General features: G+C 37.5%; 2 protein-coding genes and 1 long non-coding RNA gene across 4 annotated transcripts; all 3 read right to left on the reverse strand.

The window, feature by feature from the left end:
• Positions 1–23,976: 23,976 nt before the first annotated feature.
• On the reverse strand, positions 23,977–37,158 carry LOC113055698 (uncharacterized). Its single transcript, XR_003277561.1, has 4 exons — positions 36,604–37,158; positions 27,207–27,268; positions 25,275–25,536; positions 23,977–25,178 (listed from the first exon to the last, which is right to left on the reverse strand). It is a non-coding gene; the product is annotated as an uncharacterized LOC113055698 (long non-coding RNA).
• Positions 37,159–51,341: 14,183 nt separating this feature from the next.
• LOC113055231 (myoD family inhibitor-like) lies at positions 51,342–76,602 on the reverse strand. Its single transcript, XM_026221351.1, has 5 exons — positions 76,142–76,602; positions 75,354–75,488; positions 65,739–65,879; positions 52,996–53,274; positions 51,342–52,886 (listed from the first exon to the last, which is right to left on the reverse strand). The coding sequence occupies exons 2-5, from the start codon at positions 75,454–75,456 to the stop codon at positions 52,633–52,635; spliced, it is 777 nt and encodes a 258-aa protein (XP_026077136.1). The 5' UTR covers positions 75,457–75,488; positions 76,142–76,602; the 3' UTR covers positions 51,342–52,632.
• A 3,424-nt stretch (positions 76,603–80,026) lies between these two features.
• Positions 80,027–202,630, reverse strand: LOC113055232 (forkhead box protein P4-like). Of its 2 annotated transcripts, none has more exons than XM_026221352.1 (18): positions 202,009–202,626; positions 162,029–162,206; positions 140,582–140,671; positions 126,422–126,544; positions 121,149–121,235; positions 114,800–114,953; positions 110,489–110,693; positions 110,142–110,237; positions 107,558–107,662; positions 102,288–102,375; positions 99,856–99,939; positions 97,298–97,499; positions 97,116–97,192; positions 96,719–96,820; positions 90,947–91,068; positions 89,542–89,608; positions 86,342–86,514; positions 80,027–85,506 (listed from the first exon to the last, which is right to left on the reverse strand). In XM_026221352.1, exons 2-18 carry the CDS (start codon positions 162,194–162,196, stop codon positions 85,359–85,361), a joined length of 2,091 nt encoding a protein of 696 aa, XP_026077137.1. In that variant the 5' UTR covers positions 162,197–162,206; positions 202,009–202,626; the 3' UTR covers positions 80,027–85,358. The 2 variants fall into 2 exon arrangements, with proteins under 2 accessions (XP_026077137.1, XP_026077138.1); XM_026221353.1 differs by having other exon boundaries at positions 85,359–85,506; positions 114,800–114,950; positions 202,009–202,630.
• Between the last annotated feature and the right edge of the window lie 85,728 nt (positions 202,631–288,358).

Consider the following 288,358-nt stretch of genomic DNA (forward strand, 5'->3'; position numbering starts at 1 on the left):
TTCAGTAGCTTAAAATGTAATATTGTGAACATCGTCTTATAGTGTAATATACAGATAAAATGTAAAATTAATTAATTCCTTCCTTCCTTCCTTACATTTTTTCCCTTTATATATTAATTACTTGCCCACATAATAACTTTATTTAAATTGTATTATTTTTATGACCATTGGCCTATTAATTAATGAATTAGTTTTATTTATCTCTCCATTATCTCACTATCTATTTATCTCTTATTTATCTATTTATCTTATCTGTCTTTCTTTCTTTTTCCATCTTGACCTGTTCTTTCAATGGCTTCTCTTGAACCCTTTCTATTCTCAGTAGAGGAGTGTATCATCAGGGTTTAAACCCAGAGAGCAGAGGGCTAAAATCTGCTGATTGAGGTAATTTAGCCCCATGATGCATGGACACTGGAGGCCGCTCTGTCTTTTAATAGGCATGTGTCAAAATTAGTAAGGAGGAGGGGGCTGAAGGCTGTAAAACCTGACAGACTGGGATAAATTTATCACATTATGTTCAAAAGACAGTAAAAAAAACTTTTATGAACACAAAGTGACATTGTGAAGTTTGTAAAGGTTTATGCATACGGTCTTGTTTTAAAACTTCAGATATTGCTTATTGATCCTACACTTATCCATTACCACGCCATTCATCAGGGGCTTTTTTATGATCTTGTCTTGAGAAATTGACAGCTCATTTTCTCTGCTGTGACACAAAGTGCCAAACATGTGGATTCGGAGCCAAATTGAAGGTTATGTATTCTTTATGGTGTGATGATCAATTGTAACCTCTGCCTGTCTGCACTGGCCTATTTTAATGAGGGAGCTGAGACCAAACTCTGTGTCCTAAGAGAAGAACCTCAAAAAGAGAATAATAAAGTTGGACAATCGACACAAGGAGGACTGTGTCAGAGAAGTAAATGGGGGCTCTTTTTTCATCCTCGAAAGGTCAATTATGTTCGGTGACAGCTTCCTCTCAGGTAGTTACCCTGTCATCTTTCTCTCTTCCCTCACTGCAGACTCCACTACATATTTAATTCTTTTTCCTGACTTATTTCAATCCACCATCAGACAGAGGCCCACATTGGCAGGGGTGAGAAAAGAAGGTGAATAATTCTCTTCTGCATTAACATGGTTGGGAGACGGATTGCCCTTTCGCGTCTGGGGAACGTGAGTCGAGGCCAAAGGAGCAGAGGGGAGAGAAGGTAGGAAAGTGACATTGTTCAGCCTTGAGAATGCAATCGCTCTTTAATCCGGCATAGATCGCAATTCTCCCTCGCGACACCGCCTGCGACCTGCCGATGTCTCACAATGTTCTTTCTTCTTTTCATATAGGCTTAATTATATGGAAAATCAGGAAATAAGAGGTCAATTTACAATTTATATAATGGAGAGATCAAATCAACTCACTAGCAATTAACAAGGGAATGAGTGAGAATAAAAGATGGGATACTGCTGCCAAGGGCCTCTTTAAGTACTAGTGCTGTAAAGGATTAGTCAGAAGGTCATCTGAAACCACTGAACGACCTTGGAGATCAGACCTCCATGCAGACTCCACTCTGTCCCAGTTTAACCAATCTAGGCCGCCCCAAGGATGGATCTGAGCATCCTTTGAGGCTTGCAGCAGCTCCAGCTGGGGCTCTTCTACTCCGTGAGCTCCCGCACTGATCAACCTCTGTGTCATTATATCATTTACAGGAGGGGGGCTGAAAGTTTTTTAAAGTGCATACATAATGAAAGGACTTTTCCTGCTTCAGATCGAGTTTTTGAAAATCACTCACTTCAATAAAACAGACAAATCCCTGATCTCAACCCAACTGAGAGTCTGTGCCATCATTTGAAACCTGAAATGTGACTAACCTGTGCCAAATCCGTCTGGAAGAGCGGGCCAGATATCAAACCTGAACAGTGTCTGATGCTGGTACTTGTTCGTCCTTACAGATTTGTGGCTGTCAATGAGCAAATACTGGCTCTAATATGAATAAAGAATAAAATTAATATTGTGTTAATAAGGAATTAATAATGAAATGCAATTATACAATTGCAATAATGAAACAATTAATAATGAAATGTAAAACTTTCATTATTAATTGTTTCATTATTGCAATTGTATAATTGCATTTCATTATTAATATAGATTTAATTTCAAACAAAGCTAATTTTATTTATTTTTTTATATTTGATTATTTATTTTAAGAAGTAATTATTAGTTTTAATAGTAATTAAATTAGTTACAGTCTAGTGTGCGTGACTTTGTTTGTCTGTTGCATGCTCATTTGTTTGAATGTTACGTGATAGATGCTTGTGTATACTCCACAGCATCCAGCTGTGTTTTCCCAGGCCTCTCTCTGGTTGAATGAGTCTCCAAACTAAATAAACCAGAGCAGAGCCTGATTAAGACCCATATTCCTCCCTGTTGGCCTTGCTAACAAATCTCCTCACCTGCAGATGAGAAACTAATTCACCATCCAGCAAGCAGAATACACTGCAGGAACCGGCAGTCAGAGAGCCAACAGGGGGAAGCAGTAGTCCACACTTCACTATGTCTTCAGGGTCAGTAAATGATGTCTGAGGGCAGACTGCAGCCTGATAGCAAAGATTGTGTTCTGCATGTTGCAACTGTATTATTAGATGCTTTGTGGGGTGTTTGTAGAAACAAACACACATAACGGTCAGGTTCTGTTGAGGCTGACTTAATTTTCTGTATGTTTGATATGTCTTATTCTGTAATATAAATCAAGATGAATGTATTATTTTCACTTCAGAAGAAGTGAAGGCAGTAACAGGGTCTCGTAGACACAGAACAATATTTTTCATGAAGTATTGTCATTTGTAGCTTATCAAGTCAAAATATATATAGAAACAAATAAATATAAAACTCAATCAAGCACATGCAAAATGAGAAAAAATGAGTTGCTCTGTGGCTGCATTGATAGAAAAGCAGAAAGAAAAAGAGAAGTATGAGAGTGTTTATATTTATTTAATTGGTGCTTAACCCAAAGGACTGAATGAAGACTGCTTGAAAAATATCACGCAATAATGTCTCTGCCAACTACAACACCAACACACAAAATGTCTTTCACAGGAATACTGTTGCAAAAGTCTTGTGCAATAATCACTGTTTACACTACTTGATATGCCATAATAAAATGATACAGAGAAACAGCTGTCCAAACTGAACTAAACTCATGAATGTCAAACAGCAAGAGAGAGATATTATCATGAAACAAGTATACATATACACAAATATTTGGGCTGTCAATTAAATGCTAATTCAGCACGAATAATTAAAAAAATACTCAATGAGTCTGACCTCATATTGTAGACCAAAAATCACAAAGGACTGCAAACGAAACACAGCTCTATTGTTAGGCAAAGTTGATACAACTGACTGTTTACGATTTGAGTCATTGAATCGTTTAATCAACCGATTCAGTCAAACACACATTCATTTTCTTGAATGAGTCAGTGATTCTTAAACGACTCGTTCAAACACACATTCATTCAGGATATGGCTATATTCAAAACAGCATACTTTTCTTACCATTTCTGTCATATAAAAATATTTCAGGAGTTTATATTATGCTTTTTCAAAATGCAACTATTGTGTTTTTTATTGAGTGACTGAATCATTTTACTGATTTGTCCAAAAACATTGATTCGTTCAGGAACGAAGCACCAGTTTGTGAGCTGCATGAGACGGAGTGTTTGATTCTAATTGGGCTTTGTGCAGCAAAGGAATTGGGGATTTAGTGTCTGATGTGTAAGTTACTAAATATTAAATTATTGTTTATTGAACTGGTGTATAAAGACTGTATTATGGTGTTCACACCAATCGATTTTTGTCCTTTACACTGGAATACTTTCACCATACATGCAATACAATACAATCAACTGTCACAAAAAGTGAGTGACTTCTCTTATAAAACACTTTTTTTTCTTGGTTATGTTTAAGTGGGGTTTCCCTATTCCCCTGCCCTGTTCTGGCATTTATCAAAGCAAAAACTTTTTTATTTGTGAATGGCCCCTTGCTCGTGTGATGTTGCTCAAATATGTATTTTTAAAGCATCTTTTTATAATACATTTTCAATGCTTAGCTGGCCTTCCACGATAAAGTAGTATGCTTTTATAGTATCCTTTTTTATAATAAACACTCTTAGAGGTCAATACACCATTCAGCCTTGATACTAACACTGGAATCTGAAGTTGGCCCTATGGTTATAAATCTCACTCATTTGAGTAACAATCCTCGAAGAAAATTAAGAATAATACAGTCGCCTACATAATCCCTTTCTTATTTCAAACGATTTAAAGTCTCGGGCAATGCTGCCATTGCTGGGATCCCTCTTAAACCTCATCTCTCTTTGTTGAGGAGCCGAGAACCCAAACCCCCAGAACTTCAGTCAGAGGCTGTGTGTACCGAAAGTGTTGGTTCGGATCCAGTCTTCCTCTGAGATATGTGGCGACTTAAAGTTGGATTCCATTTTCACTTTCCAGGTAATAAGAAAAGTTTCTTCTTTCATCTGTGCCACTCGCAGGAGATAAAGCCCTGAAATGACTTTGTGGCGGAGAGATCTTAACACCACATAAGGCACCAAGAAGCCCTTCTCAACTATTATTACAGCTCTTGAAAAAAGAAAGGAGGAGATATGGAGAGAGAAAGCGAGGAAGGGAAACAAGTTAGTCGGTAAATGCAATGGAACCTGGTTACAATTAGAGGGCGATTTCCAAAAAGGTCAATGAATTCAGATAATATCCTTAGCGGGAGGAAATTTAATACCTTTTTTGCTGAATTAATTAATTGTTATATTAGGCTCACTCATGGGGGCTCTTTCTTGAGTGATTAAGCAAGCACATATCTTTAAAAGCGTCCTCGGCCCTCATGGGTGTTGTGTCTTTAAACCTAGCCTGTAGAATACTTTGATTTTCCCTCCATCAAAAAGATTCTAATTATGCAGATGAATTTCTATTGCTATTTTCATTTGGACAAACTTAAAGTTCCTTGATTCATTTTTCCCTATCACAATGATTTGGTTTCACATCAGTATTCTCAGGGATGTTTTTTGTTTCTAATATTTTTCTAGTTTAGGACTCTGAGATCCACATATTTTCTCAGGATCACATCCATGACTTTCATAAGTATAATAACTTTTATTAGGGGCGTCACACACACCAAGGTTTTTTTTTTTTTGTTTTTTTTTTTTGGGACACCATTATGTTTAGTAACATTTTATATTACATGTGACATGTAAACCAAAACGTGTATTTATCGTGGACACGAATCTTGATTGTTCCCATGAATTAGGAATTTGTTCCTTCATTTATTAATTCATTCCCTCATTTTAGTTAAATTATGGCCAGGTCTTTGCATTCATTCTCCCAACCACCTGTATCCAAAAACTCCACCTCTTAAGTGATATATTTTTGCTAAAAAAATATTGGTTCAGTTATTGGTTCTTTGTGAATATTAAAATTCTAGCCTTCACTTTTTAAGGTTTCAAACTCATCACCCGATTCTTTTTATCAAACTTAATATTCTAGACTGTTCTAGCCTATGCATTTACTCCTGTCTGGCACATTAAAAAGATACAGATACAGGAAATATTTTAATTGATGTTGCTTTCTTGCTTCCATCCATCCAACCTACAAACCCCTCATTACGTTCCCCTCTGTTTTCAGGAGTTTGTGTTGTCCCGGGTCCCCTTTCCTGTCAATTGCTTTGCCCCTGGGAGAGCTGCACAAAGACTCGCAACATGACAGCTTCCTTAACCAGCTGCCAACGGTTCCCAATCAATCCCTCATAATGCGTCATGTCCAGCAGGAAAATAACCTCTCAGACTGGCAAACACATCAGTCACTCCCTACCCACTGATATGTCAATCAACTGGTCTCCTTTGAAATGCTGCTTGGCTTTTTTACTGCTCTACACCTTTACAGAACCATTACAAAGTATCATTGTTCGGTTCGAATTCTGTTGACATCTCATCATGGCGGTTTTTGAGACCTTGATCTCTCTGTTGGTTGTCAGGCGGGATTTTATTTGTGCTGGGTACAAATAGACTATGAAGGCTAGAGACATGCCCGCCTTTATCATTTAAAGGTCTTGGATGGATCTCAGGTAGTTTATTTATTGGAAACATTCCCATATCCAAGGGCTGGAACCAGAAACTGTATTTTGTTCAGGGGTTAATGTTACCATCTCAGAAACTGCTGTCCTTTTAATGAGCATTTGGTGAAAGCAGTTGGAAATGTGCCCTTAAATTGGTTGCTTTTCCTCCTCCCCGTCCATCCTCTCATCCCTTTTCCAAATCTTACACATCAGGTTTCTTCCACCGGTACTGATCAAAGTCATATTAAAACTATACTCGTTTCACACAGGAGGGGGGCAGGGTGCAATCTGGGTGCCTCCAGCTTCAGTTCCTGAATTAATTTCCATATGAAAATGTTGGTTTAGCGCAATCAAGTGATGTTATAAACACCCCTCTATACCTCAGGCGTTGTGCTACCATTCTCTGACCTTGCTAGACATTCAGGTGCAATTAATTATTTCAGCGAGATCTAGCGACTACTTCAAACTGATTAGCCTCCCTGGGGGGGTTGGACATTATTTTAAAAACACTTTCTCATCATGAATTTTAATCATCCCAAAATGTATTGATTAATTATTAATTAAGTAACTTTAAGTGATGCCAGGTGGGTATAATTTCAAAAAGAATTGGAAAAATCCTTTTGGGGGTGAAGACTTTAAAGTACAGGCGCTGTGAATTCGTGAACCAAGTGTTGGCAGTTTGGTTTCTTTCATGTTGAAAAACATTTTTTTTTTCTAACTTAAGTCGGTCTTTGGTCTTGTTTGGACAGAAGAGACTAACTACAGAGTGTTTTTTTCCTTTTTTGGCTTGTTTGCACGGCGTGACAGTTCTTTGATTTTAGCCCCTGATATACGGTTAAAATTGAGTGGACTTGCTTTAAATTACAGAGTTGTAATATTTAACAGGTACCACTGAGAGCCAATATGTGAATATGGGACCCCCCCCCCCCCCCCCATTTATTAAATACACATGTGATAGCAGCTTTTGCCCCAATTAGTTGAAGGTGTTCTTAAAATCTAAACTTTAAAGTCAGCATGAAAACAAAATTGACTTTATTTACTTAACTAGCGTATATTGCTAGGGTTGATGTAAACAATTAATCCGTGCAAGTTTATCCACTGAAAAAAAAAAAAATTGTTTTCATAATTTTTTATCAAAATCTGAATATTTACTTCCGCTCTAGAATGGCATTCCTTTTCTGATGACGTCAGTTTGACGGCTCGGGCAGAATATCCTTAAACACGCCCCTCCAACTGTTAGATTGCTATGTACTTACTTGTTCATCACTGTGTCAGTGTTTTATTCGCAATAACAACAAAGTGACGAAACGTGCTCTGTAGAGCAGTTTGTCAGTTTAGGGCTACTGTAGAAACATGGTGTCCACTTCCATGTAAAGGGTCCCATAGTGTATGTAGATAGAAATTTCCCAATATAAGGTAATAAAAACATAACGGTTCTTTAAAAAAGGTCTTTATACACCTCTGAAAACATAGTTATGTATATTATATTGCGTTTCTGTAAATAGATCTTTGTAAATATCACACGTTGCACCTTTAAAGTCTTTTATATGCATTAAGGCTCCAGTTATATGATCAAAGCAATGAAATTGTGAAATATTATTACAATTTAAAATTGTTTTTGGTTTAGTATATTTTGAAATGTGATGACAAAGCTGAATTTTCAGCAGCCATTACTCCAGTCCTTATTGTCAGTGCTGATTTTGGTGCTGAAGGAACATTTCCTCATATTAACAATGTTGAAAACAGTTTGCGCAAATGAATATCTTTATGGAAACTATGATACGCTTAGATGAATATAAATATGAAATATATAAATATAAATATATAGATCAAATATAATATGATTTATTGAAATATGTTGTAACATTATGCTGGTAATGTCTTTACTGTCACTTTTGATCAATTTAATGTGTTCTTGCTAAACACAAGTATTAATTTCTATAATAATAATAAACATTTGTATGGTGAGAGAGAGAGAGAGAGAGAGAGAGAGAGAGAGAGAGAGAGCGAGAGAGAGAGATTTGAATACAGAATAAATACAAATCATATTATACTGCAACATTGCATTAGAATATTTTATGCATATTTTATGAAAAATAAAAAGGATCTTGCAATTTTACAATAAGCAGTTCTATGCTCCGGGTGTGTGTTCACAGTGTGTGTGTGTTCACTGCTCTGTGTGTGTGCACTTTGGATGGGTTTAATGCAGAGCACAAATTCTCAGTATGGGTCACCATACTTTTATATGAATGTCACATCATTTTCACTTTCACTTTTAACTCAGTGAAAGCGTCAGATGGCAAGTTATTGAAATTTTCCTAATTGGCAATTGCATTGTAAATAATAAAAAAAAAAACACACGCTCAAGTAAAGTGAGGTTGTAGTACTTCAAAAATCCCCCTAGTTCTGTTCAAATAGATGTATATTAACCTATGCTGCAGGTCCTGGGTAAAAACACAGCAAATTACAAATTACCTGCCTGATTATGGCAGACCCCAAATATCCTACAGGCATGAATATTCATTACGAAATATATCCCAGTCTCAAAAAATTATTAATTTCTTCCTTCTCTATCTCCTCTCACTCTCTCCGTCTCTTTTCTCGTCTGGGTGGACTGTGAATAAGAATGATTAATGAAAATCTCACACATACAAATTCATCATTCTCAGGGAGCCGGAATGGTAATAAGGATCCAATTAAAGACACAGTGGGAAAAGAGCAGTGGGGGCTTTAGATTCACACTGCACTCCGACTGCAGCGAGGGCAAGGGAGATAAAGAAGCAGAATCGCTTAGTTTGGCACAATATCCTCCAGTGTCTGTTGAAATGCGTTTTTATGATGCACAACTATTTATGTTTAAAATTCTTGTAAGTAAAAAAACGGAAGATGACATTAGTCAGTTCTTTTTTTACGAGTGGCTGAAAATATGACACCTTTGACATCTTCCGCTCTGCTCCTTTTCCACTCTCTCTGTTCTGTTTACCGAGGCCTAAATCATGTTTTTGGTTGCTTTGCACCCCTGCCTGTCCGCACACCGCTTAATTTCATGTTCGGTTGGATTCTAAGATGGCTCATCCGCCAGCCAAATATTTGTTGTGAGTCTGCGGGGTAATCTGTGGCTGAGTACATACACTTATCTTTGAAGCCGCCACCGGAAAAGAAGGACACTGGAGTCATGGAGGACAGGAGGTTGTGTGCATGCTGAACCTATAGTGATAACAGCATTTGGGTAAATCCTCTGCACTGCCAATACTGCTTCAGCCATAAGGCCTCAGGGCTGAATTCACTCTTTGAGACCACTTTAAAATGAAACTCAGTGTATGCAATGGGATGCTGGTACAGTGGTGCTGTGATAGACCATATATACAGCTTATATAAACAGCTTTCAGCCTTCTTTTCCAGCTAAGCAGAAACAGGATATTAGGAATTTGACTAATTGTGTTAATGATGCTCATGATAATAATTTTTATATCACTATTTAAATTGAATTTGTGAATGAACAGAGTAAAAACAAAAAAGTATGTTGAATGAGACAAATGAACATTTGTTCTTTTGCGTGTCTTTTTCTGCCACACACAATAACTTTGCCTTTGCTAATTAACAATTAGCAAAGACTCAGTGGCTAATTGTGTTATTCCTCATAATTAAGGGGCTAATTACTAGAATATCAGTTTAGATTTAATTACTAAGTGTTTTGGTAATTCCCAGTGAGAATAAGTTACCATTTTCCAACGCTTTCCCTGTCTGTTCTTTTGACGGGTTTTCCTTACCTTGTTTCCTTTGGATAAAAAAGGAGAGGGAGAGGAAATATGTCAATAAAAATGAATGAGAGAGGTGTTTGTTATCACAGTTATCATAGACTGCAAAGCTTAATGATTAATGAACGCCTCTAGCTCTGGGCCTCCAATTAGAGTTATTTTTTTTGTGCTAAAAAAAAAAGAGAGGAGAGCCACTAGCATTTAGTCATCTGTTGGAGAAGATTAATCTGTGACGTTTAGTTTCCACTAATACTGCAACATCCAGTGTAATTCTATGCATGTATATGTGTGAAACCTGTACTGCCAATCTCTCCAATTGACCACTAATGGGTGCCATTGGCTTAAACATGGTCCGGTCCACGTGAAATGAGCAAATTGGCAACAGCCTACAATTCCTCTAGCACTCCTGTTCCTTCCGCATAACGGCTTTGATTTTCATCCTAACTGTCTGACTCCTTCAAACCGCTGCCAAAATACAATAGGACAGGGTATAATATATATAATTACACCCACTTACATTAGCCATTATGCCAGTGAAGCATTCCTTGGAAAATGACACACGACCTGTCAAGACTTCATTCACGCCATTAATAAGCATCATTAGTGTCTAGTTTGAATACCTCTCTTGCACATTGCAGTCATTTCAACATGTCATATATTTTAATTTGAGGCCAAAAATAGCTGTGTGGATATTATGCACTCTCACTGCTAGTCTCTGTGATCTCTTAATGGCCAAGAAGTTCAGAGTCTGACCTTGGATTTGCTCTCATTGGAAAATGAAAAATTCTTGGCCCTTAAGAACTGTCCGCTGAAAATGGGCCAGTGTGTGTCCTTGTTGTTGTTTATGCATTCACTCGAACCGATCAAAAATGTTTTGCATCAAATCATTAACTCACTTTTGAGGAATGCCTGTGGGAATTGATACAGTTAGACTGAATAGAAAAAATGAGATTTCATAAATCCTCCCTTGAGCTGGAACTCAATTCTGGTTCTTTTTTTCTCTTGAAATCTCTCCATCCAGCATCCCTGTCCCCCAGAAGTGGCTCCGCTGCCCCTGATGACGAACTGATGAAAGGAAACATCTCCATGTTGCTGGAGCACAACTGAATCTCCCACAGGTACTGCTGAAAAATAAAGACAATAACTCATCCTTTGATCTGAGTAAGTCATTAACTTCTCTTCGCCTTGTTTACTGCCTTTGACAAAAGCAGCTTAAGGGGCTAATTAATTGTAAAAGTGCTGCACAATGGTTAATTAGCCGCCGTCTGTTGTCAGTGATGTACCTTGGCTGACTTCTGTTGAGGCCTCTCCATCGTCTTCCTTCCTGCGCTCCTCCCCCGGTTCATGATGTAATGAGGGGTGCCATTTTTCATTTGGGCCATGAGTGTTTTAGCAGCTAAGCCCATGGGAGGTCAGAGGATCAGCGAGGTCCCCTTTAGAGAACTCTGATGTGTCATGTACACGCAGAGCATTTGAGCTTCAGGGGTAAATGGATTCACTTGCAGTAACTGACTGGCAGTACTGCTGTTGTGCACTTAAAATCCAGACTACATAGTTGTCGTGATGTTCCAAGAGTGCATTTGTGATAATTTAAAGGGTCTTCAACAGGCCCATTACTGGCCACCAATAATAATTATTTAAAGGGGTCATATGATGCTTTTTTAAAGATCGTTATTTTGTGTTTTTGGTGTAAAAGAATATGTTGACATGCTTTAATGTTCAAAAGACACATTATTATTCAAATACTGTACATTATTGTAGGTCCTCTATGCCCCGCCTCTCTCAAACGTGTCCCTCCTTCCGTCAAGCACAGTCTGCTCTGATTGGCCAGCTGACCCAGTTCATTGTGATTGGCCGAACACTGCAAGCACTCATCTGAAATGTAACGGCCCTTTCCATAATTGTGAGCTTCATCTTTCAAAATAAGTGTAAAGACAGTAAATAATGTCCTTAGCCAAAGTCCGAAAGGGGAACAGTCGCGTGACATACACAGTGATAAAACTCGTATGTGTTTGCAGTACACAAGCCACAGACAGCTGACTCCAATGTGTGACTGTCTCTCTCTCTCTCTCTCTCTCTCTCACGCGCACGCATGCACACACACACACACACAACTTGAAAAACTCAAGTCAGTAGCAAATACTCATACTAATAACAAATCATACTTACTGTAGCTGATTCAGAAGTGCCAGATTGTCATAGAAAAGTCAGAATTACCACCTCCCAGAGGTTCACAAAATGGTCGTCCATAAGATCCGTTCATCTCCTTCTCCTTCATCTACTTTCAGAAGGCCAAATAAAGTGCTTTCTCCCTGACATGACTGCTTCAACACTTACTGCAGTTACTGAAAACACGTCTTCTTTCTATGCGTCAACATTTGCGTGTTTGAATGACGTGGCAGTTTTAACTTTGATAAAGAATATCTCTTTGGTTTTGAAACTTTAGTCTTTACAACTTTACAGATCTTCTTCATGCACCAAGAGCTTGTAACACTCCAAAGAGAAAGGAAAAATGTAAATAGCATCATTTGACCCCTTTCATTTCAAAATAATTAAAACATTAAATATCTAATAAAAATTGAAAAGTACATTTCAAAATAAAATAAATGGAGTGAATAAATGTTTTCCTTTTTAAAATTAAATTAGGATTATTTTAATTTAATTAAAATTTAAACATGACATACAAGTATTGAAAATTCAATTTAAGATTTCAATCATTTTATCATAATTTTAATAATTCAAATTTCAATTTACAAATATTTGACAAATTAGTGAATATTTGAAAATTATATTAATTGCTTTGCAGTGTGAGTATCAATGTATGTAAATACATGAATATGCATGGTATTATAATTTTTTTTGTTTTATTTTTTACACTGTGTAGCAGGTGGTCTTTGCTTCATCTGTCTGGAATGTGGCCTACAAAAGATTGAAGACCCCTGATTTAAACTTTGTTTTGCCTATGTACTAATGATTTTTGCAGCTAGCTTAAAAAAAAGGTCGGTGCTTACAAAGTGCATTCTGCCAGCCTCCTTCAACTCTGAATGAGGACCAATTAAGGTATAAATGAGACTTATCACCTCCCAGCATGCCCTTGTCCTGCCCTACAGCACATACTGTTTACCACTCATTGTGGAGATCTCATATCTTTCATTAACCCCCCCCCCAAAAAGTGCTTTTGTTTGTAGAGGAGCAATCTATAAACAGACATTAGTATGCGTATTTACCAGGTAAGATCCATTATGTGTAATGAAAGGTGTGTGTTTGCGACTGTGCGTACATGTTTTTCCCCTTTATATTTTTATGCTTCTTAACTTGTACATACAAAAATTGAAAATAAGATTTCTTGGAAATCAGTATTGAAACTGTCTGTGGCGAGTGGGGCGGGGCCGAGAGGCGTGGGAGCGAGGAGTGAGGCCAGGTGTAGTGATTGGAGATGAGCTACACCTGAGCCCCACCGCTAGTATCGAGTCCCACGTAGGAGATGGAAGGATATAAACTGGAGTGACGACCGTGAAGGACGAGAGAGGACCAGGCCTGGGACATTATTTTATGTTTTGGTTTTTATTTATGCGCACCAGTCGTCCGTGAGGGGCTGGTGCGCCGTTTTGTATTTACTTTTGAATATTAAAATGATTTTGATTGTGCGCCGGTTCCCGCCTCCTTCTTCCCGATGAATATGGAGATTTGTTTGTTACGGTGGTGCCGAAACCCGGGAGAAGGAGGGACGCGCTGCTGAAGATCCCTCGCCGCTGTGGTGAATCCGCGGTGCCCTCGAGCTGGCGAGGTGTGTGCCGCCATGGACGCTCGAGGCGGTGGGCTGGAGCGAGTTGCCGGGGACGGGCGAGCTCGCTGCCGACCGCCCACGACAAGGAGGGGCGGCTGCCGTCCGTGAGGGAGCGGAGGAGTCGGCGCCGTTCGCCAGGGGGCCGGAGCCTGCCGCCTCCGTGACGGAATCCGGAGGGGCAGGGAACGGGGGACTCCTGCCGCTGCCCAAAATCGGAGGAGCCGTCACCGTCCACCGGGCGGCGGAGGAGTGTCGTGTCGTCCGCCGAGGGCCGTCCAGTGCCACCGCCGGGCACCGCGGAGGAGATCACCCAGCCGGTGGAGGGCCGAGCAGCAGTGCGTCTGGGAACCGGATTTTTTTTTTTTTTTTTTTCCTCTCTCCCCTCTCTCGTCCCTGTCGCTCCTCCTTCCATCTCCTTTTCTCTCGCCTCGTCTGTCCTACCCCCAGGTTCCCGCAGGTCCCCGTGAGCGGTCTCCCCCGGAGGGAAGGGGGGGGGGGGAGTAGAGCGCAGTCTCGGGAGTACCCCCCGGCCTGCGAGGGGCGATGGGGGTATGTGGCGAGTGGGGCGGGGCCGAGAGGCGTGGGAGCGAGGAGTGAGGCCAGGTGTAGTGATTGGAGATGAGCTACACCTGAGCCCCACCCCTCGCTCCCACGCCTCTCGGCCCCGCCCCACTCGCCACACTGTCTTTAACTTGAGAACCTCAAATATGCCTCTTCCTCCTAATTAGAAGGAAATAAAATATCGTCTCCAAGACAAACACCTCATGACCTTTCAAAGCCACCCGAGAGAAGTGTATTTTCATCTGCTTTTGAGGGTGGTTGAGACCACAATGAAAGTACACTCATCCGTCTTCTGCTTCTGCAGTCTTGAATGCCATTTATTCAACAAAAAAATAATAATAATAGATAATGTGTATTCAGTTTGATGTAAACTCTGTTTGTTAGTTAAAGGTTGCAGAAGGTCACAACAACTTTAAATATTGCCCAGAGAGTTGCTCTGTTTCTCCAGCTGCCATTTTGTTGAGAGTTTTAGTGTTTTTCACAGGAATATCATGAATGAGACTGGACAGAGCAGGTTTTTATGAGGCAGTGGCAACATTTTTAGCTACTTGGTATGTAATTTAAAATATATATTATAATAATTCAGAACAAACAACAGAAAACCTGACTTAGGATAGCAGAAAAATAATAAATTCTTTGCTGTTATTCAACAGCTCCAAACTTTAGTTAAAATAATAAATAAATATATCCATTGGTAACCTTAACTGTCTTGTTTACAATGGAAAGCATGTGCATTTACATTTATATTCAAACTTTCCAACAGAGCTTGTCGTATTTTATTGTTTATTTGTCATTATTGTTTATAAAATGTATTTACCTTTACTATCACATTCGCAGTAAGGAAACATAATAATAATACTAATAGTAATAATAATAATAATACAATTAATTATTATATTGTATTTGTATTCAATTTAAATCTAATTTTATATTTAAAAAAAAATCTTCCTGTGAATTGTATTTACAACATACTCACATAAATCACATAAACAGTAATATGGCTTATTTTCAGTTTGTTCCACTAGATTTAAAGCTGTGTCTAATCCTAATAATTACAACTTTATAATTTAATGCACACTTTCTCAGATCTTTGCTTTGCCCAGATCTCTTTATGTAACTCAATAGCATGACTAACTATATATATGTGTGTGTGTGTGTGTGTATGGGATGGAGGAGGATGGGGTGGGGTGGGGATGGAAGTCTAAGAAAAAAATAAAAAATTACTTATGAATGAGAAAAAGCAGTCGACAGCCAATTTTTTTTCCCCCTTGTGACATATTTCTCCCATTACAGAAAATTAAATGTATTCAATTAGGCCACTAATCTCATGGCTTTCTACTCCACAGTCACATTAGCTGAGGTGTCATGAAATTTCAGTTTTATATTGTTTACAATGTTTATGTTTTTGTGCTATGTAACATCTCTTTACATGTCATTATAGATAGATAGATAGATAGATAGATAGATAGATAGATAGATAGATAGATAGATAGATCAGGATATGAGGAGCATTCATTTTGAACTCCAAGGTCAAGGAGCTGCTGCTGATTATCTGAAATTAATCAAAGCCCTGAGGGCAATTTTCATATTCAGTTTTGGATATTACGATCTGACAGGATCTTGATGATAAGGGTGCGAGCGAGTCACGCGTTTACCTCACGACTGAAAATAAAATTGATGTTATCATCTTATTTTAAAGCTTTAATCATTGATGTAATTGAAAGAAATGCTACAGTAGGCGCCACACACAATGTCTTTTGATTCACCACATATACGACCATTCAGACTGTGTATGTGTGTGTGCAGTGTTGCAGGAGTTAAACTGAGTGGATAAGAGGGGTCCTCCACGTCGTCTCCGCACCGGGGGGCCTGACGCACCCACCACACGCTTCCCATTTCCTTCAGCTCTCCTCTAGTGCTGCCGTGATTGGCAGAGATGTTAAGTGCCATTTGACACCTAAGAGGGTGAAAATTTGTGCGAGTGGGCAGTAATGAATTGGAGACGTCTACGCAATTAAAATCACTGTTAATTTCTCCAGGGAGATGGGGGGCCCCCTCTGAGCCCATGAATCATAGGACAGGAGGAGGGATGGAAAGACTGAAGGATGAGTAACTGGCTTTCCTGAAGGAGAGAAAAGAAGGGCCCCACTGCACCTCTCCCGTTGGCAGCCGTTAAGCATATTTGATTAAGAACTTGCTTGATTTTTTTTGTTCTGCTTCTCATTTGGTGGAAATGACTGTACTTTGGTTATCATCCGCATTTGGATATGATTGCAACACTTGTGATGTTCTAATCAGCGTTCACTGACACTGATTGAGACATGCATTGTTTCAGAGGGAAGGAAGGAACCCCTCTCGGTCTCACGCCAGAAACTTCACTTGGTTTCTTTCCTCACAAAAGTTGCAGGAAGATGCTTGTCGCTCTTGTTTCCTGGCAGATGATCCGAGAAGTGTCAAACAGGGTAACATAATAAACTGGGAAAGCCTTCAGTTCACACAGCGGATGGGTGTTTTCGTTTGCACGCAACACTTTCCACATTTTCTTTGGTGTGTTCTGCTTGATCCGTTCCCGATGACACAACAAACTTGTTTTACGACACATTTGGTTTTCTTTCAACCTCAATATTGTCACCCAACTGGTGAAATCATTTATGAGTATAAATGTAATTTCTGTCAGAGTTCAAGGCAATTAATAAAGCCTGGCAAAGTCTTTCCTTCTTTGACAAACAAAGTGTTCTCTGAGGAGTGAGGAGGTCCAAACAGCCTCTGACTGACCTTGGCGAGCCCTGAACAGCCTTGCTGCTGATCAGAGTGTCACCAGACTCGGGTGTTCTCTGACCGCCATGTGTTTAAATTGCCTCCCACTGGCATTCAAATTACAGCTCCTATCTCATCTGCTGAGATCTGGCATTACAGCAAGTCCACCATCTCCCTTAACACACACACATGCGCACGCACCATCCAAGCACATAATGAGGCAAAGTCATCTTCTGAATCCCCACTGGGTGTACCTGTGAAGTGTAAGGCCCAGATGCGCTATTTTCAGATCTCGCTCTTTTAATTTATTTCCATGATTTGGTGATAATAATAATAATTGTGCTGTAGGTGCTGCATTCAAATTAGCTGACACTTCCTCAGGTGTTATCGTTCAGCCATCGCATCCAAAAGTGCCTGTCGCGTGCCTTCACTTCTTCATCTCTCGCCGCGCGTTGACACAAAAGCAGCCGAAGCAGTTCTCCTTCATTTTCCTTTCCCTTTTTTTCAGCTTATTCAAATCAGGTGTTTGAAAACTAACCTTGTTTGAATTGTAATGCTGCAACGCAGGGTTTACAATTTACTGATACAGCGGGATAATATGAAGCGGAGCGGGTCTGAATTTGAAATGAATTAAATTTCTGCTTGTCTGTATTCTAATCACAATGTTACATGATAGCTTACAAGAGTGTCTTTGAGACCGTTTCTAACTAAATAAATTTGATTTTGAAAGGGTGTGTTTGGCAGATTGGCTTCTGAATATTTTTACCGCCAGCCAGGTGCAGTCGTGGATAAAGTACCTAGTTTATTGCACATAATAGGATGCAAAGATTGCAAAATATACATGAATTCTATTTAACAGAGTGAAGCAATATCACAAAGACTCCCGCCCGCCCGGAGATGGCATTTACCCAGCATTCAGATGGCCCATGACGCCCACACATGGCAAAGATGAATTAGTATGCTAAAGAGGGAGCTGACATGTACACGTGATACATTTTACCCCCAATCTTTGTGAATTACTTATATGTTTTGTGCAATTGGAACTGCAAAAAATTGTCATGTTTGACATTTCATGTTAGATCTTTATTTACTTTATTTACATTCCTTCTGAAATTATTTTATTTTTATTCATATTCCTACAGTTGCCATTTTAAGATTTCTTCCATTCATTTCCTCTAAGTGGTCCTTTTCCTTTATACTATCTCAAGCTGAATCTTAATTGGTAACAGCAGAAAAAAGTAAAAAAAGTAAAAAAAAAAAAAAAAAAAAAAAAAGTTAAGGGGCAAATGTCTCAGCAATCAGTGACAAGAGAACATTGTTCATCAATCCTCCGTTCTGAGAAAGCCAAAATGTGGATTCTGTAGATTGTCTGCTTAAAGCCTCCAGATGTGTCCTCAGCAGTGACATGTGGTTAAATATACTTCCTGATGACCACCTCTGTCCAGGTCTCAAGTTTTCCAGTCTAAGGACAAAACTCAGACTTTGCAAGTTCACACTGAAACGTCCTCTTTGGCTGCCATGGACTGCCATATGTATCAGCTTGTTTTTCAGGCCAGCTGTGCTCGTAATCATCTGATGGAGCTCATTATGAGCTGTAATCAGAGGTGCCTGTATCCTCTAAGAGAGAAATAGCAATAAAATAAGCAGAAAACTGTGGGATACTCCAAAGCCCCAGGCACTAGTTTCTCACACATAAACATTACGTCTTACATGAATGTGGGCAAACAACCTCTTTGCAATGCAAATAATGTTCACATATATTTTCTCGGGCTCTCTGGTCAATGACCAATTAATGACAGTCTCACTCTGTTAATATGCATGTGACAGGTCCACTGATGCACATGAGGTGCTTTATCACCTTCACATAATGCAGAATCATACAGTAGCAGGCTGCACAAATTTAAACACACACACATATATATATATACATACACACACACATATATATATATATATATATATATATATATAGAATATAAATTATTTTTATTATATATTTTTTATAATTAGTATTTATTTTATTATATATTACATTATTCATTTTAAAAAGGATCAACGTTTATGAGCTTGTTTATGTAGTACTATAATTCTATTTTACTTAATCCCCAAATGACAAATATTAATAAGCCTTGATACTTTCTATTGAAGTCCCAAGTGAGCTTTCGATACAAAGCCCCTATCAGAATGATCAAAGACGGCACAAAGAGGGAAAAAACTGGCCTAGCTAGCATTGTTTTTTCCTCATCCCAGTGCACACGTTGAAAACATCAACCAAAAAAATTAAAAATAAATAAAAATAAGAGATAGAGATTACATGATAGTATCAGGTTTGGGACCAGTGCTCTGTCTCTTTAAGATAAAATATTCTATCTTCCACATCATAATTATCTCCTTAAGGTAGAAATATTAGCATATCTTCAAATCTTATTATCTGAGAAACTGCCTCATTAAGTTGCCTGCCTCCCCTTGTGCCCACCTTGCTTGCCATTGTCCATATTTCATCAGTGATCCCATAGAGCTTGGGGCTGCTCTGATTGGCAAGAGCCATATGCCTTATAACATGTCTCTATAGGGACTCGGAGTGGGCCGAAATACGCCAGCAGAGCTCTGTTTCTGACAGCAAGATGATCGTCTTTAATTTCACGTGCCTTTGCTTCTGCAAGTGAGCAGCCTTACTGCCTCTTCTCTCCTGCCTCCTGCCCTCACTCCATCTCTCATCTGTCCTTCACGTCCGAGCATGAAGGGGATGCCAGTCAGAAAGAAATTTGCTCCGCTGCAAACGAGGGTCACGTCACAGAGTCGGGCAAAGTCCGAAGGTGGGACTGTCTGGGGAGGCAATCTGATATTTGCCTGCAGCCGTTTGTGTAGATGTGTGAATATTCAAATGTACCTTGTTTGGATGAGTGTCATTCAGTGATGTGTCTCTCCTTCATGTTGGTCTCTTCAGGGTGGTCGCAAAAAATTCACATGCACAACATGTTGAATGAGCATGCTATATCAGGGGATTTTTAACGCCAAGGAATTTTTGACTCTAAAAAGTACTATGTACTATGTAATATAACAGAAACAACAATTTTAAGTTAAAGTTTTAATGACTTAATGACATAATGGATTTATATTTGTGTTGCAATAAATCAAATTGTTAAAATATATAATCTTTTGGCAGACCACTATTTGAAAACCCCTGTCCCACAGAGTACCCCCAGCCCAGACCACCCCACCCCACCCCACCCCACCCCCCAGTCGATGGCAGTGATTCTCTTGTCTGTCAGAAATAACCATGGACAGAGCACAAATCCCTGTTTGGAATTAAGAGTTAATTGTCAAATAGAAGGGTCCCGCAGCGTCCTAAGCCTGAATTGTACCAATGCATACATTCACAGGAATTATTTAAATGATTACCACCACAAATTACACATTACCTCTTTCAGATATTAATGAGATGCATTGGAATATCTCTAACAGCTTAATCTGTTAAATTTAAGCCACGAAATGAAATCTGACACCCATGGATTCATAATAAAATAATTAGGGCTGCAACTAACGATTATTTTGATAATCGATTAATCTGTCGATTATTTTTACGATTAATCGATTAATCGGTTTATGTACTTATATTTTTGTTTTTTCCATTTTTCCCCCAAGGAAATTATTAATAAAGGGTCTTTATCATTCAGCATAGATTTTTAAGAGATTTTAACCATTTTGCATTGTCATATCCTCATCAAAAATATACCTGGAGTTGTTTTATTATGTTAGTAATCTTTGTCGAACTCTTCTGCAATCAAAACACTGACCCATACTCTAGCAAAATTCACAAGGAGATTTCAAATATTGTTTTCACCATGGCAGTCCTTAGAGCTCCTAAAGTAGTTTAACATCCCAAACAAAGCTTAAGGAATCTTTGAGAACATATTTTCACGAAGTATAAGGATAAAACAGAATAAAATTGCAGTGCATTGTATTGTATTATTTACTGGGAAAAAGCTTTATAGCTTATGCTGTGAAATTGTAAACAATCCTTCGAAAAAAAAGTGCCAATGGCATGAAACCTGAATGGAACTCACAATTTAAACTAAAATCCATCAGAAGGTTGTCCAGAAAAAAAAAATTGGTACACACACAAAAAACCTGCTGTGTGAAAAAGAGCAGTGAATACTTAGAAAAGAAGTGCATTTTAAATATACTCAAACATTTACCTCTCTCATTCAGTCATAATTAGGCTGCAAGTCTGAATTATGAACTGGTAAACGACAAACTGATCACATAACATGTTTGTAAAGCTTTAAATGTTAACTGTTAAAAAGCAATGTTATCAGCTTTTACGACTAAACATTTGCAAACAACCTTGTACTGGAGAATCTGCACAAATAAAATTCTTAGGGGCCGTTCACATATCGAACCTAAAAACGCGTGGAAAACGCTAGTCGCGCCGCTTTCTCCTTCTTTCCAAAGCGCTCGGGCAGAAGCGCCCTTGAGTCGTCTGCCTTTGCTAAGCAACCATGACGTGCTCTCTCCATGACGTGCCCACTCCATGAAGACCCGGAAATTTCAGCAAAGGATAAATGGATGCGGTGTGGACGCGCCTGGAAAAACGGGCGCATCGCACCGCGTGCGTGTCGCGACCGCGTCGCTTCCATTATGAGAGTGCATACTGCGCGCCTACATAGGAAATAACGAACTTGAGCACGCAAAAGACACGATATGTGAACGGCCCCTTAAACAGTTCAGTAGTGCAGAGTTTACAGGTTACTCTTCATTTTGAAGGCTCAAAGTAAAGTACTCCCACTTCCCGCTGAATGCTGCAGAGACGCTGTTCGGGAAACACGTGACATAAAACGAGGCCAGCTATTGGCTATTCGCTACTTCACCTGCTGTACTGGCTGAGTAAAACCTCCGGTGGCTCATTACTGCCACACTTTGGTCACTGCAGATTTGAAATATGCACGAAATGAGCCGCTTATGGCAAATAAAATTTATTTAGCGACGAATCGATTACTAAATTAGTTGACAACTATTTTAATAATCGATTTTAATCGATTAAATCGATTCGTTGTTTCAGCTCTAAAAATAATGTCTTTTTTTCCCAGGCGATGGCCGAGCTTGCAGCTTTAGGTGAGATCTGGGAAAGTCTGGAGGAAGTATGGATCACGTTCACGGAAAGTGTTGACAAGTCGCCACTTCGGTGAGTAGAAAGAGACCGGTGAAGAGGATAACTCTCACCATCCTTCACTCAGCCTTGAACAGAATGAGAATGACGATGAGATATAATTGTGGTCCGACACTGGCATCCTATCAAATGGATCGGTGGACTTGAGACTCAGATGTTAATTGAATCTATTGCTCAGTTAAATGATTTCACTACTGTGTTTTAAATAGGTAGCCTCCAGCTTTGGTAATGTTCTGCTCCACAGCGTGTTGGTAAAAGAGCGCTCATTTAAATCCAGATTGATTTGCATAATGATAATTTTGCATTCTTGCATAATGAAACCCTTTTCCTCGAATGACTTAACGCAACATCTACAGCATCAAATGATCTGCTTTAATCTAAATTTCACTTATACAGGTGAACATGTGAAGCGTTCCACTGACTCATAATGATTCATTTAAAATCAAATAGCATTAATCACGGAAATCTGAATCATTAAAGCAATAACAAAGAAAAGAAAAAAATTATAATTCAGCTATCTAGTAAAGCTCTGGATCTAAAGTGTCAATGATAGAATTAGATTTGTTTTTTTTTGTTTTTTTTTTACCATGGCTGTGAAGTCCTAAAAAAAAAAAAAAAAAAAAAGTTAATTAAATAATGAGCAAATAAATAATTGTAACAAAATTGAATATACTGTCCCTTTAATTGTGTATGCTAATTAAATGTAAAAAAAAAAAACTGCATTTAATGTAATGAACTGAAAATAGCATGATGCCGGATGTTTTGAAGAAACTGCTCTCTGTAACAGTGAGTTTAACTTTATGAGTGTGTGTGGGAAGGCGGCGAGGGCAGATGTTGTGTTCATTCTGGAGCATGTGTGGGGCAGGGTGGTTGAGTCCTGATATGCTTAACAGGCAATTTACAAAGGTCAGGTCCTATGGATCAAACCGTTCAGTAAATTGCACCTTCAAACTCATAAATGAAAAACAATCATCTTGCTAAAGGTCACAGCGCTAGCACTGTGGATTACAATAATAAAGTAAGCCGCCCTACTCTTCCACTAATTTACACTCAAGGACCTCAGGAACACTGGCTAAAGAACATCTCTTTTCTTTCTTTTCTCCCTCTCTGTCTCTTTCTTGTTCTGCTTCTTTTCGGTTTTTGTAATTCCAACCACAGATGAAAATTCTCCCTTAAGAATGTTCATTATTTTTCACCACCATAAATATTGATTATTTCACAGTTACGTTGCAGATAATTTTACATTCCAAAGGTCTGAAACCACATCCTGAGAAGAATTTTAATTTAAACCTGAAAATAAAGTATTAAGTATTGTATTATTATAAAAGGTGCAAATTAAATATTTATTAAATAACAATTTAAGAGATGTATTGTCAGGTTTAATTACAGTTTGAGAATTTTGAAAAATGCAAAACGAAACGTCTTCACAAAATTGAAGAAATATTGATTTTAGCTGTTTATAGGTTTATATTAATGTTTCAGGAAAAGTTGTGACAAAATATAGAAATATTCCTTTTAATTGTTTATTTTTCAGGTTTAAAGTTAAGATTTTGAAATATTCAAAAAGAAAAGTTATGACAAAATTAAGTAACATTTAAAGAATTTTTTCTTTAAAAAAATCATATTTAAAACATTGTTTTAGGATTTAGAAAGATCCAAAGTTATGACAAATATTTATTTTATTTAAAGTTTAGACATAAAAATGCTAAATATTTAAGATTTGATTCATTCTGTTCTATTTAAGATTTGATGAACTGTACAAACCAAAACCAACTAGCCAAAAAAAAAAGAAAAAAAAAAGGGTTACTTATTTTCAAGGACTGATAGTTGTAAAAAGTTGTAATTCTTTAATGTGAGTTTTAATGAATTATTCAATTAATTTCAGTTAGATTGCAGTAAGTCCATGTCCGGACTGTGCCAAGTGTCCGATTACATTTGACACCTCATTAGCAAGTACCTATAAAGACTGGCCATGACATCACCTCATCACCGCACCTGATCAACCTTCATCCACACTGGATATGAGTTTAAGTGTTGAACTAGATGAACTTACGCTTGCTCTGTTTAATAATAATACATGTCGCCATGCACTAAAGCTACAAAAGAGATCCTAAAACAGCTCTTACATTAAAAATGATCCTGAATGTGTCCTCATGGTGCCAAATCCAACATATAACATGCTACTCTTCTGAAACTGAAACTGTGGACGGTTGAGAATAGGGACAATCTGGGGACAGACTGGCAGCCTAATTAAGCCTGCGGAAAGATGCCCGGGGTCAGCCAATTACAGCCTCATCTATATGCGTCTGTTAGCAAGGGTTCTCCAGGGAGTCAGGAGGATGGGAACACTGAACTGATGTGAGGTCAGGTTTTTTTATTTATCTTACTACTGGTTTCATTTTTAAAATAGTATTTTTCCACTTTTCTATTTTCACTGTGTTGGTGTACTTTTTTGTTGTTGTTCCTTTAGACTGATGTTAGGCTTTATTAAATTTTTGTTTATTTTTCCTGTTTTAATTGTATTTTTTCCCACTTACTATATGGCTTCAGAAATCTTTTGGACCATATTTATAAGCCTCATTCATTGTAATGGCACTGAAAAGAGTGACCAGCACATTCTTCAAAAAATCTCCTTTTTTGTTGTTGTTTCACGGAAGAAAGCAAGTCGCATTGACTCCGAACAACATGAGAATGAGTAAATGACGAAATTAAAATGTTAAGGACATTCCTTAATGCATTGCTCTGGAGCTACATACGCTAGTTCTGAATCAGTGATGAAGGGTGACGTATTTGGCGTAAAGATCTCACCGAGCAACGTTTTACTCCTCTGTCAAGGCTAATGTCTCCGTCAGTGAGACACTAATGACAGATTGGACTAATCACAGCTTTCTTCCATGTGACTGAAGTCTTCTGAACCGCTGTTTTAGCAACACTAATTTCTCCACTGATACTTTTTCACTCTCTCTTTTTCCCGTTGTCCTTTTAAACGGACGCAAAATGATTCTGTTAGTGTATCCGCCAGCATTCTCTATTCACCTGTCAAATGACAGAAAATACCAAATTGCTTCATCTTTCAGTGCCTCTGGAAGCTATTTGTACAAATGCTGTGAGAGAAAAGAGACGATTGCTTACAGTGTGCGCTCATCAGGGGGTGACACACAGACAATAGGTTTTGCTGTGGGGTAATTGCAGCCCGTTGGGGTGTCAGTCTGCCCAACAGAGGCCTGCTTGAGCGCCACAGGCATCTCGCTGCCATCGATGAACCAATAAACCTCCACTCCCTGGTGGATGAAGCGCCTTATGGACAACAGGGGGCAGTATTGAGTCACAGTAGTTTCTTCTGTTTGTGTGGTCGTAAGACACAGACGATGTTGGCAGGGGTCCAGGAGCTGGACTGAAACAGATTAATTACACTTTTTCAATTAATGTTCTAATGACGAACTGTTGTGTATTCTGCCGATGAGCATGTATAATCTATGTGTCGAGGGATAGGATAGGGGAGATAAAAGCAAGAGAAGAAATAATATCATAATACACCTGACTGAGGTAAATAGAGCCAGATGGACAAGTCTGCCTTGACCACTGACCGCATGCATCTGTACATAAAAAACAGCACAGAAATGTCCTTCAGTCCGTAAATGTCCAGGGTGCCACCCTTTTGTACCTAATTAAACAATGAGGTATGTAATATAGCATGTGTCTTCTCACATTGACAGTCTGTTATGAGAAGCATCTGGCAGTTCGAACAGTGGTCAAGCATTGATTTGAATTTTTTTTAGGAAACTAACAATGGTCACTTCCTCCATCGAAACCTCCCATCATTGTGAGTAAAAAATAAAATAAAATAAAATAAAAACACAGTCGAGATTTCTCTTGAAAGCAAACAAAAACATTTAGCAGTGACTTTGAAAATTAAATAACAAAAACCACATTCTCATGTCTAATTTTGTCAGGAAAATTCAGTAATCATTTATCCAACATTATGGAGAGATAATTATTAGTTGTGATTTTGATTGGTTTATTAAATAAAATAAAAAATGAACCTAGTTTTAACCCTAAAATAATAAATATTTTTTAATCATAATTTATAAGTATTATTTTTATTATATAATTTAATGAAGAATTATGTTTCCTTGCACTTTCTTTAAAAACCCATCCTACACTTTGGTAAATTATAGCAAAGTTTTTAAAATGTGTGTTTTTGCCACATTAAATGTCCCTTTGTGGACATCTAGGTAGCCTTGACCACTGACCGCATGCATCTGTACATAAAAAACAGCACAGAAATGTCCTTCAGTCCGTAAATGTCAAATAATAACTCTGATGAATGGGGATACCATACTAAGGGATTTTATTAATATTTATGCATAATAATTAATGATATATGTACAATACCATTCAAAAGTTTGGGGTTGGTAAGATATTTTAATGTTTTTGGAAGAATTTTCTTATTTCTTATTTGATAAAAAAAAAAAAAATACATTAAATGATGGTGATATTGTGAAATGTTATCACAGTTTAAAACAACTGTTTTTTTTTTTTTTTTAATATACTTTAAAATGCGATTTATTCCCGTGAAGGCAAAGCTGAATTTTCAGCACCCATTACTTTAGTCCTCTGCATCACATGATCCTTCAGAAATCATTCTGATATGCTGATTTGGTGATCAATAATTTTTTTATTATTATTATCAATGTTGAAAACAGTTGTGCTGCCTAATATTTGTATGCAAACATTATATATTTAGTATTCTAAATAAAATAATAAAATATTTTTTCTTGTAACAATGTAATAGTATTAATAGTACTGTTAACTATGTCACATTTAATGCATTTTAAAAAATACCAACCCCATACTTTTGAACATTAGTGTGTGTGTGTGTGTGTGTGTGTGTGTGTGTACACTAAAGGCACATAACAGACTAAGAGTTTTTGATCACTCCTTACATCAAATAATTAATAGTATTAAATGTCTTAAAAAGGTCATTTTAAGCTCTGGTCACATAAATGTTGCAATATCACACCAATAGAGATTTTCATTTTAAGACAGTAGCATTATAGGTACCTCAGATTCTGGAAACTGCTTTTAAAACATTGTAGCTGTTGAGCTTGTTCTGTCCTCAGACACTAAGGGAAGAAAAAAAAAATCTGTTTTTAATTCCACAGACACTTAACATGAGTCTTATTCTCACTTTAGCTAATCAGGGCAAATGATTTCATTACACACAGATTTTAAGATAATAGGAATTCAAAGTGTGCTAAATTAAAACACGCTCTCCATCCATGTGCTACGCAACGGTACTGGAGGAGAATAAAATATTAGCACTGAGGACTAGGCTTCTGTCCATTATATCATCTCCAGCCTATTCATAAGGGAGAGAGAAGGAGCAAAAGAGTGAGAGAAGAAAGAAAGAAAGAAAGATAGAGAGGTAAGTCCCTTACTGCCTTGTGACTAAAGACCTGAATTCAACTTCCCATTACAGTGTTAAAAAATTTAAAGAGAGAGAGAAACGAACACACTTTTTAATTAAAAAGGATCCTAATAATCCACATCATATTATACACCATAGATTCATCGGTCAATTTAATAACATGGAGTCTTTTGGATCTTAATATCTTTGGAAACAGGTTTCCTTCATAACTGAGGGGCTTTGTTAATTACACACAGGGCCTAATGATTTTGAATATTCAGTGGCTCGCGATGTTTTGATAAATGGGCTTCCACTAAGATTTATTCCTAATTATCTCATTTGTCTTTCTCCATTACTTTTTATAGCTTAAATTTATGAAGTCATTAAGACGTTAGTGGCCCTGATAATGATTAGGAGAAAGAATTGTATGAAAGTGAATTATATGAAAATGATTATGGCTAAAGGAGTCTTTAAAATGAAGCCGGCGAGGAAGTTGTGTGGGCTTTGTTTAAAGGTGCAGGGTGCTGTTCAATCATGCAACCCCTGGCACGGCCATCGTTCGCCCGGACGCAGGCGGAAATAACGGTGATTAAAATGTCTTTTTGTCACCGTTCACCCCTCTCTCTCTCTCGCTCCTTCTGTTCGGATTCATCCCTTAAAGTGTGCTGGTGCTGACGGTAGCAATATTCTCAGTGGGACCCGAGATGAGATCGCTCTCTGAAAAAAGGGGCTATTTTTAAAAGGGCCCTTTATACTTTCACATTTGTTTAATTTCAGCCCGTCTTTGAAGATAAAATGAAACACATAAATACAGGCCATTACATCCACATTTGAGCTCCTTTATTATTATTACATTTTTACTGGTTTTCATCTTCCAAACCGACAACCAGGCAGAAACGTGGTCTTTATTACTTTTTCCCCTCTCTCCCTTTCATAACGGATTTCCACCCTTTTGTACCTAATTAAACAATGAGGTATGTAATATAGCATGTGTCTTCTCACATTGACAGTCTGTTATGAGAAGCATCTGGCAGTTCGAACATTGGTCATGCCTTGATTTAAATTTTTTTAGGAAACTAACAATGGTCACTTCCTCCTTCGAAACCTCCATCATTGAGAGTAAAAAATTAAATAAATAAAAAAACACAGTCGAGATTTCTCTTGAAAGCAAACAAAACCATTTAGCAGTGACTTTGAAAATTAAATAGCAAGAACCACAGGCTCATGTCTAATTTTGTCAGGAAAATTCAGTAATCATTTATCCAACATTATGGAGATATAATTATTAGTCGTGATTTTGATTGGTTTATTAAATAAAATAAAAAATGAACCTAGTTTTAACCCTAAAATAATAAATATTTTTTAATCATAATTTATAAGTATTATTTTTATTATATAATTTAATGAAGAATTATGTTTCCTTGCACTTTCTTTAAAAACCCATCCTACACTTTGGTAAATTATAGCAAAGTTGTTAAAATGTGTGTTTTTCCCACATGAAATGTCCCTTTGTGGACATCTGGGTAGATTTTTGAGTGAAATAAACAAATAAATAAACAGATAAAAACAAAAGACAAATGTTTTATATAAAACAAAAATGGTGGTGGTTGCTTTATGTAAAAATATGTATATCTAAAATATATATGTGCTCATCAAGATGAGCTAAGGTTTTTATAACAGTGAGGATGAGGTGCAAGAGAACGACATGATTTTCTGTCCATAGAGAGACTCTCCAGATGGGAGGTGAACTCAACGCTCGCTCATCTGTCCTTCTCTCATTCTCTCTCCCGCCTGCTTCTTTCTCTCTACAGAGAAAGACAGATCTGTAGAGGTTGTGTAAGCCCCTGGTTAATTAATTATTTAATTATCTAATCAAGCAGATGAAGAGCATCTCCCTACACTAGTGTTAATTATGAAACAGCTGGGGCAGTGCGCTGAAAGAATATTGAAACAGGGCTTGCCAACCTTTAGTTTTTCATCTCCCTCATGCAGTCTCTCTCCCATCTTTGCTTCTCTATTCTGCTTTCAATATTTCCCCCAGCAGGAGGAGCAGTATCTCTGCTTGTGGGCGATCAGAATGGCACTTTGGGTGGAAACTTCCAAAGGTTTAGAAATCTCATAGATTTAGTAGGTGAGAGTTTAGGGTTTAGATTCAGAAGAGGTTCCAATGAGAATGTCTGTTTATCAAGCCATATGGGTCATATCAACAACACACTTTTAAAGGGATAGTCCACTCAAAAAAATAAATAAATAAAAATAATAATCGGTCATCTTTTACACACCCTCATGCCATTCCAAAATACAAAATCCAGAATACCGGTATCTAAAAACTCTGGTTCTTAATCTACATTCTGTTTAGAATGACATGATGAGTAAATGACAAAGTTTTCAGATGGATTGTCCTTTTAAAAGTGTAGTTGAAAAATGAAGCTCATTCAGATGCTTTTAGTTTTTTATTTTATGAAGCTACTTTTTAATAATACTATGTATTAGTATTTTCATTAATCTCAGCAGAAGTAGCTCAGAAGTTGGAAGTATTCAATTCGAAATCTCACTTTTTGCTCAGAGGTGTTATATTTTTCATTAATATGAGAGCTGATCTTATCTTCTAGCTTAAATTTGAATTTCATCACTGTAACCAAATGTATAGGTTGATTAGCTTAATATATATTTTTACATTTTTTACTCATCCAGTAGATTACTTTGTTTTTGAATTAATTAATTTTCTGGGCACTCGAAGTGCTTTACATAGAAGGGGGTAATTTCCCCAACCATCACCAGTGGTTGTGAATGCTTACTTGCATAATCTTGCAAGCCAATTGAACTCATCCAGAGTCATGGCCTATTTAACCGATTCCTATCAAATGACAGCCAGTTGGAAAGGTAGCCAGTGAGGCTTGAAAAGGGTATTTGCACTTAAATTAAAAAAAAAACAAAAGTACTGTTGTGTGCGGGGTGTGTGTGTGGTTAAGCATTTTCACCACTTTAACTTTTTTAAGTAGACCTTTGTAATAACTGACTACATGCATGTGAATTGACACAAAATTGTAGACATGAGTAGATGGTCATGTGATGTAATAAGTTGTAATGATCTGATTATTCCTTACCTTACCCAAAAGGTGCCATAATATCAATATATATTAACTCTTTTGGTAAAAGTGATTCAACAATCATGCAATTCAAAGATATGACAAGGTGATATCCCCTGATGAGGATACATTTTCTATTATAACAAGCTACTGAGAGGTGTACTTTTCTGTTCTGTAGATCTTTTATGAGGCTGAAGGGGTCTTCACATTTTAAGGTGCCACAATATTGTTCATCCCACCCAGCAAGATTCCACATCCATGTCCAAAAAAATTATAGTTCGTAATTAGTAATTTGATTTAAAGTTAATTTATAAGAGCTTGATTTATGAATACAATTATTTTCACATCAGCTAGCACAAGCACTTCTTATAAAGGAAGGAATGGATTTTCCAGCTGATGTTTGAAGGATTGTGGAGATGCGGAAAAATAAACTTTTAAGAGAAACTGGTTTCCTTGCCTGTTGTGAACCTTTTGTGAACCACTTTTGAAGCATTATGTAAATAAATGTCACATTCTCATGACTATCCACATTGACAAACCATTCAGACCTTGAGTAGCTGCTCTTCTGAAACATGCCATTGCATAACTTTTTTTGTTGTTTTGTGCTTATCTCCTTAGATTGAAAGTACGGACCGTGGAAAATGGTACCACTGGGACTGTGAGCAGACTTTCCACATCTGGAAGATAATATTGCTTTGTATGCATGGAAAAAGAAATGTGTGTATTCATATTTTCTTTAGTTTATTTGGTGATTTAGTTTTTGCATACTTTTGATAATTTAATCTAACCTGTAACCAGGGGAAAACTTTTTTTTTCCTTTTTCTTTTTTCTACCAATCTCAGAAAATGTGCAGAGGTCCTGCACCTGCAGACTTCAATCAATTATCTCTCACCCAAACAAATATGTTGCCTTTTTTAAATGTAGCTTCAGAAACAATACAGATTATCTGATAAATTTGTAGATCACTGGGACATTGGGTTGTGCAACACAGAGGCATAGATATGTAGATGCCCTTTTAGCAGCAATTTCTATGGACCACTACACATAAGACGTCCGCCATATTGGTTGCCTGTATGCCAACAAGAACCAAAACTCCATCTGTGACAAAAATGGGAAAAAAAAAAACCTTTGAAGAAACCAGGCCCAGTCGGGCGGCCAGTACTCCTCTGGTCAAACGAAACCAGCGTGGTCTTGTGCCAGTGGTCATTGAGGTAATAAGGTATTCACAGGGGATCTGTCTCTAGGTCTCATCTAGTTGACATAGTCTCCACTAAAATTCTGGGCTGTAGAGGTCATCTCTAGGTGCTGATCCACCACCTGGGCTGTATAAGGACTGTATGTCTGTAACCCTAGTTGCACAATCTTACCTGTGAAAGTTTATGGTTTCTTAAAGATTTTAAAATATCCGAGGCTGCGCAATATTGTGGTATATTGAAATGTGATCTGTCCAATTGGTCTAATTTCCATTTAATCTTACCTGTAATTCCTGATAAAGTAGCGTTTGTGAGCAAAGTGCTGCTTTGTGTACAGCGTTACCTTTGAAAAAACAGCATGTAGAGCCAAAAAAAGGAATTTGCATTTTCATTCAGACCAACACCAGCGCCACTATGTTAGCGCTTAGCTTAGCACCATTCATTCCTTAGGATCCAAACAGGGATAAATTTAGAAGCTACCTAACACTTCCATCTTTTCCCCCACAAAAAATGATAACTATAATGCATGGCGGAAGAGCATTTTGCAGCACTTCAACCTCAGCGCAGTAATATCATCACTCCTGAAAACTCCTCATGTTGGTTGTATTGACAGAAGTTATAGGGAGAGGGTGAGGGGGAGTTTTCAGAAAAAACGAAAAGTCTAAAACCATTTAACTTGCACTGTTAACCTATGAAATAAAATAAAGACAAGAAATAAATCACAACAACGTGTAATCAAGCAAAATATTTTACAAAATTACAAAATTAACCTTTAATGCTGTTTGACTGTGAACAGATCTTCACTGCATATACTCGCCGGCATCAGTCGCAAATATTAAACATGCTTAAAAAAAAAGAAAACTTAGTTAAAACGACTGGTTTTGAATTCTAAGATTATAATCTTTAGACACCACACACTGTGTGATTTTCCTGACGACTGCAAACAGCGACTGAGCCCAATATAATTATGCATTTATTTTCTAATAAAAAAAAGAAAAAAAAAAAAGAATTCACAGCTACTTTTGAATAGCCATCAATTAGAGAGTGATATTATATATTATATTATTAGTAGGGCCGGGACTCGATTAAAAAAAATAATCTAATTAATTAGAGGCTTTGTAATTAATTAATCAAAATTAATCGCATTTTAATCGCATATAAATATTTGACCTGAGAACAGTGAGAAGTAATTTTTTTTCACATGGATTTATAGTATGCCATTGAATAATGACTGAATACATATTTTTTATATTTTTATAAAAAAAATATTTTTTATATTATTTTTGAATACATACATTTTGTTCAACCAAGTCTAGCAGACCAGTGCAATTTTTGCCATGAAGTGTAGCAATAGCATATTTAGAAACAATTTAGAAATAGTACATTTCAGAAATTCAGGAAGCTTATAGGTGCTGGAACCTTCTGTAAAGTGTTTTTTTTTTTTTTTTTTTTTTTTTTTTTAAGTAAAACACAATACTGTCAATTACATTCAGAACATTGGAAACACTGACTATTAGAAAACATCTCTCTGTAGCTTCAGAGGCCATATAACATACTAAGTATACAAACCTTGGCCAAAACAATAAAGAGTTCAACATAAACTGTTGCACCAACAAAATAATACATAGTTCAACATAAAATGTAAAGTCCACACTAGCTGCTATATGTTTTGCGTTTAGGTGATACTTGAGGCTCGATGTGCTGCTGCGGTGATATGTGAAGCGAACGCTAGTTGGTGCTCCAGTATAATCGGTCCCGCCGAAACTCATCAAGTGAGAAACGTTCCGCGGTGCAAAAATAAATTATTAAAAATGCGGGAATTTTTTTTCTGTAATTAATTAATCTTAGTTAACGCATTATTTTTTGTGTAATTAATTAATCTCAATTAACGCGTTAAAGGCCCGGCCCTAATTATTAGACATCATGGATATTACAGATGCTAACCAGCTTAACCAGTATATTATTAGACAACATAGATATAGATGTCAGCCAAACCCTGAAAATTTGGATGTAACTAAATATTTAATACTGAATTACTTTTCCGCTCCAATTTCAATTGCTAATTTAATGTATTAAGTAGGCTTACAACAGGTTGATTTTACTCATTACCTGTGTATATATACATAGAATAATGATTAAAATAAAATGTATATTAATCTCACCTCTTTGTATATCATTTCAGTTTTTTATTTTAATTATTTCTTTTTGTAATTAAATTATTTTCCAAAATACTTGAATAATTTTTTTTAAAGGGGGGGTGAAATGCTATTTCATGCATACCGAGTTTCTTACACTGTTAAAGAGTTGGATTCCCATGCTAAACATGGACAAAGTTTCAAAAATTAAGTTGTACGTTTGAATAGGGGTGGGCGATATCTCGATATTTAAAATATATCGAGATATTTTTTAAACACGATATGGATTTTGACATAACGTATATATCGATATGTTGTTTATATTTAATTCTGATTCCGCCACTTTGCTTCTTTGCCTTCTCTGTGCTGTGCTCGCCCCCGCCTCCTTGCTTTTGTCCCCACTCCCTTCGCGTGTATAGAACTAGTCTAAAAAACAAAGTCTAAAAACAAAAGGACAACTGGGTCCATTATATGGAGATACTTTGGTTTTAAGGCGTAGGACGAACAGAAGGCAGATGTCTAACGTAGGGCCCAATGATTTCCGCGATGCAGAAAACGCGGACGGAATCCAGTCATAAAAACGGTATTTACAGTTTAACGCGGAATGTCACGCAATTGGTTAAATTTTGAATTAATTATCAAAAGTAGGTCATGCACTTAAATCAAATCGCGATATAGACTAATATCTGCAAATATTAACCCGGAAAAGTCTATTTAAATATGAATCCTGCATGTTCTGCGTGTCTGTGTTAACGAATGGCGCAGAAGCGCGTCTTCATTTATTAAACACACGGAAGCGCGTGATGCTCGCGCTGATTTCAGCGTCTTTCCTCTCACTGATAAAGATGTGAACACATGAGGAACATCTCCAGAACTGCACCGAGAGTCACTTCATGAGCATCTGACCATTTGATTTGAGTAAAACTAGCTCATATCACATCATAGACTGTGGTATCACAAGCACAGAACTGTAAAGGTAAACCCGTCAAAATAAAAGTATTTGGCAGAAATATTTTACTATTGTTCAGCAGAATGTACATAGCCCACTACTACTATTATTAAAATGAAATGAACATTTTTTTAAGGAATAATCACACAACATTTCTTCCATGTTTTATTTTTAATAGTAAATCCCCTTTGTTTACCAAAAAATACAGTTTGCTTAATTTTAAATAATTAAAAGATAAATTAAATACATTTTTTATGCCTTCATTTGACAACCAGAAAAATGTAAATACACAGAATTTCTGAAGGGAAAATTTTTTACATAAGGCTATTTTAAGATTTTTTCAAACTAATTAAGTTGTTTTTATGCATTTAAATAATTACACATGCTAAAACACAGAATTAGGTAACAATAAAGCATATGGTGAAGAAAAAAATAAAACGTTTCATAGGGCCCTAAACATGTAATATTTGGCATATTTGTTTTTGCAGTAGTTTTAGGGGGGTTATTTTTCCTGTAAAGATAGAGATATATATCGCATATCGAGATATAGCAAAATATATCGAGATATATTTTTTGCTCCATATCGCCCAGCCCTACGTTTGAAGGAGTATTTTTGTTCCAAAAATACTCCTTCCGGTTTGTCACAAGTTTTGTTCCCTGCATTTCGAAGATGCTTTTTTTACAAACATGGCCCAGTTTGACGCCGGATTTGCACATAGTTTATTTCTTAAGGATAATGCAGTCCCAACGAAAAAGGGTCACGATCGTGTGCTGGAACCGCAAGCGGTGAGTAAAACTGCTTCAAATATCTCTGTGTTGTTAACTTAGCTAACGGTGCGTGAGCACATCAAGTAAACAACATGCGATGTTGTCATCAAAATGCACTTTTCACATGTACAGCTTAACAAAAAAAAAAAAAAAAAAAAAAAATTTCATAAAGTGGAACTTATTCATTTTCCAAAACCGCCAAGCAAATATATACAGTTTCAGTACATACCACATAGAGACGTCGTTGCTGATGCTGCTCTTGTTAAATTTCAGCCTCTGGATCATAAATATACGCTGAATCTGACTGTTAGCCATGGTTTGTTTTGGATGTTTTTTTCCTCACAGTAATGTCACAGCTTCCAAACGCTCTCAATGCAAAAGCTTACTCGAGCTCGTGATTCTTTAGCTCCGCCCACACGTCACGCCTCCAGCCACTAGTGTTTTTCCGGGAAAAATCGATACAGACGATCTTTCTCTTATGAATATAATAAAACTAAAGACTTTTTGGAGTTATGAAGGACGCAGTACTACTCTATAGGTACTCAGAATTAACAGGATATTGAGTGAAAACGAGCAATACTATCCCCCTTTAAATCACAATTTAAGCAGTAATATTCACACTTTCACAGGAAATTAAAAGTCTTGGAATTACTCTTCTCCTATAAACAATTTCACATTTAACCCAAATTTTACTTTTCACATCACAGATGCATTTAAATTCACATTAAACAAATAAGGGCCCAAGAAAATAAAATAGCCGGCAAAAACCTATCTTAAAATGAAATACCCTTCAAGTGTTCAAATGATGCAGGCCTCAATGTAGCTCGGGTACGTTGTAGCCTTAAACCCAATGGCTGTTTCACCATGCAGGACAAACAAACAAATTGTAACTTTCTTCAATGTGAATGTAAACTCACGTGCTTCTGATCAACGACGTCAGCAGCAAAAGACAGGAAGAGAGGATTCGTGATGATGAGAAGACGGATCAAGAGAAGGTTCACACGGTTGACGATCTCAGCAAAGTCCATCACTCGACAACGCTATCCGGCTGCGGGAAAGTCTTTGATCATCTCCGGTTTCATATTTTCACACAGACTTAAATAATTAAGGTCGCTGGCCGCTAGCTTATCAGCAAAGTCTATGCAAAACACTAACCACTAAATCAGCGACAGCGGCTAACTTAAACTTATGTCTGTCGAGTTTTTCACTCAAACAAACAGAACTATCACCACTAATTACTTGTATAAGTGTTCGAGTTCACTTTATTTTCAGGTGCATTACATTAACAGTAACCGTCTTTTTCCTCCGCACAAACTCGCTCACGTTCGTCTCACTGACGTCTGTCTCTCACTTCCTTCTTACCCTTGACCTCTCCAGTGATTGGCTCATACACAAAACTTTCAGAAATAAAATAAATTCACAAAACATTTGTGTAACTCTTTCTTATTATTTTGACAGGCATCTTTTAAACATTTTCACATATATTATTACCCAACAAATATTCAACATTTTAAATGCTGTATACCGTAAATTAACATTACACCATATGTATTTCTCTCATTGAGCAGAATCAACATTTATTTGCTGATCAATTAACTTTTTTAACCTTAAACTATTTATTAAACTATGAAATTAATTATTCAAACTAGTACATCTTATACTAAAGAACATTATTTCAACCGGGTTACAAAAAGAAAAAAAGAAAAGAAAGAAAGAATCTATCTAAAAAAAAAAATAACATTTGAAGAGACATGACCTGTTCAAATAATTCAAACACTCGAGGACAAACGTGCTATGCATTAACCACTACATACCTCTGTCTTCATCAGCACATCCAGCATTATTACCTACAATCCTCTCTTGATTTTGTATAGAATTATCTCACTGCTTCATAGTACCTAATTAAAACATGTGAAAAAGGATGTCAAAAATAGCCATCACACCGGTCAGTGATTAAGACCACCCCCATCTCCTTCCCCAACAGCGTACCCACCTTAAAGCAGCTAAGTCGTAGAATTTCCTTTAATTGCAATCATCTAGACAGGCCCTGGGTGTCCGTCTGGTAGGGAGACGCCGTTTCATGGGCTCCATACATTGCATAAAATTAAAGGCAGTGTGGGGAGTGGATAATTGGCTTGAGTTTCCTACTCTTCTCAGTCACGCAAAAGCGCCAGAGTGTGTTTCTTTGACACGTGTGTTTCACGGTCACTTCCGCTCGCAGGCCAGCACTCAGCAGGCCGAGATTAATGAGAGCTGGCTTTTCTCGCTCAGCTTTATGTGGTCTTTGGGTTATGAGAGCCTATGTGAGGTCTGAAGAACTAATTGAGCTCAATTTAGCAATGAGTGCTGATTTCCTAGCCAAACGTCTATACCTAATGGTTATTAAGTTAATGGTAGTTACAGCTACTACATATTGTATTTAATGCAGATTCTGAAGTATACGGGTTTGCTGTAATGGTTAGATCTCAAAAATGCAAACACACATAGGCTATTTCCTCTTTTCCCAATAGCATTCAAGGGATTGTACCACTTCAAGAGACTCAAACATGTATTGAGTGTTTATGTCACACACTTTTTTATATCACTTATGTGATATTGTTTAAATGTTCAACTCTTAAACTTCAAACAGTTTTCCTTGTCACAGGCTTATTACAGTGTCAAATTTCCTTGCAGCACAGGGGTAAGATTTACATGCTTACAGCAAAGCTGCCACTTCAATGCTTGGTACAAATAGATCCCAACCAACAGAATGCAGAACCTTAAAAGAGTGTATAAAATAGTTTATTATTCTGTCACGGAAAGCAGATTCCGCCTACTCAATTCTCATGCATTTCTTTCCCATGCATTTCATCTCTCCCCTTTGGGGTGATTGAAGTGAAGCGACTGAATCAGTGTTTGTCGATGCATACCTGATCTGTGTTGTCTGCATTCAGAGATTAGTAGCATCGCTTAGGGACTGTAGAATGAGAGTGTCTGTTTGTTTTGGGGAGTACAGGGGAACAGAGATTAAACAGCATTAGAGATGGAGAACATGACAGATTACATGGATTGTATTAATATAAATCAGAATTTGGTGTATCTGGCAATTGGAAAGGGACAGCTTTCCCATGACTGCATGACAGTATTATGAATTCACTGTTGGCACAACTGCTCCTTTTCCATTTGTCTCATTGGACTGCAGATTGCTAGTACTATGAAAAAAAAAAAAAAAAAAAACTAGTAGTGGTACTACACATACACTAAATTGTAAATACTTCACTAAATAGTTGACTTGAAATTTATTTTTCTTGTTCAAAATTAAAATAAATATTCACCCATATGCCATCAATTTGTACATAATAGCCTACAAAGCATATTTATTACTAAAATATATATAAACTGTATAGAAATTAACAACATTTAAATTTTGAGGTAATATTTCCTTATCATAATCTAAACTAAATTTTGTTATATTTCTGATTTAAACAATAGAAAACAAAAAGCTTGCCAGTTGTGAAACAAATATGCATTCTCTGAAAACAATTCAATTTTATGCAGTTTTGCTTAAGTATATTTATCTTGATTGAAAGATTTTCGGCTAGAAAACAAGAAAATGATTTTGTTTGCACTATTAAAAAAGGCACATCTTTACAACTACTTTAGCAAAGCATTCTGTATTGCTTCCCTCTTGCAACAGCGCCATCAGTGTACAAACTCTACACTCACAGAGATCTCACCAACTCATGTGAAGGTGAGCATTCGTCAACCCTTTTTCCTGTGTTTTTCCCTGTTCCCTCAAAAGGTTAACAGAGAGTACTTGGCGAGGCACTCACTGAGCGGCACAAGTGATTGCCGTATTAATTGCCTCTCTCATTCCTCCACAAGGTCACCCCTGCCCACTGGAAGATAAGACAAAGTAATTCTTCTGTACTACACTAGAGCACAGCACATCACAGAGCCATTCAGCTTGAACCAACGAGAGCAGGGTTGGGGAGGGGTGAGGTTTGGCACAAAGTGGCTTACCTTTCAAGAGGCTTGACATCCGCAACAATACAGACCTCATTAAAAGGTAGGGATATGGCCTCGCTGGCCAATTTAAAACCTCTGGTCAACTACACTGTGACTAATTTGCTATCAGCATCAGTGATGCATCACACAAAACAGCTAAATTAGGCCAGCAGTTTTTAAATGCAAAGAGTAAGTGATCATATTTAAGACATAAAAAGGAATAATACAAGCTGTTTTGGGCATATATTTTATTGAAGATGATTTTCTGATCCATTCGAACTCTCCGTATGAGAGACAGTCATGGGTCAGGGCTTCTGGTGGGGAGGTATGAATTATCTCTCTCCTCCAGCTCTCTATAGCTCTTCTCTATGAGGTGAGAAAAGCCTAATTCCCACCTGACAAAGGGACAGATTGGACATGTTCTTCGCCCTGCCCCAGATAGTGCCGAATACCATAGAGTCATTTCTAATGTGAAGTTGGACAATGGCAGTCATTACTCATTCCTCCTCTGGACAACCTTGAAGACTTTGCCAGGGTTTTGAGAATGGGGGATGGTGCCCATCTTCATGCGGGTTGAGTCCCGCTGTATATATATATATATATATATATATATATATATATATATATATATATATATACAGTATAAGCTATGAATTTATTTCTGCTGACCATTTGTGAAAGAATTATTGACCTAATTTTTTGATTTTAAATGGTTGATTATTCACCTCATGTTGTGTTCCGGTCTGTTTAATCCAGAGAGGATTTTCTTTTTCCTGAAAATGCAGATTTTACTCACACAGGGTATAACAACTTCCTAAAAAAGTTGGTAATTATTATTATTTTTTTATTCCCAACTTGTCACATTTGTGTTCCCAGTCAAAACTGACCAGCCTACAAAACATTGCTGGAACTGATCTTTTTTTTTTTTTTTTGGAACTGACTGATTGTAATCCTCACTGATCTGTTTTTGAGTGAATAATGACAAAGCTTTCCACAAATAATGTTTTGTTTTATTATTTATTTATTTTTCTTACTCAAAAGTTGACTCTGATGAGCCTCTCTAGATGCCCCTAAGTGACATCTTTTCTCGTTTAACAAGAGGCTGAATGTCAACAGTTTTCTGTAATATAATTTAGCCCCCAATTTCCGAAACATTAGCCAATTCTGCACTTTTGGTCTGGCAGTGTTATACCAACTACAAAAATCTGACACAGGTGAGAGTAAGATAAATAAAACCTGTGTTTATCTGTCTTTTGCAAACTTGAGGACTAACATTTTTTCCGTCTCTTTAGTCCTGTCTTCCACTTTCCAGCTGTCATTCATTTATATACACAGAGGGACGGATGCCAGCAATCAGCATTTTCCACACACATCTACATTACTTTAAAATTTTAGATGTCTAATAACATTAGGATCTGATTTTATTACATTTGTTCCCAGAAAGAGCAATATTTAGGCCACTGTTACCCCGAGTCTCATGCTCTACGCTATATTACCATTTGCTATTTGATGTCCCAACTAAATCTTCCATTGAGACATTGATCATGCTTTCAAATTGCTCTAAAGATTTGATATTTCCGTTCAACATCTCCTTTGACTGACACTGGGTGGAATTCTGTATGAGATTATGCTGCAAGTAGTTCCTTAAACTAGAACATAATCAAATTTTAGAATGTCAGTGTAGTTTAACATGGCAAATAGACAAAGGCTAAAAGTTTCGTTAAATTGTCTTAATATTTAATTTCCACTCTTGCTTTGTTTATTCACATGTATAGCCTGTAGCAAAACATTTGGGTGACAGCGGGTTAGTAAGGGCTTCAGATTCAAATGCTATATCTGACTGGAGAATTAATACATTTCAACCCAAGCACTTCAGGTTTCCCAGTGGTCCTCTAGATCTGTGTGGAGGGAGAAGTATTTTGTAGGTGAGGGATAAAGTGGAGATTTCTTTTAAGGGATACTCTGAGAATCACTTCAGCCCTCAAACCTCCCTTCTTCATAGCCTTCTTCAAAGGAAGGCCTTGCGGACCATCACACTTTGGTGAATTAATGCCTCATAGAATATTGAGAAGTTCACACTGGGCAGGCCACCGCTCATTTTATTTAATAAAATTGTATATATATATATATATTTTTTTTTTTTTTGCTGATGTGTTTGCAAAATTAAAATTATAAACAAAACACAAATATTAAATATATTGTCTTATATATATAAAATTGATTTCATTTAAAAACACAAATTAAATCTTAAAATAAATAAAAATCCTGTTTAGAAGATTATTTTACAAGCTTGTTTTCATGAGAAATGCAAATACTGTATTAAACATAATTTAAAGTTATATTCCTGTCATTTTTTTAAGTTATTTATGTAAACAGTCACTGTGAGGTGTATACAATTATTGTATACATATTTTCTATTGTATCTTAATTTAAATAAAATAAATTCCACTTCAGAACATGGTTTATTAATCTTTAGTTTATTTTTTGACCCTCAGCCATCCTATAAAATTCTATTTTTCTATTCTATTCTATTCTATTCTATTCTATTCTATTCCATTCTTCCTCTCATACAACCCCCCTCCTCTTCCTGAAGACTCCCAGGGACCTCCTTGATGCTTGGGTCCTGTTGGGCATTTCGTCCCGCTGCAGACTCACCTGCTCCAGGCCTGCTGAGCACTGGGTCCCCTGCCTCAGTTTGAGCTCACTGGGACAGCAGATGCCGCTGAACCGTGACATATCTTAACCAAGCTGAGCAAATACATGCTTCATTTGAAACCGTTTATGGACCTCAAGACTGAAAAAATGAACTCATTCTCAAGCTTCCAGAATCAATACCCATCACTCCGGTCAATGTGCCGGCCCGTGCGTCACAGCCAGACTGATGCTAATTTGACTCACCTGGTACATTTAGTTTGCCGTTTTGGAGTCCGATGATCGTTTCGCACAGTGTAATATTTCAAATAAAGCATATGTAAATATTAGAGAAGACAATAATCTCCAAGTGTTTAGGATGAGCTGAAGTTCAAGGTGAAATTGGAGAGCCAGTTAGCCCAGAAAAAAATGTTTACTTGTAGCGAAGGGCTGCAATGTCCTACAAGGCCACGGTCTGTGCTCCTTGTTTGTGCAAGCTGCACTGAGTCACAGTGGGTTGAACAGAGGGTTGTTTTCTCATGCTCTGCCAAGCAGTCCTTTGACATTTAGCTCTGATGCATAATTCTGTGTTCTTTACGGCTTAGACACTCACAAAACACACTACTGAGGTGACGATAGTGTACACACACACACACACACACACACACACACACACATATATATATATATATATATATATATATATATATATATATATATGTGTGTGTGTGTGTGTGTGTATATATATATATATATGTGTGTGTGTGTGTGCGATTGTGTGTTGTGCGATTGTGTGTGATTGTGGAACAGCGACAAAAATACTGGTTCAATTCCAGTAAAAAGCAGTCAGATCAGTAGTTTTGCATTACCTTGCTGATTCATTCTTTCATATACTGTATGCTAATATAATAATTTTAAATGCAGCTTGTTTAAAAGAAATGTGCTTTGCTGAAGACTTAAGTGAAAAAAAAAACCTTCACATTTGTCCAGCTTTATTTATATAATTTATACAAAAATTGTGTATATTATATCAGTGAGGCACATTTTTTTTAAAGTTACATTTAAATTCTGTTTTATGTTTTTATGTGTCTGTATCGTGTTTTGAATGAGCTTTTATTTTTATGTTTACATTTTTCTTAAAATGTAATTTCTTTTTATTTTACATTTTAATAATTGAGGTATGCAATTTTGTCATTTAGTTTTTTTAGTTTTTGTACTTTTATTTATTTTTATTTGAACAAACTTCAGTTAGTTGCCAAGGTAACATCTGTATTTTTTTTGGTTTTTATATATATATATATATATATATATATATATATATATATATATATATATATATATATATATATATATATATATATATATATATTCTCTGTGTGTGTGTGTGTTGAATAATATATAAACAAGCATGTAAATTAAGATATATACTTTAAGGGTTGTTTTTTTGTTGTTGTTTTTTTAAAGCCTGTCCAGCTGAGAGGGCACTGCACCTTGGACACTGAGCTTCTGCACCTTGATGCCCGTCTTGTTATATTTGCTGATGCTTTTGGCTGTAGACCAGTAGTTGCATAACAGTATAGCCATAAAACAGCAGGGGGTCATATTGTACTGCATTTTTTGTCGCACAGGTTTCCATGTCTGCTAACGACAGACAAACTGGAGCAGCATGCAGAGAGGAAGTTTGCGCAGCAGACCTGCAGACAACTTTACATCAGAACAGTCACCCACCAAGATCAAAGTCGCCGCCCTGCAGTTCTGTCTGTTTTTACACCACTGTCTGCTTTTTCATAACCTCACACTGAGCAATACATTATAGCAACATTAGGCTGTATTTAAGAGGCAGTAATTTAGTTTGTTGCATGTTGAATTATACTTTACACCTAGAGGTGTGGATGTAGTATCATGCAAAAGTTTTAAGTAACTGATGCCACTGCAGATGTTCTGCTCTCAGTGTGCCATAATTTATTTATTCTGTGAATGAATGTGTCTGGTAATAAAAGGGTTACTAATACAAAACAAGTATTCAGCCGGTTATGTGATCCCAAAATGACAGCCCAGCTGAAGCGACTTTCTCCATGTAAAATAAAATGGCTTTTGGTTTATTAAAGTTTGACTGAAATTGTCATCTTATGTGAATAGAGAGAGAGAAAAAAAAAGATTAAATACATTTTTTATTTTTACTTTTGTTAGTTTATCAATTAGACTAAAATCATCTTAAGAAGAATAAGAAAATGATTCAGTAAAAATAAGAAAACGAAGTTCAATTTGAATATTAAATTAAAATATAAAAAAATAAACAAATAATACACATTGGACTTTTTTCAGAGTTTTGTTTGTAAAATTACATTATTATAATATAAAATAAAATGCTGCACTTTTATTATACCTGTTATATACATATTGTATAAAATTATTTTATTATTTTTAATTCTGTTTTAATTTAAATAAGATTCCTCTTTAGAAGGTTATTATGGAGATGTCAACATGAAAGACACAAATATATATATATATATATATATATATATATATATATATATATATATATATATACACACACACACACACATACACACACACACACACACACACACTTTATTACACAGGTTTGAATTAATTAATTATTTTGAAGGTGTTTAAATGTAAAAAAAACAAAAAAAACAAAACATTTTTGCATCTATTTTAATTTAGGTAAAATATAATTCAGTACTCCTGTTCAGAGGGTTATTTTGAAGGTGTTTATGAGAAACGTCTCGTCAAAAAGAGCATTAGTGAACAGAACGTCACTGAACTATGAGCTCATGAGCAGTGTTTCTAACACACATTATCTCTAATATTCACTGTATGTATGGCAGGTTCATTATCAAAACCACTTACAGTAATCTCATCCATCTTTTAATTTTTTCTCTACTTCTTAATTTTTTCCCTTCTCGCTCTCTCTCTTTCTTTAGACTGTTTTTGATTAAATAAAAAGCCGAAGGGATGGATATGGCTGTTAATTGCACGGGGCTGATGTGAGAGCTGAATCAACACAGAAGAGAGGTCATTAAACCCAGCCGGTCCCCTCCGCTCTGTTTGTCTGACTGTGCTCCGAGCTGCTCCCCCCTCATCTGTTGTGCAAATTCTGCCTTTAATTTAACTTTGCAGTGTTGGGTTGCTCCAGTCCACCCGAAATAATCTTCCCCCATCATCTTCAAACCACTGTTATCCCCTGCTCTTATTGTGCAGTCACGTAGCCCCATTGTCCAACTACCAAACTTCAATTAAAAGAGGACGAATATATCTGGGAATTCATCAACTGATTCATTATTCTGCAATCCGTCTCCCATCATAGCTATTTGGATAGGATGATTAATCTCTCTGTCATGCATATGCAAAGATATATGATGATTACATATAAAAAAGACACACAAAAACTCAATTTTATTATCATCTTTGATTACACTTAAATGTTTATGAGATACCTGTTGGCATTATCAGAGAAAAATGTGTTGGATTGACCACACGAAGATGGTTGGAAGATCTCGTATTTCTGCTGACGGTAAAGCCTCGGCTGCAGAAGCACTCTTATTGTTTGCCAGGACTAAAGGGAAGCATTGTGCTCAACAAACATGTGTTTCTGATGAACGCATCAGTACAGCGCAGGACTGCTGTGCCATAACACAGAACTACAGAGACAAAGTGAGAGTGACAGAACTGTGAAGGGAGGAGAGAAAGAGCGAATGATTTATACTGCAAATTGATTTACCAAGGTCATTAGAAAGAAAAGTAAGTTCTGAATGAGAACAAAACATTTTCAGAAAAATTATTGTCCCACAAATAATGTACTGTGGAGGTGCCATGGGGAATTATTTTATTTTAGAATACCATGGTAAAAGTATACCATAAATAATTTAGAATACTATGGTAAAAAAACAAAACAAAAAAAAAACAGGCATAAGTACATTTTGGTAGAAATCACTCATTTTTAGAATAGACAACACTGGAACTTTGTTTTAATAGGAAGTTATGTCACTTTCCAAATGTCCAGACATCCACTTAATGGTTTCATCATAAGCCAATTTACCTGTTATTGGAAGTAAATTGAACACAAGTGCAGAAGTGATTCCATAAGGAACCATTTCAGTCATTCAACCATTTCAGTTCATGCTATGTTCAAGCTTCATTGTGCAAGTTAAACAAATCCAGACCCAATCAAATCCATAACCGTCTGCCAGGCTGCACTGGCCACAATAAAATACACATTTCAATCTTATTTTAAATCACTTATTGTAATAAGCTCCACTGTGTGCAAAGTAATTCTAAGCACACTTCTGTGATTTATCCTGCTGCACCTGCACAGAAGTGATTTCCTGACTGCTTCAGTTTTGTTGAAAGTACACATAGCACACTCGTGCTTATCTTTACATTGTTTGCTCTAATTATTGTCTGCATGGCCATTGAATATGCTTGTTTGACAGAATAAAAAAAGCTTTTTGTTTTTTTGGTGTTATATCTTTTACTTGGATGATATAAATTGCTCTGAGTAAATACAACTGGATTAAACAAAAACTCTTTCCATTTTAAAGGGGGTTGATTCTCTTCTAGCCACTTAATGTATGTATGTGGTATCTTTTTAAATGTATGAAAATGGAAAAATACATAATGGAAAAATACATAATATTGTATTGCATCATGGAAAAAGGTTTGCAATATTGTTGCAGATTTCTTATTTCTTAAATTATGAGACAAAATATTACAGGATCAGAAAAGTTTATGTTACAGATATAATTGAGATAAGATGTTAACGTCAAACACTGCATATTTTTAACACCAGCAAAAATGGCCTATTGAATTTAAAGTATTAGAGAGAAGGCATAAAATATTAGTACTTAATAAACTATTTAAAGGTCCCGTTTTTCGTGCTTTTTTGAAGCTTTGATTGTGTTTACAGTGTGCAATATAACGTGTTCATGTTTCGCGTGTAAAAAAAAACTGTATTTTTCACACAATTCACCTATCTGTATACCGCTGTTTTCACTGTCATAAAAACGGGCTGATGACTTCTTTGTTCTATAAAGTCCCTCCTTCAGAAATACGTAACGAGTTCTGATTGGGCCAGCGGTTTCTGTGTTGTGATTCGACAGCAGCTGAGCGCAGGCTGCCCTCCTGGTAACGCGATTGGACTAGTTTTGAAAAGCAAGTGTGCAGGAGCATGTGCTGGAGATGTACTTATAATCACAGTAGTGTTTTTACCAAGGCCAGGCATACACTGTGCGATTTTCATCCGATTTTTAGCCGAATTCTGACTCGTGTGACTCTTGTTCGGGTCGGGCTGATTTTCAGCATTTTCATGCGTTGTTTGTCGTGCAGTGTTTGTGTAGTGTACAAGGGGAAACGAGAGGCGATTAAACTCTCCCGACCGGCAATCAGTTGGTCAGATGGATTTTTGACATGTCAGAAATTTTGGTCGCCCTCTCGTGAGGTATCGCACTATTGAAGCAGGGCTACAAACCACTTTTCCGCATTTCCCTCCGTGAACGAAACCATAAACGAAACCATGGTGACATGGCGTGTAGTGTGGACTGAAGTGATGGAGGGAAAACTTGTGGAGTTATGGCAAAGAAAAATAAAAAAAGAGGGAAGAAAATGCCTGCTTACCTCCAGTTCACGTTGCAAAATGGATACACCATATTGGCCACGGCCTCCGAGCCACCTGCGTGTCTAGATATGCCTACGGCTTTTTTTTTTTTGACGTTTCAGCACACAGAATTGCGCATATCACCAAAGCAGTGCGTTTATCCCGGGAAAGCATGTTTATTCAGAAACCGCCACAAACATCCGGGTTCTGAGGGATCCTACATGTTGATTCTGTTGATTCCTCACGTATATTGTGAGCAGTCAAATCGCAACTCGACGATTGGACCGTACATTGAGCGCATAAAAATCGTGAGCTTTGGCTTTACATCGGATGCTATCTACTCGTACAGTGTGAGTTAGTTCCTTGCCGAAATTGCACAGAAATCGCACAGTGTATGCCCGCCTTAACGAGATGTACATGAAAATCGCATTCTTTTTTTTGGAACAGCCCTAACATCTAACTTTAGTTAACAAAGCTAAACAGTGTTGCCCTTTGTGTAATAAGTTACAGAAACTGTAAAACGCACCAACTTAAATAATAAAATACACTTACCGGTTGTGGTCCATAAAAAACGCCTTCTCCAGACAAAGAGGGAACTGCTCCATCTTTCAAGAATAATCTTTGTGCGAATCTGGCATTAAACTGATTTAGACTGAGAAAGTTGTCCTCAGCAAAATGTGCTGCACATAGTTTTACATGTGGATTATAATTTTCCGGAACTGAGTTAAACATAAATTGTAACCATTAATCTCCAAGTACAGCATCCCTGGAAACGCCAAACAAAGATGATTGGACTCCGAGATGAAAATAACAGTGTTTCGACGACATCGCAACAAACACATGGGATCACGAAGAACGGGACTTTAAAATATTAGACTACATGTTACAATTGATTAAATATATTGTTTACCAATAAAATGGATTAAATAACAAAAACATGATGTGAACTTTTAAGAAAATAAGCAATTAATGCTTAAAAATATACATTGCCTTCTGTATCATTCCACATTTTGGAATCATTGGCTGATTTGATTGATCTTTCCTGTTTACAGGAGTGCAGCGCATGCTGTTATGAATGTGCATTTGTGTGTGTGTTTGCTGTTGTGTGCAGAATCTAATATGTGCATTTGAGCTATTGTGTGTGCTTGAGAAGTTTCTTCAAGACAGAGTGAGTGGAGTGTGTGAGCCAGCTCTTTTACTGTGGGAGGACAAGATGTTGCACTGTAGAGAGAGCAACTGGCTCTGGTCCCAAATATCTTGTGACTCACCAGGCCTCTTCAGGAATGATTTCTCTGCTGTGTGTGTGTGTGTGGGTGGTATGTGTGACTGTGGTTGTGCATGTACAGTACATGTGCATGGATCCCCCAAAATGATCATAAAACCACGGACCGTGCTTAACCTTTGGTATTAGTGAAATCCAAACAGAGAGATGTGCTCCATTGAGAGCCATCCACATTAAGAAAAACCAAAAGAACCTGGCCAATATATTATATTACACTCTGAATATACCCACTCTCTCCGCAAAATGTTTATTCTAGTCTCTCAGACATACGTTTGCAGTTGGTTTGATTAGCGAGGCCGGATGCATTAACTAAAACCAATAATTGCTCTGTTTGATCCAGTTTGGTTTGGATGAACCATGCAAGTAATAAGGAGCCCATTGTTTGAAAGGCCTAAAGTGTTTCAGTGTCCTCTAAACACTTCTCAAACACTCTTAATTAGGACTGCATGATGAATCAAAACAAAACTGAAATCATGTTACGGCGTAGTGCTATTGCGAAGCTTTCACTTTATATATATGTGCTGTGTGTTTCAGAGTGAAGAGCAGCACGGTGTTCATTTACATATGAACAGCTCATGATAAATATTAAGATTGTAATTTGTACTGTAAAGTACTTTTTTTTTCTTTATTCACACACACACACACACACACACATATATAATTTCACAGAACAAAATTTTTCAATAGTAATACTTAATTTAATATTTTCATTCAGTAATATTACAAATAGCTTTTTAAAATCGCAATCACATTTTTTATTTTATTTTTTTATCCCGGTTCCAGATTTTGTGCTCTGAACTCTTGAGAAATGTGGAAAGCATGCCAGCTATCCCTTTATTATGACTTCTTTAAAGTCACCAAGGGGTTTTTACTCTCCAAAAACAGTCACACTAGCAGCATGAACTGGACTACTTGTAAAAGCAATCTAAATATGGCCGTGTTTGCCCTCTGTTGACCCCTGCATTAATAAAACAGACACTATGTCTTCTGTTTGGCATCTTCGTGACTTCTGGAAGGAAAGAGAAGCTGTATTTTCTTTGCGCTCGAGGCCAGAGGCATTTTTCACATCAGGGTAATTAATCTATTATTTTCATCACAACTGGCGACCTCTTCACCTCCATTATAATGCGCTCTTTGCAATTTCATACTTGATTTTCAATAGCCACTTGTCCTCTGTTGCTGAATTGTGAGAATATCCGGACGGGATTTGTGCAGAATATTAATATGTTTGTGAGAAAATGAAAAACTGTACAGACGCATAGTGTGTGTGAAGACACTGGAGTTCTCAAAACAGATGCAGATGTTTCTCTCCCCTTGCCTGGATTGATCCTGTTTCATGCAAACATTTAAGAGACCAAAACTGCTTTAAAACGTGAACTTCCTATCCATAGATGTGTTTGGTTAAGACTCATCCAGAGACTTATAAGAGAGAGAAAAACAGAAGGAGAGAGAGAGGTAAAAGTCAAAGTGAACAAGAGATGTAACAGAGAAGGCCTTATCACACATTGCACTGTTGCTTTGAACAGACATTCCTCTTCAACGACTTTGGCAGCCCTTTAAGAGCATATTAAACCACACTGTTTTCTGTTGCCTATGCCTCACAGAGCTTTCTTGGGCAACAGAAAAAAGGTCGGAGCCGATGTCTGTCCAAGCACCAGTCTTTAACACACAACTTCACACAGCTAATTGCTAAATAAGATGAAAATATGTGGATTACATGTAACAAATGCTAACAATATGCCAGTGTAGATGATTGGTTGTAAGCAAATAAATTAGATGTTTAGAAAACTGATGTATTTCCCAGCATCAAAGGACCTTAGACCAGTGGTTATCAACTTTTTTTTTACTTCAAGGCCTTTATTTCGTTAAAGACAATATTTAAAGGCGACCTATATAATTTTATGTAGTTCTGGTACTTGTGTTGTAATTAAAAGAAAGTAAAAAATATGGTGTCAGTTTAATGTTTTATAGTTTTATTTATTTATTTGCATTTTAATTAATATAAAAAATAAGTTTTAAATAATTTAAATAACTTAAACCATCGCATTGGATGGACCTCTGATGCCAGTCAACTGGATTCCTTGCTATTAAAGAAAAAAAAAAGAAAAAAAGAACACCACCACCACATATAACAGTGATAGATTTATTTTATCCTGTTATTTTATTTCTTTACTGTACAATCTTGTCCAGTTACAAAAGTATCCTGTCTGCCTCCAGTTTTATTGCAAGCATTAATAGAGATTTGACAATAAAATGTAAACAATTCAAATCAATGCACTGCTTTTCACCATCGTTCTGTGAGATGATTATGTACGGGTTATGATTTCGATTATGGGCTGTTGATATTCAAGACTACATACAGTATGCGCTGCTCTAAATTTAGACAGTAAGGAAACCTGTTTTTTGAAAGGATAAAATAATACTGCTAACACTAGGCATTTAAAAACAAACAAACAAACAAACAAAAACCTATAGCTAGATACATACATTTAGGTTCACACAAATTATTTACATGGAAAGTTTTGGAATTACAAGACAGATTTTTCACACTGGAAAAAATTACGGAAGCAAATCACAAACGCTTACAGTATAATATTCCAGTATGTAAGAAGATTGATTGCTGAAATGAAAATGATAGAAAGAGTTAGAATAAGAACATCACAGGACCAAATGTAGTGACTGACATGATTCTTTTCACGTTTATATACAATCTATGATACAACTGTAGTATGGCACCATATATTAAATACACGTCTTTCTCCCACTCACATACATCGATGAGTTTCACACTCACAGTTTATGGCTTTTGTAATCCTCAAAGGACTACACTAGTGTACTACAGTAAGTGTGTGTACAGAGAGGCGATATCTGGGAATAATGTTATAAAATAGCAGTAGTGTTGATTGTGTATATGATCTTTGGACACATCTTTCTTCAGAACTTAGCGTTGGAATGTTTTTAGGATTTTGTATTGTTTTCGACAACAGATCTGAGCTGCAGTTCAAGCTCTTTCACGGTGTGCACTATCGTAAAATTCTTAAACCACTGGATGGCTGTGGATTGTGTATTTATCAAAAGTTTGGCACCAAGGCAAACACTGACATTTCCGAACCTTTTTTTGGTTTTCCTCAGTGGCCTCATGAGTCTTTTGGATGTTTTTGTATTCAGCATCATGCCAATGTAGACTCGACAAAACATTTTAAGCAGAAACCAGTCCAGAAAGAGTTCATATGTATAAAGACTATTGCAGAATATCACCACTGGTGTATGATGTTCTAGCCCTTTTCCTAGCAAAACAGTTCAAAACAAAGCTACTAGACTGTAACTCACAACTAGGTTTGCACCCGCTCCAGTAATCGGATGTCATTCTTCGCTTGTTTCTTCTCAAGTCCCAAATCAGTGAAAGAGGCAGCACCCCCTATCGGAGTCTCAGGAGGAAAAGCACAGCCCACAGCACTCCATGCAGATCTCCAGACAGTCTGCAGACTCGCAGCACGCGTCGATGATGCCGCAGTCCATGTCACAGGGCAGGTCACAGTCGCCACATTCCTCTGAAGCGCAGCAGCAGCAGAAGCACGAGTCGTCTGATGCGCAGGAGCCGCATGTGGCGCAGTCCAGCACAATGTTACACAGTGTGAGGAACTCACAGAACAGGCAGGCCAGGATGCAGTGGACACAGCAATCTGGACGCAGCACAGAAAGTTAGTCACAACAGAAATCTCATTGGCTAGTGAGGGTTATCTGCGTCAATCAAACAAAATTACGGTGATTGTGCAGTGAGGTCTGACTCACCATCCTGGGCCTCTGTGGGGATCTGGGAGCTGTTGGATTTGGAGCTACCTTTGCTCCTCTTGCTGCTCTGACTGTTGATGGACGGGTTCGACTGCAGTTTCTTGGGGTTTTTACGGGCTGTGGATGAAGATGAGGAAGATGACGAGGCGGCTCGTGAAAAGGTTCCGTTTCTAACCCCATTGCTATGTGGCTTGCTGTCGCTCCTCTGCAGCTCCTCTGCTGTTTCAGTCGAGTTAGATAGCGAGGGGTGTATTGGCGTAGACCGTGCCTGAGGTTGATCTGAGAGAGAGAGAGAGAGAGAACAAAAAGGTGAGCAGGGTTATAGCTGGGTTTTATACCAGCTTTACTGCTGCTGTGTAATTATTCTCCTTTTGCAGCCTAAGGATGTGTAAAAGAAAAACAGCAGCTGCATATTTGTGGCTAGAAGACTTAGTTAGCATCTTGTTTCTTCAAATGGAATTAACTGTTTCCTCACATGGTCCAATCATCATTCAAAAAAGGGCCTTAGGCAGATTCTTGTGTAATAACCAAGAACTTTACTTAGAGATCCCACTGTAGAGAAAGGGAGAGGTAGTGTAATTAGCTCTTACTTGTAAGTGTGACCTATGCAGGCAAAAGAAGTCTGAATGAGCAAATTATCACAAATGAGGTTAATATTCTACATTAAATAACTTCAAAATTATATATAACTTGTTGGAATCGGACAAAAAAATTACTGAGCTACAGCAGTTTGAAGTGGATAGAGTCAGCAAAGTCAATTTTGAGAATAATGGAGTTCAAGTTTTCTGAAGGTCCCAAAGCAAAATCACAGAGCAACCTTGCCCACTTTCCTCCAATTCTTTTTTAACAATTACAATATGTGGCCACTTAGGACCACTAAACCAGTCTTAAGTGAAACTGAGATTTCTACATCATCTGAAAGCTGAATATTGATGTATGGTCTTTAGGATCGGACAATATTTGGCTGAACTATTTGAAATACTGGAATCTGAAGGTGCAAAAAAATAAAAAATAAAATAAAATACTGCGAAAAATCACATTTGAAGTTGTTTAGTTGTTAAGTTTTTATATATTTACAGTAGGAAATTTACAATATCTTAATGGAACATGATCTTAACTTAACGTCCTAATCATTTCTGGCATAAAAGAAAAATAGAAAATTTTGACCCATGTTTTTTTGGCTATTGCTACAAATATACCCCAGCGACTTCAGGCTGGTTTTGTGGTCCAGGGTCACGTATTATTAATCACAATATAGCTGTCTTTTATTTTATCTTTGTTATTAAGAATAAGATAAAGATTCAAATAAACTGTAGTTTACTCAAGGGTAGCGAATGATTCTGTCTTTTCTTTTAATGTTTTCTGTAATGCATGGATCTGTTACACATCAGATTTCCCCCCAACCATTAACTAAACATTGATGTAAGACATAAAAGATTGTTTGTGTGAATCTCGCCAAGACATATTTCGCAATGTAGGTAGGGAGACTGCTTGCTCTCGGAGAGACGCGTCTTCTGCAAATGCTTTGCAAATGTTAGTCAACGCCATCATTTTGTTTTCATCAGCATGGGTTTGAAAATCATATTTTACTGGTTCAGACTCATGTCATATACAATTTGCTATGAATAATTATAAAGCTGGAATGCTGTGCTTTGCCATGATATATCCTACAACTTGTGGGCAGTGAGCAGAGAAGAAGGTACTCCTCTCAGAAAACGTACAAATAAAGATCATTTTAGATGTTTAATTATGATTTGAAGCATTGTGATCACTAGTAGAGGGCTTAATAAACTCATTTTTATGAAAACCTCAAATTCGACCAAAACTGATATTTTTCACTTCTTTTGCCTGTAGCTCAATATTAAACTTTTCACATTCTGACTCATTTTGCCAGTACATGTCACAAATATAACTTGCAAAGTTATAGAAAGTTATTTTTGTTCAAACAAACAGCATGTGTCACTTTCGGTCATTTTAATACAGCTCTGCTGAATAAAAACTTAATGAGTATATACAAAGAACATTAAAATCACAATGTTGTTTCATTTTATAAATCACGAACAAAGCCAGCGATTCAATGTATCACCCAGTCCTACTTTTTTCAACAGGTCAACGGGGGAGGAAACAAGAGCAAGACTGATGGAGATTTAAAGTAGGGTTTGTTTCTGGGAAAGAGCCTTCAGTGTTCAGTCGGGACAGGGGTCCTGATGGGAAAAGCGCATGTGTTTACATTATCCGCTTGATGCTTGCTGGTCAGCAGCGAGCATGGGGTCTAGACTGTGGTAGGACTAGACACAATGACATGGCTCATGATTTCAAATTCACTGTCTTAGTTACTCTATCATTTTCATCTGTCTCTTCTTTATTTTTGGTTGTGTATCGTTTCAGTATGATGACTTCCCCCCCCAACCAGCTTCAAAGGACCAAAGAGAAACAGTCCAAAACTAACAGACAAGCAAACAAACGAAGAAACAGGAATTAATAAACCGAGATCAAGAGACCAGATTTGCAAATCATTGCTTCAGAGATGCAGGAAGAGTAAACAAAAGAACAAACAGCCAACATGAGATCATCGCTCTGCTTAATTTCCCACAGAGAGCAAATGACAAGACAACATACACAAATCAAGCAAAGGAGCAGAAGTGTGCCTCGAAAATGAAAATGAAATAAAACCACAGACAATCTAGTGGTCCAAACAGTAGAGATTTTATAGTAGAGGATGGTTTTAATATAACTTTAATAATTAAGCTCTACAGTAAAGAGTGTGTAATATGCAACCAACTCTCTCTAACGTAACTTCCGAAACATTTAGTTTTTCTCCATCTGAAACATGCTGTGACATATTCCAAAATGTCTTTCTGTTTTTGAAGTAATGAGAGATTAATGGGAGCGGAGCATGAACACAAGTTTATTTTTATAGTGCATTTCCCACATGCTGATAGTTCAAAGTTTGCTTTAAATGAATTGGTTTACACTTGGTATTTATAATAAAAGATGTGCATACTGAGTGCCACTATATTTTATGCTTGTTTTATACTGATTAAAATTCCTGTTCTGTTCTAAAGACTGTTAAATTTAAAGGATTTGTTGTGGAGTGAGAGGAACTAAATGGTTTATAGTGTTTATGTTTGTAATAATTTCTTTTCAATTATTGACATTATTTCTGAATATAATAATGAAATGTGACTTACTGTCAGGTGCAACTTATTTTCTGGAAAACATGGTATCTGCAGACTTCAGCCACTCTCTCTAAATCGAATGCCTCGTAAAAGTCAGAAAAAAAATGCAGGTCTAATTAAAAATAAATGCTTAGTTTCAGGCACAGGCACTGATTAAACAAATACTTAATCAAGCTCTCGAATCTGGGCACCGTATGGTGGACAACTGTTCGAAAAGCAGACCACAATCCATGCAGGCTGCCATCGAAAACAAAAGAGTGTGTACAATGATACGCTGTGGTGCAGCCAGATCAGGGTAATGAAAACAAAAGGAGAGGCATATCAGATAAGTTATAATTACAACATCATTCTTTTTGTGCACTGGGTGTAAGGATGAGGCCAAACGTTTGGCGTTCTGAAGTTCAGACACAGTCTCCCTGTGAGTTTACAGCCTACAAATGTTCTAGTGTTTCTCCACAAACTGCTCGTGGAGTTGACATTGGCAAGCAGTCCACAGCACTTCATATATTTTACTCTTGAGCACCGCAAAAGACTAATTATTCTGGAAAAAAGAAAAACTATGCGAAATGCAGACCTTCGGAGCCAAAGGAAATAAACCCCTTAAAACAGAGAAAGACTAAATGGACCTTTTATGTGAAATGTTTTGTTATATTTTTTTGTGAATGATGATAGTATTTATTCCCATCTTATTGCTGCACTAAACATTTTCTTGACCTTAACACACATTTTAGGTCAAATAAGAAACGACTGAAGGGAATATTAAGAGAGCCAAAGTTCATAGGAATACGTCTGGTGCCCATGCAGAGGCATGTGGACTCAACAGAGTCCAGGAAAAACATACACAAACACAACTCGTACTATTCACCGAGTCTGTTGGTTGATGGTTGAAGGTCTAAAAGACAGAACTGGCAATCAGCTACATTAGATAATGGCTGATTGGACACATGCCCACAGAGTGCTGCTGTTGGAGACTGGCCAAGGTCAGACTGCAAGCAAATCCACTCCGGCTGGACATTATGCTAAACTTTACTCCAGATGTTCAGTTTGTTATAAAAAGATAACTTTATATAAAGTGCATTAAATGTCTATGAAAAGACTAAAAGCTAGCATTTCTTCAGAAGTGACAAGAGACAAAGACAGTAAACCTGAAATACATAATCTACATCACCACCAGCTGCTGAGAGGTTCACAATATTAAGTCATTGCCCTGAGAGTTGGTCTCATAATCCAAAGGTTGGAGGTTTGACTCTCGTACCGGCAAGGATTGTAGGTGGAGGGAGTGAATGTACAGTGCTCTCACTCACTTTCAATACCATGACTGAGGTGCCCTTGAGAAATGCTCCAAACTCTCAAATGCTCCCCGGTCGCCACATCAAAAAATGGCTGCCCACAGTTCCAGGTGTGTGTGTTAACTGCTTTGCGTGCGCACTCTGGATAGGATAAATGCAGGGGACTAATTCGGAGTATGGGTCAGCATACTTTCCCACGTCACATTACTGTTTAACCTATACATCAAATTACCCTTCAAAAGTATGGGTTAACTAAAGTTGCCCTGGCTATTCCAAGCTTTATCATTGCAGTCAGAAGGTGTTGCAATTGAAAAGTCCACAAGTCGTCAAATAAAGCATGCACATCCATAATAAAACATGTCTCACATGGTTACAGGGGCTGAATCATAGCCTCCTGTATTGAATCCATGCATTGTTATAAGAAAAATATCCAAATTTCAAAGGGAATTAACACTTTTTCTCTTTTCTCCAACTGGATTCATCTAAAAGAAGAAAGTCATATATATTTAGGTGAGTAAAACTAAAGCTAATTTACATTTTTGGGTGAACTAACCCTTTAACACAGAATCCCGGATGTGCATCTCTTTTTAAAAAAAGCTTGCAAATCACATGAATGCTTGCAAAGGAAAATAATTCACACTAAAACTCAAGTGAACATATAACAATGCATAAATAAATGCACTCAAGTGTGAATGTGAAGCAGGTTACTTTATGAAATGAAAGCTCTACTCTTTTGAAAGTGTGGCCCGCTCACTCACACGCAAGGTGGCTCAGTGAAAGGATTTAAAAAAATAAAAAAATAAAAAATGTGCTAGCCAATAACACAATGGCTTTTCAGATCCAACCAGAGAAAAATAAAACATTTTCAAGAAAGATTACAATTTATGTTTAGGCATAACAGAAACTGTTTCACAGAAGCATATTGTTTTCACAGTGACTCATCCAAACTTGCATTCAGAGTGTCTATTTCAAGGTTAAATAGATAGATTAGTGGCTCTCGGAACAGAACTGTGTTGTACACTGCTTGAGCTACACCCACAGCATTTCAGACTTTTCTGACCTAAATAAAAGTGCAGCACATGCGGTTAAAGGGTGTAAACATGTTTAAAGACCAGTTTTTTTGGGGGAAAGTTGGTGGTCAGTAATTGAATCCACAATAAGATAGGACATATTTGTGTTATCCTGTGTTTCAGTTTTTGGATGAGGTATTTGACTCGGGGGTGTTACTTTGTTTGTGTGCATTTGTGTTTAGGGCAGTAAAGGCAGCGTCAGTTGGTCTCCTGGGCATCTGCCAGTAAGCCAGAAATTTCTACAGAAGCCAGAAATGTATCTGCTGAGAATCAGATTGCAGCACCATGACATGTCTTGTGCTCTCATATTCATGACAAAGTTCAAATACATGCATAAAAATGTGACACTTGCATACTGAACACACAAACCTAGTCATGATTATAGGGAAATAAGTTTAAGTACATCAATACTGAAAGAGACCGGATGTCCATCTTCTATCGATTCAATCAGTTTTCATTATTTATCAATCACCCACAGAACACCCGAACAAAGGGAGAGATGGACAGAGTGAGAGTGTCAAGAAATGGATGTGTGGATGTGAAGCCGATGACAAATGACAGGAAGTAAAGCAAAAGGGAAACAATTCTTCATCTTTAAGAGAGGCTTTATTGCAGTTCTCTCATCTATAAATTGTCTTCCGCTGCTAAAATAATAGTTCATCGGTGCATTACTCTGCAGTCTGTAATCATCTGTGGTTGGGGACACTCAGACAAGGGGTGAATCATCCTCAGGTTGCTTTTTTTTTTGTAAAAGTATATATCTTCCAAAATCATCCATAAAGCACATGAATCAGCAGCTCTTAGCATCACCCATTTTAACCTTATCTAAAATGCAGGCCAGAGATGTCAAGTTTCTCTAGGTGTGCAGAATCACTCAGGAACCACTATATCGTCTGAACATGCACATTTCTGGGCCCCTGAGACCCCCAGATGTCAACTGCATTGTCTCATCTTAAATTCCCTGCCCAGGGCCTCTTGGTTTCCCATAACACCTCATTTAAAGTCCCCCACTGGTCCAAAAAACAGCCCTGAGTAACACTACCTTCGGTCTAAAACCCGCAGGACCACAGAAGCCAGTGAGTCAGCACTTTTTCATTAATGCAAAATTAAAACACAAACACATGAAGCTGTCAAACATAAATGATTATCTGTTCTTACTGAGAAATGTAGAAGACAAAAAATAATAATAATAAAAATACTAAAAAAAATAATAAAAAATAATGTGTAGGACAGATGGTGCAAATAAAAGTACCATATCTTCACACCAATGAAATGGAAATCCCCTACTTCCTAAACAAGGACGCCTGGTTGTCGGTAAAACTGAAAAGAAAAAGAAAACATCCAAATGTGGCAAGGGATAAATGATACGGCTCTTTGAAAAGCAAAGCCAAATTTTACAGGGTGGCCTCAAACAAAAAATACAGCATACAGTATGTTCGCAAGAGACCAAGTAGTCTTTAATCCAGTTCTGCCTGAGCTCATTTCAATGACAATCTCCAGCGATGAAGACTCTAATCAGAGAATTTTAAAGCTGTAATTTAAGTCAGCATGTTTCAACTCTTTCTTTAAGTGATTTATTTCCCCTGATGCAGGCCTCTCTGAACACTGATAATAGATGATGTGATGAGTGAGACACAGGAACTGAGCTTTACGCCTTGCTTAAGCTGAATAATTCAATAAAAAAGCCAGAATGGGACTTAGAGGCAAGATATGCAACAAACCAAATCTCTGACCAAATTAAATTGTTATCAAGCCATCTCACGGAAGCCGTTTCCTATACAGTATATGGACCTCTCCAGACTTAATTTTCCTAGTTGGCATTCTGACAATCATTAGAATGGTACAGTCACTTGATCAGTTCAGAGGAAATGCAGTGACAAAATATCTTGAAATGCTCCTGCTAATGAGAGTCTATGAAGGGGATGAGAATGGAGCCCCGCTCATGGCATACAGGAAAAAAAAGTAGGCTTAATCGTTCGCACGATTTATTATTTCATTCCCACGATTTATAAATCGATGATTTAGCAAATCGAGGGAACGAAATAGTAATCGTGTGCACGTTTTAGTGCATAGAGGGAATGAATTAGTAAATCGTGCACATGATTTATAATTTTTTTTCTTGCATGACGTGCTGGTGTAGATGAGTGATTGTTCTGATGCACAAACAAACACAACAGTCTAGACTACCAGTACTGATTACTGTCATTATGTTATTGTATCACACAGGGTGAGTTTAAAACCAGATGTCCCAGGCAAACAAACTGGCTGTTCAGAAAAGCCATGTATTTAAATTGATCCTAGGGCTCAACATGAGGAGGACCGAGTAGCCCAGGGCTACTTGCTGAGTCACTATCAAGAAGCAAAAAATTTTCACACATGCAAAAAAAAAACTCTAATAAAGTACACTGCAAGCCTCAAAGAACATGTGGATCCATAAAGGATTGCACTCTCCTTATAAAGCAGACGATGCAATAGTGTAACATTTTATGAGTCCAAATAGGCACATCTCACATCTCTCCAAATAAAACCATGCACATCAAGGGAGACTCGTTGGCAGGGAAAAAGTTGAGGTGGAGTTGCATATTTTGTCCTGTTACGTTCTGTGTGTATTTGCATTTCTCTCCTACTCTTTTTCTCGCTCTATGGTTTTCCTATTTGTTTTCTTTCTCCCAGGTCCTCATGCTTTGGATGAATCACCTGCCAATCATCATTAAGGCGTCCTCTCACTGCAGCCAATCTAGCGCAGCCCTGTCTCTCTGCATGCCTTACTGAGCAGTTCAGTGTGTCTGCTTGGATGTTGTGTTGTGTACCCTGTGTTAAGTGATTGCTTGTGATTTTGTGAATTGAGCACTTTACTTTTTACTGTTAAGCTTTATAAGAGTTACTGTTTTTTGATCTGGGGAAAAGAGAACCAACCCTTGTATTTCTTGCGTTTTGTATGTAGAGTAGTTTATATATGGTATCTCGTGCGGCAAAGATTTTTTTTTTTACATATTTTTATTTTGGGAAATTAGCTTGAGGGAATGGTTTTGTTAATTTGGCGCCGTTCTGGTTCCTTTTACCCTCAGTTAACAGTAATTGTTTTTCATTTCTTTTTTTTTCTTTTTTTTTTTTTACATATTGTTGCATTGTAAATAGCTCATACACTGTCTAGTGGCTTTGACTTGTGGTCTCCAAGCACCTGATTTAGCATTATTTTCTATTTGCCTATTGTTCCTTCTACTTCCTCCACTCTTTCCAGCAACAATAACACAACTAAATGTTACGTTCTATCCCCTAGAACTCTAGAGTTTGTAAAATGTCTGTTCAGTTATGCAATCGCAATGCTGCCATTTTTATGGGCATTTTTAAAAATATGCAGGGTGCATAAACTCCTTTTTATGTTTTCTTGTTACTGACATGGAATGCTGGGTCTTTGTGGGGTCTTAAACACCCCGATGCTCTGGCCAAGCATTTACACAAATCAGACTTTAAGAGAGTCTCCACCGTACCTCAGTGAGATCATTACTGGGAACTTGTAGACCTATTAAAGTCGTACCATCACACCAAATCTACAGATTATGACACAGTAAGCTGTGACAGATTTGTGGAAGTAAGCAAACATGAGTTGTGCTTTCAGTTTCATTGCCATACGAGCAGTCAGCGTCCACCAGGTTAGTGTGATCACAATCCACATGCCTTCAAGACAATTTAACAAAAGTGAACAATTTTTCTAAATCAACTGTTGCTAGACTGTGAAGAGACATTGAGATCTTGTTACAAGCTTTTCCACTCTCCAAGTCTCTGCAAGAATTCCGGTCAGAGTACTTGCAATCACCACAACTAATTAAGTTTTTATTCGGTGCCTCGGTTTCCTGCAAGATAAAGTTTAGCTAGTTGCATGCTCAGATGTACTGTAACGGTCTCCAGCAGGGGGTGAAGGTGAGAGAGGAAATGGCCACAGAGCCCAGCTGTAGACTCCCCAGCACAATTATTCCTGTAAATAAGCAGCAGAAGGTGTCTGGAATGTGTCAGAACGGGCTCAAACTGGACAACCAGAGCACAACCTCACCTACCACACACACAGTGAGGGCCTGTCCTTAGCATACTTATTCTCAGTAAGTTTCACATAACTTGTGACTGAGTGCAAACATGCTCACGGCTGTGACGGCTGTCTCTTTTGGGTCCTTCACAGATCTATTTATTCATCATGGAATAACACTTACAGGAAAGGACAGTCAGCTTTTTTTCCCAGCAATAACAGCTTTGGTGACTTCTAAAGAAGCTTGTGTTGAATCATCGGTGGAAATGTTCAGATTGCGTCTAAAATCACGCCTTCTGAGTTTAAATGCAAATGTGAAATATTCCATAAGATAAAAAAAAAAAAAATAATAATAATAATACATTTTATTCAGCAAAGATCCAAAGAGGTCCAAAATTTTTTATATTTAATAGAAATGCTGTTCTGTAACATTATCAGCAGTAATAAGGAATGTTTCTTGAGCACCAAATCAGCATTTAATAATGAATTCTAAAGGATCATGTGACACTGAAGACTGGAGTAATGATGCTGAAAAATAAGAAACTTTGCTATCACAGAAATAAATAACATTTTAAAATGATTTAAATAAAAAAGCTCTTAAATGGTATTTAATATTAATATAATATTAATAATAGTTCACAATATTACTGCTTAATTTGATTATTTGATCAAATAAATCGTAATAATTAATCAAATAAAGTGGAATAAGAAACAAATGCAAGAAGATGGGACTTGAACTTCTTTTTAACCTGAGGGCTACAGTTTTAAAATGCCATTTCATGCATGAGACACTGCAAGACATGAGCGCAACAGTCAAACGTGTCCATGTTTACATAGAAAAAAATGGACAAGCAGCACAAACAAAATAAAAAGATGTAAAGAACTTCTACTGTATGTCTGAAATTTCATGTTTGCATCATATGGTGACAGGCTAAAAATCCGCTGTTCAATGTTTTTACAGAACATTTATAGTTATTAATAGTCTTCTGGTGTTATACTTTCAGTCATTTTGAATTACCTTGATTTTTGAGAATTTTTCTTTCCTTGTATTACTTTTGAACATATGTATAAACCAAGTTACATGAATCATTTTGTAGTTACAGGTGCATCTCAATAATTTAGAATGCCATGGAAAAGTTCATTTATTTCAGTAATTCATCTCAAATTGAGAAACTCCTGTATTAAATTCAGTGCACACAGACTGAAGTAGTTTAAGTCTTTGGTTCTTTTGATTGTGATGATTTTGGCTCACATTTAACAAAAACCCACCAATTCATTATCTCAACAAATTAGAATATTGTTACAATATTGTGACAGTATTTCATTTGAAATACTGAAATAAACTTTTCCATGGCATTCTAATTTACTGAGATGCACCTGTACATTTTCAAGTTGACTAGTTAAAAATCGAGAATCGGTCAAATGTTCTGAAAAAAAAAGAAGAAAAAAGAGCCCTACCCAACACTGTACCTTCATACCATACATAAGTAGTGATATGAAATTCAACATCCCTTAAGAACAAATTCTCATATTGACTCATATTGGTTTTGGGGCATGGTTACTCGGCACATTAGCACCATCCTTGTTTGGTCAGGCTCACATCCGAATATTAAACATGCATCTACCACTGTACATCAAAATCTCAACTGGTCACACTTTTCTACCGTTGCATGCTATATGGTATATACCACTAAGCTCTATTATACTTCCAATAAACTGACATCATATAAATCCAAAAACACGTTTAATGTGAAAAGTTGAAAGACCATGAAACACCATCACCAATATATGGCTTGGAGAGCTGAAAGAAAGCTGGCGTTGACTGCCAAAAGCACACTGCTATAACTCACCTGGCACTGTTGCCAAGGCGACATCACAACAATAGCGGTTACCTCCAAAAATATCAAATATCTGTTATTAAATAAGGTAAGTGTGGGTCATTTCACACACCTCTTAAACAATTTCAGCTGAAATTGAAATTCAGCTGAAAATTCAGCTGAGATCCTCTGTCATTGTCCTGCCAAAGTTAATCTATGTCTGGGTTCTTACAGCAATATTTGTTAAACCCTGCATTATACAATTTCTGCTCTACTGTTTTATGAATGTATTTAATACACTGAGTTGTAGATCAAAATGAACACAGCGGAGTGTGTGATTAGTCAATGTGTTCATTATGTGTAGGTAGTTATTTCAGGTTAAGGGTGGGTGTGCTGTCCCAACGGGACTGGTGATGGTGTGACTCAGTAACAGGACATATCTACCCCATAGTTAGAAGACTTAGTCACAGCCTACTGACTAGTACACACCCAGTCTACATCTACACACAATCAGAGACACACTACAGACTCCTTAGAACCTGTACACACGTCACTGCTTCATCTCCAGAACATTTGTTGCTCAAGATTTTAATATCATTCAGAGTCCTGGAGTTAGTGCACTTGCTCTGAGCTACTGAGATGATGCACTAATATACTGTATGGGTGATGTCAAACCCTGATCCCATTCTCCACAACTATTTCCTGTCCTCTCTAACGTCCTGTAAATATGGTAATACAGAAAGATTTCACTGACCAAACCCAAATTCACTTAGAATTTGGCCTCATTTAGACAGATGTGTGTATAATGACAATACGAAAATTTCCCAAATGTTCCTCTTAATGATTTCAAAAACCATCCATACACAAAAAATATTTTTTTCAAATGCATCCCACTAAATAAATTCATCTGAAAATAATCTTCAATTCAAGCAAAATTGATGCATGATGTGAAAATTATGCAAGTGAAGTTCTGCTAAAAGATGGCAGCGCGTAGCCGACTTCAACTTCCAGTCGACTTCCTTGCCGTCTGTTCAAAACCTTTATTGAAGAGTCTATGGGTGAAGTCACGGACACTACGTCCATATTTTTTTACAGTCTATGGTGTAGACATAATATTTTTTGCCTTTATAAATCCAAATTTTCCCCCTCTTTTAACATAGGATGAAATACATAGAATTAAGGATCAAATCCTAATCAAACTCTAAGTGTATTTTATAAACGAGGCCCCAGATTATTTTATAAAAGAGACCTTAATATCTCTGTCACTCTGGCCAGTGTCATAGGTCCTAATTTCCTCATAATTTCATCTGTTTCCATAAACAATCTGTGAAGGCTGCTGGGTAACAATCCAATTGTTTCATGCTTACATGTTATACTTTTGCCAAGAGTGCTAGTGAGGTCCAGTTGGGACAAGCTGTTGTTGTTGCTGCCATTCTCCACGTCTCCTGTCTTTTCCATGGGTGGGGTGTTTGAATTCTGTGCCTTCTGCTCACCGGTTTCATTCCGTTCTGAGGCCAAAAAAAAAAAAAAAAAAAAAACAGAGGAGAAAGAAAAAAAAAATTAAACAGAGGTTCACACAGGGCTTCACTGTCATATCCATTTCTAAAGTGACATGATCCAACAACAGTACAATGCGGTGGTCAGTTTGGAAATGTATTTATATTTGCTCCAGCGCTAGATCATCACTTTGAATGCACGCTGTACTCGAGTATCTGTGAAAGCGCATTCATGTTGTTAGCAGCATGTGTTTGTATGTGCATGTTTTCTAAGTTAGCGCTGGAGCCAAGTGGTCTTATTATGTGGCCTGGAAATTATACAGGGCTGTCTGAGGAGGCTGAAGCAGCATGACATCAAAGAGGGTCAGGACTGGGTCTTAGAGAGGAGAAGCGCTGTGTTTAGCTGAACTGAGTGCAACTGAGCTCAGCTCTGTCCCATCCCTACCCAAATGGAAGCCGGCTGGGCTTTACGGACTGTCTGATAAACACACAACATCTCTTGTGGAACATCAGTCCACTGCTCTCGGTTTATTTCCTTTAGTGACTCTCTGCCACATTTTGCTTTACTTGATTTTGGCAGACTCCAGTTTCTACCTTTTTTGTGTGATTGTGTGATGTGTCGAGGGATTTCTATCTTATAATTTTGTTGATAAAAGGATTTGCCTGATTGGCTGATTCCAACAAAAGATTTTTAGGAGTTTTGCATGGTAAAACACTCTCAGAAATGATTTTGTTCTGTATTTGGATCTGTAAAGCACTGCAGATACAGCATTCAAATGGATTACTTTTTGTCATTGCATAGCATCTTGCACAGTTTTTTTTTTTTTTTAGTTTAATCTAGTTAAAAGTTTATAAACTATTTTTCAAATATTAAAATCATGTCTAGTCAGTGTAAAAAAAAAAAAAAAAAATTATTGGAGTAGTAAAAACTAAATCCCTAGACCTTGGTGAAAAAAGAGAGCCAGGAAGAGAAAGAGAAATAAAAGGGAGAGGGGTGAGCTTGAGTGACAGGGATCTTGACGTATCAGTATCAGACAAACGTAGCTGCTGACAGAAATGTAACCATATGCTATTATTTATTTTCTCTACTAAACTCTTTCACCTTGGAGCAGGCAAACCAAGACGACTCACAAGGGGCTTCCATCCCCCATTTCCTCAAACAAAACTCCAACAACAGGCAAATTGTCAGCGCCTGACCTCATAGCTCACAGAAACATCAACATTCTCTGATCTTCAACTCCAATAACAAATAAAGTACAGCTTGTTTGCAACACGTCATGCCAGCAGCACAAATGTCCCCCTGACACTTTGCCTGCTGAGGTCACAAAGCATCCCGTGGTTCTGTTTAGACCCCTGGGCCTATCCTTTATGTGGCTCTGTAGTAACGAAGGAGCTGGAATTGGCAAGTCCACATCTGGAAGCAGCTGCTGACAGAGCAGAAAGTGTCACAATAACAGCAGCAAAAGTCCCAAAAATCTACCTCGAACCACGACACAGAACGTGTGAGCCTAAAAAGCAAAAAAGGCATCTATTATGGGAATTAAGAAAAAAAAAATACAAATGAACAACAAATATCTAGAAATAAATATAATTACATCAGAATTTCATTGACTGATATTTTTTATAACTGACTTCCTTATTACCTTATACATATATTTATAAGGTAATAAAGTCAGTTTAGCAGTAATTATACTAAATATTATACTAAAAATGAAATTTTGTGACTTGTGTATCTATATACACATATTTTCTCTATCTATAGAGAGAGAGAGAGAGAGAGAGAGAGAGATAATAAATGTAATAAAGTTATTTTAGCAGTAATTCAAAATATTTGACAATGAAATTCTATGATTGACCAATCAGAATCAATGTACTCCAGAAAGCTGTGTTACAATACACAATTACTTAGAGTGAAGCTGTACAGAGACAAAGAAAGGGAAAAGTGAGAGAGGTGAAACCTGCAGGGTTCAGAGTTATAAGCTGATGTGGGTGAGTGTGAGAGCAGTGCTGGGGCTGTGGACAGACAGGGGATCACATTTATGAACCATTTTAGCTTTAAAACATAGACCACTGAAGCCTGCCTCAGTAACGCTGCTGAATAGAAGTCTGCTTATATACAACTGTGGCACTGAAGCGTGCATCAGCTCCTTCTTTTCTCCAACTGCAGTGGATCACTGAGCATTAGCAACTGGATCCCAGCAGTTATCAAAGGCAAAGCTTTAATTCCTCATCATAATCAAGGCGTACAGCAGGCAGTGGAGATTTACTGCGCAGGCATCAGAGTTTCAGCTCAGCCTTCCACATTATGTGGTAAGGAATTTCATGAACCCACACTTAAAGATCTCAGCAATTACGCCACGCTTGCAAAAGCCTTTCGAAATCAGATTCCTGGGTTAACGATCTAGTGCTTTAGACACACTAGTTGTTTTAAAGCTGGCCAACTAAATTACAAAATAAATACAAATTTGCTAAATTTGATGGACTATGGTGTGTATATAGGACATTACTTGTACACAAAACATGTGTGGAGCCTAGAGGGAGAAAATGTGAGGAAACTTTACTTGACTTGTAAACAGAGAGCATGCATTTCCCAGTAAACAACATACCAATATAGGAATAAAAATATAGTATGTGGGTAATGGTCATAAAGACATTATGTCATTAAATGCATTGCACTTCATGTACAACAGAGGAATGAGGTGGCAAAGATTACTTGGAGAAATGTATATCAGCATCTGTCTGGCTGGTACAGTCCCACTGAAGTTTTAAAGAGGTCATATAAATCATGTCTTCTTTTGGAAGGAAAAAACAAAGTAGTTTCACTTTCAAAGGCCTAGAGTGAGCCATGGCCGGCTTGAATGAGCAGAGGTGGGCTTGAGAACGTGGCAGGTGCATTCCACGAACGAGAGTACCCTGGTCTTGCAGCAACCACATGGGACGACCCCTGGCTGGATGCTGCTTCATCCACTGACGTAGATATGTGGGGGCGTGTTAGAACGAGCCGTTGCAGGGGGACGTGGACGAGTCTCAACTTTTATAAAGAATATCTCTTTTGATTTGAGACTTCAGTCTTTGCAACTTTACAGATCTTTTTTATTCACCAAAAGCTTGTTTGAAATCTGAAATCACATCATATGATCCCTTTAAAGCAATATTCTGTAGTACATTGTCAAATATGTTTGGTCTGCCCAAAAATGAAAATTACATCAATCATGCTATTTCAATCCTGTGTGATTGTCTCTTTCAGTGGAAAACAAAAGCAGATGTTTCTGAGTGAATGAAAAATGAGTCTCGTTTCAACTTTTTTTTCCTATGGAATGAAAGAATCAGTGGGGAGTTATTTATTTTATAAAATATCTACTGTGTTCACAGATGGAACAAAAGTCATTCAATATGTTTTTTTGTTTTTGTTTTTTTGTTAACTGTCCTTTTAAAAGTGGAGAGTGTCATTTTCTGCACCACTAGCATCACTAAACAGAACCGCAAAAATAATGTCTATTTCAAACAGATAGTCAGACCCCAAACTGGTTGAACCAATGAGTCTGGATGTTCAAAACCACTACTTTTTAGGGACATCAACATATTAATAGTTTCCTCTGCATGTTAAACAATAACAGAAGTATAACATCCAAATAATAACACACGTCACCTTTAATAAGCGAGCAAAATGACAAATGATCTGCAAGTGTGTACAACATCCAGTTACCAGGCCAAGACACTCATCCATGGATGATTCTGAGTCACTCTCTTTGCTTTAAAGTTCTCCATCTCTCTCGTTGTCTCTCTTTTCCTCAATCTCTTTCTCTCCATTCTGTGGTTTTGCCTTTTTTACTCCTGAGGTCTGGAAGCACGCATTGAGACTTTCTATAATCTTCCAAGCAGTCAGGTATGAGGTCTGGTATTAGAGACTGAGACTGTGGCTTTACAGGGACACTTTGAAATAGTCTCAATCCTCAAACCCCAGCCTTTCTTTATTTTGTGGCAGAGTTGCTCTGTCCTCAGCAACCCCTACTAATGCTCTTTCAGAAGAAACAGACAAAAGAGAAAGAGAGAGAGACTGAAAAGAGACTTAGAGATATTTCACACCCCTATGCATCTCAGTGGAATAGCTGAACTGAAGACTAGGCGAGAGACATGCTTGAATTAGAACTTCCCCCAACTCTGGTATCCAGAACTTCTCCTTTGACTCAATGAGACCTCCCCTAACAGCGATGACTGTAAATTCAGTTTTTAATGGAATACAAGAGATTACACCATTTAAAAATTACTTTCTCTTGTGCAGAAGCAAAGATATCATCCCTTTCAATCCAGAGAACATTTGCAGAGTTGAAGTTAAAACTTGCATCTTCACTGTTCAGAGTGTGCCTGGAGAAAAATGTATTGGAATAACATGACAAAGAAAACTGTTAAATATCAGGCAATTTCAAAGGCGGGCCTAGAGGAGCAGTGCACCGGCCACTTGTGTTGGGAGTTAATTACTTGTCATTATCCTGACTAATTAAAACCATCACTCTTTAAAATCCACCGAGGGTGATATCGTGCTAGCACAATGCGAGGATGGGAAAAACAAGGGGGAGAGGTAAAAGAAAAAAGTACAGATTAAATGAAAGGCATAAAAATGAGGTTGATTTTATGGAGCTGTAGGTTAATATTGTAATCGGATTCAGGTTTGGCAGACAGGGTCCGCTGTAGCTCTGCAGGAATCTAGAACAATGTGCTGGCCACGGGGCACAGAGAACAGAGGGATACATTGGGGATGTCGATGGCTACAGAATCAAACTACACTGCAGGCCAAGTTCCTCAAATTCACAACTGGTGTACTTTGAGATCACTTTGAGAAAAAAAGGTGCTAAACAATTAATTTTGTGTTTAAAAATATAAATATAGAGAGTGAAAAGGGCAGAATCCAAATGTGTTGTACCATGTCTTCATAATGATTGAGATTTGTCTCTCTAAAATCATTACACAATGTGAAGTACATGCAGGGAACTACACCTATGTGGTTGATTTTTGCCAGGCCCTTAAATCAGTTAACCTCAGTCATATACTATAGTATGCCCAGAAACAAAAACCCACTGTTGCATATTTATTCACATTCATCTGTATCTTACTCAACGCACTCCAACTGACTTTGACAATCTTTTTTTTTTTTTTTAGCGATGACCCCTCAGGGATGTAATTAGGGTAGCAAAAAGAAAATAATTAAGCAAACGTCTGTGGCTGATCCTCTGAAGAGACATGCTGATAACTATGGTAACATCTTAACTAAGCTTGGCTCTGAAACAATAGAGTCTAATCTGAGCTTGTAAACTGGCCAAGAGTAAAAACACACGCTTAGGGGGGAAGCTTCAAAGAACTGTTTTGGAATTTATCCAAACTCACAGATTATTTAGCAAGTACAATAGAGGAGAGGGGAATGCACTGTAAGCTCATTAAAAAAGAAAATGTCTGGTATTTAACAGGTTTTAGCACTATATTTTGTGCTTGAAAGTTTAAGTCAATAGGTTTTTATTGACTTAAACTTTTGTGAGGAGATAGAATAGTGTGAAGAATGTGGGGGGTCTGTATCTCTGTTTCAAGGCTTGGCATCTTTGATGCGTGACATGCCACGTCTCCTGGTTCTCTCGAACCCTTTCATGAATAAGTTTAAAATATTGTAGCTGACCCACAATAGTAAATTTTTTAAGGCGACCATTATTTTAGAACCTTTACCCTTATTGTTTCCATTGCACCACATTATGCTTGTCATGTGACACACAGTTTTTCCTTTTTTATTCAAAATATTCACACACTTGCTTACCATGTCATAAATTATCTGATATTCCAATTCTCAAATACGCGAGTTGATTCTGTCTTTTAAAATCTTTAGAACTGATCTTGAGCTATAATGTGAGATGGGAGCCGCCATGTTTGTTTGCACCTGTCAGTCAGATTTACAGCACATCAATACATCAGTTTCTCCCGAAATACATGCAAGTAAATGCTGGCGAACTAGTATAATTATCAAGTGAATTTATAGTTGTTTACACTATGCGTATCTGATAAGAATAAAACATGTCAAATTGTTATTGCCGCTTCCATAGACATCTGTGTGTATTTTACAAACTCTAAATACATTGTTTTACTACTACTGCTTTTTAATGGTCTGAAACCTAAAATAAACATTATGTGGTTGAAAACAATGCATAGTTGTGATATATGTCAAGCACTGAGTGCGTCCATCTCTGGCTCAGCGCCAGCCGAAGCACGAGAGCACAGTTTGAATCTAGTGGTTATGTGATGTCACTGGACATTCTAAATCCCATGTGTGGGAACGTACTACCAGGGACACAGAAATAAAGATACCACATGTGATTTCTTACCGCTCAAAGGGTTAACATAAAAACATTCACTTTTGCACAGTCACGCACCTCTGCTGGCTCCAAAGCAGCAACAGAAAGTTTAAAATACACTGGTGTGTGACCAACAGCTGCCTCAAAGGTCAGCACTGGTTTGCACGCACTCTCTTTTTCTCTCTCATTTGAACCTCTCATGTGTACAGTAAAGAAGTATTTTTACTTTGCTCAAGTAAATTTAAAAAGTAGCTAGTTTATCAGAGTGTTTTTCTTTGGAAGACTTTACTTCACTACATTACAAAGAATAATGTCAAACTTTACTGCACTACATTTCATAAATTAAAGTTATTGTTGATGTTGTTTTATCTTCAATACTTAATAAGAGGACTGCACAATTAATACAATTTCTAATTGCAATAACAATTATGGATTCTACAATTACGTAATCGTGCAAAGCAGCAATTAATCGTTCATAGTAAACATTAATTTTTCGGTTAGTGTTTTCAGCTTGTTTATTTTCATATAAAATATTATATGCAGTTGCATCAAACACTGGTACAATACATCATTCAATGTAAATTGTGATAATCGTAATTAATAACCGCAATTACAATTTCAAGGGAATAATCGACAATTATGATTTTTGTCATAATCGTGCAGCCCTACTTATGAACATTAGAAAATTGTGTACATTCTGATACTCAAATCTTTGAATTACTTTTACTTTTTTCCTAATGTCATTAAGTGTTAAATTAAATTTAATATGAAACTTGCATATTAAGTACTTGCATGTTAAGTGCAGTAAAAAGTACAATATTATGCTTTGGATTCAAGATTTCTAAAGAAAAGATGATAAATTGATAAATTACTGACACTTCACTTCACTGAAGAGTAAAAATACTACACTACTGTCCGCCTCTGATATCTATGTAGTTCTATTATATTTGCTCATCATGTAAAATACTGTTACATGATCTGTGGACACATTCATAAAGCTTACAAACAAACAGAGCTCTGTAATCACTGTCAAATCATAACTCAAGTCAAGCAGAATCAGAAACGTTGGCAGTTTGTCAAGTTTAAAATTACACAAAAAACGCCTTCAGCCTTAATTCTTGCTGAGCCCAAGAAAAAAAAGTAAGATTATCAAATCCTTCAGTGTATCTAGCGAAGAAAAAAAAAAAAACACTTTAGTCATGCACTCTGGAGAGCAGGGAGTTAGTGTTGGTGTTGTATCTTCCACAGTGAGTCAGGCCTGAGCACTGAACTATGGCACTGAAGCTACAGAATTCAATCTACAGAAAGTCAATGAAGGCAGTGTTCAGCCTCGGACGGGCGCCATATCTGTAATCAGGCAGCCTCATGCAAGCTTGTGCTTTCCTAAAGTTCTTTTGACTACATCTAGATCATGTCGGCTTAACTGTAAAAATTAAAAAAGCAAAAATGTTTGCAACAGCATCATCCTTTAAAATGAGAAGATTTAAATTTAGACAATTACAATCACCTTAAGCTAATATTTAAATGCCCCGAGATGAGAATTCCTCACAGCCCAAATGAATGTGCTTCATGTTGAGGCACAAACCTCAAATATGTAGGAACAATTCAGAGCTAAATCTAATTAGCAGTTATTGGGCAGATTGCATATATCCCTGGTGGTCTAATTTTGACTGTGGCTGGCTTACCATGGTGGATTGTCTGTGACAGTCACACAGGAATCAACACGCTCACTGATTTTTGCAGCACTGTTATGCAAATGGAGGATTGAGCCAGGACTTGCCATCTTCCTCAGTAAATACGAGGCCTCCGCCTGCGGATCTGATTCCTGTAGAGAGGACGGTTGCAGTTTGCAGAGATGGTGCGCTCAAAGCCAATTGTTGTTCGCACACATGCATGTGAGAATACAAAAGTAAACAGGCCCCCAGACCAAAGACAAGTTTGGTGATACACACACACACACACACACACTCTTTGTAAAGAGCACCATGACTAATCAGGAACTTTGACCCCTTGCTACTAGGACAGTACGGCAGATCTGAAGAACATTTCCAAGTAGCTCATTCCTTCTCTGGAATTCAAAGGCCCTCAATGCCCTACTGACAAACCAGTGCACACTGAACCCTATTCACTGCAAAGCATGATGCCAAAGCTAAGCAAAGCGCATATTCTTCAAACCACTAAATGCCTCACTAGCACTGTGAGCCCTGTTTGCAGACTTCCACTAGTCAAGCACAAAAACAATAGTGTCTACTCTTATTAGCTCTGTTCTAAATCTAGTGAGCTGCCTTGCTGCCTACTGCCTACATACAGGAGGCTGCACCCAAAATGAAAGGGAATTCAAAATAGCAAAATAAATTTGTATATTTACAAAAAAGAAAAGAAAAGAAAAGTTAAGCAGCATTCAACACTGATGAACATAATAAGAATGTAATTATTTGTATTATTAGAATGATTAAAGAATTTATATAAGAACATATCTTTAAGAGTTTGGAAAAGTTTAGAAAGCATCATCAAGTTGCTTCCTACAGAGGTTGCTCACTAGGTTTCGGAACAGCTATTACGTCTTTTCAAAAAAAAAAAAAAAAGATGTTTTAGAAAATCATAATCATCTTGACCTTAGTATATTTGAATCTCATTACATTGTCGCCATCGCAGTGCATGGACCAGACCACAGCAAAGGATCAGATGAGAAGCAGACGTCTGCCTCCTAATTTTGAATGTCTGGCAGTCACCAAAGACAGATTGCATGGTCTGATACAGTTAAACACTGTGCGTCACATAAATACAGTATATCTTTGTAAGAAAATCCAATTTGTGTTTTCAATCATTGTACTGAATGGAATACATTTACAATCAACATTTCTGTTGCCATGTCATTTTCCACTGAGTTCAAAGCAACACATTCAGGGATTGTCTTCTCCATGTATGATACATAAGATGCTGCCTTGTAATTTGGTTTAAAATTGGATCTTAGCAGGGAGTATAAATTAGTTGCCTACCCCTTGGAACAGCCTTCGTGTCGGAAGTGTGTCTAAAATGCCTGAATCACATTTAGAGGGAGCTCACTAGCTTTTGCTTGTTAAGTGTTCTTGACTGACTGATTAGAAACATATTAAAGTCACATCCAGAGATCTGCTAACAGTGTCTGTTGTACCTGAACATGGCACGGTGAGAGTTTCCAGGGGCTGGCTGTCCAGTTGGGCTCCATCTGGAGGTTTGGTTGGGCTGGCACTGGGGCTGTGGTCCTCCTTGGACATCTGTTCTGGAGCCAGGTGACTAGAAAATTACCCTGCAAAAGAAACACACAGATGAAAACGTAGCCAAAGTTTGTGAACACACAGCTGTCCTTGATTCCACTATAGCTTTCCCCACCTATTGTTTGGCTCGTGTCAGTGGGCCAAATAACTTTAAAAAAACACCAGCGGCATGGGAAATAGTACTTGGCTGAAGAAGAAACAACTAAAACAGCACAATGAAGTCGTACATGGCCAGAAGCTATCAATATATGGTGCGCCAAGATACAATAGACTTGTGCAAACGTTTAAGTCCTTAACTAAATAAAGAAATAAACACAATTTTGATGCTCAGACCATGGCGTTCCTGTGGTGAACATGGCATTTCAAAAGTTTCTTTAATTAAAATGTCATGTGCAAAATGAATACTTATTTATATGAATACTTAAACATGTACTTCCAGACAAGATAAAGTTACTTCATAACTACTAAAAACTTCAGTAATACGAACAACATTATGATAATCTTGCACGAATCGTGCAGCGAACACAAACCATGGTTGTGTTGGTTTTCATGCTGTGGTTTGGCTGTGGCGAGTCTCTGCACGCTCCTGCTAAAACTCACTCAAACCTGTTGATTGTGTCCGCAGTTCACTTTTATAGACAATCCTGAGGCAGAAATGTCAAACTAAACATTCCAAAAGTCTTACCTGCAACAGTCACTCGATACCAGCGTTGTTTCAATGTTTCATCTTTTAGTGCTCGCGCAAAACAAACTTTCAAGCGTCCCGTTCAGCGGGGAAAAGTTTTTTCTTCTCTTCATGTATCTCTCATTTCAAGTATTGAGGTTGTTTTGTTATTTACATGAATTCTGACACTCGCTGATCCTCATTTGTTAATTTATCTCGCCAGTTAACTCCAGCGTTGATTTATTCTTCGTCTTCAAACTCTCTCAGAGCCAAAGACTTGACAGAAAACATCGTGAAGTAGAAAAAAGAGCCTGTTATTTCTCACCACACTAAAGGATGACAAGAAATAATCAGATGTAAGCGACTATGTAAAGTTTTTTCCTCTCAGATCCTCCTAATTTCCAGAAACGATGAAAGCTCGCGCGCTGTCGCTCAGAAGAACTCTCGCGCAGCAGCAGACGCGCGCTCACAGCTCCAGACTGTTCGACAGGAAATGACATTGACTCCCTGCAGGCAAGAGATGCCTGTACTCTACAATTACACTGATTACACTCTCCAGGACCACATTATACACAAAAACACACCAATAGAAGACAGAAAAGTAATATAATATAATATAATATAATATAATATAATATAATATAACATAATATAATATAATATAATATAATATAATATAATATAATATAATATTAAAACACAAATATAAATAATATGCAGCTTTTATTTTCCATCTATTTTTCCTTTGTTTAAATTATAGCTTGTATTTTTTATAACTATATATATAATGCAAAAACAGATATATATACAAATGTATTAAACAAACCAACACATAATTACACAGATTAGAATCATATGTACATACAACTGAGAACAAAGTTTTAAGTCAGTTTTAGGCCCCTGTGCCATTGTGTGTTTTATACCTTTCTTTCTTTCTTGAAGGAATGATTTTACGCATTCCAATTTATGTTAATTTATGCAGTGTCAGACATGAATTCCATGTTTATGGTTCCATCACCTTTAGCAGTTCCTTGCAAATGCTTTGCACATGCAAAGGGAATGCTATGCTTTGACGCCCTCCCATTGGATCAGACAGCTGTCAGTACACACCAGCATTGTGCAGACTTGAGCATTGAGTATGCATCATGCAAACTGATGTGATGTATGAATGTGATTTTAATCTGCCTCTTGGTTTCATGGAGACATGAGTTTTTGCATGCTTAAATGTGTTCCAGACTGGGTCTAACAGTGCTTGGGCAATCATCAAGGGATAATTACTCATCCTCATGTCGTTCCAAACTTTCAAAAGAAGATATTATGAAAAGGCAATGGGATTCTACAGTATGTGCTGCAAAAGAAAGAAAGTTATAGAGGTTTTAATAACATGAGGATGAAGAAAATTGTGACGTTTTTGGTGCTTGACTATGGATCGCTCCATGTTTATAGGTCATTGTGCTTACCCATATCTAGGTCAACACCAGTGAGTGCTGGATCTGGAGAAACTGAAGAGCTGAGTAAGTGAATGTCTTCCCTAAATATCTTGTAGAATGTAAAAAAAAAAAAAAAAAAAAAACAGTATGATATGCTTAATTGTTAGTTATAGTCTAAACATTGTTGTGATAAAAATGAATGAGGATGAACTAGAGAGGTGTGAGGTGAGAAAAAAACTAAACAAACATTTTGAGTGTAAAACCGGTAGATTGGAAAATGAATTACTCATGTCCAAATTCATTTTTTCTCTTGGATGTTATTTCAAACATTTGACACTGATTGTTTGTAGCAGAATTTAAATTTTGGCACGGCTGAGGTAGAAAAGAAGGATGAAAATGTGTTTCTAATCTCTCACAAAGATGCTTTTGTTCTCCCGTCCAGGCCTTCTGTATGCTAGTGGTCCGGGCTGAGGTATTCTCTCACTGCAGTCTTAATTAGACTCATTATGTAGGGTTCCATGGTGCTGGATACACTTAAAAGTGTTTGTGTGTAATTTATCATTCATCTAGGTGGATAAGTGGTGCAAATTGGCATATTTTGACACAACAAGAAGTAGAGTCACTGTGAAAACAGAATCAGTCAGACTTTTCATGAGTCATTCTGTCTTGCAATTCAGAAAGTACCTGAGTTTACAGAAAGTTTAATGCTGACCCCTCTCCCCCCACCAAAAAATAAATAACTTTAACCAAATTGTACAGTAAGTGTAAGTTTCCTGTCTTTCAAACTGTGAGAGAGAATCTCAAAATACTTTAATCAAATAAAAAGCGAACTTTTCCAAAAATAAACACATTAGAACAGAAGCCTGTGTGTTTTAAAGATACACCTCAGGGCAGATTTGAAACTAAGAGAATGGATAGCAAAAGTAAAAAAAACAAGAACCTGATCCCTGTCTAAATTGGTTGGAATGACACTCTCCACCCTGCTTGTATGTCAGTGAGAGATTTTCTTAAAAGACGGAAGGAGTTCTCTGACTGGGCCTGTCCTGTTAATTTCCCCTCCCTTTTTTATTTTCAATTTTACTCTGCCCCATTCAGTTTTTGGCTGGTTTATTTACCCCTCCTGGTGGACAGAGCCTGTAACACAACAACAAGACCATCACATGGCCACACTTCTCTAGGGTTTCAACCACATGCCTAAGTTGTCAGCCTGCTGGTCAGAATGAATCTTGTGTACTGCCACCACACTGTCAGTCTGAGGCTGCAGACCTACTAGACAATTCAACAATGGAAAGAATAAAATACAATTCCTAGTTATAACTATATGTTGTTTTTGTGTTGTTAATGTTGTTGTTGTTGTTTTTTAAGTGATAAATAAATACATACATAACTTATTAATATATACTGTTAATATATACATACATACATACATGCATACATACACACATATATATATATATATATATATATATATATATATATATATATATATATATATATATATATATAATATCTTAGTATTTATACATATAGTAATTTGACAAAGTGTTCTCAGATTGTTTTTTTATAATTTGGACTATTTAATTGATAAGATCAATATTTAATGTCACTATGAAAATACAAAGCGATGCACAGAAATGCATTGTTCTCATGTGATTGATGTCTCATGGATATTTTATAATATTCTAATATTTTTATCTATTATTGTATTCATACTCTGTAGAGTACAGCTTACGAAACAGAATTTAAAGTGAGAGAGGATTTGTGCTCAGATTAAATATGAGTAGTAAATTATGTAACTTAGCGATTAGCTGGATGATTACACGAAGATGTAATTGCAAACATTACCCTATTACTCAATGCACCATAGATGGAGCACACACAAACTGCTATTGATTTTATTTATTTATTTTTTATTCCTGTTCCCCATCCATCTTGCCATGATGTTATATATATATATATATATATATATATATATATATATATATATATATATATATATATATATATATATATATATATATATATTGGTTGGTTGCAATTTACTTTCCATAAATTAAAATATTTCAGTTTACTATACTGTACACAACGCATTAAAGAGTATATTTCTTCATTGGACATTTAGTAGGAAGACTATTTATAATAAAATATATGAATGCAACCTTCAGAAGGATTTTTGAAATTAAACAATGTTATACATAATAATAACAACAATAATACAAATAATAATATAAACTTCAATAATGACATCATATGTTGTATACAAATATTAATAGGGATATGCATTATGGACATACAATAAAACAGGGGCATGTGCATATTTATAAAAATATTGAGAATGATGACTTCAGATGGAAATATTCCCTTGTGTCCTAATTCATGAATCATAGGGTTATTTACAAAAAACAATAAATAATAATATGTTAATTCTAATTAAAGTGTTGTAGAAAATGTAGAAAGAAAGCTACACTACACAGCCTTAGACAGTGTAATAAGTATTTTTATTGCATTTTATAATGCCATTGTCAATAATTAGTACAGATTACATGCAACTAGACCTACTGTACAGTTTTTTTATTGTCTGCATGGACAGACACAAGAAGATTCAGGTTACAAATACACAGATATATGTGTGTGTGTGTGTGTGTGTGTTTTATACAGCATGAAGAAAAAACGGCAGTGACTGGCATAAACATGGTCACCGAGGTTAGAACGACAAAGGTAGATGGCTAGTTGCCTTTTTTTATACCATTTCAAAAGCCATCACCTATTCTTCCCCCAAGTCTCATCTGAAAAAAGCAAGACAAATGTAAAAAAAAAATTATAAAAGAGAAGTAAACAAGTTAAAATGAAACTAAAGTACACAGAAGTCACTGCTGAAAATGTACACACATTCATAAAAATACAATGAGAGGAGAGTCGAAGTGGTAGTTCCATTTGATTGGCCGAAGAAGTTAATATCATCAGGCAAAAGCTCCCCTTCTAGGGTCCTTTACTAAGAATACTGCAGCTCAAAGCTATTCATCACCAGGCAATGGAGCTCTGAGGCGACGTGAAGGTGTGGTTACAGCTGTGGCACACTTGATCAATTTGGAATCCAAACATCTAGCCACAATCCCTTTGGTGGTCACAGAAGATGAACTGTATTTCGAAAAGCCTTTTCACAATCTTATTTGGTATGTTACGAAAGCCACACCAAGTTCACAGCAAATGTCAAACAGTGGTCAAAAATAGCCTGTATGAATTTTGTGTACCTCTGATAGCCCCGGAAAAAAGTTAGCATGGCATCTTTAAAGCCATGAGGGTGCAGAGAAGCCAGAAAACAAGAAAGACTCACTCAGTCAGCATAACTCATCCATGCACTTTCTCAGAGAAATTCTCTATAAATCTGGAGCGCGGTTGCCCTATGAGAGACAGCTTTGAGTGCTCATGGTAAATAAAGGAATGATTTGACTTTAAAGGGAGTCTGTACACATATTGGCACCTAAAAGAACCAATAATTAAAAAAAACACCTTAAAGTTGCTCTTTCTTATAAGCAAGATAGGGCTACACATTTTTTCTTCTTTTTTTTCTCTTTCATTGTTTTTGTGAAGTTTTGGTCCTGTCTTTTGAGAAAAGTCCTTCTGAGGTATCATTACACAACGAGTTCAACTTTTTAGTTTGTTTTCTCTCTTTTTTCCTTAAAAATGCATAATGCACTACAGAGACGAAAAGTATCAAAATAGACCTAGCTAAGATAAATATACAAACAGGTGTGTTACCTTAACCACTTATCTAACTCTTAATCTGTTCTTTTTCGAGAGATAATACATACAAAAGAAAAACAAAAAAATCATCGTCCCAGACAGTTTACGACAGAAAATCTGGGAAAACAAAACCAAAAAAAAAAAATAAAGATTTTTTTTTTCTTTTTTAACCATGATACCTGCAGCACATATTATTATAAATACATAGACTTTAGCATAAGCAATACAGTATATGAAATTCTGAGCTCAAAACTTCACAATAGCTAAAAACAGGTGCGGAAAAATAAAAGCCAAAAGAAAACAAGTAAAGGAAACACGGAAAGCAGGGAATGCCCTTGAGAGCTAAGCTGAGCGGTAATATACAATAATACATCATTACAACGTGTGTAAAAGTAACGAAGGAGTCACGGCAATCACCACTGATGCCCTTTAGTCCACATCGTACAAAACAGCTTTGTTTACACGCGTGCCTTAAAGCACAATTGTAGTCCATTTAGTCAATGCAGCAATTAATATGTGAGCGTTTTTCAATTCCTTTGCAATCCTCAGTTCTTGTAGCACAAGCTTGTTGGTTCTCTTTGGATATTTTGGTAAAAATAAAGGCTCGTTTTAGCAGGAGCATGATGATCGCTCAGGGATAGACTGTCTGTGTGTGTGTGGTATTTTTTTTAACTGCTGTCACAAAACTACACTTTGCATTAATTGGGAAGCGGGGTCTATGTGAGAGTGGCCTGCATTAATGCATTTTGCCTATCATCATTTCTGACACCCAGCTGACTGGCCCATTGAGTACGCTCTAATGACCGGCCAGCTTGATGGCTCTCATTGGCCTGGCCTCTCATTATGCATGCGGAATTAGAACACACAATTAAGCCTTCGCACAGAGGACCTGTACATAGACACTATGCTAATAGATCACTTAAAGTGGGGAATATGTGATTTGGAGTAGACCCTTTTAAATATGTTGACCACCTAATGCTTCATACTTAACAGGACTCAGGGTTTTATTTATTTTTAGGAGGGTATAGAGAGGTAGGTCGTCTCCCCCCCCCCATTGTGTCTCGTTTATTTGTTTCCATTCATGAAGCCGAATTCATGAAAATGAATTTGGAATTGAGAGGAATCAACAAACTCCGTTTACAGCTATGCAACGACAAACATATTTTGGTTATTTCAACAATATGTTTTTTTTTATTTTTATAAAAAAATGAATTTTGTGGGTGAATGAAAAACTAGAAGGGATTTACATCTTTTGTTTGATTATAGGTGACTTTCATTGGCCTATCTATTTTGTGAACCGTTTTTTAAAAGGAGGTAGCATTATTTTTGGTTTTATTTTTTTATTTTTGAAGGTGTGTATGAAATGAACATAGAGATGGTACATCAAACCGCGAAAAATAAAGATCCTCCAACATAAAAAAGTGGAAAATAATTACTTGAACCGCCCTTAAAATGATTCCTGTCGCATTTGAAAAGATTCCCTATCAGACATCCCTTATTAGTGTGGTAAATAATACTGTTCAACAGGCAGGAAAAGCACAAGCAAGTTAGTGCTTGCCTGCTTGTTTTGGTATTTGTTGAACTGCGTTTAATTGTGAAATACTGGTAATTGAAGTTAACCATAATGCTGAGTAATTGATGCTGGCTTATTCAAGTGCCTTTTGCGTGTAAAGTCCTTTGCAATCTTAGACAGTGAAGACTGCGTTCTCAACACTGCCAATCGCCTGAGCACAAGATGGGGTAGAAATCTTCCTTTCGCAGATTGTAAGTGCTTGTACATTAACTAAGGAACCTCAAGAGGCTTATTAATACTGCTTTTTTTGCTTTTTGTTTCCATTTGTTTTTTGGCCTTTAAACATATGTAGTGTTAAGAACTTATTAGGTTAACGTATATTAAAACAGCTGTCTCTTTTTTTTTTTTTTTTGAACAGCAACAACAACAAAAAAGCATTTGCATTTTACACTTTGGTTTTTGGAATGCTCTGTAGTGTAGGTCAAAAAAAAAAAAAAAAGATTTGGCTGGGAAAAAATAAAGGAAAAATCAAATATTCATATGACGAGTTTGTGTTTTTTTGGCCAGTAACTTAGGAAGAAGAAATGATAAATAAAAAAAGAGTTTTTGGTTTACTAAATATATCTTTGGTTACCTGTAACAAAAGTAAAATGGGGAAAAACTGAAAAAGCAACATATCTTAAATTAAAACTCAGAATTTGGCATGGCACTACTGAGAAAAGATATTATATATGTACATATATATATATATATATATATATATATATATATATATATATATATATATATATGTACATATATATATATATATATAGTTCGGTGAAAGCAAAATGCTAATCAGACACTTTCTACTCACACAGTGGATTGCAAATCACTTTTATATATCTAGTAACTATAGAACTTTGAACTGATAATGAGAGTCACCATGTTGGTTAGCCACAGCACAAATCCCCTTTGTAATAACAGCGTGAGGGGCAAACACTGTGGTCTGAGGTATTCTGTGACCATGTTATGTTTTACGTTAAAGCAATATTTTGTATCGCAGCTGATAACAATTGTCTACCATAGAAAATTCTTAAACACTGTAAATGGAGCAAATCTGTAAAAAATTAAATCTACAATTTTTAACTAAATGAACAAATGAAGCAAATTTGTAAAAAAAAAAAAAAAATACGAGTGCCTGTAAAGTTTTCTCCTGGATCTTACAGGGAGCCCTGCAATGTGTATTTCACCTCTGTCTCTTTAGTTTCAGCTTCTCTCTGTTAAAGAAATGAGCGAGTGGTTTTTAATGCTAGATTTCATCTGTGGCTCTGTTTCGGAATTTTCACTTAATCATAAGTGCTATCCTCAAATACATGTGACGCAACACTAGAATACTAGGACTTTTTTTTTTTTTTTTGGTGTGGAGTTTGTAGAATAAGGGATTTTGGAACTTCTCTCCTAAATGTAACCCCTTTGGAATGATGAGAGAATAAAAAGAAACAAAACAATCATTAACAGAAAACAATAGTTGAATTACATCACAATCAAAAATGTCGATCCTTTAGAAAGAAATGACTATGAAAATAAAACAAAATCGAAAGCTACTGCACACATATTATGTATTATAATCAACAATACAGTCAATAAAGTCTCTAAGCTGGTCCTCCACAAGCCTCATATCAGTCTGGCTGTCATAACAGCACCACAGGAGAACAACAGCCAAAGAGCTCCTTTTCCTGAAAAACGCCTTTTTTGGGGGTAGCAACATATTCTATGTTTAGTTTGACAAAGAGCGAGGGGGGAAAACACGTTCTGGTAGTCTTGTGGATAGCATTAGATAAAGACAGGGACAGCGCAAGCATCCGCTAACACTGCCTCGAGACAAAACGCGCTCCCCGTTTCTCTAGTCCAGTCATGGAAGGGAGAAAAAAAAAAAAAAAAAGGGAGTTGGTCAAATGGCCAGGGACAACGTTGCCAGTCTTTCAGCTCATTTTGTTTCAGTCTTTGCCTTTGTCGAGAGTGGTGAATTTATCTGTGTGACCGCAAAGTTACTGAGTCTTGCAGCATCCTCTTGAACAAGTACAAAAATCTGGTTGAAAGCAGAAGTCGTTCTAAAGATGTGTGTTTGTCATCTTTTTCCTCTTTTTTTCATCTTTCTGAGGTAAATCACCGCTGTGTGTTTATCCCATGGAAAAGCAGTGCTCTTAGGGCCCAAAGAACATCAACATTAAAGCTAAAAAAGATTTAAAATAGAGAAACCTTGAGGGAAACAAATGACTAAGCTTGTAAACTGACGTCAGGTTTCCATCAGTAGCTTTAGACACGGTGGTCTGTGCTTCTATCAGACCGTGATTCAAAGTACAGGAGGACATGAACGCACAGCTGCTCGAGGGGACTGACTGAAGAAACAAAAAATGAAGGGTGGAGTGGGGGACGTGTTTTTGCATTAGGAGCTGATGAGGTCTAACCCTGTTTTGGTTTCTGAAGTTGTAGTTGGTTTTTTTATCTTTGTTTTCTCACTTGATCTTGAACATCTTGAATACGAGGGAGGGCCAGGGCCAGCGAGCTCCTACTCCAGCTCCTCTGTGGGAAGCTCCTCATCCATGTCGCGCTCATCGGCAGGCATGCTCAGGTTTTGAGTGACAGATGTCATGAGGGACACGGGTCTCCTGTCCTCCTCCATCTCGGCTGGCTCCTCCTTCACGTGGACTTGGTGTCTGAAACAGAAATGACATGCAATAAGGAAATCTTACCAAGTTTACAGAAGCATGGCAGATTCAAATGAGAGATAAATCTTTAAATATGCATTGCTTTTAATATGATTAAATATAGAAAAACAATTCTTTAAATTTAGATTTTTTTTGTAATTCATGAAGAAAGAAAGAAATATCTATATATTATATACTATTTATATGATATCATATTATATTTAAAAATTAATAAATTAAATTACACAGTTTAACAGTTTGGGGTTAGTATGTTTTTTTATTTATTTTTTATTTTTTTTAAGATATCAAGGATTTAATTGAGATATGCATTACACTGATCAAAAGTGACCAAAAAGATATCTATTTTCAAATTAATTCATTCAAATATTCCTTTGAACTTTCTATTGTATAAAAAAAGTTTTCAACATTGATATTAATAATAACAATAATAAATGTTTCTAATATGCAGCAAAACAGCATATTAGAATGATTTCCGAAGGAGTAGGAGGAAGAAGGAGTAATTGATGCTAATTATGCAGTTTTGCATCACAAAAGTAATTTAGTAATAAAACATTAAAATAGAAAACAATTATTTCATATTTCACAATAATAATGTCTTTGTTATATTTATTGATCAAATAAATCTCTGTGGTTAACAGAAGTAACAAAAGCATGGAAAAATATCAAAGATCTCAAACTTTAGAATGGTAGTGTATTGATAATTATTTTTATTTTTTTTCAGTCATTTCATTAAAGCTTCACACTGCTTTATTCAGTAAAGCATTAAGTAATGCACTACATATCAAGGCACCAGTAATAAGTCAGCTGTGTTGACTAGTCTTACCCATACTGCTGCGGAGAAAGGCCAGGGCTGCAGCTGCCATTACTGTTGACTTGTTCAACAGTGCTGCTGACATCATCGTGGCCGACATGCAGCATGTTGAGGCTCGCACCCGTGCTGTTGTTCATCAGGGTGGGGCTGTTCAGAAGACCAAGACTGCTCTCCGCAAGTGCAGCCTGCACAACACAATTTTAAATCTTCATTAGTCTTCATAAAAAGTTAAGGAGATGCGTGATGCCTGTGTTGCTGTTAAATCATAAAGCACTGTTGATGTTACAGTTGTGAGGTCTGAAAAAATATTAAAGTAATATATAAACTGAAGAGGATGACTGCAAGGTGTACTCAGGTACGAAGCTCTGACAGTGGTGACTATACCAAGAAACATCCTGCAGAGGAATGTGTATTTTTAATTAATAAAAGAAAAATGTGCTGACTGTATAGATGTAATCTGTGTGTTTTATGAGAAATCTGACAGTAGTGGTGCAGCAGGTTAGTTTGTGTCACCACTAGGGGTCTCCTCGCTCCCATACAACAGACCTGACTGATGCTGAGACCACCAGAAACACACAGACTCACACTCCTGTTACACATGTGCTCACCACGTCCCCAAAGGAAACTTCTCCAAAACTCATTAACACATGATATACATTCAAGTATATTACAGTGTTAGGTAATACTTTAATTATAGCACTGTTTGCTTAAAATCGTTATTCAAAGGGGGAAATAAATTAAGTCAAAACAGTGACAGAAAAAAAGACACTTACAGTAAGGCCCAAAAAACATTAGAATTTTTTTTTCTACTTCACTTTACAGTTCATATATATATACATATATATACAAACTGAGTACACTGATTCTAAAATGTATTTAAAGATGATTTATAGATTATTGTTTAATAATAACAATCCTTATTATATCTTTACTTTACATAACATCATTCATCTTTGTACTGGCATTTAGAGCTGTGTTTTACATTTTTTTTTTAAGTTATTTTCTGTTGACTACTCTGTACACTCAGATCTGGTTTTATAGATATATACATTATAAGAGTTTTTTAACTATAAGCTGTTAAAAAACAACAACAACAACAACAACAACAAAACCTTCAAACAAGATCCAATTCAGAAGTAATGGTAAATAAAGTGTGTTAAATTCATATTACTGCAAAAAAATCTACATGAACAACAACAAATATGGATAATTTAATGCGTAAGGAAAGGTGGAACGGAAAACAGTTCTGCTTGGTTTCCTTCATTTCTACAGTCACTTCTGAACTAAAAAATTTAATGTGGTACTCATGCCAATTCAAACTATAGCGACTGCCCAAAATATGCCACCGAGAGAAAAAGAAAAAAAAAACAGAGAGAGAGAGAGAGAGAGAGTTTGAGGGAAATTCATCCTGATTCCATGGAGACTGGGTGGTGGCGAGAAAGATGATCAGGGTCACACAGGGTTTAAAGGATGTGAACCAAATAAGGGCTAATTTTTACCCTTTAAACTATAATTAACTGAAAGCCACCTACAATTTTTGGTAAAAACAGACAGACCCAATAGGTAAACATGCTTAATGCCGGTTTAATGAGATGGCCAAGTTGAATCACTTTTAAAAGGTTAATTACAGGCGAGACTGTGCTACCATATGCAGACTAAAACACGTTAACAAATGGAACACAGCAGAGAGCCACAGTTCTCTCACACTCTGGTGGGGCGTTGTTGTGCTCCACTGTTTGTCTACTCTTTTGTTAAAGGCTAGTTTATGTACGACCTTTTCAGGATGAGCAGTTCTATTTCCATAGAGATGGCCTGCGGGGTCAGAGCGGGACAAACTGGGCCAGGCCGGTGGAAGTGTGTCTGTGTGTGTGTGTTGCCTGTGATTAGCTGGGCTGTTTGTTTGTCAGGCACTGACACTGCTTGTCCTGTGAGGAGACGGATGGGCACAGACCTGACAGAGCGCCACACACACTCACACACCCAGACCAGGACTCAAACACAAAGGCTAACCTCCCAGATCCATCTCTGTCTCGTCACAAAGTGTTCTTGGGAAAAACACACACACGAACACGGAAACACAGAGCTAGGCTCTGAAAGCTCAGAACGAGAGCAGTTGTGACACTGCGGGTTTCAGATGGATTTTCTAGGACAGACACTAATTTTATGCTTTGACCTTCATTGACAAATATTTGATGCTATAAATCACATATGGCTGGCTGGGAGCGCGTGTGCGATGGAGGGAGGAGAACGGAGGAGGTTTGGGAGAAGTAGCTAATTAGAAAAGGAAATTATTATCAGCGCCCTTGTGTGCTTGATCTGGCCTGATCTGTACACGATTCCCACACTTTTGAGGAATGCATTTTCCAGGATCTATCCAGTTAATAAACCATTTAGACCAATTCGTTGAAATAAACCGAAAAGTAGAGTTTGATTTGTTCACATATCAGATCTCACTATGGCGATTTTCACCCTACCCAAGGCAGACCAAATATTTCAGAGCTCTAGAAAAATGTATAGTCATATTTAGAAATATTCATAATTTTGAAGATTTTATTTTCCATGCAAATTCTAATTCAGACTGATTTGCCGAGGAATCATTTAGATCAAGCGCTAAACTGGTTTGAGAAGGCTTAAAAAAACTAATTTACAAATCAGACAATACATAATATTTACTTTATCTGAGAGTAATATTCAGCCAAAATAAATAAATAAAATAGGACATAGTGTAACTAGAAAAAGTATATCTCAATTCAGTATTTTTAAGATTTCATTATAATTCAAGACCACTTTGCTAACGTATAATTCAGAATGAATTAACAAGTTTGACCAAATCATTGAAAAAAAAAAACAACTCAAAAGAATTATTCACTATGGCTTGCTTGCACAACCCAGAAGCAATATTTAACGATTAAATATTTTACTGTGCATCGTAAAATAAAATAAAATAAAATAAAATAAAATAAAATAAAATAAAATAAAATAAAATAAAATAAAATAAAATAAAATTAAAATAAAAATTAAAAAATAAAATAAAATAAAATAAAAATTAAAAAATAAAATAAAATAAAATAAAATAAAATAAAATAAAAAACAATGTAACCTTTTAATATAGCTGGATTCATTTCCCTATAATTTCCAATGCTTATGAGCATGTGTTTGAATACATAAAGATGTTGATTTGATGTACTGAAGGCACACACACACACACTCACCTGATAGCTGGCATTCAGGGAGCCAAATCCCAGCCCAGAAATCATATTCTTCACGAGAGTGGGACTTCTGAGAAAGAAAAGCAAGAGAAAGAGGGTGATTAAGTACATGTGTGAATTACAACAAAACACATCCGACCAAATCATGTGTTAAAAAAACACTCCCAAACTCGTGAAGAATGCTGAGGCACTATTCTGTTTACAAGAGATAAATAGAAAAGTTAAACAATGGAGAGCAGAACATGTATTCTGACACAGCATATACTGCACACACACACTTCTGTTTGTTCGCTTTTGTGTCTGTGTGCTACAGGGCTGAAATCTGGCGCGCAGGCCGTCGGCTGGATAATTTGCCGCCGTCTCTCTGGCAGAGCTTTAGACGCTGTGTAACATCTGTTTGTACAAATGCAAGCAGGCGTGCTTTTCTGGAGTGCATCTGCTCACAATGTACCCTAAACAGTGTAGACACAGACGGAAAAAATACACAGGCGCATACACACACACACACAAACAAGTGTGGTACTGCCAAACACAAGGAGGCAAGGCACAAAAGAGACCTTTGTGCTTTTGACTAAAGAGTCAGTAATAAGGTAATGATGGGAAGCTCATTAAGGTAATCATACATGCCAATAACGATTATAGCTCCACTTACAGACTAGACCTACAAGCTTACACATTTGCTACAGGAATAAAGCCTGTTTTTGGGACTTCCACTCAATAAACAGTCTTCACTTAAAGAGTGCTGTTTTAATCCAGAGTTTCACAGGTTGTTGTGACTAGTATGATTTCAGACAGGCTCTTTTTGTTTCAGTCTGTAAAGCTACGGAAGGTTTCTGCAGGCATTCTTAAGGAAGCCAAGAGTGGTAGCACAACTATTTTGACATCAAACATCATTGGTCATGTCAAACTTGATGCAACTTGCCTAAAAAAAACAGTAAAAGGACAGTCCAGAAGTCTCTGTGTCACATTACACTGTATATAAATAATTTTATTTCTTCTTATTTTTACTGAAAACTGTTTAATATTAATGTTTGTGGCATTATTTTAGCGTCATGTGTGTTCCCAACTGTCTTTGTGTGTACAGTATGATCATGTGCACCATCTATATACAGCTGTTGGTCATTAGAGATTAAAGGTATATAATCACATAATGAAATATACGAATCTTGTTATTTTCATGATTTTTTTTTCACTACAGTACATTTCTGGCAACCACAGTTGCCAGTTTTTACCAAAAATGTAATGGGGTTAGATTCAGAAGGCTTTGAACATGGTGCACGACTCGTATAGACCATTTTTTATGTTACTTTTATGATCATTTTGGAGAAAACCGCATTCTCTGGAACAACAAGAATTTCATTTTTGGGTAAACAATCCCTTTAAAGATTACACATCTCAATCTACGTACCCGGTCATCTTTGGTGGTCTCCTCTTTTGGTATTCCGCTTCGTCCACGGTCCAAACAGCACCCTTGACGTTCTCGACCCGCACAAAGCACTTGTGCAGACTCAGGTTATGGCGCACGGCATTCTGGGTAACAGTGACAGGACATACAGAGAAGACACAGAGCAAAAAGAAGCCAGTCAGTCTCTCGTTCTAGCCACGACTCGACACCGTAGGTATCTTAAGCAGAATCACGACCGCATCGCTGTCATTGCTGGAAACGCAATTATAGCGAGGCCTGATATAAACAGCCTTTAATAATGGCATAAATCTTATACCTGCTTTCTAATTAAAAGAGTGCACGTGATGATGAGCATAAAAGATTGCACGGCTCAGAGAGAGACATGTCGTCTAAGCGTATCTCTCCATCTCGAACCCGTCCACTTCCCGCCGCACCATCTCACAGATACACACACAACCAATTAACTACACATTCTACCGAGGGGAAGTGACAATGTGGTGCCACACCATCATAACAGCGGGAGTTTAAGAAAAAAACAAAAAAAAACTCCATCTTTGAACGCAAAAAAATAAGAAACGAAGTGCACTATCCTCCCTCTACCATCAGCAAACCCACCCCCTGCTTTTTTTATTTTAAATTTCACTAATCAGCCGCTATCTAGAATAACACCCCCAAGGGAGGCCCCTTCCTTTTCATCTGCTATTTGTAGTTTGTTCATGCCCAATTTCATTACCAATTTTAATTCGTGTATAATTAAATCCTGTGTATTTTTTCCGACGCGCTCTTTTTTTTTTTTTTGAATCCATGAGGGAGGGACTGCTGATGCTGGAATCACTCCTAACCATAATTACAAGTGCCATAATCAGGCGAGGCCTCCTTCCTTTGAATAAATTTCCCCGTGCAGGAGCGATGATGCTTAGTTTTGCAAATGAGTATGACCCCAATTTCAGTCTGCCACCTCACCGATTTTATTTGCATTCCCATCCGTGATGAAAGACTAATTCTCCCAGTTAAAACATTAGCAGCAATTTAAAGGGGGTCAGCCTCTGCAGACATAAACAAAATGCCCTCCTGGCTGTGTGTGTGTGAATGAGTGACTGGAGGGGTGGCGGCTATATTAGAAAGACGGCACGCGTGATGCGGATGTCAAACTGGTCTCGGTAGTGGATGACACTACGCCCACCATTTTAGCCTGGAAATGAACAGCGATAGTGAATGTACTGCACTGTTTTACATCGGAAATTTCAATTTCAAAGTGAAACTGGATATTCAGGTTATTATATATATATATATATATATATATATATATATATATATATATATATATATATATATATATATATATATATATATATATATATATATATATATATATATATATATATATATATATATATATATATATATACACACACACACACACACAAAAGGCTATTTCACAGGTGAATCGATCATAGGACCAAGTCACTTGCATTAAGAAAGTAAAGATGTGTCAGCTTTAGGCACAGTGGGCTTAAAAAACCACACAGCTTACCAAGGACACCAAGACACTCAATCTAGATACAAAAGAAAGTACCATCATACAAAGAGAATGAAATGCTTCCTGCAGACACCAGGATAAATCCTCCATTGAGGAAGAGAGTGTGAGAACAAAAATCAGCTTTTAATATTCTTTACAAGAACAAGGCCTAGAGAAATCATCAGTGTGGGTTACTAATGTTCCCCACTCTATATACATGATCATTAGTTAAAGTACTACTGTGAAATTCAGAAAGCAGTGGGGAAGTTTGTGAAAGACTGGATTATACAAACTGCTGACAGACACTGCTATGTAACATCTCCATAAGCCAAAAAAACACAAAAACATTTAAATGCAGGAGGTGTGTGAACTGAGAAAAGTGACAGTGAAGACAATTATGATTTTACAAAATACAACCATTTCAAATGAATACTGTTCTTTTGAACATTCTATGTATCCAAAAAAAATCATGGATTTTTTCATTTTTTATTATTATAATGGTGGTTTCAAACAAAAAATGTTTTTTAACATTGATATTGATAATAAATGTTTCTTGAGCAGCAAACAGGCATATTATAATGATTTCTGAAGGATCATGTGACACTGAAGACTGGAGTAATGATGCTGAAAAGTAGCTGTGCCATCACTGGAATATATTACATTAAAAAAATAAATTATATATATAATAGCCGCTGCTATTTGTGTTGTGTATAGACATATATGAAAAAAAAATATTTAAAAACGAAGAGCTGATGCTAACTTTTAGTGACTGTGTTACTATACACATTTTTGAAAAACAAATTATATATATATGTATATATATATATATATATATATATATATATATATATATATATATATATATATATATTATATATATATACATATATATATAATTTGTTTTTCATCTAAATCTTTTTTTTTATTTTATTTTTTTTGCTAATAAGCAAGGAGATGTTGTAGAAAAAATGTGTATAGTAACACAGTCACTAAAAGTTAGCATCAGCTCTTCGTTGTTAAATTAATTTTTTTCATATATGTCTATAAGGGACACAAATAGCAGCGGCTTTGCAGAATGACCCAGCTGGTTATGAATAAAAGCCGCCCTCTGACTGATCAATGACTTCCCCTGCTCTCTGGACCCGACTTTTCATGAAATATAGATGGCCATTAAGAGCACCGGAGAACATGCATCTCCATTTCTATATTTAATACCGGGCCAAATGACTAGCAAGAGAGGAAGACGGGTGAGAACGTGCAGTTATTAAAATAAAAAGAAGAGAGAGAGTGTGAAAAAGGTATTATAGGAGGAGAAAATGATCTGGCTCTGGTTGAGGAGGAAAAGAAGACGGATCCATTAATTGTTAAATTCCATAAAAGTGAAATGAGTTATTAAAGATATTCCTGCCACTTTCACCTCCTTCCCCTCAGCCCTCACTGGCTAAGCTCACTAACTGCTCCTGGGTGCCGCTGCGGTTCAACACTATTAGCCCGCTGTTCTGTCTCGATGCCCTCAGCTTCCTTGGGTCCCTCTCTCACCTCACCTTCTCTGTTTCTCTCCCTACTTTCTCCCCTCTAGAGGCTCAGGCACACAAATGAGCCTTGGGCCAGTGTTGGCTGAATGTGGGGCAGCACCTCCTCAGCCCAGGCCCCAGGCCCCAGGCTCCAGGCTATAGGCCATGTGAATGTCTAATGAGGAGACTGACTGACAGGAAGCAAGCTACTCTTTGCGGTGTCCATTTCCTCTCTGCCCTGACAGCACCTTTCCAAGGTCCTAGTCCACGGGGGAGAGAGGGAGTGTGAGAGATGCTGGGAAGGGAGAGATGTATTAGCACATCTTTCTGAGGGGTGAGCTAATGGCTAAGCAGGGTGATGGGGAGATGGTCAGCCCGCGTCTTTAATGACCACTCTTCACTTCATCACTTCATTTTGGACAGAAAAGGAGAGAGAGAGAGAGAGAGAGAGAGAGAGAGGGGGGGGGGGGTGACTGGAGTCAAAATATCATAAAGTTAAGTTTAGATAATAATGTAAACATGGTAAAGTCTGATGTAATGATTATGGTGATGGAATAATAATTTATAATTTTATATTCCTATAAAATTTTTGTTAAGCATTTCTATGATGATGGTTATTAATATTATTAGCAGCATCATTACTACTACTGATTAATAATATGACTTATTAAACTGTCAAGTTATAAAGGTATTTTTAGATAAAGTTAAACAAACAAACATGTTAAACTTCTAACATAAACAAACACGTAAACCAAGTTTACATTTGTATTTGTATTATATTTTTTGTAAGAAATAATTGTATTTATTAATATTTAAAGCTCTTTTTAAATACGTCCTCACATGTAGAATATGAACAATATGTATTATTATAATTATTATTAGCAGAATCATTACTACTACTTACTAATAATATTGCTTGTTAAAATGTCAAGGAATAAAGGTATGTTTAGATGATTAAAAACGTTAAACATAAACATGTTAAATTGGGAACAAACTTAAACATCTTAACCAAGTTAAACAGTTATTGAGTAAGAGTTGATTATTGTTATTAGTAATAAGTTTTAATTGTTGTTTTATTATATAATATACTATTTTGTAATATTTTTATTATTAATATTTAATAGTTTGTATTATTTAGAAATATGTAGAATATTAATAATATTTATTATTATTATTAATTCCCTTTTCTCCTATTAAGTCTTAAAATTTTGGTCTTTAACTATACAGCTTTTAACTGCTGTTTTTTAAATGTGCTTTTTAAATAACGTTGTCTCGACTTGAAGTGTTGTCTTTATCTTATTATGATACTACAACGAGATGTGCACATGCAACACGTCTAGTATCAGCTCGAAGCTGAGTGTCATGTGGTTAAAGCAGCTGACTGGACATCAAAGCTTAGGTACTGTGTTCAGGGGAGAGCTGCGCTCCTGGGGCGGGATCCAGTGGAGTGCTGCATGTCGGAGCCGGTCAGAAGATGCAGAGCTGATACAGAACTGGCTGTGGACCAGTGGGGCACATGCTAATCAACCGGTACAAATGAAACTGTCTGATAAGAGTTACAACGCTACGTGCCCATGGACTGATAAAACACAGGCTGTGCTGGTATATGCATACACATGCGCAAACACAGCAGGCAGCCATTTGACTATGCAAAGACTATGTAATGCATCACTGAATTTGGGGAGTCTTTTGACACTTTTTAGAGAAAGTTATAGCACATAGTGCAAAGGAAGCGGACTTGAATGAGTCAGACTTGAACTTCCTGTTCCCACCTACCAAACACCCATTAGGCAGGCCGACGCCATGTAACACATTCAAAACAATAAGGAGAGCACATCAGGACAAAAAAAAAAAAAAAAAAAAAAAACTAAACTAAGAAAAACAGATCTGGGGATGTCTGTGTGATGCCAGGCATCATTAATAATCTCAGTGTTATTGGAGCTCTACAGAAGGCCATATCTCTGTTGTACCCGCTGTACCCCTTGGCAAGAAGGGAGGATTTATTGTCGTTTGGGTCATGTTGAACAATGGGCTGCATCTGTTGCTCTGTTTTTATCTCTAAAAGACTTATAAAAGAAGAAGCCCTTCTGCCTCAATGCCAGGAGGCAAGCATGGACTAGCCAGAGCTTCTAAACATTGTGATCGCTGTAGACTGGGAGTTTCCGATAACTTAGGATACAGAGGCCAGTTGCCATGACAGAGTTTACTGGCAAAACCTTGCAAAATGTTTAAATACTTGAATAAACTGTTCAGTATTTAACAACAAAAATGCATGTATATAAAGACAAAACAAAAAAGTCTAACACAAGTCATACAAATTAAAAACATCAAATAACTGCAGAACAATATTTCAATTTTAGTTCAAAGGAAATTCATTTACTAGTTTTTGGTGGTCAAAAATTCACTTGGCTTTAGTGGTGCAGAACCACGGGTCAGGGTTAAGCTGGTTGGCAAATGTCTATGATGAATGTCTTGATTTTTGCAAGCAATATATAAACAACTAAATTTACACTATCATTCTAAAGTAGAAGTTTGCTGAAATGCTGAAAAAATTTGTAATATCTTTAAAAAATACTACTTAGCCCAAACTTTCAACGGTAGTGTGTATAATACTTCAGGTGGGTCCTGCGTTAGTCAAGAACCTGCCATCGCGATGAAAAGGACTGCTAACAAGTATTACTTTGAGTATTATAGACGTCTATGGTGCAAAATGAATTGACTTTTCACTTAACGGGACATTACCTTCCATGTTGCTGTGTTTCTCCTGAAATAGGCGAACATTCGTGTAAACCAGTTATAGATCTCGTTTAGAGTCAGCTGTCGGTCAGGGGTTTCCAGAATGGCCTGGTTGAATAAAGCCAAGAGAACGGAAGAGAGAAAGTGAGCAAGTGTCAAGAGGTGATTCAAATGGCTGCTATTAGTGAGACATTAGCTGATGGACTGTTTCCAGACGGCCAGGTAGTGCATTATGGATAGTGCTGAGCGTTTCAGCATGACTGACACTGAGCTAAGAGATGCGCATAAATCCTTAGTTACCAGCACACACCTTTGAACTTTGCTCAAGTGTACTGGAGCAAGAGCGCACAGTCCAGATCTCTACAGCACACACACACAAACACACACATACAGGCGAACTTACGTGTCGTATGAGGGAGGCGTAGGTGAATGGAGGCCTGACATCAGCGTTTTTGTAGAATTCACAATTCTGTGCAAGTTCTGTAACAGACGGACACAAAATCAGCCATAATTATTTCATACGTATTTCAGTGCTGTAGAAGTCGATTTGTAGAGTATAATGAATTTGTATGAAGGGACACTCACCTGAAGCGATGGGGGTGCAGAACTTGTCGGAGTTGCGCCGACGGATGGGCCCGACTCCGTGCAGGCTGGAGGAGCTGATGACGGAGGGTCCCTGCCTCATGGGGGTGATGGGAGTTGCGGCAGAGGTGGGGGGATGAGGCAAGCCCTCAGGAAACCCCTCACTTTCTCTTTTTGACAGCGAAACACTGGAGGCCAGGTTCAACTGGGAGGGAGGGAACAAAATTGAAAACTTGTATACACTAAAAATGACCATTCAAAATGAGTTTGGGGTCGCTAGGATTTTATACATGTTCTTTTAAGAAGTCTCTTATGCTAACTAAGGAGTAAAAAATAGAGTGAAGAACAGTAATATTGTAAAATATTATTACAATTTAAAATAATTGTTTTTCTTTTTTAATGTATTTCAAAATGTAATTTATTCCTGTGATGGCGAAGCTACATTTTTTTGAGTCACATGATTCTTTAGAAATCATTTTGTTAAGTTGATTTGATGCTAAAAACAATTAAAAACAGTTGTGCTGCAACAAGTTGTGCTGTGAAAACCATGACACATTTATTTATTTATTTTTTATTTTTTCAGGATTCTTTGATAGAAGGTTCAAAAGAACACAAATATTTTGTAGCATTATAAACGAGACATACTGTACACAACTTCAAAATTCATACATATATATGTTCGGAAAGAGTAAATATTGTATTGCATTTGATACATGATATTAAATGTTTACTTCTATTATCTTGTTTTTTCTGTTTACAAAAATATACATTAATATGTCCATCCATAATACCATAAATAGCACAAAACCATGACAGCGCAAAACATAAATGTTTTTCTCCCTCTATTTGGCACACGTAATGCCTCAGCGCAGCCTTGATTCTAATTCACATCATCTTCGTGGTGTACAGTAATCTCCAGCATTGCAATTACCAACCAGGAAATATAATCATCTTCAAATTGTCATTGGTCTCCTGCTGTGAGATACATCCTGCGATCCTTGCCAGCACATCCATGCCAAAAGCAGTTGGCACAGTGACTCCATTATAAGATGATCCCATTCACCCGGTGAAATTCAAACAAAGCACCCCGCAAATCATGTTTCTCAGACACAAGTGGGCGGGCGCCAGCGCGCACACAAACGAGGCTCCTCTGTGACACAGTGTCTGCAATTAAAGCCACACAAGAGGAGCAAAACAAAGCGATACATGGTAGGAGGGGGTAAAACAACAATCTGGCAACAAACAACGCTTGCGGTTACCCGCCATCATTGTGGCCCTGCTCTGCCCAATTAGCTTCGGCGTGCAAGGAGCACAAGGAAACAGCTTTCCCCATCGCTTAGGGAGTCTTTTTCAGGGTTGCTTGTTTTGCTCTAATTAAAACCATCATGTGCACGTGTGAGCAGCGAGAGATAGAGCGAGTGAGAGGAGGGGCGGGCGTAGCGGGGTTGAAGCTAATATGGCGAATTAAACAGCGCCAGCCCTCTATTCTCTCCATTCTCATTGCCACAGGAGCCAACCTGGCCCATCTCCAGTAATTAGGGGAGTAAAATGGTTTAACAGGTACTTAATTAACACTGGAGCCGTGCCAGTTTGCTGTGCCAACCACCCAGCGATCTTAATAGCGGTCAATGCCACACACGGGTTTGTGCTAATCTTCGCCCTAATGCTCACCCTTACCACTTAATGCTAATTCTTTCTCTTGATCACACTCACAATTATAATTCTGTCATTCTCTCTTTCCCTCGTTCTCGTCTAGGTTGCTCGGCCCGGCCCAGTCGCTGTTTCCCATTACCGTCTAATGGCAGCTGATCTGTAGAATTTGTCTCCAAACAGGAGACGCGGCCTACTTTCGCCCTCCGCCTTCATTTATATCCCCTCAAATTAAGACACTCCACTTCTAATTGACAATTAATTTCAACATCTTCGTATTTTAATAAGACTCCTCATCAATCTCAGCATGAAATATTCATTAAATTCCTAATAATTGCACAGGCAGCTGGTGGCTTGAGGGAGAAACGCATTGTGATGGCTGCGGATGATGAAGCATTGTGGAATATCTAGTAAGTCTAGGCCAAAACACTCACTTTCATTTATACTGTGGCATAAATACAAGCATATTTAAGTACACAAACACTCCTCTAAAGGGAATTGGAGGAAAACAGACCAGCTGCTACGACGAGAACTCGATCTATAAGAATCCATCATCACACTTGAGTTGAAGGTGCGTAATGGCTTGCTTGAATAAGTGATTCATTACTTTTGTAAAGCGCAAGGATAAGATTAACAGGTCAACGTGTGAGTCTGTATTGAGACTACAGAGTTTAGCTGCTCTCTATGAATACAATCCAAGCAAACACACACACACACACACACAGAGATAACGCCAGATAAGAAACCAGAACTTCCTCCGTTCTCCAACAGAGAGCGCTCTTTAGTGCCTCACACATTTGATTCATTGATCACACTGTGTGCCGAACAGTTACTTCTTATGCAAGAAAGACATGGGAGCAAAACAGAGGAAGTAAGAGTGAGATGGTAGAAGTTGAAAGTTATAAACTTACAGGTTGGTTGAAAGGCTTTGGCTCTGATGGACGCATGTGCAGGTGGGTCATCATTGCCTGCAGACGCTCGCTCTCTTTGGCCAGCTAGAAAACACACACATACACACATATTTAATAATAATTAAAAAAGCTGTTTTCTTACATAAAACCAAATATGTAGAGGTAAAATGTTTTTAATTTTCATTTTTCCAGCTATTACAACTATAAGTAAGCCATTTGTAGGTGGAATTTTCCAAAAATGTACTATTCTGTGGTTCTATCAAAACATCCAACCAACCTACCTAACACAGCAATACCCTTATTGCTGATAAAATAATAAATGATCATATAAAAATGAAAAGAAAATATATTATACCAAAAATACTGTTACGATATTAATAAACTTATTATGCTAATGTAAAAACAAACAATCAAAGATTTATTGTGTAAAAATATCTATAAATTCAAAAATAGTACAATGCAATAATAATAAAAAAATGAAAATGAAACATTTTCTTAACTTTAAGTTTAAGTTATCTTCTTAATACCTAAAAATACAGTTTTTCTGTACAGATGTATTTGTATAATGTCGTCATAGTGTGTGGGGCACTTGTGGGCGCCGTGGAGGGGAGGAAAGAGTGACTTTAGATATTCTGAGGATAATTTAGCATTCTGCCTGTTTACTGAGTCAGGATGTTGACATGCTGTTTCACAGCTCTTGATACCTCTGGGAGAAAACATCTCTCTCACTATTCTTCTTCCCCACTCCCTCTTTCTCTCCATTGCTACGTCTCATTCAGAGACACTTGCCCTGTAACCACACTCGTCCTCGTTTGACTTTCTTATTGCCATTTAGAGGAAGAGTCCACTCTCTTAATCAGGGGGCGCCAAACTGCCTCAGAACACTCCAAGACTGGCACCATACACTAAAAAAAGCACTAAAAGTTGCTAGACATTGCTAGGTGATGCTAAGGTTTCTGGGTGGTCAAATATGAGCCATGGCAATAATGATGGTGGCCTTAGCAAATGTCACTGCCTAACACCACATACTAACTAGTCTGTTTTTTTAATCAGATGTGATTGCTAAAAATCAACCTCAGGCTGTGATTAGACTGTTTTTGTGTTGTGCTAGTGCTCTGTGGCTGTGCCCGGTGTTGCTAAAGTCATCCACAGATCTGGGCTGTTTATTCACCCATTAACTGATATGTGTGTTTAATGAGGGGCTGTGCCATGCTGGTCAGCCTGTAAATAAAAAGAGTGGAAAAACTGAGCTGGTATTCTGGGAGAGACGGCAGGTTGGCGAAGGGTCGATCTGGTTGGTCTGGGCTGGCACTGGGGCGGTGGGGGAGTCGGGGGCAGAGTAAGTGACAAGACGGAGGTAGACGTGAAAGGAAATCCTCTTGGACGTGGACTGACTCTCTTGTCACTTCTCATCACCCCTGCATCGATCTGGACACGTGTTTAAACGCTCTTCGCGGGCCACAAAGTGAGCTCGCTGCCTGCGTGCCTGGCAGGGCAGTGTTTTTTGAAAGAGCTTTGTTGTGAGGGGTTTATTTTTGGGAATGAGACGAGATGGACGACGTGGAGGGGAGGTGGTGTGGAAAGAAAAGAGAAGCTGACCAATTACCAGGTCTGTCGGACCGGCAGTGATGATGAGAAGTTGTTCTGCCATGTAAAGCTGGAGGGTCTGAAGTGCCCGTCTCATTGTAAGCCAGTCCAGGAGACGTGTTTTTTGTAAGCGATGTTGATTTACAGCACCAAAAGCAGAGGAATTTCACAGCTGCGGGCGCAGTAAGGTTAGTTGCCCTGTGTTTTACTTTGGCGTGTTTGAGAAGGGCGAGCAGCTCCCACATAGCTAACAGTCTCTTTAATGCAACCTAATGTGCCTGACTGATGTCCTGTCTGTGTCTGCCAATCCTAACGGTCACTAGACACTCTTCTGACAGTCTCTACATCTAAACAAATTACTCACACCGACAATAAAACATCATCAACATCATCAAATTTGACCAGGGGTTTATTATTTTTGCATCTTATTAAATTTATTATTTTGATTTTTAAATTATATAAAATTATTTATATTGTAAATTATTTATAATTCCATTCTTTTACAAGCTCCAGTGATCTCTATCAACTCACGTGGCATGCAATGGGCAGAAAATCATGCCAGCTGGTCAAGAGCGTGTTTTGTATGTGAATCTCAGCATTGATACACCATATTGGTAAAAACACATTCGGGCCTTGATCCTCTAAAGTTGAGACTGATGACTCAATTCTGCAACATAATTACAAGGCCAAAACGTATACACTGAATGCACTCGCTTCGAATAAAGCACTTGGCAATGCATAAATGTAAATGAAAACGCAGGAAGAGAGGTAGTCAGGCAGCTTGGATATTGCGTTTGCAAGATTTTCAGAGAAATGTTGATTTTGCGTTTGTTCGAGCGTCCCACCTGTATCTCCAGCTGTTGAACGACCTGCATCTGGACCCTGCACTGGGCCGTACTGCGATCATCCAGGGCGTGTTCACTGTTCAGGTGCCTGAGAGAGAGAGAAAAACGCAAACATGTGATGACATGTCCTGATACGCAGTCTACAAGATCAATCCGCGACCCTATCTAAACTCCCAGAGAGAGATCTGTAAGCATATTTGGACCATCTGCCACAAACTGTGTCGCTGACCTGCCTAATACAGTGCACACACACATACTGTGTCCCAGCCTTTTGGGATTGTCTCGCAGTTTGTGCCGTGTATGCTACAGTGTCAACACTACATGCCCGGGCGTCACGTCCTGACGACACACACACACACTTATATCCAAATACAAAGGTCACCGGTCCATCAGAGATTCAGTTGCAGGGTCAAACCATGAATTCACATAAACAAATAACCACATCAAAATACGAGCACAGATAACAGTTTATTTTTTTTTTCAGTTTGGAGAAGAAACATTTAATGGAATGCTCTCGGGATCACAACGGCCCTCTCAGAGGAAACCCCTAACAATAGTGGATTTCCATTCGAGAAAACACTTTTAACCAGGCGTATAAAATCAATTTCCTCTCACTAGAAAATAAAAACAATTTTAGGACATGAAAGATGTGGAAAGAGAGGTTTTACGTCGAGGAGTTTGTCATATGGTGTGTCATATAACTGTATTTTTGAGAAATAAAAAGTATTTGAATTTATTTCCACTCATTGAAAGAGATAAAAACAACATTAGACATGAATGTCTTTCTATATTAGGCCTGAATAAGTGTCCTAATGTCTCTGTTATTCAGTTGAAATGCAGCTGGAGTGGGATATTATTTTGGAAACGGTTTAGTTTTTTATCAGAAAGTGCCGCAGGCCATGAACTCTGAGTGGGAGTTGAAAAGCAGGGAAAAAAACACCTGGAGATGACTTCATTTGTTTTACTCATCAAACACAGCTTTAGATGGGTGAGCTCTGCCCTTAGTTATTCATGTTTTCTTTATGAGGCAATCCAAAACAAACCTGCAGAACACAACAAAACAAACAGATGATGCAGGGCTGAGAAACAAATGAGAACGCAAAATCAAACGAGAAAAGAACTTAAAGGGACGGTTTCAGAAAGGTCACAAAGATGGACTCTGGGGTCTGTAATTTGGGATAATTCCTTTACGCCATCTGTCTCATCCCACACATTCTATTTACAGCTTTCCCACACTTGAAATCACACAAATGATCCCCTGCACACATATAAACACAATTCTACAATCCATTAAACATCCCTATATCCAAAGATGATGTCATCAGGCATTTGCGCGATGATGTCATTCATCTCCCCAGGTGTGTAGGAGCCCCTCCCACCTTCTAACCTCACACCTGGTGAGCTTTAATGACTCCGAGGTCAGGGGTCAGAGGAGCACATTATAGAAGATATAAGTAGAATATCCACAATGCTCCCTTTCTAGAGGAGTTGTAAAGCAAAATCTTCCAGAGGAATACTTTATTTATTTCTTTAAGACTAAAAAATAGAATCTAGGGATGCACAATATACCGGTACCGTACTGGCTATATTAGACTTTTTATTTGAAAGTTAGATTAGATTAGATATTTCATCTTTGAAAATATTAATAATTTAATAACACTAATAAATGCAATCATTAATCTCAAAATGAGTATGCATAAATTCACTTGTAGCATTTAAATCACATGGTTTTAGGTTTTAGTTTTATATTTATTTAAAAGAAAAAAAATTCATATAAGCCAATTCTCAGTTATTAGCCAATTCTCAGTTTAGCTTATCAGCTGGAATTTTAATATTGGTGCAGTCAATCTCATCTGATACCTTTATTTGTGAGGGAATTCCAGAATTTTTAAGCGAGCTCCTCATTGTCGTGAGCAGCCCAGTTTGATTTGGTCCCACGCGGCGGGAGAGCGACAAACGGAAGTGTGTGAGCAGCAGAATCTTAACCTTCGCAATACACTCAGCCTCATGATCCTGGCCTGCTTTATCTCCACAACACCGGCCACATGCCACAACCGTTTTGAGTGTCCGACTCAAGGAAAAGAGGGGTGCGCATTTGCTCTCTCATGAGAAATTAAACAAAAAGAATGATGTCACCCACTCGACTAATCCAGGCGCAGATAGACATTTTTTCCCCGCAAGCACATGATGATAATAACAAAAACATGATCTCATCTTACTCTCCCTCTGCCCCTCTGCACCCCGTCTCTCTTTTTCTGAATAAAGGAACAGACCACAAGTTTTATGGCTTATAATAAACAGTAGCAGCGTTTTTCCGAGAGACCCGACAATGAAGCAGTGTTTACTCCCTGCACCCCGACAGGGATTTGAGGAGCATTTACAATGGTCACAAAAAAAAAGTAACAAGCCAGCCCGACAAAGGGCTTGAGTACTCTACCACATTTCGCCCTGGCATGCCAGAGAAAACTGAACATCATTAAAGAGCTTAGACTGAGAGTGAAAATTTAATTTAAAAGTGAATGAGCGTTTTATCACTCTCACACTACTACTGTAGCCAAAACAAAAGAGAAAACAAGAGAGAGATTTCATCTGGGGATGAAAAGTTTTCAGCATTTCTTGCACTGATTTCCGTGAAAAGGATTTGTAAAAATTCTAAAATGGTGTTAAAAAGTGCTGAGAGTATTACACTCTTAGTAGTTCATACCGGACATGTTTTTATGTGTTAAATTGCACTTCTTTTTAATAGTTATTCTAATTAACATTTGCTAGATGGATATTTTAGACCATTGACCATGTCTCGCTGCTTCTGTGTCTCATGCATGAGTACCACAAGACACAAAGTGCCAAACTCTAAAAAGTTCAACTTTTGACATGCAGGCCAACACATCAATGTTAATTTTAAAACACTGGACCAATCAAAAGAGGCGAGGGGAAACTATTGCGTGATGATCAAATACATCCATCTACTGTGTGTTTAGATAGACCAAACATTTTAAAAAAGCACACATTCTGTGTGAACGTCCCCTTATTGGAAGCTGAAAGCTTTATTAAATTACCCAAACTGAACATGCATGGGGCAAGGGCAATGTGTAGAGCTTTGTGAATGGCGGGCGCTTGTTCAGCGGGCACCGATTCCATGTGGGCCTCATTTCCTACTATGAGTGGCAGGCTGCCAGATGGGGCTATAGAACAGACAAAAAGAACAGAAGGAGAGAGAGAGAGACTCCTCTCTTCCTGTCTTTAGCGATGACTAAAGTGTTCTGACTCGGCCATTTCTGCACGGCACTGACGGCAATCTCTGTCACCCCCTCCCTTCTTATCTCGCGTCCTCTCCCCCCTTCTCCGCTTGCCCCGAGGCTATGTGAAATGAGATACCGTGCAACCAAACAACAGCTTTACTCTTAAAACTTTCCCAGACTCTCCGGCTCTTTGATGTGCATGTCAGCAACCATCATACGTGCTTCCCGCTCCCTCCCGCGTGCACCGAACGCGCTCTTCTCCCCCGTCATCTCTCGAAGGAAATTTACATACACATCTTTCCGGCCTGTCAATACAGCAGTCCCCTCGAGGAAGCACAGCTCTGGAGTCAAAAGACAATGTGAGGGCCGAACATCTCGTCAAAGGAAATAAACACACAGGGATGTGACCGCCACTCATTAATGGACAAGAACTCCCGGCTACTGTAAGAGACATCGTTGACTTGCCAGAAATCAAAGGAGGTGTTTTGAGAGAGAGAAAATAAACAGTAGAGAGAACGTGCATTGCAAGCTTGGAGTCCGCTGGGACAATGGCAGCAGTAACAGTCTGGCTCGCACCCCTGTGACAGGCGGACATGTCAGGACTTTCCACTGTGAAGTCTCATTATTTTAACACACAGAGACAATTGGTCTGTTTACATCGCCTTCCCTGTCTGATCTCTTCCTCTCTTTATCTCCTCTCGGCCCCCCAGCGTCCCTAAAGACCCCAAACTGGCAAACACACGCGCGAAGAAAAGAGATGGCGAGAAGAAAGGAGATTGGGAAATGGGAGATAGAGGAGGGGAGGGAGCCTCCTTTTGATGTCTTTGCTTGTATCCAAGAAACAAAAGCTTCTAATTGTAAATGAGCTAATTAAGTAAACCACTAACGAAGCGTGAAAACAATTTGCTTGACCCAGCAGTGAAGCGCTCAGGGATGGAGAGGCGGAATTATGGGAGCAGGGAGTTAATCGGCCTCTGACCGCATCGAAGAGCTGTGGGCAGCTACCTGATCAGACACACACACACACACACACACACAACAGGTCAACAGGAAGAGTACAGAACATCTGTCTATATGGTAACTTTCAGGGTATGTGTGAACTAGCTTCCTGTGCACAAGTATTTTTATGCTTTTGGGAAAAAAAGTCCATACAGCTCAATTATTGAGTTATTGCACACTGCCATAGTATGAATTCAGAGATTAACAGACCCAAAAGGTATGAAAAGTCAGTTTACCTTTAGTGCATCAACTTGTAGTTTAAGTAATACTTTAGTAACTAATACTAATACTGTAGTATTAGTAGTTTGGGACCTGCTTTGTAGCAAGTGTGATGAAAAAAAGAGATTATGCTCACCAATACTGCATTTGTTTGATCAATCTATAATATTGTGAAATGTTTTACATTTAAAATAATTTCAACAAAGCTGAATTTATTGAGAAGCCATTACTCCAGTCTTCAGTGCCATAATATGATCTTTCAGAAAGTTTTTCTAACAACAGGATTTTAGGATTCTTTGATGAATATAAGGTTTCTAAAAGGTTTGTCCATCCATTTAACTTTGGACAAATTACTTTGATTGTGTTCAGTGACTGAAATACCTGTCTATCAAGTGTTAGCTCTCTTTTTTCCATACACCAGTACAGTCCCACAGCATTGGAGAATGTCTCACGCTCTCTCCAGCAATAACCTTGCACCCCCCATCTCCCTGTGGAATTCATTCGTCTCTTGTCTGTTCAAACATCACACCTGAACACGGTTGTCAGTCGCCTGGCTTTCTTAATGCCTTTCCTCTCATCCCCACACTCACTTCAGCACAAGAGAAGGCCTTTCGTTTACAAGTGATCTGCCAGCTCATCGGAAAAAGGATGAATGCACACTGAGGTAGGGTAACGTTAACAGCCAGAGACTTGTTCTGTGGGACGCAGCAGGCAATGATGAATGCTTTGTTGCTCGGGGCGGAGGTTTATGCAAGTTACGAGCTTTGACATGAATTTAGCGTGAAGTGGATTTGATGGACAGCTGTCACTCACTTGATGAATTGGCCCATGTCCTCGCAAAGCGCTTCACAGCCAGGCCACTTGCACTCGCCGTGTCCGTAGAGTGGGTGGGAGGCCGTGTGTTCCTCGTGGGTTGAGCTGAAAGTGTCAAAAAAAATCTAGTTAGTCAAACTATAAATGGTTACATCACACTAAACCTTGACATACTGTAAGTGGTAGGAGAGTTTAGATATTATATATATATATATATACAGTACAGACCAAAAGTTTGGACACAGCTTCTCATTCAAAGAGTTTTCTTTATTTTCATTTATTTTCTTTATTTCCTTCTTTATTTGACCAAGAAGGAGAGTGATGGGGTGCTGCGCCAGATGACCTGGCCTCCACAGTCACCGGACCTGAACCCAATCGAGATGGTTTAGGGGTGAGCTGGACTGCAGACTGAAGGCAAAAGGGCCAACAAGTGCTAAGCATCTCTCGGGGAACTCCTTCAAGACTGTTGGAAGACCATTTCAGCTGACTACCTCTTGAAGCTCATCAAGAGAATGCCAAGAGTGTGCAAAGCAGTAATCAAAGCAAAAGGTGGCTACTTTGAAGAACCTAGAATATGACATATTTTCAGTCATTTCACACTTTTTTGTTATGTATATAATTCCACATGGTTTTAATGCCTTTAGTGTGAAACTACAAATTTCGTAGTCATGAAAAAAAAAAAAAAAAAACTCTTTGAATGAGAAGGTGTGTCCAAACTTTTGGTCTGTACTATATATATTTAACATCTAAACACCAGCTTGCTTAATCATAACAACCCATTGGTGTCAAGATTTTATTGCAATTTTTTTCAGGCAGTCAGCATGGTAGCCTCACACACATGTGACCAATACAAAGCAATGAAGCAATGGAAACAGTCTGAAACATTTCCTGTCTGGGAAAGCCGATAGTTTTGAGCCAGTCTTCCACAAGGCTTTGAGCAAATGCAGTTTGAGAGGACCTGACAAATGTAAAAAACGACAGCTTTTCCATAATAGTGACTGACAGGCTTCCAATAGTAAGTGCATGTCATTGTATTAGCATCCTGTGCTACGACGCAGGTTTAAATGTCCTCAGATGCGGCCAGGAACAACGAGCCGCCATCTAATTATGAATGAAAGTGGATGAACTTCAGATGTTTCTCGGTAACGGCGGGAGTACGGTTAAGGTGGCTGCTGATGTGCTGACAGGGCCTACTGGTGGGGCCTGGGGATAAATGCTACGGTCTTGTTTCGTTTGAGATACAGCCGCTGTGTGCTCTGTGGCCGAGAAGTCTGGATCGGATCTCTCTGGCCTAGCTTCTGTAGAGACCCATAACGGATCAGCCTCGAACCCACGCCAGCAGTCTCATCCAGCAATTTTTCATTTCGGGCCTGGCCAGCCGCCACGGTCTAGCATGTAGCTTGTTTTTTTTTTTTGTTGAGTGCAGGGACCACAAAATCCTTCGTCATGTGTCTGACTGCTGCTAAGCATAGGCAGGGGGCTAAAGGGGGTGGGGGGCGGAATGCGTGGCTTGTGGAAGGTCTGGGGAACTCTTCCCAATTCCACATCAGAGTACTGCTTAATATAAAGCAGCTTGCTAGCAGATGAGGCCCTCCTGATGCGGCGTGCACACACACTCTCCCTCCTCCTCTTCATCAGATGTGCTGGCAGTGGACGGCCCACGCAATTCAGAAGCTGCTTGAGCGCTAGACATTACAAACTACTGGCAACCACACTGTCCACATGTGCCATGTATTAGCCTCACCGCACAGTTTTTCTTCCCTTTTGAGTTGCGTGTGTGTGTGTGTGTTTGTGTGGAAATGTGCTAGGCTAGGAGAGCAGTGTTAGAAGAAAACATGATGGATAGCGCGCTTTACTTTCTGTTTAGCCATGTCCGCGTAGCATGACAGGGTGGGGTGTGTGTTAGTGCTGCTGGTGTGTGTGGGTGTATGTAGCTGTAGTTTTGAGGCCCCACCAGTGCAAAAATGGCCATATTACATAAAAAGATCCACAGAACTGCTGCAAACGACACACTGCAGCACCATATAAGCGAACCTCAAAAGTTTGATTAAAAACTTGATCAAAAAACTAAAATGTTGATTAAAAGCGTTTTTGCTGGAGCTTTTATTTATATAGTTATGCACACTATTAATATAAACTACATAAATGCTAAAAAATAAAAATAAAAAAGCTAAATAAACTAATTAACAAAATAATAAAATTTTAGATTCATGGTGATATCAAATATCAATATCATCTGCAGTTGGAAGGCAGACAGTAAAATCTGTACACTGGTTGCAACTACAATTTACAACTGACAGTATAGTAAGCAAACAAACAAGTGCTAAAGCATTGCTAATGTAACATTTATTAGTCCGACAATTCTTTTATTTATTCTTAATTTGCACATTAAAATTAACACATTTTTCAAATGCACATATTGTAAGAGTGTCTTTGTGTGTATGTATAGAGTGGGTCAGCTCTGTGTAGTAGGTTTGATAAACTACCCTCATATAAGAACAATGCCAGTCTAAGTTACGTCCTCATTTAGATGGATAGGTAACCCTGTGTGTATATACATAAAGTACATGCGTGTGTTACTCACTGAGTGCTCTGCAGGGAAGTGCCTTTGGAATAAGGCGTGAGATGCTCGTCACTGGACTCCTTGGTGAAGGACGAGATCCACTCAAAGAGTCTTGCTCTTAAAAATGGAAAGAATGTATGAGTACACCACAGTAGGACCAATTTGCTCTCACACAGCTGCTCACCTCTCATTTAGATTATCACAGAACCTTTCCACCCACTCCACACACACACACACACACACACACACATATATATATATTTCTCACTTTTGCAATTATTTTTGATTTTTGATTAATCATACCATTGACACACTATAAAAAAATCATCAGGTACACAATAAAGAATGCCTGTGCATTTTCCACTGACCTGTCTCTCTTTGGAGTGTGAACAGAGTTCTGTCCATTTGGCAAAGGATGATGGGGGATTTGAGGTGAGACCTTGGAGGCTGAATATGAGGTAGTGTTGGAGCTGTTGGTGGTCAGGTCGAGGCCCTCGTGTTTCATGGCCTCCTCTGTGCTCTGAACACAGGCCACATCCTTCCACAACTGCTGCAGGTCCGTGGGACACATGGCTGTGATGGACAGAAAGCAAGCAAGAGATCCAGACTATAAATCATTATTTATTACCATTAATCATGAAGTACTTAGACAGAAAAGTGAAACTACCACTTAAACTGTAAATGCTATAATCTACAATCTCCATTGAAACACAAACACAAAAAGGTGCTTTAAAAGCCCTAAGTCAACAACAGGTGCCATATGATGAAACCTTTTCTACGCAGAGAGTTTTTCAGTATGTTTATTAGTTTTTCTCATCTTTGTTGTGCTGAAGACTATAAGCCCAGTGTTGAATGATGAGAGCTCCTTCGGAAAGCATCCAAACCTACATATCTCCTTATCACACCTCCAAAGCCCCCCTCCACCTCACCACATCTTGAACGGTGGCCAGCTGGCAGTGCATCCAGCCCCAGAGATCACAAAGCCTGGCAGTGCGCTGACATTAGTGTGGCAAGCCATAAAACACCAGGCGCACACCGTGTCACACTTCCTTACGGGAGGGGGGGCATGCCAGTGGAACTTGTTAAGTTCACAGGACAGCAGAAGGAGGGACCCATCCAAATTTAAGGAAGCAAATGACTAATTTCAGCATGTTTTTGTCATATTTCAACATCTCCAGAAATCCCCCTCGCTACCTCCATTTGTAATTATCACTGTCCCGACCGGCACTGCAGCTCACTGGGTGAATTAATCTTGGCGAGATGCACTCTTGGCATTTTTTTTTTCCTTAAACTTGCTGAATTCGGGATTGTTTTTATCTCTTAGAAAGGCAGAGGGGGTCTAGGTTGGGAGGGAGATTTGAGAGTGTAAAAAAAAAAAAGAAGAAGGGGGGCCACCCAAGCTCGTCTGGCGCACACTGTTCCCGAAAAGCCACTGCCTGCTATGCTATCTCACATGGCAAAGACTTAATAGTAATCTAAATATTATGTCTGGTCCGTCCGCATTCTTGTCCCAGACCCCGCCAAAACAAAACTCCTCGCCTGGCCTGGCTCTCTTCATCACCCCCTCCCCCCTCTCTTCCCAGCAGGCCTGGGGCCAAGGAAATGATGTATGGCCACACTTGCAGCTACAGGCTGTTGTTCACTAGTCACAGACAGCCTGACAGAGCACTAAAGAACCATGGATGTATTTTAACCCTGCAAATAACCGAGCCAGCCCGGTGGCATGGCGCTGTTGCTGTGGACAGAGGGAGGGAGGTGATTTCTGCCAGTTTCTACTTTTGTGAAAGAGCAGACAGAATATAGGAAGTGGAAGGGAGGACACAGGGTGGAGATGGAGCGGTTTACCTACAGTGAAGTGTTTTTGTATCTCATTTTCTTCCAAACACACACACAGTCGCACACAGACAGAGCCAGGTGAGGCGTTTCCCCTGTGGTTGGCCACATAGTCTCTATTTCTCTCTCACACACACCTCACAGAAAACATTGAAGCCAACCTCAGCTTTACATACAAGACTGTGTTCCTGAAATTGAGATCAATTTAGCATTTGGTATTTGGTTTATTGAAGCTGATGTGTCATGACGTTAAAACTTTACTTAATGTTCAGAGACTATGAGTAAACCATTGTTAGGTCGATTTCTCTCACATGCATAAACAATGTGGTGTTTTCAAAATATTACTCTGTTAGTAGGAGCAGGCTAGCATAGCAACACTGACTCAGCCAATGATGTGAGTTTGGGACGGGGCTACCTGTTTACTTGACCAATGACAGGCGAGTGTTAGGGCAACCTGCTTGGAAACAGACATTATTTTTGAATTTCTTTTTGATGCAGCATAAGTTTAAAGAAGCTCAAGTAAGACTTTTTTTAGTCACTATTTTTTTTAATTTTTTTTTTACCTGTTAATTGTAATGTATGTAATTTTTATATATATTATATTATATATAATATTACAGACCCCAAACGTTTGAATGGTAATATATAAAACGTAAGCATTTATTGTACTGTTTTACCGCAGCTCATACTACATTACATTGTCTGACTACCATCTAAAAGTGATTAATCTTGATAAGTGGATGGCCATTGAGACTGCTCACAAGGCAACATAACGAATTCCCCTTTGGTTTATTATGTCTGCTCCCTCTTCTAGCTCCATACATCACAAATTCTGATAAAAAAAAATAAACATAAAATTTAAGAAAAGTTTGGCATGGTGATCACAAAGCATAAAGCTGAGTCAGACAGACTTTAACTGTTAAGTGAGTATTACAAAGAACCAAAAGTCATCCCGACTAGCAGTCTGTCGAATGCATTGAGTCACTTGGGTTTGAAACTCTAGCCTTTCTGAGAGAATGGCTGGACACGCCAAACAAACACGAAAACATCAACAACAACAGTTGGCGCCACCCATGGATCAGAGAACAAATCCTTTTTAGTGGCAGCTACGGCCAAGCATGACTAGCCAGAAGAATGCACATGGTTGGCTGGCCAGTCATAATGGAGGGCTTCTTTTCAGAGAGGGATTGTGGGGAAATTCCGTGTTTCTGCTCTGTTGCAGGATTTGTTGAAGGGATTCCAAGAGCCCAGAGTTTATTGTTCATCAGACCCATTGAAACAATGACATAAGCAATGGGGGTGGGGTGGGTGTGAGGGTCTACGCCAGAAAGATGCCAAAGCCAAAAGTTTACAGCTGTCGTGAAAAATTATTTTCATCAATCTGCGAACCTTCCTCTGCCTTGCTCCTTGCTCTTTCCCATTCTTTTTTTTTCCCACCAGACTACTCTTCTAAAAGCAGCCGTGTGCATGTGTGTGTGTGTGGTAGGCCCACTCAGGATTCTGGATCTTGAGTCTATGTTTTCTTAAGACTGAAATAATCAGAGATGTCAAGAGCAATGGGTGAGAATGAGAGTCAAGCACTCTAATAAAAGACTGGGATCATTTTGGAGGCCCTATCGGCAAGAGTGGCAGGGATTTTGGCATGGAAACTTGAGTCGGCTCCCTGTTTGTTCTGTCCTGTTGAAGCTCTTGTAATGTTACGACCGCTGTGGAACCTGTAAAAGTTGATGTGTCTAATTTTGGTGGACAGAGGCCAGTTTGCAGTCGAAATCCATTTTTGGTAGGGCCCTTTGACAAAACAAGGAAAACTAAATAAAAAATAAAAAAACATTCAAAAATGATCCGAAACCTCCATTTCCTTCTGTAGGATAAGTGCATCTGGAGCATGTAAAACTAATGGGCGCACACACATAAGCCCCCTCCTAGCATGCGCACAAAGCCTGGTGGATTTTGTGGCATATTTTACCTATTATCCAAATGACTGCCTTCCACAAACCAACAATCAAGCTTTGCTTTTATCTCTTTATGAGCTGATTAAGTTAACAAGCTTCACATGTGGGTCCATGGACATGGCTGTAGTTAGTCTCCAGGGGGCTCCATCCCGCTCTAATAGATTGAGATGATAGCTCACTGCCAAATTTTGGATGAAGGCGAATAAGGGATTCATTTTACAGCCAGCTTTATTAGCATTAAACGTTGTGCGTGTAGTAGCGGGGTAATCTGAGAATGAGCATTAGAGTGTGTGTGTGTTTGTGTGTGTGGTTAGGGCTGACTAAGGAAGAATAAGTGGGCGGCGAACACAGGTCTGGCTTCAGGCTGAGACCGCCATCTGGTCCTGAGCTATGGGTATGAACACAGATGCTGCATTTATTTAGCACGCTGCATTTCCTCCAGAGCTCCACTTTCCTTTAATAGGCATCTCGAAAGGAGTTTGGCGTTTTTCTGGCTGTTGAGGACAAGAGGAGAGCTGTGAAAGAGACAGACCACCGGGTTGAGAGGCCTGCGGTTGTAGCACCTCACCCTGGGGCTCGGCGGAGTCACATGTTTGTGGTCAATATTGACCAGCTAATAGACCTAGGGAAGAGTTTTGTACCTTTAAAGATATACATTAATTATTTGCATTAAAATTGTCTTATAAAAATATATATATATATAGAAATAATACCAAAATCACACTGGGCAGCACCTTTTGCCTTACAGGATAGCAAAGCGTCTATTGAAACTCAGTGATCAGGTACTGTCTCACAAACACTGAGTTCTTACACAATTGCAGGAAAACTGTCAATCCTCAGCCTTGTTTGCCAGAAAAGTATGCATACTGTGTGTGACTGCACTGGTATGTGTACCTTGCTGCAGGCTCTGAATGGGTACTGCTCCTTGTCCCGGCTGTAGGTTCACCAGGCCCTGTCTTTGTAGATTCAAAATGTGTTGCTGCTGTAGTTGTTGCATCTGAATCAGCTGCTGCTGGAAAGCCAACTGTTTATTCCCCAACTGCTGCTGCTGAGAATTAGAGAGAGAGAAAAGCATGTTACACAACAAAACAAATAAATGGGAAAAGTGAGAGGAAGAGACTTGTAGAGCTGCAGGATGCAGAAGATGGAAAAGATGAGACATTCATTGGCTTTTATAAGCCTTCAACCTTGTCCAGGACATGTTTAGATTGGACATATCCTGGAATAGAGATATTTTCTTCTCCAATCACTAAAGGACTTCCTGTAGCGGTAGACAACAAGCAGACAACAAAATGCTTAGACTCGGTTCAAAGTGTCGAAGTGCACTGTGAAGCCTTGTGCATTAAGAGATAACACATTAATCTGGGAGTGACAGGTCCATGTGGTCTAGGGCCGACACCAAAGACACGCTCGCAAGCATGCTTGTTCATTCCTGTGTGTAGCAATCTGTTAGCATGTGGTTGGCGCGCAATTAACACGGCAATAAACAGTGTCTAACAACATCTGTGCACAATGTTAAGAACAGTTCCAGATTATATGACATCAGATGTTTATCATTTCACGATAAGGCTTGGTATTTTTTCACTATGCATGAAATGTGCTTTGTGAAACTTGAGAAGCGTGACTCCACAACCCTCTTTCTCTGTTTCATAAACAGGTCTCAATGTGTGCAGACAGTCATTTTTCAGCTGTTTTACAAATTTGATCAAAATAAAAATTTCTTGACCACCGAATCAGCATTTTACAGCATATTTCTGAAGGATCATGTGACACTAAAAACTGGAATAATGGCCGCTAAAAACATCATCTATGCATCACAAGAAAAAAACTACACTTTAAAATATATTAACATGGAAAAAATATTTTAAATTGTAATGATTTTTCAAAATATGACAGTTTTTACTGTATTTGTTATCTAATAAATGCAGCCTCAGTGTGACTTCTAAAAAGATCCAAAACTGATCCAAAAAAAAAAAAAAAAGGAAGATGAGTAGTACTTTAGAAACCTTGTTGAAAGTATACACGCACCTTTAAAACAATAAAGCAACCAGTACAAACTCATGTGGAGAGTTCTCTGTGTGTGTGTGTGTTTGTATGTGTAAGGGTAAGGGTGAGTGCTATGGAATACATGGCATGTGCCGATAAGGTCAGCTGGTGTCATCGTGATAAATGTCCTCCTTCCTGAACTGGCCTGTGTCAGACCACTGTTTCAAGCAACAAGCTTTTTGATGTCCCCCCAATGAGAGATGGGCCTTATCTTCTTTAAGATAACGGAATGAAAAAAGTAGAGGGGAGAAAGAAAAATTGTAAAAGGCGGGAAGGAAAATAAAAAAAGAAAAATAATTAAAGGTAGTTTCTTAATCTCACTGTCAGAGAAGTGTTTGAGGCCTCTGCCTGGGGCACAAGGCCCCATGGGAAAGGGCCACATGGGTCAACATCAACAGAGAAAAGAGAAAACACAGGCCCTTTCCAAAACCTAGTGAGGTGCTTTGTTCCCTACTACCGACATATGCAACTATCTTCAAAGACAGTATCCTAACAATCATGAATCCTCATAAATGAACAATTTGGAACAGGCAGCAACTCATATAGTGCTTCACACAAGAGAATTAACTCACAAGTGATTTAAATAGTCTGACATTAGCATGCTGCTAAGCTAACAACGTAATACTATACTAAAAAAAAAAAAAAAACTACAGAAGCAAGCAGGGAAGTAAGCATCTGACCAAATATCAGAAAAAGCATAAATACAGACACTAGTAATATGATTGAAAGGTTTATTACTGTTGACCTATAGGTGTTGCAGTCAAAGCAATTGCATTTGCAAGCATTGCAGAGATCAAGCCATCAATTTTGTTGATGCGGTATATGTAAACAATTCCATCTATGAAAATACGAAATCACAACTGGCTGACATGTGAATATTGTTCACACGTTATTCAAGAATGGTTTAACAAATCAACTAGAATTCCATATGTTTTTGCCAGCATCATCTGAAGATGATCTGAGCCAGTTTTGGTGAAAATCAGACTAACCTTCTAGGATGAGCTCGAAAAAGTAGGGTTTTCAAATGTGTTTTTTTTTTTTTTTTTTTTTTTACTGTGTGACTGCACTGTTTTTTTATGTTTGGCTTTTTTGTAACTACTGTGTGTGGAGAGATCACTAGATCACTAGGAACAGAGCAACTATTACAAAGTCCAGATGGCAGATTCACAAAAAAAACAAAAAAAAAAAAAATAAAAAAATAAACATCTTAAATGCTATTTTCTTCATATTTTCTAACTTAAAAACAAAGTTTTTTTTTTCTTATATTCACAAAAAAAAAAAGAAAGAAAAATTCAGATTATTTTTTTTTTTTACATTTTAGTTAAAATGGTTCTATATACGAAAGTTAAGAAGAATGTGAATTTCTGAAAAGCGAGTTCTGAAAAATCATGGTAAATAACCTTTTTAAGTTGTTGAATGAATTTATTGGGTAGTTTCAAATATTAAGCATTACAGCAAAGCTAGCTAGCTATGTATGATACATATTACTATTACTATTACTAGGAATAGAGTACTCTGAAGTGACAAACTGAATGAAAATTTAAAGGATCTGTCATGATTATGCATGTCTTAATTTGAAATTCAGGAACAACTTTACAAAAAATGGACCTTGTTTTGTACTTCAAAACACACACACACACACACACACACACATTCACAAAAAAACTGTAAATATCTGAGAATGTCAAGTGCAATTCTTGAAATATTAATAATTTTCTTAAGTTTTTTCTTTCATGAATCCAGACTCAGCTCTCTGTGGAGGGCCGTACTTGTTCTCTTCCCTAACTTTTGAGAATGACAGATTCGATAAAAGCCAACAGAGAACATTCAGTTAACACGCAACTGAAAGAAGTGTGGTAACACCAATATTCAGCATGTCTATCCCTCACTTCATCCCTGTGTTCTCTCCTTTCTCTTTCTCCCATGGGACACAGTTCAAGTTCTTTAACACATTGTGTCTGCACGCTGTTTACATTAGATGCAGTTGAGTGGCTAAAGCTAGCGGAGTAACAGGCCTGTCAGCTTGATTTATGAGCACATCAAACAGAGTTTGGGCACGCCAGGCCCGACTGACAGCACTACTTCATTAGACTGACTCCAGGGTGACTCCACAGCTCAGCCGTCAAACTGAGAGAGTGAGAGAGAGTGGCTGAAACAATAAAAAACTGAAAAAGAGCAAAAGTTGGGATTGATGATGCAAAAATGTGTGTGGCAACCATCTCTCCCTTTCTTCTTTCTGTCTACAGTCTCTCACCTCTCAACCTGCTTGTGCTGACTGGCAGTGATATGGGTGGCAATTAAAGCCTCTTTTACTGAGAGAGAGCATAACGTGTCATTTCTCCATCTCCAACCTCTTTACAAAAGCAAAGTCCTGAGAGTTTGAGTTTCCAATATCAATCACAGATTATATGAAGAGGCCACTTGCCATAACCGTTTAAACTTCATGCTAATAATGACAAATGAAAGGTGGTATTACAGCCAGGGGTGCAGCTAGCTTCATGGTCTCAGGGGGCAGTTTCCTGTTCTAGGTGGACCAACAGCATGGCCTAACAAAGAAAAGGGTGGTTTTAGAAAATGAAGGGGTTTAAAAGAGGGCTAGAGGGATGAGAAACACCACACATACTTGTGTTGCTATCTTTTTTCCTCTCCTCACGCCTGACTGCTTTACTGTTAGTCCAGTGCTGTCAGTGCACTCATCCCCAGGGGAACACCAACACATGGCAGACAACACGCAAGTAAACAAACACTTACACAGAAGAAACTTTCAAGATGTCCTAATATAATATGCCTATATCCAGTTTTCCTTGCACTGACACTCCAGACAGCATCCATTTACTAGTAATATCTCCATAACCTAAAATGTACTCTACAGTATACAAGTATGATAAAAATGTTTTATGTATTTATTTAATAATAAAAATAAATAAAAAATAAGAAAATAAAATCGTAAAAAGGAATAAAAAAAATATTAAACACTTTTAATATTAACCTTTAAGCAAACATCTTTAAGCAAGGAAGCTACAGGTGGTGGTACAGTAGACTTCCAACCTAATATAATTGTGCGGTGGGGCAGCAGAAAGGAGGACTTCTGGTTCTTACAAAGACAGTAACGCAAAAGCACAAGTTAAGTCTATGTTGGCCAAGCATGCTAGCATACTTGTATAGGGCCATATTTCAGGCCGACTAAAGAAGCCCAGAACAAACGTGAGCTGATCCGCGGGGAAGAGGAGCTGACCACTGCCCTCCCAATTTAATTTCCCTTCTCTTCTTCCATTAGAAGAGCACACCGTCTCCCTCGCTCTAATATTTAATAAGGGAAAATGTCTGAAAAACTCCTGAGGCCTTGAATAAGGTTAGTCGTGCTTTTTATACCTTTCCCCTCCCTCCTTCTCACTTTTCAATCTTTTTCCTTTTCTTTTTTTCCTCCATGGTCTATGTCACGTTCCTTGACTATCTGTGGAAAATCTCAGGATACTGGTCTCATTTGCTGGAGTGTGTATGTGTGTATGTCACTCTGTGTATGTGTGTTTCAGACACCTTGTGTATTTGCTAGCATTTGCTCTATCAGTCACAATGCTGTATGGGGCATATCTAACGGGTCTTAATCCCTGTCCTCCATGACCTATAGCATCCACCCTCGCTCGCCACCCATCTCAGTCACTCACCTGTTATGAAGTCAAGAGCTCATTCATTTTTTGATCCTCTCAGTCACAAATACAGAAGACAGCAAACCACACTCAACCCTACACAACTCAGACGAGAACTGACCTATATGAGTCCATAAATACAAATGGACTGTAGGTTCTTTCATTTAGACCAGTTGACGCTAACTAGCTAGTCTACAAACATGGTAAGTGCTGGGATCTGTTTTCTGCTTTGCTGGATTTTTAGCCACCTTTCAGATGGAATGCCAGATAAGAGACTAAAACATCATCAACACCTTAGTCAGGTTTGGAAACAATCTGTAACAACATTAGCTAGTAACTGTGCTAGCAGCTATGTGCTAATCTCTGCTGGTTTTGGACTCTTTTCAGGTCTGTAAATGCATCTCAATGACCAGTCAAACCATTTTAACACAAGTTAAGGAAGGTTAGGAGACAAGCTAGACCAATTTAACATCAGTTTGTGGAGACTGAGAGGCTAGCAAGGCTTTAAAGGCTAACTTCCTAGTAACTGTGCTAGTAGCAGCTGTGTTAATCTCTGCTCTTTGAAGCTTTTTTTAGATAGACAGGCTGAAAACCATCTGACTGACCAGTGGGAAAGCTGGGAGACTAACTAGACTACCCTAAACCAATTTTCTTAGGCTGGTTTAGGGATTTTCACAGGGATGCAAACACAATGACCTATTTTCCTTTAACATTCACAAACTACTGTAACTTGCATGTTGCTAGCAACAGTGCTAGCAGCTGTGTGCTAATCTCTGTGCTAAACTGTCTGTTCATTAAGCCCTCATGAAAACTCATTGATTGATTAAGTTGTATATATCTCATTCCACCGAAAAACAGGCCACATAAGTTTGGAATTCATTTGACCGCCAGATTAGTGTAGATCTCTTCTCCCGCAGTGCGCAGGCAAGCGATTACACACTTGCCTTTGTTGTGCTGCAGTCTTATCCTCAGTGATCCAACATGATTCCCCCTCACCTTCATTACCCCGATCAGGTCCTTCTCCCCCTCCAGTGCATTAATTGACAATTAAAGAAAATCATCAGCTCCACCATAGTGGGTTGTAATAGGGATTTTCCCCTAGGCTTAGTAAGTGGCGACTTGTAAATTAATTCTTAAAGAGTATTAGCTGGGAATCCCATGGTTCGGAGCATGACTTTGGTCAATGGCAAAGAAATGAAAATCCATATTCCCCAAATGTCTCAATCTGCATTTTTGAATCTCTTAATACACAAAATGCAACTGAGTGCTTGAGAGAGGAGGAAAAAAACAAGATGTCAATCGTCTATTGTCCTAATGAGGTTTTCATGTAATGCTCAGAGTCTCTATAAGAAAATCCATCATACAATAATCTCACATACTGTATAAGAACAGTTATTTTCAAAGAGCTGGTTTCTGGCTTTCAATAGGAACTGGCCTCTGCTGTGTGACAAGTCATCTGTCAGCCATCTTGAGTATGCTCATCTAGGGTGCTATGAGGGTGAAGTACACTGTGAAGTTCAGTACAGAGGGAGGGGGCAGGGGTGTCTCACCTCTTTGGCCTGCTTCCCTGCTTGCTGTTGCTGGGTAAGGAGTTGGAGGTGCAACTGCTCCTGTTGCTTTTTGTAGTACTCCTGCAGCTAGACACAGAAAGAGAAAATGAGTTTAATTTAATGGAAATGTAACACTACATTGCAAAACATAAAAAAGAGCTAAATCTATTTTACTAAGCTATATGCTATTCAGAATGTTTAGATACATTACTTATATATATATATATATATATATAAATAAAAAATTCAATGTGAGATAAACTAAATTCAAACTTCAGTGTAGCAAGAATACAACATAAATATATGCTGAAAAAAGAGCACTTCAAAAAAAACTCAATAACATACACTTTCAAACATATCAGGTTCATATGTACTGCAGAAAGTAGTATGAAAGTCACATGACTGATTGAACCCTTTCTCTCATATATAAATGGTTTTAAATGGCATTTGAACATCAGTGCTTCATCTGTAAAGAGACACATGGCACAATAGACTGCCCAAAACTGTCCTGTCCATCTGCTTATACTGGAAAAAGTGGTGCTATCAAATGAGTTACATGATACTGGGTATCTAGGATGACGTAGTCGGGTGCAAGGAGTTGCATTTATGTCTAAAGGCATAAAAAATGAAAACAGGATAAAACAAGATCAGCTTCTAGCTTAAGGGCTAAAGTGCCTCCATAATAAGGCATATTCATCTTTTTTCAGCATTCCTGTAAAAAGCAGCTTAAACACCTGGCAGGTGGCATATGAATGTGTCTTGTAAATCATCTGTCCACTCTTCTCTTGACGTGGCACACCTGACAGCGTCGAGACAGGCTTCCCTATTTATGATTGACTGGACTAAAACACACAACACCTGTCTGAGGAAACGCTGGTAAAATTTGCCCTTTGCTTCGAATCTCAAAGCAGTTTTTATCGCTACCTCCAGAGTAACAGTTATGATTAGAACACAGTTGGTAGAAACCAGCCCGAGATCAGCACAAAAAGCCAGTTTATGCCTTCTGAAACACAGACACCTGCCTGATTCCTACATAGATGCTTCCCTATTCCTGGCACTATCATTTCGTTACGTGCAGTACGGGTTATTATATACAAAATCATGCCATTGTCAAATGAAAAAGCACCTTTTGTGTGTTTTTCTGGTTCTGTTTGCTTGCGTGCAGGGTTTGTGTTAAGTTAATAAAGCACAAGAAAGGTGTTTACACACTGGTTACTGATTCAAAACTCAGGTGAATGGGTCTCTATCTCCTCTACAAAAGTAAACATAGACTTATATGTGCTTTATCACATACACCTCGCAATGGCACACCTTGCTCTGATTAAAAGCTTTGGGAACAGACTGAGGCATGTGGGAGTCATTGATTTTAAGTGTGCACAGTATGGTTAGGGGTATGTTTCATTCTTCAGAACAATGAAGGTTATTAGACAAAAACATGAAACAGGTGTGCAAGGGCAGAGGAGTGGAGAAAGGTTTAATCATTAACAATTATCAATGACTGATTCTGTGAAAATCTTATGCAGTGCTAAACGTGTTTTTATTGGTTGCCAAGACAAACATTACTATTATTATTCAGCATACTTTCCAGGTTTGCTAACCGAGGGTCCATTAAAAAGATAAAATCACTCAAATCAATACCTTAGTAACTAAACAGATGTGTCTTCCGAAGACACTCATTTCTATAGAAGATGCTACAATTTTTAAAAGCAACTCAAATAGCAGTAAACTAGCAGTAGCATACCTTTGATGTCCACTTGAAAATCTGGAAATAATATACAAAAATGTTCACTAAAACAGGAAGTAAATTGTTTATACTTGAAGGTTTTCACCTCCAAAGATTTAATAAACTCACAATAATACTTTTCCCTTTCCTACATTTGAAGGAGAAACAAATATTACACGAGAGAGGCTTCCTGTTATGCTACCATGTTTACTTTCACCTATTTGAACTTGCTACTCTTTTACATAGTCCTAAGTGGGACTGGCTTGCACCCGCTAACACTGTCATTACACATCTCCAACCGTAGCTCTGGCTAACCGCAGTGGCCACCGCAGTTGCTCTGCTGTTTGTTTTACTTTCAGATTATTAATTTACCCAGGAAAGCCTATTAAGATTAAAATCTCAGCTTCGCATGGATGACCTATTTAACATGGAAGTACACGTTGACCGAAACAAGCAGAGCACGGTGGCCCTCGGACACGCAGGGGCTGTTGTGGAGTGCCTGGGGGAACCTCGGCCACAGCTGCTGGAGAAAAAAGTTGAATAATGATACCCTCATTAACTCCTTATCACCCATAGTGTTTACAGATGTAATGCGGGCTTACTCAAGGAATGAGGTACTTAACTGTGGGCTACGTACCACTTCACAACACTGTGCAACTTTAAAAAGAGAGAGTTGACACAAAATACTTTGGGTACTTTTAATAAGACATGCTCGAAAATGAATTCTTTACATAGAGTCTTTTATAATTATTCTGCATGCAGCTTTTTTGACCTCAAATTAATTAAAAAGACTAACTGGAATATTTGTCCTTTGAAAAAAAAAACTATTTAAAATGAATTTTAACCTAAGATTCTAAAATGTGAAGAGATTAAAAACTTCAGTTAAGCATGTCAGGGGTCATGTACATGTGTTCAAGTAAATGCCTGGATTGTTTTTTTTTTTCAATGACTACAGTCATTTGTGATTATTGAAACTTTTTTTCTAATTGAATCGTTCATTTTGCTAATCAAAGAAACGATTCCAAAGAACAATTCACTCACAAATTAAACACTCCTCTACACAAGTGTGCAAGAACCGATTACATATTTTAGAGCAGACAAGGAAAGAAAAAATACTATATACACACATAAAACAAAAAAAACATTATTTTTCAATTTTAATTAAAATTAAAGCACAATTATTAAATTAATTTCCATGACTTTTCCAGGTCAAACAGATGTTCTGCTGACAGAATAACAGACAAACTCTTGGTTTGACCTGAGTGTACACAACTTTAGTCTTAAACAAGCCTTGAACTCACTCATCTTCTGCTGTTTTAGACGAGCAGTTCTGCCAAGCAACACTAAAACGCTGTATTCTCTCTACAAAAGCCATCTCACACCACTGCGTACATTTGACTACCTGTCGTTGTGCCACTTTACAAGATATTGAAGGAAAGCTACCTCACATCTGTGATGCTGAGCCACGGTCCTTTTGAAAAAAAGAAGTCAGCGAGCTGTAAGGTGTGAAGCGAGACTCCATTTACCACACTAAAGGCATCTGGCCAGCAATATGTCTCCTGTCTCTCGGTTTAAAACTCTCCTCCACGCCTCGCTGTCGCCCGCCTGGCCTCGCTGCCTTTCGCCCACTCATTACCCCTTTAATTCATGCCAATATGAAGCTGAATAGTTGTGGGAATAATTAAAGAATAATTAAGGGTTTTTTAATGATTTGATTCAGTGGGCCCCTTTCACGTTTAACTGCGCGCCTTGAAAGGCATTCACCTTAGATTCCCATTATTGTGACCTTGGTTTTGCTTAACAGCACAGAGAAGGGATAAAAAAGGCAAAATATATCAGCTGGGCTGTAATTAAGGGTTGGAGGGATGGAAAGGTTAACTCACATATACATAAGTGCACAAGCATACATAAACATGCACTTGCTCCCGCTTTCCTGCACTCATGGTCTTTGTATGTAAAATCGTATTTTGTAACGGTATTCACATGCAGAAAAAGCCGAAGCCCACTCGTTCTCCCACACCCACTGGGAAGAGATTCAGGGACGGACTGAAAGAGTGAGCATTAAAAGCCACTTCTCACGTGGTTCATCACCACCGCAAACCATTAAACCCACTGACTTTTGCTAGAGATGTAAAACGGCCCATGAACAGTAACTATTTCAATTTCAATGTCCTCATTAAATATGAAATTTAAAAAAAGACAGAAATAAAGCGGGATGAGGGGGACAAAGTATTAAGTTTCTTTTTCTCAAACAGCTGAATTTTGATTTCTGTGAGCAAGCGACTCAATAAATTTGTCAGATCAGCTTGGCGCAATTTATACTCGCCTAAAGCAACCTCCTCCTTCTTACTACTAAATCGATTCTGCTCTCTGTCAAGATTATTTATGTAACAGAAAACCTTTTCCGTATTTTAGCTGTGAAAAAAAAAAAAATCACACGTTCTCAATCGGGGGGGTTTGGGAGAGGTGCCTGACCTGATTTCTGCCCGAGCACTGTGTGTGAAAAGGTCGAGGCTGCAAAGAATTTTTGGACGATGTTAAATATTTGAGAGACGTGAGAGAAACGGGATTGTTTGTTTTTTCATGTCTGCTCAGGGGCCGCACCTCAGGCCTCCAGGCGATATCGCAGCAAGATAGCAGAGGCTGCGCAACTAATAAACAAAGAAGATAGCTTTAACATATCGCTCCCTGACCGCCGGCGAGTAAACGTGTAGCGACACCAGCCAAAGGAGGCGTCGCCAACACAAGAGTATGCTTGTAAATGCCGCTTATAAACACCAGAGCCAAGTAACATCAAAGCCGGGGAAGATATCATTCCGGGCATGCCTGTGAGGATGCATTCAAAGTTATACAAAACGCGATTACATTACAAACTCTGACATCCACACTCAGGACCTATTAACAGGGTTTGTACGTGAATGTTCATTTACTGTGCCATCCGACGGCACTCTATAAAAGCACTGGCAACAGCTGTTGGAATGAAGGATGTCAGTCTGAGATTTCTGTCGATTTGGCAGGATTCTTGTATAAAACATGTAAGGCTTGTGCAGTTTAGAGGGGAGAGCTTAAGTTTTCTTAAGGAAGTATGGAACAAAGCTTTTGTGTTTTTATGTCTGAGTACACATATAACTGAAAAGGTTTCGAATGTTTGTTTTTTCAGTTTGTACTCCTTGGCGCCAACTTGACATTTCCCAATTAATGTGGAGTTTTGTTTGGAAGTAAGAATAAATAAATAAATACAAAGGTAATTGTGACACTTTTTCCTTATAGACTTGTATAGATTTACCTTTTAGAAGTCTGAGGTCAGTACTATTTTTTAAAACACTTTTATTCAGCAAAGACGCCTTAAATTGATCAAAAGTAAAGTTTTTTTTTAATATATTAATCAAAAATGTTCCTTAGTAAATGAAAATCTTCTTGATATTTTGATTAGCCAGTACCACTACCAATTGGCATTGACATGTCCAGCAGCCCAGACATTCACAAATATCGTTTAAAGTTCTGTGTGTGGTGATGCACCCGTGTGTGTCAGTGTGTGTGTGTGTGTTACCTGTTGCAGCATAAGGGCTTGTTGCTGTTGGAGTAAAGCTTGGAGCTGAGGTGGAGAGAGGATCTGCTGCATCTGCTGAGGAGTTATCATCTGTGGGGTCATCATCGCCATGGATACCGGCACCTAATAAGAGAAGACAGACCAATAAATGACCACATGAACAGTTGTGTGTGTATTTGATCGTCATATTTGGTAACAGTGGTTCTGTAACAGTGGCTTCCAGCTGGTGAGTTGTGACACTAAAATGTATCAAAGATCTGTTAAGCAGAGCGAAACGATGCTAAAGTGCAAATTATACCATGCATGTGATAAAATAAACAGACTTATTGACTGATAAGATGCAAAATCTAAGCCCAAAAACAAAATCATTGTACTAAATGATACAGTGAGATAAACACATATCCCTCACATGATACAAAGTCACGTCTGTTTCTATAACATCATAAAGGAATGTTGGACTTCACTTTAATGAACTCTTTATCCTGTCATGCATAAGATAGTACACATAACATCAGCTCTGTTGACACAATAGAGCTCCACACTGCTTGCATTGTAAAGCCCTGGCAGTTTTTCCAAAAGAGAGTGAGAAATCGTGTTGATCAAATCTTCCCTAGAGTATGTAGTCTTTATCAGCCTGAAAGTACTTCAATAAACATAATATTATGATTCGTTATCTAGAGAATCACATCTTTGGAAAAAATAACAAACAGTCTGATAAGATAGCTATCGGCAGGAAACAACTTGCAACAGTCTGGAATTGAGAGTGTAATTTGCTAACAAGAATGAAGCGTAAAGATGGAAGGCGTGATTCTTATCTTATGACAAATATTCAGAAAAGGAGAGAAACGGAAAGAGAGCTGGGCTCAGCAATAAGGATTTCTTTCTCCAGGCCCAGCCAGGGCCATTAGTTCAGATGTTTACTTGCCCTACCAACATTTTCAATGGCCCCATAGGAAATCCCATATTATTTTTAGCATTATATTTCATATTTAAATATCACTGATTTGTTTGATGCTTCCAAGACTATTAATTCCTGTTGGTTCTTCAGAATCTCATCTTGATAACTTGATTTAAATCAGCAGAATTAATAACAATAATGTTCGAGACATCACAGAAATCCAAATGTTTATGTTAAGTTTGAAAGGCATAAAAACATGTACACACATAACTGACAGATGTAGTACTGCCAAAATATGGCCAGCGGCAGTCCATCAGCTGTCCAGAAACTCTCATATTGGTCATAGTCAACCTTACTCTGTGTGTGCGTAAAAGAGAAAAGGTTTGAAAAAGCCTGAAGGCAGGCCGCCAGTACATGCTTACATTCTTTAATGATGTAGGACCGGCCACTCTGTGAACTTATGGGTAGCTTTTTAATGGAACAGCAATTTCCACCAGTACAATTTGCGGCTGCTTCCTCGAATGCAACTAGCAATCTTCCACTGACACACACACACACACACACACAGACAGCCGCTCAGTGGTGTTCCATTTATTTTCCTATTTACTGCTCAAGGGCCAGAACTGATCATCTCCCTGCAACTGCTCAATAAAAATAAAGCTATTTACAGGCAACGGCTGGCTTGAAGCTGACATATGAGCGTAAACTACAATCCCGCATAATACGTCCATTTATCTACATTTTCCACTCAAAGAGAATAAAAAAAAGACAGGCAACACCATGACGACTTCCCAGTCCACTGCCAGTCTGATCTGATATTTGCATTCATTTGTTTTCATGTAGCGCCTGAGCGCTCATATTTTCAGCAGTTTATCTATTCGGAGCTTGAGGGCTCGTGAGGAGGGGTGGAGGAAGGGGGTGAGATAAGGGGAGGAAAGACGAGGAGAGAGAGCTGTCAGACGCAAATTAAATCTGTAAAGGGCTGATTTGACTTTGTAAACAAGATTGGCGGTAAATACGAACACCGGCTTTATTTCCCACCGGAAAGCGGGATGAAAGCTTCTGCTCGCAAGCTTCGTGGTTATCGCTGACTGTCCAATACTTTTGTGTTGTAAACCTCCCTATCACAATCAAACGAGCCATCCATATCCTTCACTATAAGAAGGGGAGAACCCTTCCCAGAATCCATGACAGAGACAAAGAGGAAAATTATACACTCTTTTACCCTCTATGACTTACGCGCCACAAGACAGACGCATTTTATGGGATGGCATGCCACTCACCTTGATTAATTATAGGTGTGACGGAGGTGAGGCTATGTTAGACTAGCGCTTACAGCTAAAGCTAGCAAGCACAGACACATTTCAGCTGATGATATCATGCATCGGATCCCAACAAGGGTGAGAGTTAGAGCTTTCGGTCCTCTGCCAAAATTCAGGCACCCGCCTTTGATGAATTAAATCAAGGGTTAAAACATCAAGGGCCTACAATTACAGCTTTGAAAGCGAGCATGTGCACCCAGAGAAGAAGGCAAGGCAAGAGCCACCTGGCCGACCAGGGATGGAGGGATGTGTTGTATGCGTGTGTGCTGTTTGTTCATGCAACTGGGGAGTCAGAATGTTAGATAGGGCAAAAGAGGGGGCTCGGTGTGGTGGGCACTTGGCGGCACGCCAATTTGCCACACGCGGCTGCTTGTCACTGGAAAAGAGCGAAATGAAAACCTGTAATTAATTGCTCCTCTGCATCCCATTCTCCCGCTAGTGACAACCCATACATTCTATTTTATACACACGTTCATTGACATTTTCAAGTTGCAGGCGTAATAATTACCAGAGTTATAACACCTTCTATTGCGGCGCGACAGTGGGATTGACGAGCCGCCTGAATGCTGAGTTGTTAAGATTTGACGCCATTAATTGCCCCTATAATCTAATATCACAAAGGCGGGCCATTACACAACGTGAGCGGAGCATGCAATTCGACACTACGGTTTCAGAGTAGTGCGGGAAAACAAAAGCGCGCCATTAGGGACTTGACGGCCGCTAACAAAAGCGCAGCACAATGCGGAATTATATTTTCATTCGGCTTTGTCTCTCACCCATAAATGATTCCCCCCGTTCATTTGCCGCTGAATAGACCCAGTAATAGAGGAGCCCGAAACCTCAACCATTTGAAGTCAGGCATTTATTAAATGCATTTAATTTTTTTTCTTCCTTTTTTTCTTCCTCTCTTTAAATTAGCATGCAAAGAAAAAGAAAGGCAAGGGAGATATTTTGCTTGATGAGCAGAAGCACAGTGGCGAGCACCTTACTGTGAATTATCAAGCCTGAACACTCATTTACTATATTTAAAAAAAACATTCTGCAAAGGACTTGAGACACCTTTCGCTCTGGCCATAGAAAGAGCACTTGGCCTATAGTGGAGCTGCAATAAATAGACAAGGCTTTGGAATATGTAGATGCAATATTGAGAAACATTAAAAAAATATATACTTCTTAATAAAAATATACAAATCATAACATATTTAAAATATATTCAGTAACAAAAAAAAAAAAGAATTCTGATCAGTTTCCTCGTTTTATCTATTCAACAGGCAATTTTTGGAGGTTTTTTTTAGTTGCATCCAAGCTGCAACCTTCTGGTCTCTCTCGTGAAACCAACACGGAAGTGACTGAAACTGCAATTCATCAACTGGCCACTCAATTCATCAACTGGCTCCAAATAGTAGTCAGTCCCATAGACTCCCCATGTTAAAATGATCAACTTTACAGCAGCAAAAAAAAAAAAAAAATGTTTACAGCCTGGTACAAAAAGTGTTTTTTTGTGTATATTGCTAATTTTGACATTCGTGACAACTGTGAGGGGGGTGAATTTTTTATAACTAACGAGCTAGGTAAGAGTGTTTTCAGCAACCAGTTCCCACCTTTTTGCCCATTTTCAATGACTACCGTCCTGTTGCACTTACTCCCATCCTCATGAAGTGCTTTGAATGGCTAGTCATGCACCACATCAAGTCCCCCCCCCTCCCTGGACCCCTTCCAGTTTGCATATTTGTCCAACCAGTCGCCCGATGATGCCATCGCCACTGCCGTCCACTCAGCACTCAGACATATAGACCAAAAGGACTCATATGTCAGAATGCTGTTCATAGATTCAGTTCAGCATTCAACACTATCATCCCTCAACAGCTCATTCACAAACTGGTCGAGCTGGGGCTCAACACTTCGCTGTGCAACTGGCTGTTGGACTTTCTGACTGGAAGTCCTCAGGCAGTACGGGTCAGCAGCAACACATCCAGCACCAACACACTGAACACTGGGGCTCTCCCTTCTCTTCACTCTGCTGACCCACAACTGCAAACCGTCACAAAACTCCGACCTCTTCAGTAAGTTTCCAAATGACATGACTGTGGTGGGTCTCATTAGCAACAAGGATGAGACAAACTACAGGAGCGAGGTGAGCCACTTGGTCGGGTGGTGCAGTGACAACAATCTCTCTCTGAAAGTGGAGAAGACTTCAGTTGACTTCAGGAGAGCGCACACTCAGCATGCTCCTCTGACCATCAACGGTGCGACTGTGGAGAGAGTGAGCAGCACCAAGTTCCTGAGTGTGCACATCACAGTGGACCTCTCCTGGACCGACAACACTGCAGCACTGGCCAAGAAATCACAACAGCGTCTCTACTTCCTCCGCAAACTGAGAAGAGCCAGAGCCCCGGCCCCCATTATGTGCACCTTCTACAGAGGCACCATAGAAAGCATCCTGACTAACTGCATCACTGTGTGGTATGAGGCTTACAAAGCGTCCTGCCGGAAGACTCTGCTACGCATAGTGAGAGCAGCCGAGAAGATCATTGGTGTCTCTCTCCCCTCCCTCCAGGACATTTATGGAACACGCCCACTTTGAGCTTCAAAAATGCTCTTTAGAAATCCATGGGTGACGTCACGGACACTACTTCCATGTTTTTATACAGTCTATGGTTGTACCCAAAGAGTTTTTGTTGGTTAACATGGGTAGCCCTAGTGGCCAATGATGTAACTCTCTCTAACTAGAGAGAGAGAGAGAGAGAGAGAGAGAGAGAGAGAGAGTTGCGCTGTAATTAGTCAAATGGAATTCATAGTTCAGGTAACCGGCTTTAAAAAAAAAAAAAAAGCGCGAAGCACAGAAGAGCAAAGCTAGCGTGGAGATTGCATACTTAGAGAGTCCTATGGTGGCTGAACAATTGCCATTGATATGAACAGGAATACTAACATATAGCTTGTTCTGTAAATAAAAGTAAATAATATCAGGGTTTATGCTTTTATACCGTAGGTTAACCTGCAAGCCTCCACCAATCAGTGGCACGCAGGTCAAGGATCATCTGCAGAGGGTGGCTCTAGAGGTCTAGAGGTCATTATCACTTATCTCATCCACCTTTGATCATGTAGGAGGTAAAACACAGAATACAGTAAACAGAGTCCATCTATTGAGTTTGTAAGTGGCGCACCATCTGAGCAAGAGAAAGCGCATAATGCAAGTTATGCATTTGATCTCCACAAGCGTCTGAGACTGTCTGCTAATAAGCCAGCTTCAGTGGCACCTCTGGTGCCTCCCACCACCATTAAGATTCACCAGCACTGTCCACATGCACCACATAGAGCTACCCACTACTGACAGAGGTCAGCTTCAATACAGAGAGAGAGAGCAGCGGGGGAGATGGCCGTTCGCAGGGAGAGGGGCAGTAATTAGAGGGGCTATTTGAAGAGCAAGTTTAACTGATTAACAAAGAGAAAAGATGGGAAATGAGGGAGAGAGAGAGAGGAGAGGCAAGCCAAGCTGCAAGAAGAGCGATGTGTCCCAGAGGTCATAAAGGAAGTAGTAAGGACAGAGAATGCATTCCAATGAGCCTTAATCTGGCTTTTCCTTTTTTTCAGGCCTTGATAAATTACAATCAGTCTTATCAACCACCCTCAGCTCTTTAAAATACAGACACAAGGATGATGATGTGAATCTCTTTTGAACCTTCAGACAGACCCGCGGCCAAAGCCCAACATTGTGTGGTTTATGTGGGGTCTGAAGGGGAACAAGAGAGAGTGTTTTAATACGAAATCCTCCTCAGCACAAAATACTGTCAGTCTGCCAAATGACTCACTTTCATTAAACTAAAACCATCTATACTTAAAAGCATTTTTTTCTCTCCCCTAGCTGTTTCACCTGTGCTCCTGGATTCAATATGATTCCATTAGTGTAGATATATGGAGCGTCTCAATGCATTCAGCGATAAGTTGTAACCGTTTCTGCTCTAATGAAGTGGCCACTCAAATTATTTGCTATTTAAAAATAGATTTGGAAGTTTCAGCACATCTTGCAAGGTAATCAATGCCTGTTGCACTTGGAGTAAACTAAAACACAAAGAATTTGTGAAAAAAGACGCTTAAGATGAAAAAAAAATCATGATGTATAGAAGAGAGATATATTGAATATTTATAATATATTTGGAATGGTTTATCTGACAAAATTTAATTAGGCAGCATCATACATATTGCAATGACACAACAATATTAGAACTGGAAAGTTTTCATGAATCAGTGATACATTTGAAAGACCTATATATATATATATATATATATATATATATATATATATATATATATATATATATATATATATATATATATATATATATATATATATATGTATATATATATATATATATATCTGAAAGACCTTCTTTGTATTTATCTCTATTAGCATTTTAAGGAAATAAAAGAGAGTGAGAGAGAGAGAGAGAAAGAAAGAAAGAAAGAAACCAGGCAGCGAGTACAGAGGTATAGAGGAGATCTTCATTTTGGGAAAGGTCAACCTCCCAGTAATGAGCTGTACACTAAATTATGGTATTTAAATAAATGGATGATGATGAATGCATCTCCATACTCTGGAGGATTCTTTGCCATTCCATATTACAGGGTAATTATCACATGTAGTGCCATGGTGCATACAGACACACACTCACACACACACACACACACACACAAACACTGACAGGAGCAGAAGAAAAAGTGGGCAAAAGAGCCTCAAGTGAAAGCATATAAAAACATGTTACTAAACTTTCGACAGACGTGGCAAATCAGCTCCATAAAGCTGTAATTGGGACTGGCTGAGTTCTTGAAAGGCTTTTTATAGCTGGAGAGGAATAATATACTTGTCCATATAAAGAAGGGGGGAAATCTGATAAACGGCCCTTAAAGTTGAAGAATTTAGAGAAGAGCACAAAGGTCTAGCACTTTAAAGACTGTGAGGGAACTCGGCTCAGACTTGGGAGTATGAATTACGACAGAGCGACACTCATGTCGAAAGGTGGCTAAAGAATTACTTTGACTATGTCAAGAGTATGGAGTATGAGTATGGTCATCCAAATCTAAAATCCTGGTTAACAAGCAGGAAGAGTTTAGTTCTTCTAAAAATCTGAGACAGGGTGTCATGTAACAGCTCAGAAACACAATTATCCACAGAGCCAGAAGATGAGAGGATGAATTAAGGAAATCTGTAAAGTGCGATTGTACTGAAAAGAACATCTTAGGCCACAAAAAGAAAACAGCAAACAGGTTTGGACTTGTCTTGAGCCCAAATGTTATAACATTTTGCAGGGTGCATCAATGTTAAAATTGTATCCAATAGAATAAACCAACATTAAATATAATGTTAAGATCAATAACCAATACATGGCAGATATTAAAATACTATAATAATCTGTATAAATAAATCAAACCTAAAACATTATAAACAATTAAATGCTACAGATTACAAAAAAATGAAAATTCATTTTGAGAATCTTTGAGACTCCCTTAACTGTGTTTTCAAAGATAGATTTTAAGTAAATGTTTGGTGATGCAAACATAAAAACTAAAATAAAAAAATGTAATAAAAATATAAATGGTAAATCCGCATGCACTAAATATCCAACATAGACAAAACCAATATTTTAAAGAACATTTATAATATAAGCAATAAGCAATATATGGTGCATCCCTATTATAATACATATGATTCTCACAAAATATAAGCCATACACATAAAAGCATGATTCGGAAAAAGCTGTGGATCTGACAATAGGTGGCGCTATAAAACATGACAAATAGGAAGATTTTGTTTCTGCGCAGGTGTAATGGAGAACGATGGAGGCTTATTAAGTTAGAAAGAATATATAAACACCACAGTCAGTCAATCTCAACAATCCGTCTTCTAGCTCATCGGAAGATCGCGGGGCCCTGGAGTGGGAGAGATACTAGAAAAAAATTCTGAGGAGACGACTAGAGGAGATATCACACGCAGCATCCATGCAACATTCTATCACTGTTTACCAAAAATAATTACTCACTTCAGCGATGGAGGACTGGTTGACTGCCTAACCTCAACCCACAACTCACACTTTCTAATTCTCTCTCCTCCTGCACTAAGGTACCAGCAGTCTGTGCTGATGGCAATTATGATCAGTTTATTCACGGTTGTGCTCGTGAGTCTACTGCCCATGGGCTCAAGCCGGTAAACAAGCCGTCACATCTCATTTACACAACAGTGCATTTAATTGCCTCGCAAAACCAATACCAAGTGGTGGGCCATGAGGCGAGAGGAAGATGCCAGGGAAGGGGGATGGAGGTTAAGGCTGGGGTTATGGAGGCTCAGAGGGGTCCGAGACAGGGGGCAAACAGGAAGAGAAAGGATGGAGGAAGGGTGTACCCAAACAAATACGGGAGAGACGCAGGTTATCAGATATGATGAGGGAATTATAAAAACTGTACCACAAGAAAAAGTCTCAAGGAACCACTTAGCAACCTGTGTCCTTAAGGAAAACACTTGTTCTTATGTATTTTTGGATAAAATGATATATATATATATTATAGTTGAATGCAACTATAAAATGCATAAACAAATATTTTATAATTATAAAAAAATTATATAAATTTTAAAAAATAATTATTACATAATTATGATATTACACACAAAGCCATTATTGCTACATAACACCTTTAGACTCCTCAGCATCACCCTCTCAGAGTTTTTTGCAATAATGTCCAAATGTACATGATCACTTTTCATCTCCACCAGATCACCATGACTTTCACATGCACTTGGCAACAGTGCTAAACTGCAAAATGCAAACTCTCCCAACTATATTTACCCTTCCCCTATCAAGGTATAGCAGAGTGTGTTTATCAACACATAAACGGGAGAACAAAATACCTCCACTGTTCCACCAGAAAAATGCCCTTCTCTTTATCCTGACAGGAGGTCACAAGAGGTCACATTTCTCAGGTGGAAGCGATAAGGGAAGCTAGGTGGGGTTAGCATAAGCCCACATAGCGGGCTTTTAAACAGTCACACCGCCACCTTCAAAAAGCCTGGAAGATATTAGCCCGCATGTGGAGAGTGAAGGGTCACTATTGAGTGGGATGCAAAGCTAAAGAGGTCTGTCATTTTAATAACGGGCCCGCTGAAAGGCTACAGGCGCTGTTACCAGGTGGCTCTGTGATGATGTCTTCCAGACTAAATAGAGGAGTCCTGGAGCACACAGCCACCTTTTCACAAGCTAATTTGTTCCAGGATGATCTAACTACCCCATCGCTGCCCGTCCCCCCAAGGTAGCCCCATTACCTCCCACAGGTGTTTATCATATCGCGCTTCTTATACAGTACATGGTGGTGGTACGGGTAGTTTAGTTTGCGACTGCTTGTTGTTGTGAGTGTGGTGTGTAATAAAAGCCAGCCACTAGGGGCTGCAGGGTTGAGCGACTCCAGAAAAGCAGAGAATTCTGAGCTGTCACTTGCTTATTTCCCCCTATTCAGAGCTCGCGTCTGGGGACCGCTTTCTCTGACAGCATTCGGACAGCATTCGGACAAATGAAAATCCACTGTTGCGCGAGTGCCCCGACTCGGGCAAGTTCAAGTGGAAAATCCCCCCACCACTCCGTCTTTCATATCCCTCTTCCATTAGTCCCTGGCTTTCTGCGGACGTCACCTCGCACACACACATTTGTGGCTCTATCTAACGCCTCACTGCCCCAGAATAAAAATGACAACAAATTTCCAGTGGAACACAACAGAAGAGATGACTGGACTGCGGAAATATAAAAGCCCATTATCGACCGCGTTCATTACACTTTTCACTCATGTTTCAGATCAAAAAATGGACTTTTACACTTCACTGCTTAAACCCAAACTCTGAAACGGCCACTGCGGCCCTGGGTGTTTCTCCTCTCGCTCTTTCTCTCTCTCGCGCCTTCAATCTGTCAGGCCTCTCGCATTCTGGGTCACCCTCTCTAACCCTTTCTCTCTTCAAAATATCCTCTTTGAAAAGGAAAAAAAAAGTGCAAGCTAAGCATTTCCTCTTAATGGACAAAACAGAGAGTTTTTAAAAATAAAAGTTCAAGAAAAAGGGCTTCATCCAGTACGGATTGTCTTTGTCCCCATTGATCTGAGGTGTCTATATTCATGCCGGTTTCCAGAAATGCCAAAGAATTCTTAACAAAACCTGCTCTTAAGTGGCTATTTGCATGATAAGCACTGCATTGTGTTTTATCGTGATGAAGAACAAACACAAGAGGTAAATTTTCATTAGGGTCAATGCTGTAAAAGTTCACCACTCAGAGGTGGAGGTTCCAGCTGGAGTCACTCATCTCTCCATCGGATCATCTCGGATGTGGTGCTCCAGAGCTACCGTGGCAACGCAGCCTCTCTATCAACGCTCAAGAGAAGGAAACTAATTAGCATGTCTCTAATGAGTCTTTTCATTTTTTTTTTAATTAAACGAGGTCCTCAATAACACAATGAAAAGAGGACACTTTTTCTTTTCAATTACCAACAGAGATGGGACTGAAGCCACATATGTGTGTGTGTGTGTGTGTGTGTGTGTGTGTGAAAAATGGGTCTATATAGCCATAATGATGAATTCTGTGCCCTTTTCATCACCTTATACACATAGATAAAAATACTCCTATAGTGCAATGGAGCTTTATTTTAAGAGTGTGGATTTTATTATATTATAATTTAAATATGTAAATAAATAAATAAACAAATAAAGGACAATATCTATCTATGATTCTCCAGCCCTTACTATCCCAAAAAGGCAAAGAGTATTGATAAAATGTTTTGGGGAAGAACCTATTGATTGAAGAATCAGACAAAAAAACTCTGTTCCTCTTCATCACTGACAAAGAAGAAGACATACAATTTACAATCTAATTATCAGGCCCCAAGAGATTTCTTTGTTCATCACACTGCTGTTAACCTTACTGGTGGGCATTTTCTGATAGTCCATTGATTAGTTTAAATGACTTCCATACCCTGCTCTCCCTGACAATGGATTTAAACACATAAAAAAAATATAAAAGAAATAAAAAATAAAACTCTGAAATAAGACCCTGAGAGTTAAAGGAGAGGTGAAATAACAGCAATAATCAGCTGATTCAACTTTTACAAAAGGGTAAATGGTATGACGCGTCACTACAAAAAAATCTAGTTCTCCAACATGACTCATAAATCTATACACCAGACATTTTTCTTGTTCCAGAGTCAAGAGTAATGGAAATGCTCCACAGTGATACAAACAAGGGGTGGTTTGCGGTCCCTTAAACCCAACAGAAAAACTAGGAATGTACAGAGACCGTGGCAGGGAAGGTTTGACGGTTGATGCCCTGAAGCAGTGGACGAGGAAGTGATACTACAAAGCAGAATCTCAGGGCTCACCTTTATCAATATTTAGGGTGGCCTTGTGCTGATATGGGAAAGACTTCCCTAGAAGCCCAAATAAAAAGCCTCACCTGCGGCTCTACTGAGGGTCATGGGTCGAGGTCAGTGGATCAGACTACAGAGTTCATGAGAACACATCATATTGTGGTTTGTATGTGAACACTGCCTTATAACATCCAGTCTGAGAATACACTTCTCTATATGCTCTGTAACTCCCTTTAGAGAGAAAACGTGATTTGCTCTTGTGCAAAACTTCACCAAAATACCCTCGTCTCCATGTTATTCTGATCCCTAGATGTTTAGAGCCCCTTTCAGTGCAAGTCTTTTATTGTTTTCCCTTTCCTTCAAAAAAGTGAAATAAAATTAATACCACAAGTCTCTTAGACAAAAAAAGTAACTTGTGAAAAAATGGAGTCTTAAAAAAAGGTTCCATTGATTTATCTCTTTTTGACTTTTCAACAAGCCAGAGTTTTCCCTGTCCAATCTTGTTTTCCCTCATCTCAAGAAATCTGCATATACAAGGTCTACACAAAACCGGCACAAAACCATGTTGTATACATGCAATACCCCTATGTGGCGCTGTAAACACTAAAAACGGAGAAGACTTGAACTATGCGCATAAATCTTGCGCGCGATATACAAATGAACATGGAACAATACATTTATCAATCTGTGTTAATGTTAGTTACCGTATTTTCCGGACTCAGTCACACTTTTTTCATAGTTTGGCTGGTCCTGCGACTTATAGTCAGGTGCGACTTATTTATCAAAATTAATTTGACATGAACTGAGAGAAATGAACCAAGAGAAATGAACCAATAGAAAACATTACCATCTCCAGCCGCGAGAGGGCGCTCTATGCTGCTCTGTGCTCCTGTAGTCTACGCTGAGCAGCATAAAGCACCCTCTCGTGGCTGTAGACGGTAATGTTTTCTCTTGGTGTTTGGTTCTAAAAAAATGCGACTTATAGTCCAGTGCGACTTATATTTGTTTTTTTCCTCATCATGACGTATTTTTGGACTGATGCGACTTATACTCAGGTGCGACTTATAGTCCGAAAATACGGTAATAATAAGAAAATCGTTCAGTGTTCGTGTTCTTGTTTCCATTATGTGACATAGCGGTGTCTGATTAGGGGTGTTGACATCATCATTAAAAAAAAAGATAAGGATTTGATTACCAGACAAATGTTGGCGTTTTCAGATTTATCCTCTCTGGAACCAAGTTAAAAAAAAATATCGGTTTCACTCTCTCAAAACGCCAGATCCATATGGACGAAATGCTTATACGCTACAAAATTTATGAGTATACAGCGAAACGCGTTTCCGTGTGGACAGGGCCTGAAGCAAACTTCAGCCCAGGGTTCAATCTAATTAATGTGGTTTGTTAATTAAACGAGTGAGCCACTAACGAGGTAACCTGCTGTTCCTTGATAATGTTAATTACCCTGAAGGGAAAACCTCTCAACACGGTCATTTAAACTGTCATCCTCCTGGATTATTGATGATTTGAAAAACTCTGGGTGGCTCTCACACACCCCTTCACTCGTTCATTCACTTGCACTCTCTACTTTTCACCTCCATGCTTGTATTGACTGCATCCACCTCTTTTCCTGCTTGTTATTAGGGGTTGCCTTGCTCATCTTACTTTCTCCTCCATCTCTATCAGGCACCCTAATCTGTACCTATGTGCCAGTCTGTGTTAGTCTCACAACAGTGTTCATATAGGAAGAAGCATGTTATATGACTGTGATAGCAAACCTTTACTCTGGTGTAAACGTGACTGGGTCTTGTCATATTTGACAGCTGTGCTAAAGCAGGCAGTTACAACCACTGCCCCAATTCAACATGGCAGGCATGAAGACACACCGTGATAAAACATTACAAACCCGCATGCAAAATGCACAGTGTATTACTAAAAATTGGTGTTTACTCTAAAAAGATCACCTGGCCTATATGGAGAATGAACAAATAATATATATATAAAATTTTATTTTATATATATATATATATATATATATATATATATATATATATATATATATATATATATAACAACATTCTAATAAACTTAGTATTTGGAATTGATAGGCCTGAACCTGGGATAGGTTATATAAAGTGAAAAAAATGGCAAAAAAAATCAACTTTCCATTTATTCTCTAGATTCCTGTGTGTCTGTGCATATGTGAGTGTGTCGATGGGATCATATGCTACAGGAATGTGTATTCAAGTTTAACTTCCTGCCCAATGAGAAATGAAGTTTGAGTTTAAAGTAGTGCCATTGTTCAGCGCTTCACTACAAAGAGCCACATTTATGACTCTAGTCTTTAATATAGCACAAAGTGGGGATGGGAGACAACCAGATTCAGAACTTTAACAGACAAAGATCTGAGAAAATAAGACATGATGATAAATAGGGCTGGGTGATGATGGCTGAAAATAAAAGGACAGAAACTTGATTTATCTATGCATATGCTTCCATCTGTTTCTATGCTTGTGAATCCTTATATGTGTTTGTGTGAGTGTGTGGCACTCATACCTGCACGGGGCTCTGTTTGACCTCGTTGCTGCTGGGGGAGTTGAGTCCTGTGGCCTGCTGGAGGATGAACTGGCGTGCTGCCTGGAGGGCCTGTGGACACGAGAAACAGAGACAACACAGCAGTGAGCACCACACATACACAACACCTTTGCACTCTGCTCTTATTTCCTCAAAATCACAGGAGGGATTCACTTAGCGCTGCCTGGTGGGCCCCACCTGTTTGCCAGTCTGAGTGTGTGTGGGGCCCCTCCCATGCAGAACCAGACAGGGGCCTTTCTTTCTCTTAAGAATGAGGGAAAATGCAACTCTGTAACTCTACCGCACCCTTTTTTCCTTTCTCTCACACTCCCTCAGATCATCACTGCGTTGCCTGCTATGATGTCTGTCCCACATCATGTGGTGATGGTTCGCTACCCTACGAAGAAATGACGGCAGTATTTTTTTTTAGACTGCACCCGCACAGGATCTTTGGTCCAATTGCAAAATGTGCCGCTCAAAAAAAAAAAAAAAACCCTGCAACAGTAAATCAGCGGGCAAACAGCTTTTTGAAGAGCACCATCAGGATGCACATTTGCTTCCTGGCTCTGAAGAGAGAGAGGAAGGTTACATAGTAAATATTGATTTATGAAAAGATGGAGGGGGTGAAAAGCCCTCTAAAAAAAAAAAAAAAAAAAAAAGATAAAATAAAAAGACCTGACACCGAACATAAATCCTTAGAGTCATACTCTGATGCATATGCTAACCTAAAAAAAAGTCCTAGACTGTAAACTATTCAAGTTTTAGACATTTTAAGCCAGCTTTAATAGTTCACCCAGCTGTAAACTCACTTTGAAGGCAAATCTATATGGTTTAACATTCACTGTCATTAAAGGGATAATTCACCCAGAAATGCCCAGTGTCATTATTTACTTATCCCCGTGTCAGGATATTTCACCTTAAAAGTGGCCCATACAACTCAAACAGTATATTCAAAGTCTTTTCAAGTCAGACACAGCTTTGTGTGATGAACAAAAAGAAAAAAAAAGTAAGTAGTTTTTTACTGAAAAATCATCATTGCCATTACAGGAATATATTACTTATTAAAATATGTGACCCTGGACCACAAAACCAGTTTTAAGTCACTGGGGTATATTTTTTTTGCAATAGCCAAAAAATTAATTTGGACAACTTCAAAGGTATTCTGTTTTTGGCACCCTCAGATTCCAGATATTCAAATAGTTTTATCTCGGCCAAATATTATTAGGCCAAATCCTAATAAACCAAACATCAATGGAAAGCTTATTTATTCAGCTTTCAGATTTCATTTTTGATAAATGTACACTTAAGACTGGTTTTGTGGTCCAGGGTCACATATATTAAAATAGAAAACATTGCACAAATGATTAATAATAATAATAATAATAATAATAATAATAATAATAATTATTATTATTATTATTATTATTATTATTATTATTATTGGCACTCATACCTTAAATCACTTAATTTATTATTATAATTTTTTTTTTTTTTACATCTTACCGTCCCCAAATTTAATCTGTGGTATTTGGTGTCAAACCTATGCACAAATGAGATTTTAGGGCTTAAAAAGGTTGTAAAAAAGTGCCATCATAAGTCAAAGCATTCTTTAGTTTTTTTTTTTTTTTTGGAGCTTGACGATGGCTGGTCAATCTATGATATCGTTGTAAAGGGAAAAGCAGTGTGAATATTCCAGAAGACAGCAAGTCATAGGAGTTTTTGGGTGAATTATCCCATTAAAACATGGCCATTTAGCACTGATCTGATATCAGTAATAGACTGTTAGTGCTTATAGCCATTATATCAATTGCAGAAGTACTCACTGGCTAAATGTGTGGGAGGATGTATTTCAAAGCGCAGTCCAGGACCCTCTAAATAAATGGTGCCAATCCATTTAAAAGAGATACACCTCTGTCTTTTTTATTGTAGAGGGGGTGGTGGTGGTTTTAGAGAAAAAGGGGGGGCAAAAAAGGCGAGAGGCCCCCTGTACAATCGGCACATGAGAGAAAGAGAGCATGCAGCGGTCGGTGTGATGAAAACCATCTGCATCAAGAGCACTTGCTACTTTTGCTGAGGTCGCAATTGAGCGCTGTGCGCACACACACACACATGCTTGCAGGAACCCCTCCAACCCCCCTCCATCTGCGCTCATGACCTCAGCGGAGGGCTGGATAAGCTAAAGTGACCGGCAGCACCTCCCAGCTATGACTAGCTTTGAGAATACACACTCTACTGATGGCATGTGGTGTGAATTACTTCTTACAGACGTGCACACACACACACATGCACAGAGACAACTTGGACCAGATGGTTGTCTGGCAACAATGATAAACAATTGGTCAAAGCTGCTGCACTGATTACCACTTTATTAAACTCTTCTTTGATTTTCATAAATGCCACTATTATTTGGATTAAATGGTAGCCATTTAGTGCACACATTCAATCCAAAACAATTTACAATGCATTAAATTAATGCACAGCCCCTTCTGGAATGAGCAGAGGTTAAGTGCCTTGCTCAGGGGTTATATAGTAATAGATTGTGATATCAGTAATTTGGCAGTGACTGGGTCACCCCTAAATAGGACCACCCCTAAATTTGTGTTTTCAGTCCAGCCTTAACTATTAGGCTAAAACCACATTAGCTTCATCTCAAGCTCACTCTCTTGGACTATTATTATTATTATTTTTTTATCTTAAAAGGAATAATTTACCTATAAATGTACATTTCATTATGATTTTCTCACCATCAAAATCAGCCATATATATTTATTTTTCTTATCAAAGACAAAATTGCCCTGCCAAGCAGAATGTCCAAGCAGCTCTTTTCCATATTATCAAAAACTATGGCAAAAAATAACCACCAAAGTATATGGTGGTGTTTTAAAAACAATAAAACATAAGTAACATGAAAGCCGTCCATAAAATGGTAATTTATCAAATGGCTTTAGAAGACTTGGAATATACTGTACTACATATAGTGTATGTGAAAGTCTATGCTTTTGTGATTGTGCTTTTTTATTTATACCAATAAAAAACACTTTTTTTGTGGAAAAAAAGCTGCTCAGACATGATCTAAAATCTCATTTTGTGCTGCTCAATTTTTTTTATATTTATATATATATATATATATATATATATATATATATATATATATATATATATAAAAATAAATACATAGAACAATAAAGAAAATAAGGAAAGTCACAGATTTGAAATATTATGTAGTTGTATGTAACATTTTTATTATTTTATATGAATTAGTTTCCCTTTTATTTTTAATTCATTTATTTAGCTCCTTCTTTTGGTTGTATGGAAATAAGCTGCTCAGTTTTCCTGCTTAAGATCTCATTTTGTGCTGCACTAAAAAAAGTAATATGAGTTTGGAATGAAATGTGGAAGAGAAAAAATTGTTTTGGGGTGAGCTAATCATTTAAGGAGAAGGCACAATATCTAGTGATGAACAAGTGGTCAGGCTGTTCTTAATCATGATGCACTGAGCTCAGCAGTGGCACCGGAGGCTGGCGGCACTAAATGGGCCCAAAATGAGAGCGTCTGGGGTCGGTGAGTCTCTCTGAGCACCAGGAGAGAGGCTCTGTTCTGTGGCTGGAGAATCTATTGAGTCTGACTTGCCAATTTTATTGCTTTCACGAACAGTGGAGGTTAAAAAAAGATTTGGAGTACAAACAGGGGGGAAAAAACGCTTTATAACTTCCATACATACATCTAAGCAGGGAGCAAAAAATACATCCAGATTTCAAACAGGGAAACGAGTTGCTCTTTTCTTCTCGCTTACCTACTTTCATCTTATCTCTCTCTCCCATCTCTCTCCCAAAGCCTTGTGGCATTCGCTGGTGAGCGCTGCACCTTTAAAGAAAATATGAGGGAGGCCGTGGCTGGCCGGGTCCAACAACAGTTCCATTGTGCTGTTTAGTTAGACAGGTTTTATTGCAGTGCAGGGCGGGCGGTCGGACGAGCCAGAGAGAGATAGAGAGAGAGAGAGAGAGAGGGGAAGGGGAGGGTGAAGAGGTCAGAGCCCAGCTTGGAGGCCTTAGCAGCACAGTGTGTGAGTTCTTCTGACTTGTCATCAGCCCCCCCGTAAATCAACACTCCTGACATCGCCTTTAATAACAGAGCATTTTTAAATTCAGCAGGGTCGTGGGGGTGTGGGCTGGAGGGTGTAGGGTGGTCAGAGGGTGGGTGTAGGGAGATTTGGGGGAGGGATGGGGGCTCCTTCTTCTTCCATCTTTTCCCCCTCTTTTTTTCCTTTTTTCTCGTGGCTCTCACCCTCCCCTCTTTAAGGGGTTTCAAAAAAAATGGCTGACAACTGAGTTTCTTTTCTTTTTGTAGGAGAGAGGGAAGGAGGGGGCCCTCAAGGTGAGGGTCCATTATGGGAAAATACCAGGGAAGAATTCGTTTTGGCATACGCACATAGTACGACTCGCTCTCGTTCTAAAAAAGTTGTGACAGTCACGTCCGTGCGCGCAGATGTGCCTGAGTCCAATAATAATACGGCCGATTAAATTTTTGAGCGGCTTTAGGACAGACATTCCAAAACAACACGGTTAAACACACAAACAAGGGTGATTGCGCACCTCTTTCCTAGATGTCCCAGCTTTTATTCATTACGCTCAGGTTGCTTAAGTAAACACGACTGGGAGGTGATGAATCGGAGCCCTAATCCGCCTGTGTTTGTGGGAGTGAGAATGAGGGAGAGGGTAGAACGCGGGGCGCTCGCTCGCTTTTTCTCTCTCTCCTTTAAATCTAAACAGTGAAGTCGGCTCCTCGGCGGACAGGTGGGCACCATATGCTGGAATGATCCATCATCGCTGACAGAGAACCATTGTTGACGCCTGCAACGTCCCCCCGCAACCACCCCCGTAGAAAAACAGAGCCCACGGTGGGCCATCCATGGGTGTGGGAGGGTGGATGGCGGCAGAGGGGTAGGGGGGCCAGGGTGGCACAAAGGGTCAGAGGGAATCATGTTACTGGAGTTGGCGGATCCAGAGGTGGAGACAGACTGAGGCTGCCACTGTATGCTGGGAGAAGCTCAGGCGATACTGATGCCGATTAGGGTAGAAAGAGGCGGGAAGTACGAAACAAAGTGCAATCCTTTATTTGTATTTTATTTGTATAATGTGTTTTTCTTAAAACGGTAAAAATAATATAAATACTAAAAACTATTCCGCAAAACTACACTCAACTAAATATATAAATAAATATAAATCAAATAGTTGCCCATTTAATCTTGTTGCTGTCTAGGAGAAACAAATTAGATATTAAACAGTTCTTACTGAAATCAGAACACAGTCTAAGACATTGTCTCTTTCTAAAACTTTAGATGACATTGTAAGATTACTGAGACTCTTCACTTAATTATTTTTTATTAGAAATTGTTTATTTTTTGTCTGATTAATCTCATTGCATTTTATGTAAACTCACTGCATTTATTTATCTTAATTCAAATAAATTTGTCTTTCCTTTTGGCCCATCTACTGTACATCAACTTTATGAAACAGATCTTGCTGCTGGTCACACTCAACCAATCAAACCCCCAGCTCTGTGCTGATGATGTGCAGTTATTTATAGTTAGCAAGTGAGGACCCTTTTAGAAGAGGTCAATGAAGTAACAGTGATGGCCTCCCTCAGGGCCGCAGTGCTGCATTTTTAATTCCTTCTTAAATAAACCCCTGTCAACAAGCTCCACTTACACTTTGGCTTCTACTGCCAAATGGCATATTTACCCGCACTCAAAACTGCTTTGAGGAATTATGTCACACATTGCGACTTGACACAACAATGTTTTTGTCCTAACCAGTTTTACAAAGCTCAGGAGACCTCATGGAGTTGACTTTCACCTAAATATAAAACATTACCTCTAATAAAAATCTTTAGGATAAATCTGACAAATTAGATCTTTTTTGATATACACTAAAGCACTAGAATGAGAACTAAATTATGGGAAATTTTTATATTAAAACTCAAATTGACAAATTTGAGCACAGTATGAGACAATTCTGAGCTTTCCATGTCTCTATGGATTAGGAGAAACAACTAAATAAAAAAAAGATGATTCTTTACTTTGCTTTATTATAAGCAAAAAATAAATAATATAACTTAACAAATATGAGTGTCTCAGCACCTTGTGGCGAAATTGTTTGACTAAACGCAAATAGGTGATGTCAGATTTCTATAATATAATAATTTCTATTTCAGATGTACTCTGTAATTTGTTCAGACTGTTTAGGAAAGCAACAGGGTGTTCTCTTCATGTAAGTAATGTTACCTACCTCATACTACAACCACAAGCACAGACAGATGTGGTCAGACGCTCTACAAACAAACCTAAACATGCCACACACACACAAAAAAAAAAACTATTTTAAGGGTATGAAGACTGAATATATTTCCAATTTAGAAAATGGCAGTTCATAAATAACTTGCCAAAGCTTATTTTCCCCTTACTCAACATCAATAGTGTTAAAAGCGAGACTGGAATGGTAAAGTTTAGGGGGAAAAAAAACATCCCGCGTTGCACCAGGGGAAAAAAAGAACTGAACTTAACCTTCTTTTAGCAGTACAAACAGGGGAGACTCGTTACACTTGGGTGCTTTTGTTCAGCATGCACCCTGCATGATAGCCACCTCTGAATCAGGAGCGGAGCGAGGAAGACAAAGACACCCTTTTTTTCCCCCAACCGGTGCCATTCAACCTTAAAAGAAAAGTAAAGCTATTCCAAAAGCTGCTTCTTCTGAGGTTCAGGCTTGATCCATCTGGAATTAGGAAGTTCAGCTTTCTCCTTGTAATGTGTCTAAAATGAAGACTTGGGCTGTTTCTGTTTCTGCTTGCGTTGGATAAGAGAAACAGAAGAAGAGAGGGGTGAGATGAAAGAAAAGTTTCACAGATGTAATACAAGCCGGCATCCAAAACATCACTCATGTGAGGGATTTGGCAAAAGTAATCATACCTGCTAGTACAACCTCTTCAAACTCTGAGTAACTACATGCGCACAATGCACCCGCTTCTTTCCTTTCGCCACTTCTGACGGTAGCCGCTTTATTTCTTACGAGTGTGACAACTTGTGGGATTGCTTTGTATCTGAATGGCATATTTACGTGAAGCATGGCTTTCAGTAGCGGCAGCTTGTAATGTATCAAATGCATCACTGTCAACTGTCAGAGGAATCTGCCACCGCAGATCTGTTTGTCCACACAATTGAAAGATTTACGCACTGTTGCTTATGGAGTGTTGGCCAGGCCAATATAAACGTAATTTTCCAGAGAGACTATCTGCACCGATAATCACTAAAGGATGAATTATTGTTTGCCAGAGAACCAGACTTACTCTATTTTAATGCTGGAACGCTCTGACACAGCTGGCGACCAAATGAGCTTTGTCTACATACTGGGCCTGTTAGCAGCTGTCCCCCCCGGGCTACGGGACGAGGTGTGTGTTGTTCGACGGGATCGTAGGTCTTAACTTGGTCCCCATGACTCATTACTGTCATAGCCTGCAGAGCTGTCCAATTTCATGGTGGGTTACAAATAAACTGCACTTCTAACCATATTTCTCTCCTTTTCTTCCCCACCTCGTGCCATTTTGGCCCAAGTTCGAATTTAATTTGTCACTTCCTGTTCCATCGTGTGGTTCGCAGTCACTCTTCACATTTGTTTTTGTTCACATCCATTAGAACACGCATCTGAAAATGGCAAAATTGAGTGAATTATTTAAAGGCGAAATTATCTAAAAACATCTGCCGCTGTCCCTTTCTGCCATTTAATGTAATGTTTCCGCATTAGAAAGGCTACGGCGAAACCTTAAAATTTAAACGGCTACAGCAGACTCCCATCAGCCATTAAAATGAGGAAAGGGGGAATTTGAGCCAAGGCAATAAAAAAATAAAACTAAGGGAGGAAAAAATTTCAAAATATGCTGTAATGTTTGAAAACCCTGACCGCTTTATTTTTTTTTCAAATCCTATTTTTCACAAAAGGGACCTTTTTGAAACTTGCTGCTTCTGCTGCTTTCCAGATGTGCGTTGCTCACCTCTAACTCCCCCAAAATGTTAAAACAAAAAGCCTGCTGGGGAAAAAAAAAAAAAAAAAGCAAAAAGTAAATATGAGCTGCAACACTATAGCAGCAGCAGCAGCGTTTCAGATGTCAGGGAGATTTTGTTTTTGAAAACTGTGAAAAAGATTGCAAGGACTGCAAGGCTGTTGAACTCATTAGGAAAAGGCAAACGGTGAAAGAGGCTCGAATGAGCTCATATGTACCTGGTGTCTCTCTTGGCAGTAACCTATCCCCATGTCCCATACTGAAAGAGCAAAAGAGGATGTGTAATCCATCTATGGTTGGGCTCTCTGGGCATCATTACCTCGTTGTTGGCACCGTGAGCTCACTTTGTAGTGCTGAGGACCACAGCATTAGTGAGAGTTCAACGTTGAGACAGCTCGGAGAGAGAGAAAGAGAGAGAGAGCTTGGAGAGTTCAGGATACGGGTCGTCTCGAAATCCTCCAGCCTCGGCAGCCGCACAGCCGGCTAATTGATGGCAATTGCACGGCAGTTTTGCTGCGGTTTTCTTAACACCGCCCTTCTGGCAGCCAAACAAAGTTCTTTTTGATAGGGTTTCAACCTCTCTCTGCTGTGCGGACTGCAAAAACTAATAAGCAAAAATGGACTTTCAAGGTCTTGTCGTATTTAAGAGCTTTTCAAGATCTCGGAGCGAGTCTGCAGGGACGATTCAGGGCAATACGAAGGTGTTGGGGTGCGATGTGAGTCACGGCATGAGTGACCTAGCTCAATGGGACACCGTCCAAAACCATCCTCCTACAAACACATGCTAAACAGACTGACCTGGTCTCCATGGTGAGGACAGCATTAACTGGCAGCAGGGCTTCCCATCCAAACCAAGACATATGGAACACATTTCTTTGTTTTTATTAATAAAGAAAAAAATTAATAATATGCACTCGGGATGTTGCCAAAAGTTCGCTAGTAAAAAAGACACACACAGTGCATTGTTTAAAAAGAGGAGCACTCAAAACTGTTCGCTTGGAGAAGAAAGTTTGGGTTTTTAGTTTGATTTTAACTTTACACCTGGTAATGGTTCAAGCAATACTGATCTTCTGAAAATGACCAAAGAGAATATACAGCATAGGGAAAGTTTCTACCCTGTGTTTGAACAGGAGTGGGGAGATTTGAAGACGTGTAAAGAGAGATAAATGTATACAGAGAGAAAACCGTGTGCTATGAGCCCACATCTCATGTCTTTAAGCACAAATACCGTGGGCGAAAGAGAAGCAGCTACTGGAGTGTCCTCTCCCAAAACTCAAAATGTCCTATAAAGATGCACCAAGTAAATACGACGAAGCAAACACACTTTCTTTCAGCAAACCTTCAACAAAGCTGAACCAGCTGCAGATTTCACATCTTCTTCATCAATATTTAATTACATCACTTGCATCAATCTATATCATCAATCCACGTCACTCGGCAGAAAGCAGCTTTCATCTCCCTTCTATCTCCATCCATGGCTATTAAGGAGAAGAAAAATAGAAACCAGCATTCTGTCTTCTCTTCCCCAACGCCTTTCCCTGTTGACTTTAGTCTCTTTTTAAGATGGCAAACACAAAGAGCAAGCGGAGGCAAGCTAATTAGCAACACTTAAAAAGGGATCTGGCTTCATTGTTTGCAGTCCCTTGCCCTCACCAGTTACCAGGGCAACAACTTTGAGAGCGGCGCTCTGCATATTTCTTTAGCTTTTTTCTTCATCTTCTTTTTGTTTCCCCTGGGGGTTCTCCATTTTTTGGAGCCTGGAGAGGGCCGTTGGGAGGACAGAGATGGAGAGCAGAGGGGTCTCTTAAGCCGAGCACAGAGCGGGGGCTTCTGGGATGGCGTAAGGTTAGGCCTCTGCATTACACAGCACAATACAGAGTTCTAAGTGGGCATTGAAGGCAAGGAAATTGGGCTTAGTAAGTACATAAGTGTGTGTGTGAGTGTGTGTGTGGGTCACCACGGTTAAAGGAATAGTTCACCTGTTTCAAAATCATATGACTTTCTGTAAAACAAAAAATAAGATATTTTCAAGAATGTCCAAGCTGCTCTTTATTATAAAAAGGAAACATATTTTGACCAGGAGCTCCTTAAAAAAAAAATATTTTAATTTGTCATGTTTGGTTTGTAAATGTGGAAGATTCCCAGTCAATAATGACTTAAATTTCAAGCTACTTCTAACATAAACCTATTATCTGCTTTTAGAATCACTCACTATGGCTGCATTTATTTGATAAATATTAATAATAACATATTAAATAGTAGCACACTTATATTGTGAAATGTTGTGATGGTAAAGCTGACTTTTCAGCATCATTACTCCAGTCTCCAGTGTCACATGATCCTTCAGAAATCATTATAATAAGCAGATTTGGTGCGCAAGAACCATTTCTTATTATTATTAATGTTGAAACATGCTTAACATTTTTGTGGAAAGAGTCATGAACAGCATTTATTTGAAATAGAAATTGTTTGTAAGATTCTTTATTGACGTTTGATCTGCATATTTCATGCAAACTACCCAAATCCAAATCCTGTCATTTAATTCACTGTTTTCTTATTGAATGCTCCCTCAAGGTTTGACTACTAAAGTAGTCTTTTTGAGAAAAAAAACCCCTTGAAGGTTCTACAAAATAGCTGATTTTCTGTTTTATGTAAGAAAATAAAATTATTGGGGTTTGCAGCGATGTACTGTTTCAATTTCTGGAGGAACTTTTCCTTTAAGAAAGTTAGAAATGCCCCCAATCTTTGACAGTTTACTCTCTTTCCACCTCATGCTGATTAAAGCTGAGACAGCAAAAACACATGCCAATTAGTGTCATTAATGACTGCTGTTTCCTGACGTGGAGTCCAGTAGGAAGTGTACTCAGGCTAAAAGAAGCCCTCCCTCTGCCGCACTAAGTTTCTAAACTAAAATTCACTCCCTTGGCACCCTCCTCCACCTCCTTCTGCCCCTAATTCTCTCCATCCTTCCTCAATTCCTCTCCACTTCAACTATTACCTAAATCTATCCTTCCCACTCCTCAAGGCTCTCTCCGAATCACTAAATCCATTCTCCCGTCCTCTTTTTTTCAGTCCCTGTCCTTTTCCTTCCTTCTCTGCTCTCCTCCCTAACTCCCCAGTGGTTTGTCAATCAGCTCTGAGGGAGTTATACCTCCAAATACCTACACATTAGTATCCAGCTGAAAAACTTTCATAATCACCATGGTGACTAGAAGAAGGTCAATGCTTGATGTGCTTCAAGCATTGCCTATGAACAGCCCAGGCCATGGAAATTACAGGCATGGAATAAAAGGTGGCTTTGTGGTACCACATTAAGACAGTGGGACGTGAGTGTTTGTTGGTGCAACTCTATTATGTTTGAGCATGTTTGGCAAAAAAAAAAAAAAAATGGCTTGTGAGTCAGAGGACGAAAATATGAGAAAAATTTTAAATAAAAATTTCATGTATGAGGATCCTACGCAAACATACAAATCACATCAATTGATTTCATTTTTTTAAATATTTTTTCTAATATTTACAGAATGTATGCATTTTTAACCATCAAATCTTTGTATGCAAATCTCAGCAGAAATTACCACAAAAACAACCAAAACAATAATTAAAAATTAATTTTAATTGAAAAAAAAAAAAAAAAAAAAAAAAACAATTGTATTCAAATAAATTACAAAAAAAATTTACGTACAAATATAGAAAAACAAAAAAGTACTACTTTTATTCTTTCAACCAACCCATTAACAGAAAACAAATCTTGTTGTCACAATTATTCCCATATGAGTTTGTGAGTCATTATTGTAAATGTGATCTGTGTTGGGTGACAGTGCTACTGTGGTCTGGCTGTGTGTTTGGACCTGATCTGAGCCCAGCTGTGCTGGCAGTCCTTCTGAGATGCTCTGAATAGACAGACGCACTGGATAGACACAGGAAGAGACGACTGTGTGTTGCCACAACTGCTCTTAATGTAACTTCAGCTGGCTAAAATGACTCCACACACACAGAGAGAAGCATACCAGCACACACACGAATGTTAATGCACACTAACGATGGCCCTCTTTAGCCCTCTCAAAGGTTTCCTCGGAAAAGCCATAAATTAGTTTTATTATCCTCTCATAAATATGACATTCCCACATTCTTGAATTAGGATTGGACGTGTGAAAAAATCATTAGATGAAGAATATGAAGTATTTCTGAGCACATGTGAAATGCATCACACTTTGTACAAACCTTTACTTATAGAAATGTGCATGCTAGACAGCAACATGTGCGGCAAACGAAATAACTTTTATGAGATCAAAATCATTATTTATCAGAGAAGTGACTAAATTGCCTTTTCCAAGAGCATATATTCTTCATTCTGTGAGCACTGAGGGAACACAACAAAACAAGTAAAGAAATGTCCTCTCAAATGCTTTCTTAACCGTGTAAGGAGCTCAAAGCCAGGCCAGCTTTCAATAGTACTACAGGAAACCAGCAAGCCGGAGGTCTTTTTTGTATTGCTTCGGCATCTATTGAGGTTATCCACAGATGCTAGGCAACTGCCCTCCCTTAACACTCCCCCTAAAACCCCTCGCCCCTTGCACCTCAGTCACCACCAGCGTTTCGTGACCCAGCTTGACCTTTCTTCTTCACTGACCTCCATACAATGAGACAGGCCACAATTAAAAGTGCGGAATGCTTTTAAGCGATAACACCTTTCAATGGGCTGACAATGTTCGATTTACTGGATGTTATTAAGCTGGCTCTTGGCCTGGCCCCCATCACCTAGCATCCTTGTCTTAATGGGATATGATCCCTGTATTTAAGTCTCTCCCTCCGTTTTTGTTCATTAGACTTAAGCTGCTTGAAGGGAAGATGAGAAAGAGCGGCTCTGTTCATGCTAGTGGCCACGAGGCCTTGAGACCGCTGACACGATGGGCTGCAATTGGTCAAATGAGCTTCATTTCACACAGAGGATGTGATACGACCATTACCATCCACCAACTGCTGAACAGAAGACCATTCCTGATGTTAATGAGACGGGAGAGAGGCCAAACACCCTGACTGTCAAACCGTCCAAATTTCCTATCTCACCATGCTTAGCTTTTCACATGCAGAAACCCAATTAGAGCATCTAGACTGCCTTACAGGTACTTATGATCTGCACATCAGGACAGCCAACTCAATATGGCCTATCTGTCCAGACCTCTAAGATCTATATGCCTTTATCTGCTCTTTCCATCTGCGCTGTGAACAGTTTAATTAAAGCTATCATTACAACCAATTTGCAGAGTCCATTATGGCCTCCTAATGGCGGACAGTGCCAGAGAAAACAAAGCACATCGCACGCACATGGACATAAGTAATTGTGAGTTGTAATAAAATAAAAAAGTGGGGGTGGGTTATGAAACAATGACCACAGGAAGACAAACCGTCAAGTGTTTCTAATGACATAGACCAAGGACATTACACATAGGAAAAACTACCTTGAGATCCTAATATAGCACCTATATATAAATATAACAATAATTTACAGGTGCGATGTGGTCTCTACATGCAGCAGTTCCAAACTATAACCAGTGTTAAGCTGTCAGGGTTTGTCTGTGCCTTGAGGAGGAGACTGGCTATCTGTTTCTCTGTCTCTCTTGCTCTAGTGTGTTTCACATTTCCATTCTGCATTACTCTTCCTCAACACTCCACTAATTAGGGAAGCAGTTTCTCATCTTTGTACTCCTCCCGGGAGTTTAACCCAAAACTCAGAAGTGGTTAAAACTGATCTGAAAGAAGATCCGGAGCATCGTGTCTCCAAGCGGCCCATCATCCTGACAGGCCGCATTTAGTGTAAAACTTGGCTAGAGCCTCAAAAAGAAAGGCTTTCCTACAACAGCAAACGGTATGCAATCTCTATAGAGATTAAACAAAATGTTTACAAAACTTTAAGAAAACATAAAAATAGAAATGTATACATCACATTTTAATATCAAACATGACTTTTTCCCACACTTTTGAATTAGGATAAAATGCAGTGATTCGTGAGCAAATTCGATCATACAAATGTTTTCTAAATGAGCTCCATGATCGTTAGAAATGTATAGTCAATTATTAATGTTTTGCTTATTTTTATCATTAACCAGGTACAGTAAAAACCATATATCCAATTGCTTACATCACTGTCACCACTCAAATAGCAGGGCGAGTTATATGAAGAAGAACTAGGAAAAACTTTACAGGAAATTGGTTCTCTTGATACTAAATGATAGGCGACATGGTGCTTCAAGAGAGCTACGCACCATTTGGGGCACATCCTAACTAAACGGTCGATTTGAAGCGAAACCACAGGTCTACAGTATCCCTAAAGAGAGCGAGAGAGAGATAAGACCTCCCTATTACAGAAAGCAAGGAGCAGTAGAGGGGTCTGTCAGGGCCGTTTTCCTCTGCCCAAGCCGCAGTAGCTGTAGATATACCGCGGAGCGGGACCATTTGAAGTGAAGAACACTCGAGGGATTGAAAAACAGAAAAACCTTGGTTGGATTCCTGGCTTTGTGCAACAAGAGGATGAAATTCAATAAGGACTCCACTTGTGTGCACTTTTGTTTTTTTTTTCCTAACTCTCCTGTCTTCCTATTATTCTACAAAGCAAAGTGTTTGCTGGTCTTGGGGTTATGAAGCAGACAAGGAACATTCCTCAGGGGGGCCCAGGCGCCCTTTCTTGACACATCTCAGCATTGCACTTTCTCCCCCCATCCCCCCTCCCCCTCCCTCCCCTGGTTCCCTCTCTCCATCCACTTCAGCCCCACTTTCCCCCATCGCTCTCGACTCTTTTCTCTTGCCCTCTCTGACTCGGCTACCTTGTATCGGTCCGTACCCACCCTCCTCTCCTGAGATGCCTGCCTCCGTTCCTCTGACTCAAACCCATCCTGGTGCTCTCTTTTGCCCCTCTGCCATCTCACCCTCCCTCTGCTCGCATTCTCCATCACTCTGCTGGGCTTCTGTTTGTTTGGTAAAGACTGTTGAGTCTTTGACGTCTGTAGATGCCTGTGATTTCTCCCAGGCTCCCGAGGGGCCCAGGGAGAGAGTGCTTTGTGCTCTGACAACGTGGGCCTGCAAAGAGGGAGCTGGGACTGTTTTTCTGCTCCAACGCTTCTTGGCAGGGTGTTTAACCAGTATTGCTGCACTGTGCTGCTTCCAGGTGAAAGATTTAGAGGAAGAAACTAGACTAGACAATAAACAGAATCAACAGCAAAACGTAGGTTAAGTGTTTTTTTGTTTTTCTTTTTATGGATTTTTTTTTTATAATAATTGAAAATAATGCAACAACCTTGTGTATGATGACAACAAAGAGTATGACTTAACTTAAAGCTTAATATTTATCAATATGTCGAGGTATCTCCTCAGCATTTCCATGAAAGGGGCTTCTGAAAGGCTTCCTGAAACAACCCATAATCTCTTTCAATCCTTTCCTCCATCTCTGCAGGGCTTCATAGTGACCCGCTCCATTAAAAAGAAGAAAAAAAAAAAACCCTGTCTGAGATGAGGATAGTGGAGCAAGACATTAAAACTTGATAAATGACTTTTTAGGAGGCTCTGCCATGATAACACTTTATTGCTTGCTTTGCCATTTTCAGAGCCTTCATCATTAAAGTCATTTGGCTTCAAGGCCAAACTCTCCATTCATGTATAATCAAATGAGGGAAATTGATGGTGAACTAATTCATTCATCAGATTCTTATGAACAATGGCCATCTGAGATGGAATAAAAGGGGCGGATTTCTATGGCAGTGCCACCCATATCAGAGGGCACATTGCAGACAGTTACTGGCACAAAACTTATATCTCGTTTGAAGAAGAAAAAAAAGAGGATGAGTGAAGAAAATAGAAGAATATTTGGGACGTCTCAGTGGCCCAAAAAAATGAATAAATTCATTCATTCATTCCAAAAGCCAAGTCACAAAGCCCATTGATTGCATTTGGATGCTGGTTTCAAATAAAGTGACTATAGAGGCTGGAAAGTGAATAAAACATTTAAGCAATAGTAAATTTGCCATATTAAATAGTGACAGGAGATCAAATAGACCGCCTGGGGACGTTTTCAGATGAACACAATGTCTGTAGTATGACTCGAATAACACCAAAGTAAATGTATAAAACTGCTACTGGAAGATGAGCAGGTCTGTGGAGCCTCACTCCTTAAGGCTCAACGCCATGGAGAAATAAGATACACCTACAAATAAATGCTAGCACGGGCATGTACACACACATTTATAGGCAAGTTACCACATAAAATATCCTTGAAGAACGTGGCTACAACATTGATACCATTAAACATTAAGGTCTCTGCATGGCAAATCTTGCAAGTGTACAAGAATTGAAACTTTAGAACTGTCCTAGTCAGAATTTATGACAATGATAAAACTCATGAAAAACAAAAATGCAACTTAGAGAACAACTCACAGGTGGAATAACATGCTTCTGTTCAGACATGCCAAAACTCCTGCTAAAACAAATATGAAGTCAATTTTTTAACTAACATCTCACAATGGAACTTTATTGCTCAAAAATGTGACTTAGGTTATAATTGTTAAATATTAAAAAGCAATTGTAATTTTGTGAGATTTTTTTATGTCACAGTTGTGAGATATAGTTGCAAATTACAAGAAATAAAGTTGCAATTATGAGAAAAAGGCACTATGACTAAGAGCCTCTCAAATAAATACAGCTAAACAGAAGTTTACAGTTAGACAAAAGCTTTTTTTTTACTAACCTAAAAAGAAAAGCCAGCAAACTATTGGCATAATTATCATATAGAGTTATAGTTACACTGTCAGCTTCTAGTAGACATATGAATTATGAAAACCATGTAGTAAAATGTTTTGGACATAACTTTTACAAGAAGCTACTGCTGCCACCAAAGACCAAAAGTATGGGTACTCAAAAAAAGTGGAAAAGTGAAATAAAGAGGGACAGAGAGGAAGGAAAGAGACAGAGTGCGGCATTGAGGCCAAGGCGGCCATACATGTTTGTCATTGGAAATAGTTTAGAGCAGAAGGAACTGGGCATTTCTATCTCTAATTAAAGGCTTTGGCTCACATGACCATATACAGGTGCGCCAACACCAGACTGCAGAGCTGGGAAGAAAGGACTTCTTGTGTGTGGTGAGGCCATGGATGCTCAGCGTGAGTCTACACACACACACACACACACACACACACACTCACAGAGGATGCGGCCAAGTAGTGCAGACATTGACATTCATTACCTTCACTACAATTTCAAGTGACAGAAAAAAAAACATGCAAAGTAATTGTTATTTGACAAGTTCTTCCCTTTTCTCTTCCTGTTCTGCTCAAGTGCTCTCTTTTCTCCAAACAACTCACTTCATTGGTTACTTGTGGTCATTTTTAAGCAACTCCAGTGGTCAGATTGCTTTTTATATACGCTTGTGAAACTACAGGAATCATATGGTCTGTAGGAAGCACAAAAAAATAGTTTGATGGGCAAAATTTTTATTTCTCATTTTCATCGATATATATATATATATATATATATATATATATATATATATATATATATATATATATATATATATATATATATATTATGATACATAAGCCCTTAACCTTTTTTAATTAAGATTTATAACATTTATAAGATTTTTTTAATGACAATTAACAATTAATAATTTTATAAAATACAATGTAATATAACAAATTTAGTAACATATAAAATACAATACAAACTTTCCTTTAACAATAAAAGATAGAGGTAATTATATTCCAGAGGTACCCAGTGCTTCACTTTCATTGAATTTATGTTTTCATAAATAAAATGTAAAAAAAAAAAAAAAAAACTAAATTACTGTATAAAAAGAATAGTGCTATAGAAGGGTCAAAGATGATCCCCCACTGTGGTTTAGATTTAACAACACATTTGAATGGTTAAGAATGGCTTTTAAAATATCTCTACATTATAGTGGACACCAGCACCAGAGGATTATTGAAAATAACAATCAGAGAACATTAGTGTCTAAAGCGTTCATATTTACACAGGTCGCACATTCTTTTAGTAATAGTTAATCAATGTTACATACTAGGACCTGTTAACAGGCGTGCAGTCCAGTCTGTGTCATTGATAACAAGGTTGAGGGGTCCTGTTACCCTCTGCATCTGTAATGCATTTAAGGAAGAGTGTGAACAGAAAAAAAATATTTCTGCCAAGAGAGTCCGGGAAGTGAGGAAATTCCAACTGACAAACTGGATATGGAAGACACTGACGCATAGGCCAAAGAGCAAAAACAGCACAAGCCTCTGCACGCTGACGTGTCACTGCATAAAACAGTCGCTTAGAGGATTATTGTGACTCAATCTAGGCTGAGACTGCTGCTAGGACTGAACCAAAAGTGTGAGGAATTCAGTGAAGTCTGCATCATCTACAGGAACTAGTTAGGAGTGAGTGAAATCGCCAAGTGCATTTCTGGAAAACCACATGGAAATATGAAGCCTGAGGACTAGATTTGGTTAAAAGATTAGTTCACCCAAAAATGAAATCACTGGCTCATGTCATTCCAATCTTGTACAACTTACTTTCTTCCCTTGAACACAAAAGACTGTTTTTTGCTCTTTTGTATGTAATGACAATAAATAAGGACTGAAACCTTCAAGCATTATAACAAGACACAAAAAACATTAAATTACTATCAGTGTGGCCCTATATTTCAAGCCTTCTGAAGCTATATAATAGTTTTCAGTGAGGCTACTACAAATGGATAATAATTTATTCAGTAGAGAATTGGATTTGTGTGATTCATGAGCATATTCATTTGTGAACCGAATTAATCCATTCACTGAAAAGATTCAAAGGACTCAAAAGAATGATTCGGTCAAGTTTTCAGACTTGTATACTGTTTCTCACACGAAGCTACTGTATCATATGACTAGTGGTCGACCGACACATCGTCCAGTTTTTCTGCTTGGCCAATGTGTTCGAGACTTTTATTTTGACGGACTTTTATTTTATTTTTTTGTGACACAGTGCTCACATTCTCCCTCTTGTTTGCTGTCGTTGTTAACAGTTCTGCCTAATACGATAGAAGTCTAATAATCCGATTGAACTGTTAAACAAAGGAATTATAAATTATAATTATATAATGAATACAGAAAGCATTTTAAAAATTGCTTTTATATTATTAGTAATACGAAAGACAAACATTATAATACGTTCTTGTTTGCAGTCAGCATCATGCAAATACGCATTTATGTTACATTATTAATTTATCTGACGCTTTTTATCCAAAGCGACTTACAATTGTTATGTATGTCAGAGGTCGCACGCCTCTGGAGCAACTAGGGGTTAAGTGTCTTGCTCAGGGACACATTGGTGTCTCACAATGGATCCGAACCAGGGTCTCTCACACCAAAGGCGTGTGTCTTATACAATGCGCCATTAACACCCATTTATATATTTTAAACAAATCTTTGAATTAGTCGGATTTGTAGTAAAGTGTACATACTGAGTTGTATGAACTACTTTTGTGATACATTCAGAGTGCTTGTTCAGTGCTTTATAACCTCAGGCCTCGTTCTGTTTTAATTATATACATAGAGATGCACTAAATAAAGCATTATTTTTTATAAATAAATAAAAAAACTTTTTTTACATTAAACATATTATTCCTATATATAATCACTTGAAAACTCCTCCAGTGTATAATCTGTATAATCACCTTTGATGAATTATTGTAATTGTAATATAACAAATTAATATAATTGTAATAATATAATAAAAACCCATCTAAAACATTTTTATGAAAATTATTTGTGATATTTGCAATTAATATATGTAAAAAATAAAATACATTTATAAAGCGTTAACACAAGCGATACATTTTTTTTCAGTTTAGTGCATACAAAATATTTAACGCAATTAATGTAGAGCTGGCCACCCCATTCACAATTGCTGCTTCTATTCTCTTGCCAAGAAGTGAATTTATTCAGTCGCACTTCACTTCAGCGGCAGGTGCGAGTCAAAAGAGTGTGGAAACTGTGTACTGTGCTCGCAGCACGTGCTTTTCTATTGCATGCATGAAGCCACAGGTGCATGCTGTAGCCTGTATCCTTTTATATCAGAGTGCAAAATAAACGATGTGCATGCAATGTCATGGTCAATTAAGTCATGAATTTACCAAAAAGGCGATTAAAGCTTCCTTAAAACTGTGCATGCATGCAATATATTTTATATGAGTCACATTTAAGAACATGTCTCTGAAATGGTTTTCAAACTGTCCTGGAGCAGCCAAGCACTGTCTCATTCATCTAAGACACCCGATTTAACTTGTTAGCTCATTAAAAGAGACTTTAAGTGGGTCAGAAAAGGTAAAAAGAGATGTGTGTCAGATTTGCGTTACGTTCAGCAGTGGCAGCTCTTAAAGAACTAGCAGCCAAAACAACCTATTAACCAGCTGCTGTGATGTCTATTGATCAAAGGACGAAGAAAAAAAAGAGGAAAAAATAACTTTTAACACTTTAAGGATTCATCTATATTTAATTTAGAATTTAGCGTTTGATAACTTCCATTTCAATGACTGTATATTTCTGCTGAAGGGCACAGGTAAATGTATGACATTTCGTATAATGGGTTTATTTGAAGATTGTTGTGAAGAAGTTAACTTAAATTAGAAGTTTTTTTTTTTAAGTCTAATAAATGTTAAAATTGATAGCTCTCAATTATACTGTAATGCTGAATGGCTACAGTCAATTGTGTAATATTGGGGGGTTGGGGGGGGGGTGGTAAAGATAAATCAGTATTGGTATCATTGATATTGGCCTTCAGTCATAAAAAAAGATGCCACTAAACAAATATTAAAAAAGATACTGTCTTTACATTGTTTTGTACATTAATTTGAAGATTGAATTTAAAATTATCGCAATATAAAAGTATATTTAAAATCTTTAATGTTAGGTGGGATTAATCGCGATTAATCATGAGTAATTTCCGAAAAATGTGCGATTAATTCGTTTTTGTTCTTTTTTTCGAATGACAGCACTAATATATATTTAAATCACCTTCTGTGTTCCAAGAACAAAAGTCATTGAGGTTTGGAACAACACAATGCAAACAAGTAATTTTCAAAATTTCCATGTTGGGGCGAACCATCCCTTTCATTTTTATATTGTTCCCATTGAATGACTAAAAAATGACGAGCTGTAATACTATACACCACAAAAATAAACTCTGTGAGATGCTGAAACCAATGTGACGCAGTTTGCTTCATATAGTTGGTTGTTTATAGATTGTGCAAGACATGGGAATTGCACAAGAAACAACTAACAGCTAAACACACTTCCTTAAAGTCAGGCTAAAGGACTTAGTGTCTCTTGCACATACACATACACACACTCACACACACACCTGCTGCTGTTGAAGATGCAGTAAATCCACCGGGCTGATCTCCCCAGTGGTGTCACCGTTGGACCCACCCTCTCTTCCTCCGCCGTCTGATTGGCTGCTTAGGCTGCTGACTCCATTTTGATTGGAGGGTGTTGTTCGAATGGTCTCAGTTGCTGATTCTACCATCATCACGTGGCACCTTGGTAGGGGGGTAAAAAAAAAAGAAAAAAAACAATATTGAATGACCATCAAGCATTGTTGGAAGAGTTTTACAATCTATGTAGGCAATGCATTTTATCATCAAAGCAAATATACACACTAAACAACAGCACAGGTTCACAATCAGCCTCATCAAAAGTGTTTATCTGCTGTAGAAATACAGTGACACAGCTGCTAACCTTGATAAAAACATAGTAAACAAGCGGTGCTCCATACATCCATTTGGATATACGTAAAGAACCACCTGAGCCTTTGAACAGCCAATGGCAGTCAAGGACACAAACGCGGAGGAAGGCACATCGAAGGTCTGCCTGAAGAGATACTTGTGTCGAACCAAAATGGCATTGTGCCATGAAAGACTGGCGTGCTTTTCCCTTTACCAAAGGTTGCAATACAGTGCATCAACTCTGAGCGAAGGACATATGTCTTTGACAGAAAGTGTTGATGCATCCACCAGAGTGACAAAAAAGCCCTTTTAATTAGAAAACCTGGGCTCAAAAGAAACACCAACGTTCCGTGCACCTTATTATCAGCAGTACAAAAACACAAGCAACTTCCAACAGAACAGGAATGCATTTACCGCTTTAAGAGGTGAAGAGAGTCTAAGAAGAAAGAAATAAGCCTTCAAATGAGTCCTCCGCTATTAAAAGAATGACAATTTTAATGTAATTTTTATTAAAAAAAAATAATACATTAAGCATGCAATTCTCACATAAAATTACTTGAATACACCTCTTCCATGTATGATTTAATATAACTAATAAATTAATATTTTTACGAATAAAAAAAGAAAAAAGCCAATATAAGAATGACATTCCTGAAAAGAAAATTAAATAGTGATATATTAAATAGTTTGGCAAGGGTAGTTCAGACCGTATAATATCATATGATACAACTTTTAAAAGGATATTTATTTAATGGTTTTTGTAAATGAATTAATTGGTGTGTGTGTGTGTGTGTGTGTGTGTTTGTGTGCGTGTGCTTGACTTTGGAAATCATATTGAAAATATTTCTGGTTATACCACATGAAATGAACTTAATTAAACCTTTTTTTGAAAATAGTATAAATGTTTTTCATAAACATGTAATACCTACACGGACACACAGCGTACATTTCTAAGAACTCGCCATACTTTTTTTTTAATACACTTATTTGTCACTGGCATGCTTACGAAAACCATAAGATATTTGTTTAAAAACAAGGATCAGCAACATCGAGCAGATTGTGATTGCATTGTGGGAATGGAACTATCTACACAAGTAGTACGTGTCGTGCAGTAAAGCTCGCCACAACAACAGCTGAAGACTGATGCGACAGAGATAAAGAAGTCTCTTTACCTGCTTTTACACCCAGATCTATGTCAGGACGTTTTGGAAACTCAAGGGTGCTTTTATGGCTCCAATAAGTTCACAGCAGGAATCACTTTAATGCACCTGGTTGAGGAGTTATATACTTCATCCAAAGCTGTCAACTGAGGCAGTCAAGTGAAACTCGCATGACTGAAGAGGATGCAGGCATGTCTTGTATCATGGGGGATGCAAACCAAAGATGTGGGTAGTTTTATTGCCTGTGGACCCGTAAGGAACTGTAAACCATGTGCGGTTAATTTACATCCACCCAGACCATCTATATCACTCAGATGTGACACGTAGGGAACACCCCAAAAACTCTTCACCTTCTTTTTGATCATATGCAAGAGTCTCAAATTGTTTGAGATACATAAAACTTGTTGCCTACACCATTGGAGCTGCATGGGAGAGCTTGGAGGAGCTGAGCGAGTGTATCACTGCCATATTAACCAGCCTGGGGTGTAAGCAAGCATGAAGCCTTGTCATATCCCGTAATGGGTGTATATTGCTGCTATAATGGAAGGTCGTAAATAAAGCAACCCAATAAATCTGCGCAGGGAACCTCTGATTATGACTGTGAGACAGAAGTTTGCAGCGTTTTGTAATTGTTTTTGGCAAGCTCATCTAAGCTGCCAATGTTGAGGCATGCCGCATCTTGTTTAGCCCCCGAAGCCCCTCTAGCTGAACTCTGACCTGTGAGAACTGAGGAAGATGCATTTTTCTTCTAAGGGGAAGTGAGGGATACAGAAAGGGTGGGCGTTGTTCTTCAGATCGAAGAGATAAAAATGTGCATTTGGGGGAAGGCAAGGTTTGCCTTTTAATTGGGACGGAAGGGAAATGGGACCAAACTTGCCTTTGCTTCAGGGACAAAAACACACACACACACACAAAAATAAAAATTCAGCTTGCAACAGATAAAGCACAAATTCCAGGACCAGTGTGTTGTAGTGCAATGCGTTTATGTTCTAATATCAGCAGATTTTATTTGGCACTTACAAGAAAGGGTGGAGGGGGTGGTGATTCATTCTCTATCCTGTTTCTGCAAGTACTGAGGCTGCAACAAGGGATCATGGGAACTTATGTGACTGCCTGTTAAAAGCTGTTTATATTGCTGATGCTGAGTGTTGTTAAGGTAAGACAGCAACACAGGGATAAACATGTCCTTGAATTCCGATTCGGCTCCAGAAGTGCATATTAGCAGTAAAAAAGGGAAAGCTTTGTAGTTCTGGTCATTTTTTTCTTATGCATATTAAAAAGGAAGTAACGCAAAAACAAACAAGGTCAGGAAATGAAGAGATGGTGAAACAACCCACAGTTTATCTCATTCATGACTAAATCTCGTCCTCCCTGAAGCAAAGATTCCCCTTTCCCTCCTTTCTCTCTCTGTCTACCCACCAGGCGGCTGCAGTTCCGTTCCGGCGCTCAGGGTCAGATTCGGTGGCTGGCACGGGAACAGAGGATTCAGAGAGAGCAGGGTTTAAAAGACGCCGTCTGAGCCAGGTAGGCCAAGGGGCGGAGGTCTCATGGGTAAATCTCATACAGGTGGGCTGTCATTTTCTAAACCTTCTCAAAATATAGTAAGCCCAACAGGGACTAAAAGCTTCCAGTACTTCAACAGGGTCAGAGGTGAAAGGTACAATAAAAAATGTACATGAATTTTTAATCGGTAATCATTATTAATTCATTAAATATAAAAAAAATGGTGCGATTCAAACTATGATAGATTTCCAACAATCAAACAATATATATATAAATACTTCTGCAGGGGAAAGAATCTGTAAATGTTCGAATGATGGCAGGCTCTGTGTCTGAAGTACAGTTCATGAAGTGGAAGTGAATGTACCTCTAAACCCGAGTACCAGCTTTTACAGTCTTTCATGTTCGAGTCGATGTGCCAAGAGCTTTGAAGAGGATTGAGACTGTCAGATCCAGCCGGCTGATCCCAGATCAGCACATCTGCAGCTCCAGACTGCAGATTGGACTCGTCGTTCCAGTCCAACTCCTAAACACAAGACCCACTAATGCCCCCAGTATTCAGCACTTCCAGCCTGGATCACTACACCAGGATGAAGATGGTAGTCGGCCAGTGTCATGTTCAGATGGTATGTATGTACAGTGCCAGCTAATCAAATCAGTCTTTATTATTTCAGTTGACAATTAGTATATTTTAAATCCTTCACATAAAAGCTCACTTACTGGCCTCTACGATATTGAATGCTCTATAACGGATAATTGACTATGATACCTGAAATTAAATTTGACATTAAAAATTAAACATTAAACCAGCTAAAGGATTTCCTTCACATTAAAAAGTTTGGTTCAAGGAGCAATGGTTGAAATAATGTAAGGATTCAAGCTGTAACTCACTTGGCAATGTCGACAGACTGGTCTAAATTGCAACTTTAGCTCTCCAGCACACACCAGAGCTTCATTTAACTACAAAGAACATTAGCCAGATCTAAAAGGAAAATAAAACTGGCCTAATACAAGTTGACAACTTTGACAATATTTATAAAAATGGAATACTGCTTTATTCTGCCAATCCTTTCCCACTTTTTTATCACTAACTCATTCATTTACTCCATCTTTCCTGTCCTCTTCTTTATATAGGAACTTTTCAAGGCATATGAGGAACCGTTTCACATTTTTTTCAGTGTTCATTTTTTTTTTTTGTCTTCCTTTGCACCTGTGGAACAGCTTTTTCTGCACGTTACGCACACACTAGCACACACAGACATCCTTCTCTGTATTTTTTTTTCTTTTCAGCAGCTTACCAGATTAATAACTCTTTATCATGTTAAGCCTTATACAGGTCTATTTATATAAGTCTCACAAATGCTGTTTCTAGAGCCTTGCATCAGCTTGCAGGAATGCTCTTATTAATAAAACAAAGAAGGAGCCAACATGATTAGTGGAGACAGCCACAGTTGTGCCAGCACATCTCACGTCTTCTCCCTCAGGCTACAGAAACAACAGTCCCGAAGAGCGTGCCAACCTGTTTGTCAATAAATCTGATTGAGCAACATTAAGTCATGAGCACACGTTACTTGATGTGTTCAAAACCTAGTGAGCTGTCTATAAAGGGAAAATTTTTCGGTGCACTTTCAACACAAGGCTGTTTTTAATTATGGTGTAAAAATTATTATTTTTACAAAAAAAAAGGAAAAAAAGGAGAAAAATTATTATTATAAATGCAACTAAACTAATTTTATTAAATACTGAGAAGTGTCTATTTAAATATTTTAAAATATAAAAAATTTATATTTTTTTTGTACATTTACAGTATCAGAGTGTCTCTCTGTTAGCTTAGCGAATGGCTAATGTCTGACTTTACTGAAATTAAGTGAGTCATGTCTCCTGTGAGGAATGAGTTTTTCCTTTTATAGTGTTTCAGATCAGTAATAGGCAGTTGCACAGCTTTTACACAGTGATGTAAAAGGAGTGACGTTTAGAAACAAAGATACTTTTACAAGAAAAAGCTAAAAAAAAAAAAAAGGCAGAACAAAAGCAAACACACTTATTTTTGTTTACTTATTTGCCTATTCAGGAAGAACTGCTCTCGGGACACAAGAGGAACATGGGGAACGCGCAGGAACGTGGTCTACGGAAGGATAGGGTGTATTTGTGTTTGCAACTCCAACTGCTAGCCCACGGGGCAGAGGGCAGGTGTGTTTGTGTGTGTGTGTGTGTCCGAGTGGTTAGAACACACAGCTTGCGGTTCTTCCTCCACATTTCTCTTCCCTAGATGTATGGTTGGTGGTGGTGGCGGTGTTGGTGAGAGGGAGGGGGCCAGGTATGACTGCGTCAACTAAATGGCCAAGCCCAGGGAAAGTCTGTCACTGTCTACCATGAAAACAGATAGCAGGAAAACCCAGAGCTGTGAGAGAGTGTAATAGAGAGAGTGAGATGAAATGAACAGGGTATCTAAAGTAAATCACCACAAGAAAGGGTCCGAAACAAATAAGTGTTCCTGATAATAAAGCAAAGTCTGAATTGCTGGGTGTCTCTTAGCATTTTTAACCTTGGTCCAGCACAGGCCACTTCAAAGGGATCATCTACCCGCTCCTCCCGGGGGGCAAGGCGCACTGGAATATCCTGACAGTAAAGAAGAGACCCTTGTTTGAAGACTGCTTAGCTGAGCACTTATGAGTTCCCTTTTTATGAGCGAAACTGTTCTCCACTCCACTCCAGAGCGGTTTCCATCCGTGGAAGTGGCACACTGCTCCACTTGGCATTATGACAGAATCCCTTCACGTTGCCACCCACTTGTACACTCACTCACCCCAGGCCTTTAAATTCATCATAAAATGCCAACCGCAACCCTTTCTACTGACGTACTGTGACATTTTAAAGTGAAGCAGGATTTTCCATGAGAAAAAACATGGTTGACATTTATTTATTTGTTCTTTTTTTAAAGTTGAATTCTTTTTATTATTATTTTTACTATTACTATTTTATCCATCAGGAATTGACTGGGTCATGAAAACGGGCAGTATATGAAAACAAGCCAGCCTCGTGGCAAAATGTTACAATTTCGTACAAATTCTCACAGCGTTATCTAAATGAAAACGTACAATTTATAATAAAAAAAGGCATTGAGATGCATACCTAACAAGAGTTATTATCAAAATAAAATTATTAAAAACATTTTGTAAATTGTAATAAAGTTGAAATATATATATCACTGATTCTTGAGAGTCGGGACAAAACAGGTTTTAAAAAACTTTTTTTTTAAATACACACTATATCAATTAAAGTTATATGTTTCTGCAGAGAAAGGTCCTAGCTATTTAACCATGTAAAGGAACAGGTTCTAAATAAAAACACATTTTCAACAAATCAACATGTTTTCATTCAGAACTTGTTTAGTGTCAACTCCATCAGACACACTAAAAAGTATAAAATTTTAATTCTTTCAATCCAACAAGAAACTAAAATTCTGAAGTATATTGTAATAGTGTTTAGTTACTCTGATATGTAAAAAAATACAATATATACACTTAGGTTGTGATTCCACACTATTCTGAAAACTCAGATTTCTAAATATTAGCATTTTCAAACATTGATTTTAACTTTAATATTTCCTTAAATAAATAAAGAATAAATAAAACATAAGAGAATGTAGATCAGATGGTCCTTTATTACAAAAACAACATAAACTGAAGGAAGAATATTTTTTCCCCAAAAGATTAACAAAAAAATACATCCAACGCTGTTGATGAAGATCTGACGGTGTTGACGAAAAACTGATGGTGTTGACAAAAATATGTGTGCATTGCTGATTAATGAACAGATGTGCTTTTCAAATACTATACTAAAACTACTCATTGTTTTTAAAGTACTGTAAAGCAAACTATAATTAAGATATTGCACATACACCATTTCCAACTATTATAAATTACACCGTTTCCAACTATCAAAAAAAAAAGAACAATAAGGGAAACCAGGGGCCCTCCTCCCCCAATTTTTTCATCTATCTCCTCTATACCACTTCCTGCTCTTCTTTTTCTCATCCACCTCTTCTCCTCTTCTTTTCCTCTTCTTTTTACTTTGAAGTGAGGTGTGTGTGTGTGTGTGATGTGTTTGCCCTGCACTGCCTACTTTATACTGGGTGTGATCTTAAATTAACAACAATAGTGCAACACATAATCTAAGCTGCGTTTATGCCTTGGGCAGCAGGCGTCGGACATGCTCACGCTCTATGAAGTCCATCACATCAGGGGCTATGCTGTAGATCTCTCGTTTTCTTAATTTGACTGGTGATGCAATTTCCATTAGTTTCACTATGATGTCTTTAACTGGGCAGAAACAGACATCCTTTGTGAGAAGCTTAGGCTGATACTTTGCTGTTGGACCATGGGGATGCAGAAACTCCACTTTCACATCTTGATGCTCAGTATCCACGGCAATGGTCTTGGCTAGCCACCAGTGGTCATCATATACTACTGCTAGCCAGTCTCCATTGTTAAGGCTGCTAACAGTCGTTACTGTCACAGTACCCTCAGGACTTTTCAGAGGCTCCTCATCTAACTCCTCCTCCATTACATCTTCCCCCCCTACCATCTCTTTTTCCATCTCCTCCAACAACATGGCCAAAGGTCTTTTCTTCCCTGCCCTCCTTGTATCACTCTGCTGTTCCTCTGGGTAGCCATGGAAATAGAAGTTAGCTGGGCTGAAGCACTGGCAAACCAACATCTTGCTGCAAAAGCAGGATAGTTGTCTGTGCTGGATCCTGTTCTCATGTGGGATGACCTGGTGTATTTTTCTGGTTGAGGGAACCTGTTTAAAATCTACACACTGGCTTCTCATTCCTCTATCTCTGTGTCTATATATACACACACATACAGTATATATGTAAAGTATGTAAGTATATATATATATATATATATATATATATATATATATATATATATATATATATATATATATTATGTATAAATAACATGTTACACAATAACAAGCAGACCACTGCCTGCCCATTCTTTACAAGTCAGATGCGTATGGTTAAATAATGTAATGCAAGCTAAATGTGCATTTAAGTGTAAATAAAACCCTGAAATAATAGTTTAATCTTATACTATATTTACAAACAATATTATAATCGCACATTGAGAGGTTATTGGTGGATTTGTCAACTCCATCAGCTTACAGGTCAACTCCGTCAGACATAGAACCTGACGGAGTTGACGTCTGACGGAGTTGACATAAGGGCATGTATTTTCCCTCCAAAACATGTATTGTACACTACAGCTAGGTAGTTTTTCCTCAGTTGCTAGCTGTCCCAATAACCTCACTAAAATACTTAAATTCAATCCACTGTGGTTTATAAAAAGTATCTTAACAGAAAGATGGTGTTGACATGGTGCAGCTGTGACCATAGGAATATTGACATTGTTTGTCTAATATATTAAAAAAATGTAAACATACCAGAGCATGTGTGGTAGTGCTGCATTCACCACAGGCAGGGAGATGAAAAGGGGTCCTCAGGGATATAGCTGACCTGAATTTCCTGATTTAAATAGCTTTATTAAAAAAATCTGACGGAGTTGACAGAAACTGAGGACACAACTTTAATAGGTAGATTTTTATGGAAAATATAGTTTGATGTTCACTTCATGCATTGTTTTTTATATTTATACCTCTTATTTTTTATTGGCTATATATGTTTTCACAATTTTAGAGCTTTTTTAAAGTTTTTTGGTATGATTAATATTGTGACCGCTTGCTGAGGACAAGTGCAATAACATGGACCTTCTAACCACAGACCACACATTAAAAAAAAAAAACCCAAAAAGATAAAAAAGTTTATTCTAAAAATTACATGGGTATATACAATTCCTTTAGATTTAACTTTGTAATTATGTCAATCATGATGATTTTTTAAATTTTTGCTATAAATTAGACTTTTCTATATGGGACATGTTTTGTCCCAACTCTCAAGAATCAGTGATATATATATATATATATAGATATAGATATATATATATTGTCTAATCTATATATATATAGATTAGACAAAAAAATGTTGCCTTAGCAATTAACTGAAATAATTTTAAGTTGAAGTAACAAAATTACCAACTGGAAATTAAAAAAAAAACATACACAACTAAAACTGAAATACAAATAAATGAAACCTAAATAGTAATATTTAGGAGAAAAAAAAAGGTAAAATAGCACTACAAAAGGACTAAAGATTTTACTGCATCCATGTCACCAACTTGCCAAAATGCGAAATAGTCATGAAATGTGTCAAGTGTTTGATGAAAAATAAGAGGTTTTGTAAATTCAGCTGAGAAAAACTCATAAAGCCAAAAGTTTTCCTTGCAATAAAATGCAAAACCAAATTGTCCAATAAGACTAGCAATATGCAGTGTCAAGGAAGATTTTTCCATATTGGCTTTTAAAGGAACCAATGTTATATCCAATTGAAGCACTATGACTATGTGTTCACATACCAAACGGAAACACACACAAATGTGAGTGAGTTTAATCATATGAATTGTTTTATCCTAATGCTAAAGATCTAAACTGATTAAACTTTGATAACTGGAATCAATCCCAGGTAAAGGACTGTCCTTGGCCTAAATAATTCACTCTACAGCTGCCTCAATTGCTCCAATTAGATCCCTGTAATTAGTGTACTGCACATTTCCTTGTATGAAGCACATTTCTTCTAACTACCAGGTAATCATATATACTAAGTCCATGTAAACATCCTTTTTTTTTTTTTTTAATCCCAGATCTTGAGAGAAGAGGTGCCTATGTACAGAAGATAAGCTACAGATCCAGTCGAACTCAACAGCCTCCTCTTGTGATCACATCCAACAGTTCCAGCCAGTGTAAGTAGGAGAGATGGATTTTACCTGCTCTCTTCTTGGCCTCAACATCTAAGAATATATCTGTGTGCATGTGCCTTTCCACCATGCGGATTTAAAGAGCACTGAAGGTAAACATTTGGAATGGGCGCTGGTTTATTAAAGACTCAACTGCTTTTACTATCACATCCAAATTCCCTCTCTCTCCTATTAATAAAGCTTAGGACCACCAGTGTCCAAAAATAACCTATTCATTTCCCTATTGCATGGGCTGAGACAAGGGGCACAGGGAAAACGGGAGCGTGGAAAAAGAAAATGGAATGAATGGAATGGTCTGCTTTCATGAGGCTAATAACACAACGTTGATCTTCTGGTCATTTTCAACGGGTTTCAGAGTTGGTGTCCTAATTTCAAACTTGGTTTTGTTTTTTTATATTTTTTTTCAACTGAGGTTTTCCTTTTTCCCTTAAATCTAAACGATGGCAGATGACAATTAAGGAATTGCTTACCCACCAACTGTCATACAAATCTGAGGCACTTAAAGGACAATTCAATTATCAAGGACATGCCGATATGAAAATAAAAAAAGTAAGAAAGATTCTCACGGGGGAATGAAAATGAGGCCAAATAAAACAGAGGAGACAATCTGAGAAAACGTGATTGGAGGAGGCAAGATATGTGTTCATGTTATATCTAATGTACCATATGGCAATCTGATGTGATGCACACCTGATGCAGAAAGAGGCAAAGTCCTGTTTGCCGAGCCCATAAAGATTAGCTTCAATCAGGTAGGTTTCGCTGCAATAGGTAAACACCACCAGCATTCCCGACTGATGAGATCACTCCTGTGTGTGAGTGTGTGTGACCGGGGCAAACATTTACTCCCCCTGACACCACCATCAGCCTTTTTTCCCTTTGGCCCAAAGTAAGTGATTTTCCAGTCTGCCCTTGATGTTTAAGAGACTGGAGATTTCTATATGAGGCCTCCTATCCATCAGATGAACACAGATCATAGCAAATATTTAGAATAGGTGAGGGGATTTTACAAATGGCCAATTTGCCAGACATTGAAAGCACACAAATGTATCCACTTAGACATCAACATACAGACAGACAGATACACCAATAATTTCAGAGAGATTATTTTAGCTTACAGATAGATAGATAGATAGATAGATAGATAGATAGATAGATAGATAGATAGATAGATAGATAGATTGATAGATAGATAGATCTTTGTAGGGATCATCTATTGTGTGTGTGGCTCTTTAAAGGTGGAGGTCAGCAAGGGCTTGTGGGTCGTGTTAATAGCCGGTGGTTATTATCCTGTGATCATCTAGATGAATAAAGCCATTTCTCATGTCCTATAACGGTTTAAGAGGCTAATGATGGGGCAAGGGGAGTCTCAAGACCGCTTGAGGCACTAATGCTCAAATTGTATTTAACATGGTGGAACAGAGGTGGTAACTTTATAGCTTGGAGGAGCAAGCAGTCCAACAACTGCCTAAATGCACCCAGATGCCGAACCTGCTTTACGAACATGACCTTCATATGCAAGATAAAGTTTTAATGAACAGCAACTTTAATTACAGAGAGAGATGGGGGCCGAGTTTGAGAGTCAGCTGATCTGGATAAAAAAAGAAAAAAAGACAGTGGGAACAGGAAAATCTGGAGTGAAGCCAGTTCATGTTTTTGGTCCATGCCAACTCAACAAAGCAAAGATGCCTGACAGCATGGGACCAGCTGGAGGAGAAAAGTGGAATAATATTCCAATGAATATAAAAACATAAATGACATGGTAAAAACTTTTAGTTTTAGCAAAAACAGATGATGGTTTGTTGGTCATTCCATTATTATCATACTATTAAAATCCAATTATAGGTTAGAATTATAGGTTTGACTTTTACAGACAAAAAAAATATATATATATGAAAAGAATTTATTATATAGAAGAAGAAATGGAACTAACTAAAGACTTTAAATGAGGTGATGGGGCAAAGTGATATCTTAATAAGTTCAAAGTGGACATGATATAATTGTACACATCTGCTTTCATGAATGGCACTCTGGATTTCTAAGTTAATTAATTGATTGGATCAGAGTGGGTATAATAAAATACAATTGTATAACTCTATAATAAAAAAATAAAAAAACTTTAGAAGGGGACATGTGGAAAAAATTATAGCATGTCCATTTTTCAAATTAATTGGATTTTAGTACTTCTGAACTTGGTCCAAGGCATCTCATAAGCAATAACTCAACGCCATCTTCAAAATGGCTCCATGCCTAAAGATATTCAAACACACACACACACACACACACACACACGCACACACGTTTGTTTCATTATATTAGTGAGGACATTGCATAGACTTTCATTGATTTTCAGTCAGGTTAATGATACTTTTATCCCCTACCTCTTAAACCTACCCCTCACAGAAACATCTGCAAAACACTAGATTTAAATAAAAACATGTTTTGGCCAAGTTATACACCTTTTTATCTATTGAGGATAAAATGTCCTCACTAGTTGGTTGTCATATTATTTCACTATATAAGTAAGGACAATTGGCCCTTACAAGTATAGACAAACAAGCACACACACACACACACACACATTCACAAACACAGGTATTCCTAACATTATGGGGACATTCCATAGGCGTATAGTTTTTTTTTTTTTTTTTAACTGTACAAACTGTTTTTTTTATCCCCTTACCCTACTCCTAACACATTTTTAGATGCACTACATTCTGCATGATTTATAAGCTTGTATCCTTATGGGGAACTAAATAAAATGTCCCCACAAGGTCAAAATATTGTATCACTATACTTGGGGGGATATTTTGTCCCCATAATGCAGTGAATACCAGTACACACAAATACACTTTTTGGGGGGTTCCTTGATTTCTGGGAGAAAACCACCACAGTTTATAACCAGTAACTGAGAGCAATCAATTGCTAGTAATTTAATAATATATTCTCCAGTAGTTGTTGCACTGCCTAATAAAGTTCTCACCAAGAGTAAAAGCTAAAATATTAATTCCATCTTCAGCAGTGCTGATTGCATTAAAAAACGCCTGTTTTATTATTTAGCACAGAAAGGATAATCTTTGTTAAAGTGACTTGAATGCAAATTGGTATCACTAGAACGAACGTTGGAAAAGCATTACTAATTTGAATCATAATAATATCAATAGAATAATTCATAATGTAATATAAATAAATTAGAGAGGTAATTCGTTTGAAATGGATGCCTTCAATTAATGTCTCAGCCCCCCAATGAAAAAAAGAGAGCACATACACCAGTTTCGTAGACAAGAACATTAATTGCTTTAATGTAGTTATTGTTATGAGGTGTCAGAAAGCGTGTAGAATCAGTGAAGAAACTAAACATGCAGAGTTCGCTTTAATATTACATTCATTTTTCACTGCATTTATTCAATATTCATGAATTATGCTTGCTCTCACTAACTTGTCCTCATATCTAGCGTGAAGTGTTTTGTTTTTTTTCACTATGAAAACAGCAGCTTGTGTCTCAATTCAATTTGAGCATGGATGACTTTAAAAATCAGTACATGACATGTTGCCTTTTCACCTTGTTCATTTTCCGTTCCTCTCTATGGAACAAGAGTAGCTAGCTGCCTGTGTGTCATTATCAGGCTTATTACACGTCATTAAAATACTGGAAGAACATTCCAGAAGAAATATACACTCTACACCAGGGAACTCTCTCTCTCTCTCTCTCTCTCTCTCTCTCTCTCTCTCTCTCGCTATGCCTTTAGTGTCACACTTTTGGAGGTGAGCGCGCGTGTGTGTGCAAGAGCGCAGAAGTGACAAAAAAAGAACAATATAATTGGAGAAATGTACGCAGTAATAATAGGTATTCAGAAAATGATAATTCATATTAAACAGGGTGCATAAAGTCAGCCTCATTTGCATGTTTTAGATTATATGCATTTCAAAAGTAATTTCCGCAGGGCATATGAATGACATTAATTCCCGAGTGGTTTCTGCTATAGACCTCAAACTATCAAACACTCAAACATTTAAAAGATGAAAAAAAGAGTACTGCCACATTTGCGAGGGGAGATTTCAAGGTTAAAGTATTTGAATGCATGTTTTAAAGTTCTGTCTAGGTTGTTTAAAGTTGCTCCTAGCCTAGTTTAAAGTTCACTAAGCTGTGTTTGGAACAAGACTATTATGAGACTTTATAATCTAAAAATTCAGAACACATATATGTAATGTTAAATTGATGAACGGAGGATTCCAATAGCATGAAAAAAAAAAATAAATAAACATTCACTTTCAAAAAATTGCTAACTACAATATTAAAATTGTGCCACACACTATATTGTCAGATAACCTAAAATATATGCTAATGAAAAGGTTTTAAGTCAAAAACATTATGTGATATGTATCAATTAACCTGACTACTGTATATTAGGTTGAAGCATGAAAGTCAAATTAAGTGTCAGAACTTGTATAAATAGCTCCACAGGGTTTTAAAAAACATGCACATTTTTCCAACTTACAGTATAAGAGTCGAATATGTCATTTCAATAACCTGAAAATATAAAATCCATTACAGATAAATAAATAAATAACCTGGACACAATGTGAAAGTACATACTGTCTTCCCAGACCCTAAACATAACCAAGTCCATCATGCCAATAACTCTAACACGTCACAAGTAGGACTGTGGGTATTCAAAGTGCCAATTTTAATACAGCCCTCCAGCCAGAAGATGGAAGAAAGAGAAAGAGAGAGAGAGAGGGAGATCCCTTTCAGCCTCAAATTCATTTGAAGAGTGAGAGAGAGAGAAAAAAAGAGAAAGACTCAAGAGAAAGCCTCAGATTTGGCCATTTCAGTGGAAAACAGACTCTGGATGCAATTTTTCATTTGATAAGACAAATTTGGCCAAGTCTCATAATGATTCTGATGCATACAAGACTGGGGTTTGAAGACTTATGTCTAGAGCAATGGTTCTCAAATGGTGAGTCTGGATAAGAAAGTAAATTCAAAAATCAATCTTTTCTTTTTTTTTTCTTTTTTTTAAAGTCAAAGGTGTCTAGTCAAACTTGAACCAAAAACTTGATTTATTTATTTTATTTTATTTATTTATTTTGGTATTGCATTGGGTCACCACTTAACACCAGTTAGCACAATTTGAAAAACCACCAGGCCAACGAGTGAACAAACCAAATACTGTAAATAAGCAAGTCTAAATGATCAATAGGACCTCAACTTACCCATCTGTGTTCACTATATAACCATAAAATAAACCACATGGGAGAAGTGAAGATATGGCATGGGCTGCTTCCCTCTGTGAAGTTTGTGTTTTGTCTTTCTAAATATTTTGCTACTGAATGTTTCCCTCCACATGATTATCTCATTATGAATTAATGGCTTGCATGTTGCGATGTGTTTGCACAATTCAAAACAGTTCACGCTAACTGTTAATCTCCCTCGCTACAAGAAACATAAAACATAGACAAGAGCAAGTCTGGACATCATAATTGTAAGTCGATTATGTCCTGTGGCTCAGTGGTAGAGCAATGTGTTATCAGCGCAAAAGGTTGTGGGTTTGATTCCCAGGGAACACATGTTAGGTAAAAAATATTAGCCTGAACTGTAAGTTGCTTTGGATAAAAGCGTCTGCTAAATGCATAAATTGAATTGTATTGAATTGAAATCAGCTTGTTGTGGCATTTAAAAGTCAAGCAGATATTAACAGTTTGGGCAGCGAGTGGAAATTGAGAGCGACTCTAATGAACAGCATGCAGACAATACGCTACATAATCACCCTGATGATCAAGTTCTGTCCTCTTTGTTTTACGAGTTTCCGCTTACCATGCTGACAGGCCATGCAGGCGAGATTTAAGGGAAAGAAAAATGGATTTTATGGCATTATCTTATTATATCTCTCTTTCTGTTCTATACTCTTATTGTAAGATTAGTCTCTTTGTCCTTCTCCAGAGAAGGATACTTGGACAAGTTCAATTACGCAGGGAGAGTAAATGCTGAGGGAACGGGAAGGCTAATACCTGTAAAATGTTTTTTTGTTTTTTTACCAATATTTTTTTCCTACCATGTTTTTTTATTGAGGAAAATCACGACGTACAGAAAAAACAACAAATGTCTTGTAACAAAGGAATTCACAATGCTTGTATTATCAGCATAGTCCATTTAGCCGGCATCGCACCGGACTACACAAACACCTGAATTAACATGAGTCTCAAAACACCAGCTCAAAACGATGGGTAGTGAAAGTTTGAGTCTTTTTTTTTTTTTTAAATGGAAAAAGGCTTCCATCTCCAATCAAACCTCGGGCAGTAACACTCTAATGAAGTGCATACTAAGAGAGCTTATTCCAAGCTCCTTACGTTTGACACCAAGCGCACTTGAAAGGCCATCTTTAGAGAAGCAGTTCTGTAATGATAGCGGCAGATAGACTGGACGTGTAAGAGGCATATTCATTCCTTTGGCTTTAATTGGAGAGCTCGCTTGACTGACTCAGAAAGGCTGCTAGTCCGGTCCAGAGCCCCTGAGCCCGAGCCCGAGCCCGAGCCCGAGCCCAGGGGCAGCCAGGCAGAGATAACGCCCTTAGTCAGGAGGAGGTGAGCACCAGCACAAAGCCAACAACATAGACACTCAGGCGAAAAGGTATGAGCAAAGGGGGAGGGGGGATCTGAGAGAGAAAAAAGAGAAATCAATGTGCTTTTAAAAAACAATTAAAGCACATTGATTTCTGTCCACTGTTTCCACAAAAAAACACATACCAGAGCATCTTGGGTCTTGCCTGTTTTATTCGAACACAATCTGTGGTACTGCTCGAGTTATTGTAATCGTTTCCTCCACAATAGCACCCACCTGTTACCAACATTCCCCTGTACCACCGCAGTTATTCACCATGTATCAAGTCTCAACAATACTACACTCGCTGCTGGTAGAAATCATCGACTTTCAAGATCTGTCTGCATAGCTTTAAACGATTTAGTGGTTCAAAAACAACTAAGAAAACACAGCTTGGAATTATCAAGACGGGACGTGAAAAGGGTGGAGGTCTGGAGGGGGGCGGGCAAACGCCATCTGCTATCTTTCACTGGAGACTTATGTCTCCGACTTCTCTTTCTCCTCTGGCTTTTTTAATACCTTCGAAAATAAAGGAATGGAAAAAACCTGCATATTTGTCATTTCCGATTGTTTACCTTTTTCACGGCAAATTGATTTTTACATCTCCTTTTCCTGGAAGCGTCTAGGTGCGGGCCTGCCAACCCCTGTTTCTCCGTTTTATGGACATAGCCCTCTGGAGAAGTTTTAAAGCTTTCAGTTCAGAAGTCATTTAAATGATACAATACTGCTTTTGTCCCTGGCAACTCTGTTTCTCTCTCACTCGCTCTTCAATCACCCAAATTCCAGCATGCATTCTTTTTCTCTCCCCGAGTTCAAGACTGCACGTTTAAAAGGTTCTTTTTTGTCATCTCCTCGTGTCTCTTGAATTTGACTGTTCATCTCAAAGTTGAAAGGACGACTCATTGCATCAGGGCCGTGTGATGATGAAGTGGGATGACGTACAGCTTTTAGTTTTTGTAGACGTCTGATTTCACACACACTGTCACGGACGCGTTATTGGGTTGTTTTTAATCAAAAATCGTGTGTGGGACACAATTGGAGTACTGAGGCCATTCTTATTGTTCAAACTTATATTATCTGCACATAAGCAGAGAAAAGCAAGAAAAGGCCAAAACTTTGAGGGGGGAAAGACTCAAAAACGATGATTTTCTTTGCTGAAAGCATACCAACAGCTGCTAGCCTGTAAAGTAAAATTTTAGAACAACAACAATAACATGGTTTTGCCTGTGCACTGGGAAAAGGGGCATGGTTTTGCATGATATCCATTTGTCTTTAGTCTGAAGACTTAGAATTATTCTAATGTCATCCACAAATGTGGTTTCCACACATTTTACGCAGCCAAAAACAAATCCAACAAAAAAACAAAACAAAAGAAAGACACATGCCAGATGCAAAACGCAAATATCTAGAATCCATATGAAATCTCTGAAGTCCTTGATGGTAAAAAAAATGGCACAGGCTCAAAATCTGTGAAGCTGTGAAGCCTTTTTTTATTGTGTATGCATGTACAAATCCTACTAAATAAAAGGGGGAATTCATTTTCCCTAAGACCTCTAAAAGTAGATCTCAAAAACCTGTTGAGCTGGAAACATCACTCAACCCCCAGAACTTCAGCAGAGATTAAAAGGCTAAATGGACCGGCATGACTAAACAATTCTTAGTGCAGGGACATGTTCAAAGGCTCTTGGGAATTAAAATCCTCATCAATGCTCCAGCAGAGACAAATCCTTATTTATTTGCTATAATAGGAACACGTCTTACCAAAGCAGCAGGAGGTGATAAACTCCTCGCTTTGTTCTCTTCGTCATGATCAAACACATTCCAGCTACTGAGAGCAGTCTGCTTAGGATGCATGTGGATCTCTTACATACTCCATTTTAGGAATGGACAAATGTAAAAACATGAAATTGTAGAGCTTTTTGCGCTCTAATTAATTCCAGAGGACAGTGCAAGGTGGTCTGAACACTTCTGGTGCAGAAATGTACAATTCCGTGTGCAAAACTGACTTTACGTCAACCTGGTTCCAAATACTGATCCAGTTTTGGGCAAAGCTGCCTCACTAATTAAAATAATCCTTTCATGCTTGTCGGATGAATTACAGCTGTATTTGTTATAAAACTGTTACATACAAATAAGCACCGAGAGCACACAATTAAGAGATTATGTGGGTCTGATTGCATGGAAATAGAGGTTGAACCTGTTCATTGAGGTAATTAGGCTAAATAAAATTAAAATGATATTTGTGCCGCTCACAGGTACAGCTGGGACCGGTGTCACGGGGGTCCACTCATCTCCAGAGATTGGATCAAATTGTTGGGCGATTTACAACACCATTCCCACTCAGTGTCAACCAATTAACATTTCCTTAACACCCCGCACCTCTTTGAAGTTAGGTGTCTCCAATGTAATGGGAGGTTTGCAAGGTCAATGTCTTTTATAGAAGCTTTCCGTCATACTTCTGTCTCCTCAGCAACGACATTTAATTGTATCATCACATTTTAAATGTATTATAAAGGCGCTTTCTAATTCACCAACTGTACTGGATTAAGCCAAAATGGGTCGGGCTGAATTGAAAAAAAAGACACAATGTGTCTATTCACAGGCCGGGAAACACAGTGATGACAACATTGCTTGGTATTGATCCGAATTGCGAAGAATAACAAACACGTTTTCTAGTGTTTATACCAAAAACTGAATGATGAGACATACATTGGAAACACACAAAGCTTTTTATCCTTCAGTACTTCCACACACACAGGAACAAATACAGTACATGCACCACTCACCCCCCACATCTCTCTCTATATAATTTTTATTAGCATTTATAGTATATATTATATCATTTGTTTATATTTTTCCACCAAAAATGGATGTGATAAACTTCTTTTGATCTGCTAAGGAAACCTTTAAAGTCTAGATTTAACTTGTTGTTTACAGTTGACTCACGCATGACTTGTGTAATGTATATAAATGTATGTATAAAATGCATATGTTCATATATTCATATGTATTCATATAATAATTATATACACAAGTCACATCTTTAAACAAGACTGACTTTACACATTTCCTTTACACAGATCAAGAGAGGCTCATCACATCGTTTTGGAAAAAAAAACACTGAAACAAACCACCAACACTTACCGTAACACATAAGTAAACCACATAAATATTCACCAACTCATTCACATGGTCTTCCTTAATCCTCCCCAATACACACAAACGCATACCCACCAGCTGCACTTAAGTTTTTCCTTCCCTTAAATGTAGAAAACAACCAGGAAAAACACTTGGATTTTGTTAAGCTTAATCAAAACAGACATAAAATAGCCCAGAACGTTGACATCATTTCAACCGCTTCCCCAAGGCAGGCAGAGAAGGGTGTGCTCGAAGATTTGACACAAAGGCACATGCTGTGTAGGTTGCAATTACAGTGATTGAGTGTAATTTACCCGTGTAAGATGAAACCGGCCGGGCAGATGGAGGAGAAGCCCCGGGAATCGTGTTCCAGCCAGTCTGCACATGGTTGGGATATGGAGCGCAGCATCTCACCTTTGAACTGACTAACATTTAGCGTGATGACTTGAATTGCGAACATGCATTACATATTATCATGGGTCGATGTGATCCTGGTGAGTGTGTGTGTGTGTATGTCCTGGTGATATATTTGTGCATAAAACCTGTGTGCAAAAGGTTTCATGATTTGCTAAACGCTCACTGAATTTCTTCCATTAAACTGCATACTGAAAGCTCAATTAAAAAAATTAGTTTCTAAATGTTACACCATAGAAAAAAAGCTTGTAATCCTTTGTGCTTGTTCACTTCTTTCCCATGAGAGGAGGAAGGGAGGAACAAAAGTTTAGGTAGCCTTTGAGACGCTGTCTGTCTCAAGGCGTCTCGTGGCCCTTATAGAGACTGACTTTTCACGGATTAACATCTACACTGATTGTTACCTTTTGAACAAAGCAGCTGAAAGGGAAATAAAGGGAATTACAGTATGTGATGGGCAGTCACATGGTGGTGCAGCCAGGAGACAGAACCCTGGGAAATGTCCAGAAATGAGGCAAATCAGAATGTAGGAAATGTGTGGAATTTCGTCAGGGTTAGGGACCGTCATCTAGCTAGACGTAGATCCTGGACGGAACGTGAGAATCTCTCAAAGTTTATCTAGTCAAACAAATCAGGCAAGGATCAAAAGAAGAGGTGAAGAAGTCTAATTATAACAGATATCTTTCCTTTATTCTCCAAAGACAATTATAAAAATAAATAAATAAATAAATACAATTAATCTGCTTTTTTTTTTTTAAGTATGCTGTCTATACATTTTTTAATAAAAAGAATTAACAAAAATGATTATTATTCTTAACAAAATTACACTTTAAATATTTTGTATATTAGTAGTACTTTTTTTTCTTAACTCTAATGTTAAATGCAACCCATGCATCAGAAAGCTGTACAACTGTACAGTGTTCAAGTTTTTTTTTTATTTTTAAGGAAAATATACATCTAAAAAAACTTTGCTCTGTATATACATTTATTCATCAATGAATCCTAATTAAGCACAAGCTTCGTTTGTCTTGTATGCACTTTCAAAGAATATCTCGGTTACTGTATCTTTGATTTTACATTACAGAGTGTTGACAGGAACACCACAGGCTAGAAAAACTTGAAAATAAGACACGCCTTTAGTAAAGCATAACTTTTTGCATAAGAAAGGCTCCCTAAAGATATACAAGCCCATCAATAATAGACAATGAGGCATGCATATGTAATAAGCAGTAGTGTGTACAATCCATGCAACTGTTTATGCACAATCCAAATATGAAGTTTTGAGGCAGTGAAATGCTCACATACACCTGATCTAACCATGTAACTTGTAAAAAAGGACAGTCCGATTGGTATGAGGGTCATCTTACTGTTCATACAAGCTCAAGCTCACAAATCAAAGCAGTTTTTCCACTCTTTAATCATAAGGGTCGTGTCTTGCCATGCAAGAGGAACTCGGTCCACGGCCGGCTGGCAACTCTATAAACTTTTAACAGCCATTTGCATCCATTCACAGCCACACTTTAGCCATGTGCCCCGATACCTGCCTGCCAGGACCCTTCCTTTTAAACTCAGTCGCTACTGGAAGTGGCTGCCAAGAGGGATAGATTGTGTGTTTGTGTGTCAGTTCCACTTCCACCTTACGGGCTTCACCTCTCTGAGCTCATTCACAAGTGTGTGTGTTCTTTTAAAAGAAAAAATCTGAATGAAATGAAAACTGAAAAGCAAAGGACTTAAAAATGTGGTCACCATATAGTTACCATCAGCTGTGTGAAATTGTTCCTCCACACACTGACATCCTTCAGCATTTTGGGAACTTTAATGAAAGCTTTTGCTCAGCACACTCAGACAGCTGAGCATACAAGAGCTAAACCTGTACACACACTCTCGCCCAAACTGGAACGATATCTCATCTGCCAAAGTGTGTGAAACCAAATAAGAAGTTTATGTAGAGTGTAAACAGAAATGCAGAGCAGGAATCTGGATTCAAAAGGACGATTTCCATCCCGTTTAAAATTTATCACCACTGGTTGTAGAACAGCGATGGGCACACGGCTACAAAGAGTACCTTTTCATTTCTATTCCTCCTGCCTCCTGTTCCTTTGAAAGGTAACAAGCAGCATTTAGGCAGGGAGTAAAAAGAAGTCAATACCCTCTGGGGATCGAAGTGGATTACAAAATGTCACTTTCTCACAGTAGACCGTCACAGAAGGGTGCGCACAAACACTCTCTCACAGGGGTAGGCAAACTACACACTCACTGAGATACACAGATAACTGTATTTGTACTCGCACAAACACACATACTACAACTTGTTAACAGCTGCTAGACTGCCATTATTATAAAAGTGTCCATTAACAATAAATACAGCAAACAGACAGTGTTTTCTAACCTTTTTTGTTTTATGTACCACCACAGCTCCGTCAATAAGGTTTGAGTATCACCACCAAACCAGATGTTTCGTGTTACACTGGATCATTTATAATTATAATGAATGTTATTAAAGTCAATTTTAATAAAAAATTACATAAATATTTTAAATTAACTACAAATTATTCTCAATTTCATTGACCTTTAGGTCAATATTATACCGAATATCATCATTAGCATTATTATATCAAATATTTTTACCCCATGGAATTTGCTCAAGTACTCATTCTGGAAAACACTGCCCTAAAGCCAATCCAAGAAAAGAGACGGTCCAAATCACGCAACTTCCTTTACAGTGCAAGTGTGCGAGTACACATTACGTGTCATCCATCCTAGAGTATCAAATTCTCACGTCTCATTCTTCTCCTTTGCTGCATCTTCAGACAGTCTTCCAGGAAAAGTGTCGTTTTTAAACTTTGCCAACAAGTTGAAACACTTCTGAAGATCCTGCGACCGCTGCACTGGAATGCCTGCGGCTGGCCGCTGCACATGTCTGCACAACAGAGGAGGGAAAGACACGCAGTGGAACGCTACATTTCACATCTAAAACGTCTTGAGGGACTTCGGGACTTCTGTGTGACGGATACACCAGATTCATTCGGTGAGGTCTCTGTTGACCTCGCTTCATGTACAAGCCGCCTTACAATCATTCAGCACAGTGTAAAATGCATTCCAGTGTAATCATTATTTTCAATTATAAATTATTTGCATGCTGTTCTGTGCATGCACAAGCCGATCCTAAATGTTCTCGGTCTTCAAAATATTCATTATCAGCAAACTTCTCTCACTCCATCAGTAGGCCGAAGTCAATTAACTATAACGGTTTTCTTTAACAGGAAGAAAGAGGAAGCAAAGTTCACATCATTGAAAAGAATTCCAATTAACCCTCCCGCACAGCAATTAACTGTTAAAATAACTGATGAACAAACTGAAAATCCCTGGGAGTTCAAGATGCTGCTTGTCTAATTAATTCCTGAATCTCCTGCATCTTTTATATCATGAAACCCCATTTGTTTGTTTGACAGCACATCAACGCCTGGACAGGGCCAAATAAGTTTAAATAAAAACATAGGCCTTGTTTTGTCCTGCATCAAATTATTCCAACAAAAATCCATATTTCTGCTGTCATTGAGGAGCAACAGAAAGAGACGTTGGACATTAGAGAAGGGAGCTGACAGCTATGGTTGTAGTGTGAGTGTGTGTCTATGTGTAGAGAGAGAGAGACTCCTCAAAGGGAAGCTAATTAATAGATAGTGTGCTCAGGCCTCTGTCACAGTTTTCCTGTCAGGTCTTGCATAAGGACAAAGAAAAAAATACAAAAGAAAAAAGGAAAATTGGAAACAAATGGAGCGTGTGTACTGGATTTATTGTTCCTCAAACTACGAACATCAGAAGCAGCACTGAATTTAACCTTAAGACTAAGGTTAGAAGAGCTAATACAATACCCCCCACCATTTGATAAGACGTTTATTACAAATTGTAAATGAAACTTAGCCTAGCTAAATACAAGAACCGAGAAAAAATATTTTCTTTTTTTGGACACTTGGCGGTACAGTAACGTCAGCAGTGGCTCTATTAAAACAGTATGTGAAATGGACTGCACTGTTCATCTGCTTTATGTCATGTACTTGCGTAAACTGCCTTGGGGTGAACTTTTAACCTCTTTGGGTTTAAGCCAGAGTCACTGAATAACCACATTTTTACATTTTCTGTGCTATGCTGTCTGCCCATGTAAAATTTTATTTTTTAAAATATGGGTGTTTTGGGAGATTGATATAGCATTGCTAAGGTATTCAAAACAATATGGGGTTGATATGGTGTTTCATTTGGTTAATAAGGGTTTAGACTCAAGGCCAAAATTACATGGACGCGTTAAAAGAAAAGGAATTAACTTTGTTTTAGTGGGGAAAAAATAAAGAAAATCTGTTTCAAATGCCAAGTTAATGTGAAATAATCAGCTACTGTAATTTAAATCAAATTAAATGTAAATGCATTTATTTTACTCTATTACATGTGATCAGAATCCTTTTCAACAAAGTATGGTCAACAGTAATAAATGATAAAAACAGCAAATGCCATTTTGTTCCCAAATTCTAATTCAATGTTTTCTAAGGTTGTCGAAATTTCAATCTTAAATGATTAACAGTGTCACCGAATGACTTAACATGCCAAGCATAACACCTCAATTATAATGTCACAGGTTTCCAGTGAGATCCACAGTAGTGTCAATCCTTCCCCTGAAAATATTCAACAAAGCAGTCAGCGAAACCCAGACGCTTATTTGCATATCTCAGACTGTGTGTAGTTGGACACCTCAGATAGTGGAGGCCATCGCTTTTGCATTTTCCTCCATTTTAATATAGTGTGATAGCCATCGAGAAACAGAGCACTGATTTTACAAGCCCCAATACTGAAGCGCTCCATCAGGCCAGGATCCGACTCTTGTCAAGTGAAACTGTGATAAAGTCAGTTTCTAACTACACCAATCGATGAAAGTAATTTATTTACCTCGGGTAGGCAATTTCAGTTCCGTCTTAAGATGGCTGGGGCGAGAGAAAAAGAGAGAGGAAGAGAGAGAAAGTTTGGCTTGGCAGGGCTTTGTACAACGGCGCCCAAGATTAATATTCCTCTCATGAAACGTTCTCGGACATGTGAGGCGACTCCATAAACCGTGCCGGGGTTAATGCACGGTACTAAATCTACACCAAATCTCAGGCAAAGCGAGACGGGGGAGATGCAGTGCCACTATCATTCCCACCTCTTCCCCTCACCTGACACAATCCGGCAGAACCTTGGAGCGGCAGACGCTACATCAAAACCTCCACCGCACACGTTACGGCTCAATCGGACGGCCTTGTTCGCTTAACCGGTGTGGTCATTAACTTGCCCGTGTAAAATAAAAGGCACATGAATTACACATAATATTCCTACTCAGGTGCTAATGTATATTCATTTCCTTTGTGCTCCAGGCATTTGTTGTGGTTGTAAACCCATCACCAGGAAAGGGTAACCCAAAGGTGAGTATCAGATCATTATAAAAACGAGTGTACGTATGATGTGTGTCAGTGAATGAGAGAGGCTCGTATGGAGAGCATGTGAATTACAGAGGGTGGCAAGTTTCAAAAGAACCATATAATCCTAGCAAGAGCATTAATTCATCACACATCACACTCTTTCCTTTACGTCTCTCATGCGTGAAGAAATCTTTAACCAAGACGCACATTCTTGCATTTCTATTAAAAACAGCTAGCCGTTTAAAGAAACTACAGTACATGAAATCCCTCCCTCTTTCTCGGTTTCTCCACAGCCCTGGATGTCATTTACATGAATCGGATTGCTCTTGCCAACCTCAAGTCAGACCCCATTTATGACGCCCTTTATTTCTGTAAAAGACTAGCAGACTTCCTGACCCCGTATCTTATTTCTCTCTGTGGAGGTTAGTGTGACGGCTAACGCATTCTGAACAGGAGAGGACAAGCTGTATAAGATGGACGATAAATCCGACCTCAAGTTGGTGCTAGGACCTGTTATTAAAAGCGTGTTTAAGTTCGCGTTTGACTGACAGGACGGTTCGGTGTAAAAGGGTTTCTACCACTACAGCTGCTGTGGTTTTGTGGACTTGACAAACATAAACCTTTCTTTTCACTATTGTTTTTTTTCCCTTCTTTTCTGCTGCTCCAACTCCAATAACAATGCTATTTGGGGTGGCTGAAGCAGCTGCGTATTTGTCGTCCCCCACTTTTTCTTCCCCTCCCATTTCTCCATTGTATGTGATTTCAGTGTCTGGGACAACCGGTTTGATCCCCTCTGCGAGGGTATTTTGCCAGTAGCCTTATGTTTCAGAGTCCTGATAGGGATGAGCCCCATCTGGAGGAAAAAAAGGTCTAACGTTCATTACTACTGAGCTATTATTAGGTAACATAAAAAGTAGCTAGAAATGTTCAAAGAAAGTGTGTAATCCTGGCAATAATGAGTCAGTTGAGCTCATGGGAGCTGTAGTTACAATGCCATGTCATTGTTTTCAGTGTATAGTCGACACATTGGTTGGTATCTGAGAAATAGTCCCGTCCCGTCCCGGCCGAGGAGATCTAGTACCGCCGGCAGCATTAATTAACTCCTCATGCCTGTCAGAAATATTAGAGAGCAACGTGTTTAGACACATCAACAGGGCCGTAAAGAGAGAAAGTTGGGCGAAAAACAGAATAACTAAGCTCTACGTGGTCCATTGGTGAACCAGCAGCCAATGAGTCAGTCGCCTTGTTAAAACAAGGAAGGGCTCCGATTTCACCTCCACTTCAAAAGCATAATGCAAAAATCAAAACCTGGTCCCTTTCCAGGAACCATATAATGGTTGAGTGAATCTGGAATATAGTTTTGCAATTAAAAGCAGCGTTTGGGGTGGGTGGGGTGATAAAGTCGCAATATTAAAATATTTTGCACACAGGCACACAGTAAACCCTCACGACTAACACTTTAATCCCACCCACTTTAAAAGCTGTCAATCAAAATTGCCCTCTTTTTCACCTACAGCTCCACCCTTCCTGACGGGCGGGCCAACTTCACAGCTCTACTGTATCCAAAAACAAATCCGCCTGAAACCCGACGCCGTCTGCCACTTAAGACACAGACGGCATGCGGACTCAGAAATGTTCAGGCTGCTTTGCTCATAGTTAGTGTTTCGTACATAAATCGAGCTTGGCCATGGTATCCTGAGCGGGCCCCTGTTTTAACAGTACACAGACTCTAGCCCTCAATTACACTTCTGTGAATACAATCACTGGCCACACCGTTTGACATCATTTCTCAACATTTTAAATGGGATCCTGCACAAATTCAAATAAATGAGCTCTTCAGATGATGACTCCAGCCCTTCCTACTGTTTATCTACTACGGCATCCCTTTTGCCCTCGGTGCCACTCACATCAGTTAGCATGGCTCAACAGTAAGGATAACCTGCTGGCCCTTGGCCAGACTGAAGGAGTTTCGGGCAAGTTAACAAAACTATGTATTAATCTCATCCATCAATTTTTATGCTTTGAAATCTTAAACACTTGGTTTTCTGCAAATTCATGATCTAGCTGGCCAACATTGTTGAGTTTTAGTCAAATAAGCTTATAAATTTGTGATTTTGGAAGCATGAATAAAAATGTCCAAAAAGTACAAATTAAACAAATTTCAATTATTGCATTATACGTCATGCCATTGTTATCCACCAAAATAAACTTTACTTAAATTATGGCTGTATAACCTATAGTTGTATATTAAAATAATAATAATAATAAAATAAATAAATAAAACTTTTGGAAACAAACAAACAAAAACATTTTGTAAGGAAAAAATCTTTATAAAGAGAAAAACATTTTTTACAAGAAAATAACTGGAAAATTTACAAATGCTGTACACCAAGAAAAAATAAAAAATCACAAAAAGCTCTTAAAATATTTTTGTAAAGACAAAAAAAAAGTTACATAAAAATTATTATTATTAATAATATCATTATTATTATTAACAAATGCACTGCTTAAAAAAAATATATGTATAAAAGGTCATCCATGTGTAGTGGGGCTGGTGAAAATTTTGATTGAAAATGGGATTTAAAAAACATAACGTAATGTTCAGCTCCGGTCAGACATTGAAATAAAAAAAATCATCTGGTGCCAAGGAGGAAAGAGTCCTCAGTGTGTGGTCACTTTAAGAAAACTAATGCTCAACAAAAGCAAAGCTATAATTCATACTCGCCTGCCGGACAAAGCCTGGAAAAGCTGGTGGAATGTTTGCGAGCTGCCTGAATACTCCCGGAGAAGCAGGGTTTCTTATTGACGCAACGGCTGAGAAAATAACACTGGCTTGTGTACCGAGCCCATGGTCAAATATCCTTTTATCAGAGAGTCTGCTTATACCCCAAAAGAGATGTAGGGAAAACAGATGACTAGACAGCAAGCTAAACAGAGAGAGAGGAAGTGAGTGAAAGACAGATAAATGAGAGAGCGAGGGGAGACGTAGAGACCTCCTCTGCCGTGTTCTCTCCTTTTCATTTCATTTCCATCCTGTCACTCTTGTGATAAAGTGGCTACATGAGACTATTGAGAGCAAGACAAACTACAGCCCAGGTCACAGCGTGCATCAACAGTCTGCGCCCCCAATACCTCTCCATCTGCTACCGTCCTGAAGCCTGGATCTCTTTCAAGACGAGAAAAAAACTTTCCGTCTTCTATGAACGAAGGGCCATCTGGTATTTTCTGCAGAAGGTTCTTCCCTGGTACAATTTTTTAAACCAATCCAGCCAGGCGTGCGGAGGCCTGTAATAGCTCTGACATGTCCCTGTGCTATGACCTCATCAGACAGTATGCAGAGCCAGGGCACAGAGCGGTGAAATTCCACCAGAAGGTTCCATTCGGCCCATTATGTCATGCGACTATCCCGACACATGTTGGATCGGCATCATACTGGTCCTTGAGAGTGGGCACGGCTGACGACACGCATCGCCAGCCCACTAACATGACAGGTAACGGGGTTTGTAATTGGAGCCGATCGGAACGCCATATGCCACTCATCTCCTAGTGCCAAATCTCCGCCCCCGGCCGCTCCCGCCACCCCTCTGATGCTTGGCACACTCTGGCTCCCACAGAAAAAAAAGCCCTCCACTTCATTAAGAAAGTAAACACAAGTGCTGTCTGAAGTGTCTAATTAGTCCCCTAATTACTCCCTGCTCGTTACTAATGCAAATTAGATTACGCTGCTTAACTTCATCGTGTCCACAACGCCGCTGTTAATTGAGGCCTTTTGAAATTAAATTACTCGCTAATTAGCATATCAAAACCATTAATTCTGTGCCAGAGAGAAAGAGAAAAAAACAACAACAAACGCCAAGTTTTGCTAATGAGTTTAGCTAATTGAATATGTACGTTCAATATTGAGTTTTTGCCAGTCGGGCGCCGTTCAAGCAGCTACTTAGCCACTTGTGCGAGCGAGTTCACAGGGAAAGGAAGCCAGTCCCGTGCCGTTAAAGGCAGCACTCGAATGTTTTGTCAATGTTTTCTTGAGTCGCAGCACGTGGGTAATCCTCGATGAATGAAACAAATACACCTTTGACAGTCTTTGACAGTATTTTTTTTTATTTTTTAATTAAATAAATAAATAAATAATGTATATATGTATTTGTTAAATTTGGAAACAGCTGCCCTAAGGTGAAATTGTCATATCACTAAACATTCAATTAGAAAACAAGCAAAAGATTTGTGAAGGTTTTTTTTTTTTTTATTAAAGCGGCCATTAATACATTTTTCTTTTTTTACAGCCTTTGAGCGGTGAACGGACACATGATAGTCCATTAATTACTAAGACTTGAATGAAGCTTGTATAAATCTCAGAAAATGGCTTTAAGCAGAGAGCTGATTAAACGAGAAGATATATCAATAACCTGTTTGAAAAAGTAATTATTGACAAATGCTACATAAGCTTTTCTCTTTTTCTCAAGTAGAATCAAATGTGAAGATCTCATCAGTTTCATCAAAATTTTCAAACTTTTTACGCAGTCATTTTCTTGTACCTTCAAAGGCAGGCATCCATTCAGAAAGAATAAGCCTTAAGTAAAAGTTCATGCCTTTAATTCATCTAATCTACAGAGGTGAAGAAAGGCTTATGAAATCTCAAGAGTCGTTTTTGCTTTAAATGTAAACCACTACGATTAAATTTAACACTTCTGTTTTCGGCACCAAACCCCCATGCACCCTTCAACCCAATATCCATCCAATATGGAGTTCTGAAAGACTCTATTCAGCGCTCTCAGAGAGTCTTATTTTAATATCATCTCCAACTTCTCATTTGAATACGGATCTACTGGAAGAGGTGTAGAAGAGAAAAGAAACTCAATAGTGAAATTGAGCCACAAAAAAAAAAAAAAATTAAATAAAAAATTAAATAACCATGATAATAAGATGTAAAGATATTATAATTTCTTTACAAGGATGCATTGAAAATGCTGCTCTACAACATTTGGCCTAATTGCCAGAATTACCATATTAACCAGTTACCATTTGAGTAAGATGATTAAAAAATTGATTATTCGTCTGTTTCTTTTAGGAGTTTCTTAATCAAAATCTAACATCCTTGAAAAATTAATTTGAAGCCCCTCTTATCAGTTAATTAAATCTGGTTGGAAGTCATTTTTCTGTGAAGCGTGATTAGACAGCGCACTGTTCTGTACTGTTCAGGCCGCATGACGTTAGAAAACTTTTCAATGTCTCATCAAACATTCAGAAATAAGAAGAATAGAATTTCTTTGAAGGGCTGTCTCTTCTTTCACCCCCCCCCCCCATTTTTTAAACTACGCCTTTCTGATAAATTACACTATACCCAAAAGATCTCTCACCCTCATTAACACATTCTCATTACCAGGCAGGAATATAAGGAAAGAGGATAGAGAAAGAGAGTGTGTGTGCTGGGAGACAGAACAAGAGAATAATACTTCTGCAGGATGGATGACTATATAGAATTATATCCTCATATAATCCAGCAGAGTGTGTGTGTGTGTGTGTGTGTTTGTGTATCTGAGGTGTTTCTGAACTGCTGTCTAAGCTGGAGGTGAACCTTTAGCCAAATTAAAGAAAGAAGAGCAGCCAAAGATACAAATGCGCTTTTCAGACAGAAATAAAAAAATCACAATCTCTCGAGAGAACTCAAAACTTTCCCCTAGAACAGAAATCAAACCGAAATACAATAGAAAAGCGCTTCTTGCATTAAAAAAAAAAGGCTCTTTAGGTTTTTCTGAGTAACTCTAACAGTACGGCATCCCAGAATCCTCAGACAGAAGATCTGAGGGGGGCGATAAGTCATATTTGACAGAGTAAAGCTTAACACATATTTCATTACAGTAAAATACATTGTAATAGCAATATCTTTGGAACGTCTCTGTGGACAAAGTTGTCAAGAAGATAAGACAGTGCATGTCAGAGTCGGGTGAGAAGGAGGCTTCGGCTGGAGAGGCGCGTCGCTCTGAAAGTCAGCCAACACACACGGTGCTAAAACCATTTCACCAGACAACCTTGGGATGAGCTGCTAAGGACAACACATTAATATACCCAGATAAAACAGGTGACGAGACACTAATTCTATTTTTTACTGGAATAGCCACATATATTTTCCTCCGTTTTCCCCTCCCGCTCTCGCATTATGCTCATTCTTTATCTGTAAAATAGGGTGGCCAACTAATCAGAGCATTTATCAAATTCCTCACATTTCAGCGCTTATTTTGGGGGGTTTCCATAGCGCGGAGTACAGAATTTCCAAAGCTTGACTGACCACACACAAACCTGAGTCTTACTGACCACAGCGGTGAATAATAAACCTTGGCTGAGAACTACAAATATGTTTATCGAAGCATTTGAGACCTTAACGGAAGGCTACTCTTCATCCACATCGTCTCCCTCAAGGTGTGAGTGAGGCCACGAGTTTGGCTTCCTACCGGGAGCAGGTCAGTTAGTCTGATTAGGTGTTTATTGGATGATTGGGAGATGCTGATTACTCCACTGAGGGGTTCGGCTTACCGGCAGTCAATCAAGAGCCGCTCTTGTTCCTAATACAGCCACCTCATGGTTTTTTTTTTACTTCTCACAGCTTCCTTCCAAATCTGACCTGTCCAATTTTTTGTAAAGCACATACCATTTTGTTTCAAATACAATTAAACGTTTTGGACAAGAAGAACAGAAAAGTAGGGAGCATGGTTAAGCTGAACATCTCACCTCTTTAATAAAATAAAATAAAAAAAGCCTATTGTCGATCCTTTTAAAAACGAAATCCTGGCATTAATTGGGCCATTTATGAACAGATTTGAACCAAAGTGAAACTAAATCCAAATTATCAAACGCATTGCCTACAGGGTTCAGGCTATATTTTGTACACGTTGTCTTCTCTGGGAATGTTTTATTTTTTGGGGGGTTGTGAGGGACAAGCCACGGCTGTGTTTTAGAAATTAGCCATGGCAAGCTGGTGTGCAGAAAGTGATTGCTCTAAACCGCAGAGCGTTACTGGGAGGGACGGTGGAGGCTCGCACTCCAGACGTCTCAGCCTAATAGCACCCAAGAGATGTGCTGGAAACTTCTCTCTGGCCAGCTTTTTACAAAGGCCCAGCACAAAGCCTCATAAAGGAACTGACTCATCACAGATGTCGAATTCAGCCTAACTCTCCGCTGTAATCATTTCTTCCTTCCCCTTGACTCCAAAACTGGCTGTTTTCTCTATAGGAGAACTATCAGAAGTGAGACCAAAAAGTACTAATGATAAATTATTCATATATATAGAAGCAACTTATTTGTATTAAAAATGTATGTTTTTCTTATCTACAGATTTAAAAAAAAATGTATTCTCTAAGTGTCCGTCTACCTGCAGGAACTGAATTCTTAACCAAACACTTTTTCAAAAGATCACACAAGAAAAAGTCCTTCCTTACAACCTTTTCAAAAACACAGGCGTGGAAATGTCTGAATGTGATCAAATGCCGCATGCAAACTCTTTAAACAAATTTAATCAGGTTTTAATACAAGGAATAGGTTTACATCTGAGGCTTCAGCCTTTCATCCATTCACTATTTTATCTGATAAAAACGGTCGCTTGATTGAAAATAAATGAAGAAAAGATTAGGTATGCTAGCTGCAAAATTAAGCATACAATCCCACCACCTTTCTATTTAGAGCTATCTGCAACTTTTATTATGTAGATTCTTTTAATAAAATCTGGGCATGGGTCATGTCAGTAAAGGTAACTCAAATTGAAAGTGAAAAATCACCATAAAATGCCAAGTCATCCAAATATCACAGCACTGCGATTCCTCTCCATAAAAAAAGCGCATGTGTGTGAAGGAACATGAATTCGGCCATCATTCCTTTTTTAATTAAAGCATTCAGTTCCCTTTCAACGCAAGTTCAAGGATGCCAGGAGACTAATTAATTTGAAAAGGTAAGATGTCTGTGCACAAATGTCTTCTGACACACAGATTTAAAGACTATGGAATAAGAGAGAGGTAAGAAAGAAAGAGTTCAAGAGGTCACACCACTTCAAGTCGACCTGGTGTCATCCGGTGATCAGAATTGAAAACAGACCATGGCTGGAGTTTGCCTTTTTTAGTACGCGGGTGGGTGCAAATATGAAAGCCTGGATAAAGCCTATTAAATAGCTGCAAAGAGGGCATCAATGAAAAATAGCTCAAAAAATAATCCTGGCTTATTTATTTATTTAGCTACAGCTAATTTAGTTCACATAATATCACTATGTAGTCGAAGAGCCGCTATAAAGTACTACAATGTATTAAAGCTATACTAAAGAAGTACAAGACACGCACACGTCATCTTTTTATAAATCTAACATTTTATTTATTTTATTTTTTTAAATGCACACACATATTTATATACATATCTTCCTAAGTACTGGAACCTTTTAATTTAAATTTGGTTATTTTCTACTGTATTGTAAAAGTAAATAATAAAATAAAAAATCCTAAACAGTTTATGCAATAATTATTCACTCCTCTTTGACTTAAATAATTGTAAATGAAAAGTACATTTTATAATATTAAAAAATAAATAACCTTTTCAAAAGCACTTTGTTTATGCTAAACAGAGTACTTTTCCTGACTTCTCCCTTTAGCGCTTCGATGAATGGAGAGTGAGGGGTTGTCTCTGTGTGTGTGTGTGTGTGTGTGTGTGGAGGGGGGTTACTATACAATTATTCTGATAACAGCTGGGGATAATATAGTGGCAGATGTCCCCTGGTCAACAATGCTCACGGACCACAGCCGAGAGCAAAAGGCAACTCTAACCAACGGTTAGCAGCGCTCATCACACAATTCAAGATGGACTAAAAGCAGAAATCTATTTTTATTATTATAGCTATATATTTTCTAAATGCTAAATATATATAAATGCTGTTTTTTAAGAAATGAAATAAATGTAATAACATCCACTTATTAACTTATCAGTACACACTTATCAACATAGTACACCTGCTTAGAATCTAGAAAATATATTTGCTGAACGAAAAAAAATAATACAATAATTTGAAACCAGCATCAAGATTTGGATCATATAAACATACTATACATTTAAAAACGTATACATTAAAAACAAAGAATTTTTTCTGTGTCTTTGAGTCTGTGACCATGTATAAAAACCTAGCATTATTTGACACGTGATGGTTAGTGCTAGACAACGTGCTTTTTCCTGCAGCGAGTGTGTTGCTTCTCGCGCACCTCACCCCCCACCAAGAAAAGACACTTCACCGAAGAGCACCAGAGAAGAGGAAAAAAGACAAGCCCTTACACAACACAAAGAAACACATGGATTTGGGTATTTATAACATGATATCCGTTTTGAAAATGTGACTTCTTTAGAGGTGTTTAAGAAAGTTGTGTAGGAACTCCAGGAGGGGCAGGAGAAAAAGGGGTCTGTATATGTCAATCAAAAACAGAAGGGCGAATCTGATTTTGTTTTACACATGGTTAAAAGATAATTATGTCAGAAGATGTATCCCGTTCGTCCATTTCAAATGCAAATAACTTAAGTAGGCATCCCCTTGTTACCCATTACTAATACCATAAAAGAAACCAACACTTCTCCATGCCGCTGCTACTTTACGGATTAGCGAATGAAAATGAGATGCATTTATATGGTTATTACTTATATGGTCACACATTGGGGAGGGGGATTTATCTAAGCGTACAGTGCAGTGCCAGAAACTCCCTCAGGAACGAACCGCTCACACCTTCGGCAGCTGGGGGTGGATTCGAGTTTTAAACCTGGACTAGGGTTTACCACGGCCGGCAACACTGACAGGAATTCCTCCCGCCATTGCTGCAAGAAAGCCAGGAAGTGCAGGGAGGCATAAAACATCAGAGGTTTTCTCCTGTCCTGTTTAGGCAGAAGTTTTCAGTAATCGTCATGGCTGTTTCGAGAGCTTAGCGTTCGGCGTCACGAGTGGAATTTTATCAGCGATAGAAGTGAGAAACAGTGCTGGGGTTCTCTGGAAAACTTTCCTAAGACGCATTCAAACGAGCCGCAAGCTGTCACTCTGACATCACGTCACATCTTTAGTGACAGTGCCGAAAGTTTGCTCCCATCTCTCCCAAAGAGCTTTACTGATGCGCCTGCTCTCTGCCATTCTCTGATGGACATGATGGCTTGTCAGCGTTACGCTAGGGTTTTTAAAATATACAGCGAGTTGCTTTATAAAGACCTTTGTGTGTGGGGGGGGATGAAGGCTCGAGGGGGGAGACGGCGGACTGAGAGAAAATCCATAACACAAATACAGCTGTCAGCTGGAACGCAAAGTTAGCAGAAGCAGCTTCGGGGGCCGCAGGGAGCAAGTTTATGACTTCAAGTTGCATCCTCCTTTAGATGCTTTCTAAGCTTCAACTATCAATACACAATGCTATTCATCAAACCAACAGGTACTTCCATCAGTTTCGGTCAAAAAAGGCCAGTTGTAAATACCTCTAGCAGTGTGAGTGACCGTGAAGTGCACTAGTTCACTTTTCAGCCGAGTCTGCAGCTCCAAACTGCCAATAATCTCTCCTGCGGTGCTCGGCTGATGGACATAAAGAAGTAATGATCAACGACTCACACTCAAGTACTGTCATTTCCGTCCAGCGAACACCCTGCTTTTCCCTCTACCACATTTCCCCAGCTCATCGGAAATGGGCCCTTCCTCTCTCCGAGCAAACGCTAGGGTCATTCTTTAAGACACTCATCACCTCATAACAGCCTGGCACTCTCCCGAAACCCGGCGTGGAGCCTCCCCACACAGGAATCCTTGTGCGCAAAAACTAAAAAACTGCAAAAAAGAATTTAAAAAAAAGTGCCACTGAGGTCAAAACAAAGAAAAACTGTGCTTAAGAGTTCAAGTGGAGATTTAAATTCACATTGGGAATAAATACACCATAAAAAGACAACGTCTAGCAGCTTCTTAAGCTGCCAGATCGTCAAAACGGCACTTCCATGCAGCGGTCTGGTCTCTCTCAAAGCTGAAACGGTTACCACCAGACCTTTTCGATATCTAACTCGACTAATCAAATCAACATTGTCATCTGGAAAACATCCGTCACTCTGGTCCCTTTATTCTTTATAGTTTTTAATTTATAGATGCTGAAGTTGGTTGAAATTGCTTTAGTGTCCTTTTTTTTTGTGTGTGTAGTTAGCTCCTTTTTCCCCTTTCAAGGCTCAGCGTTTGAGGAGAAAATGACACCACTCTCCAACTAGTAAAAAATGCAGTCCTCACTGTCTAAAAACATGCTTCATTTATTATTCACATACACTGAAAAATGCTCGGCCTCGCCGTCCCACCAAATAACATCTTCAATTAAAACCACATGTTTCATCTATGACTGGTGGTTGGTGCTGGTCAACGCCAGAGCTGATGTGTTCAAAGATGCAAACGAGCGTAAAAATTCCAGCCATCTTTCACACAAACATGTTTCCAAGAGCAGAGTATAGTTAACAAAAAAGAATAATAAATCTGAATCAGTTAGAGATGGATATGTATTGCTCTTCAAAATGCTTTGGTTAAAAATGCACTTGTGTAAAAACTAACATTATTTTTGGAACGGTAAGAGTTTAATGGTTGGAAATGCCATACGCGGGTCTAAGGGACAGTGCTTCACGAGAAGCAGAGTGCTTTGTGTTAAAACACCGGTGATACTGAAAAACTTATTTTTTTACCTCTAAATCACTTGACTGAGGCTCATATGAATTTGAAAAGAGCGCGCGCACACACACATACTAAATGCTTTTTTTGCGCATCATACACTGGCATATATTTGCATTAGCAGAAAACTGGTTGTTTGAATAAAGTTTCAATCGCCAAACGTTCGTAAAATATGCATCACAAAGCAACACGTCTTAATGTACACCTGGCAGCAGGTTAGTCTCAACGTCAGCGTTCAAAACAAACACATTCCAGACCTTGTCTACCCAGAAAAATACCCACAGTGGGCTGAATACAAGTCTGCCATGCAATCCACACATTCATCAAAATAACATATTCAAAAGACCTCCAAAAGAGAGGTGTATAAACATGAAGAACAGCATAAAACAATGACTTATCACGAAACAAGTAATATATATAAATTATAACCTGAACTGTACAGTAGTCTGGTGTCTGCATACAGTGCTAAAACTATCAGCTGAGGTGTAGCTGTTGCCGCTTGCAGCTGCTTGATGGCCATGCAAATAACTAAATTACCCACTTTACTGCCATTTTCATACCCTCTCTGAATGAAATGCCATATTCTTTGTCAACTTCATGAATTATCAGTTTTACTCTAAGCACATAACATCATTAAATCATGCTCCTCAGCTAACACACAAGCAGATCAAATGGAAATTGTATTCATCACATTATGCTCATGTTCTGCATTTCCACGTGCCACATTTCAATTAGGGAATCTGTTTATCATAACAGGCAATATATCAATAAACGGACAGTGTAGGAACAAACAACTACAGCAGAGAGACAAAAAAAAAAAGTTTTAGTTCAACAAAAATAATTTGTCTTTACACACAAATGTATGTAGAAATAAACTGAATATTATTTAATGAAAGCAAGCTGTCATAAAATAAATTCCAAAATCCCTTTTTTTGTGTGTGTGTGTTTTTTAATGGTGTTAGTAATAATAAAGATTAAATAATTAAGAGATCAAACTAACTGAAAATGTCAGAAACACTTTGATCAAAGTAAACCATTTTGCATTCGCCCTCATTGTACAATAAAGAAATTATAATTTTGTGATTTAATATAGATTTGCATTGTGCTGGAAAGGTCAACAGTGAATTAGGCAAAGATTCACCTATACTTTTTTATAAGATTTAAATGAATTGTGTCAAAAGCTCCGTTAAATCAATTCTCCACACCCTGGAGATTATGAGGAAGATGATGATTCATTTGTAATTTTCTTTGACTGATTTAAATATGTAGCCTATTCTTAAAAGCCAAGTACAGAACGAGTGGAAATTAACAGTGTACGTGGGTCAACTACTGAGATGTAGTTTCCTCTAAAGATTCACTTTTAAAGCTCCGGACTCAGTCAAGTTAAAATTGTTGCAAGTTTGTTTTGTGTTAGTTTTGATGTTGCGAGTATCTGAGGCCGAAACACACGCAGCGCTGATTTGATTAAAATATTAATAATCCATCAAGGTTTCAAAAATAAAAGAAAAAGCTAACTGTTAATCCATCTGTGGAAAAAAAAAACCCTCACAAAATAAAGACATTATGTTTTGCATCACTTAAGTTAGTGAACAATATGTCTGTTAATAAGACGAAAACGGACCAATTCAAAATATATAGCCTATTTGTATACTTTTTGTGCAAAGTTAATATTTTTTCATCCGCGTTTGAAAACTTATTTTGCATCTCTACAAACCTTGCTAATGTCACTGTATCTGGCGAAAATTCATGCATCTGAATTCATTGTTATAAATATTCATGCATGCAGTTACTCTTATTTTTATACTTATTTTATTTTATGCGTTGCATTTTCAAGAATTGCCTAACGGTATAATCGACACTAAACAGTATGAATAAACCTCAATACATTTCCTTTATTTATTTTATATGTAGCCTATACATTCCATTATAATAAATGATTTTGTAAAATGCTGTGTCTCATAGGCTATAGGCTAAATTAAAACGTGCAAATCAGCAGTTGTGGATTATTTACCTAAAATCAGATTGGCCTGTTAAAACAATCAACTAGACGGTGAATATCTAAAAATGAAGCCAATTTACATAAAATAAGCGTAATTTAATGTTCTAGTAACTAGAATCTAGTTTACGTGCATGTTTAGATGTTGTTTATTAACTTAACTTGTTTATACGGAGTTTTGTTGCCAAGGCCAAACAATATTCTACATTTCTGTGGAAGAATCATATGGTCTTTGAAAAAAAAAAAAAAAAGTACACAATAACAGAATTATTCCGAATTAGTTTTAATTATCTGTAAAAAGGTATTTTCTCTCTCACTCTCTCTCGTTTTGATCAGATTTCAAAGCAGGTGATATTTTAAAACAAAGTTGCACATGTTCATTGAACTTGTTTTCAATCTTTTTACAAGATCGAGGTTCGGTTTTATCCAAAAACCTTCCACGTTATTAATTACGTATTATATACAGTATATATAAATTTTTTTTTTACCGATATGCCTATATAACTCAAAATCAGTTATTATTCAATGCGTAGAGAATAATATCAGGCTTTCATTTCGGGGTTAAAAGTATCGAGTAAAAAAGTTGCAATGTCTAATCTAGTGTGATAGCCTACCAAAAACTTTAGTTTGCAAAACATCTACGAAAATACACTTGCGCTAATATTTATTTCTATTGATCTGAAGAAGTGTGTGATAACGCGTCCGTAAATTCAATCATTGGATAGCCTACATATTAATATAAAAAAAACGCTTAACCTCGCGAAGAGCAAATAAGAAGTAGAAGGGAAGAAAAAAGAAGTAAAAAGTGGATATGAACCTGTTCGGATATTGTGAAGAACTCTACTTTCACTCTACGGCTGGACCATGTGGATGTGTCCCTCCAGCTCTCGTCAACGTCCCAGTGATTCCAGAAACCTTCAGAAGAGCAACGCAAAAAAAAAAAAAAAAAAAAAAAAAGGAAAAAATCCTGTTCTATGAGTGTCGCCTTCAGACCATTACTTTCAACGACAACTGCCTTTATTAGTCTTCCTTTCCTTTTTTGACTGGCTTCCTCTCTCAGACTGGTCACTCAGTAGGGTGATAAGTGGAAACAATAATCGTGCACTAGCTCAAAGGCTGCATGGTCACAGCGCTCCTCAAAGTTCATGAAGAACAAGCACGCGGCTCTTTACGTCTCCTCGTCGCTTCAGGTCTTCTCTGTTTCTTTCAGTTAGTCACACGGTGAGTTTTCCTAAAGTCCCAATAATACTTCTCGCTGGAGTTTTTGGCATCTCGTCTGTTCCTCGCTCATTCGCAGAGAAATCAGTGTTGAATTACTCCGCTTGTCTCTTGTGTTGGCGATGTGTTAGAGGACAGTTTGGTCTACCGTAATGCGTCGAGAACGGGCGCGCGCGTATCTTCTGCGCTGCAGCCGCTTAAGTAGCACAATACAAGCCTCACGCGCTCCAGGCGCTGATCTCTTCACCTGCGCGCGCATCGCGGGTTTAGTTTGACCAATGTGGCAGCCGACGAGCAACAGATGTTAGGCAAAGGACAGACTCACCATGGGAACCGTTACCTACTCCTCAGGAAATAACAAGTCTGTATTTGCTGCTTGCCATCATTCAGTTATAATTTGGTTTTGTTGTCAGTAATTGTTCTCAACTTAGAATTAAGTGTTCTAAATATTATTCTTATTATTATGATTAATATTAGAATTATTATTTAAACAGTATATCATCATCAATGATATTAGATAGATAAATAGAGATAACAGTGTATAATACAATAAGTTACATATTCATTGTAATATATTTATACTCATGATATAATGATATACTATATATATATATATATATATATATATATATATATATATATATATATATATATATATATATATATATATATATATATATATATAGTGCTCTCATGACCATTTGAGCAGGTTGCTGATTTATTGAAATCACTCCAACTTTTGATGGATGGTCAAGGTGATGCTTCATCAGTAGCTGTCAACTTATCAAAAATATTCAAATATGATTTATTTTATGGTCAGTGGAAACTTTCTCTCAGCAAAAATCATCTTTTACTTGAACCATCAAAAAAGGCAATAATTCACATCGGCACTGGACAATAGGATACGACCCCATTAGTCAAGACATATTCATTAGAAAAATCAATAATCCAAGATGTAGCCATGCTGGCCTAAAATGAAAGCTGCAGGCTCATAAAACAATGCTGACTTCCCTTCTATGTCCTGCCATATGGACCTCAGTGTCTTGGCAGCACACACAAAACAAATTACACTTTAAGATGGTATAGCTTTAGATTTAGAAAAAAAAAAATATTTGTCCACTTTTTAAAGTTACTACTGTGTGTTTAATCACAACACTCTGATAATTAACTTTGCACCCACATTAAAAATAAAAATGAATACACTTTAGAACTACACTGAATAATTTGAGGAACAAAAGAATACGCTTGTTTTTGTGACATATCATCACACAACTCTGTATAATGACATGAGTATGACACAGGTATTACAAGGAGAGGGTGACTTATGAGGACATAATCCATGTCCCCATTTTTCAAAGCGCTTATAAATCATACAGAATGAGTTTTTTTGAGAAAGTAAAAATGCACAAAATTTCCTGTGAGGGTTAGGTGTAGGGTTGGTGAAGGGCCTTAGAATATACAGTTTGTACAGTATAAAAACTATTACACCTACAGTATGGGATGTCCCCACTTTTCACAAAAACAAACGTGTGTGTGTGTATTAAAGACCCCGTCATATTACCACAATTCAACACACACACAAACAGTCAGATTTACAAAACTTGTTTTGCCTCACATGGTCAAGCACGACAAAGACTGAGGTCCAGAAGATAGCCTGTGCCCATGGTAAGACGGACAGAAGGAGATTGGGTCTGCTCACCGTCACGGGGTTAAGATTAAACACTCTTGTGGTTTGACAATCACAGGCTAATGAGGCAGTCATGAAAGGATTACAAAGAACCCATAGGATGACTGACTTTCTAACTAACCTACATACAGTACAGTTCACCTCACACAAGCACACACACACACACACACACACACACACACCTGCAAGCAAGATCACAGCTGGATATATAAGAGAGAGATTCAGAGTTTGAACAAACCCAACAAAGATCAATTTTAACAAATTTCCCTTGGTCTTTCATTAATCATGTGGCATTGTAGGCTCATACACTGAATAAAAAAAATACTGGAATTGCTAGAAAACGTCACAAATAATTGGCAAGTAACATTTAATTAAAAAATGAAAATTTGAAGTATAAAGACTGAAATAGTATTTTCTTGTAAAACATACTTCAATAATCTTTTTTTATATTTTTTTTTATTTTTACAGTGTACATGTATTTTGGTTCATATAATAATCAATAGCATGAATGCACTGAGATCTGCGTTATATATTTTACATCAAATGTCCTATGTGTTAATGTTAATGGGCAAAATGAGCACATTTAAATTGTACTTCCGTTCACACAGACTCGGTAAGCCATTTTGATTAGTATTGTTGTAGCATGCCATCATATGACCACAAGGGCTCAAGATCTGAATGTTTGTTACCTCATCAGTCCCAAAGCTGACATCAAAGCTGAGGATCAAGTCCAAAAGTATCAGCATTACACACTGTTACACTCCCTAAGAACCACCCATGCATACTCACACATACAGACAGTTGGATTAGTTTGTATTTTCACAATTTTTACAATATAAACAGTATTAAAAAATATTGTGTACAGTTTCCTCTCTTCTCTGCTGTATCACCACCAGATCCTGGGCACATGGAAAACAACACATCTATTATCTGTATGTTGTTTGTTTACTCGTTCATCTGTTTGTTATTTTCAGAATGTTTCTCACTCCCGCTCGGCAATGGGATATTCGGTGCTGGTGGTGCTATCTGCGTGTGTCTGTTTGTTTGTTTACTTGTTTGTGCTGATATAATGTCCTTGGGGCCCATAAACAAGAACAACAATGCTTGAAAAACAAAAACAACAACAAAAAGCAAGGACACTGCAAGTGGTCAAGAGCCTTGCAGCCCTTCAGACATATTACAGTTGAAGACAAAGCTGAGTATCTCACTCACTGTAATCTCATAACATTCTCTTTCATGAATGAAAAAATAAAAAAATAAAAACTCTTCAGCACTTTTATCTAGCACTTTCGATTAACATTTAAGAGCAGGCTTTGTGGTTAATCAGGGGTAATAATTATCAAAGTTGACAGGTAATTAAATTAAACATAATTGGCTACAAGAACTGGCTGTACAACATTTTTTCCCACATTATTAAAGAGAAATATGTCAGTTTTCAGAGAGAGAATGACTTAAAAAAAAAAAAAAAAAAAAAGTGTTTAGTCACATTAGAGAAATTGATGATGCTCACAAAGTGAGCACAAAGTGTTAAAACTGATCAAAAAGTATTTAGCATTGGACTTTAGCAATCTATTTAGTCCATAAATTAAGCATTTTAATGGAATATTCTGGGTTCAATGCAAGTTAAGCTCAATTGAAAGCATTTCTTAATCTGTTTTATAATTTGTTTTAAAAATTTGGGAATTATGTGAGCTGTAAATTTGTTTACATAATTGTTAAGTCCTGTTAAGGTTTAAGGCATTATGCTGTCATGGTAATGAAGGTTTAAAATAACTATTCACTTCCTGTACCCAGATTTCACTTTTTTTTTAAGAAAAGGAAAAAAGTTGAAATTAATTTTAATGGTATCAACATTATGCCTCAAGTGCTGTTGATTGAATTCATGTATTGAACCTGAAGTCTAAGCTAACTAAGCTAAAGTTAAGGTCACTTGAGAAATGTGTCAGTGGCCTAAATTGTATTTCAGCAGGCAGTGGAATAGACACACACACACACACACACAGGCCACAGAAGAAATAGGCTGTTAGCTGAGGATGTACAGTAAAGAAGAAAGTTTAGTGTGTGTGTCTACATTTATGTGAAATATATATATATATATATATATATATATATATATATATTAACTGGCAAGAGGGAGTAATGTAGCAAATAAAAAACAACGATAATAAAATAAAATAAAATTATTACTGTTTACAAACATACCCCAAGGTCCTTCATGGCGAAATAAATGTAAAGAGAACCAACTACTCTTGAGACTTGAGATTTGGAAATGGGAGAAAAAAATTCAATAGAGCAGTTTAGCAGTATGAAAACTGTACCTCCAAATACTGTAAGACATTATGATGACAGCTGCAAGCTACTGTTTGTGCCACAAGACAGTGGCAAGTGTATGCAATACAAACTGCACCATTTGATTGGTGAGGAAGATCATAGACACACCAGCATGTTTTCATTAAATCGTCATAAACGTGTTTACAGGCCCAGCTGGCTTCGGTTAGAGGGTGTTAAATAACGCAGTGTGGTATTGTTTACTCCTCCACTGCCGTGTTCTGTCTCTTTTTCTCTCCCAGGTCTTTCCCCCCACACTCGTCTTTTTGTCAACACTGTAACCATTCTCACATAAACCACATGGCCGAGCTGTCTTCGGGGAGTGGTAACTGATCCTAACGGCCTGTGTCATGCGAGGAACTTCATCTTGAATAAAGCTGTCAAAAAAAAAAAAAAAAAAAACTGATCAGTCGGAAAGGAAAAAAGGGACCAGGATGAGGGCGGCTTTTAACGAGCTGTTTTAAGGTGCCGCGTTTTTCATACAGGAAAAAAAAGGGTTCAAATCTAGCCTGGGGCCACTTAGGAGGAGCTGACCAACTCTGCCCGGCTCTGCGCAGCTGTAGCCCAGCCACAGAGGTTCTGCGAGCAGGCTGAAGTGTCACCCGGATCTCATTAGAATAGTGAGGGGGTGACGGGAGAAGCAGAGGGCTGTGGGATTGTGGGATTGTGGGTGGGGGAAAGGAGTTTGCTAAGTTGTCATTCACTGGAGGTGGGGCCTGCGGCGGCACATATGAGGAGAGCTGCCGATTGTACAAAAGGAGGCGGTGTGTCTGAACACACAAACCCTCTACTATCTTCCTCTTGTGCGATCTTGTATCAAAGCAAACAAATGACACGCTGTCTACCTCCCACCTTTTTTTTGGGATCCGGCGTTCACTAAAATGACACTCCATATCTCACCAACTGACGTTATCAATCTGCAGTGTGCCCAAATCTTCCGGCCAAACCTGCAGTTCCCAGAGGAAACCCAGCGGCATTGTCCTTTGTTTGTGAAGAGATCCCACAGGAATCAGCCCTGACTTTTTCACTGTGCGAGCCGAGGAGAGCTGTCGTGCAGGATGCTGGGTTATGATTGGTACTGTCAGCCCGCTCAGATTCGTGCCTTTTTCAGGAGCTGTTAGACAGCGCAGGCCGTGGCATTTCCACTCTCAATGCTGGATTTGATTTCAGTATAAAATACATCTGCCTCCCTGCTCCGGTGTGAAAGACGCATCTGGATCTGATATGAGAGACCACAAGGGGAGCATTTATTGTTGGCTTTTACTTATAGATAGTGTTGACATATTCTTTATTTATCATTTTCTACAAAAGGGGAGAAAAGAATCTTGCCGTTTCCAAATCTTTGACTGTTTCCACTGCACTGACTAAATTAAAGATTGAATCACTTTCCCTATAGGCTACATTAATAATGAGCCATAACTAATAATACAATAATAAATAATAATAAATAACAATAATAAAATGTTCACACCATTTATATTTCAATAATAAAAATATATATTTTTAACTTTAATCAAATCAAATCATTCTAAATAATAATACAAACAAACAACAAATAAACATGGTATAAAATCATATTCATAGATATATAATACATAATTTTATATTATATATAATTATATAATAAAACATATTTTCACCTTTCACTCCATACTATGAAAAATCTAATAATCCAACATACAAAGAAAGAATAAATGAATATTAAAATCACATAAATAAAAATTAATTATTACAAATATAATTATTTATAAAACATAATTATATAAGACATATATTTTTAACTTTAATTCCATTACTAGACCAAATATAATAATCCAAAATTACAAAGTAAGTAAATATTATATAAAATCATGTGAACAAAATGTAATATAATCTATAATCTCTCATAAAATTATATATGGTTATATAAAAATATATATTTCTATAATAAAACATATATTTACAACATTCACTCTTTTACTACTAGGCCAAATCTAATAATACAAAATTACAAACAAACAAATAATGAATGTAATTAAATAAATTCGCATTCATAAAATAAATACAAAATACATACAATTTTACAAAAACCTAATTATCATGTACAGTAGGTTACTATACATTTGGAGTAACTTTTTTCCGTTAAATTACATTAATAAGACTAACTGTTTTGACTGTTTTGTGTAGTAAATGGTGTAATGCAGTTTTTATCATAATGATGAATGAGTGTTTCCTTTCACACAGCACAGCTAATTGTTCGGCCCTTACAAAGATGACCACAAACCACACTGACCAAACTGACTGTCTGTATTATGAAGAAAAACTTTGTACTTTCAGAATCGTTTCAGGGTGTGACTGGTCACCAGTCTGATTTGTATGATTCAAGAGTGAATCCTTGTTTAAATTTTAATCGAAAGTAAATTATTTTCCCTTTTTTCTTCACTCACTCTTCCCATCTATCTTTTCTCGCTCTCTAACTCTTCCTTCTGCACAGAATTCATGACCTCTGCAATTCTGCTTGTCCTTGTGCTGAGTCCCATAATGAATATTCAGCAGATTAGAAGACAGACATGAAAGTTAACATTAGCCATTTATTTAAAAATCCCATATTCGGATAATCTGCATATTTGTCAAAATCAAACACAAGAGAAATATAAGAGGACAAATTACATAATGAGAGGATGGGGATAAGTCTTGCAGACAGGGAATTAGATAAAGACACATTTGGCAGAGTGTGAAGGAAGGAAATGTCCTTGAAGATGGTTATTGAAATCCTGCCGGATGGAAGCAGTTTGCCGTGAACCCTGATGGTATCTGATCATTGAGGGCTGTTGATGAAGACCTACGCAAGCAGATGTTTAAACTTTATTTGGTCTAAAGCATGTGAGAAAGTAAGTTAACTTGAGTGCCATGTCTTTCACTGCACACACACACACACACACAGTCAGTGGCTTTTCACTTACCACTGATGCCAGTACTAACAACTCTAACCCCCAAAATCCGAAATGCGGAAATGTGCATTATGTTCTCCCCACCACTACTTTCATTTCTTCCTGTGTCTCCCCTTATCTGTATCTCTCTTTGTCCATTTTTTTCTCATTTACGATGAGTCATTACCATAAGCACTGGGATGAAAGTTTAGGATCTGGCCGAACCCGCTCACTCTGACTGACGCATATTCATTTAAAAATGAGCCACTTATTACCCATCCAAACTTTTTACAACCCCACAGGGCACAGTAGAAGACAGCTTTATTCCCACTGAGCCCGAGTGTGGGCCAGAAAGCCTTGCAGCCTTTGATGGTTATATATGTGCACAGGCCGTCGCCTTGGCAGCCACTCTCAGAAAGCACACTATGATTTGTAATGTTACCTTTACAGCTTAAAAATCCATCAAAAAACCTCAAGATCTTTCTTTATTGGGCTAATGTAGGGTTCTGACATATTATTATCAAATTAATTAATAAACGCGTAGACACATGCACCCATACACACTTCTGAGGGAAATCTGGAGCTTTGCATTTTCAGAAGTTTCAGAACAGATTATATTTCAGGTTTTAAGATACATTAAAAATGATTTGTCAATTTTAGTTTCAGTGGGAAGGGAGAGAGACTGCTGTGAAAGTAAAAGTGTGCCAAAGATAAATAGCTAAAAAAAACAAGTTATATAATGAGCAAAAAAGAAAAAAAGAATAGGTCAAAATCATTTAAAAATTGTTTTAAATTTTACATTTTAAATTCTCTTTTTTTAAAGAAATTAGTATTTTAGAAATTTTATTTAGGAATGAAACATTAGGGGCCTTTACTTTATTTCAAAATGGCAAACCATAAACAACTATGGTCAGCTGTTCCTTCATCTTGGCTGAGCTTTCAACGTTGTTACGGGAAAGGATGAAAGTGATTGGTTAGTTTTTGTCACATGACCTGCGTTGCGCTTGTGGCTCTCTGAAAAGTTGACATGTTCTCGATGCAGTGTGGACACGCCTGGAAAATACGAACGCACCGCGTCGCTTCCATTATGAGCGTGCATACCGCGTGTATACGCGATATGTGAACGGCCCCTTATATTGATCATCTTAGCTTACTTATGTAAATATGGTTCCTCGAGGGAACAAGACGTTGTGTCGAACGCTAAATGGGATGCCCAAGACATCATAGGTAGGTGATGTCATCGACCAGGAAGCTTAAAAGGACGTGCAGTTGGAGCTTGCGTTAGCCTCAGGAATGAAGCAAGCCCTGTCAGGGGTGCTGGGAATATGGCTTCGAGACGCAGTGTCTCGTTCCCTCAAGGTACCATGGTTACATATATAACCTGAGATGTTCCTCTTCAGGAACTCGAACTGCGTCAGATGCTATGAGGAACGAGGTGCCCATGCTGGCCAGACTTCCAAGTCCCTGCCTAGTGTGTATCCGAAGAGCACAGCTAAGGCAAGAGAACAGAAGAGCCCAGAGTGGCTCGCATATCAAGGCTATAGAACCTCACAAAAGTGGAGGGCATGGACCATCCCGCAGTGTTGCAGATGTACTGCATCAAAACACTTGCTAAAAAGGCCTTGAAGGAGACCGTACCCCGTGTGGAGTGAGCCTTGACTCCCATCAGCAAGGTGAGGTCAGAGGACTCATAGGCCAGGTTGATAGTCTCAACTATCCATTGGCTAAGAGTCTGCTTAGTCGCAGGCAGACCCCTTTTGGGAGGACCATGGCACACTAGTAGCTGGTCCGTCCTTCTCCACAGTGCAGCTCTGTGGACGTATGTGTCCAGTGCCTGAACTGGACACATACAATTAGCTTCTTCTGGCCAGGCTCCCGGAAGGGAGGATGACAGAAGGCTTGCAGCACTATCGTTTGTGGTGTCACAGAGGGAACCTTTGGAACATAATCCGCTCTAGGGTATAGAAATGCTTTGGCCATGCCAGGCATAAAGTTAAGATGAGTAGGGGCCACTGAGAGGACCTGAAGGTCTCCAGCTCTCTTTAGAGATGCATTTACCAACAGGAAGGCAGTCTTTATAGTCAGAAGACGATCTGAAATGTCCTAAATTGGCTCAAATGGAGCTTTACAGAGAGCCTCTAACACCACAACCAAGTCCCAGGGGGGAACATGGGACAGTACTGGAGGCCTTAGCCTCAGTGCACTGCAGAGGAGACATGTGACTAGGGGGTGTCTACCCACTGACTGGCCACCCAGGGGGAAATGGTAGGCCACAATGGCCGCCACATAAACTTTTAAGGTGGTGTGGGTCAACCCTGCAGAGAACCTGGCTTGTAAAAACTCCATAACTGTACCAACTGAGTTGAAAAGACTCCACTTCATGGTGTACAGTTTCCTCATTGAGGGAGCTCTGGATTGGAGGATAATCTCAACAACCTCGGCTGAGAAACCGAATACTATGAGAAGCGGGCCGAGAAAGGTTTAACTTTCTCGAAGCAGATACAGTGAAAGACACTCACAATGCGGGCAGTCGGCCCTCTCGAGAGCCAACTCTGCATGCTTCACTCCCAAACAAGCCACGCATAGATCGCAGCTCGGTCTCGATCTCCTCTTTACTAAATGCCTTGGACATGGTGGAGCTATTAGAGTTTGAATTTTGACAAACAATGGTAAATAACATTCACAACACAGATTGAGACTGACAACAAAAAGAGTGTTTGCTGAAATGACAGAAGGCTAACGCCAGCTCTGCTGCACGTGCTTTTAATTTTTGATCAAATAAATGCAGGATTAATAAACATATAACACTTTAAAAAAATTGTTTGACAAAAATGTTTTACATTTTAATTATTTATTGAATTAATTGTATTAGTTTTTATATATTTATTTGACATATGTGGTACATAAATATTGATGATAGAGGCTGGTATAACTGTAATTATTACTATATAAAAAAATATTTAAATTCAGGTAATATCACATTTACATAATATCATGTTTATTTACAACGTTAACTGCACAATGAAAAATTTCCTATCTCTTTCACAATCATAAATCCAATAAGCAGTCACAGGCATGAAGAACAAACAAACATCTATGACACCTGATCAAACACACACACACACACACACACACACACACACACACACACGTGATATCACTTTTGAGTCTCCTCTAAAGGCTAAATCTGAATGAGCTCACAATAGAAACAGAAATGAGAACAGTCCTTTGGGAGTGTATATATGCATGTGTCTTTTGCACATGTAATGATATAAGGCCCTGTGTTTGGCTTGAGTGGTGGGCAGACTGAAGATTGATTGGTAGATTGATGTAAAGCTTTTCGAGGTGCTGTACATCTGTGCTGACTAATGTGGGCCAATCAGACTGATGTAAACCAATTTGATTTGATTGAAAAGCCAATTGATTGAAGCTAGAACATGTAAGCCACCAGCATGGGAATGAAAACGGATGTGAAAGAGAGGGATTTGATTGATTACCTGATTGATTAAGTGATGTAGATGCTAAGTTAAAAGAGCCATCGCTGGGCTTTTATATATGTTTAACCCTGCTCCCACACTAACCTTCAGTCTGTAAGCCGCTCAGCAGGGTCCATTACATCTAAGTGTGAATAATTCATGCTCTGGATGCTGTAGCATGGTGGGTAAACACAGGTTTAGTTAGACACAGCAATCTACAGGAGGCAAGGCTGTCATCATTTATTCATCCTCATGTTGTTCCAAACCTGTATGACTGTACAGTATGACAAAATAATATTTTAAACAAACCATTTTGGTTAACATGAACTTCTATTGTAAATTTCTCAGTGTTCCACATGAAGTTAGAAAGTCATACTGGTTTGGAACAACATTAGGGTGAGTAAATGATGAACTATCCTTTTAAAGTAAATACAGCAAATAGTGTCTGATTTTCTTCTGTCTCATAATGTCAGATTCATGTGCAAAACCTTTTTGAGACAAATAATCACTCGATCTGGTTTAAAAATATGAAAGATTCATTCTTGAGTTCAACTCAATGAATCAGTAAAAATGCTTTGGAGATTCACTGTAGAAGATTCAGCTTATCAGAGGATGAGCCAATTCAATTTTGGTTTGTTTCTTACACAAAGCTTGAATCATTATACTGTTTGTGAACGGAGAAGCACATTTTAAAGATCATACTCAAAAGAATCGTGCACAATTTAAATTTTCTAATTCACAAATCTCTAATGAACTTTTCATTATGAACGAAGAAGGGGGACGTCAAGATTTTCAGTGTATAATACCTCTTATGACTCACATAATACATCTTTGACGTTTTGAATGAACTATCCCTTTAAAATGTCACTTTTATGGTTAGTATTGAAACAAATCTTAGGCATGGGAATTTTCAGCCACACATGCATATAAAAAGATAATAAAGCTTATTAAGTGTTATTATTTTACAGTCTGCAGATTCAGATGCTCTGGCGTCTGGAGGCTGGGATCTGTAGCATGTGTTTTGTGTGAGAACGCTGGCCACTTCTTAACTTGTGTTTGTGTTCGGTTGCTGGGTGCCCAGCTGATGAGAGGGGGCCTCAGCAACCGTCCGTCTGTGCCTCATCAAAGACGGTTGTTTTTTTCTCCCCCCTTCTTGCAAAGGATTGCGTGGGTTAACACCGAACGTAGAGAGGAATCGCGGAGTGGCGGGCACATGAAATGGCAATTAAACTGTGATGACCCCCGTTGCCTCCGCAGGTCGCTCGCTGTCACGGTGTCGCCTGAAAAGAAAAGAAAGGATGCAAACAAGCGCACGGCAGTGGATATGATATGTGTTTCTTTTCCAGCTAAACCCTGCAAATCTTACAAACCAGAGCATCAGACAATCCCAAACTGTGCCATCTTGCTTATGTGTATTGACAACAAAATGTGTATCCAGGGAAGCAGGGCATGTTGGGACGCAAAGGGGCTGTAACAACACTGCAGACTCATTCTTAAAAACAGCAACAAGCACTTAGGTTGACAAGGCGCTGACAGAAGCGCACACGACTTGGGCTTAACGTGGTGACAGCCTAAACTGAGGTGTGTTCAGTCCCCCAGAGTCAGAAGACACTTAAGGGAGAAAAAAACAACAATAACATTGCGATATGAGATGATACTAGTAATGCACAATAAATGTTTATTGTGATTTATTGCACTGCTATGACATCCTGGATGAAAGCTTTCAGTTACTAAAAGAGGGAGAATTAGCTGTTGTGTTTAGAAGCTTTAAATAGCACTAAGGAAGGAGGGAATACATGGGCAAGGACTTGCACTATGTCTACATGTCTCATTTAAAGTGCAGGTAAAAAATGTGCATATGTGAGTGTATATCCAACAGCATCGATACAGTACAAGACCTTCAAAATTCTGCACTAATGCCAAAGAATAGGGGATTAATGAATGATCCATGACCTCATTGGCCTCGAGAGAGAGTTTTTCAAAGTGACTAAATGCTCTGGAGCACAATGACAGGCACCGGCACACTGGATGCTTCTGCCATTTATTAAATAATTCCCTCCAATCTGTTTGATGATTTTCATTATTCATTCTCAAATGGAATATTAAGGCCTTGAAAAGCCCTTCACTATACTTCAAAATGCAGGGAAAAAATGTCTGAAAAGACATTGCAAAAAATGCAGAGAATTGGGAATGCTCAGGTCAAACTCTACAAAGAATTTGATTCTTCTTCTTTTTTAATTCTTATGTGTTAACTTTGTACAATGGGAAGCCAAATTTAATATATGGGGGAAACAAAGTGAGTCTTCAGATTAACTGACATCTAAGATGCTGTAGCAGTCAAATTTTCTTTAAAAATTTACTTTAAAATCACTAAAAACTGTGAAGAATGAAATGTTTCATTCTTAAAAATAAATACATAATTGAAAGTTAATCCAAGTAGCTAAATATATTTATTTATTTACCCATTTTCCAGCTGAACACAAATGTGAGGTTTTGTTTTCTTAAATACATTTATATAATAGAAAATAATTAAATAAAGCGCAGTGACAAAATGAGAGTCATCAGATTAAAAATCAACTAGGATGTATATATGTATGTATATGTATATATGTGTATATATATTCTTATTATTTTTATATATATAAATTAAAAGGTATTTAAGTTACCTGAGTTTAAATATATATTTGCAGATGAACGTATATGTGAGTTACACACACACACCCACACACGCACGCTTACACACATTTAGAATTAGTCACATTTAGTTCTAAAAAAAAGATATTTATTTTAAATTATTAATGGTCACACTTTATTTTAAGGTCCAATTCTCACTATTAACTAACCATTAACTATGAATTTTGCCTCAATTAACTTCTAATTTGCTGCTTATTAATAGTTTACAGTTGAGTTTAGGGTGGGTGGATGTCATGCATTATACTGTACGTACTTTATAAGCACTAATAAACAGCCAATATGTTCATAATAGGCATGCTAATAAGCAACTAATTATTAGAATTGGACCCTATACTAAAGTGTTACCTTATTAATAACTATGGAGAAACATGCAAGCGATGCTTAATTCCTAAAAATAAAAAAATAAATAGAAGAAAATAAAATGCAGTGCCACATGATAGCATGGGATAAATTTGAACTAAGCAGCCAGGTGTCTTGAGGCAACGTGCCAATTCAGATCCCTGTTCTGCCAACTTCTTGTAGAAAACATTAATGCTGATCATTTAAATATGACATGTTCTCAACAAGAGCAAATTGAATTTGTGGCACACTCAAACAAACGTGCCTTCAGGGGTTGAGAATCGGCTATTGTGCCTTCGCTCAAGGCAAAAGGGAAGACGAATCTCCATGACCTCTCGCTTTCTCTGTCTTTCTCTCACTCTCCCCTGAGGAATAGCAGCATGGATCATCCCCACAGTGTTGTGCAGATTCTATTTAGCAATCGCTCTGTCTTCCTCCATTGTCTCCACATTTCACTCCTTAACAGGGGCTTGGAAAATTCCCCCCTCGTGGCTCTGTAAAACATTATCCCCCAAGGCCTCTTTCGATACAGAAACAAGCCCAGCTGACCTGCAGACAAATAAACAAACAGAATGCTGGAGCGCTGGGCCGGATCACAGATTCATAAATGGACTCTGGGATCAGACAGGCCAGTATATTTGGCAGGGGAATATTATTATAACCCTGTAAATCAAAATAAACTAGAGCATTTCCCCCAACCGTGCTTAGCTCCAAATAAGGGTCAGATTTTAACTAATATTACTCATGTAAATGTCCGGAGGGGTTTATAGCAAGCTTAATTATGTGCTGAGAAAACTGTTTTGATGCTTGAATGATGTCTGACCATTTTATACTAAAGCAATACGCCACAAGAGATGTGTGTTACAGGTGAGGCGTGTTCATACACAGTGTGTTCTATTTTATTACATTTCAAAATGCAATTTATTCTTATGATGGCAAAGCTGGATTTTCAGCATCATTACTCCAGTCTTCAGTGTTACAAGATTTATTTATTTATTTTTTGTGGAAGCAATGGTGCATTTTTAAGGACTCTCTGATGAATAGAAAGTTAGCAAAAAATGGCCCTGCAGATAATTCCTTTTTTAAAAAGGTAATTACATTAATTAAATAGGCTCAGAAAGTCACAATTATACACAGACTGAAGTGGCTTACTGCTTTTAAAAAATGGTGGCAATAGCAACATGACAAAAGACATCAATGTTAAAAATAATTCATTTTACAGCAGTTTCATACAGTCAGAATTCAGAATCATAAACTTGAACACACACAAATACATACCTAGTGTGGTAACACACATCCCTCTCACAATATATCGCTTTTTGATGCTCAGAACTATAAACGCAATTATGCAGCACGTATCAGAAGATCTGCACTCCGGTGCGGTTAGCACTCACTAGCCGGGTTCCCATCCAATGTTGCGAATTTAACTTATGCAGAAACATTTTTTTCGCATAAAAGGTTAATTGAAACCCAGGTACTGATATAGCTATATATAACTGTACTGCGCTCTTGCCCACCTCTTCCAGCTGAGCCAGGGACTGCTAAACAGAGCGATCACACTAGTCAAACGATCCAACCTCACAAATCCACTTTATACATATTGTGTGATGTGTGCAAACCTGGTGACCATCTACAAAAAATGTCTTACCTCTGTCCTTGCCAACAAGGGTTACTGCACCTAGTACTAAGTCATGTTTTGCTTCGGGATCATATATTGTACTTATTTTTGTACTCACTCATATGTGTTAGCTCCATAAAATAGGAAACCAAAGTGAATATATGAGGGGACACAAAGTGAGTTCTCAGATTAACAGACAACTAGAATGGTGCATGTAGCAAATTCTGTCAAATATAAAAATTTACTTTAAAATCACTAAAACCTAAGGAGAAAAAACAAATGCTTTGTTTTTAAAAAATAAAAAAGTTACAAATTATGAAATGAGCGAAATTTCCAAATTTACCAGTTTTGTTTTTACAAATTAATTTACATAATATTACAAAATAAACCACTTTAGTCTTCAGTGTCAGATCATGACCCTTATGAAAAAAAATTAAAATGCTGATTTGGTACTCAATAAACATTTCTCATTATCAATGTTGAAAACAGTTGTGCAGTTTAATATTTCTGTGGGAGCAATAATGGATTTTTAGGAATTTTTGTTTTATTAGAAAGTAATTTTTAATGAATAGAATGTAAAAAAAAAAAGATTTTTAAAGAATAGAAAGTAAAAAAAAAGGAAACATTTTGTAAGATTATAAAGTTATTAACATTATAAAAACTGTTACTTTTTGTATCAATTTAATGCATCCTTGTAGAATAAAAAAATATTAATTTCTTACCCAAACTTTTGAATAGCAGTGGCAGTTTCTTTTTCTTTTCTTTGTATTTTTCTTTTTTTGCCATTATTACATTCAGAAGGACCAGGGTCAGAAGTTAACCAGGGACTGGGGTAAAAATGACACCAAACGTGTTTTAAAAATTTTAAACGTTTAAAATGTGAAATCAAAAAAATGCCCCTGCAGTTAATTATTTTTAAAATGTAGTTATAGTAATTAAATAGGCTCAGAAATACTTACACTTGACAATTACACACAGACTAAAGTGGTTTACAGCAATATGACAAAATAAACCAATGTTCAAAAAACTTTCATTTCACAGCAGCTTAATACAATCAGAATTCAGAATCATACATCACATGACTTTATGATAGTGCCTTTTTAAAGCTATTTAGACTGGCATGTGGTTAAGGCCTATGGTTGGTTTTGAACTGAGTGGATTTAGTTCTTCTCCAGAATGGTTAGATGGAGAGAGTGTGATGTGAGATGTGAGAGCATTATCAGACCTTCATGCAAAGTTTTTGTGGCTGTTTAGAGTCCAGGTTCCTGTTCTGAGAGACGAAAGGTGTCTGCACTATTCATGTAGGGCACACAGACAAAGAGGACATGTCTGAAGAAAATTTAAAAGCAGAAGGGTAGATCTCCACTGCTAGCAGCCATTCAATAGAATGGTGAAGGAAGAAGCCATGAGGAAGCCACTCAAGATAAACTCAGAAATTGTCAATTAGGAAGGTGGATGAAATGCTTTCCCTTTAAACAATGGGTTACTTTCTGCAGAATTATAGGTAATAGATGTATATCTAAATTTAATATTAGCCTTTACCTAAAGGTGCAATAGGAGATCTTGTAAAATGCTAACATTAGTCTGATAGCAATGAGAGCAAGTGTCCCACCCTCCCTGTAATCTCCGTCCAAAGCCACGCCCCCTGAATGCAAATATGCTCACAGACAAGAATACCAGATACAAAATTACTACAATAGGCTACACCAGTGGTTCCCAATTTCAGCCCATGTTCCAAAGTAAGGTAAAACCCTGCTCAGTGACTAGGGAGCAATGAACACTGTGTAGGGATCAAATAGATCAGAACGAGTTGGTCATCTGAATCAGTTGTGATAACTAAGCAAGGACTGGAATTGGCAACCGCTGGGCTACATCATGTGTCATTAACCAGTGAGAAAACTTTAAAAATACTACAATACCAGGAAGGAAGACCGAGTTGTTGATATTTGTCTGCTATTCTAGCTCTTTCTGCACAGAATGCGTGATGGCGCTAATGACATATCCTGTCTGCACGAACAGGGTGCGCAGAGGGATGCAGATACATACATTGACAAGCAGGTAGGAAAGCCATTTAAAACGCTCGGACCTAGCGTTTTGATTGGACATACATTTCTTGGTCCTACACCTTCCACAGAATATATAAATACAGATAAATACATTTAGACCACTTAACTTAATGATTGCTATAGGGATGTGAAGAGACTTTCAACCAGTATCACAAAAAAACAAAAACAAATTCTGAAGACAATCAACAATTGCACCTTTAAGGCCTTAGAAGTTACAAGGAAACATGAAACCTGAAAACCAGCACTCCTGGTAGCCAAATCGCCGCTCTAAAACCAGATGATGCACACCTCGCTGTCCCGAAGTATCTTTTGTTGCTCTGTGAGCCGATGCCCTCAGAAGTCAAAGTCGATTTCTTTCTTCTGCCAGACAGATACAATCTTGACTAGCCTATATAAAGGCCACTGACTGCTCCTTGAAGGCTGGCCTATTTTGATGCTATAATATAACCTCTGGCAACATCATCACTGTAGTATCACAAAGGTAATAGGCAGAATTGAATGAAGAGATGGGCCTTTATGCTTTCTCACTCTAACTTAATTCTCTTCTCTTTGCCATTTTGACACCATCATTATTTTTCCTCTCATTCCTTTCTTTCTCTGTTGAACCACAACCACAATATGTTTCTTCACCTGCTAAAATACACAGTATTCAACTTATATATTGTCTTGCTCCGTCTTTTTTGCCATTCTTTTCTTATTTATTTATTTATTTATTTATTCTTTTTCAAAACTTCCAAGGTCAGACAGGACAGCGAATGCCACTGGTGTCTGCTTGAATTGTGAACTCCATTAGCGGCCATTGCTTTGGTTTCCAAGGCAACACACTAGCCATTAATTTTCAATTAAAGCAGACAAAGAGCTGACAGCACGGGCTCTATGGAAGATGTCAAGAATCTGTATTAATACACGACAAGTGAGCATAATTGTGTGTCCAATTTTTTTAAAACCTCATCTATGCTATCATTGAAATGTTACCGCTGTAGATAATTTTAGGGGTGTGCTTTTGTATTTTGCATTGTTTTTTTCTTCACAGAAGACGCATGTCATGTGTATTTCAAAAATAACCCTTGCTTATTGCACCACAAGGGTGGCAATTATTTGTATTGTTTTGCCGATATATCTTGACACACTGAGATCTATATTGGTTTTGAAAGGTAGACAGGTGGGCTGATGCAGATCTGACCAGTCCGTAGGTAGTGATTTCCTGTCTATCTAGCAAAGCTTCTCGCACTCGCTTTATGACATCCACATCAGGTAAATATTCACCTAATCATTACTACATGAATAGAACAGCTGCTCTGAAGAAAAGAGTTGGAATCTTTCTTACACATCTTACACATACTGTATATTCAACTACTTAAAGCCTACAAATATGCACACTACCATTCAAAAGTTGATATGTTTTGGGAAAAATTCTCTTATGCTCATCAATGCTGCATTTATTTGATTAAAGATACAGTAGCATAAAGCAGTAATGGTGTGCAATATTATTACAATTCAAAATAACTGTTTTGTATTTGAATATATTTTAAAATGTAATTTATTTCTGTCATGTGAAAGCTACATTTTCTGCAGCCATTACTTCAATCTTCATTGTCCCAATCTTTGAGAAATCATTTTAATATTGTGAAAATATGTGAAACGTGTGTGTGATCCTTTAATGAACAGAAAGTTCAAAGAACAGTGTTCACTTGAAATAGAAAATATTTTGTAACAATGAAAAAAAATGTAATCTCTTAATCAATTTGCTACATTCAAAATAAAAGTATTAATGTTATATTTCTGAAACGAAAACTTTCTGACCCCAATTTTTTTAATTAAATTGTTAATTAAACATAATGATTTAACATTTCACAACAATATTTATTTAGTTCAAAAACAAAAGAGGGCTATTAAATAAATGATTGAATCATAATTATGGTATATATATTATCTATTTACTTCAAATACAATAAGTATAATATATCAAAATATACTGTTTTTGCGCACTGTTTCTTTTCAACCACTTTACTGATTCATTGAATGAATAATACACTTAATATTTCCTTAGTTCACTTGTCTGTACTTCTTTGTCCACAGAACAACACAAAAAAGCAGCATGTCACTGGAAAAGTTAAGTTACTGTCGCTATATAAAGCTAAGCTATTTTGATTCTTTTAGTCAGCTTTTCCACAACACTAAAAAGGATTTAAATGCCTCAAAAACATGCTTAGAGAGCTTGAAGCACCTCAGGCCTTATCAGCTGTTTGTTTGTTTCAAAGAAAAGGGTCTCTTGGTGAGCAAAAGAAAGTACAGAATGTTATCAAACTTTCACCTGTTATACTCAATTAGCTCTCTGTGAAACAGGAGCCCTTTCTAAGGAGCTCTTATCAGGCATGCCTGCATGTGGGCAAAGAGGGCAGGGAGGAAGTTGTGGCGCCCAGGGTTTATTTTCAAAATCTCCACCTTTGCATTAGTGTGTTACTGTAGATAACAAGCAGAGAGGCAGGCGACTTGCAACTAATGGCAAGGCTGTTGTGTGGAGGGTCTGAATGGGGGGCAACAAATAAGACGTGATGTCACTGAAGAGTTATGACAACAGCAAGGGATGCAACACTTTCCCCACGTCTTTCTGAAGAAGGATTTGAGAAAGCACTGATAAGGTGAGGGGAAAACAATAGGGCCACCTACCGTCACCAGACTTCTCAGTAGAGAGGGGAAAGAATGATTTGTTGAAGGGGAAAAGACAGTCAAAAGGCTTTTAGAGGCACTTCCAGGGAACGAGAGGAACGGAAAGAGATGGTATGACATGTACATATACCTTTGCTGCCTCATTAAATCAAACAGTTCTAGAATTAGTCCATAAACGATTCCTGCACTTCCCTTTTCTCCCCGTCTTGCTATATTAGAGCTTATGATTAAGGCAATTACTTTCAAAGAATTCATAATAGGATATTTCTCCTTTCTTTTTTATTATTCCTCACATGGCATGGTAAATAAAATGTAATATGCGTCGCCCCTTAAATGACAAACTGACCCACATTTGTCAGCTGTTTGCATGAGAAAAGGAAGAAGAATTGAGGAGGGAGGGAGGCCGAGATGAACTGCTTTATTATTTATCAAAAACATGGAAAATTAAGAGAGGGAGTTTGGTGATTAAAGTCTGAACTGAAACCTCTCCGAACAGTTTGCTCAATATTTAATCACCAATTAGCTCATCTTCTTCTTCCTAAATTAATTGCATGTAACAATCATTTTTAATTCACATATTTAATTTCCCGCCAATGTACCTTTTCATTTTCCAAAAACATGTTTTAAGAGTTAATCTGAAAGCCCTGGAAGAGCAGGTGTGAAGGTAAAATTAGCAGATGGTAAAGTACCTTCATTTGGGAACATTAAGTATCGCTATCTCTATGTACGCATAAAGATATACATCAGCTACTGCCCTTTAATTTGAGATAAGCAAGCAAGTTAAACATAAAGTAAATATGCATTTACTTATTACCGGCAAGCCTACAAATAACTAGTAGAAAAAAGTTTGAATGTAACATTTTTGTAATGTATGACATGTCAAAATTAAAGAAATTAATTAATAATAATAATAGTAATAATAATAATAAAATCTTACACACAAAGTATAATCACGTAATTCCCATTTTAGATGAAGAATATAACACATGGTATAAATGGGTCTAGGTAATTTTTATAGTGATAATATATTTAGCATGTTTAGCTGTTATCTTGCCACAAGTTCATTTTAGGTGAGCACCAACCTACTTTGTGCCTGATGCAAGATAAAACATAACATATTTTTATATTTACACATGCTGTGGGCATGATGCCTCCTCACTTCTTCACTCATAAACATCGAATCACACTAAACACACCAACAATGGCATCTCTAATTCCCCCTCACTCTTTTCTTTCTCTCTTGTTCGCCTCTTTCCAGTCATCAGGGACACTAACCATACTCTGATTTGCATGCAGGGCCTGGACGTGGTGGAAAGTGCCGTCAGGCCACAAAGGCACCTTGGCAGATAATGAGTGGCGTATTCCAGGTACAGCCCCGGAGTATAGCTCCTCATCAGGGGAATTTTCAATTAAGGGATGCAGATTAATAAAGCATAATTGTGAGGCTCAATCTACCCGTGGAGAGAGTGGGAGGAGGAGGGGATGAACATGCTCCGCCGGTAGAGCACAGCCCTCCAGACAAAACCACACCATCCTTTACTGCAGTCATTGAAACCGTGTGGCCAGCGTTAAGCAATAATGTACATACTGTAAGCAGCACCTGCAGTTATGTAAGATAATGGCTTGAGCGTAGGAACTGAGGGGGTGGCTGAAGACACGTGTATTCTCACTGTTTATCTTGTGAGTTATGAACGAATGACCCACACATTATGCATGCATGCTCTGTTTGAACAGGGAATAGTAAACAACAATGGTATGACTGTATCTCTGAGTTTACTGTAAATATGTACGTTTCTTCAAATACGTGTACTTTTATATCCCAGGGATAGATTTTTAATTTCTTTTTAATTTTTTTAATTAAATAGTGGAAACTATTTACCATATTGTTTTATTATTATTATTATTATTATTTATTGTTAATACTTATCTTAAAAATATAAACATGCGTTTGTTATTAAGGAGACAAGTACAGTAGCAATGAAAAGTCTAAGATGAAATAGGAAAATGTAGGTAAATGCAACTTAGAGAAATTGGTAAAATAGATAATCTTGTGAAAATCCACCAAATAATTATTATATTTTAAAAACTATGTTAATCCATTTAAGTAATTAAATTAACAAACCATTTCTGCTGTTGTGTCAATGAACAGTTTGCGATGAAAAATGAAAATCTAAATAAATATTTTCCAAACAACATTCTTATCCAGTGTCATTTCCAGCTGTAATTTTGCAATTATGTAAACATTTTAAAAGTACTGTTAGTATGGTTAGCAATGCAAAATGTATATGTATATATATATATATATATATATATATATATATATATATATATACAAACAAACACACACACACACATATATATATATATATATATATATATATATATATATATATATATATATATATATATATATATATACCATGCACAAATATTTTAAATGTCACGTTTATAAAATCTTCAACAATTTTAGTGGACAAATTAAACTAGAAAGAGTAGAAAACATGTGCTTTAGGTGTTTATTAACTAGATTAGAGGGCCAAAAGGGCCCAAAGTTAAAAAAACACCCAGATATGCACAGAATCAAGCAGATGATTGGTTTATACTGTGTGTCTGACCGTGTAGATAAGAAATGACACAGAAACTTGCCAAAAGCATTTGCTGTCTATAAGTTGTTCACACCTGTGAACATAAAAGCCAAGCGACTCTCTTTATCTGAGTTTTCTGCCACATCTAGCTCACATCCACAGGGAACAGAGCTGGGTAAACATTTAACACCTTTAGCAAAGCTACTTGTGCTCTTAGTCGGAGATTTAACAAGAGGACAAGTTGTTTTCCTTGTTGGTTAGTTCAGAAAACATTCCATTCGCCTCCACTCCCTTGACCTGTCACCGAACAATGTTTCCTCTAAAGCTGTGATTTATCTGAACACTACAACACACAGGCCCTCCGCTGCCTCCGCAGCACACACAGAAACACACACCCACACATTTACTTGTAAACACATTCACACATGTACGTGCACATCCACATATAAATACACAAAGCAACGAAGAGAAAACTATTAAACCTGTTTGTGCAGCCTTGCATTAAACGGCCTTATTAGGATAAAAGCTCTTCTTTAGATCTTTGCAAGTCACTGATGAATAACCAAACCTTGAGCGTGGCAGGTTGATAGGATGGAAATCTGAAGCAGATCTTTATGTGATATTAGATATGAGCCAGATATAAGCTGAATACATGTAAATACCAACTACGACAAATCCAAACAAACACTTGGGGCAATTACAACAATCCATTTGTAAGGATGTGCAAATGTGCCTCGGTGGGTTTGTAAATGTTCGTGATCTTGATCCATGCTGTTTTACGGCACGCATTGCAGGGAAGCAAAAGAACGGATCTGCTTTTCATGACACGTGAGTGCATTCACCTCTGCGTGAGAGGTGCAAGTCTGCATGTCTTCAACATGTTTTGCCTTACCGTGATTTACAAGTACATATGTGTGCACTTGAGATAGACGCATGGGAGTTGTGTAAGAAAAAGCATCAGGCATCTTTTTTGCCCTCGGGACCTGGGGCAATAGAGCTCAGAGGAGGCAACGCTGCGGTGTGACTGACAGGCATGCAGGGCTGCTCGGGTTGGGGCTGGTTTAGTTCACACCCGTGCAGACGCGAGGGAATGTACCTCTGGGAATTCAATGCCACACCAACCTCGGTCTCCTTATCTGAAAACAGTTTTGTAGTTTTTACTATAAAGCTTTGCCGAGGGTCTGTGAGGGTTTCGGTTTGCTCCGCCCAGTAGCGAGTCAAATGTAATGAGTCCCATTTAAATTCCAATTTGCTCATTTACAGTTGGCCTGGGCTGGGAGCTTACAGCTATTTATATACCTCATTTGAGACAATTTGGGTGTTTGTTCAAGCTACCTTTATATACTTTCCGTGTGGGAGGGCTTAGAAAAACATACTATACCAACATGTTATAAAAGGACAAAAAAAAAACTAGCTTTTTAGATATCAGCTGTAAACTTATTCTTCTGGTTTGTTGTTATAAACTGAGAGAGATTGAAAAAAATATTTTCAGTGGTAACAATCCAAAGCATGCCAGAGATAATTCTGATAGAGTTTAACTTGTAGTGAATTCAGAATAGTAGCCTAAGTTAGCTTTCGTTAGCAAATAAACATTTTTTTTAGTAGAATTAATGAAATCACTGAGAACCCGTACACATAAACAGATCATCCCGGACCAGCAAACTTGTCACAACATCTGTGTTTTATCTGAACAGCTGCTGGAGAACGACTAACTGGTGTGAGCTTGCCTTAACACTCCAGTTAAAGACAATTAATGCAGAGCTTTGAGATAAAATGCAGTGCTACTTAATAGGAGACAGCAGCTTTTCATATGAACATCGGAGATCATCGATAAAACAAAACAAAACATGAGACAACAGATATTTATCGGAACAGAACAGAAAAAAAAGTAGTGAAGAATGAAGTGGGCCTGCTTATTTCTACAAATCAAGACAACAGATGAATATTTTTTTTTTTTTTGATAATCAGATGGGAGATAACAGGAGAAGGTCTGAAAACTGTGCAGCGAAGCCACAATGCCCAATGTGTGTACAAATCATGCTTATAAATTGGATCTTTGTAATGAATCAATTGATTCAGTAAAAAAAAAAAAAAATCTGAATAACTGGTTAAAAAATAATGCGGTTCTCAATATCTAACTGACAATTTTTTAGTGTATTATGCAGTAAAATACCAGTTACAATACATTTTCAGCTATCTGTTTCCTTGTGGTTCACTCTCTAAAGCACAAGTGAAAGTATTTTTACATGTGTTAAACAAATCAGCTTGCCTCTGGTGAAGTGACCAAAACACATGAGTCACTTGTGATTTGCAGTAAACAGTAATGTGTTCACTGCTGGAGATTTTATCCATATACCACAATTCATGAGCAAGTGAACATCTGAAAACATTGAGCATCTCTATGGGAAAACTCTCTCTTACACACACACACACACACACACACACACACACACACTGCATGTCCTGTCCTGACTCAGACATATAAAAGTAATTCCAAACAGTTTCTCAGTGCATTATGACCTTCAATGTAATTCTCTCACTCTCTATGCACAGATGTTTAGATAAAACGATCCATTCTTGCGGTTGAAAAGCATAAGTGGCTTTTTTACCTCAAATTTATCACAACAATCAAGGGAAACTTATTTTGCCAAAATGATTACTCACACCCCATGCACATACACAGAGACCCAAACAGATACAAACACGGCATGAAACATTAAACTAAAGTCATCAATCTGATCAAGTGCGATGAAACCATAAGAGATTGTTATCTTGAACAGCTGGAACAATACAAAGTCATTGATATTCATTAAAGACTACATTAAAGTGAAAGGTACAGCAGAGACACCAAGCTTTCAGTCATGGTTAAAGTGGATATGTGTAATAGTGTTGTTGTTGTTTAAACTTAAACAATTAAAAATGGCTTCCATCAATTAATATAAAGCTGCAATTAATTTGTTAATCAATAAAATGTAAATTGCAGAGCAACATAAAACTACAAAAAATTCAACTGCATTTTAAAGTGAAAACTGAAATTATATTTAAAAAGTCTAATGCAAAATGTGCATAAAATGTGACTATTAAGTCTGTAAGTTTATATCATAAAGTCATTTGTAACTTTGTTTAACTAGTTGGAATGTGTTGGAGGTGGAGCTATCTGTTTGTTTTTGGATAGTTTTTTGTTTGAAAACAACCAAATATTTATGCAATTTTGGCTAGTGGAGATGAAATTACACACTTCACCTTTCAAAACCCATAATGATAATGGATGCTATGGTGACTGAAATGCTAATGATTCCCTCAGAGAGCTGATGGTTGTAGGCAAAAAGGACAAATGGATAAAAAAACAACAGCAATTTAAATGATTCCAGTCTTTGCCATTTTATTTTCAGAAGATGCTTGCAAATGCACTTGGTGTCACAAACAGGAGAGGTGGAGGATAGTAACAGGAGGAGGGACGAGTATAATCAATCTGTGTCTACAGTGAGCTCTCAATTATATATTCACAAGCATTCTCCATCATTGTTAGTGTTAATTAATTTATAATATAGAAACAAATTACCTTTGCATGAATGAAAATTACACCTAAATGTGCTGTAGCAGTTTTGCATGGTGATGATTAAATATTCCCACCAGATTCGGAGATGTTTGCAGCAGTGCGCTGATGAACTTCTGAAGCATTATTAAGTTAGCAATACCAACTGGCTAATTTACTTGTGCAAACATTCGTTAGAAAGAAAAAGCAAAAATAGATGTGACACCTGAAGTGCAACAACAAACACTCCTGAGAGAGATAATTAGTAAGAGAGAGTGTTAATACTGATCTCTTATGGCTGTCTCGTGCACACTGTGCCAACATGTTACATCTCATTTGACTCCTGGGAAGTTCTGTACATGTGCTGTCGTAAGCCTGCTTTTTGTCTCTTGCAGTTCTGATAGATGCATTCATATTTTAAAAAGCTTATTATTATAACTTCACTTATGAACTCAGGAGCCAGGAACAATACACCTGCTCTCTACTGGAGATCACTGACAATAGACTGAAAATGCTCAGAACAAAATAAAGAAGTGAGCTAGAGCAGATAATATATATATCTAGGTGTCCCTGTTCTCTTTGAGTGGTGCCAGTAGATTATAGTAATAAGTTAGTTACTCAAATTCCTCAAATGAGGTCACGCAGCTCTACTTTGAACCTTAACCAAAGAAATGAAACCTAACACCTTTCAAATACACTGCGTGCTGACATCTCTTTCTTTGTGGTGCAGTTTGTTGTATTTTTCAGTGGAGAGGATATTATGTCAAAGGGCTGTGTGTGAAAGAGCACCGGTTTAGGCATTTAAAGAGAGATGGATTTAAAAACAAAGAAGTGTCTTAGACCCAATTACCAGGAAAGTTATGCACCTAAAACCTTTTATTTACAAGGGGTTGACCCCGGTTTATTTTTGATAAAACTGGTTGTTGTTGTTGTTAGCAATAATTAGACTGATTAGACTCATTAGAAAAGGAGTTTTACAATTTTGTGTACACATTACATTAAATTAATATTTGCATCACATAAATAAATAACGTTTTAATATGTATTAAAATTGACACCAGCTATTTTAAATTGTTATAATATTTCGCAATATTACAGTTTTTAATAACTTTGATCAAATAAACTCAAAATAAATAAATAAATAATAATAATAATTGATTTTCAGACCCCAAACGTTTTACTGTATACAAAACATAAATATAAAAAGTAGCTACTTTCCAATATGAAAACAGATGTTTGAGTAAAATATTAATGGGGAGATTTACTTTCTGCCTAATATTTTCCTGCCCACTTTCTACTTTTTTTTTTTTTTTTTTTTACTTCTGGTAAAATATCAAATTGCTTCACTGTGGCGATGTGGACTGAGCTGTGGCGAGGATCAAGCATGATATGGTTAATAAAAATAATCATTAGAAATTAACACTAAAAATACTGCTCTCATGACAGCCACAGCAGTTTTAACTAGCAGCAGCAAATGCACATTTGAGACTCTCTGGTTGCAAAAAACTGTGCCATTAAGCTCCAGTCAACAGAAAAGCGCATATCACGACTGACAGCAGCAGGAGCAGGAGTTTATTTGCTCCAGTGAAAAGGCATTACAAGGGGAAGCCCCGATCTGAATGAGAGCATCTATGTCAATTACTCTCCCCTGATCCCCGCTCACTATTTACAAGCTCACTTGAAAGCTGTAGCAACCTCGCTTTCACAGTGCGATGATAAGCCATATTTTCTGTGTCACCTCGAATTGAGGCACAGCTCTGTTGCGGGGAAGAAGATTAAGGAAGCAGAAGAGAAAAACACATCTTCCCAACAGGGAATTTGAATATGAAACAAAATGGGCTCCCATTGGCAGGAGCTGACAGGTATTAAAGGCCCCATGGCAAGCATTGTTACAGCTTTGAGAGGAACATGCGATACAAGAAGGTTATAGACTAATAAACAGCAGCGTGAATACAACAAGCAGCTTTGCGGGGAAAAGACAACAAAGCCCAGAAGAAAAAAGGGGGAGATATGTTTAAACTGTCAACACTGTCACGGAAAATGGCCCTCAAATTAAGCGCTGCGTGTGCTGTGGTAAGAAAAAAGGCGGGAAATTGCCTTTTATCACCTCGCTGAACAATGGGCGGCCTGACAGCGCTTAGCCAGATAACTTTAGCATCCCTTTATCCTAGCATATTTACAATTTTAGTCCTCCCTATGTTCTCTCTCTCTCTCTCTCTCTCTCTCTCTCTCTCTCTCTCTCTCTCCCCCCCCCCCCCCCCGAAGCTCCTTTAACTTGGGTGACATTCGTGCTTCTCGATGGCTGGGCGCTTTCAAGTGTTTAATATCATGTGAAATAACTGCCGCCCCCCGCTCCCCACCTCTCTCGCTGTGTGGCTAAGCGCTACAAAGCCACACGCTAGTGCCGGGACGTCTCAGACGACTGTGCCAGCGTTATCTCTAGTCCTGTTTATTATTGCCATTATTATTTTCTGCTTTAAACGTTTGACTAGAGAGAAGAATGGGACAAATGGGAATGAAAAAAAGGGGGAAAAAAACACTTGCTGCTGTTCCTCCCGTTTGACTTGTTAAATAAACTGCCTATTTACGGCCATAACAAAACAAGATTATATACAAACACAACCTATTACAAAAGCAGCGCTGTTAACCCTGTATAATCGAGGGATTGAGGAGACACAGAATCAATTTGAGTGAGAATATGAAGAGGCCACAAGCGAATATTTTGCTGCTAACAACTGCAGTGGGTTAACGCAGTATAAATTGATAGTACTGTGCAAAATACTCAGCCTATGGAAAGGGTTATGTCACTGTTTTGTGCAAGATACATGCTTTTTTTTTCAGAAATAAATCTTATTACTGTATATAGAGCAGCACAAACCAACCAACCAAATCATTTTTACTTTAATTTTAAAATGTAATTATAATAAAATGTATTATTATATAATAATAACATTACTATTTAGAATTATTATTTACATAATATTCTATAAATTGGATAATATATCATTATATTATATTTAATTATTTTAATTAATTAATCAGATGTAGGCATTTTTCCAGATTTTTAAATGTGGTTTATAAATAAAAACACTTCTATTAATGTGAAATATTTTTATAACTAAATCAGCCCATTTATATAATTTTTCATCTTAATAATTAAACCATATCTAAGCCTAGATTTTAATGCATTTCTCCCCCAACATGTTTCATTTCAAGGACATCTTTGTCACTTTTGGTGACATTATGGCCACAAACCCGTTTTTCTCTGACCCACATGGGACACAAGTTAACATCAACTCATCACAACTGAGTGAAAAAAGTTGTCGTTTCCTTATCTATGAGTGAGGACTACTTAAAGTCAAATTGAGCAAAACACAACTTCCCACATGAGCAACGGCATTATGTAGAACACTGCAATGAGAGCTTAAATCCACCTATCTACATACAGAATAAGACTTCCTGTGGCTAGAGAAGTGGGATTGCATTAATAGGGTCTGTCCTTTGAGATTGTGCTTAAGGCTTTATGATATGACTATCTGTAGCTACGTTAGTGGGCAAGTAGATGCTAAGAGCTTAGACAGACAAAAGGAACTTTTGCTTTAGGGCAAATGGAGTTATTATACTTGGTAGTGTTTGGAAGCCTTAATGTTTGAGTGTGTGAATATGCATGTTTCAGCTAAACCACTTTAAGTACAATAGTAACTTAATACCCAAAACTTGAGAAATGAGATGATCATTTCCAAAAGAAACTTTTTAAGATTATGGTGAAAGTAACTTGTGAAATTTTATTATTATTATAATTACTGTAGCTCAATTGGTAGAGCCATTGGGGGTTGGGGGTTCGATTCCCCGGGAACACGTGATATGTAAAAATTGAGAGCCTGAATGCACTGTAAGTCGCTTATATATATATATATATATATATATATATATATATATATATATATATATATATATATATATATATATATAAAACAATACATTTAAAAAGCAAATCAACTTGCAATATCAATAAAATTGTATTGTATTGTATGTTTAGATGTTCAGTTTCAGTTTCAGCTGAAATAACACAGGTTTTAATAAGCTATTCACTTTTGTTATTCCTTCAACACTAGCCTTTTTGCTCTCAAAACAATCACACAAGTGTAGTGAACAGACTGTAAATACACCTGCATAGACACAATATGCACTACTTGGCATCCGTTGACTATCTTTCTTGTGTGGTTTAAATATCTACTTGATTTGATGAGCCAACTCTAATTTACTTTAATATTTTGCCTTTTATTTATGTGGCAGTGGATGTTTCACATATACACACACCTGGTAACCTGACATCAATAGAAAACTGATTCTCCCATGTCTTTCTCTCTCTTATCTTTTTTCCTGTCAATTACAATACAGAAATAAGCACAAACAAAACACAGAACAGAGTTGTTTGTTAAGTTTTACACATCTTCAGTCTGTTGCGTGATTGTTAATTTATAACCTATACTTCATTTAAAAAATATACATACTACCATTCAAAAGTTTAGAATGGGCCTTTTTTATTTATTATAATATATATATATATATATATATATATATATATATATATATATATATATATATATATATATATATATATATATATATATATATATATATATATATATATATATAAATATATATATATATACACATTATTATTATTATTATTACATTATTACATTATATATATATATATATATATATATATATATATATATATATATATATATATATATATATATATATATATATATATATATATAATATTTTTATTCAGCAAGTCACATAAAACACTTTTACATTATTATCCAAAAACAACAACAATAAAGAAAATTCAAATAAATTTTTTTTATTTTGCACTGTAAAAATGTTGCTGCAATTAGTTATAACTACTTAAAATATGTTAACTGAAAAAATCTAACTAAACGTATAATTTTCAGTCACGCAAGAACACTCTTTTTAAGTTGAAATAACACATTATTACTTATACTAATGTTGTTTTATTTTGTCGTTTTTTAATTTGTGACGACTAATCGCAATAATCGTTTTATCTTTTATCTTTTCTTCTTCTTCTTCTTCTTCTTCTTTTTACAGTGAACTGTCAATCCTAAAGAGAAAAAAATAACAAATTTCACAAAAATATTGAACACTGATAATGATTTCTGAAGGATCATGTGACATTGAAGTGATTCATTTAGCTTTATCATTGCATTAATAAATTACATTTTTAAATACATTAAAAAAGAAAAGAGTTATTTTAATTAGTTACATTCAAATATTACATTATATTACAGTAAAAAATAAATCTTTCTGACACAAAACCTTTGTGGTGTAAACACACTATATACCACAGGTCAAAAAAACAATGTTTAATAAATGGTTAATTTTATGAACAATAATCTTAAGAATAACTTTAATTATCAACAACTTTTGGCTTTGAACAGGTCATCCATGCACAAACAATTTAGTCAATCTGTTACATAACCATCTTAATTTATGGCATGCAAAGAATGCCCCAAGCCATCTGCCACTCACACACTTACAAATACACACATGCATGCACACACAGCTAATAAGTGCATGTTAAGTGGCAACTTACTATCTACATGTGTATGCAAATACTCTGTTCATCCTAGTTTTGCATATTTGGCCCAAATCCCCCATTCCCGTCTGGCTGTTGGTCAGGATTCTATTAGAGACCCCTGTTTAATATTAATACCCCACTCTTTTCTATTCAAGACATGAGTATTCCATTGAGATATTCTGTCTGAGGATCTCATGGATGGCAGTGCTCGTGGTTCTTCCAAATTGTTTTGATGGCCTTTCCCTCTGGGAGTCTTTAAAGGGGGCTCCTTAAGGCCTGCCAGCCACGGTGAGCTGTCTCATGCGGGGGAAGAGAGGGGGTCGCCGTATGATTTTGTACATGGTGAGCGCAACACACCCTCCAGGGCCTCCTCTTGACATCGAAAGGGGAATCGTCACTCAGGGCTGACAGCAACAGCCTTGACCCTTTGCATATCTGTACACACTTCAGCAATGTTACATGCTCCTGTTCTGACAGCTGAATGTCAGAAATGGTCATTTTACATTTGGAGGAAAAGTCCAGATCGTTTGACAGCGTTATTTGTTTATCTTCAAACAGACGTTTTAGACTGCTTGTGGAGCTGTATTTGTAAAACAAATGTTTTCAGCCTGGCCTTTTGTCCAGCGGAGCTGCTGGAGAGGAGAAAACGCACACAGGAGAGATGTTTACTCATCTATGAATGTGTTGGAGCAGTGTGGGCTACAAACATTTACCAAATCACTGCATATTTCACTCTCTATTTGATATTTCTGTCAGGGTCTACAGTAGCAGCACAAAATGGGCCCGTCTGGTGCTGGTGAGTGATCTGACTCAGCTGTAACTAGACCCCGCTGATCCAGAGTCAGAGGAAGTGTGTCATTTCCTGCAGTCAGATGAGTAGCACACTGACCTGAGTTTCACCTCACCAATCACAGACAGAAAAAAAAAAAATTTGATATAGTGAGTGTGAAACATTTCTACGATTAATAATAGGGAGTGTTCGAATTGTGTCAGGGCTCTTGGGGGCCTTGAACCCCATCCTCCACATATTTTTCCACCCAAATCATAAAATGAAGACTTCATTATGAACTACCTTCAAATGTGACTGACTGATCAGATCAAAAAAAGAATCACGTTTACCTGTATTTAAATCTACTTGTTGTAGGTCCACCCCAGGTATTAACGGTATTTTTTCCCCAATCATTTTTTTTTCTTTCCAATAAGGATTGTAAAGATGTTAAAGTGTTATAAGCCATTAACTAAGCCAACCAGCTACAAGTTGAATCACAATTGCAAAATCGTGTAATAAAAGCAAACAAGTATTTGAAAATCAGACAAGGCTTTTAGAAAGTGAAAGAATCAGCCCATGGTGCATTGCAAAAAGCTAATTAAAAACATAATAAATATAAAACTTTTAATTAACATTTGTTGATTTTACCAATAAAAACAATACACTTTAAGCTTATTACAAAATATTTAAGTATTCTGACAGCATAGCAAAACAATTTGATTGTGTAATTTGGGTGATTCATTGGAGTCAGCGTTCCCTGCAAGCCTTTCTGGCACCATTTGCTCACTGTGATTGATTGTGGAATTTTCTGTACAGCATCATTGGTACACTCTTAAAAATAAAGGTTACAAAACAGGGTTTTCAGTGAAGCTATATAACAAGGGTCCTCAACTCTGGATCCACTTTCATGCCAAGTTTAGGTCCAGAGTTGAGGACCACTGCTATAGAAGTACCATTTTTGGTTCCCCAAAGTACATTTTGGTGATCAGACCAGATGCAAACAAAATGTTCTTTGACAAAAGCATACAGTATATAGACTAACAATCTCAGTTACTCACAGTATTTTTTTTAGAAAGTTTAAAAGTTATCGTTTAAAATCAATTTCCTTACTAAGAATATGAATAGAGTTTTTACTCCTGGAGCCTGAGTGTTGCACTCTGTTTTGATCTGCTGTGTGATGACACCACCAGCAGATGATTGTGATGTAAAACTGTCATGTGAACATCGTAAATATTATAAATAATCTCCACTGGAGACAGCCATTGAACTAGCTTTTGGCATCTGGTGGAGTAATTAAGATGTTTTGAAAGCCCTGTTTACTGCATTTATGAACCATAAACCACAGTGCACATTTAATTGGTAATAATATGAGTGCTCATATTTTTAGACAGAGTTGATAGCTCTGTTTTGGTGAGTGTAGAGGCACATATACTAGGTCTGTTTAGACCTGCCTACTTCAGCTGCATTAGTGGGCATCATAAGTGTATTTTGAAATGTTGTAGGCAGCTCACTTACAGGACTGTGTTTAGAGCTGTTTAGGGAATCAAATCTTTACACTAAACTGGTTGAAAAGGTTAAAAAAGGTTGCATTCAAAATTGCGTGGGTACTTCTTCTGAATAGGCTCAACTGTTTGTAATCACAATAAACATGAACATGTGCCTGTTTGATGCTTTATTGGAATGTTTTAAAGCATGCAATATGCCATGCTGGTATGTCAGGGACCAAATTTAGATTTTGTCAAATAAATGCTTGAAGTTTATTGTTGTTGTTGTTGTTTTTACAATTAATTGAAGCAAACTATTTGAAAGAAAGTCATACTTACCTTCACTAATTCCGTTTATATGATCATCAGCAAGTTTGCGACTAGTTGTGGGCATGTCCAGGAATGTATATAACCATTACTGTGGCAAACAGAACTATCAATGCCTACTAGCAACCAACCAGTAACAACAAAGTTCCTAGTGGCATGAATAAGACATAAAAGCCATGTACACTCAAACATGAATAATGTCTCTCAGTGTGGCAGTCAATTACTCTAAGGTTAATATGTTAATTATTATTAATCAAACCTTATCAAAGTGCTTGCTTGTCAAAATGGCACATCTGCATATTCGGATCATTTTACATTTAATGAAAATTACTGTTACAGAAGAAAAATAAAGCCTTATAAAACCTCTCCGAGATGCACGTGTGCCACATGTGAAGGGAGAAAAACGAGACCCTTAATAGAGTGAAATCAATGACTGCGAAAACCATAAATGCTCTGCGTGCGTGATATATGACTGCGAAAAAAGTATGCTAATCTGTTAACAGCAAAAACACCATATGGATCTAAACTACGAGCATCATTAAGGCAAAATGCTGGCTTTCACTCTTTCACAGACGATTTCATTCTCCACAAACACTGATAAATGACATATGTTGCTGACTGACAATTCAAACAATAATACGACCAAGTACTGCGACGCGCAGTCACATCTAAGAGAACAAGATGGAAGACTCGCCACACACACAGAGATAAAACATCGCTCAAGGCCCTGAAGATCCCTCACATCTGAAACGAAGGATGAATTTCAAATAGCGACCCAACAAACAAGCCCTGGGCGACTGTCCTCACAAAACGAAGATAGTGTGGCATCTAACAGCACAAAAAAACGAATAATAATTCTTGCTTATTCTTCACAACACTGTCTCGCTGACATTACCTCAACACTCACAGCTCAGCTCTCATAGCCACTGGCCAGAAATGGACACCTTATGAGTAACACTACACAAAGCCGAGGGTAAAAACAGGAGAAGTCTGATCTTCACACCTCAGATCACCTTTTGTCTTTTAAAAACAACCAAACAACATTCAATACACACAATACACAAACTGCACATTTCTTTCGGAGTGTGCTCTCAGTCACCCATATCCAGAACCATGCTGAATTTTGTTAATACAGTCATGGCTAAAAGGTGTTATTAGGCATGCTGTGCAATAACAGTCCAATTCTTTTCCAAAAACTGGTTCATTTGGACAGATCATTTCTGGTTCAAATAACTGATTCAACATTTTGTCTACATAATCATGCATTTACATAACACATACGCGATTAAATAATCCATAAAAACATTCATTCTGCCTCTTTGTCAAGTTGTCTGTTCATCTATGCGCTTATTACTGGCTCATCAGTTGAGTCTGAACTTTTTCTTCAGTTCATTATACTGAATAACTGGAGCGCTTAATGCATTGGCAAAAAAATGGCATCATAGGATCATTTACAGTATGGCAATATATTGGCTCATCTTGAGTCGAAGTGACTGTCAGGCACATCCAAAAGTGAGTTTTGATTAAGTATTTTGTTGATCTGTGCTGGTTGAGCCACAATATTTCATAGAGTTCAGTCTGATTAAGTGATCTAGTGAACTAAAAATTACTGGTTCCAAAAAAAAAAAAAAAGAAATTGTTTGCAAACATCACTACGGACCATTTACCTGGGCTATGGATTAGAGGTAATAATGTAGTAATAAAGTTCAGTTTCTTGCACAGACTGATTGTGTCGCTTCCTAAGACCTTAAAGGGGTCATATGATGTGATTTCAACTTTTCCTTTCTCCTTGGAGTGTTACAAGCTCTTGGTGCATAAAGAAGATCTGAAGAAGACTAAAGTCTCAAATCCAAAGAGATATTCTTTATAAAAGTTAAGAGTCAACCATGCCCTTCTAAAATGCCACGTTTAAATGCCCTGCATGTATTATTATTAGTATTAGTCATTATAATCAGTAATTATGTCCCCACTGGATGCAACAAATGGCTCGTGGTTGAACCAGTTCACCAAATCAAAAAGAATGGTTTGAAACGGTTCGCGTCTCCAGTACACATTAATCAGCAAAGTTATTCAGTTTATAAACGTGCCTGACACTCCCTCTAACGTGAAATAGACCAATATACCGAGTTATTCAGTTACTACTAACAGTACATTGACTGAACTGCTTAAAGAGAACCGATGATGGGATGTGCACGAGCAGAGCAGCTGGACTGAGTCTCATCCTGCTGGGAGACAGCATCACAATTTGTTATGGGGCATAACATCTCCGTCACACGCTTGAGGTATTTTGCCAATCAGAACACACTTGATAGCTGGCCAATCAGCGTACACCTTGCTTTTCAGACCAATGAGCTTTGTAAAAATCAGCGCATTTCAGAAAGGCTGGGCATAGTGGAGAAACAATAATGTACATTATATGTAAAAAATTATAAATATATATATAATTATTTTTTTTACCTTAAAACGCACAAACACATTGCATTACAACAAAAACACAAAATAATGTTCTTTTAAGATATATCATATGATACCTTTAACACAGGAGCCTTCAAGATCCACTTTCCTGTAGAGTTTAGCTCTAACGTTGAACGAACTAACCTGAATGTAACTCTCTACTAATCCTGAAGACCTTGATTAGCTTGTTCAAGTGTGTTTGATTAGAGCTGGAGCTATACAGCAAAATGGATCTCCAGGGCAAGAGTTGAGAACCCTGGCTTTAACATATTCTTGGGAGCCACGGTATCATTTTGTTTATTGAAGTTGAAGAAAAAATCTATCCTTTTCTAGGATGGCCTGAGGGTGAGTAAATTGACATAAATTAAAAATGTTTGGATTAACTATCCCTTTAAATTAGGGTAAAAGAATGACAAAGATAATCTATATAAAACAAAAAATAAAAAATAATAGAAATAATGTTTATAAAAATTTAAAAAAAGGAAAGAAAAAAAAATCTATAAAATAAATCCAAAATGATGTGGCATATATTGTGCATAGATGCAAGTGGAAAGTAATTCTTATAGAAGATAGCGTTTTCAACCACTGGAATCCCAAATCTCATCTGGTTTTAGAAGCTAAGCAAGATTTGGTTCGGTAAATACTTAGAAGGGAGACTGTCCTGACAATTCCAGGTGCTAGAAGATGGTAAGAAATGTCTCATATCATAACCGATAGTATATTGTGGATTTTAGCCATACTAGAGTACTGGAAAATTTACTATCCAGAAGCCCCTAACTTATCCACTTTATAAGAAATATATCAAGTAACTCATGAAATATGAAATATAAAAACATGAAATATAACAAGAGACTCAGAAACCAATAACAGTGTGGTACTATTACCATTAAAACATGTTACCAGATTTAAATCCATTCTCAGCACAGAAAATAGTCTGGGCCCACTCACATTAGCTGTTCATTTGGCCAAATGTATTGAAATTAATTATCTGCATAATTTGCTAATTCCTATATCAAGGCACATAACATGAAGACGGTTCTCCTGCTGTGGTTGGCATGGTACCCAACTGACAACAAAGCCCTGCAGACAGCCACAATTGTCTCTTAGCAATTATAGCCACGTTAACAATAGTATCTGAGAGTGAGAGCATGTGTGTGTGTGTCTGTGTGTGTGTGTGTGTGTGTGTGTGTATGGATGTAGGAATGCAGACCTCTGTTTAAGTCTTATCATAAAAGAGGAAGAGGGGTTACAAAGACGACGTCTTATTTACCAGAAAAACGCGGCAAATGATGAAAGCCAGTACAGGGGAGAGAAACAGGCCTCCATTTTTTGTTCTCAAACAGCTCTAACTTTTTCCCAGGTTTTACAATGCTGCAACGCGGAAATACTTTTTATTGAGGCACACCAATGAACACAGTGAAAAGGATGTTTGCTTATCAGGCCCAAGTTGTGCAAACTTTTAAAAGGGAGTGTGCGTTTATCTGCAAGCGCATGGTTTGAACAGGCTATACTAATGTTGCTATTGAACCAACAACATTCCTCTAAAACAATCATCTCTTCATTTTCCTCCCCAATCTGTCAAAGAAAAGTCTTTCACGTGAAAAAAGCAGAGAAAAATAACTTCCTTTCTTCTTCCCAAACAGCCCGGGAGTCTTGCGCAGATGAAACGGAGCTGGAGCGGCGTTTCATGTTTTGTTTGGTTTACGCTGTTGCATACTCTCACACAAACTTGTGTTACCTGCACGCAGCCAGCTTTGAGTTTGACGGAGTGTGGAGAGAGTTCCTGCAGGGAAAGCTGGAATCACAGGCCCAGCGTACCTTTGTGTCTTCAACCCATCAGACAGGAACAGAACCCTTTTTTAATCTAGCGCTCTGTCTCTTTGTCTATCGCAAGTTGGGGTGAGAGCTTAGCGAATGTCACACCAGTACTCAGAAGGGCCTGGATGAAAGAAAAGCAGCCCTGGTAATCCAGCCTGCATGGACGAGACCAGTTTTCAACACCTTACTGCAATTAATGTCAACGTGAAATCTTAATGGACCCGGTTTACTTTCTAAATATATATTCCTGCTGTTCTTGTGAACAATTTATCATTACAAGTTATTCCATAGCAAAAGAGTTTCTCTCCACAGTCTTTTATCAAAATGCAAAGACTTCACCTCTGAAACAGCTTTTATTTTCTTTGCTCAGGGGAGCACAAAACCTTTTGAGACAATCACTTGAGTGATAAATGCAAAGGGGCTAATTGAGAAGCAGAAAAATAACTAACAACTGTCATAATTGTCAAGAACAGCAGAGAGAAAAAATGATGGACCTCGACACATTTATACAATTCTACAAAAAATAAAAGGCATTTATACAGCATCAGCTAATCTAATGTAATTAAAAATAAAATTATATTGTATCATAATATTGCTTTTCTAACTTTATTATAATGTTATGTATTGCAATGTAATGTTATTTAATGTAATACAATATAATATAATAATACACAGCCATATCACCCCTCTAGCCCTGCTGGTCTTCTGCTCCACCTGCTCCACCCTGGACCCTCCACCTTTTTTTATTGCCTCAATAAACATTAGTATACTACTCTTCAGTAAATCATTATCAGGATAATCAGGATATTCTTTGAATTATAAATAAACAGAAAAAAATAAAATACTTGTTCATTTATTAAAACAATATAATATAAACAGATTAAACCTTGTTCCCTTATAATAATCAAATTGATCCCTGTGCACTGTTGACCCATTAATATACTTCGCAGATATTACCTTTCAGATACAGATGTTTGTTAATGTCTACGAACTTTCAAATAAAAATGCATGACAAATAGAGGTAATGAGCCCTATTTTAACGATCTAAATGCAAAGTGTAAAGCGCACGGCGCAGGTGCACTCAGGATGTGTCCAAATCCACTTTTGCTATTTTAAAGACGAAAAAAAGGTATGTGCGCCGAGGTTCATTTTTGGAATGGGTTGTCCCTATTCTCTTAATGAGAAATGGGTGTAACATTCAATAAACCAATCAGTTTCATCAGAGTTTCATCTCTCATTCCCTTTAAGAGTGAGATGTGCTCACTGCATGGTGGATTGCTATTTACATGAAACTAGCAAACACACTTGCGCTGCACCTTGCGTCTCTTTGCACCGGGTGCATATAGGGCACAATGTCTCCTAAAAGACAAAATAGATTCTGAACTGCCTGAAACCTATGCAGGTGTGTAACACATTTGCATAATGGCTGCCTGTATTCTTCACTGGCTGACCGCAAGCAATGCGTGTTTGACTCATCCTCATACACTCTAGTTGTAGCTGAATCCAGGAAGAGTTGGTTTGTAAAAGACAACGTTACCGTGATTACACATACGGTGCCCTGTCTACAGTGTACAGGTATTTTGGATGTAGACTCAAATTGATCCTGCTCAACTCACGCCATATTTACAGTTTGTATCAGAGTGTATACAAGTCCTGGACGTTTTGCTTCAGACATGTGTTTTAAGCAGGAGACTAATAACAACAGACTGGACCATCCAAATTATTAGTCTCTTGAGGAGTCCAAAGCCCACTTCCATCAGAAAACAAGGATTAATACCTGATTAAAGCTATCCATTAGCATTCTACTAGCACAAACAAACTGGACCCTGCTAACTAGTCAAACCTTGAGCCCATGGTTGGGAGCCTGGCCATTGAGCAGCGGTTGAAGAGGCATTGGAGCAAAAGAAAGCAGTTTTTAATAAAGTAATAAAGCCACAGATGAGTGTAGAGAAGCATCTAAGTTCAATGGCAAATCGTTTTTATTGCAGATTCGATGCCTGCCATCTCAATCCTATGATGATGCTCAATGCCTCTGCTCTGATCTGTTGTCGTCTCTTTGTTCTTGTTGCATGCTTACTTAACTAAATCCAGCCAGTTTCATATCAGGTTCACTACTTTGCTTCCTCTCAGGTTTCCAAGCCAAAGTCTTCTTTTTTTCGGTCTTTTCTTTTGTGGTTCAGAGAAGCAAGATCCCTCCAGGTGCTTGGATTGTAAAGCATTATTGATATACAGAATGGTGCAGAGTCTCATAAGTGGACGACTCTAAGAGAAAAATTGTTCTGGCTGAAAGGTGATGCTCAAATCGACTTTGTCTTTGAGCTTCAGGTTCGTAATATTCCTTACAACTAGGGATCTACCGACTAAATCAACTGGGGAGCTTGCCTTTGCAATATAGAATTGCCTAAAAAAAACATCCCTAAAGGAACTCACCAGTATCCAAACAAACAATTATACAGAAATGCGTGCACATACACAAATCAAACCTCTTAAAAAAGACAGTGATTTACTCTGAAAACATCCATAAACTTTCATTGTATCATTCGCTGACCAAGGATAAGTCCTCAAGCTGGACGAATGCACTACATCAAATCAAATATATTGCTCTATTGCTTTCTTTTTAGATCACACCCTAACCATTTTTCTAAAGCAGAGTATAAAGAGATGCCGGAGAATGGCAACAATCTTTTCTTTTACATTTTACAGTATTGTGCTTTGATGGCGATAAAGTGAGCCTGTAAGAAGTGAGTGGGGTGGGTGGAGGTGATGGTGTTGGTCTGAATCATGCCAAATACACAAGGCTTCTTGGTTCAAAAAAAAAAAAATCAATCTATTTGGCCCAATAGGTCTCAGACTGCAATTATAAAAAGCGGTAGCAGCTAACAATGTCTACCTTTATGCACGCAAACTGCACAAAAGAAGAAAATAAGGAGAGAGCTGGGGAAGACGAGATATATTGTGAAGCCACAATGTAGGGGCACAAAATAGATTCCCAGTTGTTGGTCAATAGACACTAAATGTGGTCACTATTGATCTCATAACTGCAAAAATGGCTAGAAGTTTGAAGGCTTTTGGGCGGATAATACACTTTCTTCATAAAGGAAAAATAGTTATTTTTCAGAATCCTTTTTTCGCGAACACCTGAACTTCACTGTAAAAATTGCTTGTAAATCAAAGTCTTTGCAGAACATCCAAGCAAATAAATGGACATTTGTGTGTGAGTTTATAAAGTACCAGACATAATGTGGATGTTATATGTAGTTGATTTCACCACACATATCACCACTGCGTATTTGCTTCCTGTTCCTGGAAAAAACACAGCTGCAATAAACACACTCTCAGGTACCTTTGCAAATAGAGGTCAAACCTCTTTCTCAAGAGCTGGAGAAGATAAAGTGTACCTGGGAGAGACTTCCAATGACAGCTGTGTTACTTGTGTAGCCACTGAGCAAAAGCAGACCTCATAACTACAGCAGAGAGGAAAAGATGAGGAAACACTTTTCATCCACTGCACATTCAACTGAAACATACTGCCAAACTCATGCACTCCTCTTTCTCATTCACAACACATTCACTGTATGGTTATCTTTTCGATTATTTACCTTAAAATGTAATTGGGATTATTGCTTTTTCTTTAACAGAGGAATTTCAAATGTTTACTTTTTATTTACTTGACAAAAAAATGTAACAAAAAAAAACTGAACTTCTGAACTACTGTAAATCAAGACATGCTTCATAAAAATAAAAGTATATTCATATTTTAATAAATTATACAAAAATGTCCACATGATCTATATTGCCGGACATCTATATCTTTTTTATTTTATTTTATTTATTTATTTTGAGTTATGTGCTAATGTAAATAGAATTGAAAGACTAGATAAGAATGATTGAAACTGGTCAATAAAATGGGCATTAATTGATTTTTATTTTTTATTTTATTTTTATTTCATTTATTCATGTTTTCAAACCGATTATTTTTATCTCTCCTGATTTTGTAAAGGTGAAATTAGCTGTAAAAGAATTCTGATGATAAAATGTACATTTAAAGTCTTCAAACAAACAAACATTCAAAAATAATTTTTTTTTATGCAGCCATGTATATCTAAATGGAATTATGTAAACAACACTTCTTAAAAGTTAATCAAGGCTGCTATAATTGTAACCTCGATAATTTTATAGATTAATTGTGTGGCTTTAAATCTAAGGCTTGTTTTGCACACATCCTGAAAGAAAAAAAAAAGCGTAATTATTTCTTATTTGGAGCACTGTCCCTCTGGGGTAGAAATACCTCAGTGTGAGCTTTGATGAGACACTAGCAAATGTGAAACTCTAGTCGCGTGCTTTGTCTCCACAGCTGCCCAGAGGAGGAGAGGAGAGGCCAGTTTAATTTTCTGTGCTTCATTAGTCAGCTAGACCTCTGGAAGCCCCCCACCGTGCCGGCCTGCCACCACACACACACACACACACATCCCTCCACCTGTCTCTCAGGGTGTTCATCACTGCGCTGATTAGCCCCGCTGACACATGCATGCACTCACACACGTGCACACGTACAGTTCAGGTGTGGCTCGAGGCAGCACGCATGCTTCAGCTCAATTGCTTTTTATCAGATTTCATCAGGGAGCCATTACCTCTGTCTCTTTACCTTTTTAGGCTTAGGTTACCCTGCTATCTTTCTCCTTCTTTTTGTGCCGCTGGGCAGACGCATGCATGTTTAACCATATACATTTTGAATGTGAGAAGGTTAACTGGTTAAGCTCCAATTTGGCCGAATAGAAAATGCTGGAGCTTTTATCACTAGTGAAGATGTTCATATTAACTTTTTTTTTTTTTTTTTTTTTTTTTAGCATTTGTATACCTTAGACCTAGAAATTGGTATAAATGCACATAAAAAATGCATGTTTTTAATCATAAACTTTTAATCAAAATTATAGTTTTGTCCCTTTTAGTCCAGTATGTTAACATGCTCATCATTTACTCAGTGAGGAACTGTATTGATGGTACTGTTTAGTTAGTTGCCTCTAGTCTACTGTTTATGTGTTGTTTTTAAGCTTTCTCATTTGGCTAATTTATTTTATTCCAACCCCAATTACTTTAAATTAACTGTGATTTTGAATTCCTAATTTGTCGAAACTACAGAGGATGAATGCCACAATATCTACATTGCCATTCGGGATCAGTAAGAATTGGAATGTTTTTAAGGAAGTTTATTTTGCTCATCAAGGCTGTATTTGTTTAAAAAATAATATTTACATTTTCATTTTTTTTTTTTTTACCTTTGATACTTTTTAAAAATATTTTATGAATAAAAGTAAAAAAAGGACAGTATTTATTTAAAATATAAATATTTTGTAACAATATACACTACATATACTTTTGTTTTTTTATAAATAATACTTTTATTCAACAAGGATGTGTAAAACAGATTTTTTTTTTAAAAAAGCATTAAAGACTTTTATTCTTACAAAAGGTTTTATTTTTAATAAATGCTGTTCTTTTGAACTTTTTATTCATCAAATAATCCTGAAAAGAAAAAGTATTCCTATATATATATATATATATATATATATATATATATATATAAAGATCTGCATGATGAGGGCCTGGGACTGTGGCCGGTGTGTGTTTAGGCTGGCATAGAGCTGGATGATGGCCGAGTACAGTGTCAGCCATGGGTGTCATTTCTATAATGGGGTTTTCATTTATTGCCTCAAGGATAATCCACTTTAGACAGGAAGCACTGCCTACAGCCATTAAGTCTAATCCCATGGCCTCAGTTTAATTGTCTGGTGTCTGAACACACTGCAAGTTGTGATGGTCACTGTGGAGGCTGCAGGAAATATATATGAGAAAGCATGACTTTGATGATGATAATTATGATGATGAAACCATCATGACACTAGGACGACTTAAGGTAGGACACTACCATGTGACAGGAAGTTATTCAACAAAATAATTTCTTGGGGGAAAAAAGGTTTCTAATTAATAATGGTTATTAATTCAACTTTTCTGTGAACAACATTTGTTAAATTAATGTCAGAGTAAATAATTGCTTTGACACGTAACAAATTGCACTGATTTAAACTTTTGCATTTAATTAAACATTTCTATTAAAATGTCATACTGATTCATTTTGAAATATATGTTTTTATGTTGGTTATTATGTTGTTAATTCATTAATTGTAATTAATTAAAATTCTTTTCATTTGAATGCAGTCTTAATTTCAAAATGTCATCAAATTTAAATGCATCTTTAAAATATAAATATGCATTACACACACACACACACACACATATTGTAAATATATTGTAAATATGAAATTGCCCTGATGGAACTGTGTATGACAACAAAAAAAAAGTTAGTAGGAGCTTTCTGGATTTTTTTTCTCAATGCATTCACAAAACATGCATTTATCTCAATTGACCAGAGATGCTCACAAGTCTCTGAGCTAGAGTCCAAGTCAAGTCTCAAGTCTCTGAGCTCGAGTCCAAGTCAAGTCTCAAGTCTCTGAGCTAGAGTCCAAGTCAAGTCTCAAGTCTCTGAGCTAGAGTCCAAGTCAAGTCTCAAGTCTCTTTATTATATTAAGTCTCTGGTTATAATAAATGTTGCATCACGTACAGCGACCCATCCAAGCTGCTTAGAACACTGCATAGCTATATATAAGGAATTCAAAGCATGTAATATGTTATTATGACAACTCTATCTATTAGCATACAATATCAACTTTGATTTTGGTATATAATCAGTGTAAACAGGCTATTGCAACATGACAAAAACACCAAGAATGCTTTACTTTTAAGTTAATATCTGTATTTTGCATTTATGGATTCAGTAATGGCCTTCTGTCTGGGATGTCCCTGGCTGTATAGCTGCACACCTCTTGTCTGGCTTAAGAATGAACAAAGCTACGCTGACTTATGTTATTCATACAATACCTACTCACAAATAAACATCAAAAACAAAGCCGGCTGCAATGAATTTCTGTGCAAAACAGCTTTTACTACAAACACTTCCACACAAGAACATTGGGTAACACTTTAGAATAAGGTTCCATTAGTTAATGTTAGTTAACTACTTTCGTTAACATGAACTAAGCAAGTACAATCCTTCTACAGCATTTATAAGTCTTAGTTCATGTTAATTACAACATTTACTAAATGCATTATTTAAATCAAAAGTTGTGCTTGTTAACATTAGTTAATGCACTGTGAATTACCATGAACTAACAATGAATAACTGTATTTTCATTAACTAACATTAACGAAGATGAATAAATACAGTAATAAATGTATTATTCATTGTTTGTTCATGTTAATTAATACATTAACTAACATTAACTAATGGAACCTTATTCTAAAGTGTTACCGAACATTGTTATCACACAAGAACATTTTGATAGAGAACCAAAAATATTTAAAGTAGATAAAATTAGAATAAATAAAATGGAAATGTCTACATACTATTACTACTGTAAACTTTGCAAATAGGACATCAGCCCCTTCAAGTCAATGAACAATAACAAAGTGGGCTGCAATGAATATCTGTGCAAAACGTCATGGCTCGGCTCCTACCCAATGACAGAGGCACGCAGGTTTTTTTCCACTGGAGTACTCACGTGAAGGATGCGTGCACAACTAATAACTAATATCATCACGCTATAAAGGGTTGGCCTGCGCTGGGTGCGCCCCTCCCCCTATAACTGTTCTGTCTCGCGGAGGAGCTCATTTGTGCGCATCTGTGTGAAACACGCGCTCTGAAACACGCATAAGAAAAAAGAGCGACAGAAAGAACGGCTCCCCTCCAGCCGTGACTCGGCTCTCATCGTTCATGTTTATGAGCCGTTCAAAAGAATCGGTTCGTTCGCGAACGTCACAACTCTAACAGCGAGCTCATCTGACGTTTACTAAAAATAAACATTGTTCACGAGTCCCGGAGCTCGAGTCCGAGTCGAGTCTGAAGTCTTTCGAGGACGAGTCTCAAGTCGAGTCTGAAGTCACTGTTTGTGCGACTTAAGTCGCACTCGAGTCCGAGTCTCAAACTCGAGTCCCCATCTCTGCAATTGACAGCAATTAACACTCACAAACACACACATGGGCATTCTCAACCCCTCTCCCACTACTGCAAAAACACATTAATAATCTCACACAGATCTGTGCATTCACTCTCACATAGACAAAGACACATCTCACACACACTCACACGCTCACTCTGTGTCAGAGAACGAGGTGTTTATGAGCAGACTGTTTGGGGCGGACGTAGCGCTGTTCTCTGACCTATAGTCCAGGCCTCGGGGAAAGGTCAAGTCCTCTTGACCTTTGCGTTCCATAAGCCTTGGCTGCTGCAGCCCAAAACGGTTTCTATGTATTCCAGGCAAACACATATACAGACAGACACATACAGTCTCTGTCAGTCTCACAGATGCCCACTGTCAATAGAAGGCCACACAGAAGTTTGACACTCCTGAGGGTGAAATTATGATTACTAATGTGAACACAAAACTGAGATTGAACTGAACTGAATATAAATTAACTCTACAAGGTATATTTTTGCTAGTGTACTCCTAAAAGTTGAAACAATGACACATAGCAAATAATTTTAATGGCTGGGATAAGTAAACATAGCCAAAAGGCTATTAATTTTATTTGTATCATTATTATTTTAATAATAATAATAATTATTATTATTATATATATGGGACACAATCCTAGATTACACAATCCCAGGAAGAAGAGAGATGTACAGTTACCTATTAGTCCGTAAGCAGCCACTTATGCTAAATGCTAAACCATTGAAACGGCAGAAAAACCTCATAGCTACATGCAAAATACTATTAAGAACCATTGGCAATCACATAACAATGCTAAATAACATTCAAAACACCTAGCAACACTCTGGTTTCTACCCTAAACATGCTAGCATTATAAATCAAAATCTAAATTTATACTTGTTTGGGGTCAGTAAAAATACTTTTATTTAGCAAGGATGCATTGGATTGATCAAAAGTGAGAGTAAAGACATTTATATAGATTTCCATTCAAAGAAATGCTGTACTTTTGAACTTATGTGAAAATAGTTGTCATGGTTTCCACAAAAATATTAAGCAGCACGACTGTTTTCGACATTGACAATAATAAGGAATTTTTTCAGCATATAATGATTTCTTAAGACCATGTGACACTGAAGACTGGAGTAATGATGATGAAAGTTCAGCTTTGATCACAGCAATACATTATAATAAAAAAAAAGGTTATTTTAAGTTTTATCAGTGTTTCACAATATTACTGTTTTTACTGTATATTGATTCAAAATAAATTCAGCCTTTGTGAAAGTAAGAGATCGCTTTAAAAATCTTACTGTTCCCAAACATTTGCATGGCAGGATATGTAATAGACAAGTGGACATTAGAAACTTCTTTTAGTAGGCCATCAGAAATTATTACAAATAATTCTTTCAACTAACTTATTTTAGCACATCGTGTGCTAAGTTATTTTATATGTGTTTATTATTGGCCGAGCGGCCAAGTTGTGTGCTTTGACTGAAAGAAGCCATTTGCTGCGTGTTGAGTGGACATGATGTAGCTGTTAGCTACACGTGCTGATTAAATCAAGTGTAATATATCGGATATGTCTATTTGTGTGGGACTTTGAGAGAGTAGGTACGTCACCACCCTTTGAGCAGATGTTACATTTGGCAATACGTTACGAATGTGTGCATTTACTTATTCAAAAACATACATATCACACAGCACCACTGAAATGAGACATCACATGTTACAAACGCATCCACCAGCAGTCATCCGTGCCCTACAATAGCATGTACATTTACAGCAATCCTCTCTCTATCTTTGTCTCTCTCTTTTTGCTCTCGTTTACCCCCAACACACACAGTCATTTCCCCCTGACACGCTTCTCTTTCAGACTAAACAATTGTGACTTGGCTGGGAAAGAGCTTTGGATCCAGATGCTACTCTTCTGGCTTCCCCCTCTCTCTCCCACTGTCGATTGCTTTAATTGGAGTGGCAGGCACAGATACTCTCTCAGCAGACGCAATGCACAGGGGAACTTCCACTCCCGACTGTAGTCTTCCATTAGCGCTCTAAATAAAAGAAAGTTGAGAGCTGCTTTTCAGGTGTTTTTCAGGCAGCTGCAAACTTCTCGCCCCTCTAGCTTTTGCCTGCACATTGGTGCTCTGTTTTCTCCTGTTCACTTTGTTATGATGTGAAATATTAAAAATATGGTCTCTGTGGAGTTTTAAGTCTTTATGATTAGCAGGTACATACTGTATATATGTAAAGGTGCAATAAAAGAATAATAACAATAATAATTGTAAGTAAAGTAATACACAGGTGACACTAAGTTAAAAATGCAAAAGAGGTGAGGAAGAAAAATGTACAGATTGTCAGATTAATTTATACTATAAAAATGGATGTGTACAAAAAATAATAATAATTATAATGATTATAATAATAATAGTTTGGTGCCTGGTTTGGTAATTGGCCTACATACTCCACTGTGCTAAAACACAAAACATAACATTAAAGTAAAAAAAAAAAAATATATATATATATATATATATATATATATATATATATATATATATATATATATATATATATATATATATATATATATATATATATATATATTTGTTTCATGTGTAAAATGTAATATAAAAATGTATAAAATTCATGTAAATCATTATTTTTTTATTTTTTTATTTATATTAAAAAATAAATAAATACGTAAATAATTAATTAAAATACAAATACAATTGTAAAAATTATTAAATTAATAAAATAAATACATTAAATATATATAATTCTTTTTTTATTATGCAAAAAAATACAGTTAATCATGTTACCCTGACATGTACATATGTTCTGTAGTAACTACTGAAGTCTGCCTTATAGAAAAAAGAAGAAAAAATGCTTTGTAAAAAGATGAAATTAAAAAGAAGAAATGTAAAATTATGAGATAAAAAGTAACAATTTCAGCATAAAAAAATAATTTAATAATTTCATCATTTGATGAAAATCTGAATTATGGGATACTACGACATAACTATCACATTTTGTCTTTTATTATTATTATTATTATTATTATTATTATTATTATGACTTAGTATCTCATAATTCAGATTTTCTAAAATTATGACTTTTCATCTCACAATTCCTTTATTTATTTATTTATTTTTTGAGAGGGGTGGGGGTCAGAATTATGATTTACCAAAGCAATTAATTCCCCATAAATATAATAATATTTTTCTTTTAACTACACAGGAAAGTGTCAGGCATAAGGACTTCATAATGGTCACCTGTAGAGACCAAATCCAAGACTAATCTAGACATGCCTAAGTAATCCCCTGGCCTTAAAGTGATAACCTTAACCCATGCATGACATTTGAAAGCCACTGGATTCATCAAGCCTTGAGTCATGGTGGGACACAGCAGAGTCACAGTTAAACCAAGTAAAAAATAAAAAAAAAACTAAAACTAGGCCACCTCAGACTTCCCTCACCTCTTCAGTCAGTCACCTTGGCTCAAAGGGCCGTGTGTATGTGTGTGAGTTTGCGGCTAGACCTCAGGCTTTGAGTTTTATACCTTGTCCCAAGAGGGTACCACACAGTTACGACTCAATTAACTTTCCTTGCGCTGATTTTACCGGGCTTTCCCTTAAATTTGGAGTGAAATAAATCACACACACAAAGGGAAACTTGGAAAAACAAGAACTGGGGCACAGATTTCCTCTTCTATGTTCCCCTCTTTGTCAAGACTTGTCAATTAGACTCTGATGTGTAAAAGTCTGTGCTCCAGCTTGAGCCTGACCGGTCTGACCTCCTCCATCCAGGACCCCCAACTTCCTATTTTTTTAAATATCATATATTTTTTGAAGAGCGATAAAAGGTGAGCCGGGTCGTCCAGAAAGAGCAGAGAATGTGATCCAATCCCCTAGTGCTCCAAACTCTCTCCCTTTTCAGCACATTTCTAAACAGCACCTCTCCGACCTGATTCCAAAATAAAAGAAAACATGGAAAGAAAAACAAGAAAGCAGCACAAAAAGGCGGAAATGTTATTTAAAAGGTACCAGACCATCATTTTCCAGTGATATTATATACTCCCGGGCCGTATCCAAAATATATACGGGCTGGAGGCCAAGAATGTAAAAATAAAATACATAGACTCAACATCTGGACAGGGCTTAAACAAAACTACTATTTAATCACCACTGAATAACGTATTTTTCCATTTAAACTCTTTATTTCTTTTTTTCGCACTCATTTGTCCTCACAGAGGCCTGTATACTTCTGATCGGGGCTCGGTTTTCAGCCATTTCCTGCATAGCTGACAAAATGCTCATTTATAGTATACTTGTCCATTGTCTGATGCACACATTGAAGACTTTGTGTTTCCATAGTTTCATTTCACTGCATACCTGGTGCGTTGATGGTTCAATATCTACCTTTAGGGTTTCTGTTGGCTAAATAAATGGGTAGACTTTGGCAGCACAGTGGCCTGTAATAGTTGTTTTAGTTTGCGGGTTCATGTCTTGCTTTGAGAGCTCCCTGGACACTCTCCAGCTCCTTGCCCTATTCCAAACGGAAATATTACTCCCTTAATGAACTGGCCGAAAGGACTCAGACAGCCAGTGATTACAAGAGTGAACGATATGTGCAAGGTGTCTCTAACAGTGTGGTTTGGCACCCTGGAGGAAACCGGCGAGACTCTTTCTAAAGTTTTCATGTGTGACTTATAATTCGAAGTTGCACTGGCGCATTTTAGCCGTAAAAATAACACTTTCAGATAAGCTCATCTAGACTAATTTATATAAACATCAATGTCTACTCTGCAATAACATATTTGGCCTTTTTGAATGAAGTGTTCAGTTAAACACGGGCACAGGCCTCTAGAAATTGAATGAAATTTTATGAAGCTACAATAATTATTTTTGTGTGCAAAGAAAACAAAAGTAAAGACTCTAAAGAAGGGCTTATGGGTCTGGAACGACATGAGGGTTAGAAATTATTGACAGAATTTTCCTTTTTGAGTGAACTATCGCTTTAATTGATATTGCTTCCAAGATTAAATAATTGTATTTGATAGTATTGTCATGATGAGTTAAAAACCAATCAAATTATACAAGAAAATATACATTAGATAAAATGACACTACTGTTTAAATAAACTTTCTATTAATCAAAGAATACTTAAAAATGTAGCACGGTGTACATGAATGTTTTATGCAACAAATACTGTTTTCAACATTGATGATGAGAAAGAATGTTTTTTGAGCACCAAATTGGTATAGTAGAATCTTTTCTGAAGGATCATGTGACACTAAAGACTGGGATGGCTGCTGAAAATTCAGCTTTGTGCCGCAGGAATAACTGAGCCAAACCTTTAAAGTAGAAATATCTTGTAACATTTTGAATGTCTTTACTGTCACTTTTAAACAATTTAATGCATCCTTTACTGAATAAAAGTAATAATTTCTGACACCAAACCTTGGAACAATTGTACGCATGTATTACAAAAAAATAATGCATTTAACACAGTATAATAATAAATAATATAATCTCAACCTTATTTACATTATTACTTTTATTACAATCCATATTTTAAATAAAAATAATAGTAACAATAAAGAAATCCCCAGATTCCCCTAGTGCCCCACTGCGACCCCTAGAACACAGTTTGAGAATCCCTGGTCTAGAAAACAGAATAGACTTTTGGGTTCCACTGCTTGTAAAGTCCCAGCTTAACCCCCTGCCCATATGCATCAATACGATCTATATTAAATTTAGCACAGATAGAGCTGTGAGGGCTGTCCGTCTGGAGAAGGATGAGCTGATAAGTATTTATGACACAAACACACTGTCAGGATCCTCAGGCAGACTCGAGTCAGCAGAGAAGCCCAGTAAGAAGTCACTACATACCATTACCTACTGTAGCTTTTTTTTTTTGTCAACCTTAAAAAATGTCCTCTTGGGAAGATCTATTCCAGTTCTTTTCATAGGCCAATTCACAATCCCTATTTAATCACGTCTTTAAATCTGTGGCGCGTGGAGACGTGCGTGTCTGAGCCCCGGTGAGTGTAGCATCATTTGTGTACACATCTCACTGTATCAGATAACCTGGATGAGCTCCTGCGTTATGTGCTAACTCAATTCTGCTCCGACAGGACAGATCAGAGATGCGGATCCGCTGACAGTCGTTTACATGCTTCGTGGCCTTCACTGCGCAACTTATCAGAACGCCACATTAAAGACCCCTCTAGGAGTCCCTCCTGATAAGCATCAGAATATCAATACAGCCCAGTGAGGATGCTTACACACACACACAAACCCCTTTCATATCACAGCAGCTGACATCTGACATGCTGATATACTAACTAATAACCTCCGAAACATCCAGCTAACCTCCTCCTGTACCACTTTTTCACTGTCTCTCTTGTTGCTTCCAGGCTTCAGAAAACTAGGAATGCAAGCGAACACAAAACTACTGTATTTACCAATATTGTAATTACATTTAAAGACATCAGAAAACATTTGGTAGTGCAACAGCTGGATTCTGCAAGTAAAAATCCTTTTTTTCATTGTAGAAAAAAACTGATTTTTAATGATTCTATACAAACCTTTAAAGACAGACCACAAGCTGTAAAGTTATTAATTAATGATATATGCTTCTGCTGTGGCATCAATCATTGTGATTTCAACTTCCTATTTAATAGCCAAAATCCATGTGAAGAACTGCAGCGTGAATCCAAAAGAAAAAGATCCATTAATCAAAAAATCTTTCCCATTTCCAAAAAGCATTCTAATGTCATATTCAAGTTGCTCTCATACACCCAAGTATAAATTACTGTTCTACACTGAACAAAAAATATAAATGCAACACACTTGTTCTTGCTCCCATTTTTCATGAGCTGAATTCAAAGATCTAAAACCTTTTCTATGTACACAAAAGGCCTTATTCTTTTTAAATATTCTCTCACACAAATCTGTTTTTATTTATTTATTAATTTTTATGCAGAAATTAATTGTGGAAAAACTGTGGTCTTTTTCTAATGTCTAATGTTTTCTAATGACGGATCTGTGAACATCTTTTAGCTCAAATAATAAAGGGTGACGTTCCTTTTGAAACAAATACTTTTATTCAGCAAGGATGTATTCAATTGATCAAAATATATTATAAATATATTAAGATTGCTGAAAAATAACATCACCAAACTAAAATATATAACTATTTCTTGAGCAGCAAAGAAGCATTTTAGAATGATTTCTGAAGGATCATGTGACACTGAAGACTGGAGTAATGATGTTGAAAACTAAAATATATCAAAATAGAAAGCTTTTTGTATTGCAATAATATATCACTAAATTACTGTTTTTGCTTATATATATATATATATATATATATATATATATATATATATATATATATATATATATATATATATATATATATATATATATATATATATATAAAATTATTATTATTATATATATATATTTTCCTCATTTGTACTGAAATTCATATACTAACCCTTCTTTATGTGCTAACTTCACACACACACTTACAAACACACACTATCTGAACATCATACTTACTGCATCCTTATAGGGCAGGGGCTGATATAAATGTTTAACAGAGGAACACAGTAATACAGCCTGTAAAATACACCAGTAAACACCACAAACAAACATGAAGTTTTAATGAGAATAGGAAAATGTGTTTCAAGTCTGCATTGTAATTAAAACTCCTATTTAGTCTGAGTTTATGGCAGAAACTTCTGTAAAAGCCTGTATTACAATAAGCCATAAACCCCAGTCTGACCGCTCAATGACAAAATCTGACACCACAAACGAGATTGTGGGACTTGGGTTTCAGCAGATTTCATGGTTTTCCATTGTCTAATCGAACTGAAACACCACATGAAACCTGCTCTCCTAACAAACCCGGCCTCTCATCTGTATGAGTAAAACTCCTCTGTAAAAGCCATGTGTCTGAGAGCAGATTGTTTGTCCGCACATATTTATTTGTGTTTGGGAGTTGGAGACGTGCTTCTGTTTGTGAGGTCACTGCACCCCCGTGTTCTCTTCTTCTTTTCTCAACAGATCAATGTGGCCCATGCACTCGCTCCCTGTGTCGCCTATTTATAGACTCATCAATTGTTTTCCATGTAAACATCTTTTGGTGTCCACTTTTTCCATCAAGATCTTTTATAAGCTGCTGCTGTCAATGCTCTAGCGGATACTGAAACATGAAATGCTTGGATAGAGAGTGTGATAAAAATGGGAAAAGAATGAATTAAAAAACTACACTAGCATACAGAAGCCAATCAAAACATAGATCATTTACATACAGAAGTTTTAAAAGATACACTACCAAAAGCCAAAATCAGAAATTAAGACCAAGAAATCTTGACTAACAATGAAAGTGGACTTCAGGGAACAATGCTATAAATGTTTGGAATATGGATAGAGAGTGGGATTATAAAGTGAAAAGAACTACACTGGCATGCAGAGGCTAATCAAAACAGAGATTATTTACCCATGGAAGTCTTAAAGGTACAGTACCAAAAGCAAAAAAAAAAAAAAAAAAAAGATAATTTATGACTGCTTTTGGACCAGGAAACCTTGACTAAGACTAAAAGTGGACTTCAGGGAAAAATTGCTACAAATAGTTGGAATATGGCTCCTTTAACCTAAATAATTTCACTTGCATAAGATGTGTCACTTCCAAGAAAAACATTACACAATGCACTTACTCTAACATTAATGTAACACTGCATCTGAGCTGCATAGCATTGATGTCACAAGCAACAAAAATCTTTTTAACGTGTTTTATACATAACGGGATGTGCAATATATGGAATAATTCACCCTTAAATTAAGAGCTGTGAAAACTATGAGTGCTGAACATTGAGTATCTTATGAAGCAGTAAATATGAGTGTACTGGGAGGAGTTTGGATGAAGGATGTCTTCCTCACTGCTTAACTCACATGCATGAACAAAAATGCTCTTTGTGCATGTTTGGGCACAGTCAACTGTATTGTGCTGCAAATGAACAGACGCGTACTGTAGGTCAGCTTGTCACTGAACACAAATGCCCACAATTCTTCAGTTGATTGATTTGCTGTCTGAGGTTAATCACGTTAAGAAGTGTCATGCCAATTCATACTTTTTTAAGCCAAGTGGATTTCCCAAAAAAAAAAAAAACAACAACAACACATATTTACATCTTTGAGTACTGCTCTAAAACGATCGTTGGAAATCCACTTGTAAATGTACAAAAAAATTATAATAATTGTATGTACGCATGTATGTGTATATATCTATTTAGCTTGCTTGCTTGCTAGCTAGCCAGGGTTTTAACTGACAAACAAACAAACAATAAATACATAAATATTTACAATAAAATAAAATATTAGATAAAAAAAAAAAAATGTTGTACTTTTTTAAAATAAATAAATAAGGTAATCTTTGGTGTCCTAAATAAAATGTATGGCATCACACTGATCACGATCCTTCTCCGTTATCAAGTGTGAAAAGGGAAGAGTGTGGGACAGATTGAGGAGAAGGCTTTGAATGAATATCTGCTGCTGGCTTCATGTATCCCCACATGGTCAGCTTTTGGTTGTTTTATTGCCCTGAACCCAACAGAATGCTGGAAACGCTGCTCTCGGCTATAGCTGAACCCTCCCTGCCCCTGACCACAGAGCCCTCCTCTCCACCCTACTGAAGACAAACAACAAACTGTAATAGAGAAGAAAGACATCAAGCAGACCACAAACATGTGCAGCTTAGTTAGGGCAACAAATTAAGTCTTGCTGGAGAACATTTTTATCAATACACAAGAGCAGCTAGAACCAGTGTTTTTTATAAACTGTAGCCAGTAATGTATTTTAAATCACTTCCTTTCACTTATATCTTTACTGTGAATGCATCATTCAGATAACCTTCAATAATATTATTTATTCATTATTTCCTAATTCCTATCTTTATATTAAATTTTATGTTGGGTTAATACTGTATTTTGATTTGATTACACAGTGTTCTTGAGCAGTAGTAATACAACTGTTGATCTGACTGAGACTGCAGAGACTGTTAAGAGTCTGTTTCTGGAATTATACCACATCTGTCGGTCCAAAAAGACCAAAATGTATACTTTTCTTTTTCTGAATTTGAAGCATGCACAGAGCGTCGACATTTAGTGTTGATGGACAGAAATCAAGTAGCTTAGATGAATGGTGAAATCTAAACAGAATGGGCTTCTTCTTATTGAAAAAAAAAATTGAGATTTCAGTTTTGTGTATGACTATTATGAGGGGGAATTATTTAGAAACTTGGTCATTTTTAATTCATTTTAGGTATGGTGATTGAGGATTAATAATTCATATCACCTTTCCCCCCTCAACTCATTAAAGAGCATGTCTGAGATGACGTTCCTCTGAGCTGAAATAATAAAAGTGACAGATTTGAATGGATGGCTTTATAAATCTTCAACACAGGGGAACAGAAAGACAGAGAGATGGAGAAATACAGTAGCATGTGTTTTCTCTCTTTCTGTTTTGCTCTTTGTGGGTAGAAAAAAGAAGGACAGTGTAACATAATAATAAAATGTCTGTCAAAAATGTACACACTTTTACCTGTTTTCACTGACTTTATATATATATACATATATATATATACATATATATATATATATATATATATATATACATATATATATATATATATATATATATATATATATATATATATATATATATATATATATATATATATAAATAATTGTGCATTCATTTGAATACTTTGATTCAACAAGGATACATTCAATTGATCTGAATCCTTACAAAAATTTAGTATCCATTTTTTTTTATTATTATTATTGCAATAATATTTCACAATATTACTGTAATGTTTTTACTGTATTTTTGATCAAATAAATGCAGCATGGGCATTAAAGACATTTGAAAGAGATTTGAAAAAGACAAAGAAAAAAGGTGGCAGGCAACATAAGAGGAGTCCAGGGTGAAGGGATGGGAAGTGGTGGACAGAATCAGGCAGCAGAAAGAGAGAAGAGAGTAATAATGAATGGTAGAGATGCAAATGTGTGTTTGTTAATGAGTGGTGTGGCGTGATAATGACCAACCATCAGAGCAGAAAAGAAACTGGTCTTATCTTATACCATTCAAGCACGCCTGGCCTCACCTGTCGTCTGTAAGGCTGCCACATGTCACACACACACACACACACACACATCACAAAACAAAAGATGGCACTGGTGCCTGCACTCCCTCACAAACAGCCAAAATGAAATCTTTTAAATATTCAACAGCTATTGGCAATTAAACCTGCTACTGCCTTTAAAGAGATTAGTGAGGCTGAAGAGACAGAAGACAGAATGATGATCTTGACACAAACACACACACTTTTTAAACCCCCCTTCACCCAGAATCCTTTGCTGTGTTGTATTCATTTGAAATAATTGCATATGTGTGTGTGTGTTTGTGTGGGTACTGGTATATATAGTTTATGAGGACACAAATGTTTATAATGACTTATGGTTTATAATATGGTTTATGAGGACACTTCCTGTGTCCCCCTAAAATAAAACTGGCAGTAGTTTTCCATATGGGGCAGTTTTAGGTGTAGGGAGATAGAAAATACAGTTTGTACAGTTTAAAAACCATTAAGCTTATGGAGAATCCCGTAAACCAAAAATGCAAGTGAGTGTGTGTGAAATGAAAGAAAGATTTCATTCCCAATGTGACACAGTGGGAGGAGTCAATTTGCAGAGTGTTTATTTTTGGTGTGTTGGCCCTCACTCACTCTCCCTCAATCTCCTGTCTGAACACACACACGCACACCGGCGAACAAACACAATCTGTGTGAGGAGTGGGCACGGAGAGACCAGAGCCTTATCTGTAGACACAACAGGGCCGACAGAGGAAACAGGCCGGGGAGAAAAGACAGACCTCCTCCCTGACACACAAACACACACACACACACATAACACACAGTTGCTGAGGAATGTTTCTTGTTCTGAGTGTGTGGTTGAACTCTGCTCTCTGAGGGCACAGTGAGTTTATGCTGTCTGATGCACTTCCACATCACATCTACTGCTACATGTCATGTAAAGAAAGTGATAAGAGTTGCTAGCAAAACACACACTCATTCTTCTCAGAGGAGCGTTTTATTACTCAGAGGTTGCATAATGTAGTTCTCATTTACAATATGTGTCATTTACAGGAATTGTTCATCCAAATCTTCCTTTTTTCCAAAAAAAAAAGTTAAAGGCAACATTTTAAGGGTAGCAGCATGATATATGATATATCTGATCGGATGGGGGCAGATCTGAATGCAAGTGTGCAACTCATTTGTAAGAAACAGGTGGGTTTATGTGGACTATCAGTTATGGCATTCTGTTTAAACATTACGCCAAATAAATAATAAAACACAGTATTATTGAGAATTATTTCATCAATAGCATGCAATTATATAATAGATTTCACTTCATGCAAAGTCTGTGAGCTGAACTGTAGAACTGGATCAAACTGAACTCCATCATTCACAATGATTTTGTGAATTGGATCATTGAAAAAAAAAATAAATAAATAAAAGAACAAATCAGACAAAACAACTTCCCTCAAAAGCACATGGGTGTAAGTAAATTAATTAATTTTCATTTGGGCCATTGTGAATAGAGCATTATTTATATGCTGTTGTAATACTTGTTCCTTTAAATATTAATTGTCAGGTGTACAACTTGTTGAAATAAGAGTATATTGGCAAATCTTACAACTGATCGTTTCTTAAGCTCTTGAGGAAATACTCATATGTAAATTAGTAATTTATATTTCTCAAGTAAAAAGAAAAGAAAATAAGAATAAAAATTCCATCTGATCTCCAGCACTTTTCCTTACAGGAGAAATCAGGATCTTTCAAAAACAGTGTAAGAGAAAATTTGAGGTTGAAACCCTAAAAAAGCTAGTTGCAAATATCTCTAGTCCAGATTAATTGATAAAAATAAAAATAAAAACCCTGCATGACAGACAATATTTTTGTGAAATAATATTGATGTCAATATTCTTAAGATGATTTTACAATACCATCGGTGACTATATCTTAGAGTGCCGTCATTAAATATTAAGGGATTTAAGCACAGTGACTTTGAATAGAGGCCAAAGGGTAGCAAGTGGTACCTTGTTTGCATTCATATCAAATGAGAACCCTCTCTCGCCTTGGTTTTTGACCTTTATGTTCATTAGGGGGCAATCAGTCAGTCAAGACCTCTCCCATGGAGTACTGAAATATGTCAAGATGGCTCTTCCAACCAAAAGATGACTGAATTATTCTTCAGGGAGCACAAAATGCCTTTCCACGCCCGCTGGAGGCCTGATGCCCTGTACACGTGAACATCCATGCACTTCAATAACATGCAAAAAGTTCAACACAAATAGATGTTATTCATTTATGCTTGAGTTTTTCAATTTAATCATCTGTATAAATGGAATTTTCTAATTGATTTATGGCCAATGTATAGTTCAAAACATGCATATATTAACAAAAGAGCTGCTTCTTTCTTCTCTCTAAGCTGCAAGACCTCTTTTCTTTTAATTGGCACATTAACTAGCAGCAAACACTTATGAAATGAAGCGCGCTATGAAGACTTGAATGCACATACATGAAGGAGCGCGAAACTAGATTAATTTAGCAGCTAAGCACTTACTGGCATCCAAGGTTGACAGGTAAAACTAAATAAATGAATAATAAATAAGGTTAAAAAATAAATAAATTATGTTATTGTAATTCTTTCACAGAGACGAGGTGCAATTGGTGCGCGATGGCCTCAGACGGACAGATAAAGAGACTACAGAATTGATTTCATGTCTGTATTAAGCTTGCATTTTAACCTTGTCACCTGAGAGAAAACAAATAAAGGCACTGGCATTTTACCTCCCTGGATACTGTTGAGTTTACTCACGCCGGTCAATATTGTGTTAGTCACTTGCCACAATCTTTTCAAAACCAAGCTAACATACTGAGGCGATGACGAGTTCAGCTATCACTATGAAGGGAGGACCACAGTTAAAGGCAAATATAAAAAATAAAAATATCTCAATGTGTGAAAGGACTTTTCTTCGAAAGGAGGTTTTGAAAAGCATGCAAGCAAAATGGTCAGGATCTGTTTAAAATATGCATTTACTAATATGTTTTGTGCATTTTGACCTCTGTCCAACGTATAACGTAAGAAAGAAAGAAAGAAAGAAAGAAAGAAAAGGTATTTGCTATTCACATACCGTTGCATAGGCTAGGTAAAAAAAAAAAAAAAACTTTTTTTGTGTAGAAACTAGTAGGCTGTTGCCTTCCAATAACTTGACTAAAACAATTAGTCCTGAAAAAAAAAAAGAAACACATCTTTTTATCTCTAGTTTTCAATTATTAGAACCCGGAAAGGACACACATATTCCTGCCTTGGATGCAGACTACAATCCTCTCTTGTTTAAGCCAATTAGCAGGTAGCAGAGGCCAGAACCTTGAGAACTCAAAGGTGGTGAAAAAATCAATGCAAGTTAAACCTTAAGTTCAGATATAAACAGCTGGATAAGTTGAGATCAATAGAGCTGGATCCTGGAACAACTGGTCAATATATCATCACTTTAACCGTATAAGCAGCACAAGGCAAAGATGAGACGTCGCTAGCGGGAGCGGATGAGCCTAGCATGGCTAGAAGATGTTAATTACTGCGGTACAGCGACCCCAAACCGATAAAGTGATAACAGCCCAGCATTGATTCAATAGCCGTGGAACGTAATGAAAAACTTCTACTTTGTCCGTATTGATTTTCCTCGCTTTTGTTTGATTCTTTCCGGAGGCTAATTCACTTGTTGCCAAGTCTTAACACAGACATCACCAGTCAGCCTGGAAAGAAATAGCAATACCACAGCCACGCTTCCACAAGACAAGACTTTTATTACTGTTTTTGTCCACTTTTCTCTCTCTCTCTCTCTCTACGCTTTTCATTTTCTCGATTCTCTACTTTTATTTCATCTCCTGCTATCCAGTTTTTTCCTCTTAGTGTCAGACAGACAGAACCCCCTTATATTCACATGAATCTCAAAATGACTCAGTATGTGTTTATCCAAGATGGTTGGATAAATTATTTATCTGAATGCAGTTACGCACACTGTTCCAGAAATGCACGGGGGAGAATATTTATTGGAACTTGTCGGATTTTCAGCCAAAGCTTCCGCATGAGCTGTGTCATCAAAAAACACTTGCCATAAACAATTCACAAACTGTTTAAACAAACAAAACTCTTGGGAGGCCCTCAGAACTCAGGGTTGTCATAGTTTTTTTTTTTTTTTTAATTAAGTTTTATTTTTATTTCTATTTTATTTTTTATTTAACCTTTCAATTTAGTTTTCCTTTTATTACTTTTAGTTTTTCAGTGTTTTCTAGTTTTAGTTACATTTGGTTTATTTATGATACATTTAGTTTTTATTTTACAATTTTTTTTACAGTTACAATTAAAAAAAAATATATAATAAAATTGGCTACACACATGCAAAACAGAATCAAGGTAGCACATGAATTCCTGTAGTGCAAACAGTAAACTACAAGAGTTTGAATTCCCAGAAATTTAATGGACTACATACTGTATACCTTGAACTACATATACCTTGAATGTAATGTAAGTTGCTTTGGATAAAATCAGCTCCTAAATTGCATAGTTTATAAAAAAAAAAAAAAAATAAGAGGAAGAGGAAGAAAGCCATTTTCATTCAATTCAATATTTAATTGCCTTCATAAATATAATGTTCATAATCTTACATGGTCACTTACAATTGACCAATTAACTTTTTTTACTCTAAATTATTATTATTATTATCATTTTTTCAAATTATAAGTACTAGTATATCAGCATTTAATTTTTCGTCACCTCATATCATTTAAATATAATTAAAAGCATTATTATTATTATTCAGGCTGTCTACTGTTGCTTCTATTTCTATATTGTGTCGTTCTCACATTTGCTCTTACAGTCACAAAAATGTATTTTATTTTAATTCCTGATTGTTTTCATTTCCTTTTTGTTGTAGTTTCATTAACGCTCATCAGACTGGGCCTGTTGTGTCAGCCTCATCCCCTGGAGCAGCCTGACCACTCAGCTATTCTCGAATCAGTCTACCAGCGCCTTGATTCATAGCAGCCATGCCTTTGGAGCTCAGTAATTATTATCTGGCACTGACAGTGACAGTGTAGGAAATTCTTGGAGTATGTCAGAAAAATTCTCTTGTCCGTGTTCCACGGTCTTTGTCATCTCTCCGCAGTGCCATTCTTTAATAAGAACGCTCTTTTGTCCGCATACAGTGGGGTGAGATCATCTGAGCGGCTACCCATTGGAGTGAGTGAGGGGCTTTTGAACGGCATGTGGTGGATAGATCAGGGAGGCAATTACATTTTCAACAGTTCATTGTGTCTCTGGAAGGAGGAGGACAGGAATAGAACAGCTTCCCTTGCACTTCAGAAGGACGGCCTGGAGTACAGCAAGACCACGTGAGCCTATAGCCATAGGGTCACGGGAACACCTTGACCTTGTGACCTCTGTGAGGGAAGTCCTCACTGTCTGAAATACAGACCTGAAGAAAAGTAAAAATGTTTATCATATTACGTATTATGTGTTAATAACAAGCGCACTGTTGGATATCTGAGTGGCTGTAGAATTATGATTTCGGGAGGAGCATGGCTGTGCTGTTTGACCCAGCTGTTTGCTAACAGGGTGTTTTCCACGTGGATGACTAACCAAAGGGCTGTTTTCCAGACAATAACATGTGGAGAGCATTAAGCACACTGTCTCAGAAATCCGCGCCGTTCTGCCGGCCCCTCACCTACTGCACGGCCAAACCTGCCAGACAGTACCCGCACCACCAGGATAGTTTTCACAGCTGGCTCAAATTGACTGGAAAAGTGAGGAGGAAAAAGAAAATGAATTGAATGGAGGAAAGGAGGAGTGAGGTGGAACAGAAAGAGACAAAGAACAGGGTAAGATTACAGAACAGATGATGTACCCTAAACACACACATATATGTTAACATATAGTGGTCCCTCTGTCTAGTTTAATTTCATAATAGATGACACTATAAAGGCAGCACATATGGCCCAAAACTGCTCTAAAAATATGAACAAAACTGAAATAAATAAATAAATAAATACATAAATAAATAAATAAATAAATAAATAATCATTGTGATGGTTCAGACAGACCTTTCCGGGAATGTCCACTCATACATTTGTAATAATAAAATTTTTGCAACATATTATTGTAAATTAAGCACTGTTGAAAATCAATACATATAGTTTTCAAGAGTAAATGAGTGCATGTATGAATTGATGTATTAACTGTAAATACTAAAACTGCATAAGTATTGCACTGTAAAACACGGTTAACTTATTAACTTACAAGTTTATACATCAATTCAAATGGGTTAAATAAGTCATGGGTTCAATTCCCAGAGAATAAACAGATTTTGTATACCTTAAATATCATGTAAATTGCCTTGGATGAAAAAAGTAACAGTACATGCAAAAGTGTAATACTTCTTTGAAAAAGTTTAATAATAACCTTGGAGTATGAATAATAGTACCAGTGATCTTTGCCTTAGCAAGCATAGCTAATAATCACATATATGAAAAATAGAAACACGGTGTAAAATCACTGTGCATTAAATTTCAAATTAATTAACAGTGCAAAACACAAAGTGAGAATTCTTCTTTTTTAAAAGAGCCGAGCATGTAAATTTTAGCATCCATCACACCCAAATTGGCATTTAAATGTCCCTCTTGGTTTATTCCCCCAGGGAACAGGCTTACAGAGGGACTGGAACAGGCTGGAATCATCTAGCCTCTTCTCTGCATGGAAGGTCCTCTTTGTCACCCAAACTCCCCTCCAATGTCACAAAACAATTAATACACTCATACATTTTTAACTCTAAACTCAATTAGGAGAGGAATGGTAAAATATGGCAGAGGCAGAAGCGTTAGTTGCGGTGGCAGGGATGACATTTGCACTAATGAAGCTGGGTGGAAACACGAGCCACATCAATCATCAACACGTAAGAAGGAGTACGAGGCAGAGCCATAGGGGTAATCAGAGTGGAGGTAGCTATGCGGGAAAGACACGCCAAACACGCTAACATCTTGTTCTGTTTGGACTGAGTACTGTGGCGCATGTATAAAAAGAGTGCTGAAGTGTTTCTTATAGAGGTCTCGACCTGCCACTGACTCCAGCGCCATGGCAGACATAGTCTTAAAGGAACAGTTCACCTAAAAAATGTAATTCTGTAATCTCTTACTCAACCTCATACCATTTCGAACTTGTGCAGAGATCTTAAAAAATAAAATAAAAATAAAAACATAAAACATAAAATACTGGAAATCTAAACTTTTTAGTTACCAACATACTGTAATTCAAAATATCTTATTTTGTGTTCAACAGACACACACTGTACATTTTGTATAATCAGCTCACACCCTACTGTAAGTTGGCTTTAGGGATAGACCTTACTTTTTTTTTTTCTAAAAAATCGTTATTCCATATGTTAAAATTCACACAAAATCATCACCTCACATAGTTCATCACATAGTTACGTTTTCTCATTAAACTACTTTTATGATGAGCACAAGTAAATAATGAGATTTTTGCCTGAACTCTTCAGATAAACAACAACATTTTGACATCTAACTTGCTTTGCCACATACTGTATGTACAAAACAAGCCTTTGGTTGTTGCAAATAATTGCTTATCACCCGCTTTGGAAAATACCTGGAGATTAGCATCACTTCAAAGCTGTGGACATCCATGACCTTCTCCAGATTTCCTGATGCCACTTAATCTCCACACAGGAAGCATGCTTGGACTATTTGTGGAGTAACTAACATGCCAGTGTCGTATCTTGTCCGAGTGTTGTGAGATCTAGGTGGTAGGGCTTGTAATTTAGTGCAGCAGTTAAAATCTGACACCTCTCTTTGGCTGTCACCAGATATGCACATAAGCCTAATTAAATGATCACCTCCGTTCTGTGGTCATTTTTTATTTTTATATTTTTCTCGCTCTTTTCTGACATGGGGGTGGGTGCTAAAGCCGTATAGGGGGCGATGGGGGATGGGGGCTTGTTAATTACCACATAAGAAGCATTAATGACTCGCCTCACCTCCATCTCTATGAGGAAAGGTCACAGGAACAGTATTTTCTATTAATCTCTCCAAATGTGGACACACACTGACCGTAACAGAGCACTGTGCTATCAAACAGCCACTGTAAAGGTGCTCAAAATTCAAAACATTTGCTCTCTTTCACCTTAAAAGGGCCATACTTTGACAATGGAGGTTAGCACAGTTAAAAATGTAAAATAATAATAATAAAGTACTGATCCAGAGCCACTGTGAAAGGTCTGGGCATTTAAAGAGGGGATAAAAGGAAGTACAGAATCAGTGTGTTTACATTAGTATTTTTTTGGTGAAAATGATCTTACAGGGTTGCAAGGAATGATTGAAGACATAATGAATATATATATACCTGTATGTTAAAAAAAGCCTATTTCACCACAATTTAGAGACAATAATAATATATTAAGTAAAATATTATAACTTGTCTAAATCTTACATTTAGACCTTGAGATTAAAGACTGGACAATTTGATATGTTTTGTGCATAAAGAATGGTCAATTTAGTTAATGGGATTCAATAAGAGAATCGCATGATGCAAATTAAAGACATCATAATACCTAAAGATATTATCTTAAAAAATTTCAGCAGAACACTTACACAACCAATTTTCTATAAAACAGCAGTATGAAACCACAAATGAAAGCAGCATCATTACCTATGCACGGATATCTCTGTTTGACCTCTTCTCTTTCTCTTGACACTGTGATTGGCTTGATACGATTCATGCCCTATGTCTTCTACGACCTATTAGTATGCTAAGAGCACACTACATATGTCTAAACTCAACCATTAGCATATACATATATATGTATCCCAATTAATATTCAGGAGTAGTCAGGGATACATTTCTGTTCCCAGTTTGCTCATTAACTCTCATTTAAAATCAAGTATTACAATACACACTTTTATAAGATTTGTTTACACCTAAATTACATAAACATCAAGGAAAAGGTTTTTTTATGAGAATTAAATTCCCAAATCTAATAAGGAAATGGGAATCCCTGTGTGGCACAGCACTGAAGAAGCCCATTAATCTAAACAGACAGCTTGGGGAAAGGAAGATAGACCTATTTGTACACTGCGGTTAACTATTACGTTCACTTAACTAGGTTCCTTAATTATTTATTTCTGGTTCCTTGATAATAAAAAAAAATAAAAAAAAACCTACAGCACAAACCAAAGACACAAATAAATAATAACAATAAAGTTAAAGTGAACAAAGGAAAAAGGCACAGAAATGGCTATAGAAAAATTAAGACTGAAATGTTTTTATGCATAAAAAAGATTGCCCTAACCCTGTCCATGCCATCTCCATTCAAAGTGTACGTACATTTAGAGAGGTAATTGCGATTGGACATTCATTTAACTCTTAATGACGAGATCACAATTCCCATCTAACAGGAATTTGTGGACATTTTACAGTTCCATTCTTTCACCATGTTCCAGCATTATTTAGATACATTATTCCTGATGCATATTAATGAGAAGCCATGGAAAAAATAATGAGAAGTGATGAAAGGCGGATATTGGGGATGGAATGACACATCTCAATACGAATCGGAATAAAGTGAGATAAGTAGGAGGAGGTACGGACTTGAAAACGACGGATTATGAGAACACATTATTATTCAAACAAAAGACAAACTTTTTTCATACAGGGACATTCATTTTAAAGACATCTTTGGAAGAGTCCAGGTATGATAGCTTACAAGAGCACAAGACCTTCTCCAGGGTCAGATATAAGTGATATTTTGTGCACCACATTAAAATCATGCAGCAATATTTCCCACCTCCTTCGAGCTTGAAATCAAAGCCAGATTTAACAAGATGCAATTACTGCTGTCTCCCAAACTGTTTTTAATTAGGAGTTTATTCATGGTGTCTAATAGAGTGTAGTTTATCTAATAAAGCTACCACGTGAAGCTTGAGTGCACACGCTGAGTTGAACACGGCTGCTTTTTGTTGTTTTTTTTTATGTTTTGTTTTGTTTTGTTGTCCTCCCTGCCCCAAAATGCCCTGCTCTTAAAAAAAAGTGTCTGCTCTAGGGTCGACCAGCTCAGGCTCATTATCTCAGACCCCGGCAATAAAGCTACAGTGACCTCGAAGGGAAAAAAGGCTTGGTTATGTTTGCCACAATATGACATTTGGATTCCATGAAGAAATTAACTAATAAGGGAGCCTGTCTGCAAATAATAGCCTTGAAAATAACCAATTAGACGTGAAAAACACCAGCTCTCAGAAAAGGGGAGAGACTGAAGAGACACACACCAAGGAAACAAACACATTCACACAAATGAGTGATTTCAGTGAGGACAAAGTGATTTGGCCAAGTCATCGAAAAATAAATAAATTAAAATAAAATAAAATAAGTCATTGTATGGTTCAACTGAAAACCAAGAATAAAGTTGTTGTTGAAGAGGATGACTTTAATAGGACAAAAGTCTATTTTCTACAAGGTGTACTGCAGATCCCAAAAAGTCAAGTCTTCTGAATCCATACAATAGTTGTGCATGACAAACAAACCAGACTTGGACAACACTCAAGCTGTTGTTCACTAATCTTCTTCATTTTCAGTAGGTCATTAACTGAGGTAACCAAATTGAATCAGTGAGTTGAATTTGAGAAACAAATCAGACTTATTTGTTAATAAATAATTTAGAACTTGAACAGATTAACTGAAAAAGATCCAATTCAAAATAATTATTTAAATGTCACTTCAGTCAAGTCTTACAGCTTGAGAGTAATCATTCACAAAAGAGGCAGGATGTTCTTGAAAAATGCATCCTACTGTATGTGATTCACAAAAAAAGAAAGTCCCATATATATATATATATATAAATAAAGCAATAATCCAAATAGTTCAGATTCTTAGTCAAATGAATATTTGAGATATTGTTTTTAGGCAGATATTTATTATCTCTGTGTCAAACAATCATTATGGCTGATCTCTACAGTACATCCGTCTTAGCATCTCTCTGCTCTGAGCCACTCTCCCCCTCCATCAGCGCTGAATGACAGGCTGAAGAGTGCCTCAAGGAAAGACTTCTCATTCAAACAATGGCCAGGACGTCTGTTTAATTTGCAGTTGAAGGGCATTAAGATAATAAATTCATTTAGTAAATCCAGGCAACAAAAGCCAGGCCATCTCTGCTTGGCTGGTTTGAGAGAGAGCAAGTGCCTCATCTTAGGTGAGGGCACATTCTCTCTCTTCCTCTTTTTTTTGGGGGGGGGGGTCTTAATTATTAGTTTTTAACCTAGTTATTATGCAAATGATTCCTTTTAGAGGCATCGATGTATTGTATTAATATTTCCTTTTTTCTTTTTTTTCTTTTTTCTCAGACCGTTTGTTAACCGTGATCTCAAAGTGTCTAATTATGGACTCTAGAAACGAGGGTGAAACCATATTGAGCAGGTCCAGCGTGGTCAATGATTCTGTCCAGGGTAATATTTTAACACCTTTTCCAAACTGTTAGTTTCAGTAACCAGCCTGCGACTCTGTCCCAGTCTGCTTACAGTTTCAGACTGTAATTGTACTGGAAAAAAATTAAAATAAATGATTTTGTTGTTGTTCTGTCTGCTTCAGATGCATACCTCTCCACAATGTATTTATTTATATATATATATATATATATATATATATATATATATATATATATATATATATATATATATATATATATATATATATATATATATATATATATATATATATATATATATATATATATTATAATGTAAGTGCACATTCAAAGTGCATCTTTTACTCTTAAGAAGGATTTGTGCCTGATCTGATGGTCTGTATGATGGTACTTTGCTTTAAATTGATTTGGTTATATTATAACAAATGCATTTCTGTAGACCCCTTTACACCTTCTTGCAGTCCCAGGACCCCAACTGAACTGTCACATTATCGGCAGTCTCTAAAGCAGAAAATCATTTAACATGAATGACATCCAGTGGCTTTGTTTTTGCAAATCCTTCAAACCACTTCTGCTGAAATCACTGTAATGCATGGTCTCTGTGGTTTAATGAATTATTTGGCTTGAATAAAACTACCTCAGTTATAGTTTACCACATATCTTAGGTTACCTGCAAACAAAATGTTCAGTTTACATATAGAAAGTGTTTGCAGTGTGAATTGTTAGAAGCCTACAGTACAAAAGCCTACTCAGCATATTCAACATACATGTAGCAGATACACCAAAAGAGTTTATAAAACTGATTCTCTGAGCTAGGAGAGGTTCAGCAAACTGATTCATACTGAAACCCCCCAGTCCAGACCTCCTATTGCTGCAGACTTGCTAATTCCAAATCGCTTTCTCCTTGAAATGAACCGAAGAAACTGATACAATACTATGAGAACACAACAAAGATGTGACTACTAACATGCCAACTAATGAGTTCTGACGTCCAAACCCTGGGAAAAAGAAAGAGAGAAAAAAAAACGATAACGCATCTTTAAATATTGTGCTTTGACTTTGAACAAAGTGACTTTTGAAGTGAAAGGAGCCGTTTCCCCCGTTTTCATTTTCCCCCCCTATATTTTAGTGCTCCCCCGTTCTGTCATGCAAATCCCCATTCAAATTATTCAAGTATTAGAGCCCTCAGCACTAATGTCACAGAGACAAAATGAGATGGGGGACTTAAGCACCTAACGAACAATGAAATTTCAAAGCCCTGGGACAGGACAATTAAGCAGCAGGCTTAGCCAATGATGAAAATTTATTGCTATCTAATACATATTTCTATTTTCTGAACACTAACCAATTTGAATGTGATTAAGGGGGGGAAGGGTCTGTTCATTAAAGAACAGCAGCTATAGAGGTCTATATTGGAGGGTTTTTTAATGTTAAATCACAAATATGCACATGAAATCTTATTTATTGTCTTTTTTGCCTGGCATTGTTTCTTTTGGTGCCTCTCAAATGGCTTTTTAACCCCGCTCGCGCCAATTCAATGGGGAAGTATTAATGAGAGAATCTGAAGAGGAGACACTTTTTGAGTTCTGGGATTGAGAATGTTACATTATAGTTTTATTCTTTTTTTCCTTTCATCTTAATGAAATTGGCCCTCCATTGTTCAGCCACTGGCCTTTTTGCTGTTATCAGAACCCCAGGGTTTGACACGAGCAGGGGCTTTAGAAGCGCAAGAGAGCCAGGAATGTCTGGGAACGGCCTTTGTGTTTGTCTGAAGTTAGATTTTCCTGATCTGGATGTTCAGCTCTTCATCAGCCCATAATTTGCTCCTCAGGAGTCTGTTTTGACATAAATATGATCAAATGTCACCTTAAGAGCAGAGAACAATGGCTGAAAATGGAACCTGCACTATAGGGCTTCTGACAATAGTGTCTATCTGAGCGAAGTACTAATGTTAATTGCACTCTTCTGATAATAGACCTCGAGATCCGTGCTGAACATTTTGCTGAAGAAACTGTGATGCCCGAATCCTTGCAGATATCTACTCTAAGAGGTTTTCAACTACAGAGAGAGAAAGGAAAATTAGAAATTTGGTATGGAATGCAGGAATTCTGGGAACGAAGGAACAACGGGGTCTTTGTTATTTACTGGAACAAAAAAAAAAAAAAAAAATCTTAATTTCCAGTGCTATGAAGCACGTCTCCCTCTCTCTGTGCTGAGGGTATGTGCCGATTAATTCCCTTTAATAAATGCAGTCTCAGGCACAGTTTAACAGGGATAAAGGACATTTTCATTAACTTTCTTTATATTTAATGTTCAATTAGTCCTGGGTATAACTGGACACTAATAAGATGGAAATATGGGCAGGAATTAATGTTCCTTCAGGAATAGACCCCTTGATTGGTTTTCAGACCGTGGTGCTGCTGAACCCTTGGTCCACGCCATGCATGACCGGCTGTGTTAAAATTGCACAAGTATGTTTACTGATGCATAGGTGTATTTACATGCATTCATAAGATGATATTATGTATACATAATATGATTAACAGATGTTTGTTGAGGTTGATTAGATTTTAAAGTGGAGATAAATGTGTGGTAACAATGCATGATACATTTGATCAAATGAGCATTTCTTTGAAACGTTTTTCTGTCTTACTGCATGCAAAAACAACAGACAATGCAATCAGTGTAGTCTGATTCATGAATAAATTACTCTCCTAAACCAGACCACAAATACATAAATAATTAATATAATTAATGTAATGAATGAAGGATATATATATTTTATATTTTATATATATATAAAATAAAGTGTTGAATTAGATGGTAAAGAATCCATTTGCACATGCTTTTATGGCACTGTTTGAATATCAGACATTTAAAAGCAGTTGTGAAATGTTTCTGAAGTTGAATTGATGTGTTGAGTTACTCGTAGGGTCACACATAATTATTGGATTACAGTATTTCCCTGTAGTGCAGCACAGTTTTTTCTGTTATCTGTTGTTGAGCCAATAATTCTTTATGGACTGAGTGTCTCAAGGCTTTAATGTTCCGCTTAGCCCTATTTTCTCAAAAAAAAACCTTTACGATATCAATTTCACAGAGATTGGAAATAGAATGGCAATGAGACATGCCTTACACTAAACAGGAAAATATAGATTTTCATCGTCAGTGGAATCACACCGCGTCATTGTTTTTGATGTGCGGTAATGGCGATTACGGGTCATATTCACAGTGGAAATTGAAATGGCGTGCGTCATCTATTTTATGAATAATTTTCACATGCGACACAACACACACAGACACATACTTTGGTTGTGTGTAGGAGAAGTTCTGCGCATTCTGCCACCTCTCTGCCACAAAGCCACATCCTCTCAGATGTCTTCTCAGCTGTGCCGCCAGAGTTTAAGAGTCATGGCATCCAAAGGAAAAGGCTGGCTCAGGGAACATATGAGTAAAGACCTACCGGGGAGAGAGGGAGAGAAAAGAGGGAGGAGGGCACCTAAAACAACTAGAAAGAAACATGGGCCAAAGGAAGCACGACCCTTGAGTTTCTGGCTAGAGGAAAAGCACTGAGAGTGTGAGTTTCTGAATCCCTCCCATCTGGGAGGGAGACGGGGAATCCCAATGCAGCTATTGAGAGGACCTGTTCTCTAGAAGAGGAAACGAGAGAGAGAGAAAGAGTGAATGAGAGAGCTGGTCAGGGTCCAAAAATAATGACACTGTGTGCCATCACTAGTGGAGGTCATGAAATTTTGAAGACAAATTGTGACATACAAAAATGCAATTCCAACAAAATAAAGTTGCAATTTCGAAATATAAAGTCACTTTGCAAGATATGTCACATTCTCACAAGAAAAAATTTACAAAAATAAACATAGGTCGCATTGCAATTCAGAGAAAATAAAGTTGCAATTCTGTTATATTAATAAGCATTGTAATACATAGTCATATTATCTTTTTAAATTCATGTTGTGACATAATAAGGTGCTATTACATGAAAATAAAATTGCAATAATCTTAATAATGCTTAGGTAGAATTAGGCTTCCATATCTGCATGGGTCTCACAGCGGTGTCAAGGGGAGCTAGTTGCAGTTGTAGCTCATTTGGTGCACTGGTCAAAATATATATGAGAAGATCTTAGAGTGGAACTGGGTTATGGTACAAGGGGGTGACCTTGTTGCAAAAGGACACAGGCATCATGACCTCTTAAAACAACCTTGGGGAGCAATGTAAATTCACGCTGTTGTCATGCATCACTGTGCCAACAAACCTCAAGTGTTCCCCTGGTATCATCAAAGACACACAGGCATTCAGCAGTACACCTATATTCCTGACCACAACCATAAATATCTCTAATTGAAGAGGCATGCATAGGCAATGGTGGGTGGGGGATGAAAAAAACGAGGATTTAACTCTTTTAAGACACCTCAGCCTTTCTCTGGATGAGTGATGTCGCTATTTAGCGCGTAATTTCGCCCGGCGAGACGAGTGGCCATCTTAATGTGATTATTAAGGGAAATGAGTGCGTCATATCAGATAGGGCCGACGTTTTAATTTGCTTCCCATATTGTCTGTTAGTGAGGCACAAGGCTCCCTCGGGGAAGGACAGTGATAAAGAACTCCAGCGTAAATAAGCAATCCCTCTCCTTAAGTAGAACTGATAAATAACAAATGCATAACAACACATATATCAGCATGCAGCTGTACTACAGAGTGTAAGGAAGAGCTGGTAAATGGAAACTAAATGTATTGCATAAACTTTATAAAAATATATATATATATTTGTTTTGTAAACCTTGTAGAATTTAACAATAAACCCCATAAACATATACTGTATATACATTATAAGGCCATAAAATCTCTAATGTCCCAAAACAATTTATAATATTAGCCATTAAAAGGTTATTTCACCCAAAAATGAATTTTTTTTTCATTAATAACTGACCCTCATGTCGTTCCAAACACTTAAGACCTCCATTCATCTTCAGAACACAGTTTAAGATATTTTAGATTTAATCAGAGAGCTTTCTGTCCCTCCATTGAAAATGTATTTACGGTATACTGTCCATGTCCAGATTCATTCGCGAACCGGACATCACTAAACTGCAGTGTTGTGAACGTGCTCACAACAGACCTGGAAGAGAAGACAATGCTGGATAAAGTCGTAATTTTTTTTATTTTTGGACCAAAATGTATTTTTCGATGCTTCAACAAATTCTAACTGACCCTCTAATGTCACATGGACTACTTTGATGATGTTTTTTTTTTTACCTTTATGGACATGGACAGTATACCGTACATACATTTCAATGGAGGTCTTACAGGTTTGGAACAACATGAGGGTGAGCCATTAATTACATAATTTAAAAATAATAAGGATATCAAGAGATAAGCAAGAAAAAAATATATAAAATAAATAAAAAAACAACGCAAAAAAAATACAAGACCAAACTATTCTGTTCAGCTTGCCTTAGCTTGACGAGGTCTGGGTTTACAACTATCATAATAAAAATAATAAAAAAAAACTCCCTTTTGCATTGGTTAGGTGGATAGCAGTTCTGTAAATAAAACAAATAATTGAATTCCGCAAAGTTCCAAACCACAATTAAGTCCAAAATGTTCTGGCTTAAGATTTGGTGTTATAACGCAAAGCGCCAATATCTGGGGCTAATTTGTATGAAAAGCCCACTGACAAGCCTATAGTGATATTATCAATTTTACAATTAACTAACAATAACAGATAACCTTGGAATCCTCCTACACTCACAGCCACAGTAATCGGCCTCCAGTTGTGCCCGATTATAGCCGTATTGTCTATGGATGGGAACGTACTGAGGAGATTTCACTGCAATTAAAATGCATACAATGCCATTTAGAGCAGAACAAGATGTTTTTGTTTGACTGCTTCTGGGTGATTCTCCCCCATCCAGCTTTTTACAGAGACAGCTAGGGCTTGAGTGGAGGGGAGGCTTGCATAAAAGTGGAATGGATTTCTTGATTAAAAATGGCCCTTTTCCCCCTTCTCTTTGCTCGCAGGCACAAGGAACATAGACACGTGGAAAACATGCCGTGAATCCATATGCCTCAATATAAAGTGTTGCATCATTGTTAATTCCCTTCATTTGTCTCTTCCTAGATGGAGGATTTAATTTGTGGTTGTCTTTTAGAGAGCTGGTGAACCAAATTGAATTTGCAGACACCTCTCCACACACCGACGTCTGTGTTGTCAACCTCTCCTCAATTCATTTTTTGAGCCGCTCAATAAATCAGCTGAGATTGCAAACAGAGTTAAAGATAGGTAATTAAATAGAGACCCTTCAGTCGCTCTCTCATGCATTCTCTCACTCGTAAACACAAAGGTGGTGCCCATACAGAGTGTTTTATTTACTATAGCATAGTAAAGGTGCGTTTATAACAAATTTAAATCAATTCTGTTTTGGCCAGTTGAAGGATTGGCTTCTAAATGGGCAATACAGCATTTCAGTCGTGCTAAAATGCAAAGTACCAGAAATGACCTGAATCTGTTTACTTAATGATTTTGGCCCATAAAACTTAAAATGTACTTGCTATTTTAAATAATCATTTTTGAATTACAGAAATAAGGTGCTATATTGCTGTATTGTCAATATAGACGTAAATAATGGTGTTGCAAGCAAGTCATAATCCTTTTACAATATAACACGGAATTCATACAATAATACAATATTGCTGAATTACAGCAACCTAGCTGTTATAACAGTTACAGTAAACAGTTTAACACAGTACAATTTAATTATTTAACAATTACAGTAAACAAAATAGTTACAGTTAAATTACTAAAGTTTCGGACAAATGATTAAATGTATGTATGTGAAACACAGTTTAAAAGCAGAATGTGTTACATTATGTGCTGTATCATTGATTCCAACCTTAGCTGTCATTCTGCCATATCACAGAGCCCCACCTCATTCCCATCCTAATTAAACCAATAGTCGGTTTCAATTAGCGGACACTTTTTTCCTCCACATGCCTTTATAGAAAAATTAATTAGTCAATTAGCCAATTAACATCTGAACAGGGCTTTGTGTTAACAAGCCTTTTACAAGCAGTGGTAACCCTTCAGTAATGACACCGAAGCCTGCTGGCATCCAGGGACTCTTATAGAGCGCACAAGCTCCCCACTGCTTGCGTAGTGACAGCTTGGCTTTCCATCTGGCCCACATTACGAGAACACTAGCATTAGGGAAGAAAGCCGAAACAAAAACAAATACAAAATAATCGCTGTTTGTTTTCCATGTGCAGCATGTTTATGCACATCCTCCAGCCAATAGCCCTCTCGTACAGCTGTAATAATTTGGCCTCTGCTTTCCTGTCACCAATATAAATAAAGCTGATACAGATTCAAGTAATGGCTCCCGGTTCAAATAAACAGACAAAGACCCTTGCGATTTGTCATCCCCCCGCTTTAAATCATACTTGTGTACGCGATACATTTCCTTTGCGATAGATTCTGCTGCCGTGCACATGAGTGTGCCTGTTGTCAACATGTTTGGAGTAAGTAAATGCTATATACTGATGTCTACAACAGTTTTGGTTGGAAGGGGTGGAAGGTATACCACAATCAGGCATCGGCATCTTGCCGATATTATGTTGCAACTTGCATTCTTTTTGGAAGGGGGGGGGGGCAAAAGGATCCTTGAGAATGTTTATTTTCTCGTCTTGTCCCACTAAAGAATCCCTAAAAGGGAGAGCAGCTGTTTATAGGTTGTTTGCAGACCAAGCATTGCTTTCCGTCTAACTTTTTTTTTCCATGGTAACTCACACCAAAACCAAATAAGCAAAGGCAAGTGCTTTTGATGAACAAGTGTCACTATTATTCGAACGGACCAACTCAGATTCACACAAAGCACTTGTGCCTTAGGAACAGAGCTCAAAATTTAAGAGGTTTTGGAATAGTTATTTTTTATTTTATTTTTTTGGCTTGATGAAAACAGTCATCACACATTTAACATAAGAACAGGTATGTCAAGCATATAAAGTGAACAGGAAATAGTCCCATAGGATTGCAGCCAGAAGTGGTCCACTTCCCGACATTATATCGCCTCACCTCACTCTAAAATAAAAAGCTTTGAGATTTGAGCTGCTTAAACTCGATTCTCGAGCTCTGTCAAGAAAAACACACATCTGATATCTCTCCTCAGTGCCTCAGCGACTCAGAAATTCTGTGTAAACAAGGTCCATGTTTTCACCTTAGATGGGCATGCAGTGCACAGCATGTTGGTGTATTATGTATGAGGTAAATAGATTCGCACAATTACCCTCATCATTAACCTCTTCTGACAGATGCGTATGTCCGTAGCAGGGCTGCACTGAACAACGTTCAGTTCCACTCTGTAAAATGTTAGTGCTTCACCTTTAAGATTAAAGGCCGGGTGTAAACAACACTCGGGGAAAGGCTTTAATAGTTCAGATGTGACAGCTCTAGCACTATACAGACTGTTTTATGTAACTAGCATCTTCAGGAAACAGACTGAGTGTACAGAGGATTTGGTCTAAAGGGGATTTATTGCTCAAAGGTTCCTCTTTCATAACTAAGGAGACGTAATAGGGTTCTCAGTAGTATCAAGTCTGACTCGGATCTCTCTTAAATTTCTATGAAATAAAAACAGAAACAAAATGAGGGTTGGTATGCAATAAAAACACTGCAGAGTAACTCAATTAATAGTTTAATATATTAGTTGTAGAAATAAAAGACTTATATATTAAAACTTATACAATATTAATAAATAATATAAAGAAATTGCACTTTTAGTTTGCCAGTCACAATACTAAGGCATTAGTTCTAACTTAGTTCTAATGTTAATGTATATAGAAGAAAAGTCACTTTTTTATTCTTTTTGCATATTGCAAAACTTTAAATTCACTGTAAGTAGTCAATTTAAACCATTAAATTAAAATGTATATCTTCTATATGAAAATTGATAATGTACACTTATGTCCAGCCTAATCTGAAGTGATTACGACCTAATATTGAGGCATAATATTTAACACTTCCACTTTTTTTTAACAATGTGGGGAAATCTTCCAAGCCTTCTTTTAATTAATTTCCATCATTCTCTCTCACCCTGACACTAAAGGCACTATGGACACAGATTAGGGTGGATGTCCATGAAAAATGAACAGGTTTATCTTTTAACTCGGACAACCCCCGGCCTTGTGATATATACTACTTTTTACCCTTTTATTTTCTTTCCGACTCTTTACTTTTCGGAGTAGAGGGAGGAAGCCTAGTAAAATGGAGCTGTGATTAAGTTGATATATTCCAGATGATAATAACAGAGTGGCTATTACACATTGGCATTAGGAGAGAGAGTTCCCCATTCTTCAACCCTTCCCCGACTGAAGCAGGGAGCTTCCAGAAGAAGGAGAGTGTGCAGTAGGCTATCAGACCTGAAGGACTGAGAAAGAAACATCAAAGAATGTGGAAGGGAAGCTGGAAGGAGATCTCTTTCATCATGTGGACATGTCAAGTGCTTTATGATCTCTCGTGAATTTGTCCCACTGTAAATATTTGTTAAAATGCCAATATTCTCAAATATAATAACGCAAGTAACTATTAAAGAACTAGTTCATTCAAATTTTGTGTTGTTTCAAAGCTGTATGCAATTATTGTATTTTTTTCTTCAGTTTAACACATTGAAAATAATCTGTAAACAGCTCTTTCCAATGACAGTTCACAATGGCCTGCTCCAAAAATGTAAAAACACCATAAAATCATGTTGTCATGGTGTCAAAGACCATTTTCTGAAATGTTCACAGCATTTTTTTTTTTTTTTTTTATCTGAACATAACCAATTTGGACGTCAAGATGCCATCTTTCAATTTAGACATTAAAAACAACACTGATCCAACATAAAAATAATAATAACAATAAAATGGCCACAAACATTTGCTGTTTATGGTGTCAAAGTTCCATTTTTCAAATCTGTATTTACATTATTAATCTGAATGTCGACATGCCATCTTTGAATCTGAATGCAAATATATGGAGTCAGCAATACTGATGCATCTTTTATTTATTTTTTTTTAAATCTGGATGCAAACATTTTGTGTCTACTTTTGTGTTTTATGAATCAAACAGCACCATAAGGGTTTTTGAACAACGTAACGTTTTGGGTAAATGATTGCTTAAAAGTCCTCAAGGTGTTCCACTTTCCTAGTTTATGTATTTAATAAAGCCACAGTAACTGAGCATTATATCTAAATGAAAAGCCTCTCCGTTAAGTACTCAAATGGTAATTGAATATTTCTCAAGAGTGCTTTTGTATTCAAGATTTATTTCCTATTCACACGCTGCTACAGCAGATCATCTATTTTTCAAAAGGATACATGTAAGCAAAGTGTGCAAGAGTTCAGACGTGCAAGTAAAGGCATGGAGGAGGTCAGAAGTGATGAGCTCTGTGCTCCATCAGATCATAGAGACCCCATCCAGGGTGGATGACTCAGCTGGTGGGGCAGGAAGCTCAATAACCTGCTGCGCCAGGGTCAGTCACACTGCCGGAGGGAAGAGGCCATCTGCTGGCGGGGTACAAAATGGCCCTGACCCAGCCAGCTACAGGAGTTCAAGTCAAGTGTCTTACATTGTATGAGGCTTAAAGATGAGAAATATATGTGAATCAAGACCTAGAAAAGCTTTGGGGCCTTCCTATTACCTCCATTCAATTGGCTTTGGGTACATAAACTCATACAGAAAGGGTAGAGGGAGCTGTTTCCTCACATCAGCTACTGTAATATACACTTTAGAAGAAAAAAATCATTCAGAAATTTGAATTTACGCTGTACACCCATTTAGTTGTTTTTTACTATATTATGAAGTCAATAGGAACCAAAAAGGTCCAATAAGAACATATAGCAAGTGTGAAGTTAACACATGAAACTCAACTGGCATATTCTAAGTAATCTTTAAAAATTAACAAGTAAAAATGTAATCCTTTATTCATTCTTAAATCAAAATATTGATCAACACGCACACACACACACACACACACAGACAGACAGACTACATCAAATATGGCGACAAGAACATCAAGCATCATTTAATGTCAAACTTCATTGGTTCTAATACTTACCGTAACTTGTTCAAATTTCTTGACACCTAAAGTAACGTGTTGACATTTTCAACATTTTAAGGTTCACGCAATTATTGTGTCACTAATCTTCATATTATCTTCATGTTCTTTTTGAAGCTTTAAAGTTTGGCTCCTACTGACTTTAATAATCTACCATTTTCACAGACTGTGATGATGCACTTCCATCATAAATTTTATTATTATTATTATTGTATATTAACAACGCTTTACTTTGTTATTTGTTTATTACCTTGGCATTAAATTACAGTAAACACTGCTGCCTGAGTTTGTTTATTTACTTATTTATTTATTTAATTTTGCTATTAGGGCAAATGGAAAAGCAAAAATTATATTTATTGTAGTGTCTATTCACCAGTACAGAAGCTTGCCCAATTATGACAACTTCCACTTCTGAAAACCCCAGAAATGTGAAAAGGGTCCATGCAGACAGCTGAAACATTCTTCACAATATCTTCTTTCGGGTTGCACAGAAGAAAGAAAAATCATATGGGTTTGGAACAGCATACTGTAAGAGTGAATAAATAATGAGAAAATGCTCATGTTTTTGTGAGAGGTGCCTTTAATATTATTCAGTAAGTTCCTGTGTGACCACTAGCTTCAGGAGTGATTTTCTCAAAGCATGGTAAATAACATATATTTTGTTTAATTAAATTTCTCCCCACAGATTGCAGGAAAAGGACATTCATGGAGATTTGAAAAAACTTGAGCTCACGACCAAGGCTGCATTTTAAGGCACTGACACACGGGCTGCTGGGACTTTTTCCTGAATAGCTGACATTCTATCAGACAGAATGGAGACTTTTCTTTCATTGTTTTGTCTCTATCTCTGTTTCTTCTTTCTCGCTCTCATTGATGGTTTGAACAGATTCTGACTCAGAGAAAGACTGACAGTTGACATTCTTCTTTTTACAATTCATCCCATACCTTTCTCCCTTCCTTTAGATCAGGAGGCACAACTGTCAGGGGAACAGGAAGGAGGAGGGATGGGAGTGACGTGGCATACAGGCTCTTGTTGTACATCGTCCTATCTCTGATTTCAGGGCAAAAGCAAATGCACAGGCAGAGCTACTGACAGATGTGTAGCAGTTCTGAGCTATTGTGCTGACAATAACGGCCGCTATCATGGCCATGCATCAGTGTTGTCTTCTTTACAGGGTTTTGCTGTTTGTTTCTCGGCCGTCAGTGCTTATTTCATCTTTATCAAGGTCAGAGTCAACATGAAATCTGGCAAAGACACGGCCCTCTCTATCACCTGCTGTGTCTCTCTTTGAGAATGGAGATCTCTCTTATTTTTGGTTCTCTCCTTTTAGAACAAATCACTCCCAGCCAGCATTCTTTTTTTAATGTGCACATGCAAAAAAAATTCCATGACTGGAAATGCTGCCCTTGTAATCAAGTTTGTCCATGTGGAAAAACATTGCATACAAGAAAAACACTTAATGCCTGGTATTTTGTATACATGTCAGATCACATGAGCGTTAAGCTAAATTGGGGCCATTTGTGCATTGTGTGCAATAGTCGGAAGAGGGATTCATACAGACATTAATCTTGCTCTCACAACCCACATCTACAGTACTGTATGCAGTTTTCTCATCCACAAGCAGCATATACAATTTTTAAGTTATGAAATGGTTATAGGATGTTGTAATCAAAAGAGTAGAGTTGATTTTACTAAAAACATGACATTTCAAAGATGAATAATATCATATTAGACTCAGCTGTGACTTAAATGCAACAACTGTCTCAATGGCCCAGCGCAACAGAAATGCTAAAGTTTTATTTAGTTCCTTTTCTGATAAGTGCTGCACAGCATTGCAATAAAAGAACAGTAATAATAGCAATAATGAAAGTCTGAGTACTGAAATATAAGATAATGCTATTGGGTCTTAATACCAGCAGGATCCTATCCTCTATAGACTACAGATGTGCTGGAAATCAGCAAAAAAGCTGCCATACACTTGAAGTCCTATATGTTATTGAGTTGCGTTTGTAATTTTGAAATGACAATGTCCTCATGGTGTTCCCAAACTCACACAGGATACAACTGAGCTGTAAGCCAGCTGTCATAGCCTTGATAAACTCAATAGCTTCTGGACAGAATCGACTCACAAAGGGTACAATAACTGCTAAACTGCTAACTGTCTACATCTCATATCCCCAGTGCTCTGCTAAATTATAAAACTGTTGATGGAATCACTCTGTCAAGTCTAGATGCATGTGAATAATTCTTGATCTATAAGGAATGGTCTTAAAAAAAAACTTTTCGTAAAGCTCACTGCTTTATCCAAAGACACACACAATTGCTTACTAGGATAAAAAAGATGAACATTTAAGCCTTTCTTTAGTCAAGTCAAATAAAAACATTACCTACAGTACATTTACATGGACACTTTTTGTTTATTCATCTATAAATATATGACTGGTACCTTTGTTCTAAAAAAAAAAAAAAAAAAAAAAAAATGGACAAATGAATATAAAATGACATCAGCTTGACAGCTGGAAACATGGCTTTCAATTTATATTTGATTTATCCAATACCTCACCATCCTCAAATTAGATGACAAGTGTGAGAGTCTCTCTATTTCTCTCTCTCTCTTGCACAGTTTTATCACAGCATGATGTCTTATGGACTTTTGTGGGCAGAGACATTGTTGGCATTATAGGGGTTACATGAGGCCAAAAGCAGCTCCTGTCTTTCTAGTTAACTTCTTCGATTGATCTATTACACTGTGGCCATAAACCAGACAGATAAGGAGCTCCCTAGCTTTTTGGTAGATTGCATGGTGCTCTTGTTCTGAGGTTAGTAATAACTTTCGAGTGTGGGACATGGCAAATGGACATGGGCACGACAGAAAAAGAAAAAGAGATTTATCTATCTAATGGATAAGGTCTCGGACAGAGCTTCGTCATACTGGAGCAAGAGCCGAGTGGCAGAGGGAGGGGTTGGGGGGGCTTTATTCCTGGGGAAATGAGAGATTTGGAGTCCGTCGACACCTAGATGGATGAGAGTGTAGTTAGGAATGGATGACCTTCTTTCTATCTGTCACTGATAATTTGTAGAAATTCTGGACCCTGATTCAGGGTTCCATGATTCCATGCTGTGCAGGTGTATTCTTATTTATTTCTGGGGGCAAATGCAGAAGCGAGAGATGTATTGCATCTGTCACATTAAAAACAAATATAGAATACTCACCTTCATGTAGTTTCAAAAAGAAAAACTCAAATTAAAACAGCTTTCAAGGTCAAAAAAAGACCCAAAAGCAATGGATCAAAATTATAGATGTATTATTATACATGTAAATTGTGAATTTGAGTAATTTAAATAAATAAATATTTCACAAAACCTAATTTATGAGTTAGTAAAAATGACAAATGCAAATGTGTGTGTGTGTGTGTGTGTGTGTGTGTGTGTAATGGCCACTGCACAAATCAGTGAATTCATCTTTTCTGGTGAATCTTTTTTTTTCATACTCAAGGAGGAGAAAATTGTTAGAATAATACTTATAAGGTCTTTTACTTGCTAAAAAAAACTATAAACTATCAGATGACAGACGGCATTTAGTAGATTGCGTACAACAGGTTGGTCGACGTTTTGATCAAGATAAGAATTTAGAGGCCTTGTGTAAGAAATGTGTATCAAATATGATACAGTAAGCTAAAAAGGGTTAAAAAGCAGCCTGTGCATTCTTCAAAATATCTCGTTTTGCTTTCTATGGAGGGGAGACAGTTTACAGGTTTATAATGACACAATGTGAGTCAATGATGACAGAATTTTTATTTTCGGTGAACTTTCCCTTTAAACTCTCTCTCTCTCTCTCTTTCTCTTTCTCTTTCTGTCAAGCATCTTACTGCCATCAAAGTCAAACACTCCAATAGGCCTAAATTACGCATGCTGTGCAGGCCCTCTCGCCGGCCTGTGATATGTTTAAGCCAATCCCGTAATAAAAGATGCGGCCATACATATTCATGATAGGAATCTAGTAATTAGTGAACCCCCCCCACAACACATACACACACACGCACACACACATTAAACACACACTTACACCACTCAACCTCATGCATATTTATTGCTGTGGCCCGGCAAACAAAGACACTGGCAGTCCGGGGCATTCTCCATTAACACAGGCAGCAGCGTGTGATGTTGGTGATAGCAGGCCTGCCACTCACAAAGGCTGCGTTCAGGCCCCACGCGTCCCCCCTGCACCGGAGGGAGGAGGGGGAGCGAGAGAGGATCTTCTCACTGGTGGCTGCCTTTCCTCTTTGAGTCCCCTAATTTCCACTTTGCTGAAATGCAACCCGGCATCATTATTGCATCAGGATTGAAAGGCGTCTATTGAAAGCCTCTCCGCAATGTCAGGAGCTCTATTCCGGCGAGACACTCCCAGAGGGATGGGGCCTGGGGTAGTACACACATGCACAAGCACATATGAAGAAAAACAAACACGTATGGCTTTGTGCGCACACAGAGTGAAAAACACATGCATGGATATCATATATATCCACAGCTCTGGATGTTATTTATTAAATTAAACAAGAAAAGCTGCGGATTATGCCAGTTATATAGATTGATTGCAAATTAAATTTCAAACCAGATGTGAAAATATTTGTTTTGTCATTTATTAGGCCTGAAAAGGCCTGACGCAACCACACAGCCACTTACACTTCCTCAGTTTCAAATGCTCTCAAGATTATGAAGAATTTCAGCTCGCCCTTAAGAGGAAATATGTAATAATCCAGACATGAGAGCTATTAGACACTCAATCTGCTTGAAGCCCAATCATGCATTCAGACTGGCCTGTGGCTTGAGGTGACATCATTATCAAGGGGCTCATAGGTCACCTGCTACAGTTTGTCTCAATACGTCTCACGTGTCACGACAGAGGAAGACAGACAGATGCATAAATGCAAGCAAAGGTATGAGGGTCAATGATAAATAAGAGTGTGCATGATAAAGAAAAAAAAAGAAAGAAATTAGGAAATTAAAGAAACTTTGAATAATAATAATAATAATAATAATAAACACATGCCAAGTTCTTTAAAATATTTCAAATGATTTTTTTAAATACAATTTGAGTAAAAGGAACAAATCAAATGACTCTAAAAATGTCATGTGGTGTTACCATCAAATGAAATGTAATAAAATACTTATTTATTTCATATAATATGTATTGCCTTGCTAATACCTAAACATAATATCATGGATTATTAATTTATTATAATTAAAAATATCATTATGTCTCTGAAGTCATCCCATATAAAATTTTACAACCTCAACTACTCTTCTCATGTCTTAAAAAGCTAAAATGAGCTCATATTTTAGGAGACTGAATGACCTTGACAAACAGTCATAAGCATTTAGAGAGATTAGTCCTCTATATGATTTCTTTTTTTTTTTCTTTTTTTTTGGTGTACGTTGGCTTTTTACAGAAAATAAATAAATAAATAAATCTAAATAAATTTTAATTTAGAAATTGCAAATATGCTCATCATAGTATTGATGTGTAGAATTAAATAAAATTTTAAGTTTCAATAAAGAATAAAAATAAAAAAACATTAAAAAGTAATAGTAATAAAAAGTAAGTAACCTGTAAACCGATGTATTCAAAGTCACAATTTAGGTGAATTATTCTCGCCAATTTAATCAAAAAAATAAATACATATATAAAAATCCCTATGAAAAATCTAACTATGGTAAATCGTAACAATTAAAAAGAAAAAAGAGGGTAAAAACCCACTATCATGACTGTATTAAAAGGTGTTGATGAAATCTATGATCTCAGGGTCAATTTTAT

The sequence above is a fragment of the Carassius auratus genome, chromosome 36 (assembly GCF_003368295.1).
Source record: "Carassius auratus strain Wakin chromosome 36, ASM336829v1, whole genome shotgun sequence".
Lineage (NCBI taxonomy): Eukaryota > Metazoa > Chordata > Actinopteri > Cypriniformes > Cyprinidae > Carassius > Carassius auratus.

Coding starts and splice junctions, on each gene's coding strand:
- LOC113055231 (XM_026221351.1), bottom strand. CDS start 75,456: ATGTCCAAGGAGGACCACAGCCCCAGTGCCAGCCCAACCAAACCTCCA. Junction 53,275..65,738: donor TCTTGGCAAAAGTATAACAT/GTAAGCATGAAA, acceptor TCTCTCTCTCAG/ATCAACCTCAGGCACGGTCT. Junction 52,887..52,995: donor CCCCACAGAGGCCCAGGATG/GTGAGTCAGACC, acceptor TGCTGCGTCCAG/ATTGCTGTGTCCACTGCATC.
- LOC113055232 (XM_026221352.1), bottom strand. CDS start 162,196: ATGATGGTAGAATCAGCAACTGAGACCATTCGAACAACACCCTCCAAT. Junction 110,238..110,488: donor CACACTCCAAAGAGAGACAG/GTCAGTGGAAAA, acceptor TCCATTTTTAAG/AGCAAGACTCTTTGAGTGGA. Junction 89,609..90,946: donor AGACCACCAAAGATGACCGG/GTACGTAGATTG, acceptor TTTCTTTCTCAG/AAGTCCCACTCTCGTGAAGA.